Source organism: Myiozetetes cayanensis, unplaced genomic scaffold (genome assembly GCF_022539395.1).
Source record: "Myiozetetes cayanensis isolate MyiCay16 unplaced genomic scaffold, myiCay2020 scf14, whole genome shotgun sequence".
Classification (NCBI taxonomy): domain Eukaryota; kingdom Metazoa; phylum Chordata; class Aves; order Passeriformes; family Tyrannidae; genus Myiozetetes; species Myiozetetes cayanensis.
This window is the reverse complement of record NW_026087048.1, coordinates 15,804,078-16,053,018: the sequence shown is the minus strand read 5'-3', so window position 1 is coordinate 16,053,018 and position 248,941 is coordinate 15,804,078. Positions and strand designations below refer to the sequence as shown.

The 248,941-nt window shown below is 41.4% G+C and overlaps 1 protein-coding gene and 2 long non-coding RNA genes across 14 annotated transcripts; 1 reads left to right on the top strand and 2 right to left on the bottom strand.

Moving 5' to 3' along the window:
* Positions 1–20,177: 20,177 nt before the first annotated feature.
* On the bottom strand, positions 20,178–34,945 carry NR2F2 (nuclear receptor subfamily 2 group F member 2). Of its 2 annotated transcripts, none has more exons than XM_050310012.1 (3): positions 34,791–34,945; positions 26,533–27,060; positions 20,178–23,361 (listed from the first exon to the last, which is right to left on the bottom strand). In XM_050310012.1, the coding sequence occupies exons 1-3, from the start codon at positions 34,831–34,833 to the stop codon at positions 23,087–23,089; spliced, it is 846 nt and encodes a 281-aa protein (XP_050165969.1). In that variant the 5' UTR covers positions 34,834–34,945; the 3' UTR covers positions 20,178–23,086. The 2 variants fall into 2 exon arrangements, with proteins under 2 accessions (XP_050165969.1, XP_050165966.1); XM_050310009.1 differs by lacking the exon at positions 34,791–34,945 and adding an exon at positions 28,873–30,252.
* LOC126637077 (uncharacterized) lies at positions 34,101–79,108 on the top strand. 11 transcript variants are annotated; one of them, XR_007628181.1, is made up of 10 exons: positions 34,101–34,150; positions 41,938–41,985; positions 48,326–49,033; positions 50,504–50,686; positions 53,382–53,663; positions 53,943–54,155; positions 54,891–55,019; positions 55,538–57,217; positions 57,888–58,011; positions 63,250–67,951. It is a non-coding gene; the product is annotated as an uncharacterized LOC126637077 (long non-coding RNA). The 11 variants fall into 11 exon arrangements; XR_007628187.1 differs by lacking the exons at positions 34,101–34,150; positions 41,938–41,985 and adding an exon at positions 77,550–79,108 and having other exon boundaries at positions 45,683–49,033; positions 63,250–63,300; positions 64,114–64,178; XR_007628183.1 differs by lacking the exons at positions 34,101–34,150; positions 41,938–41,985 and adding exons at positions 77,550–77,706; positions 78,190–79,108 and having other exon boundaries at positions 45,683–49,033; positions 63,250–64,178.
* Positions 68,687–204,744, bottom strand: LOC126637079 (uncharacterized). Its single transcript, XR_007628190.1, has 3 exons — positions 204,555–204,744; positions 115,848–115,931; positions 68,687–68,800 (listed from the first exon to the last, which is right to left on the bottom strand). It is a non-coding gene; the product is annotated as an uncharacterized LOC126637079 (long non-coding RNA).
* Between the last annotated feature and the right edge of the window lie 44,197 nt (positions 204,745–248,941).

The following is a 248,941-nucleotide window of genomic DNA, read 5'->3' as shown; positions in this document are numbered from 1 at the left end:
AGGGAAGCTGGGCCCAGGTCTCCCCCACAAACTCCTACCGTAAAAATAAATCTTCACCTGCCGCTGCCTCCGCGTCCTCCTTGCAAATAATCCCCTCCTTGCTCGGGGAAACCTCCCCTGAGCTCCTGGGAAATCCACGCGTGGTGTTGGGAGAGGGAAACGCTTCTCATCCCCGCGTCCGAGCGGCGGGGCAGGGGCACGGGTGGGCTGTGCTGCGGGGCAGGCAGGGCCCCCAGTGTGCCACGCACGACCTGAGACCGACACCCAAATCGCAGCGTTGCTCCCGTACGACCCAGCCTTTCCCGCAGTCCCCAGCTGCCGTTTTAAACTGGGGAGACTGGGAGTTACTGGGGGAATCTGCACTTGCAACAGGTATAGAAGTGTTTTAACCTTTCTCCCTAGCTTTTCTCTAAAGAGACAGGTCAATTTTTTTTTCCCGAGAGAAAGAGCTTCCTGCAGAGGATCTATTGTCTTTTCTTTAAAAAAAAAAAAAAAAAAAAAAAAGGAGGGGGGAATAAAAAGGAAGAAAAATGTATTTGCGCCTCCATGTTTTTCAAGGATGAAGAGATTTGAGAAGTGCAATGTGAGAGACAGGAGGTTCAGCTTCGAAGGGAGTGTAGTGAGCCAAGGAACTTCAGATAAAGTCCTTGAGCGGTGAAAGAGAAAGTGAGGAAACTTTCACAAAGGTCACCTTTAAAGCAGCAGAGAAACTTCTCTCTCAAGTTCTCTGCTCTGACATTTCTCACGGGGGGGGGGAGGGGAAGGAGGGCGCCGAGACTTGTCTAAAATCGATAATACTTTATAGAAGAAGCTCGGGTAACATCTCAGACACCCCTCACCTCCAGCTCCCCGGACGGTGGCCTGCGTTTGTGGCCGCTGGTGCCGAGGCGGGGCCACGACCACCCCACTCACCCGCTGCCCCCGCCCGGGAGCGCGGGGCTCGGGCACGCACCTCTGCCCCTCGCCACCTTGGTTAAAAAAAGAGAGGACTAGGAAAATCAAAAAAAGAGAGGACAAGGAAAGTTGGCAGTGCTGGAAAAGGAACAGCAGCCCTTTGATTCACACTGTCTTGAGGAAAGAAAAAGAGGGGGAGAAAGGAAATTTTAAAAACCATCCCTGCCCTGAATCCCCGGCAGAGTCCTCGTCGTTCGTATCTCTTTTTACAAGTTATTTTAAAACCATTTTACAAACTCAAAAAAAAGAAAAAAAAACACAGAAAAAAAATTTTATAAAACCCTAGGAAGTATTTCTATTTCCCAAGAGCAGAGATAAAGCCTCCGCACCCCGTCCCGGGGCCGCTCGGGAGCCCAGGGCGGCCGGACCGGAGTGACATTTGGGAAGGGCGCAAGGAGAGCCTGCGGGAGCGAACCCTCCGCACATGCGACCAGTCATTAATTCATTCCTAATAATTCATTAGAAAGGAGTGTTAATTACTTCCTTTGCAATACTTTTGGTGTTGCAGGCGAGACCGCGAAGGGACGGGAGAAACCGGCGATGTCCTCCTCATCCTTGCACTTGTTTCACCAGCGAAAATTGTTCTTTTTCTTCCTCTGTTTTTTCCTCCTCTGTTATTCCTCCTGATTTTTTTCTTTTATTTCTTTCTCTCTCTCTCTTTTTTTTTCCCCTTTCCTTTCCCCTTCACCGTGCCTACAAGCATGCAGGTAATAAATGAACCAGGTAAAAGAGAGGAAATAGCCCATATTTATTTTGAAAACCTTCCTGGTGGAGGGTTCAGTACAAGGATCGGTTTGGTCTCAGAAATCAGTAACGCGGGGAGACTTGTCTCGAAAGGCCTCTAAAAACCACGAATGAGGGAAAAAAAAAAAAAAAAAAAGAAAATAGCTGATGCCTCCCTTTCCCAGCTGGATGTTGGGGATCGTTTAAATATCCCTTTTTGCCTTCGAGGGTCCATAATAAAAGCGGTGAAAATGACACTGGTTTCTGCACAAGGCAGAATGTTTTGCTGCTTTAACGTTGTTATTTTTGGCGGCGGGTGAGGCTCGGGTAAGGCGGCAGCACCCAACACCGCTGCGCTCCCGCAGCTCCTACTGCGACACTATATTAACTCCTAGTTAAGCCAGCAAATAATATTGTTCATTCATCTTTTTCAAAGTTGATTTATAGCAATCGACAGGTTAAAGCGTCATCTGACTTCATTACTTTTAAAAGCTGTCTATTTCAGAACTGTCACTTTTCATCACTTAAACCGAATAAAACGGTTGAAGAAATGAATTGAGAGAGACTTGGAGATCGTGTTTATAATTCTTTGTCTCGACGTTAACATTCCTAATGACCTGACCTGCATGAGGAACCTGTGTGCCTAACGCCGAGATTAAAAACAATAATAAAAAGAAAATCAACCCACGAGGCTCCAAAAGTTAAAAAAAAAAAAAAAGAGAAAGTGGTGGGGGACCGAGGAAGACCAGGACAGAGATGCTACACCCACGCACTGACAAAGCATCATATATGATCATACATGCTGTGCCCATGCACGCAAAGGTGAAAGTTAGCAGTGGGTTAGCAGCAAATAATTCTCTTATTGCCATTTCTTCCTCACACTCCTGTCACAGTAGTTTAAAACATGAGGGGGGGGGGGGGAATAAAATAAAGGTATCTCGGATCCTTTTATCGTGAGTAATTTTCATACACTACTAAGGCTTTTTTCTTTTTCTTTTTTTTTTTTTTTTCAAGGCTATGAGCGATCATTTCGGAGAAGGTTGCAGGTTTTACAGGGAAAGTATAGACCCATAAAAGATTTTTTCCCCTCCTCTTTTAAAGGCGTTAAATCAATAAACAAAGAAAAAAATCTAAATCAGAGAAGTGCAATCCGCAATGACAATATGCGTCAAAGCACTCAGGAGTTTCCCTGGCCATATAAAAACTGGCGACTCTGCGTTTGCTCTCCGTGCTGGGAATTCACCTTTGAGGGAGTTTTCCCTCCCTGCGCGCCCAGGATCCCGCAGCGCGTTTGGTTCTATAAAACTATTGCCAATAACCTGCGTTTGTTAGTAATTCCGCACCCGCGATGCTTTCAGGGGACAAAGCTGCGGGAGAAGAATTATTTTAAACAAAGCGGACAGGTTGCTCCCCTACCTTTGCTCTCCTTTAATGCGTGAGAACTAAAATAACAGTGGCCGCCCTAAAAACGGAGCAGAGGCGCCGGGAGAGCCTCGCAGGACGGGGTGGGGGGTGCGCAGGGATGTGCGGGGACCGCGGGCGCGGAAGGTGAGCGCTCCAGGGGTGATGAGCACCGCAAGGCGTGTGTGTGTGTGTATCCCAACGAGCAGAGCTGCCACCGGGCGGGTTTCATTTTAACAAAAAACACCTATTACTGGTTACCGTGGTGGGTTTTTTTTTGGGGGGGGGTGACCCCGCTCCGCACCTGCGGGGCGCCCGCGTCCCCCCTCGTCGCCTCTCGGCGCGCTCCCGAGCGCCACCTCGCTGCGCTGCGCGCTCCTGCAGCCGCGCCGAGCCCGCGCACCTGCGGGGCCGCGCGTGGGGCCGCGGAGCCGGTAGGGGGGACAACATCCAGGGCACAATTCACGAGTAACTCCGGCGAAAGCCGCAAAAATAACAGAAAGGTTTATTTTCTCCCCCGTCTATATTTTTCTTCTTTTTTTTTTTTTTTTTTTTTTTTTTTTGGGGGGGTGGGGGACCTCGTAGGAGAATTGAACTCAGAAGAGTCCTGGAGCGCAAACGGCGACGGCAGGATTGGGCTTTCGGTTAAAAAGAGCAAAGGAGAAGGAGCCCTTTCCGTCTGCCTCAATTTCTGAACCAAAAAAACAAAACAAAAAAAAAAAAAAGCAAAGCAGCATGTAGCTACTTTCTTTGGATCTCAATGGTACTCAGAAAGCAGAGTGATTTCTTTATGGAGTGCGTAAAACTGTTGTTTCTCGAGATAATTTAAATTTTTTTAATCTGTTTGTTTCCCTCAGGAAAAAAAAATGATAAAAATAGCCAAACACCAGCCTTAGCTGATATAGTCCGAAATTCCCGCATCGCTTAAGGGAATAATCATAGTAATAATGGAATAGGAAGCAGTGAATAACGCGATGTAAAGAAAATGACGAAAACGTAAAGTCTCGAAATAGTTTTAGCTCTTGGAGGACTCATTTGGGAAATTATTAAAAAGGAAAAGGAAAAGAAAAAAAAAGAAAAAGAAGAAAGGCCCCTCCAAGCTCACAATAGGGACAGTGTCACATGCGCATTTCAAAGCGCCCCGCGGATCTCTGCGCGGACCGGCTCGCAGGCAGGTGGTGGGTTTTGGGGGATCTCTCTCGGTCCTGCTGAGCAGAGAGCCGCGGCACAGGCAAGGGAAGAAAGGGGTGAAGGAAAGGAAACTCCCCATCTCCCAAGCTTTTGGTGGCTTTGGGTGACAACGGAGGGCAAATATCCTCCGGATCCTCTTCGCCCTCCTGTTTACAGAGAATTCCTGCCCACCAGCACACATGGCAGTTGTTTAGCATGAAACGTGCTATTAAGTATTGATTAAGAGCATCCACATGTTATTCCGAGAATATAAAGAGCTATTAAGAGCCATTTGACTTTACCAGAAAGTAGCGAATATTAGTTAATGAGTAATGGAGAAAATAGAGAGGTGTGGGGCGGCGGGCCCCTAGCCGGCCCCGGCACAATTGGATTCTTTCAAAGAAAGCAGAAAAGAAGGGAAAAACGGTCTATTTTTTAATTCCAGCGAGAATTTCAACCGGGAACAATATAACCCAACAGCTGCGACAGGTGGAAGAGAGATAATTGAGCAAAGGCTGCTTTTGACAATTAATATTACGGGGAGATAATGTCCCCTGTCGGGGTTTGTTAAGAGCGCGGGGATGCGAGAGGGCAGTGCGGGGGACGCAGCATCACCCAGAAATTCTGAAAACCACTCAGAATTATGAAAAAGAAAAAGAAAGGGAAAAAAACCCAACAAAACAAGTGGGTGAAAACATTGGGAAGAAATTTTCCCTGCTCGGTGCTGACAGCAGATCCCACAGACTGAGAAGTTGCCTTGTTCCCCCTTGCCCGTCCAATCCCCCTCTACACCCTTTTTTTTTTTTTTTTCTTTGATTTTCTTCTTTGGTTAAGAGAAGAGTATTTCAGGTAGACAACTTAATGCCCGGAGTCTTTTTTAAAAAATGCTTTTATTGCTATTGCACTTCCTACCACAAGATGCAGAGCAAGTCAGCGGAGTTTGTATTACAACTATGTCATAATGTTTCACTGATGCAAAACATGTAGCCAGAGGGGGTTGCTAATGATTCCTGGATTAGAGAGATGGAGAGCGAGAAGTGAGAAAAAGAAAACCTGGTTTCTTTTCTTTTTTTTCTTCTTTTTTTTTTTTTTCCTCTTAAGCTACGTAAAACCTGTCCATTAATATCCAGCCCTTGAAACATCTCAGTATCTCGCACAGACACGCGGACCTGCCATGAGCCTTTTAAACACCGCAAAACGTTTTGCATATTCCACCTATTAATTATGTTTGCAGCCTATTAATTTCAGGAGGCTGTTTTCGAGGGAAGACAACTTCCAACTTTGTATGTGTGTGGGGGACGGGATGCTTCAAGAGCTAGGGGTTTTCACTCGGGATGAAGAGCGCTGCAAAATTACCCTACCCCTGCCCCGCAAAATCTCTCCCCAGGACATGCAAAACCTGTGCCCTGCTGATCCTGATGCGGACTGGCTCCGTTCAGGGTGTGCAGCCCTCCTGGAGAGATGAAGAGAGGGGTGGGAAGGAGAGATGTTGCCGGGATTAAGGAGCATCCTGTGGAGATGCCACCGGGGCGCTGCGGGGCTTTCCTTTCCCTCCCCCTGCACTGGGCTCTAGGCCCGGTCGCAAAGGCTCCCCCGGGCAGGTTGGGAGGTTTGGAAGGAGGGATGTGACCAAAGTAGGGGGCAAAGCCCTCCCGTGCGGTGAGCAGGGAGAGATGGGGGTCGGCGGCCCGGAGCAGAGCAGGGGCTGCGGGACAGCCGGGCTCGGGATGCCCCGGCCTCACGGTCCCTGTTACCCGCAGCCTCTCCGGTAAGGTTGCAGCTGCAGCTGGAAAAGATTTCCCCCCTTTGACAAGACATTTTTCTTTTTATCCTTTCTCTCTCTCTTTTTTTTTTTTTTTTTTTTTTTAATCCTTTTTTCCTGAGAATGAACCTCTGAAACATGTACGGGGAACGAGGGGGGTTGAGAGGGGCCGGGCAGTGCCCAGACATCCCGGGAACCCACCTGGGCGACCACTGCCACTTCCTCTGCCCCGGACACCAGGGTCTGGAGCAGGGTCCATTTGTCCCGCAGGCTCCGGGTGGGATGCTCGCCGCCGTCCTACTCGCTTCCCTACAGGGAAAAAAACCCTACAGGGCAGCCCCTCGGGCTCTGTCTCTCTCCTCGGGGTCACGCCCGGTCTCATCCCTGTCCCCTCCGCCCACCTGGGCATCTTCTGCAGCGAAGCTAGATCAGGCCCGGCGGGGCTGGGGAGGGACCTACGCAGCCAGGTGGGACCAACGAGCCCGAGACCTGTAGCATCCTCGAAAAAAAGGCAGGGACGAGTAAAGGGTCATGGATACAGCCCCTGAGATCTGCTGGGCAGGGCTGAGCTTTGCCCCTCAATCACACCTAAGCAGGACCCGAGGGCATATTCGAGCCCTGGAGCCCGACCCCGACCCCGCCGCTGCCACCAGCCCCGGGCACCCCGTCGGGATGGGCAGCGGCAGGAGCTGTCCGGCCCTTTTATCTCTGGATTTCGCTCAGAAGAGATGAAAAATAAAAAGTTTCAAATGTGACCTAGTTCCATCTCCCCCTCCCCCTTCCCTTCAGATATTCACGTCATCTATTAAGGGAAGGAGGGGGGAGAAGGGAGAAGGGAGAAGCTAAATTTACGAGGTCTGGTGGGTTCTGGAGTCTGGGTGCTGGGAAACAGGTGTTGGCAGTTCGCTAGAGTGTCAGTCAACTTTTGGAGATGAAGTCATTAGGGAGGTAGTCTCCTCGGAACAATCTGGTGGTTTCAGTCGGAGTTAATTTATACCGAAAAAAAAATGAGAGAAGGGAAAAAAAAAAAAAAAAAGAAGAAGAAAGAAAGGAAAAAAAAAAGAGCCTGTAGAAATACCGAAGGGGACAAACATAACGAGAACAGATTCACACTCCTACAGATTATGCCACTTGGAAGTCACATCCTGAGAAAAATAGCCGGCTCTCGCACAGCAGCGGCGCGGGCCGGGAGGGGACGGCGGCGGGGGCGCGCCGGGGCTGCAGAGGGCACGCCCGGGGTAAGGGGGGTCCTGTCCGCTCCCCGGGCCGCTCCGCACCTCCACCGCCTCCGCTCCGGCTCCAAAGGCGACAACCGTCCCGGAGGCGACTGGCCAGGGTCACCTTCTGCCTGTGTTACCCCCCAACCCCGCCGCCACCGGGGCTGGAAATTGTCGGTGACCCTGAACTGTTCCCGGCTGTCTGTGAAAAGGCCGGCGATCCGCGGGCCGAGACAAAAGGTTTCATGTGCACTAACACAATCTCCTTCAGGCCTGAGCACGGCGCTGCTCGGAGCCGGGGCTGGCGGCCGCTCCGTGCCGGTGAGCCGGGGGGGCGCAGCGGAGGGCGGCGGGGAGAGGGGGGGGCTCCGGCAGCGCCGGGGTGGGAGAGCCCGGTAAAGGCGTGGTGCGAGCTCTGCCTGCGAGGCATCATGGCATATCATGTGCTTCAAAAGATGGGGAGGGGGGGGGAAGGAAAGGACTGATGCTCAGATCCCATCGCCCACCCCCCTTTGCAGTTGGGTGACAAATCACCTCCGTTGTATCAACCACTTGTTTCTTTTAGTATCGCGGGGAAAGATTTCATTAATGCTCCTCCGCCCCCCCTCCTTTTCCCCCTCCCCTCCCTCCAAATCTATTTTCTTGCTCAGAGTGTGTCTTCTAATCATAATTAAAATCGTCTCATATACATCGGCGTCTCTTGTGTGCATATTGAATTGCAGGTGACTGGGCGGAATGTTATTTCACTCGAGTCTCTCATTTTTACATTTACACATACACAAAAAAAACCCCCCTCAATAACAACAACAAACACCACGACCCAGCGCCACCTCCCCGGCCGAAGATAAGGTGTATTGTGAATATCGATAGAAAGGCGATAGTCGCGATCCATGGGTTACCAGGCAGCCGTCACGCATCGCGTTCAACCCCACGGCCAGCCCGCTACTTCACTTAATATAATTAAGATTAACACTGAAGTGGCGGCGGAGGGAGCGGGTGTCGCTGGGTCGCAAGGACAGCAGCGGGATCTGCTGCCCCGGCTGGGGCGCGCAGAGGTCACTTATATATAGTGATTTCCACCTTATATCCTATATATAGGTCTTTAGGTGCGGGCTACGCATATGCGGAGCCGTGCGCTTAGGTTCCGCTCTGGCACAGGGAAGAAAGCTCACCCAGATGACATTTTTTTTTTTTTTTTTTTTTTTTTTTTTTTTTTTTTTTCCCCTCTTAAAAGCAGAGAAAGATGATCTCCGCGCCGTTATTTACAGCCACGTAATTAAGTCAATATGATGGTTTTCGAATCAGAATCCCAGTCCCACTCGCGGTGGAGCGAGAGGGGCTGAAGCCCAGTTTATTGTCTATCATTTCAAGGGATGGGGGGGTTAATTTAGGCGCTGTTACTATTAATTCTCTGCGTCCGAGGCCACAAGCAAAGCATGAACCGAGGTGCTCGGGGTTTATTCCAGGCGATGTGACAGTCTGGATATGAGGCAAGGAGGGACTGTGGGAGAGTTCAGGCGAGGGCTGAACCAGCCCCGCAAGCAGGACTGAAACGCATGTTTTCTTTTTCTTCCAGGCTTACATGAGGGCTTCTCATTCGTTTCTTTTTCTTTACTGATTTTTTCTCTGATTTTTTTTTTTTTTTTAAACTAACAGATACGCTTTGTTCATTTTATTTCCTCACACCATATTCAGCCTCTGCGCCTTAAGGTTCTTTAAGCGATAGGTCCGCGTTTACCTCCTCTGGAGCAAATGCAAAATACACTTCAGCTTAAGGGCTGGAGAGAAATCTTCTCCGCAAGCAGAAGCTCTGCTGAGCAGCCTGGTGCTGCTGATTATATAGTGCAACTTGAAATGATCTCAGCCGGTGGAATATTAATCAAATCAATCAGGGTTGACAAATGAGAAATATTTGAGGGAAGGTGGTAATTTACAACTTTGTTATTAGTTAAGAATCTCCCGCCTTGTAAGAGTAATTAATAACTCTTGGATGGGAACAATTTGGAGACGGAGGGAAGACAGCGTCTTGAAATAAAACAGGATAAAGAGAGGGGTTGAGAAGTGAACTGCGCCTCCGTGAAACAGAAATTGCAAATGATTTTTTAAAGGATGTCTACAGGGGCATTATATATATAATATGTATATAATGTATACACAAGTATAAATATGGCACAATCAGACGAGAGAGGGAGGGAGACTAGACAGGAGATAAATACTGAAAAAATAAATCAAAACATTGATTCTTGTGGTCACATCTCCCATCCAAAGATTAGACGCAACACTGGATTTCAAAGTACTGCAAAGAAATGATCCCCAATATGCAAAAGTGCAAGTCAGAAACCAAAGGAGTGAGTCCAAACTGATTTCAGAAATGTATTTTTCCCCCTCTCTCTCGTTCACCCACACCCCTCCCTCTTCAATGCCTGATAAATGTGAAGACCCCTTTTCTCCCCAACTCCCGCTCAGATGGGAAAACTCAATTGTCTGCAATGTTTATAGTGTTAACCCTACTTATCTACAGAACCCTCCCCTCCCCACCCCTCCCTTTTCACTTTCCATAGACACACATTGATTATTAGACTGTATGGACCCCCCTCCTTTTCCACAACCCCACCCTCGACAACTGACCAAAATAATGACTTGTTGGAAAACTATAAATCATTTTCGTGTTTCAATCCCTGAAGACTCTATTTAAGTAAATAGGCTTACTGTGAAACAATGCATAGATCCAAGTCCTTCTCCGGATTGCTTCCAAATGCTGCCATCTCCAAAACTTTTATTTACAAGAGAAGAAGAGGAAGAAGAAGAAGGGGGAGGATAAAAAAAAAAAAAAAAAAAAAAAAAGGCAACCCAAACTTTGGCAAACTTTATCTCTTCTTTATTATAAGCTTCAGCCTTGCCTTGGTAAGCCCCAGCCTGTTCTACAAAAGGTGGCTAGAGATTGAGATTTATTGGTTTCCAAATGAAAAGATTCATTCGATATAAGAGGTTAACTCAAAGTTCCTTAAACCGTGACTAGCATTGGCAAGGAGCTTTGCCTAGTCAGCACAAAGGCAGTTCAAAGAAACCTTTAAAAATACACACAGATATACATACACACAAACACACTCTCACACTTTAGCCTCAACTGCAATTTTCTTTTCATTTTTGTTTCTTTCTGCCATTACAAAGCCCTGAGCCCCTTTGTAGGTAGCTGGAGTTTTTTTTTTTTTTTTCTCTCTCCAAGCTGAACTTTGCCATTTTGGTGTTGACCAACCCCCTTTTCTTTTGCAACCAGTGAATGAAAAGACTCGAGGAAAAAAAAAAAAAAAAAAAGATTAAGAAGTAAACGGGGTGAGCAAAAGAAAAAAAAATCCTTCTAATTTATAGCGAGCAGAACAACGTTTAAAAAATAATACAACCGCAAAGAAAACCCCAAATCCATACAAAGAGGGGGGGTCAGGCAGGGTGACACGGGAGAGAAAGGCAACCAGCGCGCCCCACGATGCTGAGGGTGCTCGGAGAGGGGTTGTGAGGGTTTGGGGTGCTGTCACGACACATGTCTGTGTGTCCGTCAGTCCGTGTGTGTGTCCGTGTGCGCGCCCTGAGCCGCACACAGCGGCTGCGGGGCTGGAGGGCTCCGTCCTGTGTGTGGAGCCTGAGCTATGGAAATGGTAATGAGGGAAAATTAACCCGGCCGTTTGTTACATTGCAGAGAGATCAATGCCTGACCCGGGGCTGAGGGATAGCTTACTGCTGCAGGAAAGATATGAGATAATCGCTCTGAAACACACTGGTGGCGGGGACAAACAGGCACCCATTTGAATATCGATGATGATGATAATAATAATAATAATAATAATAATAATATCAACAACATTAATGCTCTCGCCAGAGAGTGCGGGCAGATACAGAGAGGAAGGTGCTGACAGCAGCCTGGTTGGGGCGGGAGGGGGCCCGGTCCGGGGTGTCCCGGGGGAAGGTGCGGACCCCTCACCCCGGCCGCCCGACGCCCCGGCCCCGCCGCTGCCCGAGGGCTCCCAAATCCCGCAGTCCCGCTCGTAACGGGACTACGGACGGAACCTCGGGGCTGCCGGAGGGTTGCGGGGCTATTAGAGCCGGGAAAGGCTGATCTTTCTGGGATTTAATGTGGTGGGGTTTTTCTCTCTCTCTCTTTTTTTTTTTTTTTTCGGTGAGACCTCGAAATAAAACATGAGAAGATGAAGGGGTTGGACAAATTCAGCTGGAGGAGAGAGAGCGAGCTGCTGTCTTAAAAGCAGCCAGCGCAGGCTAATGAGACCTTTGGGGTAGGAAAAGTGTACTTTTTTTTTTTTTTCTTTAAGTAAGACATCAGTAAACTCACAAAATTGGAAATAGTGACAGTGCAAAATGAATCATCCTCCTATAAAGGGACTAGGAAATAGAAAACATGAGCGGGGAGGGGGTGTCTATCAGGCGTGGAGTACAACAAAAATAATTTTTTAAAAAGGCAGCCGAAGGAGGTGGCAGGGTTCTCCCCATGTTTCAGAAGACAATATGGGCAGTGTGATGTGCTCTGACCTGCCTCCTATTGTACAAGTTCGCCATTGGCTTCAGCGAGGGAAAGATCGAGTTTTATCTGAATAAAGTCCAGCAAACTTTGCTGGATGGCAGCCCTTGCTCTCCCTCCTCCTTTGAGCTTCATTCAGTGTCAATGCAAAAACTAGGCTGGATGTCAAATCTCTCCTTTAAGGCTTTTCCCTCAAGATATATTGCATATGCTCCTGTCAGAGTAGTTATTGTTATTATTATCATCATTATTATTATTATTATTAACTTTCGTGAGATTCAAATTTTTTTAACTTCTTTTCAAGGCTAAGTGAAACTGTCCACCGAGAGGATGAAATTTTAGGTCGCTGTACAGTTAATTTCCAGGGGTTGTTGGCTAGTAATGTTGCGGGAGTTAAGGCAAAAGTTGTTGGCTGAGATTAGATTCTGCAGGAAGGAAAACCTGCGAGTGGACTCCATTACATCTGCAGCCGGGGACGACTTTCTTGTTCAGAAAAATAAACGTAGCAAAGAACAGGGAGAGACAATGATCTCCAAGGCAGAAGCGGAGGGCGTTGGGATGATTTGGGATGCCCGGAGCTGAGCCCCAGCCGCTGCGGCCCCAACGCCAGAGCTCTGCAGCGAGTGGGGAGCAGCCCCATTCCCACGGCGAACCTCAGCCATGAGAAATGTGGTCTGGAAAAGGGTCTGGTGCAAGGAAAAAAAAAATTGGGGAAGGATGGGAAGATAGCTCTTAAGATGACTAAACAGTTTGTGATCAAGGGAAGAGAGCGTCTGGTGAAGCCGCTTTCAAAATTAGGATTATCCTTAAACCTGGGAATTAAGAGTGGCTGAATCTGGCTTCGCCTGCGGCGCGGTAGTTTGTGGGTAGTGAAGGATAAAGTTTTAACCCTAGTACCTGACAAATAGAAATAATCACCGGAATGGTTAAAAAGACACTGGGAAGTATCCAACGGAGGAAAAAAACCCAAACAAAGCAACACCAAATCGCGAAACTACCCGGAAAGCTCGAAAAGGAACGAAAGGGGGAACGGACTGGGGGGAAAAGAAAAAAAAAAAAAAGGGGGGGGGGGGAGAGAAAAATGATTCTGGGATGCCTGGATATTCTGACAGGAATAAATGAAAAATGAGAAATTGGAGAAGCGAGTCTGTGCAGCCTGTCTGGTCTATATAGCAGGGACTTAAATATTACATCTGGAGCAGAGCTGTCCTTGGCTGGTCGTTCTTGCTCTTTGATATTATATATATAAATATATAAATATATATGTATGTATATATATATATATATATTTTTTTTTTTGCAACAAGTATCCAAGGATCTAAACTAATTGATGCTGGAGTTTCTTGGAATTTGTCCAAAGAGGGATAAAGTTTTAATTGTATGTTGCTTAAAACTCCATTTCTCGAACAGTGTGAAACAAGTCATAAAAGTCATAAAGCGTATCACTGTTTTTTCCCCCACACATAAATACTCCTCTGACACTTACAGTTCTCTCCTGATACTCCTAAGGGGTGCAAAAATAGTTTTGAAGGCATGTAACTACACCATAACATAAAGTTGCAAACTGTTAATCCATTTTAACTTATTTAGAAGGCACTTCTGATTCTAACTTATAGTTCAAAAAGAAGAAAAAAATAAAATTAAGACACCTTCCCAACTATTTCTACTTACCCACGAGCAAGAAAGATGTTGAAATCTAATTTTAAACCTGAACACTAATGTTCCAACTGGGCTAATGGGGTAGAACTGGGTTACTGTGCAAAGTATTGGGGTGGCGATAAAAAGGCCTTTAAAGTTTATATACATTTCTGTTTTCCTCATCCCTCGCTTGGAAACACAGTCAGCAGCATCCCCAGCTAATCAGCCAGAACCAACCTCAGCAAGCGAACTTTTTTTTCAATTAACAACACTATATTTTCAGCATTAGAGGCCATGGCTATAAATATCTGACTATTTCTCTTAAAAAAAAAAAAAAATTACGACAGCAGAGTGACTGCCCCCCCCCCCCCTTTTCCCTGCACACCCACATTTTTCGTGTCTAAAATTAGCAGGAAAACTATGCACTGGAGAGAAAGTGCGAGGTAGCTAAAGGCAGGGAGGCTTCATTAGTCCCTGCAAAGGCTTGGGTTGGAGCTGGGGCCGGAGAGCCAGCCATCAAAGGAAGCCAACTGCATCTTTGCAGATCATTTTGGCGCTTCAGAGAGCGATTCAGGCTGGAAATCTGTAAAATCCACGCAAACCTTTCTCCTCTCGCTACTAGGCACCCTTTGACACAGTTGTATTGAAGTTGGGGCTGGAAGGTCCTTGGAGGTCTCCGAGTGTGACAGTACTTAGAATAGCGGGTAGATGGCACAATTTTCTAACATTTAGAGAGAAGAACCCACGCTGGGAGCAATAAGTCCATTTAAAAGCCCTTTATTTAAAAGGAACAAAGATAACTGACAAACAAAGTACAGAGACATCTCAATGAAATTTCTGGAGAAGAATAAAAAACTCTCTGCAAAGGAAAACACAAGTTCTCGGGTTTATTTATTGTTGTTTTAAGTACAATACCGAAATTAAATTAAATTAAAATATGGATGTATCTAACAAGCTCCTAGGACTGCGGATGTTTAAATCGGGGATCCAGGATAGTAAGATACGAGCAGCTATTTGAAAGGAAGGAAATTCAGAAAATAGGGTTAATGTTTCAGAGTGAATACAGCTCTCGTATGCCCGTTGTTTAAAGGGCTCCATCACATCAGCACATGCAATTTTTTTTCCAAGGCGAATCGGAGAAAGCTGTGGTCAAGGAGGAAGGGGGGGTGAGGGGAGAATAAAACCAGGGAAGGGGGGGTGGGGGAGAAATCTGAGGTTAGGAGCTACTTTCTAGGAAAGAGAAATAATCTTAAGGGCGCTATGTGGCTGCATTTCAGTAATTTTTTTTTTTTTTTTACAGTTCTTGAATTCAACAGTGAATGGTGGTTCTTTCTGCGTTCATTCCTTTTATTCGCATACAGGCTAATGGGTAGGGTTCAAAGCAAGGGCCAAGAAAAAGGAGAGAGAAATTTCAGCAGAGGTAGGCAGCATCTCTCCGAGGCGGTGTGGCTCCTAAGATCCGCTCACAGGCATTTAGGAAGCAACACACAGATAATTTGGGGACAATTTCCCCCCCTTTTATTATCCATCTTGGACTCCGAAACTCGACGAGCCTTGATACCGAATACACATATCGTCGATATTTTGGGGTTGAAGGAAAACAAATATTTGAAAGGGGGGGAGGGGGAGGAGAAGAGAGATGGTGATGCCGAGAAATTAGGCATTGATCCGGGTTTGATCTAGTCTGGGAGCTTCCACTAGTAATAAGTAAGCAAACACTCCCAAAACAGAGACAGACACATGCTCCCAGCTCCTCTGATTAAGTTAAAAAAGGGGGAAATAAAAGGAGGACGGTGGGGAAAAAAAAGAAAAGCGAAGAGGAAAAAAAAAGGCAATAAGCTGTATGTTCCCTCGAATCTGTGGTGCTGTAAAGAAATCAGTTTCCGTATAAATGATTGTATTTGGGTGGGTGCTTTTCCGACTTATTTGTTGAGTAAATCTTTCTCACCGCGCTGAAGGCGAATCCCTGTTGATAAATCCATCATTACCGTTTGGATACAGGGAGACAGCAGCGCCACTAAATTTATCTTACATTTGTAGCGCTTTAATAGACATTTATTAAATGCTTTCAGAGAGAGACATGGGGCGCCTGATTACATCCTAGTTATAGACAGAACATAAAGACACACGTTAACAGCAATTTACAAGGGTGGGGGGAGAGGAATAAAGAAAAGAAAACAAAAGAAAAGGCAAAGTTTGGGAGTAAAGCTGCTGGGAACCAGGCAGTGTGCGCCTCTCCGTATGGCAGCTAAAGACCAGCTTTTCCTCCCGCATTTCTCAGAATATTAATCGTGGCCTATGTCTGTGTGTGCATGTAGACATATAGAGTATGTACCATGCACCCGCACACAGGCAGATGCGCGCGTGTGGATCAAACAAGGCGACGCAGATTTCTGTTCAGTTCCCCAACACGTAAGAATACAGGAGAGCATTTTCAATAGATTCATCACCCTCTTCCACTCTCGCCCTCCACCCCTTTGCCCCCCCGCCACCCCCTCCTCCCTCCCCCCGCCAGCTTTTAACTCTAATTTCAATCTTCTTCAACTGAAGAATCTCCAGGGACATGGGCAAACTTGTGTAAAATAGTTAAACCAAGCGTGTTTCAAAGAGGATTGCTGAGTTCCTCTTCCTGCCTTAATAAACCGACAGGCCCAGTTCAAAGAAAACACGCTGGAATCAAAATTCAAAATATCTCACTACTCGCACGGATGGAGCAGGCTTCGAGCGATGGATGCGGCTTCATGCGTTGGTGGGCACGTAGTGACAAACATTTCGCCCTCCTTTTTTTTGTCTGTGGAAATCCTTCCTCTGGGCTTTTTCTCCCTTTCCTTTTACATATAAATACATATGTATACTTTAAACCTTTCTATTTTCTTTAAAAATCCCTTCTTCCGCTGTCTCTCAGGTACACGTTTAAAGCCACATCTTGCTTTTATAAAGTTAACCCGTTCCTGCAGAGATCTGATCAAATTCGGGTTCACGCCGCTCACCGCCCTCCGCACTGCTTCGCTCCGCACAGCAGCGAGCCCACACCGCGGAGCCTCTGCCTTAGGACCGATGATTTCTCTCTCTCTCTCTCTTTTTATTATTTTTTTTTCGTGTGTCTTGCGAGGGATCACCTCCGCGTTACCTTCCCACCACCCGAGTAATGCCCAGGGCAGCATCGCCCGGATAACACATGCAGCTCGGAGCTTCTCCTCCTCTAACACCCCGTGGGTCGCCTTTCACCGCGGACGGGGACACACACACAGACACATCCGCAGAAGCACAGAGTTGATCCCTGCACCTCCGGGAAAATAAATAAATAAATAGCCACCACGCGAAACCTTTCCTCCACCTCTGCCCTTTTGCGAGAACACTTCTTCTATCTAAAAGTTTCCAAAAGAAAATAAATACAAGTGACACTGTGCTGGGGGAAAGCTCATTAGTTCGTTGTCCAAGTCTAATAAAAGAACAGAAGTGCAAATTATAGAGTTCAGCTTCAACACACGCTCTGTCAACTAAAATCAACCGAGTGGAGCCTTGATTCAAATAGCTGCGAAGTTGGTCCGCAATTCAAAACCACCTTCCCCCTCCTCCTTTCCCCTGCCCACCTCCACCCTCCGCCCAGCCGCAGGGACATTTGGTTGGAAAAATATTGTTCCAAGGAAGGTAATGATAAAGCTTAACATTAGGAAGAGGAGTGCGCAAACTCATTTCCCCATCGGTAATCCCAATAAAAGGAGCGTGGTGCTTCGCTGGGAAGGGCTGGGACAGGGGCTGCGTGTGTGTGGATGAGGAGGGGGGGAGGAGGGACAGGACTCCTGAAATAACATCTTCTTTCCAGCAAGGTAGAAGAAGAAACGGCCCCTTTGTTTTGATAATTAGCTAAGCCCAAACTAGGAAAGCAGATGTGTTTGCTTAGCTAATCATAAGACAAGTTTCTTTCAAAGAACTTCATTGAGCGATTGCAATTCTGAAGGAAGGAGAGGGACTTCATTTTCCTCTCCCTTGCCTCTCACCCCCCTCTATTTTTATTATTATTTTTTTTCCCTATACTTCTAATACGACAGAAACGCTTCCGATTACCTAGATGGGAAGAAGGCAAACCCTCTTCATCATAGCACCGGGCTCGCCCCCGGAGCAGCGCAGCCACCTCGGGCTCTCCCTGCTGCACGTTACCAGCCAGATCTGTTGACATTTTACTTGGGGGTGGGGGTGGGGGTGGTGGAGGGGATGGGTAGAGAAAGGGGGGGAAGAGAAGTGGGAAAAATAAAGTTTTAATGACATGTATGACATATTAAATTAGGCAGTTTTACAATTGGGTTTGAATGCGATGCTAACTGATTACAACTGTGTTATCAAAAGGGTGATAAGATTTATAACTTCGTGAGCACAAGCCTCTCCTCTTAATGACAATAGATGTTCAATAGCAGAAATCTGGTTTCTATTTCCCAAGAAGAGACGCTGTGTGTCTCCGTTGCCCCTTTATTACCGCAGGATTCAAGATCCTCTCTAAAACAGCTTGGCACTTGGAAATCCACAGGCCAGGAATACCTTTATGGTCCCTATTAACTACTGTGTTATTTACACTTTCGCTGGTGCTTCTCACTCAATACCCGTATCACATACGAGGGATAACACAACCTCTCTCCTTGCCTTTCGCTGGCTGTTTTGGGTTTATATTTTGCATTTCTTTGCTTTACAAAAGGAAAAAAAGAAGGGAAGGGGGAAAGGAAAAATCCCCCACAGCTCTGTCCCTTACACCCCTCTCCTCCCCAGCTCCCTAAACCAACACATTAAGCAAACTTTAAAAACTGGGTTCCTATTACAAAGCAGCGCCCAGGACTAACTGCTTTAAAATTACTGCATAATTAGATTTAGTTGAATTTCACCATTAATTAGGCAGCCGCACTGCGGGGAGCCTTTGAAATCTGAGAAAATGGGAAAAATCATCTGAAGCACGTTTTTTAAACCCAACTTCAATAAATCCTGACAAGGCCTGCATTTCTCCGTGTATCTCTTTCCATTCTACAAAGCAAAGCGAAGCGAGCGCGATCCCCAGGACCCACTAAAGTTTTAATTAAAAAAAAAAAAAAAAAAAAAAAAAAGGAAGGGAGAGAGAGAGAGAAAGAAATAAAAATAAAACCCATCTCCATCCCCACACACACATCCCGCTCGTTATCAAGCGGCGGCTACGAAACATCCTTTTTTCTCATTCCCTCTTTCCTCGCTGTTCCTCCCTTTCACCCCTTTTTTCTCCCCCTCCCCTATTTTTTAAATTTTTTTTTTATTATTTTTTTTTAGCTTTATAGGCGCATCCCCAGGACGCCGCGGAGATCCCCCGCTACCCCAGCCCGCGGGGGTCGGTGTGACCCCGCCGCACCGCACGGGGGGGAGATGCTTCCACAGGTCATTGACATGCGGATGGGGATACGGGATACGGGCTGCGGGGGCCAAGCGCCGCCCGCCGCGGCCCCGTCCCCAGCGCCGTCCCCGTCCCCACGCCGGCCGCGCTCCCCGCCCGGCGCCCCCCGAGCGCTGCCCCCGGCGCGGAGCGGGGCCGCGGGGCCCCCCCGGCGGCGCGGGGCGGGCGGCGGGGCCGGGGCCGCCATGTTGTTGGCTGAGCTCATCCCGGACCCGCCGCCGCCGCCGCGGACTTTTTTTTTTTTTTTTTTTTTTTTTCCCCTTTTTTTCCCACGCGTCGCCCCCGCGGCCCGCGCAGCGCTGCGCGCTCCCCGCTCCTCCTCCTCTTCCTCCTCCTCCTTCTCCTTGCTGCTCCCGCTGCTGAACCTCCCACCGCCCCCCGCCCCGCCGCGGCCGCCGGCGGAGCGGCCCCACGGGCGAGCCCCCGGCGCGGGCTGCGGCGCTGCCCGGCCCCGCACACACACACACCCCTCACACACACGCACAGACACACAGATACACACACAGATACACACACAGCGCACACACGCGGGGCTGGCACCGCCCGCCCGGCGCCTCCTCCAGCCCCCGCTTTTGTCTGAACTTGGGGGAGCCGCCTCCTCCCGCGCCCCCTCCGCGCCCCGCGGGGCCGCCGCCCCCCTCGGCGGGGCCGGGGGAGGTTTTGGGATCGCGGCGGCGGGGAGGGGAGAGGAGCGGAGGAGGAGGAGGAAGGGGAAGGGGGGGGTGAAGAAGAACCTTTCCCGAGCTGTGGGTTGCACCGCGGGCGGCTCCGCAGCTCTCGCTGTCGTTCCGGGTCGCCTTTGGGTCTTTCCCCGCCAGTCCCGGTGGCAAAGGGTTGGGGGGGAGGAAGGAATAGAGCGAGCTAAGATCAGATTAAAGCAGAAAATATAATAAAAGAGAGGGTTGGCAAGGGGGGAACCGCAAGAAAAAAAATAAATTAGAGACTTAAAGGGAAAGAGTCGCCATGTTTAACAGCTCTTTTTTTTTTTTTTTTTTTTTTTAAAAAAAAAAAAAAAAAAAAGGATCTCCTCAATTCCACATAGAACAAGCTTCTCGATCCCAACCCTCCTCTTTTGTCCAATTCAATCTTTGGATAGATCTTTTGTTCTAACTCAGCATGAAAAGAAAAACTTTCTTTAAATGCTATAAACTTAAAACTAACTGAAGTCCCTAAACAAATCCTCCTCTGAGCATTCCAAACATATATACATGGGGCTTGTGTGTGTGTGCGTGCGTGTGTGTGTGTGTGTGTGTGTGTTTTATTTAACCCTGGTGCATTTTCTGTTTACTATTATTCTCTGTGAACCAAAGCTCGCTGCAAGAAACTTATAAATACAGAGATAGCTTACAGGCTTTAAAACATAAAAAGCAGAGAATGTTTTGGATTTGAAAATCATAAATTATAATTTAATGCCAATAACAATTTACAACAAATGGTTGTTTACAATAAACTAACACAAAACAAACAAGTCAAGATCCTGTGTTCTTAGTAAGCATAAAAACTTCACACACACACACTCACATGGATAGCACTTGCAATAGAAAAAGCTAAATCTAGAGGTCAGCAATCCCCTGCAATAATAGTATATTTATATATTTATATATATTTATATATTTATAGAAAAGGAGCCATGATTCAGATGTAAAACTCTGCTCAAATTCACAGTCATACGCCCCTCAGCCCCCAGTACAGATGTGCCTAACTGGAACACACTAAAGATCAGGGTTTAATCGACTTTACAGAATGATCTCTCTCCCTCCCTCTCTCTCTTTTTGTGAAACCACAACATGGTGTAGTTACGTGTGGTAAAAAGGGAGAGGGGGAAGCCTCAGACAAGAACAAAATTGCAAGCTTTCACATACAAAGCATCTGCTATAGACCAAGGGGAGGGCGGGCGGGGGGAGAGAGAAAGAAAAAAAAAAAAATGACACGCACACACACAAAACAAAATATCAACCCCTTGCAAAACCACATCATCTTGCCTTCCTTCAGATTTGGGTTTTTGGGTGGGTTATTTTTTTTTTTTTTTTTTTAATTTTTTCCCCCCTGCTCGGGATAGCACTCAATTCCCCAGTGGTGTGTCCGGTCCTGTGCCACCCGCCCAGGCAGGTCCCACTCCCGGTGGGAGCTGTGCCTGTGCCAGGGCTGCAGGACAGGAGGACAGGGCCCTGTGCCTACACAGGGAAGATGCATGTACGCCCACGCGGGTATGGATGCCAGGATACATACAGACATGTAGCCCATATGTAAAAGAGAGAGATGACCTGTGGTCATGCTTTCACAGTCTAAGGTAAAAAAAAAAAAAAAAAAAAAAAAAAAAAATCAAATCCACTTGAGAGCATATATACATTAAAAACTGACTCCTCAGTGCTAGAAGCTAAAGCCACTCCATTTGAAGACCTCTCAATGACAACGATAGATGGCAACTACGGAGTATTATAAAAAATCACACATACTTAAAGAAAACTCATTGCAAACAACTGACCTATATTTACAATACTGCTATTACCTTGCTTGAATGATCTTGTGCGCGTATGTCAGACATTTACAAAAGATTTTTCGCCCCATTCTGATCATAAAATAGATACTGATCTCCAGAAGTCTAATACTTTTTCACAACAATACCTTTCCTACGCAGGCACTTAAGTGTGACAAAAATAAGGGCCTTTTTTTTTTTTTTTTAACCAGAAAATCCATTTTTAAATAACAGGAGGATTAGATGAATGGGGGTTGATGGTTTACCATTTCAGCATAGTACTTCCTAAAACCAGAGATAAACCAAGAACTTAAGTCCTCCACCCCCATCCCGGAATTAAACAGGTAAATACACTACAATACATCTGCTACAAACTTACTGTGACAAGTAAACAAATCAATCGCCTATGGACTTAAATGACTGCAAACTATAGAGAAGTAAGGTGGTTTCTGAAAGACATTTATGACAGCCAAACAAGTTTCAGATATCAAATAATATTTTAATTTCTGAATACTTTCAATTTTCCTTGGAATATAACACACAAAGACTCGACCAAACAGTTCAGTTATTATAACTTTTACAGTATACAGAAATGTTGCACTTAAAAAAAAAAAAAACCTTCAGTTTTTTTAAACACAAAACTGTAAACTCTAAGATACTGAATCAATCACGTTATCTATAAGTGCCAACAGTGTTATTTTGTCATGCTGATTTCAATGGTATTTTTTAAAAAGGGAAAATATCAACAATTATTATAATACAAAGGGCTTGCAAATATACAAACAGATAGAGGAGTTTAATAACAATTCATGATGAACTATGTGGAACCCAATTCAAATTACAAAAGTTCACTTTGCTTGTTTGCTTGTTTTTTTTAAAATCAAAACCGTAGTGTGTCTTGGACACAAAATCCTTCTACCTATAATAAGTCCCCACAGTTCATTTTCTGTCCGAAATATCAAAAAAACCTAGATTTGGGGGGAGTTATATGACACGTGTGGTTCATTTGGGTCTATATAATTATAGCTCTCTCAGCTTCAAGCTAGATTTTGGGTCACCACCTTAAGTGCGCTTCCATCATTGTGTTGTTGAGGGGTTTTTTTCTCTTTTCCTTTCTTCCTATGATACTTTCGTGGACTCAGTTTTAATTCTTTCAGAACATATATTTTAAGGATACACAGTTTATTTTTTTTTTTAAAGAAGCCAAGGTTATATCAAAAATTATTATAGAACCACAGAATAAACTGGTTTGAAACCAGAAAAATACAAAAAAGAACAGCTATAGGTACATAGACACATAGGACAATTAATAATTTGGAAAAAAAAGACTTACTTTCTTCCGTTCTGCTAATTTTCTCCAAATTTCCTTTAAATGCACTTTAAGCGAGATTTTTTAAAAAGTTTACCCCAAAAAAAGAAAAAAAAAGAAGAAAAAAGAAAAAAAGAAAAAGCCCACCATCGTTTCTTTTCTTCTTCTTTCTCTTTTTCTTTCCCTCTTTTTTATTTTTTACAAAAAAAATGATAAGTAGCAAGTTTTTTTTTCTGAACGACACGGGAGTTTTTAATGCATTCTGTAAAAGTTCATTTGACAGTCTCTTTTTTTAATTCACAGTCCATTAATTTTTTCCTGTCTTCTCTTAGCAAACTTGTAACATCCTTTTACATCCTTTCTTAGCAGAAGGAAATTTAAGAAACAACCAGAACCCAAATGTCATTTGCTTTCCTTTCACTCTCATCTCTCCCTTCTCAATTTTTAAATTTTTTTTTTTTTAAGATTCTTTTTTTTTTTTTTTTCTCTCTCTCGAATGTTTTATTGAATGGACATGTAAGGCCAGTTAAAACTGCTGCCAGACAGTAACATATCCCTGATTAGGGTTTCTATGGGGGTTTTACCTACCAAACGGACGAAAAACAATTGCTCTATGACAGAAGAGGAGACAGTGCGAAGGGAGGGGAGACGTAGTAATAGCTTCCCGAATCGTGTTGGCTGGTTGGGATACTGGCTCCTAACATACTCTTCCAAAGCACACTGTGACTTCTCCTGTAAACTTTCAACATGGGCTACATCAGAGAGACCACAGGCATCTAGAAGAAAGTGTATTAAAAAAAAAAAAAAAAAAAAAAAAAAAAAAGAAAAAAAAAAAAAGAAAGCAATCATCAGATTAAAAAGGTTCTTGTTGTGTTTGGTGGTTTGTTGTTTTTTTTCTTTAATTTATAATTTGATTTTCTTCTTAATTTCTAGAATTAAGTGTCGATCGTGCGCCATCACCTCGCCCCCCAGAGTTTAAGTGGGTTTTACCAAAAGGGACAATCTCTCTGTGCATGTGTGTGTGTTTGTATTTCTCTCTCTTCTGGAGGGTCTCCTTTAGGATTGAGCACAGCTCCCAGAGTCGAGATTTCTAATGGCACAACAGACCTGAGGGGTTGGCAAGAAGGTGCTGGCCAAGCTTAATTTTGTATATCTATATTTTTGGGGGAAAAGCTAGGGGGGCAGGGAAGGCTTGAATTGAAAGGGGGGAAAGGGAGCCACTATTTCTCCACACCCCCCCTCCTTGGAAAGTAATTGGGGAGAACCTAACCCTGCAATGGGAAGCAGTACTACTCATAGTGATAGAAATCATAATAATAATAAAAAAACTGGCCCAGCCAAAGATAATGGCGCCCCGGATCCAGCAACAGATTCTCCCCCAAAGAAGACAACGCGTTTTTCTTCAGTCTTTGAAACTGATTTAAGTGGCCCTTTAAAACTGATCTTGTCAGTTTAGCCTATTCAGAGGCAGCCATGCAAACTGTGATCTCTCTGTTCATTTGAGCTGTTTCTTTTCCCCCCTCTTTTCTTTTCTCTTTCTTTCTTCCCCCCCCTTCACTCCCCCCCCCCCTTTTTTTTTTTCCCTCTTCTTCTTCTTTTTAAACCTAAAGGCCCTTACAAGAAGAAAACTCCCTGATAGGGTCTGGACATTTTTTTCTCTCTTTTTTTTTTTTTTTCCCTGATACGCTAAAATACAATAAGTTCCCTTTAAATCAGAGACGTCTGTGCTGAAAGAGCACAGGTTGTGACCTGACCTCCCTGTGGCTTTCCTAGGCACAGGGCTAACACATGCATATTCTGCGAGTCATTAGAACCCAGATTTTTTTACCCCCCCTCTTAAAAGAGGCTGCAGCAAACATTATATGCATCTATGAGTGTCTGCTTTACATCAGGGGAGGTTATTGGGGTGCTGCAGAAGCTGCAAGCATCACCCTATATTTTTTTGCATGCGACTATCTTCCCCAGAATCAGATAACAAGAAACGTTTATCTAGTTGGGAGGCAATTTACACGCCAGGCCTCACATTTTGAAAATAGTCATAAATTAAACAGTTACGACAGGATCGGACGATTGTTTTCTCAGAAGGCTAAAAAAAAAAAAAAAAAAAAAAAAAAAGAAAAAAAAAAGTGATTTGGGAGGAAAGGCAGGATTGGAAACAAACTCCTCGGTGTGGGTGTGAGCTGGGCAGGGGCTGGGGAGGGATGTGAGCGTGTGTGGGATCCTCGCTGAGCGAGGGAGAGGAAAATGCATCCTAGAAAAACGATAGAAAAATAAAAGAAGCACCCCACAGACACTCCTTCCCACTCGGGATCCCTGTCTCCCTGTGGCTAGATGCGCCCTGCTCATTGATCACCTAAGGATTTAGCACGAGTAATCTGGGGGGGGGAGGGAAAAAAAAAAGGAGAAGTTTTTTATGTGTAAAGCAATAATATATAAAAGGAAGTTTAGGTCACGACCCAGAACCTGGACAAAGTCCAGAAAATGACTTCGTTCCCCAGACCCCCTTTAACACAACAAGGAACGGATTGTGAGCCCTTCTTTTCCCACATAAACTACATTTTTTTCCTGTTTCCTGATATCAGGCTTTAAAAAACTCCGATGAGTAATTATTTTACAGGTCCTGCTTCCATTCATATGTTTATCGCGTGGCCACTTTCCCAAGCGTCCAAATGAGTTACAGACGAAATATATGTATTTTTAAACTTAATCCCCAAACTTCGAGGGCTCCAGCACACTGTGTTGCCAATGCAGCCTTAAAGTTAGTGATCTGAGATAACGTATTGCACAAATTAGCGAGCAGATTTTTTTTTTTTCCCCTCAGAAGAAAAAAAAAAAAAATTTAGCCTCCAGAGTTAATATCAGGATTATTACTCACCCAGGTTAAACTCTAGTGCAAGCTAATTAGATTTCACAACGCACTCAATTATTGCTTTATAACTCATGCACTATTTCTAGGCAGCAAAAGTTGACACATATTTCCCCCCCCCCTCCCCTCTTTGATTATCTAAGAAACACCTCGAGGTCTTTTCCTCGGGAGAGGCATGGTTGTGCCACCCCGGAATTACACTGCGGAGCGGCAGCTTCAGCCTCCTCTTACTTTTCCATGCTATCCCTGTCTACTTATGGTAATGATCTTTTCGCACCCGCTACTCGCTTTGGACTATGCAGTTCCTGCTGGGTACAAATGCAAACTTTTCCCCTTAGCTTAAATGGCACAGAACTGCTCACTGCCACATTCTGTTTAAATCAGAGACAGCTCTTTGGAAAGTTGATTTATTTTATTTTATGGAATGGCAGGGAACATATTTTAAACTCAGCTTTGTGCATTTAACTTTTTTTTTTTTTTTTAATTCAATTTTTAATCCTGCAGGGCTTTTTTCCCTTCCTGGCTGCCCATAAAATGATCCTCTTTTTAAAGTGGTTTCACTGATAGGACGACTTGTATTTAACAACATCAAACAGATTTTGCTGCTGTTCGGATGCGTGTCATTAAATGCAACAACCCAGAGCTATACTGTTAAATAAAATATTATTTTCAATGGGAAGAGCGCAGTCTCTCGTGGCGAATGGGTGCTTCTTCCCGGGCCCCTTCTTTCCCAGTCCCCAGCATTATTCAGCTAGGGCTGGGGTGCATTTTTGTATTTTGGTTGTCCTTTCATTTGGCTTTTTTTTTTTTTTTTTTTAGTTTTGTGTGTGTGTGTATTTTATTTTTATTTTATTTTTTTCTAATTTGCACTCCCTGGAAGACAGGATGCTCGGATCCGAGGCCCTGAAGGGGAGACCACAGGGCACTGCTTCCTAAAAGGAAAGAGACCGCGCTGGTTTCTCGGGGGGAGCAGGGAAGCAGTGATGGGGTGCAGGCAATAACACTTTGCAAGAGCAAACAGTTCTCAAGGGGGGCCCGGGGAAGGAAAAAAAAAAAAAAGGAGCAAAGAAATGCCGCCTACCTGAGGTGAAGAGGACTATGGCCTTTAAACAGCTATATTCTGCAGAGTCGACATGCAATGCTTTCAGTTTTTCTACTTGCTCTTGGAAGATTCGTATGTGGTCCATAAAGGCGACCACTCGGTCAGCAGACATTGGCGAAGCGTGGAGGCCAGCAGCTGCCAGGAGCGGAGCTACGTGGAGGGGCATGGAGCACTGGGCAGCGTTGAGGACAAATAACTCGCTCCAGGTCAGCCTCAGGAGGGCCACCTGGTCTGTGATCTGGAGGTCTGGGAAGAAGGGGATATTCCTGGCCCACTCCACCGCGCTGAAGAGCATCCTAGCTGCCAGTTCACAAATGTTCTCGATGCCCATGATGTTGTTGGGTTGCATGCACTGACTGCCAAAGCGGGAGGTGGGGTAGGGCTCTGCTCTCAGAAGAAGGGAGATATATCCGGATAGGTAGGAATGGCAGTTGAGAGGGTCCCCATTTGTCAAGGCGAACTGACCATGAGTTGGCTGTGTGGGTGGCATTCTGCCCCTCTGGACCGCTGCAGTAAATAGAGAAGAAACTACAGCTATTAATATCTGAATTGCAACCATCGATTCAAATACAGCCTGCTTTGTGTGCTTCTGCGTGCCTGTGTGACCCCGGACCCGGCCAGCTTCAGGGGGAACATGCATTTTCCCAGCCAGAGTTCAGCCCCAGCCCCGGTTAAATGCTCCGCAGTTCTCGGGTCAAGTCAAAGCAACAATAAAAGCTGAGGAACGCTGTAGGCTCGGCCAGGGCTGCTGCGGGAGCCCAGCTTCTCACTTCCCAAAACACACCACAATCCAGTTATTTCCCCCCTCCCCTCCACCGCCACCCCCTCCTTCAAGAGATGCAGGATACGTCTTTGTGTGCCCGGGTGTTTTTTCTTCATTACACCTAAAACAGCTCATTGATTTGAGGTTGGGGGAGCGGGATGGGGAGGGAGGAGGGGAGAGGGAAGAAACACTTCAGTTCGAAATCCCCGGCTCTGGTCCCACACGCGTTTCTCGCCCACTGAATACATTGTTGCTGCTGTTATTATGTATCCCCCCCGCTCATAAAAAATACCAAAGGAGGCGAAATCACCCCACAACATCCCCGGCAAGTCCCCTGGTGAGGCTGAGGGCATTATCCAAAGGCACCTTCCCCCGCTGCCCATGGAAAGTGGGCCTTTCATTTTGTTAATAAATTTACACGGTGACAGCGAGAGAAAAAAGAGAGAGAAAAAGGGCTCAGAGGCAGAGAGACAACAAGAAGGGAGAACGCCTAAAAATGTGCTTGATTTATATTTGTTATCGCCCGTATTCCAAGGTTAGTTACTCTTGCAGAAACACAAAGAGAGGAGCCCAGCGAGTCCCAAGCCCCCTCACCCTTAACCTACATAGCAGCGTCCAGACACAGAGCACGCACTGGAAAACTGCAGGCTCACATTTCCCGTCTAATTTTATATCACAAAGACTCCACTTGCAGAGACCCGAGCACCCCACACTTACTTCTGGACTGCTCCTTCCCCCCCACCCCATCCCTTCTACCCCCTCCTGCCTCTCCCGGAGGAACAAGAAAATAAGAGGAAGAAGAGAAAAGTGAGGTAATAACAACCAGGAAAGGCAGGCACACGGCAGTATGTATATACACACACACACACGCGGAGATGTGTGTGTATATATATATTTTTAAAGGAGGAAAAATCCGGCTGGGAATCCACAGTGGAGTGCTGTAGAGCCTCGGTAGGGTGAGTCCCATTGTAATAGTAATTTGAACCGCCTGTGTAAAATTGCAATCTAAGGCAGGGTGCTGGAGGATATATATATATGTGTGTGTGTGTGTGTGCATCTCGGGAGGCTCCGTGTGTGTGTACGTACACACATGGACAGACACATATACACAGAGCTGCTCGGGGGACAGGGGCTAAGGCTGAGCATGCAGGAGGAAGCACGAAGGAAAAGTAACCACACGTCAGAATCATCATCTCGCTCCTAAGCAGCGTGAAACTAAAAATCCACTTTCAATAAACCTCCATCAGCAAAATCAAAACAAACACAAATCAATTACGAGTGCAGGAGAAAGCATGCGAGAGCCCCTGACTCCCTGCCCACCCTCCCCAACACCGCTTTCTTTCATTACGAGAAAGTTTCTGGCTGGTTTATTCGAGGGGGGTGGGTAAGGGGGAGGAAAGGTTCTGGTTGGGTTTGGGGTTTGGGTAGGGAGTTTAAAAATAATAATAATAATTATATATACTATTTTTAAAAAATTAAAAAAAAAAGAAAAACCAAACAAACCCCAAAACGCAGCGAGTGAAAAAAAATTTGCAAAACAAATGAAATCCCAATACCTTCCCGTCTCATGCCAACTTTGAGGCATTTTTTGAGGCGGCAGTACTGACACTGATTGCGGTGGTGCTGGTCAATGGGACAGTTCCTGTTGGCACGACAAGTGTAGCTGAGATTCCTCCTTACACTCCGCTTGAAGAAACTCTTGCAACCCTCGCAGGTAAACTGGCCATAATGTTTGCCACTAGACTTGTCCCCACAAACCACACATTCAATGTGCTGCTGCTGCTGCTGCTTGTCTCCTTGGTTCTGCTGGCTCGGCGGGTTGGTCTGGGCTGGCGTACTGGGAGGGCCCCCGGGCCCCGGGGTCTGTGGGGTGTGCGGGGTCCCGGCCGGGGGTCCCTGCACCGGCGGGGCTTGCGAAGGCTGCGTTCCCTGAGCTCCGGGCACATCGTCCTGGGGGTCTCGCCACGCACCGACTACCATTGCCATATCTATTGGACACCGTTGCCAAACTTCCTGTTCCCCCTTTATTTTCAAAGTTTGTTTGCTTTGCTTTTCAGATCAGCTTTGCAGCAGTCTTTTTATTTTTTGTCCTCCCCTCTCTCTCTCTCTCTTTCCCCCTCTCTCTTTTGTTGTTTTGCCTCTTTTTTTTTTTTTTTTTTTTCAGGAGGGTCGGGGTGGGGGGGATCTCCCGGTACCGGCGAAGGTGCAGAAGCACGGGGCGATGGAGGTGTGTGTGCGGGGGGGCGAGGTGCGAGTCGATTGTCTGGGCTCCAGGAGAGCAAAGTAAAGGGGTGGTGGGGGTGGGGGAGAGAGGGGGAGAGAGAGAGAGAGAGAGAGGAGAAAAAAAAAAAATCTCTTCAAAGATCTCCCTCTCTCTCTCTTAGAGCTGATCTGCAGCAGAGTAGTTGAAGGAGGAGAGGCGGGTGTCTGGGGGCCAGGTCCAGGGAAGCTCGCAGTCAGCCATTCAGGAAAGCCATCAAAATAAGAATGAATAAAAGGTTAAAGATTACACACACAGCGGAAAAAAACACGCACAGCGGAGGAGACTCTTCTCGGCGCGGAGAGCGGTCGGTCTCGCCGTAGTTTTTGGAAGTCCAGCTTGCAGCAGCAACATCAACTGCGATCGCTTTGTTTTTGTGGGCTTTTTTTTTTCCTCCTCCTCCTCTTTCCTCCTCTCTCTCTCTCTCTGCTCTGTCTCTCCTCCCTCCTTCGCTCGCTTTAATTCTTCCTCTCCGCCGCTCCGCCCGGCCGCTGCGCTCTTGCTCTCTCTCGCTCCCTCTTTTGGGCTCGGGGGTGTGTGGGGGGGGCTCTGTTGGTCTTTCTTTTTTTTTTTTTTTTTCCTCCTCCTCCTCCTCCCCGCTTTTTTTTTTTAATATAAAAAAATTCTTATTCTCGCAAGAATAGTAATAATTATTATTATGAATTATTATTATTATTATTATTATGATTGTTTATTTGTTCCTCCTCCTCGCCGCCGCTGCCCCTGCCACCGCCGCCGCCGCCGCCGCTCTGCCCCGCTCCGCCGGTTCGCCGCTCCCGCCGCGCCGCGTCCCCGCCGCCGCTGCCGCTCCCGCCGCCGCTCGGGTGCTGCTGCTGCCGCCGCCGCCGCCGCTCCCGCCGCCGCCGCTCCCGCCGCCGCTGCCGCCGCCGCGCTGCCTTATGCTGCTTCTGCCGCCTCGCAAGTGGGCTCTCGCCTCCGCGCCGCCGGTGCTCACGGCGCGGGCAGGGAGGGGCCGCGGGGCGGGGGAGGGAAGAGTCAACTCGCCAGCGCAGCAGCGCCCAGCCAGCCAGGATGATAAAAGAGGGAGCGGAGGAGGGAGGAGGAGGAGGTGGAGGAGGAGGGAGGAGGAGGAGGAGGAGGAGGAGGGAGAGAGAGAGAGGGAAGGATCATAACCCAGCGGCAGCATCGCTCTCCTCAGCCGGGGAGGAAAGGGAGGGGGAGAGGCGAAAAAAACCACCAAGGGAGACGCGCCAGCGCTTCCCCCACCCACCCCCCAAAAAGAAAAAAAAAATTAAAAAAAAAAAAAAGAGAGAAGCGAGGGCTCCCCGCTCCTCCCCTCGCTGTCGGCGGGAAGGGGCGGGGCGGGGCAGGCAGGGCGGGCGGGCGGTGCGGGCGGCGTGTGGGCCGGGTGAGCGGCGGGCGCGCTCCCCGCCGGCCGCTCGCCCCGCTGGCGGGAGAGTGAACTTTGACACGGCTGCTGCAACTCGGCGCGCGTCGCCATGGCGACCGCGCGCCTTATAAGGCAACCGGGCCGGCGCCTGACTGGCCCCGCGCGCGCGCCCCGCCCGCCGCCCCTCATTGGCCGCCGCCGCCGCCGCTCCGAGCCCGCCATGGCCGCCGGAGCGCCGGCCCCGCCGCCGGGTCCTAAAGCCCGCCCGCAGCGCGCCCCGCAGCGTGCCCCGCACCGCCCCGCCGGGGCGCGGGGGTGACCGCCGGCCCGCCGCGCCCGCCTCACCCGCCTCGCCTCACCTCACCTGGGGCTGCCCTCCCCGCGGGTCGGAGTGGGGCGGCGGGGTGGGAAGCGGAAAGCGGGCGCTAAGGCGAGGTGAAACTCCACGGAATAAAGTGAAGCCGAGGGGCGGCCGCCGGTCCCTTGGAAAGGGGTCGGGGAGCGCAGTTCGGGTTCGCGGCCCGCGGCGCGGGGGAGCTCGGGCCCCGCGGCCGCGCTGCGGGCACGGAGGGTGGGGAGGTGGCACCTGCGCTCGCCGAGCGGAGCCCCGGCCGCCCGCGGAGCCGAGCCGAGATGAGCCCAGCCGAGTTAAACCGAGCCCGGCCGGCTGTGCTCGGGGCGCTCCGGGACCGGCCGCTCGCACAGCCCCGAGCCCGGCGGGGCGCGGGGGCTCCGCCGCTCCGCCCGCCCTCTCCTCAACCCCGCGGCTCCGCTCAAGGCACCATCGCGGCCGCTCCGCTGCGCGGCATCCCCGTGTTCCCCGCTCGGCATCGCTGCGGCGGGGCTCGCCCCGACCCCTTTAACTTCATTTTGTGGGTCTGGGGGGTTTTATGACCACACGTACCCTGACACTGTAACACAAGCTCCGTGCTGCACCGCGAGCAGGTAACCGATCTAAGCGCGGGGACGGGGGTTTATTTCCCGCTGAGTGGGACTACCGGGACTCCGAATCAGTCTGCCGGTGCAAATGGCCAAAAGACACTCCAGCAAGAGAAGGGACGGAGAGATAAAATAGGAAACATGTTAAAATAGACAGATAAACACCCGAGCGGACCGTTCCTCCTCTGCGAACACACGCCTGTACGTGCGCTCACATGTGAGCCGGTCACCAAGCACGGCCGCGGGGACCCAGACCTGGGCACAACTCTGCGAGGGATTAATTGCCCCTCACCTCTTCACACACACTTTTTCATGTTGCCACATGCCCACCCTCTCCTGACGCAGAAATAATAGATCTGGCTAAAGCCGCAGGTGTGGAGGTGATTGGAAAGTTGTAAAAAGCACCTCGACTTGACAGTGTCCTGCCTGGAAACCTGGTGTGTTCAGACCCCACGGACGAAGATGTTTTGCGGCTCAGTTTCAAAGACAAGGCTGCAGCGTTCCCACTGAGCCTCACGGAGCAAAAAAATAACCTTTACCCGAAACAGGGACCAGGAGGGACTAGGAAGACAGAAGGGGGAAAGGAATCTTTCCCCTTTAAAATGTGGGGAACTGTCTTATGATTTCCAAATAACCCAGAGCCGAGGAGGTCACCTTTCGGGGAGGGTGGGAGAAAGTGGGGGTTCAAAATACAGAATAGTCACAGATTGTTGCTGATGTTGAGTTTCCTGAGGGGGAAAAAACAAAAAACAACAACCAAACCAAAAACTCAAACCACAACCCAACACCAACCTTTCCTGTCTCGAAACTGACAAAGTAAACAGGATTAATTCACCATATGAAAAAACATTAGCGCCGTCCTAACAAATGCAGAAATCAGAAGAGAAAGCGGTTTTAACAGGACGCACAATATCACTAGTTTGAAGCTATGATCGTAAAAATGAAAAACCATTGATATAAGCTTAAAAGCCGCCTTATATGCTGATTGCTCAAGCATTAATGAAGAATGCCCCAGATTAACTATTTGCTCTTCGAGGGATGCAGCGATATAACTACCTATTAGCACCATTAGATGCTTTGCTATTTATTTGAAAACACCCCTGCGAGTGGGTTGAGACAGAACAGATGAATGTAAAAATGAACTGCAGCTAATTTCGCTAAATAATCCTCTAAACCTGAGCGCCTCGCAAGAAAGGGGGAGATTCTCACTGTCCTCCGAGGCTAATGACAATAGAAATGCTCCGGTTTAAAAGTGAGACCGTGTTGGTTTTCCAAATAAACAAACGCATCCCTCCTGCCATTTTACTGCAGATGTAAATTTATTTTAATGAGAGGGAGTGGAAGGATTTATTTTGCTAAAATAGAGTTGGGGATAGAGCCGGTGTAAATCTTTAGGTTTCAAAAAGAGAGAAGGAAGGAGGGGGAAGCTGCTTCCCTGGCAGAAAGCTGCCTAACAGTCCTCTAATTCTTTCTAGATTAAATCGCAATATGAATACAGCATCGAACAAATACCGAGTTTCGCTCTGAACTCAGTGGAAAGCAGTTACGTCTAACAGAATTCAATGAATTCCTCTTCTCCCTCAATGTAGTATGTGTGTGTTTTTCTCTTCCACCACACTGAAGTTCCATGAATAGGGAAAGTGGCTCCTATTGTGTGCCTCTGAACTTCCAAGTCAATGCAATTTTTAACCACTGGCTTGTGGTACTTTGAAAATCACCAGGGGCTGTCAGAGTTGGGTCCTCTGAAAAATTTACAGTGCTAAATCAGAGCATATGCTGTGAGAGAGGAAAAAAAATTGCTTAAGATTGGAGCAAGTACAGTATCTGGCTGCCCCCTAGTGTAAGTCTCTTATCTGCCTAAAATTCAACTTTAAAAGAAAAGGATCTCTTAAAGGGAAACGACTTTTGGCTCACGTATGCATACGAGAATGAAACTTCTGTACATTTTAATCTGATTAATTCCTAAGGATTTAAAATTAATTGGCTTGGGCACTCCTAGACCGGACTATAAGATTTCTGCATCAGGGTTTCTGCGAGAACTGTACGGAATAGGTATTTTTAAGGGATAGTGGTAAGGGATTGGGGGGGGGGAGATCCTGTTTTGTGATTTTTTTTTTTTTTTTAACGAGGAACCGTGCCTCGCTTGCTGTTGTCAGAGCCAAACACTTTTGCTGCTTAAAGTCAGATCTACGTCTTTTGCAATAATACTTCAAAAAAAAAAAAAAAAAAAGGATAAATAATTGCCTTAAAGCCTCAGCCGATCTACCAACCACACCTTCGGATGGTGAGTATATTCCAGCTTCTTTCCATTGTACTTGCTTAGCCAGGGAAGGGATCGGAGGGGGAGAGGGGATCTCGGCGCTATACCTTCACCACCGACCTTTTTTTTTTTTTTTTTTTTTTTTTTTTTACCCCCAAATAAACGCTGCCAGCTGCACACGGCGACACGATCCCGGGGCAGTTTAATACCTATCACTTAAGTTAAGAGCCTTGTCCTGCCCTCCCACCCTCCGGAGCAGGTCGGTCCGCGCTCCCCCCGAGCAGCCCCGGCGCCGGGCAGGGGCGGCAGCGCCCGGGCGCTGCTCCTGGGGAAATGACTTGGAGGCGCTTTGCCTCGGACCTGGAAGCCGAGTCCGGTCGTTGGGTTTGTTCGCTTGTTTGTTTGTTTGCTGCTTTGCTTTATTTAGCTAAAGGACGTGCTAACTGATGGTGCTGCAATTACACATACTTGGGTCTGCCCCCCTCCCCTCTTCCCCTCCTTAGAGCAACCCACGTAACCTTAGAAACGATCGTTTAAGACGCACGTTAGCTAACATTTGCTTTTTTGGATTTTTTGTTTTCCTTAAAAGAGAAACACAAGAATCACAACACATTGCCCGAAAAAAGTGTCAAAGAAGAAGAAAAAAAACTATAAGTAAACATACCAAAACCATATTTGCCTTGTTCAAGGTCCCAAATCGCTTGCATCTTCCTTTTTCTACCTCTCCTTTAGTTTGGCAGGTGAAAGAAACAAACAAACAAAAAAAAAATCAGACCGCTGTTTGCCCCCCAGAAAGATGTGCGTTGGGTAATTAAAGAGAAGTCTCCTTCTTGGTGTTTATCTAAGCGATTGTGCAAACTGATTAAAAAAAAAAAAAAAAGAGAGAGAGAGAAAAAAAAAAAAAAGTAAAGTTACAGCCTTCAGGGGGGAAAAAAAGGAGGCAAGGTGAAGGGAATAGATTTCCCACAACCTAAAGGGAAGTGCTTTCGATGTATTATTAGCGATCAGCCTTGGGAGAGAGAGGAAAAAAAAAAAAAACCCTGAACACACTCTAACTTTACACAGACAAGATTTCAGGGGGGGCTTTGTACACAGCTGCTTAGGAATGTGCGCCTTGCCTTTAAGAAAAAATCCCCAAGCCCAAGGTAGGAGATGTCTTTGAGTGATCCTTGTCTCATTTCATTCCTTAGAAGGAAGAGCGTCTCGCTACACCTTGTTTGGAGCTGGAAAGGCGAGACTTAGGGGAAAAAAAAAAAAAAGGAAAAATATTCACAACCCACCCTTCCAATTGGGGAGAAAAAAATAAGAGAGGGAAATCTCCGAAGTTAATGACTGTGGGGGTAGGATGGATGCGACCGATTTCAGCCCCCTCCCCCTTTCCCACCTCCCCTCCCAGGCAGGAAAAAAAAAAGAAAGGAAAAGGGAAAAAAAAAAAGCCAACCGCAAACAACTACAGGCTGAACTATCAACACATGCACCGAAGGGGAAAAAATATATAGTGTCCTGTGTAGGGTCGGCAGGGAACGCAAGCACACGCTAAAGCAAGTTGGGAAAGAATCCGAGCTAATCAGCAATCTCTTTCTCTCTCTCTCCTTCTCTCCCTCTCCCCCTCTCTCTCTCTCTCACTGCCCCTGAGATCCCAGCTCGAAAGAGGTACTCCACATTTTTTCATTACCAAAAATCCGTTGCAATAATCATTTGTTGCTAATTGAAACCCTTGGAGACATTTTTCCCCACCCCCTTCACAAACATGGCAACTTTTAGACATGGGAAGCACGTTTAGTTTTATTTTATTAAAAAAAAAAATACGGTTAGGAAAAGGCTGAATCTTTCACCCACGAGAAATATCAGCGCGTCAGCCTCTTTCCCCGGGGTGGGGGGGAGGAGTGGGGGGAACGGGACCCCAGTACAGTGAGGGCTTGGGAAAATTTGGAATACATTATACCGCCTTTGGCAGGAGAATACTCTCCAACTAATGGATTCCTGCTCCTTTTTGTGTGTGTGTGTGTATCAGTGTGGGGGGTTTCTGGAAAGAGGGGTGGTGGTCGTGGTGGTGGGGAGCCGAGCTTTTATTTTAAGAAACTGTTAGGGTAGGGAGTGTGTCATACTTGACAAATGGAACAAACGCTCTTCCATTTCTTGCTTGTCCTTGCCTTAAAACAGGAATTAAGTTAACCACAGTGCTGCATGTTAATTGCATGTTTACTGGGCTAATGAAAATTACAAAAGGGTTTTGCCACCTCGATCGGTGATGAAAAAGTATGAAGGCGATTGTCATTGCAGCCTTCGGGGAGGGCCCGGGGGTGGGGGGGAAGGACCAGGCACGAACAGTATTGATCAGAAGAAGGATAAATCTTTTAACTGCTTGTTAATACCATAAATATGGTCTACACAAGTTTCCACTCTTGTTAAGTCTAATCAGTACATGGAAGATGGAGACGTAGTCCACTTGAATGAATTTTTATTATTGCCAGAGGGGTACTTGCATCTGTGGGCTCCCTCCTCTCCTCACTTTGAGCCTCTCCCCCCACCCCCACCCCTTCCAAAATCCTTCCTTGCAGAGGAGGATCATGAAGGTGTGCAGAAAGGAGACAAACCCAAGCTTTTCGTCCTTTCTTCATTTTTCCAAACTCTCCTCTTTTTTTGTAAAGCTGAACGGGTCGTGGTGGGGAAAGCCTAAAGGGGGAGCACTCCCCCAGCCTCCCCCCACACACACTTTATTCTTGAGATCTGTGGATGAAAGGTTGATCCAGTAATTCAGTTTGATGATAACCATTTTCATGCTTGAAAACAATCTGCCAAATTAAACCTAAATGGAAAGAGCAGTGGGAAAGGCAGTGAGAGCAGGGCATTTTGAAATCCCCCCCACCTCTCCGAAAGGGATTGTTTGGTCAAAGGAGGAGGGAAAGGCAATTAAATAGACTAAAGATGATTTAAATCCCAACCAAAAATAATTCCAGGGAGAAGTTTCCCCCCTCCGGTGTTGCCCAGCCCTGGATTTGAAAACTTTGGCCCAACTTATGGCAATAGCTACAACTTTGCTCCGCAGGGGTCAGAGGTGAGGGCTATTTTAACCCTAAAAGCCTGCGAGTGACCAAGGTTGCGGCTGGGCTCGCAGCACTAATAGCCATAATTACCTCCTCCCCTTCCAGGGACATTCCTCGCAGCAGCAGTGTTAGACGCCGAATTGAAGAAAATCCTGGAGTTGAACATATCTTGGGGGGTAAATAACAGCAATATGAAGGAATTTCAGAGCTCTCCCTTTTGCTTGGGGGATTGAAGTTTTTTTCCTTTTTTTTTTCCTCCTTTTTTTTTTCCTCCCTCCTTTCCCCCCCACCCCCCCACCCCTTGCCAGCATTCCCAAGGCGCTGAGTCTTTGTCTTAGAAGGAATGGAGTGTCTGAATGGTGTGAAAGGGACAGAGAGGGTTGCTTCAAATCGATTTTACTTGTCCTCTCTGTCTTTTCGGATCAACGCCCTTCAATGGACACATAGGTGCTCTTTCAACCAAAAACTTGTGCAACATTTTCTGCCTGTATTGGTGCTAAATACAATAAATGCTGGGCAGATTTTTTTTTCTTTCTTTCCAAAGCAGAAAGCACCCTAATTAAATTGTTTTATATGGACAGTCAAGACAGACCAATTAAGTATGCATTAGTATAAAGATATATTCGAGAGATAAGCGCTCTATAGTAGCCCTGTCTAGGTAAGGTGTGGAAAGTGTCCTCTCGAAGAGAGGCTGTGAGCAAGGTTTCATATGGATTTTTCCCCTCCATTGCCTCCTATACTCGAGTAACGGTCTGAATAAGTTAGCGAAAAGCCATTAGTGAAAGTGGTTTCTAAACAAAGTTAACAGGTGGATGTAGCTGGTTTTAGATGGGAATAACAGTCGCACATCTGTAATACAGTCATGGATTTATGCAGCGCCTATGCAGGCAATGTCCATTTACAGAGATAAACGCCTTCGACCTATAGCTGAGGTGCAAACGCACACACATGGGAATAAAATAAATATCTGGGCACCTCTGTGGGCTGCAGGACATGATGTGAGTGAGCACACACAGACGATACAGATATAACTGTGTAGCCATTGTGTACAGGCACCCAGCCTGCATCAAAGGCAGGCACCCGCACACCAGGCAGAGCTGTCTCAGACATCTCACCGGGCACAGCACAGTCCTGGGGTAATTACAAGGGGAAATGTTTCCTATTCCAGGCATGGGCTTCCCCAGGAGTGAAATAGCAGATCAGGATAAAACATACACATACACACGCGAACTTCTCTTTCTGCCCATTTTATCACCCTGGGAAAGCTCTCGTTATGGTTAACCACAGGAAACGGGCTTTAAGCTCTTCTCCATTTCCATTATTATTATTATTTTTTCCCCTTCACTGCAGATTTTCCATCTCGTTCAGAAAAAAAAAAAAAAAAAAAGCCAAACCAAAAAACAACAAAACCCTAAACAGACAAACAAAAAAGCGCTCTGCCCCCAGCCCTGCCTCAGCCTGGTCCTGGGGCAGGCAGAGCTGCGGGATGCGATGAGGAGGAGGGATGTGGGCTGGAAGTTGCTGGGGCACCCTCCATCCGTGGGCACTTCGTTCCATCAGAGGCTGTGGGAGCGAGCCCCGTGCCCGCAGATGCTGCAGGGCGCGACCGGGAAATCGCCCCTTTATCGTGACATTGCACCGCAGAGACAGGACGGGATTTTGCTGGAGGGGTCAGGGGAGAGGGAATCGAGGGGTTCTGGAATGCGGGGCAACGATGCGGCTGCCGCCCGCTTTGATACCCATTTCCCAGCAGCGTTCTGGATGTGTCAGCCCATCCTAGGGGTACGGGAGATACGCGGGCGAATAAGCCATTCCTTGCTTAGGTGCTTTAATGGCACGGTAAACAGGTTAGAAACAGACGTTTTTAAAGACTCAATTTCTCTTTATTGGTTACCTTCGAGGATAAATCATAACAGACCGTATAGGGGGCAAAGAATTCATCTGAAGGAGATCTCAGCAAGTCACTACCCGGACAATAGTCCACCTCCTGTTGGGTTGCGTATTGATCAGGAGAGGAGCTGAGGATGTCGCCACACTAAATATTTACTGATCACACACAAATAGCCGAGACTCGAACGATTTTCTCCTGTGAGGAGAGCAGAGAGAGAAGGGTAAATCATTTTATTAGTGTGTATAAAGCAAAGAGCACACTCTGGCTTGGAGTGTTTTAAGATGTGTCTTCAGCTGGATGAAAAGAGTTAGGGAAATCGATATGGAGTGATTAGACGAGCCAGTCGTGTCAAAGAGAGAGGCTGTGAATTTCATGGATTTGGTTATACCGGGAGGGGGAAAATATATCGAGAGATTAAAGGGAGGAACCCATTGTAGCAGAGCCAATGAAAAAATAATATCTAATCAGACCCGGCAAAGGTAGGGACGGGATAAGACCCACATTTCTAAAGAATCACATCAGCTGGAGAGGGATCAGGGACACACATGAAAGAGGCAAACGGGGGGAGAGCTGGAGAGTAGGAGCCCAGAAATGCTACAGAGCAAACCTAGGAGTAGCAGAGAAAAGTCGCCTCTATGGAGCAAAGCTGAGACACCACGAAAAAGGGGACAAAAGACTCAGGAGCGAGGGAAAGGAGAGGAGGGCTGGAGTAACCGGGTGCCTGCCTTGGAGGTGATGTTGAGGGGTCCCCAGTCCCGTGTACCCACCAGGCAGGGAGGGCTCTAACAGCAGAAGCGAGGGCACGTCCACCTCACATCCGAGGGGTTTAAATCTTTCTCCTACAAGTTTTGTCCTCCCCTCTCCTTCTCCCCCTCTCCCCACAAGCAAATGTGGTGAGTAAAATGGATTTTAGCTTTTAACCACCTCATTTTATCCACGTAATGACAAGGTTCGTAATGTGTAATCTACAGATTACTGCCATTCGAGGATGACCACAAGTGGCATGAGAAAAATAATAATATTAAAAACCCAAAAAATCGGCGTTTCTGCAAATGACAAAATGGCTAAAACCAGCCCCTACTTTAAGTATTGAAGTTGGGGAGTTGCTGCTGCAGGATTTTATTGGTCGAGGAGAGCAATTGAGCCGTGGCTCAGGTACAGCCCTGGGGTGTCTAGGCAGATTAAAGAAAACTTCTCTGGAGACAAACAAATGTCCGAGTGCCAAAGGGCAGAATGATGGGAGTAGGGCAGGGCTCTGCCAAGCGACCTTAAAACACGTTCTGTAGGGATGCTGGGGATTATTATTACTGGTTTTTGCCTCGAATCCGTGATGTTTGGGCCGTGTTCACACGTTACCTTCTCTCTGTGTGTTTTTCGTAGCAGAAAATGGGATGCGACTACAGAGAACTAAGTCAAAGGAGCGATAGAAAGTTTGAGCCGCACTTTAAATGATGATGAATGCTGGGAGGGAGGAAAGGCATCTCAAACTAGGAACCGAGGAGTAAAACTGATGTGAAAACAGCTTTTCACTTCTTCTCCAAGTGCTAATTTTGCTACTGTAAACAAACACTGAAGTTAGAAACAGCTGCAAATAGCCTGCCGGGCACCCAGGGCTCAAGGACTGGAAGGGGTGACTTTCGTTCATCCCTCGGGCGGAATTTCCCCCCACAGCTTTGCTTTTTTTCCCCGAGATCAGGGGTTGATGCTGATTTCAGTCGTGGAGAAGGGACAAAAAATATAGGCATATTAAGAGTATTTCATGTGAGCCTATAGAGTGCAGGCAGCTCGGCTGGATCACTAATGCAACAGGAAACCTCGGGACAGACTCAGCCTAATTAACAGTTTTCCATAGCTGAAGCGATTTTTAAGAATCCCAGTGGATTAGCCCAATATGTTCAGGTGTGAGGCTACGAGGGCCTATAACTCCTTTCACTATAATCTTATAACCTCCTTACCTAATTCCTTAGATTGCAGATAGGAAGAGTCTGACCCTGGAGGTCGTAAAGAGCTGGGTTTCATTAACCCTTCCCTCCCCGGCGCCGCTCCAAGGTTAACTGCGCCGGGCTGTGTGCTCGGGGGAGCGAGGGAGGGCGGGCAGGAGAAAGGGATTTGCGAGAGGGGTCCATCCGACGGGAGGGCAAAGCTTAAAATGATTTCTGCTCCCTTCGTTCCCTCCCTTGAGCCAAAGGAAAAATGGAAATAGGGAACTTTTCTCCTTCCCATGCATCGGGAGGTGCATAAATGTGAGGATGTTTGTGAGACAATTCGTCCCCCTTACACCATTTCATTATTGTTTATTATTTTAAAATTTATTTTTTTTCCCGAATGTGTGGGAAATGAAACATTCTAGAACCACCAGGAAAAAGCAAAGCAATCTCCATCTTTAGGACCAGTACCAATCTCTCGAGCTTCTTGTCCATAGTAGAGCTGTAATCTTTAAAGAAAAAAAGAAAAAACATTCTAGAAAAGCTTCTCAGACTGTATTTGCCTGGGAACACACCTGGTTTATATTTTAATAGGTAGTTACATTGTATTGATTCAGGGTACATCATTGATGTTGAAAGTTAATAACTCTCAAATTATATCTATCTGCCTACATACATAATTGCATACACAGTATAACACTGGAGGAATTTGCATTTTGCAGCACATTCTTTGTTCTTAAATCTTTTAACACATTGAATTGTTCCTTTGAAGAAAGTGTTATTGAACCACATGTTTAAGGAAAAGATGCTTCTAAACTATATGTTTAAGCAATGAAATTGTTGAGTGAAATACGGATTTCTTTGTATCTCACACAAACCCTGCCACACGCCAATCTTAACCTATACATCGAACTGCCTTTTTTTTTTTTTTTCTTTTTTTCCTCCCAGTCAGAAGGCAGAAATATGTGAACTGCTGAGAGAGGTGGGTACTTTTTGGTAAGTATGTTTAGATATGATCTTCAGATACATTTATTGTACTTTCAAATTCTTGGGATACTAATTGAGCTAGCAAACAATATCCCAGCTGAATGTCTCAGCTTCTTCCCTATTTAACAAGCTTTAATATAGAAGTATATTGTAGCCATCCTTCTAGTAAACAATATAGCTGAGGAGTCAGCAAAAAATGAAAAAAACATGTTAAAACCAAATTATAATTGCTGCCTTATATCTGACTCTTCTTCCTTTCTGCAGTCCTAATGAACTCTTTAAAGTTTTATTTATTTATTTTTTTTATTTCTGAGTGACAGATCAAAAATAATTAGCAGAATCAGAAGCAGCCGGGAAGCTTGAAATAATGTGTCTAAATATTTCATATTGCTACTTATAATACCAGCCCATCAGTTGTAAAAAGAACCGTTCCCTGTTTATTCCATGGTAGTTTTAAATACAGAAAGATAGATTCCTTTTTTTTTTTTTTTTTTTTTTCCCAGGGCCTGCTTCAGCACTGCCATAAATAGAGATTGAGCTATCAGGAAAAAAAGATAGAATAAAATAAAACCAAAAGCCTGTACAGGAATAGAGAGAGACAGATAAATGTATAACTGCATCTGAAAGGTGTTTCATAGCACACTGGGAGATGGTTAAAAAAATTAAATCGATCGCATATTTATAACCTCATAATTAAAATACAGTCTTATCTCTCTCCTCTGAAAGGTTGCAGTTTTCTTGGAAGTATTTTGAGTGCATATTTTGAACTCCATGTCCCGAATTGAATTAAGATGAGCTGTTTTGTCCAAGAGTGAAGCCCTTGTTTACAATGTAAGGTTTAAGTTTCAGCTGCCTACTCATTGCCGTATCATTTTCTTTATGTGTCACGTCCTTACATTGGCAGATTTTATCTAAATTTATGTTAGTTTATATCAAATTCTAATTTCTGTTTATAATAAATTAGTCAATATAATCAAAAACAATCCCCCTTGTTTGATGGAGGTAAACTGGAAGGGAATCTTTCACATTCAAAGGGTTAAAGTTAAACCGAAAACTTTAAATTAAAGAGATACCAGCAAACAGTGAAAAATGACACGTCTGCTCTCTTTCGACAAGCTTGCATTATATCACATGTAAGGAAGCCCAAATTTTTGAATCTAAGACCAGTTTTAGTTTTTAATAGGAAATAATTACATGGAACTTTATTTCCAGAGAGAATGTCCCTTCCAGCTACAGTGTTTTGCTTTGATCTAAGCATTAACTGGTAATAAAATAACCATATTTTGGATCCTAAGCATATTGATGCTTAGAGGAATGTTATGCTTTCAATCAAATTTTAACTTCAGATTATCCAAAGGTATTCATCCTTCTTTGGTCCGAAACCAATTTGCTCTCTTACTCCTACAGCTACTCACATGTGGTTCAGTATATATTGTTATTTTATAGTGGAATTTGCACTATTGAGGTGGAAAACTTTTAGATGGAGCGAGATCATGTTCCAGTCTGGCAATCTGGGCTGTTTCTCATATAGGTCCCCAGTCCAGCCCTTCTTTACACTTGCTGTACACCACTACCATCGCTCACCTCCAAGGATGACCATTGTGTCAGTGTTCTGTTTTAAATATTCTGATTTATTTATTTATTTATTTATTTAAACCTGGAGAATCAATCACTTGGACCCATCCTGAACAATTAACCTCCCCTTTATATTACAGCCCCAAGTGCAGTACTTCATAAAGACATGAAAAGGACATCCCATGTCAGCAGGACCCGAGCCCAGGCTTGTCACAGAGTATAAAAGGGGAGAGAAGGGGAGTTTTTATCTCTTTGCCCCACCAATTATTAATAGTTCTAAGTTTCAATGTGACAATAAAACAGTTTTGATAACATAGCTCATGGGTTTCTCTGCCACATAAAGTTTTCTTAATAATAAAAAAGAAGAAACTTTATCCCTGCTAAATTAAAATAGGGCAGATGTTGGATATGGTTCATATTAGCCAGCCTTTCACCCCTTTGCCCCTGGCACTAAAGTTCTGACTTTTTTTTTCTACTATGTCTGTTTCTAACTGAAAGGTATTATTCCTGCCCTTGCTCTCTTCTTCTATTTATTTTTTCAGTGTCTAAAATTAAACCTATTCATTTAGTAATATACATTCTATTTCACATTGCTAAACCTGGCCAGAGAGGGGAAATGTTTTCCAAAAAAGTGATGCACCACTGACCTTAAAAGAAAACATGAAGCAGGGAAAGCTGTTCTTAAAAGGTTTATTTCTAGTGAATTTTCTAGCTCTGTTGACATTATAGGGATAATGGCTGTATTGCAATGGGCTTTCAAGGCCCAAGAGGTTTATGTTTTCTTCTGACCATAACTCTAATAAAATTTTAAAGGTGCACGAAGTCTCATCACTTTAGATATTTAAAACTAGTTTGAAAAATCTCTTGGGAAACATATATTATAGTGGATAGTCCCATTGAGAAAGCAGGGGATAGACAAAAAAAAAATACCCCAAGCCCAAATCCAAATAAAACCCCCCAGGTTTTTTTCATGCTAGCTCTATGAAAATCCTGGCTATTAAACTCCCGAGGATAGTACAGCTCTTTTCTCCAGGGCTGTGAAGATAGAATTTATTGTCCATTTGGAATGATCAAGTTTAGGCTAATAAAAGGCCCTCTGTAAGCAGAAATGCCCAAGTTGACGTTTGGCAGAGTTTTCAGTGGTGGAGTTTACACAGGATGGGGGCTCTGCACTATTTGAAATTACTCATATCTCAGCAGCTGAAGATGATCTGACACACACGAGTAAACGTTCGTGGGGGATGGCTGGAGGTTAATCAGCGTTGCCTTCCGAGCTGGATGCTTGAAAGCAGGAAAAAGTGAAAGCTGCTCTCTCAGCCCTTCCCTTTGCTAAGGTGCTGCAAACTTTTATGATTTTTTTTCTTCCCCTTCCTCTTTTACTGTCTGTCTTTGTGCCTGAGGGCCAGTGAAAGAACACTGCAGATTCTAGATTGCTTTCAGAGTTTCCCTTTGCTGATGATGGATTACCATGTCAATTTAAACGGCATAGGATTAATTTGTTTCAATGATTTCTCTTTAGGCTGAATGCCAGTCTTTTTTTTTCTATCTCTCTCCTTGCTCTTCAGAAAAAAATAATAACAATAATAATAATAAGTCCTTAAACCCCCCCAAACACTTTTGATATCCCACATCAAAAAGACAATAATAGAAATAGACAAGTTAGGTGTAATGTTGCAACACAGTTGTAGGTTTGAGTGTTTTTATCTCATTCTAAGGGGCTGCAGCATACAGTCAGTCACATTAAAATGAAATTGGATCCAACGTTTATTCAATAAATACTTGTCTTGTAGGTAATCCAGAGCAGAGTGCTTTTGACACATAAGGACTTAATTTGTCTTGGATAACAAGTTATTAATATGGCACATTTAAACTTGCCACCTACAATAAGGTCATTTAGATCTATAATACGACTCACGAGAGAACTTCATAAAGCCAGAAACAAAGTTTGAAGCTGCCTCCGAGTCGCGGAGCAGACGCACGGCTCACGGTTTGCTCTTTTCAGAAGAAAGTTCAGAGCAAGTAGGAACCACCCAAACCCAAATGGTGTGCATCTGCTCCGCTTTGAAAGGCGACCGTAAACGGAGTAAGGAGGGGAGGGAGAGAGGGGGGAAAAAAAAAAAAAAAAAAAAAAGAAGAGAACCCAAACACACATTTTTGAATGAGTAAGCTTTAAAGCTGTGCTGCGTCTGCTCGCAAACTCATCGCAGCTTTGAAAGTGAAAAAACAACATTTGGTTCCGAGTGCAAATTCGCCTGCATTTGCACCCTACCTCTTCCATGTGCTCCGCAATCTACTCACTTTTAATAATAAGCGGGGAAGTTGGAACATAATCCACCCATAAATGTTATTACTGTAATTTGACTGCTCTGTGTTTGTTCATGCATTAGCTGTATATGTGAGGCGAAGTGGTGATGTATGGTGGGGATCCCTCGTGCGGCGTGAACAAACAGGAGGTGTTTTGGGTTTCAACGCCCAGACGCTGTGCAGTTGTTTTGAGTTTTGGGGTGTCTGGCTTCAGACCTGCCCTAACTGAACGGTGCCTGCAAGAGGTGCATCAGGAGGGGTATATGATGAGAATTCTACGCAGGAGGTGTTTGGTGGATGGCGATTCTGTCTCCACACTCTGTCCGTGAGCTTTATTATTCTGCTTTTATGTATTAAGATCTTGGTTGCTCTTGCCCTGGCAGATTCTGTCTCTTTAAGTAACTAAATCTCATTTTTAAGCTCTTCCTGGGAAAAGGGTGTTACACATGAGTAGAAAAATGCAGGCAAGAAAGGCTAATTGAATGAAAAGGGAGAATTAGGTTAAAAATAGAGTACAATCTAGTATCACATTTTCACTAGTGTAACCTGAAATGAAGGTGTCTCCAAGTCCCCAGTGATGCCAGAGTGTTTAGATGTTGGGCACAGATGGAGACACCTATTGAAATGTGTCTGAAGAAGATTAATAGGACTTGTCAGTGTTGGGAAAGCACTGCTTTGCTGTAAATTTCTACTAGCACAAGATGAATTACCGATGAATGCTCAGTTATCAACCCCATCACTATCATTGGACACTAAATCAAATTGAGCAGTTATCTACAATCAGAAAATTTCTTTTAAAAATAGGCATACACCTTTAGGCTTAAACTCTTTAATAAGACAATATCCTCGATGGTATGTGTGTGTTCACGAAGGGATATGATTTAAAGTATCTGTACAAAAAGCTTCTGTTCGGAAACGAACTCCAAGTTCAGTGTGAAATCAGGGTTGTCAAACAATAGAAGATATTCAGAAAATACTGGTTATATAACACAGTGTTCTGCTGGGGGCCTGATCCAAAATGGATTTTCATGCATGCCATTAGATTTTGGATCCATCCCTATTTATGAGAGGTTTTCTAAATCTCTTCTCTCCCCTTATTTATGGTGATGATAAAACCCCACTTCTTTCTACCTTAAAGACTGAGCATCCAAATCATATGTTAATGCAAAATAGCTATCAAGACTCAGGATATATGTATAACAATAACACCACCCCCCAACATATTTAGGAAATTACAGCTTAATATAATGAACTAGGTGATGAAAGAATCAATGAATAATATTTTAACCGAGAATATTTCTTTCTCTCCTTTATAAAGGGGGAAACTGCCGCAAGGAAAGGTAACACAAGCATTTACCAGCCCACTGCTGAAGCATATTACCTGCATTTACCATCTGATGCTGCTGATGGCGATGATATTAAATAAGCATTATATACTTCTGGTTTCTAGTATTTGTTTCCCTCTCACCCAGGCAGTGCACTACTTTATCCAAGGGGTTTTATCATGGCGTGTTTTCCAAAGTCAATTTTTCCCTTTTATTAGAGACAAGGGCAGTCATTTGTGTTTAAGGAGGGAGACAGGTACAGAGACTTTATCTGATCTGCGTCCCCAGCCACCACTACCTTCTTAATCGACGTCAAATTCCCACTCTGCAGGATCAGGCCCTATCTGGGTTACTCCTTAGCCAAGAAAGGTATCCTTCCCTTCCACTCCAGACATCTCACCTGTGATGTATGCTACTTTTTGAGGAAGGAATGATGTGCTGTTCACCACAAAGCCTTTTACGCGTTTCTCATCTCCAGCCAAAGCTTATTATTTACCCCCTTAAAAATTCACCAGGATAAGGGATAGCAGCAGTTGTTTTCTTCATTTTTACACCCTAATTTTCACGCAGCAAATGCCCTGCATTAGGACCAGATTCCACTCAGATGGAAGTTATTAACTTTAAGCAGGATGGGCCGATTCCATCCAGCCACAGCCCGTGCCCTTCGAACGCAGTCGCTTTACAGCATCACCATGTTTATTTTTTTTCTTTGGAGGGCATGATTCTTTAAACATATTTGTTTTACACAGAGCAGCAGTTGAATCCTAACTTCTTTTTTTCCCCACAAACATGTAAAGAGAATATTAATAGGGAATATTAACAGAGGTGAGTGCAGCATGATGCTAGTTAGATTGTAGTAGCTGAGAAATATGAACTAGTGAACATAATCCATAAACTCCATTTGGTTACTATAATACTCCAATCTGTATTTATTACAACCCCACTCTGATGCTTATACAACTGCAATTGCTAGATTTATACACTCTAATGGTTTCACAATAGGAAAAACCTGTGTTCTTTATCTTTCTTTTCCTGTCCAAAATAACCCCTTCCACATATACTTCAGGCTTCTCTGGACCTTGTCTGGGTTTAATCACAGGCTCTGGGACAAAATGTGCATTATTAAGAAATATAAATATTTTCAGAAGCAATCAAAGGGTTGAAAGATTGATTCGGCATGTAGATTGGATTTAATTCGAAGCAGCTTTGTTCTAATGAGGACTACTGGGATACAAAGACGGCAGCCGCTTATGGCCACCAGTTGGGAACCTCGACTTGCTGCAGCAACCTGTCAAGAATTCCAAGGAACTGCCAGGTAATTAAACAGTGAAGTTGTGGGGAGGACGCTGGTCTATTGTTTGCAGCCTCCTCCCGAGGCTGGATTAGGATTTCTTGAGCCCCTGTTTTACCAAAATGAGATTCTTGCTGCTTGCGGGGCCAAACCCCGCAGTCCCTCACTCAGGGAAAACCCCAATGGGCATTGTGGGTGGGTTTACCTAAGGGAAAGGTGGTAAAGCTTTGCTGAGCCTCAAGTCCAGCAAATTTGGGAGCCCTGTAGCTATTTGTTCCGATTCCAGACCTGGTTGTTTTTGCGGTGACTTGTTCTATTAAATTTTGCTATCTGTGCTTCTAGATGTGATGGGACTTTTTTGCACAGGGAGGTGTTTTTCCCTATGGAGAAATACAGCTCTGGGATGGCTTGGAAGCTCTTGTGTCCTTGTTGGGTGACCCAGAAGAACTGGCGGACCCGGACTGTCTCCTGCCTGCAGTGTCCAACAAAACATCCTTGAGATGATGCTGAACCAAAGGGGACCTTTGATTGCTTTCCCCTCAGACCGAAAAGACACCCAAAGGTAAAATTTCAGTGTGGGCCATAGGGGGGGTGTCACGTCACGGGTGCTTGGGGAGCACACGACCCTGGGAGCTTTCCTAAACGCCGGGCGTACAGTCAGAATCACAGGATATACAGGATCAAACACGGACTAGTTTCGCTCTCCCCTTAGCCCCCCCTTGCCTACTTTTGTCCATAAAAGCAATAGAAAGAGAGAAAGCTTGAATTTTCTGAACTGTTTCACCCATCCACAGCTGGAATTCCAAAGCGAAATGAAAATGCCTTTAAAATCAACCCTACATGGGAGCCTGAGAGAACAAGTTTTCCTTTGTTGTAGGGTATAGTATTATTTGCTGTAGGTTTTTGATATACATTCTAAATTAGGCCTGCAAAGGAATGCTTCATCTTTAATTCATCACTCTCAGCTGAAAGAGATTAGCAATGTCTAGCACGCACCCTTCGTATGGTGCTGACCTCATCAAGTATGGCCTGAAATTAATTAGCCTCATTCATTCCAAATGGAAAAGGATAATGGAGCTGCATTTTAGAGATGACCATCACAAATTGTATGCAGCATATTTAAAATCCCTCCCCCCTCGCTCCCCTCCCCTTTAAAAAAAAAAAAAAAGACCTATGTAGATTAAAATTCTTTCCAGAACTTGCAATATGTCGGAGTTATCGAGGCATTAGGAGCAGAAACCACTCTGTTTTTATTTGTGGAACTGGGAGCCACATTTTGTATGTGTGGCTGTAAAAGCAGCAAGCCTGTCTTAATGGCAGAACACCTGGAATTAATTTGATATTTCCAGGTGCTCTGGCAAACTGGGACATCAAGCACTTGATGTTTAAACATTCTTCCACTGGCCTGCCTAAATCAATATGAAAGTGGTGTCCCTTTGTCATTCATACATGCAAAGTGCTAGCACAAACTCCAGCTTGGCTTCAGAGTCCTACATCACTCATAATCTAATTAGAAATCAGAGCAGAGCTGAAGCAGCATTCTTTGTGGATTCTTGGGCGGCAAATAGGGATACTTGTCTTTTGTTTCCCTCCACGATTGCATCGTTCACAAGCTTTCACACCACATCTCTAAAGGTGCTTAGGTGCCTCAAGATGTTGACAGGCATGAAGGACAAGATTATTTAGGTGCCTAACCCGGGTGATTTCAAATGGAATTAAGCAACTGGATGTTACTGGGTGTGGGGCGGGGGGGGTGGAGCGGGTATGGGGAAGGAAAAAAAAAAAAAAAGCTTCCAGTGCATATTAAATGCTCTAATTTGTTGTCCTAAACTCTAGCAATGTGTGTGATGTTTTTCCAGGGTAAAATTGTCTGCAGGGTAAATTTCCTGAAGCCTGCTAATTTTCCCTGAGGTCAGCAGGGTACTCGGTTTTGGGCAGTGCAGCCCTCCCTGTCTGGGCACGGGGGTGGCGTGTGCTCCAGTTCCTTCCCAAGGCACAGGGAAAGTAATGAAGGATGTGGGATTTCCCACAGGAATTTGGAAGATGCCCATGTCTAAGACAATGGTGAGGACTGGGCCAAAATACAGATCCAGCCTTGATTCCTCCATTGGATCCAGCCTGTCTTGACCTACAGCTGCTGATGGATCGCAGTGATCTGGACCCTTCTCTCTCCTTACTCCCCAGCATCAGGACACCAAGAGGACCTGAGAGTACTGTGAGTAAGAGATATGCTTTTTTCTCACACCAAGTAATTCATCGTGAAACTTCAGATTTTGAAATTCAGGGTCAAAATGGCCTGTGTTTGTAAACCCAGGGCTTGAGGAACATTCCTGCAGTTTGTGTACCCAGGGCAGGATACATAGGGAAAATATTTTGTGATATGTGCTATAACCACCTCATACTCCCCAAAATGGAGAATTGATTATTTCTCTTTAACACAAACAAACATTTGTCTTCCAAAGACCACTTTCCTTGACTGCCATTGAATCAAAGATTGAACTCATTGTTATTAATCCTAAATGAATTCAAGTTTGTCTACCATGAACAAAGCTGCTGCTTGCCATCTGATAATCCAAATTTTCTCAGGAAAAAAGAATGAGCAAATGTTAGAAGCAGCAGGTGAAATCATACCACAGTTATTAAGCCTTCTTTCAGGGGAAGTACAGGATAGATTAAATTGTTATGTTAGGCCATGTTGTGAGTCCATGTCAATTTTGTCTGAGATCTTATCTTAGCTCAGAAATGTTTCCTCCTAAATTAAACTAAACGCTGAAGACATGAGAAGCATATTGACCCAAAGATTCAAAAATTTGGACTCAGCAGACTTCTGATCTTTTGTCCACAGAGTATCGAGTTGTAAAGCTGTGGAATATTAAATAATCAACTTGCCTAAATTCATTTGTTATGCTGGAACACTGGCATGATTTTTCCTTGCTGTTTTCTTTCAGAACCAGACATTATTTTGCCTGCAAGCTGGTAACATTTGCCACTGACCTTACAGACTGTGGTCCTATACTAATACCAAGTCTCATGCACCAACTGTGTTCTGTAATTCTGTCTCTGGTGCTCTTAATCTCTCTTTTGTAAACACCATTGTCCAATAAAGCAGCAAACAAAAATGTTACAATTAAAATGACCAAACCATGCTGGTGCTTCGATCAGCTGTTATCAGGCACAAGCACTTCTTGAGATTCAGAAATGCAGTGTAATTCACCTGGGACAAGAAATCAAATTTAAAAATGAGCTGAACAGACATTTTAAGGAATAAGTAAGTTTCTAAATAAACCAGCTTTTTAATTCCACCTTTTCTATATTAGAACTGTAAATCAATATTGTCTGCACTTGGAGAAACCAGATGAGTTTCCATTGCCATAATTAAATATCATCCTGCTTCTTGCAGCACAGCCAAACAAGGACTTTTACTCCTGACACAAGAGTATTCTCAAGTAGGGACAATTTACCAACCTAATAGAGCAATGATTTAAACTCCAAGTGGTTCCATCATTTTTTAGAAAACAAGTCTACCAAGACACGTAGCACAACTCATCCCTGGAGCCAGAGCACTGAAGAAATGGAGTAATAGAGGAAATAATGTAGTTTAGATGCTTTTAAATACAAATATAATGATGATACATTAAATAATGTGATCTACTCAGCCCGACTTCTAATTATCTACATGCAAAGCTCATGTTCATTCATCACTTCTTTCACTTCAGCTGTAACGTTGGTTTGTGGCAGACACCAACACTGAGCTGTAAGTTTGAATGGGAAGAAAAGCAAGGACAGTCCAAGGCTGTATATTAACTTAGACAAGTGGGATGTCATTGCTGGCCTGAATTTGCTGATGACACTGTGCATTAAACAAGTAAATCTTTAGCCACCGAAGCACAGGTTCACTGACTTCCAGCAATGACACCCAGGAGGTAGATTTACACCAGTGAGTACCTGTGTACTAATAATGGCCACTTAGTCCTGATAGCAAAATAACGAGTCAAAATGGAGAGTCTCATTTCAAATGTTCAGGAGTCTGGATTTGATCTTTTCGACGATGGAGAAGGACTCCTGTCTGTGAAGCACTGAGCTCATGGAGTCACCTGGCCAGTCTCCATTCTCACCCAGCAAAGACTGTGGAGATGTTCAGAGGCACAAAAAGTCGTCAGCTCCCAGCCTGGGGTTTGTGTGTGAGGCTGGGCCTTTCTGTGGGCTGTGCTTTGTTTCCATTTGTACCAGTCACTGGTGACCTATAGTGGTTTCACCTAAATCACTGGACATTGCAGGTCCACATACACATGGTGACCTCATGTGCTGAAAACAGGAGCGTGTTCAGAAGCCATCAGTGTCCATCTTTGTCCCAGCTGAACTATTTAACTCCCTTTCTGCAGTGTTTTCTTTCCATACATCCTAATTCCACCATCCCTTTCCCCTAATAACAACATAAACGAGTACTACTCTACAGGTGTAATTATGGTAATAGTTCTATTACTGCAAATGCTAGAAGCCTGTAACCTGTAATTCACTTCTTTCTGATACTCTCCTATTCTAACACTAGACATGTTATTTTAAAATGTCTAGGACCTGAAAGCTAAATTTATAGTGATAGATAATAGCAATGGAAACTAAGCCTCCTCCTTAGCTGAGGCTTTAGAGCTCTGTTGTATCTCTTGGCCAGTTGTTGCCTCGTTCACCCACAAACATCATAATGGTTCCAATATCATAGTTAAACAGCAGGAAGCAAAATACATCTCCATTTGTTTATTTTAAGGTAAGAACCTATGAAAACCCAAGACATATTAACATGCAATGTCTTCACTTGCATTAGTCCGTGGCAAATTCAGGGTCTGTTATTGCTTCTCCACAGTGAATCTGCTGTATCTCTGGTAACAAGGTGTTCACAAAACCTTCTTTTCTAGGGATGAACCATTACAAGACCGTGATTGGAAAGTGTGGGGACCAAGCACACAGAGAGGTGGCTGAAGCAGCTGGTTCCCTGTCTGTTGTTGAGTCATGGCACAAGATACCAGAGGCCAGAGAAACATCATGTGGACTGTGTCTGTCTTGGCTACTCCTCATCAGTGCTTTGAGCTGCAGGAAGTCATGAGAACCAAGGCAACATGAATGTATCACCAGGGATTTGCTTCTCTCCTGGTCTCCTCCTGAAGCACAGCACAAAGTTTCAACCTTTGCTTCTGCAGGTAGGAGCTCATTCTAATTTACAGATTTAGTGCTAGTGGTAAGCAAGACAATAGTGCTAAAAAATCTCTTGTGAACCTTTGCCCTCTTCTAGAACTGACATTGTTTCATTATTTTCTCTCCATTTTCTGGATGAAGCAGCCAGCACGAGGAGGGTACGCTGGCACACATCCCACGTGATAGCTGAAAAGAACAAACTGACAAACACTTTTAATATGCTGCAGTTTATCAACATCCCAGTGAATAAAGGGCTAATGATATTTTCCATCGGTGATTCACAGACCTACATGGATGGGCTGATAAACTGCCGTTTAGTCCAGAGGCTGGACAGAAATAAATCACCAGTTAAAATACAGTATTCCTAGTGAAAACCATTATGGAATGCATTCTTGCCCCAAACTCCTCCTGGAATAGGCACAGCAATGCTCCCTGAGACCTGGCAGCCCTTCTAAGTGAGCATATGGTCTGCTCAGCTCCTGCAGTACCGGTGCACGGTGAGTAAACACGCCGTAATGTCAGAGCAAACAGGGGGCTGCTTAATGCATGGAATTCTGTGGCGACTTCAAAACTTCATCAGTACTTCAGAAATGGATTTCCCTTCTCTGCTGGAGCATGCACTGTTAGCAGGAGAGGCAGGAAAACAGTGAGGCAGTCTCCTAGAAGGCTCATGGTGCCTGTAACCATCTCCCATAAAGCTGATGCTGCTGTGGAAGGGTCCTGGTGTGTCAGAAGTTGCATTTTCTGGTGATGCTACATTGCCTTCTCTGTTTTTCTGTGATGTCCCCTGATGCAATGTAACTTCTGCAGTAATTGGAATAGAAAGAGGGACCCGAAGGTAAAAATCCCAGTGTTAATCAGGGCTGCCAAAGGGCAGAACATTAGCTGCAGTAATTGTTTTTCTGAGGGAGTTACTGAGACGGGCTCGTCAGCACTAGCAAACAGATCCAGTCCTGCCTCTGTGCTCCTTGCACTGGCAGAACATTGCCCTGAAATCACTGGAGCAGGGATCGGGCCAGGAATGAGCAGCTAAGTTGCAAAGCAAATTAATTCCTGCCAAAAAAGTTCAGCTATGCTCAGAAGTATGTAAAGTGTCTGATTTGAGAAGTGTCAAGTAGCATTTGTGACCAATTATCCAAGATGAAGGGGGCAGAGCTATGTTTACATGTACTAATCTTCAGCCAAAGTTTGAAAACTCCAATTCATGGACACGCATCAAATTTCCTTTCCAGGCTTGGCATTTGCCTGTACGCACGCAGGCACATTGCTCGGGGATGACAGGAAAACATGATTACAGCTTGCAAATAATACAAATAGGAGAAAAGGGAAAGCGAGAGGAGCTGCCATGCAGCAGCAGCGTGGTAATTAAACTTATACTGTGATATGCAAAAAAGAATCGTGGACCACCGCATGAGTAAAATAGCTTTATCAGCTGTGCTGAGATATGACGTGTGGGGTGCCTGTATTGTTGTTTTTCCACAGCCTGTGAAGCCCTGGCAAATGGTCTATGCAAAAGAGTGAGAAGTAAAAGCTGCCTCTGCCATCTTCTGTTTAATTAACATAGGTATAATAATTTAATGCAACTAATCAAGATTGGAGGGATTATACAGTAACTCTCAGTTGACAATGACAATGTTGTCATTGTTGTGGCATAAGAAGGGCTACAAAATGATAGTGGTGACTGGGAACACTACTGGTAAGAACAGGCTGGCTGGAGTCTTGGGAGGTTTATGCAGATGCATTGAAATTTAGGGACAGCTGATTTTTCATGTGGCCAAGTGTTTATCTGCCCCTGCCCTTCCCTTTACCCTCTCAGACCTTCCAGGGTAATCCCCAGAGTGGCAACAACTTTTAAAGCGATTCCTCTTTCTTCTAACAGGTTCCTGATGCCAAAGGTCTGACCTTAAAATGAGCAGTGCATAGGGCAAGAATGGGTACTGCAGAGAGCTTCTGGCCTTCAACCCTTCCAAATGCAGCTATTTTGGTAACCAGAACAGTGTATTCATGATGGGTGAGGGAACAGAGCCTTCCAGTGAAGGGTTTCTCAGCACATTAACTCTATCACTGCTGGATGCATGTGTGTCCCAATTCAGGTTGCCTGTGTCTGTTGAAGACCATAAATGCAGATTTGCAGAAGTCTGCAGCATTCTGTAACTTTGTGGCTGTGCTTCAGTGCCTGCTGCACCTAAAAACTGAACCAAATCCCATGGATTTCCGTGTAGATCTGGGAAAAACTGCAATCATGTGCTGCTCAGAGTAGATCAGACTTGTATTTCTTGTTGGCAGGAGAGGCACAGCCTGATTTTGCTACAATGCAACTGTCCTCATTAATGTTCTTCAAGCCCTGATGGCCTGGGACTGCCATCGTTGGGTCAGAAGATGGCTGAGTTTTCCAGGCTCATTCTCTTGTCTTCAGAATGTTAAATTGGGTGATAATGAGTAGTAACTGTGTCCCTTTTTATGGTGAAGTTGACACTTGCCTTCTAGTAAACAGACACAGAGATGACCCTCCTCATTTCGCACAGGTCACCAAACAGCCCTGGGATGGTAAGGGTTATTGGCCATTTACCAAACTCTGTTTGACTTGGGTTCATGGGTGAGAGATGAAAGGCTCTATATTGCATTACCAATCCCTGGGGCCAGCCGGTCTCCCTAAAGAGGCATTTCATTTAGCGAAGCAACTGCTGGCCCATGGGAATTGGAGAGCTGGGAAAAGGACACAGTTTCAATTGCTGATGTTTCCTTAGGGCAGATGTCTTAAAGCCACACAGGAACTCGCTGCTTCCCTGTCACAATAGTTGCTCCAGGACACTTAATGACCATCAGGCTTTTCCCATTAATTAATCTCCTCTTTTTTTTTTTTTTTTTTTTTTTTCTCCCAACAAAACATCCATTAAGTTACTTGGGTTGTTTCTGCCCTGCTCTGTTTTCCTCCATCTTCCTGGGGCAAGACCAATGCACCAGTTATGAACTGGTACCTTTTCCAAGAGCTTAAAATTTGAGACGGGTGAAACAAGGAGCCCTAGTATCACAGTAAGAGCTGTTGGCTGCTTGGAAAGAGAGGAGTTCTCCTGAACTACCCAAATATTTTCATTATTGTAGAGCAGAGATGCTGACTGATTTTCCTGGCTACAGTGGAGTGGTCCTTGGTATTGGGGTAGTCCAAGTGCTGAGCTTTTACAGATGATGGATGAAGTGCTTGATGCTACAATGGCTACAGGAAGGAGAATACCTGTGATCAATGATTCAGCCCAGACCTATCCTGAATTTCTTACGATCTGAAAATCCAGTATTGTTCCAAATTCTTTATCACTGGTCAAAATCCTCCTTCAGTTTCCTCCCTTGCTGTTTGTGATGTGAATCATGAGACATTCAGAAGTTGCATTTGTTGTTTGATAGTTTTACATCATGGTTGTAATAGAGCATCTGCCAAGTCAGCAGGTTTTTTTCTGTTTGTTTATTTATTTACTACTCTATTTCCAGCAAGTTCTTGTTACCCAGTTCTCGCTGACAATGAGGGAAGAGGCACAAGTCAGCTCAGAAAATGAACGACTAGAAGGTAAGTGAAAAGAATAGTAAATGCAGGCCATTCATGTGACAGGATTCGATTCATTTTTATGCCAGGGAGGTTTTTTAAATGGGACTTCTCCCGGTGGAGAGCTCACAATGCTCAAGGCCTGTTTCGCTATAAAGACAATACATAATTATTCTGAGCTTGTTATTATTATTTTTTATCACTCATTTTCCAGTGGCAGGGAGTGAGGACAGAGGTGAGGTCAGGACCCAGTTTATTGCCATGCACTGTACAGACCCTACAGCACATGGGAGTGTAAGAGTCCTATAAACAATGCTCACTATCTGCTTTATGGAGGCAGGTAAATGCACCCAGGCTGAGGGTTGAAGTGACAGGTCTAAGAGGGCAGAACCCATCATCAGCAAAAAAGGGGACTCAGCCCAAGAGTCTCAATCCTGGGATCCTGCTGCTTGTTGTTTTCAGTATCTTTTCTTTTTGTAATTAGTTTGAATCACCAAAATTGAATGAGTTGAATAAATGCCACATCATTTGAAGCACTATTTATTGTATTTGTAGAAAACAGATTATCTGTTCGCCCAGGCTAGTGGAAATTAAGTGTAATAAACTCATCAGGAAAAAATGCATGTTGGGTGTGACGGAGAAACTCGTGTTTTATACCATGGTGACATCTTAATTTCTGGTTTTGGCATGACAGACTTGAGTGGTCTCAGTGATACTGCACCATCCTGGTTCCTGCTTTCAGGCTGGGGTCACAAGTTGGACCTGGAAGAAGCAACTTTCATGCAGAGATGTAACTGCAAAGTGAATACCATGCCAGGGTAAGAGAAATTTTGTTTAATTTGGGTTTTATGCAATGTGTAAAGTCCATACAAAGTCTGTTGTTCATTCCAGCCTAGCAAAACTGCATTTGTTCCTCATTTATTGAAGTATTTGTTCAACCCAATAAAACCTACCTGGGTACTACAATAACACCTGCTCTGTTTATGTATTTCAATATTATTTTACCAGGTCAGCTCTTTAGGACTATTTCATTCATAAAGGATTCTATAAAATACACCCAGTTGTGTTCTCGCTCTGCTTTCTAATTATTTGGGTAATTTCCTTAAGCCAATCTGTACTTTAATTAGTTGCAACACTTCTTTACTTTCTTATTTGAATAACTGAGACTTTGAAAAACATAAAAGCTAAAAACTAACCCTCAAAGACTGAGTGGATACTCATAATTTTCTCTTTAGTACTTGCAGGTCTTGGGTTATCTTTTGCAACCGTTCCATGTTGACTTCTCTGTGTTAGTTTTGCTCAGACAGAAGGTAGATATAATGGATAATTTCTTTATGGATGAAACCAACAAAGTTTCCTGAAGTCTAGAAACTACTCGACACCAGCAACTTACATGTCCCTCTGTGCTAATACTATTGCTTTGAAGCAATTTATTTAGTCATTTGGACTTTAACTACTCAGATGCATTCCTTCCTGCTGCAGCAGCAGGGATACAGGAAGGGGTGTTTGAAACCACGCGGTGATTTCCACCCTGGATTTCATGAGGGGTTATTCTTGTCTCAGAGATGACGCACTCAAATAGCCTTCTACAGATTCCAGGTGAGTTAGTCACATTTAGATGCTTCCAAGTAATACACAGAAAGGTGCTGAGAAAATGACGAGTCCCTGCCTAGTCAGAAAAATAAAAAAACTCAGCAAAAGTAGATCAGAGCAAATTACATGGACCAGCCCTCAATTTTTTTCAAGAAGACCTGGGACCAAAGGGCTTTTATACTTAAAAATGTGTGGCCAACAGGGATGCACAGTGTTTACTTTACTGACTGACCCATCAGCTGCTCTCTGTCCCCAGAAACAGTTCAGGAAATGAGTGGAAGTATCTGAAGACATAAAAAGGATAATTAAGTTTCATTGTGGAAATAAGAGGGTAATCTGTCCAGACAAATCTAAGACCTAGTACTGAAAGCTATAGTATCTGAAAATAAAAAATGAGTAATTTTGAATAAAGATGTCTATCAGGACTGTAAATTCAGAGAGTAAAAAAGTATCTTTGCTTAATAGACCATCTCTCTCTCCATCTCCCTCGAACTCATTTTCTTATTCTCTTTCTTCCTTTTGTGTTATTGCAAAAAAAATGCGTGTAAAATCTGATATTGAGAATGCTTTAGCTTCATTTCAATCTTCTTTTCTCAAAATGTTTTGTTCCACTGGGAAGATTCCCCCTGTCAGATAACCTCAGCCGTGACCACACGAGGCTTGTGGGGTGACTTATTTGCAGGGGAACAACTGTATTTTGAGGTGTCTCTGAGGCAGCCAGGTCCCCCCACTTTTCTGAGGCCCTAAAGATGTTTTTGAGGTGGCATGAGAAATCACCTGGGACTCAGAGCAGACCACAAGTGCTCAGGACAGTGTTTTCTCTATACCTTTTTTTTGCCGAGCAGAATTGCAGCACTATAAACAAATGTTGAGTTTTGCCTCATTCTCAGGTGCTGTGAGTTATGAAAGCCCACTCCAGATGTAATGAATGTATAGATCATTTTGACCAGATCATAATCCATTAGTAAATAATGCTCCCTGAAAAGGTGTGGGTGAAACAAAGAACTTATTGCTACTGTTGCTGTATTGGTATCAAGGATTACCAAGGAGGCCAACACGATCCTGAAGCTTTGTGCTACTGATGTTTAAATACAATGCAGAATTAACTACGGGGTTTGGTTAGCAAATTCCTTCCTGGATTAGGATATCCAGGATTTATACTGCTGGAAACAGAGCCCAAAACTATACAAAGCTTACCTGTCCCTTGGCTTTACCACAAGCCCCAACTTCATCTCACTGACATTCTGGCTTAGCATTTACAAAACTTTCCCATTAGGTTCCCCTGATTTTGGTAGTGATGTTAAGAAGCAAATCAAACAGAAATTTTCAGAATGAGTTGACCCTGATAGAGCAAACCCCTCTAACACCTATGGCTTTTCTTCACTGTCCCTGGAGGAAGCCCAAGGATACCAGACTAAGACCTAAGGCTGATTGTCAGCCCAGTCCGTGGGCCATGGGAAGGTTAGGCTTAAAGATGACATTTAAGGACATCTATGTGACACATGATGCTGTGTCCAGAGGTTGGAGACTATGTATTTTGCTCTAAATCTAAAGGGGAAGTCACTAGGAGGAAAAAAAAAAAAAAAGGGAAAGAAGCACAGGGGAATAAAAGTACTTTTGAAAGAGAAGAAATCTACATTTCAATGAAAATCCTTTCAAGGCATTTCAAATAAGAGTCTGAGAGAAATAATTACAAAGTTTGGAGAGAAAGAACGTTAGCTTTGATATCTTTTTCTTCTATGAAGCAATTAAAATAAGCAATTTTTCAAATACTAAGCAGAAAATTACTAATGGCTGAACCCAAAAGCTTTCATTTCCTTTTTGGGGCCTTTATTCTTCTAAAAAAAGACAAAAAAAATGTGAAGGTGGTTTTCCAGATAGATTAATGCATAAAGCAGTCGCTAGTTGGATGTCATAAAAACTACAGCAGCATAGAATAGCTGAGATTAAGAGCTAGATTTAAATCATGCAACAGTCCAGTTAATATCAATGTCTAATTAAGAAATGCATAAGAAGTCTGTAATGTTGATTTGATGGAGAAAAACTCTAATAGGGTTTCTTTTGGAATTTTCCATTTCAATTGCTGTGTAGACTTTTAATGGATGTCCTATCCAGTCTTTGGTATTAGCAGGAATCATCCTCATATTAAAACCAAGGCCTAAAATGGAACACAGGTAGACAAATTAGCTGGTCTGGGAAGCAGTCTGGGTAGAATGACAATGTGAGCTCAAGCTGAAATTTTAGTACAAATAAAAGAGAACAAATGTCTCAAATCTGGCGTGGAAACCCTCTCTGCTTGTCGTTTTAAGCAATTTTAAACCCTGTAATTTGAAACAATGCTATGTTAACCCATTTCCCCACCTCCCTAAGCCTGCAGAAATCCAATTCATACTTCGACATCCAGACCACTAGGCATTATTAATTAGTCTTTTTTTATTTAAAAGACTTGCCATAGTTATGCATATTAGTAATATGTAGAGGTGGGTTCTTCTTCCCTTGCAATGAGATTCAGAGCTCACAGGTCCCTGTCACTACCAAAGAACATTAATCTCCCACCCCTCTCTGGGTAACTAAAGCTCTTAAACCCTTTCAGCAAAACTAAACCTTCAGCATCCTCTGTGTCCCACGGATCATCCAGGACGTTTGGGCTCTGGATATGAAAGGGGAACTGTTTTCGTGATGAATGTCACTAATACCCTGAAGTTGCTAAACTAGCAGCAGTGTAACTCTCAGTATGCACAAATCCACTTTGCAAAGAAGGGGAAAGACACAGTACTGGATTAAAGCAGAAGTGTATTTGTTATCACCACTTTGTTGTTGACTCAACAAATCCAGAGGGAATTGTCTCAAGAATCCAGGAAGATGGCAAACTCAAAATAACCTCTCTGACCCAGGCAGCAAGCACGCTGGGGAGTAATTGTTAAGTTCATTAGGACACATTAAAATACAATACACTGGCCATGATAAAGAGTACCATGTGATTCCATCTCTCTCCATGTTTCTTTCCAGTATTAAATCCATCCAGAGACCTGTCAGAATTATATCATTAAGTCTTATCACTTCCACAGAGAGTGGAAAAGACTGGAGGTAAAAATCAGAGTAACAAATGAAATTTTGGCACTCCTGAGCCTCTTCTTTTTTTAGGTCATTGCCTGAAATGTCAAGGTCCAAATTCATGCCTGACATTGCTCCATTGATCCATGAGGCACAAATATGTCATGTTAAGCAGTGATACTGTGGCCCTAGGGGATGCCCCAAGGATTTTTCTCCTTGAAAGACATGGGAACTAGGATGTTCCCAGTGAGGCATCTGCCTTCTGAATGATAGAGAAGGTCTAATGTGAGGACATTCAGGTCATCAGAGGAGTCTGATTTTTTTACCCTGCTCCTGGCTGTGTAACTGGGGAGGTACCATGGGTAGGGATGCTGATAGATGATTGTTCAGGTGGAGCACTGCTCTAGCAGGGTGATTTGTCTGCAACCTTTGTTAGATTTATGCAATACTTAAGGAAAGAACAAAAGTATGAAGCAGATTGGCTTTTGCAAAGGAATGCAACAGAAAAAGCAAGCAAACCTTAGCTTGGACAACACACTTGAGAGCCACAAATTCTGTTACTTTTTCTAAATGAGAGGAATATTTCTCCTTTCCTCCATAAACCCACCCTTTTAGACATTACTGCAATCATGACCTCACTGCAGTTCCTGGATTCTTTCTGAAAAGATTAAAATGAACTAATACACCAGTGATCTCATCACAGCGTAAAGGACATCTTACACAGGGGAAAAAATAATCAGGAGAACTTCAGTGCTTTGTTTGCAGCAAGAATAGAAAAAGCACTGTAATATCACTGTGGAAAAACACTAAAGGTACAATGCCAGAGAGGCATTTTTCCATCTTCTTATAAACTGTTTGGATTTGTCCTACCTGATCCTGCCTGTCACACCTGTCATCCTTTTAGCTGTCTCCACATCAATCATCTTTCCTTTTTTCCCTGTCTTTATCTAGACCTTCCCATGTCATTTCTGTGCCCTTCCTACCTGTTTTACTGTACCTGATAACTCTGAATTGGATATACTGCTAGTCTCAACGACATCCAAAATGCATTTTGCAGGGTACATACATTCAGTCATGTTACACCAAAGTATCTACACATACTTCATCTGTAGCCTGTGTTATTCTGGGGAAGAACACCTTTCCTATGTGCACATTCAGTTCTCAGGCCAAGGGGTCATGGCTGATGACAGCTCCCATCTACTTTGGAGCTGTTGTATCTTCTAACAGGAATCAGAAAGATGAGTAGGAACAGATACTTTGCTTTCTTTGGTAGGAGAACCTATAAACTGACATTCATGTAACTGAGAATCCTTCCACATTTTTAATATACCACATTTTGAGGTTGGAAACTAGAATATCCTCAGAACATGACAACTATAGTTTTAATAATGTCATCTTATCTTATCTAGCCCACAGGTGCTCCTCAGCTCTGCCTTGGGAGGACACCATGAAGCAATGAGGTGACAAACCGGTTTCCTTTCTCAAGCCAAATGTCACGTAACTGCCCAGGGGCCCGTTTTGGTGGGGGTTGCACCCCCTGACTTTTCAAGGAGAGATGTACTGCTGTGACCCATCCCTGCCCTGTACACCTGGCTGAAGGAGATAAAACTGCTCACTTCCACCTCTGACATTTCTCAGCCAGGAAGAAAGGCAGGAGGCATCAGGCTGTAGGGAGGTATCAGAGCAGCCACCTGACACAGTGACAAAGAAGCCTCCAAAACCCATCAAGTGGAGATGAGTTCCCAGGGCTAGAGCAAGCTGATATAAAGGATAATGGTACCCTTACACCCACCCAAAAAGATTTGCTACTCCCAAGCGGGGCAGCAGACAAATACGTCCAACCCCAAATGCTCTGCAGTTGATAGATCTGCTTTAGTGAGGAGAGCCCCAGTCGGTGATGAATATTGTAGGAGAATGCATGCTGCAGCATCAGTAAAGTCCAAAAAGCCCAAGGAACAGTGCAGGACATCTGTTAACAAGAAAATAGTATGTGAAAAGCTGCTGTAATTTCTGGCCCCAGCAGCCTAACTGGAGGCACAGACTTCCCAAGGCAGAGAGGACTTGGAGAACTCGGGATGTTCAGTGAGATCTCTCCTGGCTCCTGCAGATTTACCAGGTCAGCTCAGTGCAGGCCAAAGTTGCTGGGAAAGGTCCTGGGCTCTCCTCCAAGTTCATTGCTCTATTGATTGTGAAGAGGTATTTATTGTAGATCAGGATCTTGAGCCAAGGCAGCTGAAGCCGCACGGACTAAATCGTCTATTCCCCACCTACAGATAAAACAAATGGCCAGTTTTGGCCTAATCATCACTTCTGCCAGAGGAAAGAGAAACTCTTTGAGGTAAGTTCCCTTGGACATAATTCTTTCTTTCCAGGTTAAAGAAGGGCTGGAGCTAATATATATCCTGAGTCGTAATGTGGATTTGCACCTTTCCCGTTAAATATAGCTGGTTTGTGTCCAAAGCATCGCTCCTATCCCTAATGCTCACTTACATTGTTACAACTTCTACATTAGTTGCAGGTGTGAAATGCCAACTGATCCACACTTCTTGTGCTGTCAGCAGGGGAGTAATGTATGTCAAAGGCCTGATCCTCAGAGGGGAGGTCGCCTGGATCTCCATTTGCACATCTGCTTTGCTAAACACAAAACTCTGGAGGTTTGAAAAGCTCCAGTATTCACAAAATGGGATGTGTTCACTGGGGGCCATACCTAAGAAACTGTTTGTGCTTGTCATTTAGTAGGCAGGTCACAGAATTTTCCCTCTGTACAAAATACTTGCTGTTTTACAACAGGCAATGTTTCACTAGTCCTCATATGTGGACATTTGTATGTTCTATATTAGTAAGAAAAAAGTTACACCTTGCCACGTTACAGGATATAAGAGAAGTCAGGACACCAACAGGTTAAAATAGAACCACATACATTAAACAGCTTCAGGAAGATGCTAATATTCAGCATGTCCCTGCTTGGAGTGTGCAGGCATGAAGATCAGGAAACTGCCTGATCAGAGATCCTGGAGGGACAATGTTGCTGGAGTTTGTCTTACAAGGCATCCTGGTTTGGTTCTGAGGGTTTCAAGAGAAGCTTACAAATATTTCTATTTCTTCCTGCTGTTAGGGGATTTTTTTATACCTTGGAATAAGTCTTCCAAAGGTAATGTGTTTACACTGGATACCTAGATAATGGTTCTTACTTAGGGGACCTCTGATACACAGTAGTACCTTCTACATTTTATGTAAGATCAAAGACTAATCCTGTATATAGACCTAATTCTTTCTTGATTTATGCTAATCTAGAATGTCCTTCAATATCTGCAATAAGGATTCCCACAAATAACCTAGACAGAAGATCTTTTTGTCTTCACGTATTTGGCCTTTAAATGTCATCTGTTTATGACATCATGATTCTGGGCACTTTGGACATATAGGAGATTTTAAACATATGCATGCAAGCATCATTCACCATTATGCACTATGTTTTTCCTCCCTCAGCTGACTATTTCTAAATCTTTTGGATAGTAGAACTAAAATTGATCTTACTGTCCAAAATGAGAAAATAGGAAATTGGTCATCAGCTTTATGTTTTGTTACACAGAATTTAGACTTAACATCCCCATAGTGACTTATCTGGAATTGAAAATGAGCTCAAAGTATACTGGGGAAAGCCATGAGCTGAACACAGAGGTCAGAGCATGTTCCATGAACACCTGAAATTCCAGCCTTGAGGAATTCCTCGAATATGTCACTCAGAATGGACATCTCCTCAAGGAAGCTGTTAAAAATAATTTTCACAAGAATCAGAAGAGGTTCACTTTTAATACCAAGGAAGGGAAGCACTGGCTTTTTAAAGAAAAGTTTGATTCTGGAAAAGTCTCATTATGTTGGTAAGTTAAAGGAGCTGTGTTGTAGCAGACAGAGTGGCTTGTTTGGCTCTTCATGGAAGTGGCTGTTGAATTCCCAGGCGGCCTTTCCTGCTGAAATTCACACCAGAAATTCAGGACAAAAATTTCATGTTTGATCAGAACGACTTCATTACCTTCCTGACTAACAGGAATTGCATAAATTTCCCTGGGCTGTAGATTACAAACAGAACAGACCCATGAAAAGAAAGGGAGAAAGAAATGCTGATTTTCTTGGGATGAAATACTGAAAAATTGGGCCTGAAAAACGTTTGGGTATAATATGTTGGAAGTTTAAAGAAGCATTTTTAAAGAAACATTTTCCAAGAGCATGCCAGTTAGTTTTATCTTCATTTTTTGCCACATATAATTATGAGAAACACAGACAACTCATAAGATTTTTAGTTTCTGTTGAGAATCGTCTTTTCCAAGACAATTCTGTACACTATTACTTTAGCCCACTGGGTATCATGTAGGCAAGGTATAAGATTATGCACATGAATATTTCTGTCTACCACTTATGCGTGCTGAGACAATATCAACTTATACTTTCTCCTGTCATTGGTCCTTATTCCATAGAGGATATTCTTAATTACCAGCAAGACAATTTGGTAATATCATGTAAAGTGTAACAGCATAATTTCTGTGATGATTTACACCTGCTCAGGATCTGAACATGGAATTTTAAAACATATTTTAAGTTCAGACGATCAAGGATATTTTTGTCCATAAGACACTATTTCTATGTTTAATAGAATGACTCTCATTTATTTAATTTATCGGCATGTTTCTTCTAAGTGAAACGGAGCTTTTGTACATGAAGACACCATTTTTACACATTTGCACTGCCCTGAAAAATTTAGAGCACACTTCTGTACTGGATTAAATCAACTCTAGTCTAAATGCCTAAACACTATTTTTGACAACTGTGCATGAGGGACATAGCTGTACAGGGATTCTAAAGAACAAAACCCCTAAAAATATCTCGGTTGCAAAGAAGATGTATTCCTTTTTCCACTTTGTAATTATGGTTATATATATTCTTTTAACCCTTGCGGGTTTATTCCTGAGTCTGTTAGAAATGACTGAAATTATTCCATGAACTCCAACAGACTCTGCTTCCAACTGGATAAAAAGAGATATTTGTGCATCAGATTTGCTGGTGATGTCCCACTAATGAAATGGGGAATTTTATAAACAGGTCAGGGAGGGTAAGTGCCCAATAAAAAGATGTCAGATGGAGATCCACAAATTACAGTCTATTTGTAACAGAAATAAAACAAGGAATGCTTACTAAAGAGTCATGAATTTCTTTATAATTGCTTCCACATTTGGGGCAACTTCTTCCTAAATCATCTACAGAAACCCTGCAATTCATGGGACTTCTGATAGTGGTTATGATCACAACAATACATCTCATTTATGATAAAAATTACTCACTTTGGAAAGGATTGTTTTTTCCTCAGGTTGCTTTTCTCAGTCTTTATTTCAGTCTCCATCTATTTTCTTATCCTCCTCCTCATTTTCTATTTCTAATATAAAAGCTGGAGTTCTTATCAATTTAGAAAAGAAATAAAACTAAAGAAAATTCAGGCAGAACTGTGAAGCATGGTCTATTTTAAAGTTACAGCTCAGATAATAAGACTCTGGTTTGTGCTGTACCTCGCTCATGAACTCAGTTTTCCATAGTGCATTCAGCGTTATAATAATGCAAATCAAATACAATTTTAATAACTCCTTCCATTAAAATGATCTATTAATGTTTTAAGACTGCAACACTTATGAGCATGATTCTAATTGCATGATTTTGCTGCAGGCAAGTTTCATAGATCTGCCTGATCTTTGGATATTTGCACTGTTTGGATTATTTTAAATAATTAATTTTTGGAAGCGTTTCAGTCTCAGTAACGAGAGTTGGGTTTGATAGTGGTTGTCTTGTCAGTAATTGTATGTATCTGCTTCCATTCAAAGGAAAACTAGACAAATTTAGAACTCTTTGAAAGGAGATGACTGAGGTTTATACTGTGACAAACGTTATGAAGAGCATTCTGAAGAGGGGAATATTTATAGACTAAGTTAATACAAGGAGCAAAAGAGGTTTAAAGTGCATAAAATTTTTTGTCGTGCAGCACAATTAAATTGTAGGATTTTCTGCCACAGAATACCAAAAATATAATCAGGCTAGAATACCATTAAACATTCTTGGTTTATGCAACTTCTGTTGTCAGTCTGTAATGCACTGAGTGGTAGGAATAAGGAGAATACCTCATGAGAAGAATTAGTTTTGACTTCTGACATTTTTCCATGTATCTGCTGGGGGTTTTCTGCCACAGAGATCATAGGATCATGGAATCATGAAAGTTGGAAAAGACTTCTAAGGACATCAAGATTTAACCATTAACCCAACATTGCTAGGTCTACCACTAAACCATGTTCCTAAACACCGCATCTACACATTTTTTGAACAATTTCCAGGGATGTTGACTGCATTACTTCTCTGGGCAGCCTGTTCCAGTGCTTGAACCACCCTTTCAGTGATGAAATTTTCCTGAATATCCAATCTGAACCTCCGCTGGTGTGACTTGAAGCCACTTCCTTTTGTTCTATTTCTTGTTCCCTGGGAGAAGAGACTTACACACAGCTGACTGCAAACTTGTCTCAGGGAGTTGTTAGAGAGTGATAAGGTCCCCCCTGATCCTCCTCTCCTCCAAACACTCCCAGTTCCCTCAGTTGCTCCTCACAGGAGATGGTCAGGGGATGGCAGGACCTTTGGTCTCACCCAACTGCTACTTCTAGGCAAGATAACCTCCTGCCCAGAAACGTGTGTAAAACTTCAGGTTTTCCCTGTTGTTCTGCAAGGTGGGATGAGGAAAATGACCTTGGGAAGAAGGTAAGCAGGGCAGCAAGAGTCAGGAAGAAAACATTTCCTGAGTGGTTGGTGAGGGCCCTTACCTTGACACTGTCCCCAGGGTTTATCTCTAGTGGCAGGCTCTTGGCTCCCCTCCTTGTACATGCTGTTCTTCCCCTTGAGCATCACTTGAGATCTACAGCAGAAGGCTCCCTCCTTCAAGATGAACAGAAACATCAACACAATCTTGAGCTCTTGGTTCAACATCTCTTCCGCAGAGAATTTACTCCAACTTTTGCTCATGACGAAATGCTTACAGGAGGCTTGAACAAACAAGCATTAAATTTTCTTAGTAGCAAGTGGTAATTTTCTTTGGGGGTTAAAACCAGCTGTGTACCAAAAGTTTCTAACTGTATGCTTAGAAGTGATCTATTGTCAGCAAAAAATAACATGTATTTTAGTAAATAGGGCTGAACCCACCCCAACAGTGCAAGTTCTTCCGTCTATTTGGTGAATTCTGTGTCTGGCATGACAGAATACGAGAACATTTAGTCTGCAACATCAAGTATGCACTTTCATTGCAGGACAAAGTTCTAACAGACTTGCTATGGAGTTTACACACTGACAAAGAAATAGTGTACAAGTTGTGCAAAAATCCAAGATAATTTTTTACTTCAACAGAAACACTTTAGATCAATCTTATTTGAGAGGAATGAAAGGAGCCACAGGCTCTGAGAAATGCAGGCTTTTCCATGAATGGATACTCAGAAGCATGAATAATTTCAGCAATATTTGAGAATTTCAGTACTGGATCAACTCAGCATGAAATTCTCAACTATTCCTCCTCAGAAGTCATCCCAAACAACAACACTCTGATATACTGAATTGATCATAAAAGGGAATTATGTCTAGGGTTTTCCATGAAAAATTTGTCCTGAAAAATGCCAAACAGGCAAAAAGGTTTGGATTAAATAATGAAGTTTTCATGGGGCTTCTCAATTGAAAAAAAAAATGTTAAAGACTTTTCAAAATAATTGCAAGTGTCCTGATATATTTTTTTCTAAGTGAACATTTATTTGCTTTGAAATATGTTTTGATTTTAATTTTTAATTTATAAGTGAAAGCAAAAAAATTGAAATGTTTTGAAACTGCTGAAGCAAACAGCTCAGATTTTTTTACTTTTTAGCAGCTTATTGGTTAGACACAGAATTAGCTGAAAAAAAAAGAAAACTTGAAAACTCCCAAAGGACAGAAAAAAGCACTTCCCTGTCAGCTATAAAATGAGAGAAAATTATAATGACATTTTCATTTAGCACAAAGATTTACTAAAACACCCACATTTTCATAGATGTTGCAAAGACTTGAACTTGGACACTCTTTGAGTTTCTCCCCAAGTGTGATGCTTACTTATGGTAAATGATAATGTTTTTATTGGACCTGGTCATTCTCAAATAAATAGCTGGGGATATTCCAGCCTCTACAAGGGTAGTAGCTTCTGTTTCACATGCTGGCACAAGAAGGAGGGCAGGAAGCATGAGCAGGAAATTTCATGGTTTTAGTCCAAACTGATGCTTATAATTCTTAAATAATTTAGAAGTGAGCTGCCCAAGGAGAAAGATACCTTGGATGCCGGGAAGGGTTAAGCTTAGTAGGGGAAAGAAGGAAGGAAGGCCTGTATAGCTTCACTGTGCTAGTGGTGTAGGGCAAGAACATTCTGAGATGCCTGCTCAATTTGTCAGGAATTTATCTTCTGAACTATTACCTCCAGCTTTCCCCAGAACACCCTCCTCAGCCCTTTTATCTGCGAGCTATCTCCAAGTTAACTGTTTGCCTATTGCCTTGGCTGAACCACACTAATAGTCAGCTAATTACATATGAACACTCTAATTTGCTTTGTCTTTCTCAAAAAAAAAAAAACCCACTCGTGTGCAGGCATGCACGTGAGTGCACTTCTGCTCATGCCACGAAGTTGCACCAGCTGGAGCACCACAAAATTTGTTGCGTCTTTGCTGCCCCCTCTGATGCTGCTTCCCCCCACCAGGCCACCACCAATGCTTGTCATTCCTGATTTGCAACATCACCTGTTGCTCCAGCACCAGGCTTCTGTGGAGCAGAAAACTGGAGCAAAGAAGAGAAATACGTGTTTGTCATTGAACTGAGCTGAGAAGAAGGAAGAGGAGAATGATAAGATCGTAGCCTGCAGCACTTTGTTTATGAGAACATCCTTCCAGTGATATATGTCTGCACCAGGTGAAAGTATTGTGTCACCCCTAACATATTTTAAATGCCAGGGCTGTCATGCAAGAAGACAATGATGAACAAGTTTAAACAGAATATGGTTTTGTAGCCATGTACAGAGTTACCCTTTGAAGGTTTGCACTGGTAGTGCTTCCTAGCAAAATGTTTCCAAGCTCTGTTATGTTCCCCCTCAGAACCTCTTTCACACAGAATTTAAACTAAATGGAAATATTTCTATTGCAGGCAAACTGATGGGGTGATACAGAAAGCAGTGTGTTTCCTCAGGCAGGAGTTGCAGGCCATTTCACATGTCCTTCGAGTTTCTCACAACTCCTTGGATGAGAACCCTGCTCTGCTTAGCAAATAGGCAAATAAAGGTACATCTACACTGTGCACTGGAGAGCAGGGGCTGGCCCCAGGTCGTGTCAGAGGTTTACTCAGACCAGCCCTAGCATGTTCCCATGGACTGAATCCCCGTTAGCTGCTGGAGCTCCCAGACCACACCACTCGGTTTGATTTCACACAAAAGAATTCCCTTTGCGTGCTCCGAGGCTCCCTGGCCTGGTGGGACAGGGTAAGCAGGGTCATTTGGAGGATTCACTTCAAAAGTGCACTCCTGGGCCAAAGTGAAAGGCTAATGTAGAAGCACCTTTCCTCACAAAGCAGACATGCCCAGAGCTATCATCACATGACACTTTTCTTCCCAGATATTTATCTCAAGCTCAACTGCACGAACACGGTCCCTGTGTTATAACACTGTTGCACAACGTGACTCATTTGCTCAGACTGACAGCTCAAATTGAGCCTTGGGAAAGCCAGCATCCAACACATGATACTGAACGTGGGCATGACCATGTCCACCTCGGATTTAGGTGAAAGAGCTTTGGCCATGGATGTCACATGGGAATGAAGACAACTGTGACACCGCGGAGCTGTACATCTCTGAGGTGAGTTAAGGTCAGAGGCACTGCATGACCCACCCAGGACAGCATTAATAACTCTTTACAAGAGAGAGGAGAGGGAGTTTCTCCTTGCCTGAAAAAACATTCAAGGAGGTAGGATTTCTTAAGCACTTATTAAGGTCCTGTGTGGGCTTGTGTAACGTGTTCAGCATCTCCCCCTCAGATTTCCTTCCTGTAAAATGGAGATTTTTTTTTTTTCCCCTCAGAAGGTTATTAGGAGGATTTTCCAATTAAGGTTCATCATAAATGAAAGTGTCCTGCAAACAGTATTTAATCACCTGACTAAAAATGGTCTCCAACTTCTTTGGGCGGAACATTAGTTTTTATAGGGACTAGTCACAGTGTCCAGCTTAACATAAGGCTATGGGATCACATGCTGCATCTTTAAGACAGAGTTTAGTTCTGAATCAGTAAATGTACTAGACAAAGCAGCCATTATTTATGCATTCCTGCATACATGGCAAGGTGAAAATAATAGAATAAACATCATATACTTCATTATGATATCGGTTTACACTTCCAGGGTACACAAAAAGAGGCCATTTCATCAAGCTAATTGCCTGAAAGTAAAAGAGAGAGAACTTTAGCTATTAGTCTATTATGGGGCTTTTTTCTTAATCACAAATAGGGGCCGTGTGTCCCCAGGGGGATGTGTATTCTAATTTACAATTGAACTACAGATCAGAGCAATCAATCTTGTGCAGCACTTTTACAGTGTAATTGCTGCAACATAACAAATAAAAAAAAAAAAAAAAGCAGCCTAAGTCGAGTTTCAGCTTGAGGTGGAGATATTTACCAGGCATTGGTTCGGGGTGGGAGGGAGGCAGAGAGAGGAGAGAGGCGCCAAAGCCATGAATATGCAATGAGGGCTCATTAGTGCCCCAGTGTTGCCATGACGAATGGCATTATCCCCAGACTGGTGCAGCCTAAACATGAATTTTATAACGACCCATTTATCATGACTTGTCATGGGTTTCTTTACTGTACTTTCTACTGACTCTCACACCTTCCACCATTAGCACCTCAGAATCGCTTCCTTTTGTTCTTTTATCTCATTCCAGCTTAGTTTTTGGTAACGATTCTCCATGGATAAGGGGAGGAGGACTGCAAACAGCAATATGCTGCTCTTCAAGAGTTTAGAGCTTTCCAGGCTTAGGACCCACCGCCAAACATGTTGGTGGTCTTCAGTCCACTTACTAGTGGATAAGCATCCTCATTGTCACAAGTATCTGCAATCTTGTCAGTTGACTCAGCAGAAAGGTCTCGGATTGACCGAGCATCGAGACAACTATCTTTCCATTCTGGCAGATGTGATGGATGAACCTGTTTTGTTGACCTAGGCCTGTCTAAAAGTGCTCTTCCTCAGCCCACTCCAGCTACATGCACGGTATAACAATCCACCCCTCATCTTTACATTGAAAAAGGAAAAATAAACAAAACCTCCTTTCTCCCCAGTTTCACTTAAACTAAAAAAAAAATTGTACTAGGTGTAAAACCTAAGTGATAGGAAAAGCATTTACCTTCCAGGAGCAAGAGATATTAGTCAACTCTGCAGGAAAACAAAATTACTGTGAAGTAATTAGTGTCTGGCTTTAGCTCATTTTTGGTCACTGCACGTTGTCTCTGTTTTACTGCTGTCCCTTTGGCCTACTGGATCCCACATTTAATATACCACTGCTTATAAAGAAATCCCTGTGGCTCAGAAGGCTGAATTGCCACTGCTAGGCTAGGGCCTGCTCTCTAGTATATAGAGGCTTTCATTTCCCAAGTTATGAATCTGACATCTCATGGCCAAATCCATGCCAGTTTATTTCTGAGAAGTCTGTCCTCATTATTTACCCCAAATAGTTTCACTGTCAGTCTGTCTTTTTTTTTCCCCACTGTGAAGTGGCTGGAGTATCTGTAAGTATCAAGCCTCTCTTTGTTGGATTTTACACTTTTGCTATTACAAGAATTTGTCTTTGGGGATAGAAGAATCAAGCAACTTATTTCCAGCTATTACTTGGATAGGACTTCATGTTCTTAAACAAGTTGTGAGCTCCCATGATCTCTGAAAACAACTCTCCTGAGGTCTTACATCAGGGTAGTCCTACAGTTCTTTCATTACTCTACTGGATGTTTGAAAATATTAAAAGGCATCTAACATCCCAGTCCAGCAATTTATAGACTCAGAGTCTGGCGCTGGAGCCCTCAAAGCCTCTATTTCTTCCACAAAATCCACACTTTGCTATTATTGTCGCCAAGACAGGCACGTGTTTCACTAGGAGTAGTTTGTCAAAGCAAACAGTCCATTATCCAGAGATTCATCACAGGTTCCCACTTCGGTACAGGATGGAAGAGAGGCTGGATGTTAGAAAGGGAGGTCCACTGGGAAATGACACACCTACATTAAGCAGAGCATGGCTGATTAGGCCAGCAAATGCTGATGTGCTTCTTGCCATTTTTATTTTCAACCCCCTCTGTGTTCCTTTGGAATACCTATACATATATATATATATATATGTATGTATGTATACATGTGTATGTGTATCTATGCACTTTTTAAAGCCCCAGACAGCATCCTGCACAAGTCCCTGACCTTTGATGGAGAACTCCAGCTCCCACTACAATACAAACAATGTTCTGTTAATTATCAGGAGACAAAAGAAGAACAGAAATACCTTTTAAAGAAGTAAACCAGAGATGATTTCTAATATTGCAGAAAATGTCCACTACCTTCACAAGGACTCAGGACATGGCAAATATTATCATTATTCCTAAGAATAAATATTTGCCCTATGACCCAGGTGATTTGATCATCTACTGAGGGGTGAGAATGGTGAGTTGTCACAAACAGCATGGTAAAATTAAATTATTTTCCTTTAACTCCAATTAGGAGTATTAAAACTTACTGTAGTCAGTTTATAAGGTCAGATTGATACACCTGATTGCCATCTATAGTTTATATGATGGAATAAGCAGATTCTTCTTTGAGTTGATTGTAGTAAATTAACAGGTCCCATCTATGGAGCTTATTCCATTATTTAATACCAATACTTGCACGTCCTTTCATGAAACAGGTTCATCTTTCTTCCACTCACCTCATCAAAGACATAGATATTGAAACAAGGAATATTAAGGGCCAGCCAATGCAGATTATATTGAGCTTGATGTCACTTCAATGGCCAGTACCACGGCAATCGTGGAATCACGTCAGAGATTTCTAGTTTGAGATCAACAACCATATGGAAGGCAGCTGCCTAAGGCAGGAAAACGTTCACTATTCCTCAGTCAATCCACAAATGGCAACCATTAAAATAAAATAATTGCAATCTTTAAAATATTAAGTCCTTGGTTCTAAACCAACAGGCCTCTAATGATAGGAAACACACAAATTTCAGGAAGAAAAAGACAGCTTTCATTGCCGTATGAATCCAGCTTCCAATAAAAATATCAGATGTGAGATTGTTTCATAGACAAATTAAAAAAATAAAAGCAGGATTTTCAAGTGGATTAAAAATTCATAATTCATTTATCCCAAATTTCTAGGGAAGTTTAATGACTGACTGCTGCAGGATCAGAAGTAGCCTGTCAACAGACTCACATGAAAATTCTGCTTCAGATATATATTTTAAAGTAATAAAATTCTGTCCTTATTCTAAAAATCTTCAAAATTATATTCAGTAGTTTTCTATATTTACAGATAGAATCCACAAATTTAGGATGAAAAAGAACCTCATAAAAAGACTTCAGGTGTGATTACTATTTACTTTTCAATATCTGTTCAATGGACATATTTACAAGAAAATATATAAAACAAACAAACAAAGAGATTCTCTTTCCCTTTGGAAAGTGACACACTTTTAAAGACATGATAAAAGTTAACCCTGAACACAAAACTCATTCTGAGTGAATACTGAAGTGTCTGAAGACTGAGGCAGTGCCAGCAAGATCTCCTTCTGTGCTTGTAAGGGCTACTGATCCTTCTGCATAAAACTGACGAGCTTCTTTTGCTATTTCATTTTGTTATTTCTTTTTTTGTGGAGCAATTCATCCCTCCTTCCTCAGTTGTGCTTCAAATATGGCCTATTATTTTTTCTCCCTTCAAAGCTTGGCTTTAGTCATCCTCATGAACTAAGGATCTTTTCCTCTGGACATCCTTCAGCATTAAAGATTCCCCCACCTTTCTCCAAGTGGAGCCAATGGCTTGCTGCTCCCCACTTTTAAATAAACAAACAAAATGTCTTTCTCCCCCCTCCTTCCCACTTTCTTTAATGACATCTTCAGTCATTAATGAGTTAATAAAAATCTCAAAGTCATCTGGGAATAGATAAGGGGGAAGAAAGAAGAGTATTGTACACATAATGACAGGCTCCCTGCTGGCCCTAAGATGTCATGGGTCAGCCATGTCAAGAATGTGTGTGCCCAATCATCTGCTGATTTTTATCAGCAAGGCCTGAAGCAGAATCTGACACGGCCAGTTTGGGAGTTACAATGAATAAACAATGACTTCTTGGATTGTTGGCGGCTGTATGATAGAGTGAGAGGGTTTATATATACTAAAACATGATGACATTAGCAATCAATATACCAATTACTGGACAAGTTATTGGACGAAGAATGCACATGTCTTGAGCTTTGTGCACTTTGGACGTGCTACCAGCCATGGAGACCACAGGAATAATGTTATTTAACCCTTTCCAAAGTAGATATGCTAATACCTAATGATGCCTTAAAGTTTCTGAGAGCATGAGGTACAAGAAAACCTCGGTCTGATAGAGCACATTAAGCCTTTTAGATAGAAGGCATAAGCCTGACAAATTTATTTTTCATTATGACTTGAGGAAACAAGGAATAGATTTTTTCAAGTGAGCCATTGATTCTAACAGATTTAAATTGTTCTCTATAAAATTTCACCCTAACACCCCCTAGCATATTACACAAACTTCATCACTGAGAAGTTACAACATATCTTTTGTAAGTTGGTTAAGGAAATCTCTCAGCAGCTCTCACCTGCCTGTTCTTCAGTGGAGAAAAAAAGTACTTCTCTTATTCCTCTGTGACTGGAAACACATTTCTGCATCTGATCCATGATCAGCCTCTTACATTCTTTGTTCTGCTCAAAATATTCAGTGTTTATGAGTTTGTTCTCAGTTATTCTGGAAGAGATTGGGAAGATTCAATGCCAGTGTTTTAATTGAAGCCAGAATATAATGGGATTATATAAACAACCTAATTCAAAGTACAATATAGAAAACAAGTAAGGTGGAGATCAGTGCAGCAGGCAGATCTATTGGATCTGTGGGGACAGCAGAAAGGTTGTCTGGATTGAAGTTAAATGGTGTCAACTCTGCATTAAGATGGACAAGTCAATGATGTAATGTAAAGCTCACGGGTTTTGCCCTGAAAAGCATCATTAAAATGATGTGGAAAGACAGGTTTTGTGATGGTTCCCCATCCTTTTCTGTGTAGTCTCTGAATGACAACTTTTACTGCCATCTGGGAAGCAGCAGTGCCACATACCCTTTGACTTTTGCTCAGGTGGGAGCAAACAAGGCAGGGTGCAAATATAAGATTTAACTTTGTCTGCCAGGGCATCAACCAACACAGTAGAAATTGTGCCAAAGTAGGGAGGAGAAGAGTTCAGACACCAGAGTGGCCCTGTGTATGTGCTGTGTATCAGGGGCTGAATAAAATCTGAAGACACGTCTCTTACGGATCATTTTTGTGATGTAAGGGCTAAAGTGTTACTCTAAATTACAATCAAATCTGCTCCTGTTTCTCAGAGCACGAAGCACTTCTCAGAGTTGTGTTGAATGGTGATGGCAGAGGGACCAGCTTCAGACAAAGGGGGAAAATAGATGAGACTGCATCTGGTTTTAACTGCAGTGCTTATGAAGTGTTCAGCTGGATCCTTTCAAATGGCTCTCCCCTTCCCATTGAGTAAGTTCTTGAAAAGTTTAACAGTGAATTTGTCCAGCATGTGTGATATGAATAACCATGTGCTTTTAAATGTAAATGTTTTGTAAAATAACACCATTACCATACATTACAGTGAATACAGTAAAAAAAACAGCTCAACAATCCCTCCTCTGTAATTTACAATTAACTTTTCGCCTCAAGGTAACAGCTACATTCACAAAAATAATGGTAATAGATTGACCTTGTTATGAATGGATAACAAGCTGGAAACAATATAGTTTGTCACAGAGCATTAACTGTTACTGTTGAAATTGTAAATAATGTGTATAGAACTTACAATGTAAATGGCTCCCCTTAAAAATATTAATTATGTCAATTAAACACTTGATGCATAATGGATTATTCTGAAACCTATTTAAGTCCATGTCAGACTGAGTACACCATTTTCTAAGATCCCATTCCCAGATTACTGGAAAATCTATGGCTGTGCTTTGATTGCTCAAGGTGGACGAAGGAATATCACCTTAAATTAAGGATGTATGGCTGTTCCTTTTATTTGGATTTCTTGCGTGTTTTTTAACTGAGTATGCAGCATCAGAAGATTAGACTGTCTGCAGACACGAGGCTCTTCTGAGATGCCTTTAGGCTGCTTTGGAGACTAATGAAAAGCAAACCTCATCCAACAATGCTGGCCAGTCACTGGAGGATGTCCACGGGTTACAGAGCACTCCACTGGCTTTTATGCCAATTTGTAATCACTGGTGATGGGACAGAGGAATAAAGATAAGTTCTGCTCATTTCTCACACAAAAGTGATGTAACTCATCACTCACAAACCAGTGGAAGCTGAGGGCTGATCTCCTCCTTGTGTGTCCTTTGGAGCTCAGGCTGTGCTCATCGAGGAGGAGGAGTTTGCTATCACGTGGCTTTAGGGAGTGATCCAAACCCGGTACATAACACATGACATACTAAAAATTGACATACCTCCCATGCCTGAGGACCACTAATTAATTAACAAGAGACTAAACCACATTTTTTGTGCTTCCCAACCTCAATCAGTGCTCCTCAGCTGTGGCTCAAGACTGGACTTAACAGTACAATACTTCAGTGTTCTGGCCAATTACCATGTGTAGACTGTTGCCTTATAAAGGAGGGATTCCCACTACATTATCCACATTGAGAAAGTGATACTAAAATGACAAGCCACCAAGAGGTCAAATAACCAGTTGCCAGAAGTTAAAATAACTGGACTGTGGAGCAGCAATATCTGAGGAGCTGGCATGTGTCCCAGGACTGGTTGTCACACAAACGAAAGAAAAGACAGCTGGAATCTTTTCGGATTGACTGTGAATATAATGGAAATCTGCCACTTTGGTTTTTCAACCAAATGCCTGAACTGGGAGTTGAGAAACTGATTCAGTAAAATATATGGTCTCTTTATACCTCGTTTTTCCAAGTGTGAGCTTCAACTACTTTGTTTAGCTTTATCCTTTGGGATCAAGGACTGTTCAGACAGTCTAAGCATAAAGAGTCTGATTACAGTGCTTCTGTAATCCAAGCTAATACATTACATCCTCTCTTGCCAAAAGGTGTGTTCTCCCATCTGGGCAGAAATAAAGGCATTGCACATGTATAACTAAGCACCTCTACCCCCACAATGGGGTCAAAATCCCAGCACGAGGCTGGGTAAGCAACACTCGGATTTCCCTCCTCCCAGTGCTTTTCTCTGGGCAGCTCTTGTTTCACCTTCAGTTAAAGTTTAGCTCTTTGCTATACATTCAGTGCCATCTCTTTAAAGATGTACATCTGAATGGGCAAGAAAGTTAGGGATTAGCAATGGACAGAGGTCAAGTCTGTCAAGACTTTAAGCATGTTGCTGGTTGTAAAAAAGATTACATTACTGGCAGCCCTTCACCAGATCAGTACATCGATGCCGAATGTTAATCCTTGCTGGGGACAAGATGGCTTGTAAATGTTATGGGAGAACATAGCTTTTCCTGTAGAAAACAGGCATTTATGGTTAAAACACAGATTGTTTTCTCATGCTTATGTTTGCATTTCATGCCAATTCACTCTTGCTTGCTATGAGCCTCGCTTCAGTACTTATATTTAATCGCTTAAGATCTTTATTTGTATAGCTAAGGAGAGTATGGTTGAGTTCTTGAAACACTGGGGAGCACAAGAGCCAGACCTCAGCCTCAATCTTTGCCAGAAGAAAACTCTAAAACTGGGCAAAGCCTGTGTGCTTGCTGAACCTTAGTTTTCTCATCTGTAAAATGAAGCTCCATTTAAAAAAGATCCTGTAAAATTTTATTTATGACACTCAGAAGTACAGTGTTTATTACATTTATAAAGCAATCTACCTATTTTACTGTGGCTAACTATATATATCTATATATATCTACATCTATATATATATATATATCTATCTCTATATACTGTTATCTGAGTAATGTCCTTTCCAGCAGTCACAGAATCACTGAATGGTTTGAGTGGAAGGAACCTTCAAGATCATCTTGTTCCAACTCCTTTGCTGTGGGCAGGGAACTTCCACCAGACCAAGCAGAAACCACTGCCAGGGATGGGGCATCCACAACTGGACAGCTTTGGGTGAGCTCAAGTTTCCAGGTCAGATGTTTGCACAAGGACAGCCAAGGCATAAGCCAATACTAGATTTTAAAATAACAGAAGACTCAGTTGGCCCAAAAGTTTATTCTGCTCTGGACTGAGAACGTAACTGAGTCTAAGCACCAGCTGTTATTAAATGTGTGCAGGACACTGGACATGACTGAGGATAGTCAGGAAATTAATGCTGTACCAGTAGATCTCCAGCAGCTGACAATGCTAATGCAGCTATTCCAGTGCCCAAACTCTAGTAAGTCTCACGTGAAAGGGAAAGAAGTAGATCTGGGTGCAAACTACACTCACACCTGTTTTTGGCATCTAGAGATCCTCAGTGTCTCTGTACCTCAGGTTTTCATCCTATTTTGGGAGGTAATGAAACCCTATGCTAAGGCAAAAATCAATAAAGCTTCACTTTAAAGGGTCTGATGAGGTCAAGAAAACACTGGTGCCTGATGCAAGTGAGTTCAAGAGCGAAGGGGACCATGTAAGTTCCCAGGTAGATTTGATAACAGAGTTCATAAAATAAGAAAAGCAAATTCAATCTGGGGAAACCTGAGCTTCTAGGTTTCATGCCACGTACATTTAGTAGCTATAAAATTAGAATACTCTGGTGGAAGGGGGTTCAACATTTTTTCTGGCAAGAAGTAAAAAATGCTACGCAGCATACTAAGTATTAAATTGTGTTAGTTCAGTTTTGTTATGCAGATGGATTTTTTTCCTTCTTCTCCACTCTTTAAAATGTTTTGAATTAAAATAGCTTACTCAAGGTCACAGAAGGCATATGGTCCTGCTCAAAACTTTAAACAAAACATTAGTTTTTACAACCTTTTGTAATTTGGTATTGTATACAACATGGTTATAGACGGAGTTTCTGTAATCTTTACAGTGGGTGACAGAAATATGAGAGCCAAATTTATAAGCCATTTAGTGAAGCATTTAATCAATTTCATGCATAGGAAATAACTCCGATTGCTTTGCTTTATCAATCTTGCTTTCTCAGAGACCTGCAGTCACCCCAACCTCAAAACACTCCAGTGCGTGTGGGGGGAACCATATGCAAAACTCGAGTGCTGTACACAGTGTCAGGCACTTCTGAGGACTGATTAAACTTGCCAGCATCAATAATCCCTCTCGAGGCTGTTCATATATATTTCAGAAGGAAGGCAGAAAGCCTAATATTTATAGGAAATTGCAAGGCCTCTTTTTACAGAGGTTTTTCGTTAAACACCCTTTGTCTGGAATGAGTCTTTGACACTGTGTAGAGTTATGCAGATTGAGCTTGCCTCTAATATTGAAGTGTTTGTGAATGTTGCCTTTAATCACTTAGAAGCACTTAAGCACCCTCATATGTCCCTATTTCCATAAACTATGACTAGCATATTATTTGACAAATTCAGAGACACTGCTTGAGATGATACTGCTCACTGTGGCCACGTTAAGAGAGACAACACAAGGTCTAGACTGTCTTGAAGCCCACATAAATGTGTCACACCCATGACTGTAACTGGGGCTTTATGAGAGGCAATTGAAGGATTGAAAGAGTTCTTCTGGTCTTCAACCCATGGCTCTGCATGGACCACCTGACCATGGGCACTGGACAAGAAGTTGGAAACAACACTCCTCACCCCCTCCACAGGGGACCTGGTAGAACTGGAAGTTCCTGAGCTCTGGTCTGTATCTGGGTGCATCTGTACTCACAAGGAGATGGGAAAGGTCTACTGGTACCTGCCAGCATGAGTTACTACTCTTTCTGCAGAAGTCAAAGGAAAGCATTGTCCAAACCAACCTCATTCCCTTCTCCTGTATCTAAAATCCCTGCCTGGAGTAAGAGATAAGGTTTAAGAGACTATTTCAGAGCATAGTTTCTTCTCATGTACTACAACAGCTTGTACAATACCCTAAGCAGAGTACTACACAGTGACTTTTTTTCCTCAGTGAAAAATTCCTGAAGGAGCAAAAAGCCAATCTCTCTGATAATCATCAGCTGCTCAACTATATTAAATTTAGACAAGGCTACAATAGTGCCAGAGTTGTCCCCTGCCCTCTAAAATTAGAACTGAAAGAATGGTGGGCATAGTGCTAAATATATAACTCATTTAAAAATAATGTGCTCTCAGGCTTTTGTAATGCTTGAAAAACTGATCACCATAAATCCCTAAAGATCTGTTTGCACAGCCAGCCTGCCTCCACCAGCCCCAAACATATTTCTGTAGGATATGTCCTTTTCTGAACATTCACTTTTCTTCATGGTATATATGAAAAAAAGCAGGAAAGGTTTGCTGCAGTTAAACGATAGTTAAACAATACACCTCCTAGTTATCTTCCAGGACAGAAGCTCAACCTTGTCTCTGCTTTCTATGTAGAAGCAGAAAAATGAGGAAAGAGAGTTAATATTTACTGTCTTTCATAAGCACTAGTCCTGGAAAAATTGATAGGGACCATCCATTTGAAATGACCACAAGCATGAGTTTTAGCCCTTCAAGTTGTAGAAAAACCTCAACAATCCTCTACATAATAAGAAAAAAGATTAGGAAACCTAATTTTTCTCCTTCTGTTTCTCAGCTCTAGCAAAACCTTGTGCTAACAATTTCAGTATCAGTAAAGTAAGTAAGGTGGATTAGGAGCATTTTTGCATCGAAACAGGGGCATGGAAAACCTACATCTTTCCCAGCTTCAGGTTTAGAACAACTTCTACCTGGAAAAATTCCTCTCCTTTCCTTCCCAGCTCCCTTCTAACAACACACAGAACCCCTTAAGGGGAGGAATTGCATTGAGGGGAGCAGCCCTGGGGCTGCACTGAATTTATAGCAAGGAGGGACCTGGCAGCAAATGGGACCAAAGGAATTCTGAGACCTTACAGGACTTAAAAATCTCCATCTCATGAGACAAGAGGTGTCTTGGATAATTTAGGCTTTTATTTGCCAGCTGTTTCTCTTTTTTTTTATTTCAATTATCAGAGTGACACACTGTGAGTCTTTGAGAATGACAGGAAGGGATAGGAAATATTTGTTTGGGAGTACTGAAAGTACTAAAAAAACCCCACTCCTCTGCTTAGTGCAATGCTTCCTTGAGGTGAGAAGAACAAGTCTTGGCTTCATAAAAAGAGGAAACAAACTTATCTGGAAAAATTAGAGATGGAGATTGTGTGTGAAGTTGGGGGCCATGGTTAAAGGAGATAATGCTGCTTCACCATGAAATCTGGCTAAAAAGTAGTGATTTGGGGATTTTCTTTCTACTTTAGCTACTCTACCCCCCCTCTGTGCTTATGGGATGCTGCAGAGGGCTTAGGTCTGTGCTCATGGTCTCCTGTAGGGCTGTGAGAGGTGCCTGTGCCACGAGAAGTGGGTCTGGACTTGATCTGCTGCAAATATAAATGCTTGTTAGGGAAGCAAACAGGTCATATTACACTATTCTTGTACCTTAAATAAATCAAGAAAGGTGTAAATGTGCTAGTCATGAACTTATTTCTCCCTTGGGCTACTTTCATGAGATGTTTCTTTCTCTTCCTTCCCCGCCTCATTCTACCTTTGCTCTTTTGAATGCCATCAGCTTATTGGAGGGGTTTGCTGAAAACAGAAATATTAAAAAGGCGTGTTTTCTGTTTGCCCATCTGGAACATTGTGGGGAGGATTAACTCTTTGAATTCTTCACCCCATAAATTTGGGGATCCCTTTCTGGTTTTGCCTTGCAGAAATACTAAGGCAATAGAAGTATAAGTAAAAGTAACTGGAAGGATTTTTTATTTCTACATAGATATACCTTTTGCAACCTTATTCACCATGTGATTTCCTTTCTTTTCTTTCTTTTTAGATAGCAACTTGGATAAAAAATACTATTTTGCTGAAGGAAGTCAGATCCTACCTGGAAAAGTTTATCACAATGTGAATGCAGGTTTTTGTGGGGAGAAAAATAGTATCAGAAGTCAAAGTTAATTTTTTATTTTTATTTTTTAAAAGGACATAGTGATTAACAAGCAGGTGTCAATGGGCTGTTCGTGATGAAACTGGTGTTTTTGATGACCTTACTCTGAAAATTATCATTGTACCACTACTGGGAACTATTGCCTCTGAACTTGGTCTAGAGCTGCTCAAGGTTTACTAACGAAAGTAAATGAGAATTAAAGAAGTTATCCTACCTGCTTAGTCACCAAAAGTGGTTTTCTTGGAGCAGAATAGCCACAATTTGAAAACCTCAATCAAGTTTTTTTACTGTTTAAAAAACACAGTATTTTAGGGATGTAATTTATAAGCAAAAAAGAAGAGGGATATTCCCAATATTATCTTTATCTTCTAGACATAAATAACAAACAACTCCAGTAATCAAAATTTACTGCAATTGTAATAGGTTTTGGCATCGCTTATGTATTGCAGGGAGTGTTAACATAATGTTGACTTTCAGGACTGAGGCCAATTTTTTTGATTTTTCTCTCTCTGGTGGTTGTTTTTTTTTTTTTTTTTTTTTTTTTTTTTTTAGGCTAGGTTCATTATATATATATATAAAACCCCCAGTATATTTGTGACTTTTATGGCATTTGAGAGATTAAATCTCATAAATAACACTGTTTATATCTCCTAATCAGAAAGTTGAAATTATCTGTGACAATGTGAACACTAAAAAGTTGTATACTATGAAAATATTTCAATAATTAATGCATGCACTATCTAGAGCAATTGACAGTGAGGTCATAAACATAATGGGCCATCTGTGTTTGATTTGTATCCGAAAATGCTTAAAGGGAAAGGCAGGTAATTCAGGCTTCTCTTACAAATGTAAACAGGCAAGATTTTTCACCTTCTCAAAAGGTTGTTGAACCATTTAATACCTTTAAAGAAGAAGGGAAAAAAAGGTTTTTCTAGGCTAAGGCCTTTTAACATACTTGCATTTTGCTCCTGTGTTCTCTGACAAGCAGCGCACACCAGTGGGGCTTTTAGTTTTCTTTTGGAGTACACAGAGGGTTGTCATTCTCCTTTATTTACTTTATATTGTTTGCTCTATAAAAAAATGCCACTTCAGGCTCCTGAGCAATCCCACCAGCTCACTTTGCATTCTGGGACCTGGGTTTAAATAGTTTCCTTTGGACCTTTCCAAGTTCAAATCTGCGCTGGGCTGTTGAAAGACAGCAGAAGGTACATGCAGGGATCTGGCTCACTGCGCCTTTATGACCCTTCTCTGGATTTGTCCCAGCTTGTCTCCTGAACCTTTTCTCCCTTGTGAAAGTCGAGGTTCAGGTTACCTGCATATCTGGGCTTGGATTTAATTTAGCACTGGATTTCTGTGCTGTAGCGGGGGAGAAATGGATTGTCCTGCTATCGTCAGGAATAACTCTTTATCTCTGAACTTATATGCATTGGCATAAAGCCAATATCAAGCTGGAATGACTCAATAAATAAACAACCAAATACCCCTCTTGTTTTCACTGGCTGATCCGATGACAGTCGGGCTCCTGCTCTTGGCACCGACCGAGGCTCTACTGAAGGAAATGCCATTATCTTTCCTGTGCCAGGCAGAGATTAATACATTCTTAGAAATTGAATCCAGACAGGACTTCTAAATGATTTCATGTGACCTCCTGTATATCAGGGCTATTAAATACTACAAATTACCTATGATAAGACCAGAGATTGCAACCTATTTAAAACTCTGTACATTTTTTTTTTCCTTCTGCTTTGCCCTTTCTTGTTCCTCAAATATTAAGTGTAGGCGCAGAGTGGGTCTGGCAAGGTAATGCTAAAATCCAGAGAAACGGGCTGAAATCTATCTGGGTAATCCCCAGAACTCCCTCACTGTCCCTGATAACCTGACCTGGGCTAATTTCCTCCTCAGATCTGAAACTGGTGATCAGTGTGATCCTGAGCATGAAAAGAACAGACACCAGCTGCCACCTGTGAGATCTCTCTATTGCCCCTCTCACCCCCCAAGATTTTGATCATCTCTTCAATATTTCATATCTAGCACTGCAAAATCTTGGTTGTAGCCAAGGGAAAAAATACTGGAATGAAGCAAGGCCAGAAGCTGAGTTACATCATCAAGGTGTGAGAATTATTCTTGATGTTGCAAGTACCTGTCTAAAGCTAGGAACTCGTAAGCATAAATATTTTTTAATATCAGACCACAGGGGTAGTAAAAGCAGACAAAGCAAAGCCCCAGATTCAAAGAGTGGCAAGAGAAAGATTCTGGTCTATGGATGTTGAACATATGCATTTCTCTCACCTTCATAAACATTCACCTTCCTTCCCCATATCCTCTCAAATAGGAGTGTGTAGAAATTGCTGGCCACGAAGAAGAAAAATTCTGTTGTCTCAGTTGAAGTGGATAAACACCCTTCACCTCTGTTTACCCATGTTTATCTTCAGCTGTACTGTTGTATCTACAGATTGAAGGATTTCTTCTAAGAGTAACAGAAGAACCTTTTTTTTTTTTTTTTTCTTTTTAAAGAGCAAATTTTGCCTTAAACACTTCAAGCCCACCAGTTTCAAAGTTTAGCAGTTTGCTGCACTGGGAAACTGCATCTTACTTCAAAGCTGAGTTTCTGTAACTTCTGTTCCCATTTTTGCATCTTGTCATGTTGTTGGCAGCGAGGTCAGATGCCCCATGTTATCCAATATTCTCCCTGCGTACAGGTCCCACTGCTTAGAAATCAAGTTCCCTTCCTTCTTTTTGTTAAACTGAAGAATCTGAGCTAATATATTGCACAGAACTGCTTGTGCTTGTTTCCAGCATCTAGATTAATTTATTCTCCTATGGTCTTACTTTGGTATGTCTCCCTTTTGAAAAGAGAGTTGGACCCAGCTGTCTAATGGTTTATATTACCTGTTGTTTTTGTCAGAACAAGATAGTTTCCTTGTTTCTACTTGATTCTCTCTCTTTATTTTTTTTTTTTCCTTTCTAGCTCTGGGATCCAGAGAGTTTTGGCCTTGTTATACTGTAGCACTGAGTAGAGGTGGAGATTAAATCCTTCAGGTTCAGCTGTTTTGAGACGATTTCCTGCTCCATAAAAGTAGCCTTGTTCTCTGATTTTTGCTGTATTTACCTACATTGCAGTAAATACAGAATTGCTCTGTATCAGAATCCCATCCTTTTCCACCACTTGCTAAAATAATAATTCTTCCTGTCATCTGCAGGTTTTATTAGCACAATTTTATGTACTTTGTGAAAATTTCATAATAAAGTTCATGATATTGTAAACTGCAAGTTGTGTCAAACCAAAGTAAAACCTGACCCAGTCACAGTCTGTGACAGATGCTTAGGGGAAGATTATTAGAAAGAGAACTCTGTACCTTCCTGATTTCATAATCAGCAGTTAAGAGACAGCCAAACTTGATGTTTAATATTACTCAGGGAAGTTTCATGTTTTTTAAAATCCATATATACTTTTGTTCTCTCCTGTATTTTTGAAAATGAGATCCACCATTTAATTCACACTGAGGAGAAAAATACATTTTTGTAGCAGGTGCCCTATACTGTATTATGAAAAAGAGTGAATAATCTTTCCCTACTTACCTTCTCTATTCCAGAATTTATAGGCCAGGTATTGTGTCCTCTCTTTCTTTTTCAGGTATTCTGTGCTTTAAAAAAGCAGGAAGGTGTTATAATTTTCTGCACCTATTTTGAGTCAGAATGACCAGAACTACCATGGTTTTATACATGACATGAGGATATTTTCTTCATTTTCATTCTCTGCTCATATTCTTGTATCTTATTTTCCCTTTTGTGGGGCACTGAATTGATGCTTTGCAGTGAATTATTCACAATCACAGAGATCTTTTTGGCATAGATGCGTCTACAGCCCGTGTGTGTGTCTGTATTGCACTTATATTACTCTCCACCCAGTGACACTGAATTTCTCCTGTTTTTCTAATACTCTGGCACTTAGTGCAGTGAGCTTTTTTAGCTTGGATAGTGTTGGATAATTCTCTAACGTTTATCCAGGTATGACCAGCATAGCTGGTGACATAGACTCCTGGGAGAACCTTGCTAAATAACTGCCCCTAATCTGAAAACTGGGTAATTTTTCTTGTAACCATCTCATCTTCTAACAGCTCAGTTTAAGGCACTTTGCTGTGAAACCTCCTCAAAGCCTTTCTAAAAATCCGTGTGCCCTTGCTGGAGTGCAATTACTGATTCCTTTGATAGTACTTTATTAAAAAGGCTTTGTGCAGAGCAAGGAAAGATTCTGAATATCACTTGGCATTAAAAACTGGGGTGGTTTTGCTTGCTTAAATTTAAGATAATTTCAAAAGGAGAATGTGTTTTTCTACATAGGATTGTGATCTGGCATTTGGGATATACAGGTTGTACCCTTTCTCTGCCAAAAATCTGTCTTACTGAGTTGTTTCATCTTCCTGCAGTGCAGTTGCTCAGAGGTGCAATCATTACTTATTTCTTCCTCCTCCTCTGTGTAGCTTCTAAGCTTTCCAGCATAGGGGCAGCATATTTACATCTAGAATTTTCTTCAAAACATCTGTTTGGTAACTCTGGATGATGTCATAGTCCAAGCTGATAATGCTTTTGTTAAGGTCAAATATCCTGATAAGGGCTAATTAAGTCACTTTTTTTAATCAAGTTCCATTTCACTCTTTCATATAATATATATTTTTAGAATTTTGGTGATACATTGTCTCAATGGGAATATTTGTTCTGGACACTAAATCAACCAGCATGCTGAAATAAAAAATTTTGGGTATTTCAAGCATTGATAATATCAGAAAAAAAAAAAAAAAAAAAAAAAAAGCTAGGTGCCTTTGTCATGAGATTTCACTGAGGTGTGATAATTAAGAAATGGGAAGAGGACAAAAAAATCACGGTGCCTCTGCACTGAAGATGTTGTGCCTTAAGAGTCTGAGTGATAACTGTTGGGTCAGTGACCATAAACCAGTCCTATAAATGCAGAATATAAGATCTGAAGGGGGGCACTTCCTCACAACGATTATGCCACCAGCTAATGGTAATATCCAGGGGGTCACCCGTCCTTCCTCCCTCCCCATTTAAAGTGACACCATCCCTGTTTTCACTCTGCATCTATCATAAAGACACATTGATTTCCTTTCGGAGCAAAACACATATTTCTTCCCTCCTGCTAAGAAGATAAATCTGACAGATTTTAATCAAATGTAGTTGTTCACAACTACAGAAATGTTTCCAGTGTCACAGATGAAAACCTTTTTTCTTTTTTTCCTTTTTTTTTTTTTTTAAAAGAAAAAAAAGGAGGGGGTGGTTCTGGAAGTCAAGTTTATTTGGAGAGTGCACCTGTGCTAAAAATCTTACTGTATGCACCAGCAGTTAACATTTGGGAATGCCCTATGGGCAGGTTTAACTTTACTGCCCTCCAACATAATGCCTGTCTTGTAGTGGTAACCATGAATACTGCGACAGTTAAGGGTCTGTCAGTGGTTCTGTCATAAACTCCCCTGTTTCCAGGGTTTTTATAACTCAGCCATAAAAACTCTCTCCAAGCTAAAGCTTAGCTTACCAAGGCAGACCTGATTCTGATCTTGGAAAGGCAGATGATACATATCCCTCTGTCTCCTCTGAAATTAGCTATGATCCCCAAGGAAGGGCTCTCACAAACCATGGGTGTCATACATGTCCAGCAGTATACGATAGATGAAGGGGGAATTGTGTTTTAGAAAGGCTTTCATCCTCTTCAAATGGCAAATAAATTGGCCTTTTTACTTTGAAGCAAGAGAAGTCAAACAACACAGTGCTTTCCAATTTAAATTGCATTTTTATTTTAGCCTTTTATTTCTTAAAGCAACTTTAGGACTTCATTACTGCTTAGCCTGGGACATAGGAAAATATCTGATAGCATTTAGAAATGTGGAAAATAATTCACTATTTAAGTATTAGTCTGGATTTAAATCAGTGGGAATGAATGTAGAAGTGGAAATCCTGAAGAAAATGATCACTCAAATCTGAGTAGAGCCAGTGTTCAGAGCAATACAGAAACTATGGATATTGTGACCCTGGAAGAAAGGCAGTGGTGTTAAAAATCTAAAATTACAATTTAAATTTCTGCTAATTTGTCTGTAGACTTAACCCAGCTTGTAGGCAAGGCTGGCTGCAACGAGCTCCAGAAGTAGAGCAAATATTGGTGCATAATAATGATATTCTGTAATGGTTGCTAGGGTAGATTTGGAAATAGGTTATTCATTCCTCAGCAAAATTAGAATGTGATAGGTGGATGCTGGCTGTACTATGGTTCTGATGCTTTGTTAATGCCCACTAATTAAAACAAGTGCTGCAAAATTTAGGATACTGGATATATTTTGGTTGTGGGTTGTTTTTTTTTTTTGGGGGAGTAGGAAGAATGTTCAACTCTACCATGATATCCACAGGCTTTCCATTCTATGCTAATAGTTATCTCCTGGTGATTGAGATGCTCCAGTCCTCTTTATCCCATTTCTGAGTGCCCCAAACCTGAACACTCACTAAATCTTTTCATTTTGAATCTTCGTTTATATCTGATCAGGGATGAAGAGAAAGTAAAGGAAATACCTCAAATGTGACTATTTAGATCAAAGAACAGCAGGCCAGTGCTGAGCCCTGCTGAAGTGTTTGGCCAATACTGGCTAATAATTGAGTAATAAAGCTCCACCCATGATCATTTTAATCCTGTGCTCTATAATTGCAAGACATTAAGAGGTTCTTCAATATCCTGAATTTGGTGCAACAAGTCTTTCCACTCCTGAGTCTGATTTGAGCCACAGTCTCCAGCTGGGTAGTAGCCAGTGGGCTCAGTGGCTGAGTTTGATGGGGGCAAGAGCCTCATTAGACAACCTGCTACAAGAGCTGGCACCTTCACACACTTATTCCTGGTGCTGGCTTTTGCCTTCAGTATTTGACATTTTTGCTGTATTAAAATCTGGGCTCCCAGGAGCAGGAAGATAATGACTCAAATTGTCGCCTCTCCTACAATGTTGTTATTTCTGGGTGCCATACGAGGCGTGTGGTGTCTAGGAAGGAGGGGAGTTTTACATCAGATATTAGGAAGAAATTCTTTACTGTGAGGGTGGTGAGGCCCTGGCACAGGTTGCCCAGAGAGGCTGTGGACTGCCCATTACTAGAGGTGTTCAAAACCAGGCTGGATGGGGCTCTGAGTAAACTGGTCTAGTGGAAGGTGTCCCTGCCCACGGCAGGGGCTTGGAATGAGATGAGATTTAAGGTTCCTTCCAACCCAAACCATTCCAGGATGATTCCATTACTGCTTCCATGCCTAAGTGAAGAATGTTTTCTTTGCCTCATCCTCTTGTTGTCATTTTGGTGAAGTCCATTTGGTTTGACCAGGGGAATAATGTGGGCCATGACATGAGCTGGGAGAGGGAGAGTACAATGATTCAATGTGTGGTTTGGTTCCTGTTCCTCCCCTGTTCTGCTCCTGGGACAGTCAATCTGCTTGGTGCCTCTGACTGCTTCATGCTCCAACCGAGGGGGGCAAAGGAGAGGAGAAAAATGCCAATCCAACTCTTTCAAAGAGCAATTTATAAAAGTCTAAGGAAAAACTATGGAAAATGAAAACAAATTAAGTAGGAAGGGGAAAAGAGCCTTTTATTTGTTATTTTACACTGATAATGGAATATTAATTTAAACCAGGATCCTTTTCGGAAATGAGTCAGTAGTAAGCCCTGGATAAAGCCATTCTTATTTTTAAAGAGTATTTCTACTTGTGTTGTGGGGAACCTTCACAGCTCCTATCCTAAATCAGATCATTCAAGCCTTACTCTTGCTTAGATCTAAGCCAACAAGATGATTTTGGTGACCAAGGTTTCCTCTACCATTTGTGCCTTTACGAATCTTCTCTCTTCAAGATATCAAGGAAGTTTCTCCTTTTAAGGAGTCTGGTCTCCCAGTGATCTTGGGGTGGATTTGCACATTTAAGTCCCATCAAATGCTAATAGGAATTCCTTGGTCAAATCCTCCGCCCTGTCCCTCTTCATGCCTCACTGGGAGAAAAGAACCATTAGTGTGTTTAAAAGTAAATTTCAAGCTTTCCTTTTTGTGTGTTCCAATGGCTGAGGTTTATTCCTCTCGTCCTTTTTATTTTATTGTGAGGCACCTTGAGTTATTTGCATGATAAGACACCCTGTAAATGGATTATATTGTAATGCATTGTGTAGGTTTAATGCTGACAACAGCTTGGTTTGGAAGTAAGATAGCAACTTAGATTTTTAGTTTCTGATGTGCCGTGCAGAGAAATGCCTTTTGAGAAGCATGAGGCGAAGCAGGAGTGGATGAGGAGGAGGCAGCCAGAGTTAAGTTGTATGAATAACACAAGGGAAGGCTGGCGTTAAAGAAGAGCTGAATACATTAACTTCTCAGCCTCCAAACTGCAGAAAATCAACAGCACAAATGCAAGTGGCTGCCCCCTTCTCTGCTCTAACATTTAATGTGTTTTTCCCCTTCATTTTTTTCCCAGGATAGCAAAGGGATGGCAATGTTTTTTGCTAATGGCCTTTCACATGTGATGGGTGTACCTTTGCAGCCACTGTGCCTAGAATGTTATGTCATTATATACTACCTACTTATAAGCTGAAGTTGGTCCCCTGGAGAAGCCCTACATTTCAGGAAAAGTAGTAAAATGAACAAAAAGTCTGGTTTTGGGGGGGAAGGAGATTGCTCTTAACTCTCACTGGACCATGTAATGAGTGCTGGTGCAGGACATTTGGTAGTCTGAGCATAAAGCATGGAAAACATACATTTCCCTGGAACAGTAGGTTTAAATCCTGCAGAAAGAGCTTGGCTTTTCCTCACAAGGTAAATATGCAGTTTTCATTGAGTGGGTCTTTTAGATAACACCATAAAACTATGAACTTGGTGTGGAGACTAAAATTCTTGCCATCTCTGCTCAAGTCCTGTACATGGCTGCATTTCGAGTTGCATGCTTGAGACACTCTGCCCAAGTGGCAGAAATATTCCTCTTTTTTCCCTTTAATTTGCAAGAATAAAACTTGCAATTTTTTTAAACTTTTGTTCCCTACAACTCAAAGCTTGAATAAAATAATAGCCATTAAACCAGAGATGATCACTCTGTTTCACTTGTATCTTGTTGACTGAATTCTTTGTGGTACCCATCACTCCTGTGCTGGTTTAAAAATCTCAGGCATCTCTTCAGCTTTTGGGATGTACATGGCATCATTTCACACTAATAGAACTATTCATACATTAAATTGCAGTTTGATAGGTAATAGTAAATATTTTAACTAACTGTTTATTACCTATAGTGGTTGAAGCTGAGCAGTCATGCAAAATTTATGCATCACTTAAAATAAAATGCTGCTTGCAATCACTTTAGGTTTCATTTTTTTAGCTTGAAGTAGTCATGAATAACATTTTGAAAAGCACTTTGATCATTGCACTAGTGAAAAAACAACAGAGCAGAGAGGGGAATATCTTTTGGGAAGAAGCCTTTGAAATCATAAAGTGTAACTAAACTTAGTCAGCATACTGTGACCTGTCAGGAAAGAGCTGATCCTATTAAAGCTCCACTGCATGCAGCCAAAATACTTTAAAGAGAATTCTGTAGATTTCTATGTTTCCTGACGTCAGCGTGGCACAGGGGGAAGACTGGCTGCTTGTGGGTTTCTTTTCTTTATTATTTTAAGAGAAAAAGGACTGCTTAGAAGTGCCACCAAAGCACTCCAGATTTATGCCACTGTATTGGTGATGATGCAGTTTCTGGGACACACTGTCACTTGATTCAGCTTTCTGAATCTGTGACTGAAAAAAGGCAGATTTTGATTTACCAACCCATTCTTTTCAATTAAAATACATAGAGCTGTTTGTCTTCCCCGCAGTTTGGATTGACTCCATGGTTATGAGGAAAGAACTGGGCACTAACCCTCTCTTATGGATGAGTGGCCTGTAAATCTGGATTAATTCCAGCAATCTGACAGAAGAAATGTAAGGATACGTCTCACTTCAGTGCATGGTGTTTATGCCATTGCACTCCTTCACTGATAAAGAGATGCTGTACATTTGTATATCCAACAGCAGGCTCAGGGCAAGAAACTTTTAATATTAGTTTAAATTAAAACAACTGGTGCTCTAAAGAGAGGAAGAGGTTCTTTGTGAAGTGCAAATAAATTCTCCATCTCTCTCTGTGAAGACGTCACTAACAACTCATTTAAAATCTTCTCATAAAAAGAGCGTTTGTGTTCTAACAAGAAGTTTTGCAATCTGGAACAAAATGTTACTGATTGGGGAATTTGGATCTCAGCTGCTCCTGAATGACTCCAGATTGAATTCCATGCATGTCAGTGCTATTATTCCAGACTTGCATAAGGGCAATAGACCATTTGTTAGAGAATTCAGTGTTACTGAATTATTATTTGATTAAAAAAAGAGAAAGTGGAACCTTCTGTTGTCCCCAGAAGCAGTAATTCGATGGCCTTTTGCAGATGAAAATGTCTGATGGAAAGCAGGTGAAAATAAAGCTGTGCAACTGGTATTGCATTCCATAAAAATATGCCATGTGCAGTGTCCTTTCCTTTGGTGGGTTCACCCATTTTTGTGGCTTCTGCTCTATGTGGGATGAGAGCATTGGATCTGAGACACCTTAGGATGCAGTAAAATATTGTGAAATAAATCAGCCAGCATTTGAAATCCGAAAGAAGTTTTGCTTTATACACAGGGACACAAAGGCTGATACAGCACTACTGTTTTCTGAAAGGAGAACACAGTGATCAAAACTGGTAATAATTCTTCCATTAAGTGACAGATAAAACTTTAATTAAGACAGCCTTCTCGAGGCTCAGGATGCTTCATGTGTGACTAATTCTGACTGGCAAAAATATTAATTTTAACAAACATTAATTAGCAAGTTTTTGTCTGTGGCTGAGAAGGCAGTTGTTGCATGCAAGTGTACGGCCATGGGTATGTACAGAAGAGCACGTTGGAGTGTGGGACACGTAGTGAAAAAGAGTGAGGGTTCTCACATGTCCCCCAGTATTTAATCCAATGCTGTTTGGTGTCTAAGCAATTTGTCTAAAGACCTGCACACGTGAATTTATCTGTTCAATAAGGGTACATTTAGCATAGGTAAACACCAATAAGCCAGCGGCCAACACTGGCTGTTTGCACGTGGGGCTGCAGCAGCACTCTCCTGTGGTTCATCAGGTGGGCACTGATTGGGGATTTCTTTATTTTCATGTGTCTAAGCTGAGATAAACTGGATGAACTCTCGTGAGACCTCACCAGGAGTACTGCATCCAGCTCTGGGACACCCAGAATATGACGGATGTGGACCTTTTGGAGCGAGTGCAGAGAAGTCATGAAGATGATCCAAGGTTTGGAACACCTCTACTATGGAGACAGGCTGAGAGAGTTAGGGTTGTTCAGGCCTGGAGAAGAGAAGGCTCTGGGAAGGCCTTACAGCGTCTTCCAGTGCCTAAAGGGGCTCCAAGAGAGCTGAGAGGGACTTTTGACAATGACATGCAGTGATAGGACAAGGACAATGGCTTTAAAATGAAAGAGGGCAGGTTTAATTTATACATATGGAAAAAATTCTTTACTGTCAGGGTGGAACAGGTCCCTGGAAGTGTTCAAGACTAGGCTGGATGGGGCTTGAAGCATCCAGGTCTAGTGGAAGATGTCCTTGCCCATGGCAGGGAATGGAATGAGGTGATCTTTAAGGTCCCTTTCAACCCAAACCAGTCTATGAACCCATGAAACCTGACCCCACTGGTTCAGGCTCCTGGCAGCCATAGGGAGAGATTACAGCTCTGACTTTCTCCTTCAGCTGAGGCCTCTGGGTCTGTTTTCATCTTCCAGAGCCCTAGAGTTTCCCCATGGCTTGTGGCCTCAAGGGACTGCACAGCTGCTTGTCCTCGAGCCTGATCAGACTGAGGTCAGTGGCAGAACTCGCCCTCCAGTTTCTGGGGACTAAGGTTACACCACTGATGTTACAGGAGAAGTGCTAAATGGCAGAATCAGCTGGATGGAGTGGCTACTTTAGAGTAGTTTAGCCTTGTGGCTTGAGCATTTGGGTTATATTTTAGCAAGTGAGATGACCATTCTTTACAGATATTAAGAATGCAGAGCCTTGTGAATAGCGGAAAATCTAACATTTCATGGATATCACAACTCACGCTCTTTTTTCCGTAATACTAGTGTGTTGTAATTCTTTTTTGCCCTCTATTATCCTTTCTACACTGCCACAGAACGTAGTTTCATCTTTTGGAAATGACCCTTTAATGCAGTGGCTAAAATTTAATTTAGGATGTTTTGTTTTAAAAACTGTGCACTTTGTTGCACAGGGATAACAATGGAGCTTCCATGGTTTTTATTGTGACTGTTAGAGAAAATATGCATTTTTAAAATAAATTTAGGGGATGTTTCTCCTGACTGCTCAATCTGCAGACTGCTCAGCCTTTCAGACCAGTCTGTGTTCCTCCTGAGATGTGAGCTCTTGCTACCAGTGTGAATTCTGATATCACATCCTTCCATTGATGGCTTTTTTGCCTCCTTCATGCTAAAAGAAGCATAAAATAATTAAAACTTATTTTTATTTATAAGATATGGAAAGAAACATGATTTTAAAGCACCTTGGAAATTTTTTTTTGAGAACCAAACATCTTTTTTGAATAGAATTGTTTCATTTTCCCCAGTGTAAAGCAGAACTTTGAATTTTGAATGAAGTTCACCATCCTGTGTGGGCCTTAATATGAAAGTTGTTACCCACTCTCAATTGGAAGCTTTCAAACCGTGTTTAACTGGAACATCAGAGACAGTCCCCTTCAGCTGGCCAGAATAATTTCAGTTCCAAACATCTTTATAAAGAAATGAAAGAGTAGATGTTTGTATCTTTTTATTGTCCTAGTGCCTAATTTATTCAACTGCAGCAGCTACAGAGGGCCTTTGCCAGTATTACTGTAACTTTTAAAAATTTTTCTATGTGGTTATCAAAGTTTTCTTCCATTCCAGCTACTGATTTTATTGCCTAATGCTGGCAATACTCCGTTATCTTTATCTCATCTTGATCTACACTTTTTATTTGAGTTGCAAAAGACCACAGCCACAATTCATCCTAAGAAGATAAACTAAAGTAATTCAAACCCAGTGAATGGTCTTATTCTCTTGTGTTCGTACTTTCATAACTTACTACTTGTCTGATCCATTTTCAGCTGTAATGTACATATAATCAACCTTTTCAGACTCCTCACAAGAAAAGCTTTTGTTCACTGGGCAGTAATCAGTATTAAAGGCCTTTAAAATGGGGAAAGTCAATGACACTGGCTCATTGTCCAGATACATTGTTGTTGATGAAGAGAACTGATATTACTGTGAAAGACCAATTTCATCTCAAAGTTTCTTCATCTGCCCTGATCACAACATTTTTCACATATTGTTCTTCACAATCATCTAAGTTGGTGTCCACCTCTGATATTTCATTCTAGCTCGGGTAATTTTTTCCCCAGAATAACTACAGAATGATTTGATGGCTTGGAATAAAGCATGGAATGGTCTCAGTCCATTAATGGAGCCTCTACAGACACCATTATATATGAGCTATATATATATTACAGCATTTGAATCAGTGAAGAAAAAAATCTTACAGCAAGAAGACACTTGGTCACAAATATAGTTGTGTCACCAGTAGATTTTAAACGTAAAAGAACATCTCTTAAAAAAAAGAATAAGGGGACTGAAACCATATCTTTTTTTTTTTTCCCTAAGGTGGAACACTGTACTATAGGCCTAATTATAAACTTAAGACTGGTACCAGAGATTTCAAATCCTTTAACATCAAGCTTGTGATTAGATGCATCGATGTTTGGAATTGCTGGGGAGACAATCACTTATTCTTCTCCCAATTTTTAAATGTTTATTTTTGACCCATTACAATCCAGATTTCTGTGGTGTCAGGGAGAAACATGGTCCTTTGAATTTTACAGTCAGCAGTTAAATGTGCAGTTTGTGATGGTCTCCACTGCTTTACATCCCATTGACTCCAATTACAGTCAACAGTTGGATCTAACACAAAGGTGGGGAACTCCCTCGTGTCACCCAGACCTGTCCCATGGAGGAAGAAAACACTCAGTGGAGTTTCTGGCCCCAGTTGCTTTCTGTTTGCCTCGGGGTGTCCAGCTGCTGAAGTACAAGCTCTTATTAGTTTCACAACTCTGTGAAGCAGCTTTAAAGGCAGTTGATTTTGGGACACCTTTTTGACTGGAAATCCTTCCAGGAGCTGAGCTTCAAAATTAATTGTATCAGACACATATTTATACCTTGATGCTGCCCTAAATCACATTTAGATGCAAACATTACTATTTTTTAAACTAAGTCAAAGGCTGTTAGGTGCAATGGCTTTTGTTAGATTCCATAGTAAAGCTGGAAAAACTGCTGGGCATTAGAAACCTTCATTACATCTGAAACACAGCAGCAGACTTGGCTAAATACAGTTGAAAATAGTTGCCACATGTTCACTGTATGAATCAATTAGACAGTTGCTGACAGGGGAATGGTTGGCATCCACAAGAAAAGAATAAAACAAAAGGTCCTTTTCAGATTTTCCTATTTCTGTCTTTTATTTGAAACAAATATTAAACACCTATTTCCCCATTTGTCCTTTTTTTTTTTTTCCCATCTAAGAGGATAAGTAGTAGTTTGGATTTTCCCCTTTATTTTTCTTTTCCCTCCTTTTGCACTCCTCATCCTTCTTCTCCCTGTTTTTCTTATTTTCAAACTAACTCTTTCAGATCTTGAATTCTGGAGAAGTTACAGAAGAGAACAAAGGAAAATTGAAACTCTCTAAAGTGGTTAAACTAGTTTCATTTTTCTTTCTGCTGTTATAACTTTTCCAAACCAAACTGAAATTTTGGATATCGTTCACTTATTCAACTAAAGTAACAAATAGGAAAAATGAAAGGAAATGGACAGGGAACAAAAATAATCCCAATGCTTACAAAAATATCATGTAAACAGTAGAAAAAAAAATTATTACATTTCATACCTTGTCAAGGGGAAAACAATGGAGTTTTGAATTTTTTAATGGAAAAGTTCTTCCATTTTTCAGTTGTTCTGAGAAATCCAAAGACCTCAGCTGATTTCATCACTAGTGTTACTGCATTTCTACTTGTCTTGGATCTTGCTTTTACAAGATGCTATCACAGCTATGCTGTGTCTCTTCTGAATTAACTGAGCTTTTCAGCTGCATATTTTAAGTCTACATGAGTCAAATGTTCATTGGAATCATCAGTCATCAGCTCCATATATCACTAATGCCAACTTTGATACTAAGATGACTCATGTCCTAATTATTTTGAATAACAAGTGTGCTCTTGTGGTAGGACAATATGATTTTGCTTGCTACAAAATGGATCAGCAGAAAGTGCCCACATAATGCAGGCTTACAAAAGGATCATGAAATTACAGGTTGGTACAAAATTGTTCACTCTTCTTTATTTTCACAAGGATGATTTTTACCCCCCAATGGGTCTGTTAAGCAATTCCTGGCTCTGTAGACAACAGGTTGTTGAAAGTTTAAACCTGACAATAAAGTGCATTATTTTGAGTTACTTTTGTGCTGTAAAATTATTTCACCTATAAAGTACCATGGAAAATATCTAGGCAAATGATCCACCAAGGAGGCTGTTGCTATGTTATGTTTTGGTGATTATGATTTCCTTTTAGAATGTTCACCATCTGTAATTCAATAGAACACTGACAGTACCACTTTATGCCCATTGCACCTTCTATACCAGTTAACAGAAATGAGGAAATCTCAGACAATCCTGGTAAGATGGAGAATATTAAGCCATTAACACTTATCATGCAGGAGAAATATGGAGCCTGGGGGCACTGCTGAACTATGCTGGGCTGTAGATCACGGTGACCTCAGTGGTGGCATAACCTGTTCAGAGCATGGCACAGGATGATGAGTGGAATGAAATGCTTTGGACTATAATTGCCTTCCCTGTCCTGGTTTAATGTAACACCTCAATGATTCAACACCCCAAGAATTTTCCAAGACATAGGTGGTGCTGATCTTTGGTCTCTTTCAGTCTCATACCAATACCTGAGCAAGCTGCTTTAGAGTCTCTCTGCTGTTCTTTGGTTCACTGAAGACCTTATCTGTACTTACAACATCAAACACAGCAAGCCATCTCTTATTTGCAATCTTTAGATATTATCAAAGTGGTTGTTATGTTACAACAACGTCTTTCGCATTCATGTGACCAGGAAGGCCGTTTTGCAGTTGTCACCCCCACCTCTGTATCCTGTAGCTACATGTTAATAGGTGGAATTGTTCAGCAGTTTTACAACTGTTTTTACCATCAACTACTTCAGTGAGCAAAGTTTTACTTCTGAGTTAGTCTCTTTGGAAGTTTTTCTTTTGTTCTTTGGGATGTGAAGTTGTTCAGACTGTCCATGTTGTAGGTGGGAAACAATAAGAGGCTTGGTAAAGTTATGCCCCAAATCCCCATCAGCTGAAAAAAAATTGTTTCTAAGATGAAGTTGCCTATTTCAGCTCAGATGGAAAACTGGAGAAGGTAAAACATAGAGGACCATGTGGACCACACAAAATGTAAACAGCCAGCTGATCTTTGGCCTGATCCAAACAAATGCTGTTGAAATAATTGAAAATATGCCAGTTGACTTCTGTGGGATTTGCAGCAGGTTCTAAGCTGGCAACTACCCTTTCTAGCAAACAAATCTTGTCTACTTTTACATTTCAGGCTTATAGTTAATCAACTTACTGAGACAGAAATGTCTTTGGCACGAACATGTTTCTCTGTTTCTTTTCCCTGCAACTAATAATGTTTCCCCAGGAATTGCTTCCAAAAAACTCAAAGGCCAGTATTTAGATAAGCAATATCAAAATGCTTCAGCATTAAGCTGCGGTAAGTATTTCCTCCTGTTTGTTGTAATAAAGAGGGTTTTACACAAGCCATGTAGTCTTAACTTTCACCAAGTTAAATAAAGGTTTAGTAAAAGGATTTTGTGCCCTTTTAACCCCCAATAACCAGAGTGCATCCTGTGTGACCATTCATTACATATGAAATGGCTGTAATTTATACCAAATGGTGTAGGTGAATTCAAACAGAAAGATACCATCGATGATAAAAAGATAACACTTCTCTGTAACAGATGCTTCATTTTATGATGGAAATGGGGAAGCTGAATGCTGCAGGTGCCTGGCTGACACTAGGCCTGTGGAGAATCATTAGAGCCTCCTCAGAGATCTAGGTTTACTCTGTGTTTAATCAGCCACAGTCAGAAGAAATGGCTTCATTTCAGCTTGATGAGAGCCAGATTACAAAAGGAAGATAGATGGCCAATAAGGTTCATCACTATAAGCATATTGTCTTAATTTGAAGAAACAAGCTGGCATTCTGTGCTGAGGAAAAGTGAAGTGCAATATGGCTAGTATCAAACCCTAGTTATTTCAAGTCTCTATGCTCCCCACAATGGAAATATTCTGGCTGCTCTTCCTTTGACTAAAATATTTTAAAAAAATATTGCAAACACTGCAAATGACCACATTTACTCATGAGATAACACTGCTTTGGGTTCCAAGGCACTGAAACCTCTTGAAGTAGTTCTGCTCGCCTTAACAATTCTCCAGCCACTTATTTATACATACATATGTTATAATCATAAATATATTTGAGTGTATCCATGAGTGAAAAGGGTTGAATTGACTATTGATCAAAAAAGGTCTCTGAGCATAATATGAACACACAACTCCTAAAAGGGTCGTGGTGTAGCCATCTATCATGACTTCCCACAACAGCCATGGGGACAATGAGACTGTCAGCTGGGGCGTGAGGGGGGATGGGACTGTCAAAAAAGAGGATAGAAACCCAGACCAGGGAACTTGTCCACACAAAAGATAAACAAAACTGGAGCTCTCTGCTTTCTGAATGAAATGCATGATTCATTGCTATTGCTTACCTTATCCTTAGTGCTGGTTTTTTCCCCTTGTGCACAGACAGACTTTTTGTATAAGCTATTTCTTCAGGGCTCTCCAGAAGAAAGAGTGCTCCTTCAAGCCAGGGAGCTCTCAGGGTAAGACTATGGGAGCCTAACATTAGGATGGGAACAGAATCCAGATGGGTTTATTAAAGTCAGAACCATTTGGTATCAGGAAATCTTCAATATCCAAATTTTGATTTTTCAACTCATTTTGAATTGTGAATCCATAGGATTTTTGCTTTCTATGGCAGGTTTAAGCACTCTAACAACCAGGTTTACGTATCTAAATTGCCTCCCACTGATCTCTTAAAGGATGTTCTGTGCCACAAGACTAAACAGATCATTTATGCAGAACTTGCGATGCAAAACTGCTCAGTATTATAACTAAGGTAAATTTGGAATGGTTGTAAATGGATCCTGCCACAAAAGAAATTGTTACATTGTGGAGTTTGAGAAGTTTTGAGACTGTGACTGCTTGAGGGAGATGTGTAGAGTCAGGTTTGATTGATTTGGGACAAAAACAGCTGAAAAGAGGGATATGGGAGATCTAACTTGTAAATATCTTGGATTAAAACAAGAATCTTGTGCCTTAATGCATGGATGAAGAGGAAGCACTGATGGAAAACATGAAGCAAAGGCATGATAAAGTCAGAAGAATTGGGCCAGAAGTTGTTCTTAAATAGTATTTTAGCAAAGTCCCAGAAGATATGCTTTGTGTGAGGCATGCACAGCCCAGAAGAGTCACCACGGCAGAGGAAATGGAAAAAAGATGAGCAGAGGATTTCTCAGCAGCCAGGACCTGAATAAATATTTTGAGATAGTATGCTATGCAGAATAGTAGTTTTCTTTTGCTTTTGTCCTTACACCAAGAACACTGTTGTTTCTTTTGGTCTTCCTTAAACTCACTTTATAAAAGAAGCTTATTTATTTTTTCCACCTTCCTTTGTTCTAACTTCACCCATCTTTGCCATGTTAAGATGAAAGCAAAGCAACTCCCACTGACTTTACAGGTCTGAAGGGAATCAAGAATTTGACTCATCAAAATTATCTCTCTCCTCCCACGCTTTTTTCCCCCTGAAACACTGAAGGAACATGCTCCTTTGTCCCTCACACATTTTCCTAATGTCTATTTGGACTCAAAGCAGAGAGCTCACAAGGAGGCAGCCACTTTTAAAGCTCAGACCCGGCACATCTGTGTTTCTGCAGGACCTGCTACGCTGCCAGCCCGAGACAGCTTGAACGGCCGCCTTATTTTATGGCTGCACTGACACAATCCTGCAGTGAACCATGTGACCCCTGAAGTGTTTAGAAAGGTGCATGTGTGTAAGGGAGACTTTTTTCTCTAGAGTAAATCAGAGTCTCCAAGATAATCTGCACAAACATGTTATTGACTCGTCCCTTTTCCCCAAGCAAGGAAAGCCGCGTTTTTCAGAAAGCGATCCGCTGAAGCCTTTGCAAAGTGGAGACTTAGGAAGCTTAACAATTGGTAGAAATATTATCATCAGCTATCAGGGTAACATTATCCAGCCATTCCCACCCACAGATACACACACAGGCTGGATTTCGGCTTAGAAAGCCCTGCAAGTAATGCACTGTAGGTGTGTGGTCCTCAAAGTGTTTAAATGTTTGAAGATGAAGTGAGCAGGAACATCTTGCGTGCACCAGCTGAAAGAGGGTTGGGAGGAGTGGGGGGGTGGATTTCCCTGGACAGATGATAATTCTCCATCCTTCTATGTGCTGCCAAACTACCTCAACTGGTGGGGGTTTATAAACTTTTTTTTAGTCTCTGAAGAGCAGCTCTTCTAGTGTTTTTTGGAACACATCAAATGCAGTACAATTAAACAGGAGAAAAAAAATATTCCCAGGGCCCTTCATTCCCTTCCTTTCCCCTGTCAAGATATTACTTAATTTAAATGCTGCCAAAGTTAATAATGAAAGATGACATCCTCCAGTGTGTCAGAGCTCAGTGCCCAAACAGAAAAGCAAGAGTGCCTTTCTGCACTCCTGTCTTTGCTAAATTCAACCTGGAAAAAAACTAGAGCAAACTCAGGGGTACTGTAATTAGCAGGATTTAAAATGGTCTCTGCAGGTCACTTTTCTTGGCCCAGAATTGCCCGAGAACTCGACACCCGAAGCAAATATCTGATGTGCCTGTGCCATCCCATGGTGCCTGCAGTGTCAGGCTGGAGGTGCCACCAGGTGTATTCCACCCACAGGAATTCCATAAAAACAAACTGCCTTAGAATAACAGCTATCCCTCACAAAAATGATGGAAAGTGAGTAGAGCCACAGGTCAGAGACATATCAGGATTTAGTGAACAAAACCACAGGGCTTTTTGAGGGGGAGGAAGGAAGGGAGCTGGCTCTTGCTTAGGACCTGGGAGGCTTTGGGGTAAGGGAGGTGACAGGAGTGAAGGTACCCTCCATATTCTCTCCCTTCTCCACCGTCTCACAATCCTAATACACTGCTGAGGTGATGAACAGAGCAGATGAGGAGTCCCAGACCTCACCTCACTGCTTTTTTTTTTTTCTTTTTCAAGAGGAAACTTTTTCCCTTTTCTAAAAATAATTTGTATGTGAATCAAAGGGGGAAAAGAAAGGTAATGCACAAAGATACAGAGCAGCTTGTTAATTAGTGTGAGGTGCTCTCAGTGCTCCTGTATATATGGAAGAGCTAAAAACGTAAAATACTGAGGTGACATTTTTGCTGCTGCTGGGCCTGTGGAGCATTACTGTGACGTGCAGAGCTCCTTTACCCGGGTAACTCCCTCCCATGTCATCCCAGCTGGGGTCTTAAAAGTTCCACAGTAAGACTTGAGGGTTTGGCACCGAGGCTGGGGATTGGGATTTGTGCTGGAATGGTGCAAGAAGGAATATTCTCCCACAGCATATCCACTCTGTGCAGGTGATATTCAGTGGGTCTGCACTCTCCTCTCCATGTCCTTGGCAAAATCCTATCCCTGTATCATACAACTTTCGGAGGTTTGTTGGTACAAAATGAAGGACCTCCCCAAGGTGGTCCCTTCTCTCTGGTCTTTAACAAGGCAATCACAGTCCCTACTCTGGAGAGCAAAGGAGGAGTGTTTCAAACCATGGTATTCACCTGTTAAAGGTCAAGGTCAGAGCCTACCTGGCTGTAGACCAGCATACCTTAATCACAGCAGCTTAATGGCCTTGTTCTGCAGCCGATGGAGCAGAACATCATGTGATGTCTATCACTGACTTCCCAGCTACCACCTACAGCTCAGTCACGGCTTTAAAGCAAAGCTTACACTCCTCTCCCTGGGCCTGCAAGAAGATGCTGTAACCACCTAGACCTTCTGTCTCTGGTACCAAAAAGTGGAGCAAGGAGTCCCTGTGATACCTTAAGCTGAAAGGAGGTGGGAATTCACTTTAGCAACACCATAAGGGAACTGCAACAGTGTTTAAACCCTGCTGTGAACAGTGATTGTTCTCCAGGAGATGCTGCTTGTGGGAATGGATATTCCTCTCCTACAGCTCTGGCTGAAATTTCTGTTCTTTCACCTTTATCTATAGAAGCTTACACTTTAAAAGACAAAAAGCACAATAATAACCTAAGTTGTTAATCAAATTAACTGGGGAGCACTGCATATGTAGGATGAAACAGAAAAGTTGCCTTTGTCCTGCACAACAAGTACCAAGTTAAACTTCTCCCTTCAGTGAAGTCAATGACATTATACTTAGGATAGCACAACTTCTATTTCCAACCTTTCTTCCCTAAATAGAGACTGTTTGCCAGCTACAGGTTTTGGGGAGTTAGCTGGTTGATTCCGTGAGAGATCATGACCTGTATGGTACCAAAAGGGACCAAAAAAAAGGGGAAATTATTACTAGTTTTGAATGATTTGAGAAACTAGTTACTCCCTTAATACACTTAAATTGTGCAAAGCTTCTAGAAAGCAGTGAATGGCCATGGCTGGATCCATCACCCAGATGCCATGTACCTGCTTTCCTGCTGTATGTCCCTCATTTCCTTGCTAGGTAAAGGGGAAGAAAAAAGACTGGTAATTTATGACTCCTGTTAATACCGTAGGCTGGATGTGTTGACAATATATCAATAATTATTTCTGGCAAGACCTGAACAGCACAGTATAGGTCTCTGTAGGATGACTCATTTTTACCAGAAGACAGATATGTGTGACCTGAGTTTTATGACAGATGTCAAATATATCGAAATGTGGTGTGAGGAAGATCATCTTATTGGCAAAGTAATGAGAAGCCAGTGGGAAGATTAATGTTAAAACTGAATTGTGTAGTGCCTCCCTCACTCTGTGATTTTGATAAGTGATGCTGGGGCAGAAGGGAAAGGGTTATCCTCAGCCCTGTGTGGGCCAAAAGTGGGAGAAGTTTGGAGGAACAATAATGTTAACTAACCAATGTGATACCTTAACTTTCATGGGGAGATCAAAACAAAACCGACTTTTGAAGGGGAGGAAATTGTTGGGAGGGTTGATAAATGTGGCAGTGAGGGGTGAACGACCAGCTAACCAGACAGCATGGCCTAAATCTTTCAAGGTGACTGCTGTCGTGACAACTTAAATGGGTCTTATTTTCAGCAAGTGTTAAGCCTCCCACCTTCTGAAAATCAAGCCCTCGTGTTTCACGCTGGCTGCCACCAAGCGGAGATCAGCTGCCACCTTGGGAAGTGTAGGCTCAGGAGCCTCTCCTCCAGCAAAGCCAGCACAGTGAGGATTCCTTTGTAGAACTGGGGTCTTTGCTGCTGGACGAGAGTTCCCTGTCTCAGGCTACCCCATAGGTGAATGTCTGTGATGCCTTTGGAGCCCTGGTGTGGGTTCATTCCAACCTCCCTGCCATGGGCAGAGATGCCACCCGTTAGTCCAGGTTGCTCAAAGCTCCATCCAACCTGCCCTTCAACACTTCCAGGGATGGGGCTTCTGGGCAACCCAGCTTCTCTGGGCAACCTATGCCAGGGCCTCACCACCCTCGCAGTAAGGAATTTTTTTCCTAATATCTAGCCTAAATCTACCCTCCTACAGCTTAAACCCATTACCCCTTGTCCTATCAAATTATAATCCCTCCATCCTTGCTCCTGATGGAAAGACAGTGGGGTGCTGGCTCCTCTGGCAGTGAGGAAGAAAGTTACATTCATAGTGGAGGCAGGAAAAGAGACCCACTCTGTGGTTTGATCATATCTGGTCATGCAGAACCATTCTAACACTCCGTGGGGAGGGAGTATTCTGTTTACCAAAACCGCAACATCGTCCAGGGAACAAGGTTTTGGGGACAGCTTGTATTGTGATGCACAGATATTTTTTCCTTGTTTGTGCAAGAAGGCCCCTTTCAAGTGACACAGGTGCTTCAATGTAATAACAAGGTCAAGCTTGAAAAAAATATATACTTTGAATAATTGAGCTGTATTTTTAGCCCTCATTTTGTGATCTGTGTCACATATATATATATGTGTGTGTGTGTGTGTGTGTCTCATTTCCCTGTTCACCAGAGACACTTTTGCCATATTCAGGTTTACTACCTAGAGAAGAGGCACATGGGCACTTGGTGAGCTAAAGGCACCTCTTGACTTCTTTAAACACTAAAAAAGTGTTGCAGGATTTTTCTAGATTTTCTTTTTCTTGGAAAGGTCATGATTATAATTTCAACACAAATAGGACAATTTTCTTTCATTCAACTCTAATAGTGGCACAAATTTAACTATATTGTGCTAGCAGGCACTGATATATTAATTAAAATATAGACTAATTATTTACCCTAGTTAGTTCATACAAATCTCAGTAGTGTAATCAGTGGACTCCCTTAAGGATTTTTGTCATATTCAGCAACAGAAATGGTTTCTCTTTTTTACTCTACTCAGGAACAGTTAGTTTGGGGTTTTTACTTTCAGGTCGTTCAGTGGTTCAGTGGCTGCCACAGACCTGGTCCCTGCAGAGGGATTGTGCAGCCACAGCCAGACTGATTGGTGCTAATAGGTGAATAAAACCTATCAAAAAGTTACTGTAGGAACTGTGGCACTGAGGTGAAATGGCTCTTCCCAGCCCAAACTTTGAGGAAATGCCTGACCTCGTACTGGTTCCTCTGCAGTGCATATGGTCACACACAGCCAGAATGGTTTCTGGGAAATGGTGGTCTGATGTTCTTCAGCGTGAACAGATGTGGAACAATGTTTAGACAGGGAAAATGTTCAGCCTGTTTCGTAAGGAAGAGAAAGGAATGCCTCCTGGCAAAACAGAGGCAGAGCTCAAAGATGATAGGGATCTGAGCATTTGTTAAAAGGACAAGAGACGCTGACGTCTGGAGCTGCAACACAACTTGGGACGCCCAACTTGTGTATACTCAGGGCTTATTTGCTGTCAGGTGTTTATTTTAAACACAGGTGGTATGAAAGTTGCAGATGGCCTTGTTGAAAGGGAAGAAAAAAAACGGTTCAAAGCAAAGAGGTGCGAGAGAGGAAGGATGAGGTGAGGCTGAGGGGGACTGAAACCGACCCAACCTGCAACTTGCAACCCTGACAGTCTCAATAAATGCCTTTTGTTCCTCCAGCATATAGCCATCATCTTCAAACCCTGTCTCCAGAACATGGAAAACTGAAAGGAGTGGATGAAGATTTCCTAATGATTTTTCCTCTTTGTACTTTTCTTTCAGTGCCAATCCCTACTGCCTCATTTTCCCTTCACTTCTCTCTTTTCCTCAACAGGAAGACCAGCACTGAAGAGAAGAAAACGCATCACCTAAGCTGCTGGAAGAGACAGTGATGAAGGTCTGTACAGCCCTTCATGCATGCACTGTAATTAAAGTGTGTCCCTCCCCCTGCTGAAGAGAGGGCCTTGACAGATACAATTTGGGGTATCCAATACCAAACCCAAGCTGATTGTTTTTGGTATCAGTAGTGTGTGTAGCACCTGTGAACCAAGTTCTCTGCAACAATGGGAGTTATAGCCTTCTTTAAACATATATTTCCTGCAAACATTCACTAAAAAGATCAATCAGAAATTAACACATAGGCTGAGAATGAGACTTTCCCAGTGAGACAGCACAAGACTATATAAAACAGCAGAGTCATCAGCATTCCTGGTAGTGCAGCCTGAACATCTCTGAAAAGCAGGTGTCCTTTAAGCACATTTTCATCACAATATAACCAATATACATATTATTACATTTCCTTTCCCTGTTCTACTTCTGGTTTAACCATGTGTGAACCAAGCTAACATGATTAGACACCTTGTTTTTCACCACTCATTTCTGTTTGCAGTCTTCCATAAAATGCTTCAAGTGAATTTTAATATGTTGATGGTACTTACTGGAGAGATTAATATTCATAATAAATACCCCTTAGAAATAATCTTCAGCAAATCCTTTTGACAGAGGAGTCAGGGCTGCTAATGACAATAACTACTACAAAATGCAATTTGGTCAATTACTTTAATTAAATTTCACTCTGTAATGTCTTCTCATTTATATAGTAAACTAATAGGGGAAAAGTACATCATCCTTATTTGCCTCCACTTAAATGCCCAAAACTGTTTCCTTATGTTTTGTTTTACCATTTGCAGCTCTCTCAGCTTCTCGGAACATTTGAGATAATTATGGGTTTTACAAATAAAGCTTATTCTTCACCGAGAAAAGTTGAGACTTTCTTTTGAGTATGCTTTCCTAGAATAAAAACCTTGGCTACACAGATCCTAATCTGGTATTTACAGACTGGCTGATTTTGGATGGTGCCAGCATTCCAGTGTAAATGGTAAAAGTGTCTACATTTCATCAAATGCTTTTTTAATTATATTGTTTGAAACGGGAGTAAAAAGGAACACAGCTGTCTAGAGATTTTGGTAGCATACAGGTTATAATGAACTCATGAGAAATAACATAGCAGTCTTTCTAATGCACTTTACTGCACTGAACAAGGAATTTTACACTGTGGGCAACATTCTCAGCTGGAGTAAATTGCCATATCTCTGATTTCCTCACTGTACAACTGCCTGGTTCTGAGCCCCTTCCTTAAAAAATGTAACTCTTATTTTCAACAGTTCATATAACAGGAGAGGATTTGGCTTGGGTTTATTATGGTGCAATTGTGTGTAAATATTAAGGTCATCTGTTATCTGGAAAAATGCATGAATTAAGTTAAAATCAGTAACTCTGAGCTCACACTGTATCAGTAAAATCAATAAAGCGGTTTCTGTGAGCGCTGTGAATATTCATGTCAACAATCATAATAAGGCTTACGGGAACGTAAAGCATGCACGTATGACAATTTAGTGATAATTTTAGGGCCAGCATTGTTTTGGGGAGGTGGTGCTGCAATTCCTCTGCTACAGCATTAGCAGCAAGTAAAGCTTCAGGAGGGAGAAACAACTCATTTTTATTACAGGGTGAACTAGGGAGGGGCAGCAGAGGGAACCCCCATTAGACGCTGAATAGAAAATCAGAGTTTTTTCCCCTGTGGCTTCACAGAACTCCTGTAAACTGCAGCAGTTCCTTCAGTGGGCTTCCAATTTCTCTGCCCATGCTATAAATTTTGTTGGGAAGATGAAGTCCTACAGCGCAATTAACTCCAAAAGTGGTACAAAGCAACGGCACTCAGATACCGGGCTGCAGTACTTAGCACTTAACTCTGAAATTCTGATAAGCCCTATCAACTCAGGGTTGTGTTTAATGTTCACTCCTGCTTATATACTGAAGATACAACCTAGCGGTCACAGTGTTAACACTCCCCAATATCTATTACAATTAGTTTTTGATTAAGAAGCCTAGCATGGCTTTTGAAGCCTTTTATGTTGTGTCAAATGGCTAGTGATGGAGTGAGATGCACAGACACCTCCCAGTAACAAAGCATCTTGTAAAAGGTTTCAAGTGAACTATTTTATCATCCTAATGGAAACCAGATGACTCTAACTCCCCCTTTAATTTCAACTATTTACTGAAGAGTCCTTGTTTTGAATTACTTAAAGATTTATTCCAAACCACTATCTCATGCATTAAGAATCACTAATAACAAAGCCATTCTGAGCGGAGCAAAGCTTTTAAAGAATGTGACTATGCCATTGCATTTATTCTTAAGTTTAAACCGTGTTTTTTAATGGCTTTCACATTTTTATATCTCAGTATTTTTTTTTCATTTTATTTATTTATTTTTTTTTCCTTGAAATCCCAAACACATTTTTCTCCATTCATTTCTAGCCTGTGCTGCAGTTTCCTGCCCTGCTGACAGGGACTGAAGGCTGGAGCTTGGATGGTGGAACTGAACCTATGCATGTGTTCCTTCCTCCCATCCTCTGGAGAGCGTCTATTTTGAATCTCCTGGGTGGGTTTAGCACAAGAAGGAGTGCCAAATTAAGGCCTTTGGGACAAATTGTGTCCACCATGCACAGCTTCATTATTTCTGCTGAGCAGTAAAATTTTCAGGGGACAAAAGTGTCGCTTCACATTAACTGTTGTGGCCTGATGGCTGGATACGCCCCAGCTCGGCCACTCTCCCTTGGAAAAACAGGAGGACCAGGGGGAAATCTGCTGCTTTGCCCTTGCCCACTATCTTTGTCAGGCTCATCCCTTCCTCCCAGCCACATCTCTCCCTGCATTGCTGTAGAAGGAGCCCTGAAATCACCGGGATTAACTGGATTAGCGGTGCAAAGCAAGTCTCCTTTCTCTGCTGCTGCAGTATCTGCTGCCTGGGGTACAGACCTCCCCATTTCCGTGGAGCCTTGCAGAGACACAGAAATTGCTCTTAATGAGCACAGCCATGAGCTGGTTTTCATCCCAAAATGTGACACTGTTATTTACATCTGTCAGTATTTTACAGAGCTCTCCTGCTCCCTGTGGACACTGTCTTCTAAGATGTTTCAGGCAACGCAGCTGCAACGTTCTTTTGCCAAAATGCCCTTTTGACTCAGAGTGTAAAGTTCTTCAGTATATATTTTAGTGGCATTAAAAGGATTAAAGAATGGCATAGTTAATTAAAGATAGATTTTTATTTTTCCCCTAGTAAATTTATGAGAAAAATGTTAAGGAAGAGCAAGGTGGAGAAATACAGCTGTCCAGGAATAAGAATAGGCTGTATAATAAATTGTAGCTGTTAGGTGTCTTCAGAAACTTAGCTGTATTGAATAAGGAATTTGGACAAATAGAAGATTGACCTATTTTAAAAACATTAAACAGACTTTTGTTGCAATGAACGTCAATAACTATTGACCTTTTGTGATCATGAGTCTTCTGAGGCACAAAAACAGTTAACAAATCAGACACCCACTCCAAATGGAGAGCTTTTCATCCTTCACAGAGATTTCTACTGTGTGATCATGCATTTTCAAATCTAGATCAAATCTAGAGGCCCTCAGTACTGGCTTTGCATGTGCTGGTCTTTGGACAGAACTAGAGTTCATGGCATGAGCAAAGGGAGGGAGTGAAGTGCTTTAGGTGGGGTTGAACCTCAGGTCACACAAGGGCATGCAGTGATAGGACGAAGGGGAATGGCTTTAAACTCAAACAGGACAGGTTTAGATTAGATATTAGGAAGAAATTCTTCACTATGAGAGTGGTGAGGCCCTGGCACAGATTGCCCAGAGAGGCTGTAAACAACCCATCCCTGGAAATGTTCAAGGCCAGGTTGGATGGGGCTTGGAGCAACTTGGTCTAGTGGAAGGTGTCCCTGTCCATGGCAGGGAGTTGGAACCAGATAATCTTTAAGATCCCTTCTAACCCAAACCAATCTATGATTCTATGTTATCAAACAGGATACCATATAGTTGTCTGAATCCTAAAAACATCAAGGAAAAGGATGTATCTACAGCTCGTCTCCTGTTATTCTACCATAACAAGAAATGTTTTTACAGTAGTAGATAAAACAGGTATTAGTTAATAACTCACTATCATTAACTAGATTTCAGAATAATGAAGTATATTTCATTTGAGGAACAGGGAACAGGAACCACAAAATAAAATGGTCATATGTTGATGAGATGATAGAAAAGTTGTTAATTCTCAGTTCTTCAGCCAAGTTATTAGTCTGAGTTGCATTTTAAAACTGAGACTGCCTGTAAACTGTATGAACACATAAATACTTTTGCATTTGTAAAATATGTATGCTGGCACACAGAGATGGTAACTTCTGCATATCATTAATAAAACTTTAATAAATTACATTTTGGTAAAAGTCAAGGAGAAAGTCTCTTCCCCTGCCAGCATAGCATGAATTTTGTGTTATGTCTGCAGGCCCACAGTGGACTCTTGGCTCTCCAAGTCCATCATCAGAAACCCTTTCCATTAAGTATTCCATCTACTTTTCTTTGACAGGCCTGAAATGTCCTCTGCTTTCTGACTGTACCTTTTAGAGACTTCTGCAGTTTTACTCAATGTTCAGATAACACTGTTTTACTTAATATTCAAAAGGAGTATTGTTTTTAAATACTAGAGAAGTGTAATATTTATCCATAGAAATACTTTTCTACAGTTCCTCATAGTGTGAGTACCATGATGATTATTGTTGAAGAACTGGAAATTCCACTACTTTCTACCATACAGCTCTATATGCTTTGAATAACTTTTAGTTAAAATAATAATTAAAAGAAAGAAGCAAATTGATTTGTGTCCACTGAAGTGTGCATGATGAAAACATGACAGGAGAGATGCAATTAGTCTTAGATCTGGCTGCCTTTATTTCCCAACCTGAACAACCAGGGACCTGTTTACAGCGAAGTTAACTAAGACTAATTGTGGACCTAAAAGCCAGACCTGGCTTCATGGTAATTTTGGTATTGGTCTGGGATAAACAGAGAGGGCTGCACAGGGAAGCTGCTGTTGAGCTGACAAACCAAAAGGAACTGAGAAAAAAAAAAATCTCAATTTTTAGGATGTAGGAGAGAAATGCTGAGGATTTTTACTTTAGGGAAAAAATCTTGGCAAAACTTTTACCTTTGGCAATTTAAAGTATATTTTGCTCAGAATCAACAAGCAGCTCTACTGATTGGTGATGGAATATTAAAGCCAAATATTCATGTATTTTAATGTCTTTTGATAATGAACAAAGGAACCAGCAATGTATTTGAGGATGAAACCAATTCTTTAAATATTTCATATTCTACAGGGTTGTCAACAGGACAGCATCAGTCTGAGAATCAATTGCAGAATGAACAGATGTGCAATACCTTTTCCAGTGATTCAAATAAATTTGCTCTCCATGAGTTAAAAAATAGTTTGTTCATAAGTTGAGAGAGAGAAGAAAAAATGAGAAATGAATGCCTCAAAATTCAAGCTCCTCTAGCTTTAACTTTTAGATGCTTTTAAAATATTGGTCCTTGCCCTTTCCAAAGTTATTTCTATTAGCTATTTTCCTAAGTTTGCTATAAACTGCCAGTTTCCCTCTCTGTTAATTATTAATATGACCTGTTTATGTACCAGTTATCCAGCTAACCATTAATGTCTGTTTACTCATTGATGACCTTTGCAACTACATGCCAGGCACTTGGCCAGTAAATGTCAACATTTTTTAATAACCTAAAAAATACTCTTCATACCTTATCTACCTAAAATTTTTTTGAAGTGAAAAACAAAAGTTAAACACCACTTACAATTCACAGACATTTGTATAAGGTGGTTTCAATCAAATGGCACAGTGAAAGTAAAAGAAAAAAGAAATTACTGATATTCTCTGCTTGTGGTTTTGTTTTAAAATACATAACAACAGGAAAAAGTACAGGTACAGCATGCAAGCATAATAAAATGCTTTTCAAAAATAATTACAGTAAGTTAATCTTCATTGTTTTTTTCCTCAGGATTTCAGTATTGACATGAACACAAGTAAAATATTTCTTCCATGTGTTCTGCCAAGAGCTGAAGGCCACAGTGGGGACACAATTGCATTAAACCTGAAAGTGGTGACACTAATTTTTACCCATGATAACAAACTCTATGTATACTTTTGCTCACTAAATGCACCTAATTTAAAAAGACAAGCAGTAGCCCAGGATGACAAAGAATATGAGGGCACTTCCCTCCCAAACTGGTGCGTAGGATGGCCTCATACAATCTGCCATGGAGATAAGTGGAACAGGCATGTTTCTTTTTCCTTGGTCCACTAACACCCTTTTCTCACAAAAGCCTTGAAATATTGTCTCTGTGATTACAATTTGCAGGTTAAAAATTGGCTTCCTATTGAAATATTTTCAAATATTAGCATCATCCCAACCATAAGTAATGGTGATGGCATTTACAGAGATTGCAGCTTTTATATATACATAGGTATATGTTCACATTTTCTCATTCATTGGAGTTCTAACTTCAGTAAAAATTAGGTTTCTTTCTTTTTTTTTAGTTACAGCCTTGAACACTTGCTGTGACTGTCACTTTATGGTGAATTTATCGTGCAGCACGTAAGTTGTGAGGCTGAGGAGCAATCTGTCATAAGCCATTGTATCAATAATCTCTGAAGGGGTTTGTTTCGGTCCTGGGTGGGAGGTAAGCTTTCTAGATTTGTACCCTCAGTTACAGAGACAATTTGGGCTCAATAGGATTGTTTCAAAGGGATTTGTCTAGGCTGTAACACATTTACTTAAGCACTGTGCTTTTGTACAGGATGGTTATACAGTACTTCAAGCATATAAATGCCTTTCAGGTTTTCTGTACTGAATGATAACTCACCTTGTCTTTCTCGGTGAGGTAGGCAATAAATAGAAATCTGGACTATAACTGAGACATTCTGACTTAGTTAGATCTTCTGGTGTCCTGAAAAAGACAAGTAGACTCAATTACCATGCCAGAAACTACATAAAGATTGTCAAATTAAATCCAAAAACCTATGTTTAAATAACGGTATGACAAAACCTGAAGAAAGGCAAGAATATCAAGCTCTTCTGACATTTTGACCTGAAGTTACAGCACTGTGGAAACAAAGAAAAATATTCTTTAAAACGTGCATTATTAGCTTGAAAGACTGAGGGGCAGGACTTGGTCAAATCCATCTTAAGCCTAGAGATATGGACAAGTGGAGCTGCAGCCATTAATCCACACTGTGTTACTGCTTTTTGTTGTGATAATCCCATGGTTTATTTGTTAAGCATGTAAATACAATGCTAAAAGGGAAAAATAATACTATGCTACACTTTCTCCAGAGTGTTTTCCACCAGCACCTTAATTAAGTCACTGAGAGCCTTGTGAGTTGGATAAGTGTTATACTGAATTAGCGTCACCCACGGCTGGTGGGGAGTTATCCCAAGGTTCAGGCACAACAGCTGTCTAATGGTGTACAGTGACACCACACACCAGGGTAGAAGCCGAGGAAGCAATCCACATCCGATTGGAACTGCGGGGAGACCTGGGAGAGAATTTAATTATTTCTGTTGGAACTTCTTCAGAACGTTGGCTCGGCACCCCAGCCTCGCAGAGCGCGGCGCGGGGACTTTAATGAGCTGCAGTTGTGGAGGGGAGGCTTTCTTTGAGATACCACTGAAAGACAACAACTCAGCACACCTCAGCACCAAGCTGGAAAATGAATCCAGTGCCGACTCAAGAGGACAGCGCACAAACCAGGATCGTCAGCACCGTTCCTTGCGGTAACTAGGGCTTCCTTGGAGGTGTCTCAGCCAAGACTAACCTAACTCGACACATTTTAGCTTGTGAGGCAAGGGACAAGGCTCACATGTAATGCTCCTGTGGGAAGTGGTGTTCTCTGTTCATCTGCTTTTATGTGCAATACAACATGGTTAATCAGGGCTTTCCCTCCTCCTCCCCCACCAAGATGTTTATTATTTATAGGGAGCTGTTTAAATTTTCCAGATAAATACGTATTCAGAGTCTTTCCAAACTATGTAATGTGCTCTATAGATCAGAGCAACTCCATTTAAAATTGTTTTTTAAAAACACGGGTTATAATTTGATAGACTGGAACAGCTCTATTGGTTTCATAGATAGCTGGGCATTTATTTTCCACTATAAAGATCATAATATTTACCCAATGGACCAGAACAGCTCCTTCTTAGCCTTTACTCCCTCTATTATGCCACAATTATTTAAATACGGATTCTGCTTGCATTAGTTATTTCGTACCCAAGTGGATGGGGATCACCTGGGTGAGTGAGTAAAGGAGGCAGGGGTTGTCTCATACAACCCATCATCTTCTGAAACACTGGCTGCAGATCTAGAGATAATAGGAAGAGATTAAGAACCGATTGCTATTTTTATTTATAATGCATCGCTCGGTTCTCCATCCAGTTCAGTGTGAGAGCAGGTTATTCAGCCATGAGTTCTGTGCATTGCAGGTGGGAGATATTTTAAATGCCTACATGCTGACAAGGTGAGTGGTTAGGGCATGATTTTGTTATATACATATAAGCGTGTGTATATATGAAAGCACAAGAATAATTTCTTATTATTATTACTTTCCTGCTTTATTTTTGTGTGACCTCAGAAGGCAGGAGCATAAATCCATACTGCAGCACTATTTTGTTATTTATTTTTGTAGAGCCAGCAGAGTGCTTGATACCATAAGGACTTCAGCAGAGGAGATACATGTTCAGAAGCACTTCCCGATGGTATAAAGTAGATGTTACTGCTGCAGTGATTTCCTCATGTGTGGGCAGTGCTACCTCAGACTTTCAAAAACCTGGGGATTGGTTTACCCACCAAGGAAAATTAGCAGCTGTCAGTGTCATCTGTGAACATTGGCTTAGGGTTTCCTAATGTTAAATGATGGTCATTTACAGACATTTTACATGTCCTTTTATAACACTTAATTCCCATATTAAAAGTAACATTTTATCTGCATCATATTCCCTTATTTTTCATCAGGCCTTATTCTTCTTTTCATTCCTCTTCATATTTTTGTTTCACAATGAATTACTACAGAGAGTCAAATGTGGTTATTATGGAACTAAGAACAATACATATCCAAGCCATTTTAACTTGTGCTGAAAGATATGATCCATCAGGGAACACCCTTCTCTAATTTATTTTTCCAGACTTTGTGTCTCCCTATGCCAGTACGTCCTCACAGCTCTCAATATGTAGCCACAGAAGCAGAGGTAGGCACCATATTTGGTGTGTATGATTTTCTTTATTTAAGAGGTTCACCAAAGATGGTGCATGGTATGATTGTATTTTCACCTACACATGATGATGGCTGAATTGCAGGATGACTAAACTTTTTTTCCCCACACATTATATGTTCCATCCATCTCTGTGGTTCCTTTCTCTCACAGCCCCTTTCTTCAAAGAAAATGCCCTGTCAGCAAGTTCTCAGTCCTCTGTCATGTTCTGCTCGTGCCTCCCCATGGTCAGCTGGTTCAGTTCCAGCTCCACTACAGGCCTCCAAAAACACAAAATATTTTCTTTCTCCCAGAAAGCTAATTCTGATTTATGACCCAGATGAGCAATTCAAAATGCATATGAACAGTGAAACATAGTTTGGGTTTTGAAGCTACGCTGAGTTACAAGAACTGAAATCTCCTGAAGTTCTGCAACTGTCTAGTGTGGGGTTTGAGCCAAAGGTATTCTCTGAACTAAACTACTTAAACAAAAATTTTTTCTGATCGAAAAAGGCATGGATGAATGTCAAATATTTGAGCTGCAGAGGTGTGCAGATAATTACAGGGGTGGTTACATGGTCAGTTTGGTCATAGGCTGCTGATAAAAGGCAGTTCTGGCCTTAGTTACATACTCTTGCAATTTAATTCATATTTACACCCAGTATCTGGCCAGGTTGACCTGACTGAGAGCTCCTGTCTTTTCTACACTCAGTAAGGCTGGCTTGCAGATTGTCCAGTGACCTGACCCTGCTGGGTGTGCATTCACACAATTGCCAGCAGCATTACAATGGGAATTTCAGGGACATGCAACCCACAGTGAAGATGAAGATGAGACTGGCAGCAACTTGAGCACCAGCAAAAAGCCTCTATCTGGGCTGTTTTGACCAGGACAGCACTAGAGTCATGGAAGTTGGGCCCATCCATTAATGTCTGTCTAAACAGGGTCATTGCAGGGTCTGTTGGAGGGATCTAATTAGAGGTCTGTTTTTTCTTTAAAAGTCCTTGCCTAGTATTTCCCTTACTTTTCCAAACACCCTGAAGTAGACAATACATCACAATGAGGTCAAAGCAGAGGAAAGGGGAAAAAATGATTCCCAGCAGCCTCAAAACAATGACAGTTTTCATTTATTATCTAGAAGTCATGTGAGTTTTAAAGTCACCAATCATCATCAAGAGAAGAATGGAGCTAGATGCTTGACAAGGAAGATGCTGTCTGCAGCAGCATAATATTCAATTTACTGCCAAGGCTACTGTCTTCTGAAGCAATAGGAGGATAAGTGAAATAATTGATTTCTTACCTCAGAGGTAACATGGCATAGAATTACTCTAGCTATGTTCATTCTCTTTTTTTAAAGCAACTTTCTGGATTGTATTTTAGTCCTTGAAAAAGTAGAAGTTCTTAAGGCTGTCTTGGAGCCCTTCTGTGAAAAAAAATCTTTCTTACTATGTCAAGGGTGCAAAGAAAAACCTGAAATACATGCCTACCAAAACCCAGGTTATGTTGTCTGCCTCATAGAGCAAACATCCTGCAACAAAATCTAGACTGCCCCTTTGCCATTAGTCGTATCCTGCCCTGAGAGCAGCATGTTCTTGTTGAAGCTTTGGGTGGAGGTTCTTGCAGAATGAGCTGAGGGCATCGGATTTCCTTAACATGACCCTGCCCCATTCCTGTGCCTATATATTGTCTATTTAGGGAAACATTCCACTGTCCTTGCTCACGCTGAGCAGCTCTGTAGATATAAATCATCCTGCTGTGGAAACAGGCACAATTCAGTGTGACTAACGGAGCCTTCTGTGCTGATGAACATTAATGGATGTGGCATCATACATCCTTGTAGAGCTGAAATCAGTGGGACTGCTCATGGAGTAAAGTGCTACTCACCGTGAGTAAATGCAGCAACGTGTCACCTATGGATAAGTAAACCTATTTGGGATAGGAATCTGCCAAATGACAGAAAAGCACTTTACAGGGCTTAATGAAGTCTTAACTTATATGTTTATGTCCATAATCACACTTCACTGTTGGAAAGAGCTGTAAGAATGGTAAGCCAACAAAATACATAGGTACAATAGTATTATCTTACAGTGTGGGACTGTGTCTCTTGAAGTAATTCTCAAACATGTTCAATAAGGGGTAGTTTTTAATGCTCAGCAAGTGGTTAAATTTGACAAACTTAAATATTTTCCAAAACAATTTGTATTTATTAATGGCTACTGCAAAATCCATTTACCCATAATCAAGTGAAACTTGAAGGTGCTGCCTTTCTTAAGTGCCGACAGTCAACAATATGAAAGTAAATAGTGGAGGACATTCCAAGATAGTATTAACACAATTGATTTATTGATGATTGCACAATGGGAGGTTATCTTTTGTTAATTGACTCTGTAAATAAGCTCATGGGCGTCTCAAGCGGAGAAAAAAAAATCTATTGCTACCAGAAAGTCAACAAGGTGAGTTGGCTGTGCCACTCCATAAAGTGTCTGCTCTACTGTGAAACTGGGTAGTGGCTGAGAGGCATTTCTGGCAACAAAACCCAGCAGGTGCTCATGCATACATGTTAAGGGACACTCAGAATGTTGTCAGCTTGGACTATCCTGGATGTGAAGAAGAAGACAAAAATGGAAAAAGGAGGAACTATCCTGGAGCTCACAGATATATTTACAATTAGATGTCCAGATCTGATCTTATTCGTATTATTTGATTTTTCCAGGTGGTATATGGTAAGTCTGTTTCTTCACTATGATCCATCTCTACCCCCTCAGACCTAAGGCCAAATCACTGCTGGTTCACCCAAGCTTTGCTGTTGGATACCTCTCCATGAAATGCTTTACAGATGCTTAAGTCCTATTATTACTTCCCTTTATAGTTCCTTATCTCCACCACGTTCTCTCCTGGTTTGAGCACGGCATTGCCCAGGTTGTGCAACACATTTGCCCTGTCCTTTTTGCCATTTCTTGCTTCTGTGCATTTATGGTGAATAGTAGGGACACTGCTTCCCCAGTGGCTATGGACTATCCTGTTCAATAATGTCTAGTCTTGCCTCAGCAGCAAATTGGAGACTTTTGGTAGAGACTTAGTAGCCTGATTTTTCCCACTTCTGTTTCCATTTTCCTCCCAACAATATTTCTTTCTCTCTTTTTGATCCCTCTCTGTTCTTGTTCCCTCTAGTAATCTCATTCTCATCCCACTCTGACCCCGTCTTGATATTGGGAAAGAGCCACCATCAGTCTGAATCTCCTACTTCACTTGGCATAAAATCCAAGAGGAAAAGCCCTTTGCTCCTGATTTAACAGCCCTGAAATGTGAGCAAACATAATTTGTACTTTTGGCAGACAACAGCAGTACATGGGTGGAACAGGAGCTCTGTGGCCACAGAGCTACTGTGCAGGGACAACCCAGTAGAACACTTTTATTCCTGATTTGTGAAATGTCATGAGATTCCAAAGAAACTGGCTTGTAGTCAGTGACCCTTATGAATCACCTGCACTGAGTCATGTTCCTTTCCCTGTCCTATCAACAACCTCAATATACAAAAACCAAACAACCTCCTCCACTTCTCCAGGAGAGCACCCAGGCTGCAGGAACAAAGGCCCTGCTGTTTCCTAATCTCAAAAACAATTAAGACATCAGATTAATAGAATCTTTAAATGCTTTGGCAGACGCAGGTGGAATGCTCTCTATTTGCAGGACTATAAAGCCTATCAGTTCCCTTAGCATTAAAGGGCACAAGGGAGCATAAAATATCAGGTTTGCTACAGGTCCAAGCATGAAGTCTTGCACTAAAAAAAAGAGATTTTAAAAAAATAACGTGTCAGTTCTTGTACATCTTGCTTCTGAAACTTCTAGATGTCACTGAAGCCCAAAGTGTACCTCTGAGAGGACAGGGAATTCCCTTCCCTCATGAGATGTACTTTCTTTTTTTATCTCCTTCCCCTTGTTCCTCAACACAAAATTGCATTCAGTGCTTCACTTAATGACTGTAATGCCCTTGGTTAATAGGATTTCACTTCAGTTCCTATCCTTCAGCTTGACACTGGAGCCCGGTGTGCATCTAGTCTTAGCTGAGTATTTTAAAGTGCTGTCTGCATGGAAACAGCATGACAGTCGATTCTCCCAATATTCTGAGCAGTAATCCTTGGAATTACCCTGGATCAGGGAGAAGTGAAGATTTCATCTAGAGGACTCAGATTTCTCTGCTGGGATTGCAGCTCATGTGAAGATTAAAGGCCATAACCACAAAGATATTTAGGCACTTCAATAGGAGTGAGATGCCTGGATACCTCTTGTGGGACCGGCCTTAGCCTCATTTAGCACACCTGCCTGACATCCAGGAGTCAGAACACTGACCCCCAAAACTGGTGGGAAATGTTCGCTGATACCCTTTAAAACAGCTGCAGGATTTTTTGTGGGGACTCAAATATTCTGGAGAGAAGCCCTGACTAAAGGGAAACCCTTTTGGATCATTAGGTTGGGAGAGAGAGGTGAACTTTCTTTTCCCTTCACACTTCTTTACAGTTCAGGAGAAGATGAATTTCTTATTTTTCTTTTCAATCATCTGATCTGCTGTGACCCCTCCTGTGCACTTTGTGACACCAAAGCGCTTTTCCATTCTTCATTCCATTGCTTTGGGATCTATAAAAAGAACGACAGTGTTGAGGGATTTCTGAAAAGACTGTTTCATTCCTGTCACTGTCCCAGGAGGATTAGAGTTGTGGAAGCTTAGAGTTAGGCTCATACTTCCCTCTATCCAAATGCCTGACTCAGAGATAATGGCCTTTGTTTAGGTGGCCTTAATGTTCCTGAGGTAGTACCAGAGATGATGTGTTTTCCCATTGCCTCTCTCCCCATGGTTGATACACCCTTCCTCGTATGGATTCAGTAATCCAAGCCATTCTCTGGAAGCATCAGTGGCTCCCATTTACGTCTTTGCCACCTTTTCTAAGAATGCGTTCATTTCATTGATCCCATGTTTCAACGCAGCAGTTGTCCCTGCCATTATCCTTGACCTAATCATAGCATTTCGAGATCTGCGTGTCTCATGGTCACAGATGAGCACATGGACAGAAACTGCCTTACAGGCCTACCCATATAGCTCGCTTTAGATCCACGGGAATGGCGTGCGAAATTCCTGCTAGGTCCAGTTTCTTCTGAGCAGCGAGGGCCAAGATAGTTGTACTTCATAATCTGCTGGAATGCTTCTTAGCTGGCTTGGCATAGCCAGTCCCACAGAGGGAAGAGGGGGGGAGAGGATGTGCTCCAGCCCTAAGATCAGATGTCGGGCACAGGTGCTGGCAGCGGAGCAGCGCCGCAGCCCCCGGTATGAAATCGCGAGCTGGCCTCGTTCTACGGACCTTCTGAAAACAGCCCAAGATTGTGTATCATGAGTTATGATGGCAATATAAAACGGAAAGCTTGACTGCATCTGTTAGTTAAAAATTGCTGTGAGAGCCTGGGAGGCTGCAAGCTCAGAATATTAGTGAAATCTCAAACAGGGTGGCTGCACTTTACCATCCTAATTAAACTCCCTCTTAGTTTTTGTTGCCCAGGTTAATTTTTATGTCCCCTTTCTCTCACAAGCTGACTCAGATTAGCACCATTGATGGAGACATCTATTCACCGTGTAAGCTTTGAATCTGGATTTGTATCTTACTCTCTTCTTCAACTGTTGTAATGTCCTTTGACACGGAGCTGCTGTTTGCTGTCCCAGGGGTCACACGCCTGGGGAAGAGATCTCCTCTCACAGTGAACAAAGTTTTAGTTGACTGGACACACATGTCGAAGAAAAGTTGGTGTTTTATTCTAGAATGGGCCAAGAGCATATGTAAATAGTGGCCCTGCAAATCCAATTTTGCATCTTTCAAGCCAAGAAGGAGCTTTGCAGACAGATACAGAGCACGTGCAATCTTTTACACCTTCATTTTTATAGATGTATATGATTTTTTTTATTTCTCAGGGTCTGGCTGGTTCACAGAGGTTCTGCTGTGGGTTATTTTCTCATCTTGTACCACAAGTGAATTATCTGGTCTTGTTCCCATGCAAATGAACGTTAGACATCTCCTTGGCTTCCAAAGGGCAATGTCAAACCTAAATGAGGGAGAGGTAGGACAGTGCTGGCATGAGGCACTCCTAAAAGCCTCTTGACTGATCCAGGAAGCAACATTTATAAGTGCTCCTCTTTCCTTTAAGACACTAATGAGTCAGTCCTTAATCACAAACGGCCTATGCAGAGCACTTCCCTCCTGACACAAGGGCAAGCTTCACCTCTGCAGACCTTTAAAATGAGCCCTCTAGGCTTTCCTTCTTTCACAGGAGATAACTGACCCCAGTGACCTTGCTCCTCTCGAAATCATGAGCTCATCCTATAGATGCGAGGGTATGTAGTATTCCTTTCACTTCCTGTCTTAAAGCCTGGTCTTAGCCTTAGCACAGGCTGCCCAGGAGATGGCCGTGTGTCCCATCCCTCTTCCAGCACTGGTAATGCTCCTGTCATGGGTGAAACAATACTTTTACATAGGTTGCACATAATTTTTTGGGAGTGGGAAGCACTATGGGTCATTTGGATAGAAAGGGGACTATATGAATGGAAGTCCTTATTATTAAATAAAAAAATAATACCAGAGTTAGCTCCTTGCTGTTAGATATGCTAATTTTCACCTTGATTGCCACATGCACATCATGGTATGATTTTTCCATTTCCTTCATGCTCTTGATGGCTGAACAAAGTATCAAAAATGATTCTTGTAGAGATTTTTGTGTTGGACAAATGTTTTCGGCGCAAGAGGGGCCTTGCAGAGTTGAGAAGGGAAACTTGGCTTCCTAATAACTCATGGCTGTTGTGGCTACTATGCAAATCTCTTTATCCAATCAATCAGACATGAAATAAAATACACTGACCTGATGCTTGGCTAGCATGTAAATTCCAAGTCACATGAGGCTTGGGGAGTTACAGTGCAGAAGAAGGAGTTTTCATTCCCCATTTGTAAGATGATATCTGCTGGGCTCATTAAGCGAAAATATTTTGGGGCCTGTGTCTTGCAAGGTAAACTTGCTCTATTGTGCAGAAGAACATTCACTGAAATAGCTAACATGGATCATCTGATGACATTAGCTTCGTAAGTAATTTCCATGATGTCAAGGGTACACTGGAGATTAAAGGGGGATTAAGGCCTACTTGCACAGTCAAAGCAGCACAGTAAATTGACTTGACTTGGCAGGCTGCACCTAAAAGTTGGCAAGTTTTCACTGACTAATCATATAAAATCCAGGTTTGTGGTGTTAGTTGGACTACACTTTCACAGCGGCCAGGAAACGTTAAGCTTTCAAGGTGGGAGGTTTTAGGAGGAAAAGGGAGGGGAGACTGATGAGGAGACTTTTGCAATGTCAAGGTGCCAAAAGGTGCAAAGTAAAATAACAACCCAGTTTTACTGGAGAAGTGTCTGCCTTGCAAGAGCAAGCTGGTTGGATTTCTACCCAAAGGGCTTTTCCTGCAGAAAAATTTATTTTTTCCCTCCCACTTGCTGTCACAAAATGCAATCTCCTGTTAAAGGATCAGACCCTGCACAGGAACTCCACTGAATAAAGATGAGTTTATATTTTAAAAAGGAAACAGCTGGATTGCAAAAGCAAGGGAGGTAGGCAGCTCTAGTTTCATTAGCTAAGGGAAACTCAGGGCCCCAAAGGAGAACAACTGGGAGAGCAGCCATGACAGAGAAAAAAAAAAAAAAAGGAAACAGAAGATCATAAAGAACTAATAATGAAAAATGGAAAGTGAGAATGAGCCAAGAAAAACACACAATAAATAGATTTAAAAAAAATAAAAAGTTGTGGAGGGAATAGAAATGTAAAGCGATGAAGCAGGAAAAGAGCAGGGCAGAGAGTATGGAATTTCTGGAAATAAAATAAATAATTCTGAGAATTCTCAAGAACTTGATGAAAAACTGGAAGCGTCTCATGGCTGATCTTTTGATCTCCAAACTGGTGGCCCCTTCAATATGAGAAAGAAGGAGGAGCACCACATAAAATTGCCCAGCAATTTGTTTGCTGCTTCCGCTGGGAAAACCGGAGTGAATTTGGCTGGGCAAGAGAGTCCAGACTCCATCCATGCTGATGAATTAGGGTCCTCTAAGAGCAGCATATAAAAAAATGTATCTCATGATTGTTTAGAAGGATCCAGTCAACTGTTTATCTGTGCAGTAATCACTGGATGATGAGTTGGAGGTAACCTGGGTGTAGGACTGTGCACAGTGGGAGCCTCTGAATGGTTTCAGATGAAGAAAGAGTAGAGGTTGAAGGAAGAGTGGGCTAGGAAATAAAACAGATACTAGTCTGTCCTTCGTCTTGAAATCTGTTCATTGTGATAAAATATATAAACATGGCCAAGACTTCATAGTCCAAGAGAGAACAGATTTTTTTTTTCAGCTGCCCTTCAATTAGATCCATAATAATCCTGCAGCTTTATATGGTTTACAGACGACACTTTGCCCAACAGAAATGGTGCTATTCTTTAAATTGTGCTGTGCTCATTAGGTTTTAATAGGAGCAGTTGTTTAAGGGTGGGTGGGGGCGGGAGGGGGAATGCACTTGGTGATGCATAGTGGAATGTACATTAATCTTGTTAATGACAACACAGTTAATGGCTGGCAAAACATTACTTTTGAATTAACCTTTCTCTTGTGCAGGCTATACTTGAGAAACAGAGCCAGGACACTGAAGATACAAGGAAAGTGCATGAAGACAGGGATACAGGATTTCCTATGATTTTATGTTGTTCTTAATTAGGAAGCATATTGGCAGCAAATGCTAACATGTGTTGGGATGTTTAGCTGTAGCCAAATAAATGTTTTCTATTACAACTCTGAATTCCTTGCCTAGCCAGAGCCCATGCTGTTCTGTTCATGTCTTACAAAATCCCTTTATAAGTCATTTTGGGGGCCAATTTTCTGTTGGCTTATGCAGCACAGTTACTTTGAACATATGTACTCAGACTCCAGAAGGGTCGTTGTCCTCACTTTTTTTTTTTTTTTTAAATTCTAATTTTTTTTGAGTGATAAATGGGGAAGCCCTTCTTATGAAATGCTTCTGTAACCCAGCTAAACAATAGCCTAATCCGAGCATGCTCATTTAAAGCAAAAAAATGGGGAATGGATGTAGCTGGTTTTCTCTGGTCACATGTTCACACATAGACTGAATGAAAAATCCATAATGAATCGTTTATCTGACATTTAATCTCTTTCTCCTGTTTGTGAATGGTCTGCAAATACTCTGCTGTTTTTTTTTTTTTTTTGGTTCTGTTTATAATTTCAAGTTATTAGTTAAATAATTTCTGATCTGGCTTGTAGGTTATTTGAGAACACTTTGCTATGAATATTCACAATTTATAACTCCAGTTACTTCACTGAGGTAAACAGAGAACTTGAGTCTGACTTGAGTAGTGCAAGTAATTTTTGTGAAAATGGAAATTTAGAGTACTTCCTTTGCAAATGTACTGCTACATTTACTTTAATTATTATGTGAATGTTTTCTTGATGATCTCTAGGTAGGAAATCTGATTTGCCTCCCACCTCTGTGTTTGAGTCTTGTATGGTCAACTTATTCTAGTTGTGGTAGAAAATTTCTGAAACCCCCTGTTGCTAGAGAGGGAAAGAAGGTGCTTGGGGACTGCCCATATTCTGGCATGTAGGAAAGACAATGAACAATGGAGCTAAAAATATCTCCCAGCCGTATAAGTATAGCAGTTGTTCTGTGCTGCTGCAAATATCAATTTATGGTGAAAAAGAAGGAAGACAAGCTGCAGTATTTAATTACTTGTGAATGTGATTAGTTGCTTGAAAACTTAAGGATCATATCATATCAAAATCCCATAGCACAAAATGAAACTTGCTCTTAAATTTCTTCTCAAATTGGACCCCATTAATCACTGTAAAAGTTTCAAGACCACTTGGCTGAAGAACTGGGTTAACAGGAGGTTTTCAGGAGGTCATGCTCTCTGACAGGCATTCCTGACCCTCTGTTGTCTCAGTTGCCCATCTTCTGGCTTCACCCTGTCTGTGGTAACCTGGCTTTCTCTGGGCTGGGTTGCTGTTACCAGTGTGAAATCCTCCATGGGCTCATGTTCCATTGGACTGGGATGTTCAGGAGAGCACAGAGGAGAGCGAAGTGGCACCAGCAGCTCAGCCCTGCCTTAGAGCTCAGCTTCAAAGAGAGGTAGGGCTGCAGTGGGCTGGTTGTGAACCAGCAGAGATTATTACTAGACCTTTGGAGCCCAGGCTGACATTTAAAGGCTTGAGGCCTGATGTAGAGCAAAGAAATGTCAATCTTTAAAAGAGCGGCCTGGGCTGGCTAGTGGGAAGGAATGTCAAAAGAGAGTTTATAGGAGTCTCTTAAAGTTGAAGTAAATGTATTTTCATTCCTTTGATACGAGCACGTTTCTTCTTGACTTACCTGTAAACCAACGTCACAAGAGCTAGAGCTGGTTAACAGATGCTTGGAATGACATGGGGTGAGAACAGAGGCTGGGAGACTGGTTAACATTGGGCTGAGGGCACATAACACTTAAGCCTGCCTTATATTAGAGTTAAATCATCCCATCTGATGTGCTGGGAGCTGGATCTCCACACTCATTCTTGTGGCTCAGAGAACCACTGAGTGGTTATTCACACCTAACCCTTTTTAGGATCACCCATTACTCTTATTAACAGCAGCAAGCGCCACCAAGAAGGGAAAAAAAATAATATTCTTTCCACAAAAAGGTAAAAACATAATAGTGAATTAAAGTTCTAAATGATAGGACTGTTAACATAATGCCTTTTGTCTAGAATGAACTATAAACCACACATATATACAATGAAGAAAACCCTGTAAATGTGTAATGGACAAAAAAATATATATATAATAAAACTGTTGAAAGAATGCATTTTCTCAGCACCAAGGCTATCCATAAAATTTTTACAGTTTTCCACTATATAACATTATCCTTCATAAAAAATGATATTTTAAAGCAAAAAGGTTGGCAAAAGAAACAATTGGTAGTTAACGGAAGGACGGGATTACAGCACTGTGCCTTTGCTGTGAACGGTGGAATAGAAAATGAAAAACATTTGGGGCATTATATGAAGCCCAGCAGTCATGCTCCATATGGTTTGAAGAGTTAAGCAGTGCTTGACAAAGATTTTATGACTTCATTTTCTTAACATTGAATATTATTCCTTCAATCTAGTGCTCCTACCCCATTCCTTGTCTTAAATTTCTCCTGGTTTTCAGACAAAGAAATCTGTTTTATTAGTATATATCATTTATACGGAGTTTAATCGCATCTGGTTTAATGCACTGTTTTGTTACCAGCAAGGCCTTTCTGAGGAATGCTCTGTAATGAAGGTACTGAGGCAAAATTGAGGTAATCTGGTCCCCAGACCCTCTAACAACTTCTTATGTGACCTGATGCAAGTAATTTTATCACTTTCTATTTCAGTTGCCCACCTGTAGAGTGGAAAAATAGTACCTCAGTATATCAGGCAATAGTGTGATAAGTTTTAGGATAAATAACCAGATTCATCTGTATAAGAGGACAGGTCAATATTTGTGGATAATTTGTTTTGGGACACATAACTTCCTGCCTCCAAAACCTGTGCTCAGAGAGATCAGACTACAGTTTTACGTCTGTTAGCCCATATAATGACTTTCAAAACCAAATACTGCTCCCTCTGTCATGAAAAACATAAAAAAATTAGTCATTCTTCTGTCTAAAATCTACTGCCATGTGTGCTGCCACTGGTGGAAGGAAGTCCATAACCTTTCCCAAGAATACCTTTGGATTATCCTTATTTCGATTTGACATTGAAGTCATTAAGCAAAGCTGGGGATTGGGCCAAGTCGTGCATTTGCAATCATAAAATGAGAATTCCTGCTGTCAAATGCACACTGTAAAAGAAAGGATATTTGTGTCTTCCCTTCAAGAAATCTTAGGAGATTCATGGAGACCTCAACACTGGTACACAGTCCTGTATGTAAGAGAGAAGCAGCATGTTTACTGCTACTACAGGTGACCTAAGCTGAAAAACTCAAACCTAGAACCAAACTTTACGGAAGTCTGGGTATTTAGATCTGCAGTCTTAGCTTGGAGGAACCTCTAAAACAGAATTACTGCTGTCATTTATTACATCAGTTCACGTACTGTGCTATACAAAATAGATCTTTCCTGAAACATCACTTTTCATTTAATTTCTTTTACTTCACAGTGAAAGGCAGCATTCCCCTAACCCTTCTCCTGCTGCAGCCGAGTGCGTGCCCTCACATGTGGATCTCACATGCAGTGGTATTTCGGATGGCATGTTGTGAATTAGGTGGATAGAGTATCACTGGTGGTATGTTTTATCCCACAGACTCAGTCCACTGGAGAGCACTCAGCTGGTTAATATTTCATATGGATTCTTTGCTCTTTTCTTTCCAACCATCTATGTAAACTTTAAGACAGCCGGTCTGGTTTTAGGAGGTGATTTCCTCGCTGTGGATTAAGGATCCATTTGTGAGTCACTCTTCAGGCACTTCAGAAGAGTAGATTTCAGACCTGAAAGAATGTATTGTAAACAGAATAATGTGCTTTCAGAATTAGCTCCCGTACCAAATTATGTATTTACTTAATACACCTTAATGGCTTTTGAAGAAGCCATTAGGCTCGATTGCGTAAATAGTATATATACCAAAATATGTATTTAACCTAGATAGGGCAGTTTCCCATTGTTGGTTTTCCTTTCTTCTTTACAAAGTTTTATCTTCATGGCCTTTTGAAAGTCTATTATTCTTGAAGATTTTATCCTCCAGGAGATTGTTTCAGACAGTGGCAGCTGAGGGGGCAGGGAGGAGAGAGCGTTCCTGAGTCTGAAGGTGTAGGAAGGAGGAAAAGCTGTCAGAGGGGCTACAGGACCTTCCAGACTTTGGAGTGGGGAAAGGAGAAATTCAAGTATTATTGAGCAAACCAATTCTCTTAAAAGGCAGAATCCTAGAGGTCCCTGAGCCCAAATGAGGGAATAGGAGTGGATTCATGCATCAGTCAACTTTATGTTTTTGCATTGGGCTGGATGCAAACAGCCCTACGTCTCCATGAAAAAGATGAGTAGAAAATAAAGGGCCTCTTCTCTTTTCCTGCCTGTGAGGTGCAGGACCTGCCATGGTGGGACCCTCAGAGGGCTCAGTGGGAAACTCTTTGGGGTCAGGACACTGACACAGCCAACCTGGTATTTCAAAGTGCCTTATGTGCTGGGAATTCAGACAAAGAACTTAAGCTTTCTATTTGGTTTTCCATCTGTATATAAATATGAAGAGCTGGGATAATGATCCTTGACAGTGGCTTTTTAAGGATAACTTAATGGAATGAGATTCATTTTGAGAATAGTAAATGTGAGAGGACCACTGCACCTGTTGGGGCTGGTGGAAAATAAGTGGGGAAATAAGTGCAAACAAGGTAAACCCGCTGTGTTTCACTGTTTAACTGCTACCTCCTGTAACTGGCACAGCAAGTAAACCATATATCTGCTAATGCTGCAGGTGTATTCGCAGCTAGCTCATAATGGAAAAAATATCTGTAAATAACTGCTCAGTTACAGCAAATGCCAAAAATTACACTCCCTGCTATCCACAGGTGATTCCACCAATCCTAGCCACGTCCATCGGTTTAGAAATAATAACAATCTCACATGAAAACTCCAGAAAAAGATGTTATCTTGCTCAGAAAATGTGATGAGAAGCAGCAGCTAGGTGCTAAAAATAGAGGTGTTGTATGAGGCCTTGTAACTTTGGCACACAGTCATGAAGTTCAGAGTGAGAGGGGGTAAGGAAGGCATTGCCAGCACTGGCTAAGAAAGCAATGGACACACAGGGGTAATAAGTATAAGGGTAGAGGAGAAAAGTTTCTCAAGTTTTAATGGAATTTACTATAGACTTGTGTGTTTTTGTGGGCTCTGGAAAGTTCCTGTCTATATTAATCAGTCTATTAAACAAACACTTCTGCAAACAGTCTGTGCAAACTCCTTGAGTTGGTTCACCTGGGTCAGCTTGTAGGGTGGAAGGGGGCAAGAAGACTCGTTGGTTCTCCTAAGAAATTAGTTAACTACAAGTACAATCAGCATCATGAAAATGAAAATGAATTCAGTGTTATGAATCTCTGACATGAATTGCTCTCTTGTTAAAATCTGATTTTAACAATCTTCTTGCCTATGTAACTTCAGACAGGTATTTCCAGTGAAAGTAGGTTTTGGATATGCTTTAAATTTCCCTAGCTTGATTTCTAAAAGAAACTAAATTAATTCTAAATTTAAATGAGGAAAGATAATAAAATATTAATAATCATAATCATGAAGAACTGGACTAGTGCTAGTAAATCCATTAAAGATGAAGTTTTCCATCATTAACTCGAGTGTAAGTGTGACCAGAGAAGTATACCAGAAATAATTTTGTGCAAATATATTCAAGCAATGTTATCAACTGCAGGCCAAAATTGCACTTGGAGCTGTATTGTTCTTTTTCATTGACTTTTTGTTGACCACAGGAAAAACAGGTTTTAAAGTACAACACAGTAACACAGTCTAAAGGAGTGAAAAACTTGTAGAGCCAGTTTGTAAGGGTGTGCTAACTTGTGACCCAGACAGGATGGTGTTTTTAAAATAAAATTTAAACAAAGAAGTTTTGTTGTGCTTTTTCCGTATTCCCTGTAGGAAATCATACTCTGTCTCCTCCACTCTTGTCCCCCAGACTTTCTTCCTGTCTCTCTTCTCATTTACTGTGCCCTGCTTTCTCCTCTCCTATCTATGATCTTTGTTGCTTCCCTGGCCATCCCATCCCTCCCTTCTGAAATACCTCAGGCTGTTTATTTTTTTCCATTTAATTTGTTCTTAATCTGTTTAATAAAAAACTTAATTTTTTTTTTCTTGGTGAAAGGGTGAAAAACCGCCCAATAGAAAACTAATTGTACATATATATAATGTTTTCTGATTTATATGGCTATTATCCTGAAAAAATTTTAGATATATTTCTTGATGATATAAGGTCTCTAAATAACCTTATGTTGTAAGATTTTTTTTGAAAAGTGAAGTTAAAAATATTTCCTGAAGTTATTTGCAAAGTTTGACTAGAACTAAAAATATGGCTCTGCCCCTTTGTCCCCTGTGAAGTAGTATTTTTATTTTCAGTGTTGGGGGAAGAAAGAGAAAACTGAGCTGCTCCATGGTTTAGATGAGACACCATTTATAGGGTAGAATTTTGGTACTTCATAAAGTTTCCATCACAATGACACACTTATCTTTATTAATCTGTAGCTGCTCCCTTAAAAACAGGCACTTTGCAGCTTTTCTTTCTTTTTTTTTTTTTTTTCCTCAGGTACTGGGAAATTGTTCATTCCTGGTGTTTCATCAGGCATGTCAAAGACAAATATTTCTATGTGCATCTGTGTTTGGGCCACCCATCCTGAATATGAAGCAGAGCTTTTCATGCCAAAAGTCTTCTGCGTTAAATTTCATGCTGTATTTTCTCTGGGTTACTTATAGGTGCTATTTTTCTTGTTTTTATTAAAAAGCTCAAACTGAATTGTATTCTTAATCAAAAGCATTTTTTTTAGGACCTGTTGGCCAGTCTAAGTCTATCGTGTGAGAGAAGCACAGTTCTGCCTTCACTAAAGGATTGTGGCTTCAGTTGTAAGAAATTTGCCTGCAGAGCTCCTAGCAAGTTATTGATTGATAACTGAACATATATTTGTGTGTTTACAGATTTCTACAATTCTGCTCCCATGAATGTTTAGAGACGTCATCAGTTACCTCTTTTCATACATGTTCAAAGAAGTTAGCTGGATTCCAATCCTATACATGTGAATATGCATAATTTAAGAAAAAAACTAAGTACTGTTTGGAGTTTTTGTTCCTCAAAAATTCATAAAGATGTCGTGAAATGCTTAGACTGTATAACTTTAATTGAAAGTATTTATCCAGCTCTGATTTCAACAGATGTCTGAACAACAGGGGAAAAATAACCCCCACCCTGTAACAAAACATCAGTCTGCTTCCAGATTTCCCATGCTAAAGTTTTTATGGTGGTCATTGGTAACACAAGTGTATTTTTCTCTCTTGCTTTTATAAAAACTGCTTACCTTTTTTTGAAAGAGTTTTTTTTCCCTTATGCAGAGATCCCCTCTCTGTACTGGCTGATTTTCAGTTGAAGGTTGAAGACCTTTTCACACCAATGACAGGTGGTTTTGAACTCCCACATTTAAGAGAACAGGGGAAAAAAAAAAATGGCAGTGAAACATTTGGATCCATCTGGATAGATGTGGGAATGTTATGATCGTCTGAACATCTGGATAAAATGGTAACCACCATCAAGCAGTTTGGCAAATAGTAGATTTGCCCCTGCTCTAGCTTTCTATGCATGGTCCAGAGGCTTTTTTTGCCTAATGATATGCTTGGTCATCCTTCTCCAGTTCTTTCTGCCCCCCATTCTTCATCATCACCATATTCCTCTCCTCCTGCCACAGAAGCTCCTCCACTGCTCTCATTGCCCTCCAGGCTCTCCTCAAACACTAGTTTTCCATAGGGTATAAACAACTCCTGTTGTTTTACATCACATTGTCACTGCAGCCACAGGCATGTGCCTGCACTTGTCCCCGAGCAAGAGAGAGAAATGTGTTTCCTCGTGCCTGTGCTTGTGGCATGTGCGATCCAGCCTCTCCCAGCACTCATCCTGCCTGCTGGGATTCAAACCTCAGCAGTCAGTGTGCAGAGGAGATGGGATTGTGCAGCTGGGGAGCTGAGCTGCCCTGGGGGTGTCCAAGAGTTGCAAGGTGTCAAACAGTGCCTCTGCATCCACACTGATGCTGCTTTTTGAGCAGGGCATGTCCTGACGTGAAAATATTCCCTTCAGCAAAGGGACTGGGCTGTCTCTGTGGCCACTGGTGTTGAAAACACTATGTATTAGGTCTATAACAAAAATATTGCCTTAGGCTCCATTTCCCAGTCAAAACTTATTTAATAGAGCATGGAGAGCATCCCACAGCAAGATTAAGGAAGGTACCAAAACTCTGGTCTGTGTATTGTGCCCCACGTCTGCTGGGCAATGCCTGGAAACCTGCTCGGTGCCACTGTGTCATTTGATGCTCCAGTGCCTGTAACTGGCCCATAAGCACACGCTGAAATTCCTGAGCATGTGCGTAAAGTTAAGTACTTAAATGCTTTGCTGAATAGGAATTGACTGAACATGTGCTTAAGTATCCTGCTGAATTACAGCGTTAATCATTTTTACAGCTGACAAAATCACTGCCCCAGAAAAATATTCTCCAATTAGAATGAGTGGGATTATTTCTTTCGTTTGTGTGAAATAAGTGTGTTCCCAGTTGTACTGGACGTGTTCTGTTTTCTGTGATATTAGAAATCTCTTTCCATAAGATTTCATATTGCTCAAGAGAAAACTTGAGAAACTTTGGAGTTGATCAGGTCCCTGGATTTGGATTTGTATTAAGAAAACATTGTGAGAAAAGACATAATGGGTCAAAAATATGCATTTACTTCTTTTCATTGACTTCACCTAAGGGCAAAAGTTGGGCCAGTGTGTGTGTTCATTAATTCTCTCTTGTGGAAACTACTTTTTCCATATGTGATTTTAATTTGTTTGTAGATGCTGAATGCAGCTTTTCATATGGTAGAGTGCTCCTTTTTTCCCCCTTATTTCCCTCACAATCTTTTCATAATAGAGTTCAAAACCAGAAAAAAACCCCCAACAACAAAACAAACCCAAATCAACAAACCAAACCCCTTTGTATGTGCAGCCAGTTAAATAGATAATAATGGTAATTTTTCTGCTCTGCTAATGATGATAATATTGATATTTATCAATAACAAATAGCATGCAAGTGCCTTGGTGAATAGAGTATTTTGCACAGTGGGGTTTCATATCTATATATGAAACATGGAGCAGTGAAGGCTGCTAGAGGCAGGTGAGGGAAGCTGAGCAGAGAATTGCCTCACAGCAGAGAGCCCAGGAACAGCAGAGGGGGAATTTAGTGCTACCCAAGAGCAGAAATAATCCCTGCTGTAAAAAAGCTGCAGAATCTGTAATCTCAATATCCAGCCCAACAAAGACAGTGGATCTTGGGGCTCCGCTAAGTGAGCTTTCACTGGAAACGGCATGGGGCTCACTCAGGGTAATTTGGGAGTGGGAAGATCCAAGGAAAACCTGAAGGTTGGCAGAGCTAAGCCCAGGCAGCCTGGATTTTTCCAACCTGCTCCTTAGGCAGCTATGCACTCCCTTTGGCGTTCAGCCTGTTTTGTTTTATTTTTTTAAGTCTGCAAAGGGGACTTTGAGAGGCATTATCTTCAGGAGATAAATTTACAGCTGCTTTGCTTCCTATATTATGTTTACATTTTGAACCTGTGTGCCTGAATACTAGCTGTTGGTAAAGCTGACTCTGTAATTATTGATTTTGAGGCTTATGATTGTTCGCTAGACAAGGGGAAGGGGGAGAGGGAAGGGTGATCACAGAACAACCAGCTATTCCAAGACTTCAGAGGTGACTCAAACAGAAGCAACCCAAAACTCTGCTGGAGCAAAGCACTGTATCTTCTTGTTTACTGAGGCCAATTTAGGATGTGACCCTTGAGTTTTGTTGTAGCAAATGACTCAAGGTATATCTAGAGACATTTATAAGTTGTGTTATGTTCACTTTCGGAGGCCCTACCTGGAATAGGGATCTGGCTTTGGGCTGACCATATGAACATTTTGGGTGCTAAATCTAGAAATGAGGGTGGCTAGAGAGAGCTGAGTTGCTTGCTCTTGGCATTGCCTGCGATTCTGACTCATAGCATGGCACCAAAGCAGCTCTGAGTATGGGCAAGTTCAGGGTTGTCCCTCCCTAGATGCCACATGCATCTACTGCTCTACTCACAGGATCAAGTCTGTTATGCTTATAGTCACTACCAGATACAAAGGAGACAAGATTACCTTTTAAAACAAAACAATAAAGCAATAAACAAACCATAAAACCAACACTCCAGATGTCTTTCCTATGGTAGATAACACAAAACCAAAGGACAGCCGCAAACACACACATTTTTCTATTTATTGTTTTAGTATCAGCTAGAAAATATTTCCATAGGAGTGTCCACACTAGAAAAATCCCAACTGTTTGAATCGCAACCACGTGGACATTTTATTTTCTTAGGACTGAATGTATTTCCTAAATAAGGCACAAAAAGTTTTAAGTTTGCACTACTCTTTGCTTGAGTTTTCAGCAGCAGCACCAACACGTGCAATCCCCTCCCTACTTGTTTCGCTTGACATGTTTCATGTTACAGAGTCTGTGAGAGAGACTTTGAGAGGTGTTATCTTTGATACAGGAATTTATGGCCATTTTCCTATCTACCGTATGTTTACATTTGGAATCTGTGTTGAACATTTGTTATACTCACTTGTTGTGTCTTGTCTTAAATTAGATCATAAACATTTTGAGGCAGGGACCATGTCTTCCTGTATTTTGCTGCTCTGCTTAGGCCCTGCTGTTATGGATGTGGAACTGCCTGGGAGGGATTGTTACAATAAAAATAATTCTGCTAGGAATTCTTTTGTCCTGATAAAGAAACGTGCAACTCTTCTTATCAGAACATATCAGGGAGTAGGGTGCTTAAAAGTGATTGTAGAGTAGTAATCACCTTTGCGAATGCTTTGAACCTTGGTGTTGAGAAAAGGGAAAGGACAAAACTTATATTTTGATTTATAGAGAGCCCTGACAAAACCATCCCCAAAGTTGCCAGTATCCAAATATTACCTACAGACTTGCACGTGCACCTAACAAGGGTTTTGAACAATTGCCCCTAATTGCCCTCTTCTAATATTCTGGCGAACAGAAAAATCTTCATTATGAGAACGCACGGCTTGTAAATGAAAGGGATGAAAGCTCATGAAAGGACGGAGGCAGACCATACGTCATCCCACACCTAGGCACAACGGGATGCATTAAGGAAGCATTTATGGAGAGGCATTCCATCAAGTCAAGGTGTCAGAGGACATATGGTCTCTTTCACCATTAACTCCGTGAATTTCCCTACCTTTCCACTGGTCCGTATTAATCTCACTTTGTGACGCTCGGCCTTGTTTGATAACCGTTTGGGTTTTTGCTCTGAAGGGGGACCAATATGCACATACAAGATTCACAAAAGGTGTTGACTGAAAATCACCCTTTTGAAAAAGAGAAATTTAAAAAAAAAAAAAAAAAATTTAGGTTGAGCAGAAAAAACTTCAGCGATCAAGACAGAAATTAATAAATATAGGCGTGAATACACAGGTTTATCAGCATAAAAACCCACTTGACCCTGTTTCCTGGCTAGAAAAAATTGTTAGTATATGCCTTTGAAATACAGTGTAGCATGTTGATACCAATTTGTTTGGCATGTGAAGATCCATCTTAGTCACTAGTTGTGATCCCAGAGATATCACTGGGATGGTGGCAATTACTAAGAAAATACACATGTAGGGACACTAATGACAAATATTATGGCAGGGGATGGTACTACCTTACCAGGAGGTAAAGGTGACAGAATAAAATATTACTTTTACTCCTTCTAAAACCAAGGATGTCCTGAGTTGGCAGGGACCCACAAGGATCATCAAGTCCAACTCCTGATATGACTCCAACCAGACACGTTTCCACCTTTTAACTCCTCAATTGGCTTTGGGGTCCTGCTAGAGAGGCTGAAGTAGGGAAAAATCTTCCTCTTTTTTGGGGGGGGCTTTTCCACACTTTTCTGTGCAGATCTATCTGTAGAATGTCTAAATTTAGGGAGAGGACTGTGTGCTAATCCTAAAAGCAAAGCTGAATTTCCCTCTCTGTGGATCTGTTGTAGTCTCAGAAGGTATCACACAGACACCTTCATCATCAAAAAGAGGCTGAAAAATAGTTCCTCCTACACGTATGATCAGACAAACTAGAAGTTATCAGTATTATTTTTTAAGATGGACTCTTTTTATTTTTGGCATTTCTACAGCTAAGCAATGATTGCAGCCCAAAACCTCTGTGAGGGAAAATTTGAATGTAATGACATTGTGTTTTTCTTGCAAATAATTGAAATAGTGCTAAAAATTCCAAGAAACCCTAATGCTGGGGAAGGGGGAGAAGGAAGGAATTTGTGAAAGTGCTAGGTGGGAATAAGAAAGCTTTTAAGACAATCATTATAATAATACCATCGTAATAATGGCTTTATCTTGAGGGAAAAAAAAAGTAAAAAATCATCAACCAAGCAGCCACGACTGAACCTGGGACTAAAACAATCTCTCTGAATTTTCAATTGTCTTAAAGCACTGGTGTTTTCTAAGGTAAAAAAAGAAAAAAAGAAAAGAAAAAGAGAATAAGAATACCTGTCTTGGTTTTATCATAACATATTGTTTTTCATGTGACCTTTCTTCTGTCCTTGAGACTTCACCCAGGCTCCCTGGGATGTCTCACTCCTCAGTCAAAGTGTGTTGAACACACATTTGGGTTGAACAAAATGTTGCTGTGGTTAAGGAGTTTAAAATCAGGGGTATTTTTATCAATTTTTAGAAGCACTGATATATATATATATATAGCAGAGTGGTAAAACTCCCTCTGTACATGTATTCCATTCCATTCCATTACAGAGAAAATGTTGGCCTGTCATTCTCTGCATACTCAGGTGTAGCACTTGCATGTTTAACACATGTAAAATCCCTAAAATATTTCCACAAAGAATATTGTTATTCCCTGCACATTTCATCTGATGCTCACCAGGAAGAAAAAAAATACCAAAACAGTGGACTGAAATTTGGAATGAAAAGTCAAACGACTGTAGATGCTTCATGTAGCCTGAATCCTAATGACACACTGTCCAGTGGTTTAGAATATATGCATTCAGAGGATCAAGCTATTAGAGAAAAATTCTCCATCCTGAAAAACAGGCTTATCACTGAATCAGGAGTTGCCAGTAATGTCTCCTCTGGGATGCTTGTTTTTAAATTGCCTTTTGGGAGGCTTTTATGGCTGCATCCACATCAGTGCTGTGATTCAGAGCAGTGATGCTGTTTTGAAGCACATCCCCCAGACTGTCCCATTTATTGTGCAGTGGTTCACTTCCCAGAGTGGTTTTGCAGCACATAAGATGGATTCTGTTTGGAGAAAACTAAACTGGAGGCTTTGATCCAGGCATGTGCCAAATGTTCTCCTACTCTTTTACAGAAATAAGAGGCCAAACCAATGACTAGACCTCCAGAAAGCTTGGAATCACACTCTGGGATATTTCAGTTCAGGGATTTGGGCTAAATCAAGTTTAAAGCAATCTTGTCTCTCTATCTCCCCCAGAGTGCAGATAAAGAACCCTCAGCACCAACTTCTCCAGTCTATTGATCTGCTCCTGTGGCCTCAGCTGCCTTGAGAAAGTTGATGTAGCCTATGACATCTTGAAAGTATTCCAGATTTTACAAATGTTTTCTGTGTTATGTTAGTTGTTTTTCGCTTCTCTGTTCCTTGGATCTGGTGCAAATATTCTTAAATGAATTTTAAATGATCTGAGCTTGTGCCCATTTTTTTTGTTGCAAAATTTAAGATCAACCTAGGTTTTTTTCCCCCCCAGAAAGATCATTCTTCACTGTAAAGCCATTTGGGTGATTTTTTTTTTTTCATTTTCATTGAAATTTTGTGTTTATGAAGACATTTAAGAAGATGATATATGTTCCTACTCTCAAAAGGATGAAAGGAAATTGTGAGAACTCTAAGAAATTTCTCACAGCACTTTTGGCCTTGGGTTTTCAAAGCTGCCTAATATTGCCTTACAACTCAAAAAAGTCAACTCCCAAGCCTACATTATGCCAGTGGGCACCAAAGTTTATGAGAAGTATAAGCAACTTGTGATATTTCTATCTTTTGGTGGACCATGTTTGCATCACAGGTTACTTAAATTGCGATTTTTAATTCAGACATTCATCTCTTCTGTATGTTTTTCCTTATGTGCTCAGCCTCATTAACCCGTCCAGTTGACCTGCATCATTCTCGTGTTGACAAAGATAGGCGGTATGAACCTTAGAATGTCATAAACACCTCTAAAATGTGACCCTACTTGCATGCAGTGGGGAAGGTTTGACAGCATTACACCAGTCATCTGATAAGCTCGGGTCAAAAGTCTCCCAATTGCTTGCCTTTTGTTTGGGTGTCAAGGAGGCAAAAGCTTTTCATGTTTTTAATAAGCAAATTAATGAAATACTTACAGTACATTGCATACATTAACTCTTAGGGAGCTGGTTTTCTTCTGGGGCCATCTTCCCAAAGGTCAGAGGCCATAAATGGAGTCTCAGTTTTCCAGGAAACAAAGGGGACAGTATATTTCAGTAATCCTTTCCTGCATGTAGTTAAGATTCCCCTTTTTTTTTTTTTTTTCTTTTTCCACTTTGGCTTACTTTCTAGAGGCATAGTAACACTTGCCAGCTAAGCCAGATGTAGCATTTCAACCAAAAAAATGCACCGGATGCATGTTCCAAGTTTGCCAATGGCTATGCATGAGGCTGGAATGTCAGAGCAGGAGCAGTGGATTAGGAAGATTGTGTTCATGTTACTCAAAGCAGAAGGAGCCCAGAAAACGTCTCTGGAAGTTCACTGCTCCAGCCACTTTTTCTTCTTAGATATAACACATTTGTTTGGTAACATTTTCATGCTCCTTACAGTCACTCATTATGGTGTTGCTTACATTTTCAGGATATTAACCAATTAGACTCATATGTGCGCTCCACAGTAGTTTAGAAGGTCTGATTTTAATTTCTTTAATAAAAAGAAAATGAAAAGACTTCTGCCTGCCTAAAGTAACAGTAAAACAATGGCAAAATATCTTGACAATGTCTCCTGCTTTCCTCCCTCCTCCAGACAAATTTATGATTTCTTAATTTTTCCAAGTACAAACTAATTCAATGCATAATCAGCATTAATAATGCACCTTTGGCTGGGATTGATCATCTACCTATTCCTTTTCTGTGCTGTCAAATGACCCGGTATAATTTAAGCCATTATGTGGTGTCTACTATCTACCACTTCTCATTCTTCATCCTCATCCACAAAAACGTGGTGCACAAATGGGTGAGCACCTTCCAACTCCCTTTGCAGGTAGAGAAACCAAAGACAAGAACTTGGCTGAAAAGCCAGGGAAATATGAATCCTGCTGGGAGCTTCAGCAGGGGGTCTTCCATTGACTTCCAGACTAGACATAGACACCTGAACTTCTGCCTCCTAAGGCAATGCACAGTCTCCATGTTAGCAGGACATCAGTGGATGTTACATTTACCAGAAGCCTTCCTCAATCAGGTAGTTTAAGCGGATGAACGAACCCCTGTCAATTCAAGTTCGTGTTTTTGCCTGCCTGAAAATGCTTCTTACATGGGCTCTGGTGCTTTACATCTAGAATCAGACTGTTGCATGCTATAATGCATTTCAAGATGTGCTTTGCTGAAATTCATTGGATGCTGTGAAATTCGATGAGGAAGGTTGATGGAAGTAATCAAAGCTACTGAAACAAATTGACTTCTCAGGCCTGTGGTCGGGGTAGAAAATCAGCTCTTCTATTAAGTACCCTACTGACATGAGAAAAAAGGGCCAGGTCAATAGAATATTCAAGGAGAAGAAGGAGGATACTCTTTCTTTCATGCAACTGAAAGTCTATAAGCATCTTTAAGTGATACTTATCATCTCATTTCATACAGGTTTCACTCTTGACATCCAAACCACCAGCCATAGACTGTTTCTCTTGCAGACTTAAGCAACTAGTGTCTGGAACATTAAACATTCAGCAAAATCCCATAAAATGAGACAAGGAGCTGTAAAACACTGGCTAGAATAAGCTCTCTCTGCAACAGGCCATGCAATCCAGGCTAAACTGAAGCCTGAATTTTGGGAAGCATCTTCCTTTACCCCAGGTCAGGCTAAAGCACTTCATTCTCTACGGTTCCATCTGCAGCTCTATGCACAAATGTTCCACAATTCACTACTGAACAGATATCTAAGTTACATAAAAGGCATAAGAGATACAACCATGAGATGATTTTATCCCCTCTGCACTGGTTGGACTGCTTTCATTCTAAAATGAAATAAAAAAAAACGCAGGGAAAACTGCCTTATTAACAAAAGCTATTAAAGTAATCTAAGCATCACATTAAGCTTTGCTTGCGCAGCAGTAGACACAATAAGAAAGACATATTACAGTCATTTAGATGCAAGATAATTTACTATTTTTAAGATCATATAACATCCTTCTCCAAGTTTTTTTCTTTTACTCTTTGCTGTTTCTGAATATTTCGCCCCTTCCCCAGCTCTGACTGCCGAGGAGCACGACCACTTTTTAGCTGGAAAACCTTATCGGAGTACACGTCAATTCTTCACTATCAAACTGGGTGGTCACGTCAGTAGGGATCTTACAAGGGTTTATCCTAAGCCTGGTTTGTTCAATATTCACTAACCTCTGGGACTGTGCAATAGAGCGTGCCCTTATCACGTTTGCAGGTGGCACTGAGCTGCCAGGGTGCGAGTGCTTTTGGAGCAGGATTAGAATTCAGAATGATTCTATTAAATTGCAGAAGTGACCTGCAATACAATAAAGACAACTTGAAAGTACTACAGTAAAAAGGGGGGAAATCAAAGATACCGCTGGTGTTCTGCAGAAGGGAATATGGGGGTTAGAGCTGGACCACAGATTGCAAGTCAACAGTAGGATGGCACTCCATCCCGTGATGAAATAGGAGGACCACATGCATTCCTGATCCTCTGATGAGATTTTGGCTGCAATTTTGAGTCCAGCATTAGGCACCACACTTCAAGGCACAGACAAATCTGAGAGGGGCCACAGGACAGCAACCAAAATGATGAGAGGTTTAGAAAAAGTGACCTATGAGGAAAGGTTGAAAGAACTGGTTTGTTTAGTCTAGAAAAGAGAAGACTGAGGAGGTACATGATAACAGACTTCAAATATTTAAACGGTTGTTATAAAGAGGAAGGGGATCAATTATTCATGTCCACTAAGAATTGGACAAGAAATTAGGAATGTCTTTAATTTGCAAGAGGAGGATTCCAGTTAGAAAGCTTTCTGATGGCGCTAGAGCACATTAGCAATTTCCACAGCCTCCCTGGGTATTAAAGGTTTATAAGAGTGGGTTGAACAAACTTGGTAAGGGATGATCTGCTTCTGCCTCAAAGCAGTGCTTAGGACAAACAACTTCTAAAAGCCTCTCCTGGCCTTATTCCTCTAGTATGTAATATAGATTTGTAATGTACACATCCCTGTTTAATTATACAAGTGCTAAATTAGTGTCTGAGAGCACACTCCTTCTTTACTTACCTCTCCAGGTATGTGATGCACTGATAGTGGGGAAATATCTGGACTCTGCTGTTTGCTAAAAGAGAATTGCTCAAGAGTTTTAAAAAGCATTTCTCAGAATGCAACAGTGGAAAGTCAGAACTCATGCCTGACCTCATCTGACAGCTGCTACGGCCCTTATAAAGGGATTAACAACCTGGGCATAAAACAAAGGTTATTGCTGGTCATTAAGGTGTGATACTGCTCAGCACAATTAGGACATGTCACAAGTCTGCATGGGGCTATGCCTGAGTGGAGAATTACAGAGAAAAATGATGATTTACTGATCTCTGTGAAGAAGTCCTGATGCTGCGATGAAGAGGAGGCTGAGCAGGGCTTGGAAATGTCCTGAGAGAAGCTGGAGGCCATTGATACTGTGCTACAAGACATTCACCTGACTCCGTGCTTCCTTGTTTTTTTTGTACTATCTACATTACATATATCTATATATGTCCTCATGGGATCCTTTATGTCTGCAAAATGTGTCTGCAGGATGCTGTACAATGATCAATAGCAAAAGCTGAGTCCTGGTCCTGGCAGAGTTTCTGGCTCTGAACGTTTCAGACGACGCCTCCCAGCCCAGACAAAATCTGCTTCTCTGCTGAGTAAGGAGGTACTTTGGCAGCTTGATTCTCCAAATCTGTATTTAGCAACTTTCACTCTTCAGAGACACACGCAAAGATGATTATACTACGTGATAGGTATAAAGAAATTAAACCCATTGCAATATTACTGGTTATTTTTTGTAGCAGTTTAGAGGTGAGCCCATGTGTTTCAGTTATAAAAGAATGACTTAGCTTATAATATGCTAAGTTCTTTTTATTAGTTGATTAATTTTTCACTTAAATAATGAAAAAAAAGTCATTATTTCTTCATGTTTAAGCTTTCACTTCTGCTGCCTTCTTTTGTAGTGCTTTTCTTAATTACCTGCGGTAATTTGCATCAGCAAGAAGCTGAGAATGCTTTGCATGTCTTTAGTGCCTTCCCTCCTCCTTAGCTCTTGATGTAGCTACATAGAGAGAGCTCAGCACTGTAGCATCTGGCATCTCGAATCACTATTATAAACATTAATTAAATAAACCTCTCAATACTTCTGGCAGGTGATGAGAGCTCCTGACCTCTGCCGAGAGCTCCGGTGCCCATTTTGCAGGCCGAGGAACTGAGAGTATATTTGAATTGTGAGATTTGCAGATACTTCCCGGCATCCAGGGTCCAGGTGCACGCCCTGGCCGCATCCCAAATCTGTGCTGGGGCAAAAGCCAGGCTGTTTCTCCCTGAGGATCTTGGTTTCCGTAGGAAGGAGACCTGAGTGCTCAGACGGGGAGGGCTCGCTAGCACGGCTGGGTGTTGTCAGGCTGTGGGCTGCACTGCAAAGCCTTATCCCCACAGTCTAGACACAACCAAGGCAAGCTAATGGATTTGCAGGAGGCTCGTGGTGATTTCTGCATTAAAGGTGGGAGCAGAGAAAAAGAAAAATTCTTGGCTTCCTCGTCATGCACTTCATCATGTTATTTAACTATCGAGATGACCACACTGGTTTTGCACATTTAACAAGTCCAATGCAAACAAGATTCTTTCCCCCATTTTCATCAGCTTGGAGATGTTTTATTTTCAGGAGTCTGCAAATGCAAATGTACAATTCAAATAAAACCACAGCACTGACTGCACACAATAACAGCCTCACTTAATTTTGGAGCAGGGCTTGGAAAATGTGGATAGAACCTAAATTAGTAGAAAGGTGCAGCACACTCTCTTTCCCTTCCTGGCTGCTTTAAGCAAAGGCCACCTGTAGCAGGGTCTTTTCAAGCCCACCTACTCTAGGAATGAACTGGAAGATGGCTTGCAAAACAGCAGCATCTCAATGCTGCCAGATGCATGTTCTTCCTTTACAACTTCCAGCGTGTTCTAGCAATTAAATACAATTTTCCCTGGATTAAATACCAGTTGTCAACCTGTGGACAAGTACAATAGGTAGTCATGGGGTACTGTGTCAGTTAATGCACTTTAGATAGAATACAAGGGGCTTTGCCTTTCAAATTAAAAGTTACTTTGCCAGTAACAGCCATTCTTTCTTTGACTGCATGCTTGCCTTTCCATGTTCCTATTTAGTGTTTTCTCCCATTTTTTCAGTATCATATTTTAGCACTGATCTATTGATTGAGTGGGGTGATCAGACAAGGTCCAGTGAAATCAAAGAGCATCATTTCACTGGCCTCTTCAGAAGTGCTGGATTAGCCCTTGTTGCCTACAATTTAAGAAGGGATCCCTATCCAGAAAAACACTTTAACACGTGATAACAGTTAAGCGTGTGCTTAAGTGCTTTTCTGAATCAGGGCCCATATAAGGAAGCACTTCTACCAAACATTTCCAGCTAGTTTAAAGTGTCCAACTTTTACAGGTATTAGGTTTCCTTTGAAATATATAAGCAGAATTCCTTCCAATATTGAAAAGACTCACTGAATTCTTCCTTTCAAACAATTGTTTGGAGGTTTGTTCTGTTATTGATATAAAGATTGATTCAAGTTGCAAAAGAAAAAAATGTGTTTATGCAAATATTAAGTGCCTGAAAACTACACCACAGCTGTTTAGTTTTGGATGAAAGTCTTGGCTTGTTGTACAAGATGCATCACCATCTATGAGATTTAGGAAACATCTTTTGTTACACGGTTATTTCAGTGGAAATACATTCTCCAAAACATTATCTCCCAGAACAAATTCACATTTCTCCGCATTTAACATTGTAAAAATATGAAAAGCTTCCTGGCATATGTATTCCTTGTCAAAATGAGTCAGAATGAGATAGTGACAAAGAGGAGCAAAAGTTTTGGGATAACTTATGCCCTTAAAGTTTTGCAGCCTGGGTTTGGGTTTTGATGACAGGAAAGCTGCAGCCCAGTGAGAGGGTTCAATTTGCCCATAAGAGGTGGTCAACAAGTGCAACAAGTGGAACAGGATGATTTAATTTCATATGTAAACAATAGTGATAAGAAAGAGCAGCCTCCTATGTTGCTTTTTGTCTTTTGTTGCGTTAACTCCAGACCATGCATCATCTCTAATGAGCTTGATAAAGCATAGCAAGGAAAATGGGCCATAATTCATCATGATTTCCATTTCAAAAGTGACAGCCAACTTCACAAAATAGTCCATTTTGCAACAAAAGAAAACCAGCAAATGATAATGGAAACAATATCCTCAAATGAAAACTTAAAATCCCCTCAGATCCAACTTCCATTACGGAGAAGTGGAATAGGTTTTTTAAGAGTACCCAGAGATTTTCTCTGGTTCATCTTGCAAACATAATATTTGATTTTTCTGCATTGTCCACCTCAGAAGAAACAGTACCCCAAAATTTTATTGAGTAATAAGAATTGATATATGGAGAAAAGCAGGATCAGCATTTTAAATTGTTGGAAATTATAACATTAGATTTAATTCTTTCCCATAAAAAAGCTATGGCCCATGCTGCAATGGAAGGTATAAATAAACTGCATTCAATAACAATAAAGTAGCAACGTCTATGTTTTGGGGAGCTTCTGAGGAATTTTTACTTTGTGAAAATACCCAAACTATTTTATCTTTTTGTTTGTTTGTGGTTTTGTTTTGGTTTTGTGGCTGCAATCCTCTTTTAGAAATCAGTCTCTATTCTTTCTGGTGCATCTGGGTGCTTTAGATATCACAGCCTTCACCATCTACACAGCTTAGCTTTAATCTTTAGACTTTCAAATAATTGGGTTTCATAGGAGAGGTAAAGCTTGAGTTGGAAATAGAAATGGTAGTTTGGAACATGAGGGAAAGGAGAGGTGGAGAGTGACAGAACAGGGCTCAGTACTGGAGCCCAGCACCCTGGCTCCTTTGCTTCTCAAAATTCATGAGAGCCCTAAAGACACTGCAGATTTGTCCAGTGGTGTCAGATGTTCTATATATGATATTGATAGACTGTAAATATTCTTATTTTTTTTTCTCTATGTGCCATCTTTCAGACATGTGATGGATGGACAACATTATGTTGCAACTTGGAGGTGAATGATCATTGCCAGAACAGAGTGTACTGGTTTCAGGTCATGAAAGAGAGGACCTTAGTGAGGCAGAAGATTGGTTAACAGGCTGTCCAGGGTGGTCTCCTGGGCTTAGCTGTTGCATCCCAAATTGGAGGTGAATCTTGCCAAGGAACTGTGAGATGCTGCTCTTCAAAAAGGCAGGATGCCCCTCTCCTGGGGCACCATCTGCTAAGTGCCTGAGAAGTTCCCAACCCCCTGAACTGGGCTCACAGGTCACATTTCTGTTCTTGTGCATGAGGCAGACCAAGAAAAACTCTGGTCTCTGATATCTCTGCTGAAGACAGAGCAGGCATCCATTTTCTGTGAATACTTTGAAATACTCAATTAAAATTAACTGTTTGGAAAACACCAGTTTTTTCCTAGTTTGATTGATGGACTGGGGTATCGTTACAGAAACAGAAGAAACAGCAATGACTGGTGTCAGCGTTGAATTTATGTGAACCTTCTAAGAAAAAAATTATCCAAAAATTATACTTAGGATCATTCTTTTATAGTAGTTAATTAACATATGGAACTGACTGCCACAAAATACAGTATCTTTGAGGCATGAGTTTAGCGGGATTAAAGGGATTTATTAAACACTTATATGGATAATGAGACCATCCGCAGCTACATTACACAGGATGAAACCATACATTAGGGATATAAACAATTATGCTTCAGGACAGAAGCCAACTACTGACTAATAGAGTTAAGGAGGAAATTCACTCCATAATTATCCAGGATTTTATGCACCTTTTCTAAAAGTTCTCATCCCAGCACTGCCATGAATGGGGTACTGCCTTACAGGAAATGTTTGAACACAGGAAATACAGGAAAAATAATTAAATTATTATTCCTTTTACGTTTAAAGAAATTTTCTTATGTTTTCCTCCACCTTAATAGGAATAATTACAGTCTTTTATTAAAAAAAATTAGAGAATGAGGAACAAAAAATTAATCTAAGACGTCTTGAGGCTTTTGAAGCAGGCCCTCTCTCCTTCCATGAATGAACTGAATATCATCAGCTGTTTATATGTTTTTTTAAACTAGAAGAAGGAAATAAGGGTATTGGTTTAGCTGAGGTTACAACTATTTGCATAATGACATTATTACATGATCAGCACTAGTTTCTTAAGTTGTTCTTTTGGATCCCAACACACTGTTTGTTTAGGATACTAGGAGCATAAAATTCACACTGAGCTGCTTAAATATATGTTGATATCCACAAACCCAACTTTGTGAAGAATTTTAAAATATTCCCTTAAAAGGGCTTTGGGGTAATTTGAATCTCCAAGCAGTAGTACTAATGCATCCAGTTCAGACTTCTGCTACTCAATAGAGCCAAGATTCCATGCTTTCCATGCAGATACTTTGCTTACTTAAGGTAGCCCATAGAACATATCTCCCTGTGATCTCCTTTTCTGCTAAAGGCTGGACTTCAGCCTGGAGGAGTTGTGTCCTTCTTTTCCCAGCCAAAGGGGAGGATCTTTTAGCATCATTTAAGATAGAGCACAACATACAGAACTGGAAAGGATGCATCAGGTGGGATTGAATGCCCCTTGACCTACTTCAGAAGCAAAATATTTTCAGTATCAAATTGTCTTAGAACAGAAAAGCAAATGAAAAAACAATATTTGATTTTTTTTTTTCCTGTGCTAGTGGTTCATCAGGAACATATGCATTAAGTCCTCTAAGTCCTCTATGGAGCTCTGGGTATCACAGCAGGGAATGTATCTGGTCCCTTCCTGAGCCTCCCTCTAAAAAGCTTCTTCCTGGAAAGGGGAAGAGAAGTCAATATGCTGTTACACTTTTGTCAGTGAATTTTTTTGCAAGCTTTAGCCTCTTGAGAAGCACTTGCTTTCATATTCCTGCACCCTTGCTGACAGAAGACCTGAGCATACACATTAAATCTGATGCACCCACTCAAAGGGTCTCAGATTTGCCGTGCACACACATGGCATCACTGCACACCACTTTGTACTGGCCATGGCCGTGACTGCCAGATGCTGGATAGCCGTGAAAGGTTTGAAAATCCTAAATAAATAAGCAAGGCTCTCAAATTCTGCCAAGCTGAAAGTTTCACGTGGAAAAGAAGACATTTATGGTGAAACCCAGCCTCGCAGTAACTGACTGCTACTTCTCAGTGGCTTTCCTTCAGATCTTTTGTTCCTCGAGGAGAGGATTCACAGGCTCTATGTCGTCCCTGCTTGTGTTACAGGGGAAACTGTACTTTCTCAAATGGCATTTTAGTGCATACAGGCAGAGGGCTGTGCAAAAAATACACAGCTTTTTAAGAAAGCCTGTGCACCTATACCTCTGGGACCAGCATCAAAATCACTGAAGTCAGTGGAAAGACTCCAGAGAGCTCTTCTACCCATCAGAAAGCACAACTATGACTTGAATTAAAGATAAAAACGCAGTAATAAATAGGAAAACAATGAGAGGAGCAGGTGTTCAGCACATTTGAAAGGCAGAAAAGCAAACTTTTATGTTCTAGCAGTGATGCTCTGCAATGGAGCTGAAGTCTGTCAACATCCAGATATGTTTCACACTGTATGTTTGGCATCGCAACAGGTGGTTACTGCCAGATATACCAATGAAGAATATTCCAGATTTGTCAGCTATTGCACAAAGTCTTTCCACCAGATGAATTGGGTGTATTTGGCAGCAGTCAGTTAGTAAATAAAAAATGATCTGGAGTTCATAACTATTGTAGCTTTAAAAAGCCAGCTAAACAACATTGTTTTTCAGCAGTGACATTCCTCACCCAGAATGGAAGTCCCAGAGAAAACAGAAAAGGAAGAAAGCTCTGACAGTCAATAAATCTGGGCAATGTTGAATGAAATGGTTAAATAAGTAGGGGACTCATTACTAAAAATGTCCTTTAGCCACCTCTTTACATTTAAAGACTAAGACTGAAAAATGAGGTAAAGCTTCTGTACAAAGATAAATTTGGTAAAACCGCCATGTTAATGTCCAGGGGACGGTGTGTGTGTACTCTAGGGCTGATTTTTTTTTGTACTCTGCTTGGTCTTTAACCTTCTGATTTTCCACTGTGTTGCACAGCCCCAATGGACAACTTCAGGCTGTTTTTACCTACAGGCACAGCTTTGGCTAAGAACAAGGCTTCAAATTGTAGTCTGCTGGGATTTTATTTGTAAAGAAAATTCCTTATTCACTAGAAATTTGCTGACTGCTTGAAAATGGAAACTGTTTAAGGAACGATCAGTTTGGATGATTTTCCCACTTCGATAAGAATCTGGAAAGAAAAAAAATTTGAAATTGCCAGCACATTCCTTTCTGCTATTTTCAAAAGAAAAGCAGCCCAGCACTAGTACCTACACAAACAGTTCAAAATGGTCAAAACAGCTGTTTCAGTGGCTGGCTTCCTCTTAATCTCTTATTACAAACCCATGATTTACTTTTTTGTTTTAGATTTGCAGTCCCATATCCCTCCTAACAGCCTTACCTGTGTTTCTTAAAAAAAATAAAAGCAATAAAATGCAACTTCAGGCTAATTTGCCTCATATTTTTGCCCTTGGATCAACTATTGTGTTGCTTTTGACAAAGTATTTAAATACACCAGGTTGAGCTAATGATTCTAATCAGATGGAAATTGTTTGTTAAAGCTGTTATATACCAATTAAAAGTTACAGTACATGGTGTCAAATGATGCTGATAATTTCCCAGCCATATAAACCTGAGGAAGAAGCAATAGCATATGACACATGACATACACGTTTTTACCATTTTAAGGTCCAGTTTTAAGGAAAACTTTGCTTTTTCAAGACCACAGCTTCCCCCTTTGCTACAGCCGAGGGCATTGCACTGGTGGAGCCTTATTGGTGTTTGTTTCAAGCATTAAGTAACCTTGGGGAAGCCTTTTTCTTCCTTCTGCCGTCCTTTCGTCCACTCACAAAGCAGGTTTCAGGTTTGGGCCTGCTGGTTGAGGGGAATGCTTAGCTTGCCTATTTAAAACACAACTGGATTTTGCTATTCAAATGTAGGAAACCTAATTACACATTGGTAAATTCTCTTCAGTCTACCAAACACAGAAAAAAAACAGTGACAGAAACTGAAAGGCCAAAAAAGAGAAAAGAGTCCCTAAGACCTAATGAATCCAAACTAAACACCTCTCCACAGAAATGTCAAACATTTCTCTTAGCACAAAACAAGGCTTAAAGAATTCCCTGCTTTTGTCTCTGGGCTAATTCCTTAAGCAGAGAGGGGGATTTTCTTCTGGGAGTGTTATTTCACAAAGAACTAAACAGCAAATAAACAAAAGACTCTCAAAGAGTGAGAGAGTATAAATAAAATTCATGACTCCTTAAAGAGTTTACACTGAAAGAATGTGGGGGATTATTTACAATTAAAGCATAGTCTGTGGAATACAGTTATTATTACAAAAATGAATAAGAGGGTATTTCATTTAGCTCACAATAAGAGTGCACCTGGGTCTTCTCCATTTGTTAAAATTGGAGAAAACTCGCTTGCCCTCAGAATCATCTATTTGGTTGCTTTTAGCAAATTCTTTTTAATATTCCAGTCTGGGTAATCCAATTGAAAAACCTTGTTTATGAAGTTGCAAATTATCTATGTTGTAACTTCAAAAGGTGCAGGAGGAAAGGACAAAAAACAGGGAGAGCAAAATAGGAAAGCTGAGAATTTTACTCCTTTAAAAGAGGAGAAAAAAAACACCCCAAAGTGAAAGTTGCTTCTGTTTTTCTGTGAAAAGTATTCTTCAAACCCCCACCCTTTCAGCCAGTCCTGCAGACATGGAAAAAACTCAAACGCTTGTCAACAAAAAGAAGGTTTTTTATTCTTCAATCCTAGCAGAAAAAAGTTTTTAGTAAAATGAAAAGTAACACGAAAGGAAGAAAAACTGGGGGGGAATCTCCCCTCTTCCTTTCCAAGTGGGCTATGAAACAAAGGAGCAGGTTAATAATGGAGACAAGGTTAGCTGAGGGATAAGATGAACGTGGAACAAATACAAGATTACACTTCCAATAAATTAGGCAGACACAAATGAATGGTTATTAAGATAAAGAAGCATAGGTTGAAGAAGTCACTTGATTATAAATTATAGAGCAATTAGTCCTCTTTTCCATGATTTTTTTTGGACTAGGCATTTTGTGTGCTACAGCAAATGTGTCATAAAACAATGCTGATAATGATAGTGTTGAAAGCCGAGGTAGAGTGACCAAATCCCATATATATGAGCATTTCTATGTGTGTTCATTAACAGGGTTGTGAGTGATACACGGGGGTGTGTATCCATACGGGTGTATGTATCTCTGTGTGTGTACATCTGTGTGGGTGTTCATAAATGTCTGACTACAGAATAAATATCACAAGGCACATCCATGTGCAGTCCTATTCGTTCCTTATAGAAGTGATATATTAATACAAATTAAAAAAGAAATCTATATGAGTGTCACGAACCGTGCTATATCTATCTATCTGTCTATATTATGCCTCTCTGTCATGCTAAAAGAAAAGCCTTGTGAGAGAGGTTAGGCCATGGAGGCTTATTTCATGTGCCTGAGCGACAGAGGCAGAATTTAAAGCTTTGCTGAATTTGCAGCAAAAGTTTTGATTGAGTCTTATCCTGCCATGCCTGTCTCGGCAAAGGATCCGAAACATTTGGCTGCACGCGATTAAATGAACAGTATTTATTTTTAGCATCTGCTGCCCCTGACTCAAACTTTGCTACTAAGAAAATTCAGCTCTATGGAAAAGAATTTGAATTCCAGCTGGGCAGTTTTCAAAATAAGATGAAAAGTTAAGCAGGCAATTGGTGTGTATTTAGGGCTCAAAACACCTTGCCTCCTAAGAAGTCTTGAAGGAGTTAATCCCTTCTCAAGATAATCCACTAAAGAGCATCCTTCATTATGATGTTAAAAGCAAGGATCAGTGCTGGGGGAGTCTAACAATAGGACAGGGGTGCTTTTCAATCCCCATCACATTCTTCCCAGGTTAGAAACAGAAACTGCTGTTATTCCAGCCGAAAAACAGGACGGGTTTCTCTCTTGGTGTTAAATATTCAAATTTTAAAAGGGAGGGGAAGGAGGGGAAAAAAAAAAAAAAAAAAGGGCAATGGCTAATCCACTGCATTAACTAAATTTCTCCCTTATTGGGTGTTTTTCTGCCAACCTTTCTGACTTTTATGACAAGGTGGTGAATGCGGAAGGGCTGCATCAAAATAACTCACAACTCCCTTAGGCATCAAAAGAGCTTTTGATAAATAACTTTTTGGTGGCTACATGTGAGTGGAGAAAACCTGAAGCAAGTCAGTTAAACTTCACTGAAGGAAAGGACACTACATCCCTTTACTCTGGACAGGAACAAGACTTCTAATAAAATATGGAGCAAAACCCACATGTACCAAGCTGCTTCATATTATTTATGTGGTTAATGTTTTTAATACTTTGTCTTCACTTTGTTTAATACTGAGCACTCTATTTTTTAATTAATGAAAACATGAGAGGAGTGTAAAAGTATAGGAGGGTTTTCTTTATTTTTGAGACCTTACAAACATATTTGGGTATGACTTACACACATGCACATACATGTACTTAATCATTCTTTAATTCAAGTTTTGCTAATTTACCTAAAGAGAAGAAAAAGTATAAAAACTTTCACAGAGTGAGAGATTTTATCTGTATTGGGTAAGATTGGGACAGTAAAGGAGAAAGATTCAACCTTTTAAGAGTGTAGTCAGAAATGAAGGAAAAAAGAGCTATTACTTTGATAGCTGGCCATACAGTTGATTTAGGATATGATCCAAGTCCTGTGGATCTCCAATAACCACAATTGGTGTTTGGATCATGTCCTTGGAGTACAATAACAAGTTTTTGTAGCATGCATAATTGATGGGTTTTAAGGAATCTCATGTAAAACATGTTTCATTGTGCCTTGGAAATGTCACCTTAAGGAATTCTAGCCCCACATCAGGGCCCAGAGAGACAACAATAATATTTCAGTCATGATAATTAAATGCTGTAAGCACGGTTATTTTCCTATTTGTTGTAATTCCAACTAAGAAGAGCTCTGATTGAGACCTGGCAAGAAGTGGTTGAAAAATTACTCTTCCAAAGGGGGAAGCTAAAAGAGCACATGACTCAGCTGTAGATTGCAATTTCTGTTCTTTGTCCAATATAATCAGCAAACGGGTGGTAGCTCCAATTCACTGCTGAAGTCTGCAGCAACAGCAGCTGAAGACTTCCTGACACAAGGCCATGGCTTCTCCTGAGTGTAACAGACCTTTTTGCAGGAGTAAGATCACATCTGGATAGAAAAGAAAACCCTGCCTCTGGCCTGAAGTCTGTGCTCATTGTAGAGGGGTTGAACCACATGACTTTTAAAGGTCTCTTCCAAACCAAACCAATTTCTGATTCTCTGATTCTAAGATTCTCTGATTTCCACTGCTCCACATAGCTGGAGGACAGGGCATCTCTCTTCTTCTTTTCATCACCTCCATGCAAGAAATTGAGATGGCCATATGCTTAACTAATTTGGAGGAGATGATGCTTAAAGTGGAAGTGTATCCAAGCACATGGGACCTCTCATGGTGATTTCTTCTTGAGTATGTATCCCTGATCCAGACCAAACTGGAAGTGTTTGAAGCTTTACTGTGTGAAGAGGTAGAAAATACTAACACTGCAGATGCTGCAGATGTCTATTAACTCTTTGGATGTTGCAAAGCTTTCTGGGCATGGAATAGCAAATTCCTGTCTATTTACAAGGCAAGCAAACAAAGTTCTTGTGTTTCTACACTCATGATCTTGCTTGATAAATGAGTCTGGAAGGGATTCCACTCCTTCCAGTGTGGAGGGAGCTCACAGCTGTCATACTCCCTCCCTGCTGATGGTGCAGGAAGAAGGGAAATGCTGCAGCTTCCCCACTTGCTCAGTTTTGAGTTCTCCTTCTGGCCTCTCTACACAGGTATCTGTTGAAATAGGAGTTCAAGGCCATGATTCTGCTGTCTACAACCATAACTTTGCATTTATTAGTGATTGCTTCTTTAATTTACTTGAAATACCCTTAACCAAATCAATGGCCAGGGAAAGGAGTTGTTCTGCTTACAAATCTTTAGAAGAGGTGATGAGCTTTGCCTTTAATAGGCATCAGTTTTTAATTTTAACTGTCCCAAATAAGTATTGTGGTTATTGGAAAAGGATACAGCTGTCAGAAGTCCTGGGATTATAACATGTATATGCTCTGGCTTTCTGACAAAAGCAGATGATTTTGACAGATTGAAAATTTATAAGAGTTTTTAAAGACCAAAGGCACTGACCAAGATGAGTTCTTTGGTTAAAACCAGGCACTAAATAAACAGAGGGAAGGACACAACCTGAGCCCTTACAGGAGCTCGCTTTTGAGGCGGAGTCCATTTCAGGATAATAGGAATGGCTGATCCAATTCCTGCCCTTCAGCTGCTTTCAGTTTCTGGAATTAATTTATCAAGCTACATTTAAGGATTAAAAGATGGCGCCTGACATTTTTGAACAAACCAGAAAACCCCAAAAACCCAAACAAAAAAACCTGTCACAATTCAGCAGAATTTGCAAAAGAAAAGAGGTTGTATGGGATAAAGGAAGGCAGTCCAAAGTCCTCTTAGGTTGATGATCTCTTCAGGTCACGGTTCAAGTTATCTTGATTTTCAATTGTACCCACCCAAGTCTGTACTTCTTCTCCCTAGCTATTTTTTTTAAAGACTTTAAGTCGCTGCCTAAATGCTCTTCTCCTTAATGAGAATGAAACCGACTGGCTTTTATTAATGAATCCCATCTTTTGTGCATAGGTTTTAGTTTCTCTTTAACATCTTGAAAAGTCATTAATTTATTGCTAATTTAAAAGAAAAAGAGAGAGCGATCCTGTTGGTTCGAATGAATACTTTTCCTCTGGTTGAACCAATAATTCAAGCTCCTGATTATACCAATTAAAGACCAATTTGAGGAAAGGCCTCCAGCACTGAGCTGCAGCTGCCATTTAGCCACAAATTATGGGCCTTATATGTGGGTGGACATGAAACTCTTTCAGAGAGAAATAGATTGAGAAATAGGGAAACTATTGTAGGGATTTTAGCAGAAAGGGGACATTAATTGGATACATTGCTTGAAGTCAATCAGAGATTCAGCTACTCTGTGGGCCTTTTGACTTCAAGACCCTTCTCTTTTTGTTCATGTACCTTCAGATAGATTAATCACAGTGACTAAACAAGCAGAGATATTTTTCAGGGCCTTTTTTTTTTCATGTGGCTGTGAAGAAGGAGCAGCCTATTCTATGGTGCAAGGAGTGCTGAAGATGGTGAAAATAGATGTGATGACTTCAATCTCGCAATTAATTCTTTAGATACTTTAAGAATATATAAAAGTGGTCCTGGAATGAAAGCTTTTGTTTGCTAATTTGATATCAGAAGCTCCATTTTTATGTAGTAAATGCACTGATTAAAAATGCAATGAAAGTTTTGGTGTGGTTTTCTGCTATCAGGGAAAAAAAAAATGCTCTCGAGAAAATGTTTCTCAAACTTTGGATCTGTATTAATAAAAAAGTGGAAAATATTAGAGCAGAAACAGCGATCAGAACATTACTAAGTCATCGATAAAATATACAGTGTTAGTGCTCATAATGGGAAAGTTTTAAGAGTACTGTGTATTAGTTGTACTTAGACTATGTAACTATGTGTTATATGAATGTTATTGTTCTAGTTTCAGCCTTTCCAGTCCAAAGAGAAAATTGGTGGCAGTAGTGGGACTTCTCAGTTTGTAGACCTAAGATAGATTTTTAAATTCTTTTGAAATGCTGGAAGTAGAGTACAAATAAGTGCATGGACATAAATACTACCTGTGTGAACTTCATAATTCACATGATTTTTAATATACCCCCACATCCAGGGAGTTGTTTTTCCATAGCACTAGCACCCTTGAATGGGGCTGGTGTTTTTTATTATTTTTTAGTCACATTGTTATAATTCACCTTGATTAAACCACTTAGAATTCTCAAAGTGGTCAGATGACTACCTGATCAAGAAGCTAAAATCTATTTCTCAGTTACTTCCTGGGAACTTGAACGAAGTCTTCTCAACTCCTTTGCTGTTAAATGGAGATTTGCAACCTAAATGAATCAAGGCTATGATATAGTGCCTGCAAACAGACACTGAAAAAGACCACTTGCTTCTCAGCTTCTACAGTTGGTTTTCACATAATTACAGTCTTGGGCATTTGTTTTGAATATAATTAAGAACTGATCTGTGTTTCATATTTTAGATTAATGGGACCTCAATCAATCTTCAGTGCTTTCTCTGGCTTAAAATTCAGTTAAAAAAAAAAAAAAGAAAAGGAAAGACTTCTGTTCTAAATTTCCATATTTCATTCAAACTTGCTAATTTTATCCTGGTTAGGAAGTGGGATTAATAAAAACTACTTTTGATCCACCCAGAGGAGGAAGCTGTGGAAACGCTGCAGGAAAGTTTTGTCCTCTTAGAGGAAGAATTTACTTTGTACAAATACACTGCCCCAACTTCTTAGTCTTTAGAGGCCTCTATAGCACAGAAGTTACTCTGGTGATTTCACAGTTATGCTGGTGATTATTCAGTATGAAAACAATCATGAGTTTTCATCTGCACAATAACCACATTCCAGTTTTTCCTCTACCTAATCTCTCTTCTTAGGTCCTGCTCCACATTTTTAAAGAGATTTCCCTTTTGTTTCACAGCCTTTACATGAGGATTCACTCGTAACTGTGGTTAATGAAACACCACATGTTAAAGGAAACAGTGTGACTGATTTTTATAATTTATTTTATTATTTGCCTTTCTTGATACTCCACAATCCCCAAATGAGACAGAACCGGTAAGGCTGAAATGATCTTGAGTTCAACAGGTGAATCAGAGGGCTGAGAGTGTTCATTGCCCAAAAAAGCTCTCAGCTTCTGATATGAGTTCAGCATCTCCACAGCATAGAGAGGTGGCTTTATGTTGAACTGTAAATCTATCTGACACACCTGCAGGTATGGGAAGCAAAGCAAGTTAACACATCTTGCTGCAGGTAGGTAGTTTCATGCTGCAGCATCCAAAGTAACCATTTGACGGGAATGCCTCAGAAAAAGAGTATTTTTCCCCAAGAATTTGTAGATCGCCCATGGTTAAGGAACCACATTTCAAACATCTTATTCTATACTAATTAATCTCTAAGCCTTAACATTTATCTCTTCAGTACACATATCACTGTGAGTTTCAGTTCTGAAGTCTGATAAAACTAATAAACCAAAACTGCCAGAGGTGGCACATTAAACTGGTAAAATGGTTTTCATCTTAATTGGATATGAGCAGTGTTATCTCTAATAACCCCAGGATACTTCTAATTGGAGTTTTCTTTTTCCCTTCTTTTTTCCTCCCCTTTCCTTTCCTTTCTTTCTGTTCTATTCTTTTCTAACACTAGTGTCATTGACCAGTGTTAATATTTGAGTGCCCCCTCTTCCAAACCCCCTACTCGATGTTTTCCAAAGCAAGAGTCAGCCTGATTTCAGCAATTGTCTTTGTATTCCATTAACAAAGGTGATTTCACGTGTGCTATCACTGGAGATTTTAATAAGATAGAGTTATTGATGTTTGCTATAATGTTTTGAAAGTTGGTTGTCTTCGCTGCCCTGAGATTCACCTCAGGCCAGCAACTTCTCCATTTTCAGATGTTATTGCAAGACAATGCCTGTCATTGTTTAGGCTCAGATTGTCATTTTTGTGTAAATCTGTGCTCAGGTTTTCTAGGGTGGCAAAGTCATTCTTATTGCTTCCTGCTCATTTTTTAAAACTCCTGTGAGAAGAATGTGTATTAATTGGCAATACTAAAATACCAGGTATAATTAAAAGGCATCAAAGGTTTCTGCAGCCAGTTTCCTTTTGTTTTTATTTCACGAGGGTTACCAAGAAATGGATGAGGAAATATTCACACCATCAAAGCTCACAGTTCGTAGCAGAGAGCAGAAATAGCAGCATGGGCTGCAAGGGAGATTGCACAGCGATTGCTAGGAAAAAAAAACAGATTTGAAAAACTTTTGGTTCGCTATTTTTCAGGATTCTCTTTTTCTTTTTTGTTCTTTCTTTTACACATGTAGCCCTAAATTAGCTATTTCATTATGCCAGTTTTATATTGAGTTTCTGTCGTAGAAAATCCACTTCAATTTCTCTTTAAGTTACACCTGCCTGGCAATACAAGTAATGCTGTTGCTGGCTCCAAACTGAAAGGGATGATAAAGAATTAAAAAGACCGAAAGAAAGGTCTAAGAAAAAGAATTGTGCCAATAGCACAAACTACCTCATTTTTTCAACGGGGATTAAAAGTTGAAGACTGCATATGTTTTAAATGTGAGAAATTTTACTCCTGAGACATATTCAGGAAGATATAATTCATTTTCCTGCAGAACACACATGCATACACACACACACACACAAAACACGTGATGAAGTCAGTACCATTCCCTCCACCACTTGTGTTTCTGAGCCAATGTTATCAAACTCACAACTTACTATTTTTCTGTATAATTAAAAGTATCTATGCAGAGCTCATTAAAAGAATATAGAAATGCAACAAGAACACTTCAGAGTGCAAAAACCTCTATTAAAAAATAATTGCAATAAATAAAATTAGCACAGAGACCTCTTCAGCAATTTATATTTACATTTCAGGCAATTAAATCAGCAATACCTGGTGTGTGGATTAGAAGGGATCAAAGGCCTTTCACAAAAAGAGCCTTTTATAGTATCAAAGACCCTGTGACATCATGTTTGCCTTTTATGCTGAATTAGATAATTGCAAATAATTGTAACTCTGAAAGACATTTAGTTTTATGGGAGATTTTTTTTTCACTTTGCAGGTCAGTGTGCAACCCTTTGACCCAACACTGTAGGACTAAAGTCTCTGTTAGAAAGACAAACAATATTACTTACTTTCCCAGCTAACAACATGCAGGATTACTTCTGTCTATAGTCAGAGAGAGCAGAACAGAAATACCATTATAGACCAGCCCTTAGAATAAAATATGTCAGATTTTTTTGTTGTGAATACAATAACCAAACAAGATGGGGTTTATTCTATCATTTATCTATCTATCTATCTATCTATCTATCTATCTATCTATCTATCTATCTATCTATCTATCTATCTATCATCTATCTATCTATCATCTATATAATCTATCTTCACCCATAGATTTCTCTGGGATTTACCAAATCAAATACAAACTCAGATTAAGAATACATTAGACAAGACATTCTGCTTCTCATTCTTGTGCTTGAGTCTTTCTTCTTCACCTTTGCATCCTCATATTGCATCTGAGCTCACGGTAGCAGGCTAATTTAGAGGGTTTGGGGCTTTCAGGATGTTCACAGGACCCTGGTGATGGAGGGGAGTCAATAGTCTTGGTGTAAATCTTCAGTATTAAGTGGAAAATTCAGCAATATATTTCAGCAAGAGACCTCTGCACTTACTAGCCCAAATATTAGAGAGCTGATGGTCTGACAACCCCCCCACCCTACACTGGCCCAGGAGCCCTCACTGCACAAGACATCTGTGTTCATAGTTAATTTAAGGAACTATGTTATGACTCTCATGACATTTTCCACTTCTGGACAAAACAGGACTACCATGAATTTGATCTGCCACACAATAAAAGTGAAAGAAAAAATCTGGGACATGGACCTCTAACCATCAGCCTTGCTGAGACTGGAATTTTCACCCAAGTGTAATGAAAAAATGGGCAATATGGATGTCTGTGACCCCAATGAATACAAAATATCTGTTTATTCATTACTCTAATGAATGATAACTAATAAACTCTTGGTTTTGCTGTCAAAAGGCCTAATTATTTCACCTGTTTTGGGAAGCAGCTGACATTGCCCCTGTTTCCATGATCAGGGTGGAGATCTGGTGTGGGAGCTTCAGTGTCAGCCTGCAGGGAAAACTTGGGAAATGCCAGTCAGTCCTAGACCTGTGGGGTTCATGGAAATCAAACCTTTCCCCTGTGCATTAGCCCTGCCCTGAAAAAATAACTTGATGAAGTGCATATAAAATTTGGTGTTTGCTGGAGTGAAGGAGAAAGAGGGGAGGGACACGAGCAAGGGAACAAAGCTGTGAAGAGAATTAGTTGAGGGTTACATTCCAAAGTGTTGCTGTGCTTCAGTACTGCCACAAGTTACAGCCTGCCAAGGGGGTAGGAGACCAAACCAAGATATATTTCTTAGATGGCTCAACTGTCTCAGGCTTGGAGGTTCATTAGGAAGTGAAATCATCCCAGGAATACCAAAACACCAGGAGGCAATAAAGATGATATAGGTAATGCATTCTGATTTCTCCTAGCATTAACTCATTTAAAAAGCAGTATTGGGTAGAAAACCAGACTTTTATAAGGTTGTAAAACAGCAAATAAAAATACAGAAAAGCATACTGACACTGGGTATTGTTTGCCTACAAAGAAATCCGATGGGACAGCAGTTTGTTTAGTTTAGTGTGATTCTGGGTTAAATAGGAATAGACATTTAGGACAAGTGTGGACCGGACATGAGAACAAACTGCATTAAATATTGCCCAGGTCAATGATTAATATATTCCCATAAACTTGGTAACCTCAGAGTCTCCCCCTCCACTGCATTTTTCAGTTTAATTGAAATTAATGTGCTAGTTTTAAGCAGCTATATAAACAGCCAGAGTTATTATACATTTGACAGCAGACAACTAAAAGATTATATTAACAGAACAGAAATGTAGTGCCTTTCTTAAACAGAAGCTGCTTCCAGCAAATGTCCTTGGGAGCTTTAATAAACGCTGTGGTTTATTAAACCCTGTGGTTACTGCACATACCTAGGCAGGAGCTCCAGGTAGATACTGCACCTTGGTGCTTTGCATCTAACTTAGAAGCTGGACCAGTCTGGAGTGAGAGGGTTGGAGAAAAACGACTCCAGAGACTTTTTCTAAATATAATTATTCTAAAATTTTTCTGTTGGTAATGAAACAAAAGGGTCTTTTGCAGTTGTGAGCTTGGGGCTGGCCAGGTAAGTGCTCCTGGCAGCTCAGTGTGAGTTCAGGAGAGAGAAATGCCACAAACACCTGCTCAGGAGGTGAGGACATAATTCCTCTGCTTGCACTCACTTCTTTCCTTACAGCCCCCAAACTGTCTTTACATTCTCACTATTCCTGTCTGGAGCAGCACCACAGCATGAGGGAGGCTGCTCAGACTGCCTGGGATGGAAAACTCTCAAAAATACAGATTTTTTTCTTCTCTGTCCACCTGCTGTGATGTCTCATGCCCATCAAAGGAGGTGTTATTTCAGGATCTTCCAATTGCCAAAGAGCTTCCATGCAGTGGAAGCTTGCATGTTACAGCAAGCAAACCACCTCTTGAGTGGTTTTGGTGATTGTGGGATTCTCACTGGACTCTTTAAGTTTGGGTGCCTCTTATTTAATTATTTCTTGTGAACAAACTTCTAGTAAACGGATAAACCCCTCAATTTTTGCAAACACCACCATCACCAAGGAGGCACATGAAAGCAAGACATGGGAGGACTTAAGGATTTAAATTTCCATCACCATAAAGGGCAGGGTGTTACCTAGGTAAGAATTAGGTTCTTAAATACCTTTATGGAGCTGCCACTTGATGTTTAGACAATGTAACTAAACCAATCTCCCGTGGGCCTTGTAGTCACAAAATACACCGTTTGGCTTTCCCCTTATTCACTTCCTCACAAAATAGTTTAATACAATTTTCTTTTTTTACATTAATATAATTTCTTTGCCCTTTTCCTACAGGAAAATTTTATTTTATGCAGCTGTAGTCAGAAGACTGCTGAAAAAAACCCTGCTTTATTCAGAGAATATTTGTATTGCAATGTCAACACAGAAATGTTCAAAAAAGCATTGCTGCTGCTTCTGCACCAACTGCAAAGCTGAAGGCATCTATTTTCCATGCTGAAAGTCAGCACTGGTCTATTTACCATGATAACCTGCTTCTAATAATGCTCAGCTTTTCACTGGAACTTGTCAAGCTCTAAAATATTGTGATAATTTTCCAATGTTATACCATCGGGTGCAGTAGAATTTCTCCTGGGTTGCAATTAGCCAACAGCTTATGTTAATTTTAATTAATTAACTTAGGTGGATAGTAATGCCATGTAATAAAACATTTTGCTCAGTGTGAAACTTGTCCATCACATTTGTTTGTGACCTAAGTTAGTAATTATGTGTGCTTAAGTCAGTGGTAAATGGAAATAAAATGATGTGTCAGAGGCAAAATGAGGTAATTTGTGTCAACTGAGTTGGTTGATAGTGTTATAAAGGTAAAAGACACAGGAGTGCTGGTTAGAAACTGGTCATTATTTTGTAATCCAAGGAATCTCTCATGATGCACATTCAGTACTAATCAAGACACCATTTTCTGGTGTGAAAAGTCTGTCTTGCAGCACAATAAATCTAACTAACACCCCAACTAATGTACAAGGTTCAGTAAGAAGGTTGACAGCTGAATTAAGATGAAATTGCTGTCGTTTTGTTCCTCCTCAGCCTCTGAAATCTAAATGATCAGCAAAAGTGAACATCAAACTTGTGACTAATTGTTGAATGATTGAATTGATTAAAATAAAAATTGTTCAGGGAATGATTTTTTTTATACCAAAGTCTTCCAGTGCATTATAGAATGTGAGATCACACTTGAACAATGTTTACAAAATCTGCCAGTTTTCCCACTCCAGGTGTGTTTTGGAATTAAGGTTCTCTGCCTCCACAGCTATAGAATCTCACCCTGCTAATAAATTTGAGAATTGCTTTTCCCTTCAGAACTTGAATTTTTATTTAAAGGCTAATATCCTGTCTGCTTTATTTCAATTGGCCACTCATGTTTTTCAGTGTTGCCTTTGGTTTCAGAGTGAAAGAATTTGTTGTCTGTATTTTTGCAATTTAGACCAAAGCTAATTAATTAGTTAAGCGTCCAGCTATTCTGACTTGCTTTTGATGTCTAAGTTTCCAAGACATAAAAAACCCCAAGAACCTCAGCAAATGAAAACAAGAGCACAGGATTAAAAATCCACCCTGTGGATTATCTGCAGGGTTGTTGTTGTTGGTTTTTTTTGTTTGTTTGGTTGGTTTTTTTTCCTAAAAGGCTCAGTTCTACTTTTCTCTTGTTGGGAAAAAGGTACTTATTAAAGAGACTGATGATGTTACTCTTAGTACCTTTTCAGGCAGTGTGACAAGCACAGCAGTGGAAGAGTGCAGGTATATGAGTTTCTTCCACTGGGGCTTCTTGCAAAGAAAAATAACTCATTTTCTTATTCAAACTTGTATCTGACTGTCATACCCCCTCCATATGTCTTTTTGAACGGATTTCAACAGGTAAAAATACGCTTGATCAAAGACCAGTTCATTTCAATATAGTGAATATTAATTCACTTCATGCTAGAAAAAGCGAAAATTACATATATTGCTGTGGAAATTCTGTGTCTGGTTCTGACAAGAGCATGGGATACAAATAATAGCAAATAATCTAACTATCATCACCTTTAAAGGTCAGAATCAATGAAGGATGGATTTCTTTGCTTCTTGAAATTTTTGTTTTGACTCAGTGCAAAAAATTTAGCATAACCTGAAACTATGTGGCTTTTTGAGCATTTGCACTGTTTAATACTTATTGAATTGAATTCCAAATGAAAAATGCTGTTTGGAAAAGAAATCTTGAAACATTTATTCTAGGAAATATGATTTTTTTACTTTTGCATTTTTTCCATGTTAAATAGATTGATTCTTTTCAAGAGTTTTATGTATTCATATTATCTCCTTTCTTATAATAAAATGCTATTTCTTGATTATTATTTCTAAAAATCTTTGGCTGTACAGCATTTACCTTTCAATAATTTCATCAAATTGATACGTTCCTTTTAGGATTGAAAAAACCAAAAATTAACCCTGGTCTCCTAAGAACCAAATGAAGAAACAGCAATCTGGGACTCAGTTAACCCTTTTCACTGCCTCCCAGAATCCTGCTTCTTAAGAAACTGCATTTCCTATTGGAAAATCATTCAAATGGAAAATTCTTGCTCGTTGCAGGTTGGGAAACACGTATAAATCTGCGCTGGAGAATGGGAACCTGCAGCGTGGGATCTCTTGAGTAGGTTTTACAAGAAGAGCTATGACTGATTATTATGCTAATATTAACTTCCAATTGTTAATGAACCTTTCATCCTGAAGGATCCCAAAACACTTAAGGGACGGCAGAGATCTCTCCCACTCCCAGGGAAATGCAGGCAGCTCTTCTGGCCGGTCTTTGTGACTTGGTGTTGCTCAATAGTAGAAAAATAACCTCTGCCCGCCCCTACACCGGCGATGTTTAGAAATGCAAAAAGTAATTACCAGGCTGGACTGCAGCCAAAGCCCCGGTTCTGACACTCTTGTTCCCGCGAGTGGAAAGTGCTACAGTATCTTTAAGTGACCATAAGTCAGAGCTTGGGTCTGGCGTCTTATCAGAAGCACGGAGGCACTGGCACAGCGCGGAGTCTCAGGGGAGGATGGGAGCTATTGCCTCACCCTCAGTGTGATTTCTTATAGCAGCTCCAAGTTTTACCTGCAGACTACCCCGCTGGAAATTGGGCTGAGGTAACCCTGCCGGTCCAGCAGAGATGAAATTGGGTGTGACCTGACGTGGGGATGGCCCCACGCTGCTGTTTACAGTGGATTAAGTTTGCGTCAGGCGTGTGTGCAGATGACACTTTTTAAAGTCAGCTTTTTGTTTCTGGAGATCAATGGTGATTTTCTGTGCTGTTAAAAATTCGGGCTTTTATTTTCCATGCACGTTCAGAGTTTAGCTGAAATATGTGTGCCTTTCCATCTACCAAATACTTTAAGCTGTAAGTGGAACACAGCTACACTCCTCCCAGTCCAAATGACAGATTTGAGGAAAAAATGTCAAACCAACTGATGCTCTTAACGTTAGAAAGATTCAATTTCTAATTGTTTGGATCAATAAAAGGAGCCAAGATTTCTTAGCAAGGTACATTCCCTCTAATTGAGACTCATTTAAATTAACTTCTGTTTACTGTAAACGTTCTTGCTGCATGAAATGTGCTTCCACTACAGCAGAAGTGATGTTTTTAGTGATGGCAGGAAATGCTGCCTATTCAGTACTTTTATTTGGAGTTTGAAGTCCATTAAAGTGACTTCATAAATTCAAAAATAAATCCATTTATTTCTATGAATGCTTATAGTTAATGAGCATGTGGCATTTGATTTAGAATTAAAGAGGCATTATCACATTGTTTTAAAGGCCTTAAATTTAGGCTTCATTAACAAAGAAGCATCTGCATTTTAAGCGAATCTCCGGAGTGCTGGAAACTTTGAGGCAGTAGCATAATGTCAGGTGCATTTAGCAGCTGAAAACCTAATTTCTAGGTCTGAGTAGGACCAAACTTTGCTGATACAAAAGCAGAGGGGATGATCTGACCCGGGGTGATGGGCTGTGCTATCTTCACTGGGCATTGATTTGGGAGAGTGCTTAAGCATCTGTTTAATTTTCACCAGAAGAGGATATCTAGTAGACTATTTACACGTCCAAAGTTTATCACCTGGTAGATCTTGGGCTTTATGGGCTCCCCTTGGGAATTTGACCTGAGCAAGGACTTCAGGAACAGGCTCCAGGATTTCAGTGCAGCCCTTGCTGGTGAGCAGCCCGCAGCCAAACAGGAGAGCTGTTAATGGTAAACATATTAATTTGAGAGCAAGCAGCAAGCAAAGCCCCAGCAGCAGCAAAGCAGCAAAGTGCCCTGCAAAGCAACTTATTTCAGAGAGGAAGGAGGCAGAAGATCACAGGAATAGTGCTGCCGTGGTGGAATTCTCGCAGATCTTTTCTCCCTGGCTGTTTGAAAAGCCGTGGGAGAGGGAGGCTGCCCCACAGGACCTCTGCGTGACCCCAGTCCCAACCAGCCGCCGGCAACTCTGTGTGTGCCTGCCCATGTCATGGCAGTGCACGGATGGCTTGACAGAGTTTACTGCTTTCTGGCTTATTTTAAGTACTCTTGGAATCTTCCGCATCCTCTAGCAAACTGGGGCAGCCTGACCTCTAAGCCACATAATCTGTGCATAAGTTAAAAAAGAAGCCCAGAATTTTCCCGTTCCCGAATAGCACCGCTGCCGACGATCTCTGATCCAGCTTTAATGTTTAATTGGATGACCGGGTTTTAAACAGAGCATTCTTTAACCCGGCTGACTCTGCCTGCCCCCATCCCCCTGCCCAACAGCAGCCTCACTCCAGTTATCAAAGTGTCATTAGTAGAGACAGCTGCCTGTAAACAACAGGAATGTCAACACAACTGTCTCGGTCAACAGGAATTTAACTTTAATCTGTTCATTACTTAAAGATACATCATCCTCTTTCTGCGCTGTTATCTACATCACTCACAGACAAAGGCGGAGAACAAATTGACGGCGGGGAGGGAGGTTGGACCATTCCTGCCTCAGCCAAGCTGGTTCTGTTCATCATTTCCAGTCCCCCCCCCCCCCAAACCCTTGCAAGTTCCCCTCCTGTATATGTATATATATTTTCTGGATTGCGGGTTGAGGGGGGTCAGGAGTTCCTTGTTTAGCTGGAAACAGATACTACATATTTATAAATGTAAACTTGGAGCGCAGCCAGGCTCCTGCATTTAAGTGATTAACAAATGTTTCCCTTCAAGTGGACACCTCTTGTTCTAAATATATTTGACAAGAATGTAAAGAGTCAACTGGAGGGTAGGGAGGGCATACCACAGAGCGTTTTTCTGCTGAGGATCTGCCAGGCATCCAACAGGCCCGGGCTCCGGTGGCCGGCGATGCCAGCCGAGTTCAGGGCGGGCAGGCTGCCAGCACAGCCCGGCCTCCCCGCTGTTTAACGACAATGGATTTACTGCTTCTCTGCATATTGGTGTTATTTTGTGTAAACAAGGTTAACACTCCTCTTAAATTAAATACACCACCTGGTGACTGGATGCCTGACCTTGGCAGGCGGCTTTCACCTGGGTCTCCAAAAAGGGTGGGTAACCCCGGCTGTGCCGCCGGCCTTTCCCACCCGCTGGCGGCCTTTAATGCCTTGTCCTGTAAAAGTGTGTCAGTCCATGCAGTGCAGAGCGGTTCTGGGACTGCTCCCACCTCCAGATGCACAGGACAGCCAGGAATAGGAAGCTATTACTTATGAGCAAGAGTGTTTTTCTCTCTTAATCTTCTGTGTAGTGTGTTATTCTTGCCTAGCCTGGACCTGCCACTTCCCTCCTGCTTTCCCCCAAATAGTTCTTTTGCTTAGTCAAAAATCATCTGATCTTCCTGGATTTTCTGATTTGCCTATGGACAGAAGCAAAGTTTCTGGTGCTGGTTCCCTCTTCCCCTTCAAGAAAAGCTGAGCAAACACGAGACTAATCTCCCTCTCCAAATTAAGAACAACCTCCCTCTCCAACTTAAGGGCTATCTCCTTCTTCCCTTTCCAAATGATCATCTGGAAGATAAAGCACTCTTACTTTTGCTGAAAGTATCTGAATTTCTTCACTTCTACAGCATCATCTGTCATGCAGATTCAACTAGGATGTTTCCTGGACAGATGATTCTGCCACTTTTGATAACTCTGGAGGTTAAGGCTGATGTCATCCATTATGGTGTGTTAAAAATGAAGACAATCCTATGCTGGGTAAAGAAATCTGAATTTTATGCTTTGGAATTAAGTGTCTACAGCTAAATAGTAGCTAATTGACTGATTGAAAGGCTGAGAAAATCGGGATTGTTCAGTCTGGAAAAGAGAAGGCTCTGGGGTGACCTTGTTGAGGCCTTCCAGTACCTAAAGGAGCTGCAAGAAAGCTGGAGAGGGAGTTTTTACAAGGTCATGTGGTGAGAGGACAAGGAGGAATGGCTTCAAACTGTCAGAGGGCAGGGTTAGATTAGATACTAGGAAGAAATTCTTTACTGTGAGGGTGGTGAGGCCCTGGCACAGGTTACCCAGAGAAGCTGTGGATGCCCCAGCCCTGGAAGTGTTCAAGGCCACATTGGAGGGGGATTTGAGCAGCCTGGTCTAGTGGAAGGTGTCCCTCCCCATGGCAGGGGGTGTGGAACTAGGTGGTCTTTAAGGTCCCTTCCAATTGAAACAATTCCAAGATTCTCTGACTCTGTGATTGAAATCCTCTTAAAGACCTCAACACACAGACTTTATAAAACCTGCAAGTCCCTTGCTCTTCCCATGAATCCTTGGAGAGCACCTATTCCTCTGTGACTTTTTTTTAAAGTGGTGGACCTCAGTGATATACTATGATGGTAAAACTACCAAATTATTTGAATAAAAAGTATTTCTTTTTATTGTTAATCTTATTGATTCTTCCCTTGTTCTTGTGCTGTGAGAAAGTGGAGCTAAGAGTTTTCTAATTTTTTCCTGGAAACTTTACAGAGAAATCTTAATGATTTCAAACAAACATTATAAATATACAGATAAGAACACTCAGTTGGATAATGACATAGAAATGATGGGAAGTAATCTGAGAGACTTTATTTAGACATTTATTTAGACTAATGGTGATAAGACATTTTTTAAAGGAAAGTCCAGACAGATAGGTAGCAAATATGTAAAATAATATGCTATAAATACATGTGCTAAATACATCTTTGCCTAAGCATTTTTGGAAAGAATCCCTATATTCAGTGGCTAACATCTTGTAGTTTTTAAGAAAAGTGCTGCACATTTAGAGGTGAATTGTGCAAGTTTTAGTGCATGGATGTTGTCCAGATCATAGGCAGCTTGCCTGTTACTGGGCAAAAGGATATTCCAGTGCTGGGGAAAGTGATAGAGTTTTAAGTGAAGAATAAAAAGCAGAGTTTTTCAGAGAGCTGCCACATTTGTTGTACAGATAAGGCTCGTGTAATTAAACTATCATTGCAAAGTCCCCAGATTCCCCAGGCCTTTCTTTTGCTCTTAGCTGGAGTTTGGATTCGGTACTCCAAGAAATTCAGTCTCTTTGAACTCTTTCTTCTTTGTGTTTCAAGGATTGTTCTCATCTGTGCTATAAAGAGCCCCTGTTATCTGTAACAGAGTGCGGGAGCATCTACCCTGACTGGACCACACAGTGACAGAGCTGGGAGCTCTGAGCAGTGCCTCCAACCCCTGCACTCCCTCCTGTCTGTTTTCTCTCATACAGAATTCTCTCTCCATAGTCTTACAGAGCAGAACCGCTTTTAATGAGGTTTATGATAAGCTCCTGATGTCCTTTTCCTGCTTCCAGAAGCTGTTTGCTAAAGGACTCACCTTTTGTTTCTTTAACAGCCAGAACTAAAAGCAGCTCTGCCATCACAAAGTGTCAGCACGGTTGTAGGAACTGAAAAATGGGAAGATCACACAAACCACAGCCAGGTCCCATGACCAGTACTTAAACCTTCAGAAAAAATGGTCTGCATGGGTCAGTTTTGAAATAACTTGTCTTTATAAAAGTTGTTTTCTGTAGGTTTGTCACTTTGTATTCAGTCTGCAGTGGGTGCACCTGAATGGATACACACATAAATTTAGGCATTATTTGTTCCTTGAGGTGCAAAGCAGACATCAAGCACCATATGAGCTAAATATCATTAGCAGGACAAGTACTGCTGAATATGGAGTATGATTCTCCTTGTAAGTACATCAGAGAAGCAAAGAAGTGAGAAAGAAGAGTTACTAAATTAGTAAACAGTGCTGGCACACACAAAAAATGGGATAAACTGACAGTGAATAAATCTAAATTGGAAATTAGAAGAAGATTTCTAGTCAGTGGAGGACTGATACTCTTGAAAAGCCTTCTAATAGGTGCAGTTAAGTCAAATAATGAAAGTAGTTTTAACTTGGAGTTCAATGCATTTATAAATGAGATTACAAAATGTAGACACATAGCGAAGAACTGGGTTAACTGACCTTGGAAGTTCTCTTCAGTCTTCTGTTACATTATTCCTTCTAATTATACTGTGGAACTAACCTTCAGCAGGACCTTTTTTCAGTTTTCTGTTCTAACTTACCCAAGCTTCAAATATTTTGATTGGAATTTTGCATTTCTGGCATGGAAATGAGCACTTTTTTCCTCTTAAAAATTCCTTAGAGTGAAATTATCTGTGCATGTTACAGAAAAACTTGTTATGCTCATGCATTACAGACCAGATTAGTGGAAAAGATTGTGTTTCCATATCTGCAGGGTGGGAATGAAACCTGGCAGGGTGGTTCTCTTTATGCAATTTGCTGCCCTATGGAAACTGTTACCCCACTTTTGGTTCAGATTCTAAGAAAAAAAAAAGAAGCCAGTTTATGCATGGTCAGCAGAAAGTTGCTGGAGTTTGGTAGTCAAGTTTGCAGGTAGTTCATGCACTGAATATGTGCTGGTTTTTGTGTGTATAATCAGATCTTACTGTGACTGAGAAGGGCAGGAGCCTTTTTGTGTCTGGGATAGGAGGGGGAGCTGGATTTCTGCTGCATCCAAGTCCTCCTCTTTTCTGAGAGCTGCTGTGGTGCCACAACTGAGAGCAGAGATAATTTTCTTGCTGCTTAATTCTTCCCAGCTGGAACTCATGCTATGTGGAGCACAATGAAGAATGGACACCCTTAATTTTGACATTTCCTAGGTTTTACCGTGGAACTATCAGGAGTGAGGCAGGAAAGGACCTCAGAAGATTATCTAGTCCTTTTCTGTGCTAGGACAGGATAAGGAATAATCTGGACAAAGCTTATGTGTCCTTCTTTTTCTTTAGAGCCTCTAGTGCCACAGGTCTCTAAGTGAACTATTTTAGCACTCAGCTATATTCAATATCCTTAAATGTTTTTTGATATCTACCCCAAATCTTATTAGCCTGAATGAACATGTAAAAAGTTTATTCTTTTCACCTTTACTTTATTTTTATTATTTATGAAGGCTGCTGCCATTCCTTTCCTTCTCTTAATGAGACTGAGCAAATCTAAGGCCTCAATATTTCCATGCTGGTGGAAAGGGGAACCTTTGTGCACCTTTTTGGTGCAAACTTTTCTTGCATTGCAGTACCAAAGGCAGATCCCAGTCCTCTATCTGGTATCTGATGCTGGGAGGCATCAGATGCTCTACAGATTGCACATCATTCCAATGGGACATTTTCATTTTTTTCCCCTCTAATATCCTAGAATGGTTCATTCAAGTTCAGTCTATCACTAATGATATCTCCCAAATCATCTTCCACAGAAATGCTCCCTGGCTTTCCTACAGGATGTGGCACTTTGCCTTAGCCCCTCTCGAACCACTTAATTTATTTAAGATCATTTCTTCAATGAACTAAGATAATTTTGCACTAGCTGAACAACTGCATTAGCTGTACCATTAAAACTTTATTTGTGAAGTTTGGGGGATTTGACTTAGCAGCTTTATGACCACGATACAAAATCTTGAATGATTTGTTCAGATTAATAAACAAGTCTCTGATGTTGGAAACTTATAAACTCTCTCACTCACACAGACTCATGGCAGAGTGACTTCCAAACACACAGAGTGAGTGTTGGAATCAGGGCAGTTCTCATTCAGCTTTTCTTATCTTCTGTGCTACTCTGCAGTGGAGTAATGCCAGTTAGAGAGGCTTGGGAAAACAAGAAAACTTGAATAAAATGTAGAGGGTCCGTTGGGATTTCTCCACATGTATTGTGTTCCAGTTTCACTCCCTCTTCCTCTTCCTTTGCTTTTCCTCGCCTTGCCTTGCCTTGATGTGTGTGTGTATCTGTATGTGTGTGCCCATGCCAGCAGAAACCAAATAAATAAAAAAAAAAAGTTAATTTGATCATTCTTTCACTGTCTGTGCTCCTCTCTGAAGTTCCTATTGTTTCTGATAGTTCTCTTGCCGTGGGGACTGGATTTTTGCCAGCTGGGTGCCAAAAGCCAGTGAAAATAAATAGATACATACTAGGGATTATAGAGATTAAAATACCTACCATTCTGAATTACCCAGGGGTAATTTAGAAATACCATTTTGTTAAAGGTACCTGATCTGCTTTTATTATACACTGGATTACTGATGAAAGAACCAAAGGAGAGATAATTTTTTTAAATCCTTGATTAACAGTTTATGTCTTTTCCACCTCTTTTTTGAGAAGATGGATGTGATGAAAAACAAGACATTTCCTGTGACTCACCAAAGAGAGAAAAAAAGCCAAAGGTAGCAGAGTAAATATCTCTATTCCTGAAAACTGGGTGATTACCTTGGAAAAAAAAGGAAAAGAATAAAAGGCTTAAACTTTTCCCCTTAAGTTGGACTGCACAACCTCACAAACTTATTAGCAGGTTGACCACGTGTCTCAAAGAGACCAATCTCTCCTTGAATAAGTACTTCTATCTCTTCCATATCCCTGGGCAAAACCAATGTTCTGGAGCTAAGATTTTGTACTTAACTATAAGATAGTTGAGTGGATTTTGCTTTAATAAGATTAAACAGAGCATGCATTTATCTGCTCCAGGTAATGTGGGAAGTGCAGAGACGAAAAAAAAAAACAAACAAAACAACAAAACACTATAGGGATGAGGAAAGGTTGAAGGTAAGGAATTAGTAAGTAGACACTGGAAGTGTTAGCCTTTTGGCACTGTTGTTGTAGATTCATCTGTTTCAAACATGCTGATTATTTGTGAAATAGTTCAATTTGCAGATGTGGCTTCCAAGGGCAGTAAAATACAAAAAAGTGTTGCTCAGAAGCACAATGAAAGGCTACAGTGCTACATCTATTGCTTCATTACAAGACAAACTTTGTTTATCTTGAAAACAATTACAGTAATCAAGTTTATGTAATTTGCAAGAGTTCCCATCTTTCAGTAGCATCTTTTTAAAAAAAATCAGTAGATGAATGAAATTACACAGGGTATTTTGCACAGTCTTTCAGTATAAACAGGTGTGTTGGACTGAAATGGAAATACGTATCTACAACCCAAAAAGTAGAGTTCTGGGAGAGGGGGTTATTCCCTGTCTATCCATGAAGGAATGTTGTGGAAATCTCCATTGCTAGGAGTTGCCACAGCACTACAAAATGAGACATACAGCATAATTCCACACTGGGCTGGAGATGGGCTTCATAACTGAGTGGATTTTTACTTTCTTAATTCTATCACTCCTTTCTCTTTTCCCTACTAGCATGGTCCTTCCGAATACTTCTCCCATAGAAAAATATCTCCAAGACAAAGTGGCCTTATGAAGAGTCATGGAGGGCCTGATCAGATTTTTCTTTGTGTTTCAGGTGAAGGCCACAGGTTCCCAAGGATTATGTGGCAACAGCAGAAGAGCAGAACAACAGGCAAGTTTGGGAACACATGCTTCCTCTAGTGCTTCCAAAGGAAACAGTTCCAGGAATCATGCTGTTGCCTGTGTTAGAGCTCTGTGGAAAGACCTATTACACTAAGGATACTACAGGAGGTACAGAAGCAGATCAATATGTGTCTAAGTGTTTTAGCCTCACTTTTATTATGTTTGACAGCGATGACAACATGGTGTGCATGTCACATGTGAGACACTAATGTGTGTACATGTGTGAAGTCCTTGCACAAACAGGTTTTCCCATAAAGTTTTAGAGAAGAGCAAGCTCCCTGAGAGCAGATCAGAGCATGGATTGAATCTGAAAACAAAATAAGGAATGAAACAAAACCCAAACTAATTTCAGGTCTTATGAGAAGCTGTAATGGCATCAGTGTCTGGAAATATATACCACAAGTGGTTTCAATCCTGAACAATTTCCAGGAAATACTTGTCTTGAGTTGTGCTACAAAATGTGTCATCAGGATGCTGTGTTCCTGACCAAGAGGAGGGGGAAATACGAGAAAGTAGGGAAATAAAACAAGAACTTTTTGTGCAAATTGATGAATTTCTCTTGGGTGAAGATTCCCTTCAACACGCCAGAAATGAACCAACCAACATGAGCCACTTTTCTGTAGAGAGCTCAGTCTCTGTAGTAGGCCAGCAGCCAGATGAGGGGTTTAAAAGAAGAGTTATGGTAGTTATAAAGAGGGAAAAAATTTGCAAACACTGATAATAATACTCCTACACAGGAAGGTTTGAGCCAGTCACACTACTCCCCCCTTTTCCCAGTGAGATTCAGAGTTACATAGGAACAGGAGACTGTTTTGGCTGGGATTAGATAGCACAGATGGTACCAAAATGTGTAACACCTACCACAAGTTCTTTAGTTTCGTATCATCTGCACAACAGTTCTTCTTGGCCTTTTAACAGTTCGTTGAATGGAGGAAGAGGAGAAAAAGACATGGGACCATTGCTGGAAATGTGCAGCAAGTACTGTTATATTTTATCTTTTGGGGAATCCATATAGGAGCACGTAGATAGGCTCATATGAAATCTTGCATATATCTTCTGTGAGATGGTGTGAAACTTCACTTGGCTCTACTCTTTCAAGAATCCCCAAAGCTTGGCAAGTAAACCTCACAACACATTTGAGAATTACATCAGTAATCGTTTTGCAGATACATACAACAAGGTACAGGAATTTTAACTAGTTTTCCCAGAATCACCTCAGGAGTTTGTAGCTAGTTTGGGCCTCTCTGATTTCCATGGAGCTTCACAGGAATCTCATAGACTTTGTTTTCTGACATAAACAGCACCAGTGTTTATTTTTTTTTCTCTGAATTTGTAGGTCTCCTACCTAACACACAGCAAAACTTTCCCTTCATGTCCTAATTTTTCAATTAAATGCTATTGTAGCAATTAATCTACAGCTTATGTAGCCAGGAACATTTTACCCCTGATTCTAGTACTGTGGGCTTTTTTCAATTCCTCTAGTTGTTACCTTCCTCTCCAAAATACACCTGGTTTCTGAGCTTCTAATGGGTTTTCAGGGGTCCAGAAGAAAGAAACTAAAAGAGTATACTTCTTTCTTAGGGAGAAATACAAAAATTTCCAAACATAGGCACTCAGGTACCACTCTGATGGACATACTAGAAATAACGAGACTTCCAGGTTGCCATTTTCAAGGTTGCCTATTTGGTTTGATTGCAGCAGGTACTCAACACTCCTAGCTAGCTTTGAAATATTCATTGCAATGTTTTTTAACAATTAGGCTGAAAGCATGGAGTGTTCCCTGAGAACTAACTAGGAAGAGCTGATGGCCTAAATCCTCTGTCTTTTGAATACTCAGCCAGACAATTTAAAAGCATTTGAGATTTTTTTCCCCCTAACTAATGAGAGACCTTTAGCTACACAGAGTAAAGGAAGACACTGAGACTCCAGATTAAATGGAGAACTATGTGCCTTAGGACTTCTAAGATGGTTAATGCTCAGGGAAAGATTTCTCTAACCACGTTTACAGTGAGCTCCCTGTAGATGTACTCAATGTGAAACATGGATGTCATTGCATTGACTTCAGCATTACTCCACTGTGGAAGGACATGGTGTTTTCTGGCTCATTCTCATGCATACTTCTGAAGAACTTACATTTAGGATAATGACAAAACTTTAGTCAGTGCATTATTAGGTCTGAAAATGTATCTGTGCAAACGAGATACACAGTTTTCAATGTGTCAGGAACAAGAGGCAAATTCAAGGTGTAATTCGAAGTCATTATATCACTTGCTGTAAATATTGTTTTCATAAAGCCAGACTAATCATATACTCAGATAACCCATCCTATTATTTCCGTAGCTCCAGGACTCCTGAATCACACCTACTTGAACCTGAGGGATTAGAGGTTTTGCTTTTTAAATAGCATAGGTTCTGGGCTGGCTGTATTTTTCAGACCTCTTTGGAGAAGCAGAATCGATTTTTTTTTTTTTTTTTAAACAAAAAAATCATTCAGGGACCGAAAATAGACATAAGTGAGCCTCCTCCTTTTGTGATTGTGTTTTTGAAAATCAGCCACGTAAAATCTTTTGTAGCTGTGGGCTCGAAACTCTCTTTTGTGGAAACACTGGTGCACTGTAATTGGTTGAGTGCTGCTATCCAGCCTGAGAGGGTGACCTTTCACACTCTGCCCTAAAAGAACACTATAGAAAGAGAGGTGGCGTAATCTGGGTTAAAGGCTTCTTACTAACATGTTGAGAGCTTGTTTCACACACACACAAACAGTTGCACGAAAGCCCCAGCCTGATGATAACTTAGCACTTCAGCATGGTGCTCTTGAGACAGCCCTCTTCTGAGGGAATAAAGAAGGGCCCCTTAGTTGAAATGCAAGACTGAAGCTCTTCATAACCACCGGGCAACTGTTACGAGGGAAAAAGAAAGTTAAAAGAGATGAGGACAAAAGGGGCTATCCTTGTTACAAGGCTCTGGTTCTAGACCTGAAAAAGCCCCTCTCCCCTAATCTTTTTTTACTGTTTTTCTCTGTATAGCACCAGGTTTTGACAGGGAATCTCTTGTCTTTCTGGGCAAGCATGTTCAGTGCTGTTTAAGAAATTCCCGTGGACCTGCCTTTTTCATAACCTCCTTGTATATGGAGAAAGAGGAAGAAAGAAGGTGAGCATCTTTGCTTGGTTGATTAAGAAGTGAAAATGTTGGAATACTTCTCAGATTAGTCACTTGGAGTCAAGATGTATCTTAAACAGTAGAAAGACACTGTGCTGTTATATTTAGCACATGGGAACAGCTGAAGGTGTGCCCGCCCAGGCTGTGGGCAGATTCGAGACTTTTCATTTGACTTCAGAGGGATTGAAATCACAGCCACCACTCCAAACCACCAACACAGGTGAAGGTCCTGGGTGCCACAACTGCGATATGATCCCTCATCTTCCAAGCCCTCCCTGGGTTTCGCTGTGGGCTGGTGGGTTGGGGAAATGGCTACTTGCTTCTCAGTAGCCCACTCACCTCTCCATTTTTTTAATGCTTGCTCCAACATTAATATAGTACACCTATCTCACGCAGCTTGTCCGTTTACATTTAATTTTTCCCGCCTAATTCCTTTTCTAGGTTTTCTTTTCCATAGTAATCAATTTTCTTTCTTACAAATTCCCACATATTTCATTACCCTTCTATTCCAAATTATTAGTATCGTGTGTATGTTTAATGTTAAGAAATTGTCACACACAGTCAGTCATTCCTGCTATGAAAAAATAAAGGATATTTAGGAACTGAGTTAGTGCATATCTACTTATATCCCATATGATGTGCTCAAAGTAAAATGAGACTATAAAGTTCCATATTTATTACAGTATTAGACTCTTCCATAAAGCACTTTTTCTGACTAACAGTTAATAGGACTGGGAAGTTCTGAAGTCAGTGCTGAGAGTCTGATTTGACTCTGAACCTCACAGACTATAGCCATGATCCTTAACTACATGATGTTGCACGTCAGATAGTGCAAAGTGCCTGAATTTTTCCGTTCTTCAGTGTTTCTGTTAGCTAAATGTTCTTTGTGTCCTTGCAGCAGTTAGGCTTTGTTGGCTGTGTCTATATTTCTGACTCATTTTCAGTCTTCATAATTACTCTTCTGTACTTCAAAATTTTTCAGAGATTGCACTAAATTTACAACTCTTTCCTCCAGAAAGAAGGCCCAGAGATATAATGAAGATTGCAACCACCAGATGACTTTGCTCCATAATGGGAAGCCCCAACAGTGCCCATCCAGGCTGGAGGACTAACAAAACCAACTAACCACTCTGGAGCTGCAAAATCTGGCTCTGAACAAAGCAAATTCAACACATGAAGCTTAGAATCTTGTGGGTTAAAACTCGACCTCATTGCCTTTGGAGACTGAGGTTCAGGTTCCATTAATTTACAGGAAAGAATATATGTGATGAGCTCATCACAGCCTATGGTGGGGATATTTTGTCACAGCACAAAAATCACTGCACAATACAGCATGATTGGCAGCTGCTTCCTAAGAGAGGCCCGTGGATACAGCAGGAAAGGTTGCAGCTGCTCGTGATGGAGAGACATTGGCAGTCAGTGACAGGGACTTGCCCACAACATCCCTTTGAACCACCCAGAGCACTGGCTGGCCTTCCACATCCCTCACTTTGGGGTTCACCCAGTTCTTAGCCTTACACTTACAATTTGGGGAAATAAATTGCTTTACCCCTGATAGATGCTAGTTTAGAGATAGGAGCAACTGGGTATCCAAAATGTATTTATAGAAAGATCTGAATGAAATGATTGCAGGAGGGCTGCATGGAGAAGTGCTGTCATTAAAAAAAAAAAAAAAAAAAAAGGAAAGGGAAACTGCAAATTTTATTTCTAAACCTTTCCACCAGGAAAGGTTACGGAATTTAGGGAAATGAGCTGCAGCTGACATGCCTGACAAATAACTCTCCCGGAATCTATAAAGTGAGTTTATTTGTGCCATCTTTTACAGGAAGGGCTGTGCGTGAGTTCTGTGGCATTGCCGCTGGGGTTGCTGAAACACCCGGCTGGTGATCAACATTTTGGATGCTCATGAATAACCGGAATATGAGCACCTTAAGCACAAATTCAACAAAGGTTTTTTCAAGTTCATCATCACATAGGAGATTGCATCATTCATAGTGGCATTTATAGCCATCAGTACTATACAACCCATGGTAACAGATGACATTGCATGCTGAAAGAGGCCGTGAAAGGTCTTTCATACTGTTTCCTGCTCCTAATGACAGCTTTTACTGCCAGTTAGGACAGAATCCAAACACATGAAGTCATGATGGCTGTAGGTGTTGATTTGGATATTAAATGTATAACCTAGCTTATGCAGCACCAATTAATAGAGGCAAGTTTTTCAATGCACAGTGCAGAGACAACTATAGGTGTAGGGACAGAGAGAATGAGCACAAGACAGGATATTACCCTGTTAACAAACAATTTGATGTGCAGTAGTATTTTATATTAAAAATGAGTTTGGACGCCCACATACATAATCATTTGGACATCATGCCCTTAGAGTCTATTCCAGTTTACCATCAAAGAATATGCATGTTTGTGGGTCCAACTAGCAGGTTTCTCAGCTGGATGTGGGTGACATTTATACCTTTTTGAATACATATTTTTGTTTGTGTGTATATATTCTGCACGTATATTTTCATGTTTAGCCAAAACTTCCACGCCTATAGAAAGCTCATGAATATTTTATAGCTTTTGTTCATGAATTCATTCATGAGTTTTATAAATAGTGATAATTTGCAAAAATAATATGTCTGAAAGGCAATATCACTTTACCTACGAATGACCTCTTTTTCTTTCTCTTTTTATTTTCCCTAGTTTGGATATGTTTTCCCAAGCAGTCTGTGAAAGTGTTTACTGGTCTATTCACTTTTATTAAACCCGGGGCATTAACAGTACGAAAGCGAACAGACACACTCCCTACGTGCAGTTCCATCTCTCCCAGCCTACAGCTAACAGCAGACCTTTAATTGCACTGAAACATGATCTCTGCCTGGCAAATCTGTTGGTCAGTGCAAACTTCAGGCCGTGCTGTGCTGGCTGGGTTCCGCGTTGCCTGCGGGTTTGCTGCTCCCCAGGCCCGGCCTGGCGTTGATAGCTCGTGGCTGGGCGGTCTCACATTCCTTTTTGGAATATAATGTGTGTGTGTACCTGCGCGCGTGTGTGTAATAAGTAATACGGGGTAATCCCCTTCCGATGACAGAAGCTTCAAGTGGTTACAAGTAGCAGACCTGTTTTCAGATGCCTGAGGTAACTGTCTGTAAGGTGCGAGGGAAAGAAATAATTAATTGCTGGTTAAAATGGGGGAAATGATATATGATAGCACGCTTTTATTGCGAGTGCTTTGATTCAGCGCGAGGAGGGGTTTTGGTGAAGTGTAAAGACACAGAGCGTTTTTCCGCAGTCAAAGGTTGAATTTAAGTAATCACCCAGCGCAGTTTTACCCGTATCAGATGTTCGCGACTACAATGCATGCAGGGGGAGGAAAAGAAGTGAAAGATGGAAACAGAGACAAAAAACATCCCCTAAATTCTCAACATGCAGTCTTGCTGAGTAACCACATTCATAACAGAGTGGGAGTGATTTGTTCTGACAACACAAGACTACTAATTTTGCTGAATTAACAGCACAACTAACAGTGGGTGGAGGGGAAGAGGGGAAAAAAAAAAAAAGGGATCTGTTATGGACATTCCCAGCATTATTAATTACCAGGTGATTGAAGAGATACGTAGTCTACAGGATCACATAAAGTTTGGTTACATCTTTTTGGTGTGTTGCTTAAGCAACTAAATATCTGGAGTAACAGACTTAAAAGATCAAAGTGCATATTTATATTTTATTTTAAAATTAAAGCGGGTTTACTCTTGCTGGTGAAAGCAAAAAAGTCAGAAGAACAGCTTGGATTCCTTCTTCCCTCTAAAGCAGAGGGCATTTCACTAGGAGTCTTTAAATTAATGTAAACTTTTTTTTATTCCTCACATTTGTAAAGAAAGGAAACTAAGATTAATCTCTCTTGAAAAGATTAATATTTTCAATGCAAACTTTGGAATCCACTTGAACAGCCCAGAGCTTCCAGCTGTTGTTTATGCTATTAGTCAGAAAAATCCCAGTGCCATTCTTTTAAAACAAAATTAGCAAAAAAAAGCTTTATTGAGTTAATTTTCTGGAATTATGTTAATAAGCACAATTTACACCATACAGGTTTACTTTGTGGTTTGTGGTGAGTTTGTAGAGGTTTTGTGAGCAAACCCAAATGTGGTGACAGCAAAACCTTTCCAAAGCAGAGACTTTCATGCTCTAAGCACAGAATTTCCTTTTGTGGTCATGTGTGACGTGGTTTTTGGATAATAAATGTCTGTAATAAGGTTTCCTTAGGTTGGCTCGCAGGGCCTGAGCCTCTGTTTTTAGTGGCTGCCTTTGGAGGAGTTTTGGTTACATGTGTTTTCTTAGAATTTGAGCACTTCTTAGAGACAGCATTTAATGATCTAGAGGCTGATCCAGAGACACATTGCTCGCTCACCACTTCAGACCACGAATGCTGACAATATACCTCTGTATTACCTTGGCTAGTCATTAGGACATGATTTTATCCAGCAGGAGCGGTAGATGAAGGGGCATAAGCTTCAGGTGGCTTGATGGTCCACTCAACTTGCATTTAAGAGCAATTTTGACCTTCTCTAGCTTTTCCTGCTTAATATCAGAAGTCCCTAAAGTGTCTGGAAGGAGCTGGCCCTGCTCTGCTGTCCCCCAGGATGGCAGCAGGGTGGGAGCACAGCCGCCGCCGCTCAGGCGCTCTGCACCAGGACCATATGTACAGCAGAAGTTTTCCAACTTCATATTTCATAATTCCATCCTCCTCAAATCTAAACTGGTGAAAGAAGAAATATCCCCCTTGCGACAGTCTGGATCATCTAAACTGATACTATTTTTGTGGTGGAAGGGAGGGCAGAGGAAGGAACCACATTTGCTATAGAAACTGCTTTCTATTCCTACATAATAAAGAAGCAGATGAAGGACTGATTTAAAAAAGGAAAAAAAAAAAAAAAAGCCGAAAGAGGAACCAACATGTTGCCAAAAGCAAACCTACCGAAAAATCCCAACAAAAAGCCCAACCACGGAAAAAACACGCCTTTTGTAAGGCACTCTTTGTTGCAAATCAGTAAAAGTTGATTCCTGTAATGAATTAAAATATTCCAAAAGCTTAAAGCTTCTATCACAGTTGACCTTTAAGGCATGTAGCAGCAAAGAAGTTAATACACTTTGCACATGTTGCAGAGCAACAGGTGGTAGAAAAACCCATGCGGGCTCCTTGCATTCCTTACTTTTCAAACTGGTGGCCCCTGGTATTCTGGGATTTACACTACCTCCCCCAGGCTCTGACTGACAAGCTAATCGGTGTGCTGGGAAGCCCTGAGCTATTGATTCCACTGTAACAGAACACCTCCCCGTCAATGAAACTGCAATGAAATGCTTCAACAACGAAGAAAGGGAGGCATTAGGCTGTTGAGCAACTGGAAGAAATTTGCTTGTAGGTAGTGCGGCAGAAATGAAAAGGCTCTCGGGGGCACAAGCTTGAAAAGCCAGGTTATTAAAAAAGCCACAAAGCTGGAGTCTGGCTGAGTGGAGAAAAATAGTTATGGCTCAGTTAGGCGTATCTAAAAGGAGGAGGGAGGGGAGCACAGCTTTCAAAATTGCGTTAATCCCCCATGTACTTAATTTCTTTTCTTTTATGGAAGCTTGTAGTATAGCAACAAGTATTCAAGCAGTTAATAATTTTAAACACTTTAGCTTTCCGTAGGCAATATATCTTTAGCCTTAATTAAAATTTTATTTTAGTAGGGGGAAAATATTAAAATGACACTCTGATCATCCTCTAAGATGGGAGATATATGATAATATGAATATTTTATTAGACAAACTATTATTAAACAGCTGGTGCAAAGTCTTAGCCACTGATTAGGTGGGTTTGTTTGAAATGCAGGTCACTGTTTCTTAATAATGGCCCAACAGTCTTCCACTCACAGTAACAACCACTGATGCACCACATGCCAACACAGAGGTCTTAATATCTTACACCAGGATCCTAATATGCCAGAACTGGATTCCTATAGTGTGGTCTAGTAACTGGTTCCCATTTTGGTGTAAAAAAAATGCCCAGCTTGTCACCTGGACATGACTCTAAGGTGGTGTGTCTGGATTGAGAAACACGTTCTCTTTGCTTCAGGAGAGCTGAAGGGATGGTATTGGGTGGTGAACCAGCTTGGTTATTTTTGTTGGGATGGGAGTCAGAGGGGAGCTGTCAGAGCAGGGCTTTGAGGCTGGAATTTGCAGGAGCCTGAGTTTGCTGACCTTCAGGCAATGTGTGTGTCCTATCTATTTACTCAGTCTTTTCCCAAGTGAGCTGCCAGTTTTTCTTTTGGAAAGTTCTCTCCCCTCTGTGTGGGTCGTGGAGTTCAATAAAAACTTGATTGCACACGAGGCAAAATGGCAACTTACTTAGGTGCTGGATTAATTTTTCAATGACACTAAAACAGCTGACATTGTACATAAAGTAAAACAGGCAAAAGTGGCCTTTTAGGAGATTTCCCATCCCATCAATTACTGCCTCTAGTAGGTTCAAGAATTTTACCTGAAACAAAGAGCAGACGTGGCTTTTCTGCACACTGAGGTTTCTTTGTTGATGGTGGTGGCACCATCTCTCTGAGTCTATGAATATAAATACACATAGGGGCTGTCATCCTGTATTGGAGTGCTCTGATACAGAGGGGACAGGATCAGTTTGGTTTGCATCTTAGCCCATGCTTTAAGCATACATGGCCCAGGTCTGCTCCTTTGCCCTCGGGAGCTGTGCTGGAGTGAGTACCAAGCACCAGTAATGGGCAGAGGTGGGGAAGAAATACCTCATCAGCTCCACAGCCAAAGCAACATAGAGAACATACAGGAGTTAAAAAGAGAGTCAAGGAGACAGAGAAAGTATTAAAAGAAAACAACCCTAAAAACTTGAAAGAACAGAAACCCAGCTCCTACCCGTACAGAAGCCAGTCAGAATATTGACTTTGATTTCAGTTTGACCAGAATGGGAAAAAAAAAAAATCCTTTTTTATTAAATATATTCTGTCTGATGAAGAGTGGTGCATACACAAACAATAGGTCTTTCCTAAAGCTGACCCATATATGTTTGCCTTAATTCTGTTCTTGTCCTTGGATGAAATTCGTCTGAAGTTGATGAACATTCACTGAAAACTTGGATTTGTGTCAGCAACATTAATTAAGCTGAATCCTGAAATATGCAGCCCAACACAGAGGAGTTCTGTTTTACATTTGTGCAGTCTGGGCCAAAGTCTCATGGACTTTCCACTCATCAAAATGAAATGCTCCTACCATGAAATGTATATGAGCGATGTACAGCTCAGCTGAATAGCAGCCCAACAGCTGTAGACCTTGCTAATAAATTCCCTGAATACCATGTTATCAGTGTTCCCAATGTTCTTCTAACCCCACATATTCCTCCTAGTATTTTTTTTTTTTTTAGATTCATTTGTTTTGGTCAGATAGATGCTTAAATTTTAGAGACTGGAGGGGTTATCTGATGATGTGTTAAAAAAAAACCACTGGAGAACGTAGTGTGCTCATTTTTAATGTAACAATTTTGCAAACTTTTGCTGCATTACTATTTTATGCTGGGAGTGTTACCTAATAAGAAAAACAAGTCCGGACAATTAATTCACCAGTTCGACACCAGTGTTTTACAAGTCACTTCCCATTTAAAAATTTTAGTCATGATTTCCTTTTAAGGGTCTGTAAATCACATTTTTTTCTGTTGTCCAAGAAATTGAAACCTTAAAAGCTTTGTGTCTTTTTCCAATCTATAAACTATGTGCTTGTGGAGCATTTATAACTGGACAACACACATCTCTCAGGTCTAACTCATACAAGTTACTGATATGGAAAGTATTTTCTTTCTGCTTTTTTGCTTTACTGTGAAATTATTTTACAGATTTTCATGAAGAGGATGCGTTGAAGGCCTGCAGATAGGGAGTTATTTTCTATTAGTCACATAAAGAATTAAAAGAGAAAAAATTTCTCTACATTATTTAAGTCAGGAAGTTTAAAAATAATTAAAGATGGTTGGAACACATTGCAGAAGACAATCAGATCTGTTTATTCCAGGTGATTGTTAATAACTGTGTAATTATTGACTACTATTAGTGAAAATGTAAAAGCAACTAATAGTTTGCTAAAAAAAAAAAAAAAAAAAAGAGAAGGTAAAAACCTCAGAAATTTAATGCAAATGGGGTCGATTCCTCTTCAATCAATGGGCTTTTAAGCTTCCTCTAGGCTTGAGATTTGCAGCGAAGTCAGTACTGGCATGGCTTAGAGCAGCTGTTAATGCAACACATGCCTGTCATTTGCTGTTGACAGGCATTAATAAAAACCTAATCTGAGGAAATTATGAAAAACCTACATATTATGCAATCTGGTTTATGTTTTGGCATGTGGCAAGCATTGCTCTGCTGCAAAGAAAACCATCATGTATAAACTTTACTGCTATTGTTTCCACTGTAAGGGCAATTACTTTTTAAATTTCTTTTTTATTTTTTATTTTTAACAAATGTTTAATTGCCTCAGTACTTAAACAGGTTTGCTTTGTGGTACCACGGGTGTTACTTTAAACCTTTCCTTTACAGAAGCAAGAATTCTGAGGAGCAGTTACTGACTCTAGGTCAGCAATAGGGAAATTCACTTCTGGTACATCCCTTTTCTGTCCTGACCCTGCTCCTCTTTCTCCCAAATCCTGGCTTCTCTGGAATTTTTTGAGTAGTCCCATTCCATTGGACTTGAAATCTTAAGAAAATTCTCCCTTCTTTCCCCCCTGACTATTCTTATTAAGGAATGGAGCCTTTATAACAACATAAACAAGAAGAACCTACCATTGCCATAGATTAACCTTTGTCTCTCTTTTTTTTCTGTGAGATTCTTCTTTAATGTTGATGATGATAATATACATTTGGTCACATGCAATTACACCTCCTGAGTTTATCTGGAGCTCCTGGAAATTCACTGGACTTCCTTGTGTCCCTGCAGGCGTGTTAAGCCTTATTTACTAGTTTCATCCTATACAACAGAAAACATGTGTTATCTCTTAAGACAACATAAAGTTCCATTGTACTTTTAATTTTAGGTCTGATAAATTCTTTCTTGCTTGCTTGCTTGCTCTCTTTCTTTCCCTTTTTTTTTTTTTTTTGTGTGTGTGTGTGTTTGTAAACTCTGTGATAAAGTCCTACAATTCTAATACATTTCTGTCATTGCCTGACATCTTGTACTGTTAAACTCTTCAAAATATCCAAAACATGAATCCATAAGAGAACTTTAAAAAAAAAGCCACAAGGTAAAAAAAAAAGCCACAAAGCACAGTAAATACTATCAGGGTGAAAAGAAAAAAGGGGGTAAAACAATTCTATAGATAACTCAGGCCGGAATGTGAGTACTAGGAAAAGTCTTTGGATAAATTCAACACAGATTTGGCCTCCAGCTCTAAGCTGGCAATTCCAGTAGAAGAGCAGACCTCTACCCTGTGGTAAAGAGGTACAGAATAATGCCTCTTTGAATTAGTTTCAAAATGTTGCTGTGATGCAGATGAATTGCTCCTCGATGCCGGAGTGCAGTGCACCAACATAATAGCATATTGTTAAGTCACACTGCCATTAAAGGATATAGTTATTAATCAAATTAAGTCAAAACACAAAGCAAGTACAAATTAGTATCAGATGAAATGTCTCACTGTGAGCAGAGGAGAAGGAATGGAGGGGACCTGCCATTTTAAAAGAAAACAATCTTTCATAAAACTAAAACAGAAGGTGAGGGAATATCCTACTACGCAGTAACTGGCAGCTGGTATGTGCTATCTGGACAGTATTTGTCTTTAAAATCACATGACAGTCCTAGAGTTCTGCAATGTAATCAGTGCCTTTCAGAAGCTTGGGCTAAGCTCTGAACAGTGTTTGTTTCTGGAGATGGGGAAAATGTTTATCAAGAAAGATAAAAGTACTTGAAATTTAAGGGTTTTAGCATTTTATTAATTTTTTTTCCCATCCCCAGACATATTTTGTCAGTGTAATTTTTTAGCTTCAGAAGAAATTTTAATTCTCATTGAAAGATGGCTTGGGGGATTTAAATTGCCATTTTCATAAATTTTGTAGAAACGTGTCATTTGTGGGTTGTGAAACTGGCCCAAATATTGGGATTTGGGCATGTTGGTCTTGATGGCCATTCCCAACCAGAAACAATGCACCACTTTTGTGCAGTTCTGATAACTGATCACACATGAACACATGGGTTTACCCATCGTTCCATGGACATGTGTCTGTGTGCGTTCCCAAGAACCACAATATTAGCTTCACCCCTCCAAGTTCTTCCAGGTACAGTTAAAACTGGTGGGTAGTTTATTGAAAACAGTGATACTTACAGTGCCTAAAGGTAAGGGAACGACATTCAGCGGTGTGGTAGGATTAGGATTCTGCATTATGATGTGCACCCTTGCAGTAAATTTAGTTTCTTTATGGATCATCAGAAACAGACATAAAACGGAAGCACAGCATTCTGCACAGGAGGAAAACAGGCCTTTTCCCGCTCTGTTTAGAAGCCATTGTGTCTGCTCAGGCATTATTTACATGACTATCACAGAAGAATCTGACTTTAAAATTATTCTAAATTTTGCTTACAGATAAGTTTGTATTTTTTCCCATGTGTTGGTTGAGATGGGAACAGGACTGGCAGGTGGCTTTGTGAGTTACCTGTCAGCGTTGAAGTGTGTTTACTTCATTAACGATTCCTGAGTGTGAAAGTTTGTTTCCCTCCTGCTCTTGCTTCCTGAGTCTATGGTTTCCTCATCATCCTGACATTGCCAAGCATGGTGCTAACTTACTACTTGTGCACAAGAGAATGTCATCACACAGGATTACAACCTTAAACGAAAGTCACAACAGTGTGAGGCACTCAACCTCAGGTGAATTGCTTAAACAGTGCTTGTTTGTATTAGCTCAAATGTTAATATAGGCTGCTCTCTGCCATTATGTATTTGTTATGGGTGACAACACCTGGAGAATGTATCTTTCAGAACTGGGTGAAGAATAAACACGGGTCTGACTCAGTTCCCCACTAATAAATGCACTGAGATGCCACATAGTTTGCAATTAGTCTACGTGTAAGGTAGATCCTAATATATGAAGGGGAGACCTACAGGATCTGCAAACAGGGACACAGCAGGAAGTTCTGGAGGGATATTTGTACATGATGATAAGTTTGGTACACTTTGTTGAATCACTAATGAATGGCAAACTATCTCCTTCTTTAATTGTGGCTTTTTGGTGATGACTAGTTAAAAGGGTATCCCAAGGGTGTATGGGTCATGATGAATTGAAATAAAGAGAGAGGATGGCATTTCAGGGAGATTTGAAATCTTGGAAAGACACAGTCTTAATAGCCTAAGCTCTAGCAATCTTTGCCCACATTGGTGCTTTATGTTCTTCGAAGGTCAGGGCATCATTTTCTTATACTATGACTAAAATACAGTGTAATGGGCAGGACTGGGAAGATATTTCCAGGGTGGTATGTGGATAGCAAAGATTTAGAAATCTGAAGAAACAAAGGGTGGGAGGCTCTTGCCAGATAGATGTAGATCTCAGCACACAGAGTGTGCTGGTGGCTTTAATACAAGCTGAGAACCAACATGTGTACTTCAATCTTTGCTCAATAGGAATGGGCTTAAAAAAACAGCTTAAAATATTTTACTTGTTTGAAGCTTGAATGGGAGGGGAATACAGCAATCACTGCAGGGTGTTAAAAACAAATCAGCCCTCATGTAATTGGGCACAGCTTCCCTGAAGCAAGTAGAGCTGCACCTGTTTCAACCAGGGCTTCATCTGGTCTGTTGAAGGTGATTTTGAGGCCCACCAACACCTTTCAGATGGATCTACCATAAGTCAACAACTGATGATAACAACCTTCAACCCCACCAGCAAACAATCCTCATTCCAGAAGTGTTCAGAGAGCCACATGGGAATACTGGGAAATAAACCTGTTTTGAGGAAGAATGGGCTTTCCACAAATAGCTGTGATTAGTTCTGAATGTTCACTCCATCAGTGAGCAAAGTAATGCAACAGTATTTTCTGCTGAATCTATAGAGATATAGGGGAGATACCAGAAGATTATACAAATTAAGGAGAACGCATGTATGGTCACATATTACGGCGATAATAGATTCAAAGAGCTGTTCCTGACTGTGTCTAGATGAAGCAATTCTGATGATGAACCTTAGTTAAAAACAGTTATTGAGATACAATCAGCTTTACACATTAAATATTCCAACCCCAAAAAGGAAACAAAACAGAATCAAAGCTTCTAATCAGTTTATGATCCAGAGATTTTGCCAACCAAACTTATTGGAAGAAGTAATGTAAACAGTAAGATGCAAGCAAAGTCAGTTAAGTGGAATTTAAGCTGTCAAGCTACACTGTAGAACTCCATTACCATATCTCCTCTCTTTTTTTTAATAGTATTCTCTGAAAAGCACTAGATGTAATAAAGTCAATTTAAAATTTGTTCTACCAATCTTTTGCATCTGTAATTTTCCCATTAAATGTAAATGCCCATGAGGCATGCTATTTGCATTACATTGCATTTACAGTCTTTAAAACAAACTATAAATCCCCTCCTTGTTTCATGTGATTGATGCTGTGTGTATAAATACCACCATAAACCTCAAAGGGGGCTAACAGTGACAGTAAATTAAAGTTTTCAAGTCTGGCAGCATCTCAGCACTTCAGCCCTTGATCTTAAGCAGCGTTGTTAACCCCCGCCTCATTGCCCTCCTGAACTCACCTTTTCCTTTCCCCCCTTATTTCCCTCCTCCCCCCACCCCTTTTCACTATTCTGTCCTTTCTCTGATTTCCTTGGGAAACACCTTTCCATCCATGCAAGCTGAACCAAGCCAGGAATATGCTATTAATTAAAAAGGGGCTGCAGCTGTTTGCCAGATAGAACCAAGTCTTAACTTTGCTGTCTTGGTTTATCTGAGTTTGAAACTCTCAGGCCATCTTGCTTTGTAAACAACAGTCAGTCACAGCTCTCCTGATTATCCAGCACCATTCCAATAATTAACTGGCTTTCAGGGTATTTATTATTTCTCTGGGTTTTTTTTGTTTGTTTGTTTGTTTTTTTCCCTTCTCATTTCTGGTGATTTTCTCTGATTTACTTTCAGGCCATATGGAGAAAAAATTGAGAGTTGAGAGAAACCTCCCCCAAGACTGAGGAATGCATCATGCCAATATTAAATTGTCCAATTAATAGGTAACCCCAATCTTCTTTATCAATTTTGCAATAACATTGACCCTGATTTGATCCTATTGAATCTTGTCTCTGAAAGAATCAGCTTCTCCCATGGTACCTGCTACTGTTTAAATAGAAGAAATAATTTATACCAAAAATATCCAAAATCTTGCTCTGTGGGCCAAACCCAGCTCCATCATATACGAAGTGTACTGCAGGCTAATGCTCGTTTACCACCACTATGGGTCTAGTTATCTTTCTTTTCACATCAAAACCAAGCACTGACAGCTCAGCACTACATCCTGCAGTCAGGAAAAAAAAATATTTATTTTTGTTTGTTTGTTTGTTTGTTTTCTTAGAAATAAAAAAAAAAATTATGACAGAATACCAACACTATCATAGAACATGTGCTTAAATCTGCAGGGCAGAGGGTATTCTTTCCCAATCAGGGAGATGTTTGTTGGTGAAATTTTTAAAGATTATGGTCAAAGGTGGAAAGGGGAGAGAGAAAAAAAGAAAGTTGAAATCTGAATGAAGATGAGACTAATTAATTATTTGAGGCTCCTTATCCCTACCAGAAATCCTCTGAGAATCCAGGAGCAAGCAGAGTGTCCCAGGTGGCTGCTACTTGGGATTTGCATAAATCTCAGGGGAAGGCTGTGGGAGGTCTCCTATCACTTCTTCCTCCTACCCTTCATGCTCAACTGGTTCTTCTCCTACTTAGGAGTGAGATTTCTATCCTATCTACAGCTTTGTGAGCTGCTGTCTTCTGTAAGACTTTCTATGACACAACCTTTAGAAGTCAGTAATATTCAGAGTCCTAACAGGCTGCCTTATGACATGTAGAGCTTTGCAATCAAAATGCTTTTCCTGCATTTATTTCTGAAGACCATAATTTTTTGGTATAAATTAGGAATGTGCACGATCTTTCGTATCACTAAAATGACTGGGATACATAAGAACATAAAAGGAATGGAAATAAACTGGAAGCTGTGTTGAAAAATTTGGGACCTGAAATAGAAGAAGCAGTGAAGTCAGATTAAATTCCCTTTAAAACAAATTTTACAATTGCAGAGGGTGTAAGTCACTGGTATTTTTTCATGGGGACAAGTAGGTTTTGTGTGTCTTTGCTGAACATCAATAATTGTACTCAACAATCTGCACCAAACTATGCAGAGCAACAACTCAATAGGTGAAACCTTGAAAGCTCTTCAACTTCCTCTGAAAAGGTTTTTTATTGGTTTTATCTTGGAATTCAGTTACCCACAAGTCTGACAGTACCCAAAGGAAACCACAGTACTTCATGTCTTTGGGCCAAGAGGTGTCCAGATCACGTGAAGCCAATCCCAGCTTTATTTGTGCTTTTGACTCACACTGAGCAATATTCCATTGAATCTTGCTAAGTCTGGATTTTATAATAAGCCACCAAGACAAGCCTGGCTGCCACAGGTTGGTCTTATATCTTCTCAGTATTGTCTTAGGACTGTTGTCTTAAGGCTGATGTTTAACAGTTTTTGGTTCTCCGTGCTTTTGCTGTGAAGGAATTCCCATTAGCATTCGCGTGGTTGTAAAGGACTTTGCACAAGTCTGAGTATGTGTATAAAACCCTGGCATGAGGAAATGGCCAGCAGCATGGACACGGAGAGGTGTCCGTCTGGGAGTCATTTTATATTTTATATATAATCCTTAAAAAGGTGCTGACATGAAAGTACTTTTTTTGACTGACTTTCCTTTTAAAAAGGTTAAAGTACTGGTCAGATAACAAAAACCGTTAAAAACATCACTGTTTTCATTCTCAAGCATCCCTTTTTTAACCCCTTATGATGGATTCTTGTGTCCTTTCTTCCTGTTTTGCCCTTTAATGCTCCTTCAAGTTACTTGAACACCCTGTTCTTTCAAAGTTGTTATAGCAATTTGATTGCAGTCAGATGTGTGACGCCTCCAGCAGTGGTCTGGGGACATGGTCCCTAATCTTATGAAGAAGTCACTCAATGGCTCTTTCAAACATCCCTTGATTTCCTTATTAGAGGGAGTTCACTCAAAGGCAGAAGCTCAGTGTGTATCTTGCAGGTCATAGAAATAACTTAGGACATTTCTTCTCCTAGAAATGAATCTCTTGAGAGCTCAGTTTGCTGCACTCAGATTCAGATTTACAAAGCAAAATGAATAAAACCCAATTTTGATACTACTAATATATAAACACACACGCATCTATATATTTTAAATACACTTAAATTTCATTAGCAATGATTGTTTAGAGAAACATCATTACATTCCTGGGCTTGGGAGCCTTCTCCAGGGTTGTGAACAATCAAAGATTTATTTGAGCTTTCTGCACACTGGGAAATGAAGACACAGAATCTCATTATCATGTCTATTAAAAGGCAGAATCTGGGGTACATCTAAGAAAAGATGTATTACTTTTTAAACTGCACTGCAAACTGTGAAGTACTACAGGGACTTGAACTATTTAAAAATACTCGGGGCTTATGAGTAAGAAAAAATAGGGTCTCTTTCCCAAACAGTATAAAAATATCACACCATTAAGTTCTGCTGTTATTACAGTCTTAGAAATATGATTGTATCTGCTTTTCCTTGAAGCTGGTTGATCCCTGAGTTTGATGCTGGGGTCGGGGGACCACAGAGGGCTACCAGAGTGAGTTACTTAGGGGACGATGCAATGGGGGGTATGAACAATGACCAGTTAAATTCTAGTTAACCCCAATTATAAACCTTCACCTCTGTTAATTAGATTAATTTATCAGCAGGCACTATGCTTACAGTGTGGTAGAGGTGTGTGATCCAACATTTTCACCATTTAGTAAAAGTTAAAATCTTTCATGTCACCAGTCTGTGGCACACAAATGGCCACACGATATATTACTGTAAAGGTAAGACCAGGTTAAATTTGCCTATAAATTAGAAGGTAACATTTATTCTAAGGATCCTTCTTAGAAGTGAAAAATTTGCCTAGCAAGCACTTTCTGTAGTTATTAAAGATCTCCAAGCTATGAATCTGAGAGCTTAATTAAAAGCAACAGAGACATGTCCAAGGAAGCAAAGAAAAGGACCGAAGAGCAGTACAGGCAATTTTCTTATATTTTCAGCGTCTCATTCCTTGCTTGATCAGTGCCCAAAATTTTTCATGCATTGATGCAATGTCTTAACACACTGACCTCTGGAGACCTGAGCCCAGTCAAGGTCCCTCTAAGGCCCCAGGTGATGGTAACTGGGTGGCCTTGCAGAGCTGAAAGGTTGGTTATGTCTTTTGGTGCCCTGGTGGTCATACTTCCATGTGGACTTCCCATCAGAGAAGAGAAGTTTATTTTACTGCAGGTGTGGAAAGCAAAGGGCAGCCTTGAGCAGCACCTGTTTGGTCTGTGTTGGCTTGATAAATCTTTTTCACAAATGTGAGAATGACTGGCCATTTTTCATGCTAGCAAACACCACACCATTAGTTCGCATAAACAGAGACGAGTTTTGCTCTTAGCCCCACATGTGCAATAAATTTCCACTAATCCTAATAAATTCAATAGGGGTAATTCCTAATTTATATTTCTGAGAGAGATGCATTTTGTCCGTGAAACACTTCCAACACAATGACTCGAAGTGATTTGCAGCTCTTCATGAACTTTGTAACATCCCTGTGAAGAAGGTGAAAGCCATGTTTATGTATTTCCAATATGCAGTTGTGTAAACTGAGGCTGGAGAGCTCAGCCATGTCGTAGTTTAATTTCCAATTGGAGTGAAAAATGTGTAGTGAATGTAGACAATATTCATGGGAGCCTGCAAGAAAATGAGAATGTTTCTTAACTTTGAGAAATGTTTAAGATGTGGCTACAAAACAGTACCAAAACATACCAAAAGAGCACCATGAATCACTAGAGTGCTTTGCATTCTCCAGCAATGTCCAAACACTTCCCCGTGTCTGCAAAGTAGGAGTCTCTCTTAATCCTGGTTCTTTTCTAGTTGTGTGTGTTAAAGTTGGATGGAGCTTTACATTTTGGGGGAAGACCTTTAGTTCTCTGATCACCTGGATGAAAAAATGCAGAAATCTCTTTGAGATTTGTTCAAGAAGCCACATTTTGTCTTCGGAGGTAGGTTTGGAATGCGAAATGTTTTGGGATATTTCTATGGAAATGTGTGTTTGCTTAAGAGATTGCTGCAGCACATTTCTGGCACTTTATTTCTCTACATTTCAACAGCTACTTGTTTGAGATGTCTGGACTAAATTGAAATTAAAGGAGAGCATATCATCTTCACTGCACCTAAGAGGCAAGGAGCAGCTGAACTGGAATAAATGCAGGAAGAGCATCTTCATAAAATTGTTACTCGGGGTAAACAGGAAATGGGTTTAGTCTTAATTAAGAACTATGTGTTTGTAGCTGTTGCAATCCCGGTGTATCAAATATCCAGAACACTGCCCCCTTTTTCATACACTAAGTAGTGATATTGTTCTGCTACCCTCTCCTTGAAATCCAAAAGATCTTATGAGGCAAGCAAACAAAAATTCCAGATTATGGAAATTAATTAAAGCACACAATGCTGCCTTTCTTAACGTTCAGGCTCAACTAATTAGGGATTAGATTATTCAAGAGCAGCAGATCAATTAGGATTGCTTTCTGTAAAAAAAAAACACACAGTGAAATATAGTTACCTGTTGAAAAGTGAAAGAAATTGTGCCCAGGCACAATGGAGGGATCAAGGCACAATACTGCACGTTGACAAAATAAATTATGAAAACAATAATCATGTTTATCCAATCTCTTTGTGCAAAACTGTTATTTTGATTCTAGTGCCAGCTGTCTGAAACTTTAATTTAAGTGCTTGCTTGAGGCAAGACATTTGGGATACTAGTTTAGAATGTTTTATAGCCTAAGCAATATGTTTTACTAACCTCAAATCCTATGATGATGATTTTAATGGTAACTATAATATGTTCAAGGGGGTTCCAGAGTGATCTTTGATTTTACCAGAATGCTTGCATGCCTAATGAACCCCAATATTTTTTGGCTTCATTAGCTGCCAGCTCCCCAGGAGTCTTCTCTACAGGAGGTGAGTGCTTTATATTTTAAAGGGAGACATACCAAGTAACATGCTGCACTTTCTTTCTGCTGGTGTCAAATGTGTGTATAATCTGGGGAAACAGCTAAAAAAAGAATTCTCTCGACTTTTAAGTCATACAAAAAGCCTGATAAAAATAAATACTTTGTAATACACTGAACTATTCATTTCAGTGATTGGTGTCTATTTATATGCTTAAGAACAATACACTATCTCTTGGCTTGTGGTCTAAGACTCTTCAAAAATCTGGGCTCCTTGCTGTCTGCTCCAGGGGCAGAAGGACTGCATTGCAAGGGAAAATGTGGCTGAACCCGGTGGATAACAAGGACTCAACTGCTTGTGCTGGAAGTGGTGGCTGTGAGACATCACTGAGATCAAAGCTGTGGTTCTCTTGTTGCTCCCACACAGCCCATGACATTTGTGCCTCTGTTTCCAGCTGAGGACGCTTGCAGGGGACCAAAGAACCCCTGTAGTTGCTGTGCTCATGGTTAGCACCAAGTGCTCAACAGATTTAGAGAATGAAGGTTTAAAGTGTTGTGGATCCCTGGATATCTTCAAGGCCGGGCTGGGTAGGGCTTGGAGCAACCTGGACTAGTGGAAGGTGTCCCTGCCCATGGCAGGGGGGTTGGAACTGGATGGTTTTTAAGTTCCCTTTCAACCCAAACAAACCATTTTGTGATTCTATGATTCTTCTTATATTCAGAGAGTTTTCTGAACCCGCTGAAGTAGATGATGGAAGTATTTTCAGTGGGTTTGTCTGCTCTCTTCTAGAAAGTAATGAGTTGGATAAAAATCATTAATGTATATTTTTTAACTAGAGGGATTCCAAACTAAAGTGATTTCCAAATCCAAAAATTTCTTTAGGCTAAAAGTAGAGTTCTGTGTTTTCTTTATTTTTTCTTTTTTTTCCCCCCTCTAAGTTTACTTGTTTTGAATGAAATATGTCATCCTTTTCAATGTCTTTTCTGGCACTTTAACACATAGCCTAACCCAGAAATTAATGGCTTATAGAAATAACAGCTTTGAAGGGATTTTTTTCAAGGAAGGATTTAATTTGCTACATGTTAACGCTGATTCATTCATGTTTTATCAGGGTAAAACAACTATTTCCACTAATGTGTATATTATATATAATTATACTACATAGTGTTTTTTCCCCCAAAAGATTGCATAATTTCACTGATTAAAATATAAAACTATTTAATTGAAAATAGTCAGCCTTTTTTTTTTTTTTTTTAAAGTAAGTATCCAGTTTGAAAAACCCTACTCTTAAATAATTTTAAATGAAAAGCAGTTCTGGATAAGTCTTAAGAAAAGGTAAGTTTGGTCCTAGATCTCCTGGATCTAGTGCATTAACTCCATGTGTTGCCTTCAGCAGCCTTTAAGTCCTAAACTGATACTACATCCCCAAACCCACAGCCACTGGGCCATTTGCAATATTCTGGAATGGCTTTTCTGGCCTGTGACTTTCAGTCTTCCTCTGTTTTTCCTGATGGCTCCTCACAGCTCAGCTCAGACCTGTGTGCATAGTTAAACACAATTATCAATCACATCTCTGTTTAACTTTTCAGTTTTCTGACTAGGTTTTTAGCAGTTTCTTTCTGTGATTGCTTTTGAAACCAATTTTTCACTCCCCCAAAAGTTTTCTTCTTCATCCTTTACATGTACAGCATTTGGTGGGTTATTTACTCATTGCATATTCCTTTTAACAGAGCACATCTTCCAGGAGAGAAATTAAAACACAAACTTTACCATGCAGGTTATGCGGCTGCAACAGAATAACCCTAATTTGGAGCTAGTCCATGTAACTTTGGTTCACTTATTGATTTATTTTCCCCTTTCTGAGTTTGAGCAATGAACCTGAAACATGCTCACACAGTTGGATGATTTCGTTTGGAGGAAGTTAGGGAAGTGGTTTTGTACTGTTTTATTTATTTATTTTTACTGCTGGTGACAAAAATATAGAACTGAATGAGAGGTTATTTCATTCAGCCAATTTGTTTTCTCTGATGCAAACTGAAGGGTTCTAAGTCATCCTGGACTCCACTGAGTTTGACATCTGTGGGACAGCTTGGGTCATTTTTATTCCATTAGCATGAGCTTCCATTGCAGCAAATCCTTTTCCTGCTCAAATTTATGTCAGAGATTATAATTATTTCATGTCAGTTTTCACTATTAATGGGCTGAATCTGTTCTGATATTGGTAAGCTTTTGATTTCCCTCCGTGTACAACAAAAAAAAGAGTTTATTCTGTTTGCATCTAAGACTAGCAGATACCATGTGGTTTTGAATATTCACTTTAAAGGAATTGACATGGCTTTTAGAGCTGTAAGTCCTGACTCATGATCTTTGCTAAGAGATAAATCTATGAGGTCATCAGAAAATCACCACAGTCCAGATTCTTCCCATTTCTTAGGAAAGGCTTCCACAAACCAAGAGAAGACAATGGAGAGGTGTTTGCAGGATGTTGTGCAGGGTGATATACAACTAAAAAGTGTCAGGCTCTTTTTCCCAAAGAGGAGTTTCAGTAAATGATGTCAAATTACAGAACTCAATAGCTCACTCACAGTGATCCCATGTACAAACATGCAGTCCTGTGTACAAATATGTGACCTCTGAAACAGATGATTATATTGACTGAGGTGCTGGAATGTGCCCAGAATAAAACAACGGGGCTGGTGAAGGATCTAGAGCCCAGTTCTGGTTAGGAATAAGTGATGAACATGGGGTTGTTCAGCCTGGAGAAAAAGAGGTCTCATCCCTCCTACAACTGCCTGAAAAGAGGCTGTTGCCATGTGGGGGTTGGTCTTTTCTCCTAGTGGTAGGAGGAACAAATGATAGGACAAGAGGAAACAGCCTCAAATTGTATCAGTGGAAATTTAGGTTGGATAATAGGAAGAATTTCTTCACCAAAAGGATTTTCAGGCATTGGGACAGGCTGCCCAGGGCAGTGGCGGAGTCACCATCCCTGGAGGTGTTTAAAAGACAGGTGGACATGACAGCTGGGGACGTGGTTTAGTGGTGGGCTTGACAGTGTTAGAATAATGGTTTAACTAATTGATCTTAATCTAACTGATCCAACCTAACTGATGCATTGATTCTATGTATTTTGAGACAGAGCAAAGAAATTTGACATAGCAGAGAGAACCTGTTCTTGAAAAGACCTGAAAAAAGGAGACAAAAAGATCTGGTTGGATGTGATGTACAGCAGCTGAGACCCAAATGCACCAGCTTAGGCCAGAAATACCTCTAGTTTCCACAGGAAACTGTGTGCTGTTTCCCACAGGACCCAAAGAGAGGAGTGTTAGAAACGTGGCCAGTAAAAGCCTGAGGGATTCTGGTTAGAGATGAAAAACATTCTGGAAACACAGAATTTCCACATAGAATGTATCCTTCAGTTTGATTCTGATGCCTACTATGCACAAGAGAATTAATTTCTCTGTCTGTATTTCACTTTGGATAGATGCCTTTTAATATTTGGTTTATTTTTATGTGCTTCTGTAGGTATAAAAGTCCCTTCATAACAGAAATCAGGTAGGGTATGTGGTGAAAAGAAACTGAAAAGGTCTAGACTCAATCCTGCAAGTTGACAGCATTGATTGGACAGTCATATTTGGCCTTAAACTGATGACTCCCTTTGGAAGCATCAGAAGCAGCAAAACACCCTGGAACAATGTATTCATTAATTAGAAAACCTCCATTTGTGAACCTCTTGGTGAACACAAAAGGGAAGTGTTGTAATTTTAGGAGATACCTCTTATTGAAATTTGATTCAATACATATTAAATCCATGGGAGTCTATGACACAGCAGGAACTAACTGAGATTCTGCAATATGCAAGAAGAGAAATTCCATTGCTCTTTTATTTAGTTTTCACTGTGTGCTAAGCAGGACTTTGAACACTGAATGCTGGTTGGGAATGCCTTGCAGCACAGACATTATTAATAATGCTGAGATCCACATATGGTATTTCCTATTGCATCTCTATTACTGGATATAATTAGTAATCCAGTAGCCAGGAAAAGAACAGCAGTAACATTTACATGAAGTAAGGTGCAAATGTACCCAGAAACCCATACAGTCCTGATGTGTATCCATACAGATGATGATATGAGCTATGAAACCACCCATGAGAATTTGAGTATATGTCCATCAATATAGTACAGATGCCTCATTATCCAATATACTTTCTTTTCATCCTGCTACTATAAATTCAGAAATTTTGCCTTTACAGTTTGCTTCATTCAACAGTGACAACAAATGAATTGATTGTGGCAAAACCCCCCATATATCTTAATATACATTTTATTCTTTTGCCTATGTATTTCTGCTGAAAATCTATAACAGATCATAAAGAACACTTAAATAAAAACACATCTTAAAGGCACCCTGTGAGTGCAATTAGAAACATTTTCCATCATACAGCAAAGATAATGTATCCTAAACGCTCTTAATTTCATACATCTGTTATGCTCTGTCATGGATTTTTTTTTTCTCCTCCCAAGACAATTTTTGAAGGTTTCTGCCAATTTAATTCAATTTAAAGCTTTTAATGTCAGCTCAATGGGTCATGCCACTTTCTCCACATTTGTATTAGGCTTAGGGAAGGCAGAAATATGATGAACACTTTTCATCATATTCATGACAAATAGCCATTACATTCCTTCCCCACCCCCACCCACCCCATTATTTGCTGACCTTATTTATAATCGTTGTCAACTTTTTTGTCCCTTTAATGTATACACAAACATGCATATGTGCATGTACACACATATGCAGTATCATTTTACCTGGCATTTTCTTAGGCCACAAGTCCTTTGTATAGAAGTGCCTTCTTCATTCACTTGTTTTCAAAACAAGTCTGTAACTATTTTTGGACTGATTACTGAACAACAACTGCACATTAGTTTTTGACATTGTCTTGAAACTATGCTCAAAGGCTCTCACTTGACTTATTATTCAGTTTTTAAGAGCTACCAGTTCTGCTTGTGCAACAATCCCCAGGTTCTGGAGCAAGTTAGATGGGTTAGAGTTATATTTGTCAGAAAATTGTAATAACCTGGATATTACTATTTTTTTGTTCTGTTTCTAATACAGTGTTACTGTGAAAATTGAGCTCATACATTATGTCTACATCTGAGTAGTTACACTTTGACTATAAACCAGGAAAACACCCAAAATGTTCCTTTTTTTGCCTCTGTGTGGGAAGAGTGGAAGGATGTGGGAGGTGTGCATATATGAGGGAAAAATGCACTATTTGTAAATATGTGTGTATATTATTAATAGTCTGTCTTTAGTTTCAGAGAAATTGTGTGAAGCTCAAGATTTCAACTGAAAAGGAAATTACCTGTCCTATGGTGTGATGTATTAAAAGAGACACCACACTCTGACAGAGTAGTTCCTGACCATACATGGACTTGAAAAGTCCTAGGATATTCCATGCCTGGGAGAAAAATTTGGCATGAAGAGGTGGTGGTTCAGGATTTCCTGCTGCTAAGAAGCAAGATTTCCTCACAGTGGTCACTGGTAGATACAGAGACAAGGGAGCTCCAGGACTACTCCACAGGAAGCTCTTTGCAGCCTTTGACCATGAGGAGGCATGAGGAGATTTGCTGTCCCAAGCCCCTGGCTGAGGATCACCATCTAACTAAGGTGAACCTTCACCATTATCCTCACTCATACCATCAAACCCAATCTGTCTTGTTCATAACAACATGTTCTCCAATAGATGCTCAGTAGAGATTCTTTACCAGTAATTCCTGTGACCATTTTTCTGTCATACTGTAACACACAGCCTCAGCTTTGCTTGAGTGTAGCTACAAAGACTACAGACATCTTCCTTTAGACCAGTTTTGTTAGAGATGGGACCAGTCACGAGTGTAGACTTCTCCTCAAGAGAAGTTAACAAACATCTCTGCAACTACCTATTATCCCCTTAGCTGGGTTTTTATTTCCTTGATACTCACAATGAGTTTGCCATACTCATATTTCTCTAGTAACGAGGTACAGTCTGCAGCTCAACATTTGGGATGTGGAGCCTGTGTTTCCTCAATGGCAGTTTGCAAAGTTTTGCAAACATTTTGTTTGTGTGTTTTCAATTGAAACAGAATATTTTGACATTGTTGAAACAGAATTTCCTAGTTTGGCTTCACTGAGGTGACCTCAACCAACAACAAAATTCTGCACTGCAGTTTATCCTGGTGGTAAATTACTACCTGGATTTGTAAGTGGGTGGCTCGAGGCTACATTTGTCCCAAAGAACCAAGCAAAACGGCAGAAATACATCTCCTGCAGTGTCCCTGCATTGTGTGAAACCCATAACAAGCTATGACATGGCTCAGTGGGAAGTCTATGCAGCATTAGTGCTCCAGGTTAATTCAAATACCTAAATATTCTGATTGAGACAAGCCAGGTTGCAATTCAGCTTGATACAGTGGGGTTTATTTTCAAAAACCTTCTGCATCCCCTCCATCAGCTTAGCCTTTCACCCACACATTTTCATTATATTGAGATAAGAAAGAGATTTCCAAAAGGGAATTCCAACACAGGTTTTGCTATACATTGCTTCACCATCACCCTCCATGGTATAAGGAGGCTGAAACACATCAACATCTGCTAGCAAAACAAACAGTGAATTTGTTCTCCCAAGGGAATTACTGGCCAGGGAAATAAAACCAAGGGGAGGTTTTGTACTCTCAAACACCGGGAAAAAAACAGTCTCAGAAACAGTTAATATCATTACAAGAGCCTGGCCTTACAGCCCAGGGAGATGGTCCTGTCCTCATGACTGCACACCAGCTCTAACACTGCTATAATTGATCAGGAAAGCAGATTTAAAACATCGGTCTCAGGCTTTTCTAATTATCTTAAAATAATCGTTCCACCGCGTGAAATGAATACATCCACGAAGCAAACCTTGCAGGCTGCTCCCCTCACACTACCAGACACAGACTAATGACCCTAGAGAGCAGGCCAGCCCTTCTGATGCAGCATCATCTGCTCTCAAAGACTAAAGTGACGTGTCCTCTGCTCCCCACGTGTTCCGCGGACGGGGAATGAAGCCACATCACTCCTGACACAATCCCGACAATGACACCTGTTCGGCACAGACACCACCGAGGGACTTTCGGAGTCAGTCCCTCGCAGCTATGCAATCAAAGATCAGTTTTCAATGAAATATTACTTACTCAAATCAATGTTGTCTTGATTCTTCATGAAGGGTGCAGCAGGCATAAAATGTGATATTGATTTCTGAGATGTAGCCTGGTCCTCTCTTCATGGCCATTTCAAAAAATGCAAAGTATTTCTTTTCTTTCACACCACAGATCACGTCATCTTTACAAACTGGAGATCAAGGCCCTTTTATGTTGCCTCATATTTATCTCCTGCCCTTTTTTTCCTGTCCTCCTCTCTTCATCTCGCAGTTTTTCTTTCTCCTCCTTGAGTTTTTATTGCCTCTTCGGCTCTCCTCTTAGCTCCTGTTCTAATTTCTGCCTTTTTCCCTGCTCTCCTGAGTGCTTTTAGATTCTGATCTAATTTCTCATGTCTTCTCCCAGTGCTGCTCTCTCTCCTTTCTATCTTTCTGACCCTCACCTGTTCTCCTTCCTGCATCTCTGACTCCAACTCCGCTGCTCCCCTTACGATGCTCCAGCTCTGGATTTTCCTCCTCGTCGTTCCCCACATTGCTCTTGGGCTGTTTTTAGCTCTCATTTCAATATAGTTTTCCCTGCTGTATGCACAAATACAATGTCCCAGCCTCTCATAATAATACATCTCTTTTCTGGGTTGCCTCCCATTTCCACGATTAGCGTGCATATCTTTTTAATGAAAACTGTAGTAACGACCAGGAACAAGGCTTCCTAAATCTGTAATCTGTTGCTGCCAGCCTCCCATGAGAGACAAGGGGTTGCTTTTTCTTTTTTTTTTTTTTTCTTTTTTTCTTTCCAGAAGCCAATGTGACTTTAAGTCTATCCCACTGGTTTGGTTTAATTAATTTTGGAGCTAGAGAGGGGTCCAGACCAGAAATCATAAAGCTGAAATTGTCTCTCACTAGTCTCAGGCATGAAATAGGGAAGAATTAATATATTTTCCAGTTATATGTTGAACCCACAATTTTATACAGAAAAACTACAAATTTCTGAGTACACTACTGGCTAGGTCACCAAAATTAATATTTTAGCTGTGAAAAGTGCCCCAGAGGCTTGAACAGCAGTTAAGATGGGCTGTGTTTAGAGCAGCCTCCAATGCCAGCACTTCCCTGGAGCTCTGCATGGTGTCAGAGGAAAGGCTATTAAATGCTCAGTATCCAAATGATGTTACTAAGCAGTTTGCCTGTTTTGCCAAGATTTGAAAACAATTCTTGCTTGGTTTGTGAGAGCTGAAAAGATTGCAGTGCTTAATAACATGCCTACAAATATTCTGGTTGATGTTGACTGTCATCCCACACCCTTTGAGCTGATTGTATATATGGCAAAGATTTGATACCATAATTGGATGAACACAAAGCTTAGACTTAGGTCTAAACTCCAAATAGTTGTGGTTGCAAGCTTGAAATTCTCTTTCAATTACTTCATGTTTTATTTACTTAAGACATACTTTGAAAATACTTACCAGTAAATTCATTCATCAAGGTCAAGTTAAAAAAAGACTTATACGCTCTGTCAACTTGGTTTTTATTCAGATTAAAAATCAAGCAAACAAAAAATGCAACATCTAATATACTATTTTCAATACGTTTTATTATATTTGTTTAGATATAGGTCCCTTAAAACTAATATTAGTGAATTTTTCTTGCATCCATATTGAAGTTTATTTCCCATTGTGTGGCACCAGTTCCATCCAGCATGGTCCAAAGAGTTCTTCATTTTGTGTTCTGATTCCCTCTTGGTTCTGGTAGCAGAAAGTTGTATTTTCCATCAGGGTGGAGAAAAATATCATTGTTACCTTTGAGTTACTCAGACGTGGTTAAGACTGTGAGCATGAGTCTTCTGTGTGGAGAGAAAGTCCTCTGGCGGGCAGAAATCCAGAGTGTCCTGCTGGAGAATCTGATCCAAAGCCAATTAGAAGTGCCATCTAGGGTCCGATTACTTTCAGCTTGGCTTTGACCCAGGAACATGCCCTTCTTCTGAACAGGAAATCAAGTTTTGGAAACAAATTTAAAAGGATGACAAATGACTCTAGGCTCTGCTAATTTCCATTTCATGCAAGTTCTGTGGAAACCATTAGAGCTGCTCCTAATCTCAGTAGCAAAACTTCAAATCTCACACAGTTCTGCTGAAGTTATCTGGGTTTAGAGCAATGTGGCCTGACAATTTGGTTTAAGTTTTGTTTTGCTAAGTCACAGCAGTATTTAGCCCAAATTAGTACATCCTGCAAGATGAAACGTGAAACCACAGTGCAACACAGACACATTTCTCTTTCAAAGCTGTGTTTGGAAGAACTTAAGAACTTTGAACACTTTAAAGCTATTAAGTGGTCAGCTTTTGAGTTAAATATGCCTCAGCACTGACACTGATCTCAGAGGAATGCAACAGTCTTTACCACAAATCCTGTGCTAAGGCTTTCCCTCTGTTGTTCCATGATGTCCATGTCTAGTACATGATTTCATGGGATAGGCTAGGTGACAAAGTCACCCAGCCCTGTGTCACTAAACTGGAAGTTGTTCTCAGGAAGGTTTTCCCTGAAAGCAATGTCACTTTTTAAAGAGTCTTCTTTGGAAAATATTTTATTTCGCTATAAATGCCTTGAAGGAAGAATTTAAATTCAGTAGAATCTAATATAACATGTCGTTTTATATTCCAGCATTCCAGCAGGCAGAGGTAACACAGTTCAGTGAGAGCACACGTTCCTTCCAACATGCCACTTAGCTGAAATGGTGTGCATGTGCATTTTATGTATTTTCTCTTTGGTTTGGTCTTTAGAAGACTTTTTCAATTTACAAGCTTTAATTTTTCATAAATGTAACCACTTCTGCTTGACAAATAGAAGGCTGAATGAAATTTACTGTGAGGGTATTTCTAACTGAGTCAGAATCAATTGGATGGCTCAGGAAAATTTTTTGTTTGTTTGTTTGTTTGTTTGTGGGGTTTTGTGTGGGGTTTTTTGTTTGTTTTTGTTTTGTTGTTTGTGGGTTTTTTTGCTGTTTAGGCTAATTGGTGGGATTAGTCATTATCAGCTGGATAATTATGTGTATTGTAGACTCTGGAATTATTTCTACACCTTGGTAGGTAATGTGAGAGGTTTGAACCTCATAGGTACCTGCAGATGCTTTGAATTTAACTAATATTGAAAATTAGTCCAGCTCTCAGATACAAATATACCTGAATCAGAAGGTTCCTATGTGTTTAGTCCAAATAAATCCCTGGCTCTGTACTAACTCAAACTAAGAGAAATCGGGAGATAGGCCATATATAAATACTTTATAGAGTGCTGTGTACACTAATTAATAAATACAATTTTCTAAGAGCTTTCTGAACCTTGAATAAACACTTCTTAAACAAATGAATGCAAATTATTAATAGAAACTGTAATCTCCCTCTCTAACTATTATTCTTACTTGTCCCTAACTACTTTGATGCCAGAAGATTAGAAGAACAAAACCAGGATAGCTTTTCCAAATGGGAAAATAAAATGTTCCAAGGCAAAAAAGAAATAATTTTAAGTCTGAGGCCCTGTATAAATGGAAGAATAACAAATCTTGTATTGCCCAAACCTTGTTGTTGAACTTCTAATGGTAAAATCTGTGCCTCCCACTGCCCGTTAGATATTCTTGCGTGACTGCAGCGTTGTTTTATGGATGTGAATCAACCTTGCAATATAGGGTGACAAACAAAAAAGATGGAAAAATATATAAAATGGAAAAAAAAAATAAAAAAAAAAGGTCTAGTTGCCACCTCAGGCTTTAAAACTCTTCTTACACACTTCAGCACGAAGTCTATTAAAGTGGAATATAGTGGAAATACAATATACAGCAATGAATGTCTCCAAACCAGCAATTTAGCGCTGAAGCTGAGGGCAGTTCTTATGCACCGACTTTTAATACCGAGATGATTTGTGGTCTCACAAAGTTCCTGCCTTGGGCAAGAATTGTGCTGTGCTCTAATAGGTCTAGTTTGTTGACTGTCAGAATAATGGAGAAATTGGTAGCAGAGGGCCTGAGCGCTGTAAACAGCTGAGATAATTAGAAGGTCTGTCAGGAGGAGAGCGAGGCTAAAGCAGTTTACGTTCTGTCACAGGGTGGAAAGTATTCAGTCAGAAGGCTGCTGGATAATGTGGGATATGTTGCCTTACGTCCTAGCAAGCTTGTCTGGAGATGGGGAAAGAGTGCTTCTCGTCAGCTTTCAGTTGGCTTTCTCTGCCAGCTTTGCCCACTGCAGGCTTGCAAGAGTTTGTACTTCTTATTAATAAAATAATACATCTTGCAAGCAAAATGCTGACTTTCTGTTTTTTTTTAAGCCAAGCTGCTGGGTTAATAGGATGCTCAGAGTCAGGCAGGGCAGTGCAGGGGGGCTGCAGAAGCTGCAAGGGTTGAAGGAAAGCATTCGTGAAGAGAAGATATGAAAAGAATGCTCTCCACCCCCCAAAAAAAACCCAGCTGAATGTATGGTTATGTCACCACCTTAACGGAGGTTGCTCCTGTATCAACGGAGCAGTGCTCCAGAAGTTGTTAACATGGGAATTCTGGTGCCTTAGCCAAGAAACTAGACAGTAGGAAGTCTAGCAATCTAGAAATTGCTGTGACTAAGCCATTTCTAGGCAACGACATGCCTAGGGATGGAGTAAGCCAAAGTTTTCAAGGCTGGTTTGTGGTTTTGGTTCTTAGTTTAGGGTTTGACTTCTGGAAAGATGAAGGTTGGCTGTCTTCCCCCTAGAAAGTCTTGTGGAGTTCAGAAACCGGTTAGTCAAAAAGAAAATCACTTGAAATTGATGGTATTTCAAAAAAAATATAGAATTAGCAGAGGAATATAATACAGTTTAGTAACATTCAGGAATGAGTAATGAAGGAGGTTGCTGAGGTTAAGATCTTAATGCTTAATAACAAGCAAATAATATTAAGTTTTGAGTTATAGAGAAACGGGGGGAGAGGTGGGACAGGCACATGGCCAAGAGACCTTTGTCCTTCTCCTCGCTCTGCCATTAACAAGAGTCACACATTAACTTTGCTCCCACATGAGGTTCTGTACCTCACCAAAGAGCCTTGGGGATCCCTGGGTGTCAGATGATTTTCAAGTTGCTGTTTATGGATGCTGCCATTGCTTCCATCTCAGGGGGTAGAACTGGGAAAACAGACTCTTGCACACTGTTTTAATTTAATGTGGATCTCTCCAAGGATTGCCACATTTTCCCGGGTCTGTGGGAAAGAGAGAAGCTAGACACAGGCTAAGAGTGGATATTTTTGAAACTTGGACAGTCCAACGCCACCACAGCAAGGAATATACAGGACCTGAACCCACTCAAATATTTTAGTGACACCATTCTGGCAGCAGTATTTGGCCTTTTTTCTCCTGCCACATCCACATCCCTCCCACCCCCCTGCATTTTAGCATAAGGGGCAGATCATCCCTTGCCATCCATTTCAGCCCCTGGTTCCCGCAGTCCTTCTGAACACCTGAAGGTCTGCTGTCTTTAATAATTCGGTTGTCTTTTTGACAGGACCAGAGGAGTCTTTTTTAAGCTCCTGCAGCACTGTGCAGCAGCAGGCAGCAGACAGTGCATGATTGCACTGGGACTTCAGAGCAAACTCCAGCTCGCTGTCAATGGCTGTGTGCCAGACAGCTCTGCCTGCAGAGAGCAAAGCCTTCCAGAAGGCTGAGCATCCAAAAGGGAGACTGTCAACATCCCTCCAAAGTGTTAGTGGGGGGATTGCTATGGAAAAAGGGAGCAAGTCTGAAAACTGAGCTGTGTGGGGACAGGAGGAGTAAAAGGGCTAATTATCTTCCTATTCCCCTCGCGCGCCTATTAAAGACCACCAAAAATAGCACACACTTAAGGACGGGGATTATTTTTTTTCCCTGCCAGTTAAGTTAAATGGACATCCCACCTGTCATTTGGTGAAGGGGGATCATTCATGGGAGATGAAGCTGGCCAGAAGCCACCTCCTGACAGCGAGAGGCAGGTCTGAACAACAAAGTTTGGATCAAGATCTGAACTTCTCTCTCATCCAAATGTTCTTGGATCCAGGAGGCTGGCTGACACCCATCTCTGCTACATATACTCTGTGATTATGTGTGAATGGCCCTATTGCTTCTCACTACACCCGATGTAATCACTTCCATTTGGGCATCATTCTGCGAGAAAATCTGCTGTCATGATGGCCAACCTGTGGTGCTTTGCTGGTTGAAGATTTGTCCCTAACCCTCACAAGGCATCAGTTTTCACCTGGGCACACCCTAACTGAGCTTTGTTGGTGACAACTTCCATATTTACAGGTCTCATTATTAAGTCAACTTGAACTCCAGGTTTAAATGGAGTTTCCCTTCCCAAACTGGTACCAAAACAACTTATGCTTGACAGCCTGTGAGCATGTGCAGCGGGCCTGATCCTGACTCTTCTTTCCTTCACATCTGGCTTACGCCTGTGCAATCCCATGGACTTCAGTGGAATTGTTTCTGATCAGGATTTGATGAATACCATATTTTCCCATGAATCACCCACGGATTATCTATAAAAACTGTGATTCGTCAGCAGTGTGGTTTATACACACATGTAAGTTATGCAAGGGGAAGTTTACTCTGGGGCCCCCTCTTTCCCAGCAGTCCCATTGCCTCTGATTCCTCTCCCATTTGCTTCCTTTACCCCCAAATCCCACTGCTTCAGATTCCTCCCTACTTTGGGTTCTGCCCTGCCCTCTTCACCTCTGATTCTGTGTGGTTTGTGAGAAACCATCTGGGCATGCATTTTCAAATGTCAATGCTTTTTAAGGAATAGTCTATGCAAAAGAGCAAACTAACTGATTTTTCCCCTTCTTTTTTCTTTCTCTTTTTCTGTTTTTTCCCTTCTTTTTCTTTTTCTGTTTGCTCTTTGAAAAGTAGATGGAAAAGAAATTGAAGGAAAATTTTGGTTTTCTGACTGAAATTGTATCTGGGAAAAAAAAACAACCCTTGCATTACATGAAGTGTTTCATTTACTTGGAAGTCATTATTATTCTAAACTTTAAAAATGTGAATAAGCTTGGCTAAATTTGTTCTAAAAATATCCTTCTGAAATAAAAAGTAAAATGATTTGTTTCAAGAACATTAAATCAAAAGATTCTGACTTTTTCTTTCCCTGCCTCCCAATAAGTTATTCAGAGAGTTTAACACGTATTCTGTGAATCTGTTTCTCAGAAAAAAAAATGCCTTTAAAATCTACTCTTGATTAACATGAGGGAAGAGGTGAATCAGAGCCTGTGTATCTGAGGAATCATTTACTCACCCTTAAGGTGGGAAAAATGAACAGAGGTGAAGGCCAATAAAATCTGTAATAATTTTTGGCACAGAAGCTCTTTTTTGGAAGTCACGTACACAGCTGTGATGAACTACAGATAATGTCATGTCTCTAACCCAAAGTCATAAAGTAAATCTCTGGTAGAACCAGGAGTACAAGTGTACTACGTGTGGTTCCCTGCTATCTGTGCTAACCACTCATAAATGGTTGTTTTATATAAATATGTGCACATAGACTATAACCAAAAGTATAATTTTCACTTTGTATTGTGTTCTTTCCAATTCTTTTTTTTTTTTTAAGTGAAGATCATATTTTAGCAATCATGGTCGATGTCCTTTCTTGAACTTCAACCAAAAATGTGGTCATGTTTCTTCAGAAAAGTATCCAATAACTTCTGACCTCACATACGCTTCAGCTACTGTCAGAAGAAAAAGGCAGTAAATAGTGCTATGCAAAGAAAACAAAATGATTATCCTAGAACCTAATAAGCAATTACAAAGGGCAAATTACTTGTACCCTCTGTAATTTTCTGCCATTAGATAATTAACATCAGAAGTATTAATGATCATTTTAACAAATTACCATATAATTATAATGTGTTTCTTCATTTAGTCCTACATATTGTACAAATCCTTCTAAGATTTGTCTATTAATTGAAAATACATCATTTATTGGTTTAGCTGAGTAACAACCCACACTGGTAACTAAACCTATTAAAGAAATGCCATACTGATTGTAACTAGCTGTCACTTTATGGTCACCACAGCAATTCTTAGTGGATGCAAGTGTCACTGACCACGCTCAAACTAAGGATCAAATGAAAAGCTGTAATAGGTCACAATATTCACTGAGGTCACAGACCTAGAAATGTCACGCCTCTGACTCGTGTTAACTTCAGCTGGAACGAAAGCTGCGAGTGGAACAAATACACTCAGGAGTTTACAGGGCCAGCACATGCTGGTGGCAACGCTGCTTCTTAGATTAATTAATTTCATAACATTTCCATAATACAGTTTTACTTAGTGTACTTTTCATAATCTAATTTTAGTTGAATTGCTTTGCGCAATCTGCTCAAAATGTGTTTATGACTCAGAATTGTTAGAGTCCCCTTTTCATTTTGTGCTTAGCTGCTTTTGTAAAATCTGCCTAAATTGGTGAAATAAACTAGGGGACTGCTGCCAAAACTGGTTTTTGTACTATCCTAACATTTCAAACCAATTCACTGAGGTCAGGTTTTTCAGCACTTCCCATGAAGTCTCTCCTAGATGTAGAGGAATATGGCTGGAAGAGTGAACTTCAGGACTATGCTGCAGATTTTTCTGTGGGAAGAGGATTTTGGATGTGGGGGTGGGTTTAGGAAGCTGATTCCAAATCACCCATTTCCAGTTTGGGAACAGACATGGCCCATGTGACCTAAGCATCTTGTCAAGACAGCTTGAATTTGAAATTGTGAATATGCATGTGGATGAGCTACAGACCCAAAAAGATTCACACAATGATATGGCAGATCAATCTGAATAGAGTGGAATTCACCCCTGGGCAAAAGGCTGGGAGAAAGCTTGGAAAACTTGGCTCATGTGAGATACAAATCACACGGCTTTACCATGTCTCCCTCGGACAGTGTCAGTTGTACACACAACATATACATGCAAAAGAATTCATGATCCCCTTCTGACAATTTCCGAAGGGGGAAATGATTTGGAATAAATTATTCATTACAGAACTACTCAGCTTTGGCAACAAATCTGCAGGTTAAGGGAGAAGGGGAGCTATTCCAGCTGCAATGGTGTGTAACAGCCATTCTCAATTCTGGAAGCTTTAGCTTTGTGAACAGTTGATGATATCCTGCTATTTTCTTAACTTCTGTACCTTTTGTGGGCTTCTGTAAGATTCTTCCTCCTGAGAACATCTGTCTTTCGTGGGAATCAGGATCCAGAGGGACAAAGTAGCTTTATTCCTCTTTAAAAAAAAATACTGAGTTTTTTTTCCTAGGAAAGACTGTGGTTCCAGCTCAGGTTTCCTCACACCTTGATAATGCTTGTATTAATGCAGTTTTCTGTCCCAGGTCCCTCATACCTGCAGTGTGCTCTTCTGTGTGTAGGTAAAAGCAGAAAGAAATGAGCATCCAAGGACTTTTCAACAGCGTCTCTGAAATGATAATTAAAAAAAGAACAAAATTCAGAAGTGGTTATCTTGCTGCTTGGGTAAAAGACTTGACTCCCTCCCATGCTTACATTTAATAAAGTAGGGATATGAGGGATGGAGTTCAAGGCTGAATACATCAGAATCAAGCTGGGGAGTGTAATCCTTGTCCCACTAAGATCTGTGGCCCAACTTACGCTGTCTAGGCAGGGAAGGACAACACTCCAGATATCCCTGGCCATTCATTTTAACAGATACTGAACTTATCTTTTTTTTAATTAAAAAGAATGATTTTTTTCCCCACTCCTGCCATTTCCAGCTGCCTGAACAGCTATGATGACACCTTACAAAGTTGCCATTACATTAGTGATATTAGTATTAATCACACGTTGCTTGATACTGTAATTGAATAGTTTTTACGCAGATGATATTAACTGATAAAATATGGCGTCCTCATGAGAAAACATTACCTTGAAATATTAGTGTTATAATATGTTAATTTCTATGGAGGATACGAGTACAGATATATGAGGAGATGTAAATTTCCAGCACTTCTGCTGACAATTTCCATGTCAACATAATTCTTAGGAATTCATACTCACTATTTTGTGATGACTTATATGATGATGTATAACAACTTAAGGGGTTTTAAAATGCAGTATTTTGACTAATGCAGGTTGGTAAATAGCACACAGGACTGTTTCTTCCTCTTGATTCTGGGAAGGCTGACGCAAGCCCTTGATGTCGCCAGGAAGTTGCCAACCCAAATGTTGAATCCCAAAGTGGGTGCTCAGACAGCTCTGTGCATGTTAGCAGTGAGAAAAAAAGGTTCTTGTCTTGCAAATTGAGGGTGATATAGAATAATAATAAAGAAAAAAAATGCAGAAGAGGATATATGGTTAAAGGGAAGTTCTAAGTGTCTTGCAAAACTGCCAGAAATTAGATTTTGGTTTGAAATGTGACTGGTAAAACACAGTCCAGCCAGTTTATCCCAATGGTAGACTCTTAATTCTGACGTATCTTATGTTTTTCTTATGCTGTGGGGCTTGGATGTCCTCGGGAAAAGTGAAATCTGATTGTGTTCTTATTAGGATACACTGAAATGAACTGTGTCAGAGCCACAAACCTCCTGTACAGAAAGCACAAGGTCCACAGCACACACTGCCTCCTTTCTAACTCTTATTGCTAGTGAGTAGTTTACACCAAGGCAATTCCTCTGGCCTTGCTGGCTTCTGACTTAATGCTGATGCTCCCCATGTGTTCCTCAAGAAACAATCTGGAATAACAGGACAAGAGCCCAGGAACACAGAGGGACATCCCAAAGACAGGGGAGATGACAGAAATGGGGAATTCTTGCATCCAGAAAGAAGCAGCTAACCTGGCTGCTTGCTCTCTCTTGGGCTAATCTGAATTAATTGGTGCTATTTGTGCCTTTGATACTCAAATGCAGAGCCTGGGGGTGGGAGTTCTCATGAAACAAGTGGCCACTTGGGAGAGCCGTCCCAGGTCCAATCATGTCATGGGCTCATTTGTCTCCCACAGTAATTCACTACTCACTTCAGTCACTTTAAATGTAAAACAGCTGCTGCTGCTTAGCCCTCTTTTAAGGTACCTAACCAGCAGCTTTAAACCAATCCTGAATGGGTCCCATCCCATAATAGTCGCCCACACAGTGGTCATTTGGAAACAATTAACCCTTGATTCAAGATCCTCTTAAAGAATCCTTTTCCAGGCCCTTCTCTTCTCTGTTACAGCCCATTGCATCCCTGTCTTGCCCCTTGGATGAGAACAGCTTTATCCTTCGGGGTTGCTGTGAGTTGTGCAGCAGTAACCACCTGTATGGTGCCTGAGGAGGGCATGTGACTGCCAGGGTTACTCTGCAGATTTTGGGTCATCCCCATCTGCACTGAAGAAAAGTGAAGGTATCAAATAAAACAGACTGTTGCTTTATTAAAAGAAAAAAAAAAAGAAATATTTGTTTCCCCTCTTTCTTTCTCCCCCCTGAGGTACCTGGGAGTCTTGTTCACTTCACACATGTTTGGCACTGCTGCTACCCCTTGCCTCGCTCGGTCTCTAGCAGTATGATGAACTGGAGATTAATCTGTTTTAAGGGGAAGCATCTGGCTTTGAGCTAATAAAATATCAATTTGTAACAGGGAGGAAAAGGCTCAGCGAGAGGTCTGCATGCTTAGGGCTTTGAGACCCAATTTGACTCGGGCGTTTAATGCCACTTGTGAATTTTAGGCTGTGCTCTGAGCAGTTCAAAACCTTTCTCCATGCAGTGGTCTCAGCTTTCTCTGGGAGTCCTGTGTTTTCCAACCAGTGGCCTTTACTGTTGCTGGGGGTATCTCCCAGCTCCGAATCCTGCAGGCCTGCCCCCTCCCAGGCACCCCCCACCTTTCCCTTTTCCTAATGGCTCTGTGGCCAGATGTGGTGGCCCCTTGCTGGGATGTCAAACTGGCAACACCCTTGATCCAGGCAGACAGACACTCAATAGCCAACTTCTGGAAAACCTCCCCCCTCACTGGCCGGCTCTGACACAAACCAGCTGAAGACATTGCAATGCCAGAAAGTGTTACAGCTGGGCTGCCTGACAGATTGGCAGCACACACGCTGATTTGGGGACCGTATTTGGGGGCCTGCAAAGTACTCACTGTCCAGGCACTGAGCCACTAATCACAGTTTACATTAGGCAATCAGATACTTTTCAACTACTGAATGATCTGCTCTTTCCCCCCCCCTTTTTTCACCTTATGGGACCCCGTGTGTGTATACAGTACCTCGGTGCTTCACATCTGCATCATGTTTGGAGCCGTATCTAATGCACAGCTACCAACGTCAGCTCAGGCAGTGACAAGGAGCCCCAAACCACTGCTGCTCTGATTCCTCCTCCCACTCCCTCAGCCTGACTTTTGCCTCTTTCTGTGCTGAATCACTTGATTAATTTAACCTGGGGGTTTACCTAGTTATGGAAAAATCCTACAGGACTTCATATAAAAAGAAAGGTTTGATGTCACTCTATAGGAGTCTGTCAGCATATAGAATCCTGTGAGTGGCTTTAAACACAACTCCAGAGATCAGATCTTCAGTGAAAACAATAGATTTTAGAGTCATTTCTCTGGCATGCTGCTAACTTAATCACTTTTACCTATGAGTGTTTCATTAGGAATGAATCTATGTCAGCCCCACGTGCCAATTCTGATTCCTGCGTTGGCCCAGCCACGATGCTGTAGATCTACGTTCATGTGAGATAAGTGTGCCATGGCTGGATGTCTAATGAACATGGCCTCATTTACAATAAGAAGGACTTAGATCTGGCTACAGTCCAGGGTTTCTCTTCCAAAGAAATGCTGACATTTTGGAAAACCTGGGTCTCTGTCAGGATGAATAGCTGAAATTTTTGTGTTTTCCAAGCCAAGAAAAAGGTGCTCTGAAAAATGTGTACGGTATTAAAACATTAAAGAACAGTTAGGTGCCAATTTAAGAAAAATGTATAAACACAGAACATGAAAATTCATATTTTAATATAAACATTGAAGTGAAATTAACTGAAATGTTTTGATGTTGGTGAAATGAGATATCATAACTTCTCACCAATCTTTTTTGCCACACTGATCTATTTCTACAAAAATGTTTTGATGAAAACTCTATAGTTCCAACCAATAATCATTTTGTAAAGAGAAAGAAAACAAATTGCACCATGTGAGAGGGCTCCTGACTTTTTCCCACTGAAGAGGGATTTATCACCAATATCTAAATGAACTCCTGTGTTTGCTTGGGGATAGTCAAGTTCTGAGGTTCAGGCAGAGCAAGAAGGTGCTTTAATGTTTTAACAAATGTTAAACTGTACTTTTTGGGGTAAATATTGCCTTCTTTGCTTTTCCTTGCCAGACGTGGCAACCAAGTATCACTTTGCCAATTATGGCTCAATTTCCCCATGTAAAAAGTGGAAATACTGCTGGTTACTCACCTTTCTTAAGATCTCTTCTTATGTAAAGCCCTGGTAAGCACCAATTAACCTTATTACCCAATTCCTGTGTGTAAACACACCACTGATGTGGAGAAATGGGCACACACACTGCAGTGCAGATAAACAAAAATAAAAAAAAAAAAAAAAACAAAAAAGAAAAAAAGTCTATTTTGGGCCCAGATTGTAGTTTTATGGTTCCAGGACAGAGCTGAAGATTGTTTATTTCCTTCCCTGGTGAATTTGGGGTGTGACAACCAACAAACAATCCTGACAACAAACTGTGAGAGGGAAAGGATGTTGATTAGGTGAATACAGAGTGTAACTTATGGCCAGGCAGTGCGTGCATGCACACACATTTGAAGCCTGAGTGAGAGCAGAGTGGACTTGAGAGATGTATTACGCATTCAGGCAACTTCGATGTGCCACTAATAAAATTAAGTGTTGGAACATAAATGTTTTAATTTTAGTGCGAATGCTCTGAGCAATACCCCCTCCTGCACCCTTCTTTCCCACCCCCAGCCCAGACTAATCCATTTAGAGACAAATTTACATTTTATTTCTCCAAACCCTATTAGCATTAATATAAAGGTCAGCACTGAAAAGGCAGCTTCAGGAGCTAATGTGCCAGTGTGCTGTGCTCTGTGACCAGATGAGGGCACGTGGGTCTCTCACCCACTGAGTCTGACAAGAATTTGTAATTTAAGAGGGCGGTCCTCCTCTCCAAACCTCCCCACAGCTCATGGAGATGATTAGGTCACCCTCTAGAAACCAAAAGGGACTTCTTTTCCTGGTATCAGAAGGGGTAAAGGGGAAGAAATAACCCTGTGAAAAGCCTTTGGTGCCATGGAGAAAGCTATATATTAAATATATTGACAATATTTAAAGGCTTTTGGGGACAAAAACCCATTAATTTTGGAAACTGTTCCTCTTCAACAATGACATGCCTTGGGTGTCCCTTACTGTGGATTTTATTGACGGGCTATGGCTGGGATATTCCACATCTCCCAGTCCATCTTTGGCTTCCGAAGGAGTTCAAAACCTCCAGCAGGAGTATCCCTGCTGCTCAGTGGCGATGGCAGAACCCTGACAAGAAAATTATTCTGGTTTCAGAAGCGCAAAATGTCTGTACAAGAACTCTATGAGCTTGATGTGGTTTGTGGTTTTGTTCCAACTGAGAACCCTGCCCTGGGAAAAAGCTTAATAACCCGGGGTAATCCCATTGAATGTCCTGGGCCTTCTTATGTGTATAAAATTACTTACATGCTAATTTTTCAGAGGATCGGAGCCAAGAGTATTGACCATGCATGCTGGACATCTAATTGACTCATGGCTTTGTGTCTAAATCATGTGAATTTCATCTCAAGTTTCAAACAGATGTTTGGTTTGAAATCCTCAGTCTTAAAAACGAATGAAGGCAGCTCCATGTCCTGGATCAAGATCCTGTGAAATTCCTGTTTTTGTATAATCACAAAGCAGAAGCCAGGGTAAAGCTGAGTGCTCCAAATGAACATCATTCCTGCAGGCAAACTGCATCATGCATTTCTTTTGGTTTTTTCCCCCCCTTAAACTTCCTGGGGTCTTCTTCCTCCTACTGCTACTGCTATTACTACTAATTCAACATTAAAAGCCAACGATCTCCTCAAAAAAACTTCTCAAAATAATAGATCTCAAGCCCCAAGTAAGCTCTCAAGCCACTGTAGGCTGAGCTGTCTAATTCAAGAATAAACTGATAGAGCAGGTGGAGATGCCAAATGTCATTAAGTTTGCCAGAGCCTAGCGCTGAGGAACACAAAGGTGAGAAGTATATTCCACAACAAATGACCCCTGACTGGGAGCTCCCTGCTACCAGTCCCCCTTGCTTTTAAATTAAACCAGTAAGCCTACTTGAGTGTCTAGCTTGTTTCATTTGATTCCACTCCAGGGGAAATGCAGCCTCTCAATTAAAGCTTTTAGAGTTTCACATGTGAAATCAAGGCATGGAGGCTCCTGGAGCTCGTGGGGAGAACTGAGGGAGGAGATCTGAGTTCAGTTCCTGCCCTCTTCCACATGGCATGGGCAAAATGTTTCCCCTCGTGCCTCAGTTTCCTTCTCTTGTAAATGTGCACGCCCAAAAGGCACTTTTTTAAAACTCCAGGTGCAAATAAATGCGCATAGTGTGTCTTTTGTTTGTGTGTTCTGACAGCATTTCAGTATCTACTTCAATTCTCAGGGTTGTATTAGTGATCTTCATTTAACTCTCTTTTCAAACAGAAACCCATAAATAAAGAATCAATAGAAAAGCCCAGATGTGTCTCCATAGGTGAGGACTGAAGGAATGCCATAGTTTTCATACCATCACTTAGGCAGACATTTGGAAGATTAGGGGCTGCTGAATGCATTGCTGGGGATCAGCACAAAGTTATTTGCAGTTGTTTCTGTAATCGTGTTGCTCAGGGAGAAAATTCACAGTATGTCTTGCTGCCTGCCTGCCCCCATCCATGCCTCCTGCCACCTGTGTGCCGTGCTGGGGGGTGTTAATGCCCTGTGCCATGCTAGAAGCCATATAAATTAATTGACTGGCTAAACACCTGCTCTGTATTTGTTTGGTTTTTCCTTCCTTGCTTTTTTCTTACTATTCTCTGCTTAACGGGTGAGTTTTTCTTTTTTTCTTTTTCTCTTTCTTTTTTTCTTTCTTTCTTTCTTTCTTTCTTTCTTTCTTTCTTTCTTTCTTTCTTTTCTCTCTTTTCTTTTCTTTCTTTCCTATTCTGGGTTTTTTGATAGGGCCATAAATAGTTTTCATACATAGTAAATATAAAGCTAACATTTGTGGACTCAACATGCATTAGGATGGAAAAATCAGGTATCTAATCCATGCATTCATATTTATTATCATAAAGATCCTTTTTTTTAGGGAACAGAAATTAACCTTTAATATATGCTTTTAATCCCATAGTCTCCAAGGAGGAATCATTCTGTCCTTCCTTGTCTAACTTCCATGGCCAGGTGTACGATTTCCTTTCTTCTCATTTTTGGAGGAGAAAAGAGTTGATAGTACAACTTTCACTCTTAGCCTGGTTTCCTACAGGAGTTACTTTCACCTGATCTCCCACTGTGTACAGGGTTGGATGGACAATCCTGCTCCTCTGCTTGTCCACTCTTGGTAATTCTCAATCTGTCAGGAAATTTCAGACAGATTTAAAAGACAAAATGTTTTAAATTCTGCACGTTTGACAAGAACAGATGGACAGAAATGAGAGGCTCTAAACACACATCCATTTAGGGAAAGACCATTACTTGTGGTCAGTACTGATCTACCAGAGATCCACCTCAGAGAGCCACAGGCAAAGCTTCAGCTGATATTCCAGTTTCTTGGATGTCAGAAACTCCAAGGACAGCCTTTGATGTCATGGGAAACAAAGTGGTTCTATTTCTGTTAGCTACAGGTCTACTTGTTACTTGAATGGATTAGTGATGGATAAATCTCACAAAGCATCAGGTAGGAGTGCTTGGTTTGATTAGGGATACAGGACTTCTGGTGCTGTGCCAAAGTGATCAGAACTTCCTTGTTTTTTAAAATGTTTAAAATTTTGGACAAGAAATCTCAAGAAACATGGGTTTTCTTTGGAGATGCCACTTAGTTGTTTCCCTTCAGGCATGCCAGAGAAAAGCCCCCATCTTATGGATATTTTTGTTCCTTGTTTTGTCTAAAGTTAATTGAGCCCAAGTCTCCAGTAGTGAGGTACCTGACTGTTGCTTTTATTGACCACATCTGCACAGTATGGGCCAAGTCTTCCAATCATGCATATCTGTTCAGCTGTACAGAAGTCAACAAAGCCACAATAAACGTGGAAACTCTGGACTGTGAATGTGTCCCCTAACGCTCACTACAGTTCTCAAAGTCTGGCCCAGCTTCACTAAGTGCAGAACTAGGAACAAGCACGTTTTTAGTCACCAGTTTATTAGCTGGTTGTTAAAAACCTGATTGGGAATTTGGAGAGGGGAATCTGTGAGTTCTTAAAGCCAGAGAATTCAGAGAGGTTCTGAAAACTTCTTTTTGAGAGAGATTTGAATTATCTTCTTTGTAATTGAAGCACCTAGAAGTGACTTTACATCCAGTTCAGATCAGATGGGGAGGGGGGAAGGAGGAACCCTCAGCAGTTAATTCTAGACAAGGTGATTTTTGATTCACTAAACCCAAACATGTATATTTTAGTTTAATAGTGACCTACCCTTTGTAAACACGTGTAAAGGAGACTGTGGGTCCCCACAATGACATCTGAGCAGGGATAATGTGGCACTAGAGAAATAAAGAAAACCAGACACCCAGCAGTGAGGAAGACATCAAATTAAAACTCCTTAAAGAAATGTCTCACTTCCTATTTGCTAAATCACTCATTTTGTAAATGTCTTTGCTGTTGGTGCTACCACATTTAACGTGATCAATAGCCTCATTCTCTAGTGTTCCCCCAATTGACTGGTTGGAGAAGATGCTGGGCAGGAGAAAAAGGGGGTGGGATGTGGAGCGAGGGGGCTGGGAGGAGGAAACTGTACTTGATCCTTATGGAAGTCAGTTAAAATTAATTGGAAAAAGCTTTTAAAGACCTAAGATGAAGACCAAATGTATCTCAGACCTGCGGCCTCATCCCCGACACTGAATGCGAAGGTCATTGCAAAGCTGTAGATTTATGCGGAAGGCTTGGGTGATGGAAAATGAGACAAAAGCATTTGGATTTTATTATTCCATTTACTCTGACCCTGGGCCATAAAGGGTTTGGAGAGCCTGTTTTATGTATTCAGCTGGTTGCCACACTGACAAGCATTTGGAGCCACTTAAATAAACCACCCCAACCCACAGCTGCAACAACACCATATCAAATACAGGTTAGAGTTGAAATGTAGAGCCAGCAGCACAGCGTCTCCAGCAGGTGCATGCAGAGTGGTTTTTAACCCCCTTGGTTTTGGAATAGTTCCCTTATTTATCTATCGGCTTTGATTTAAAGACCATTTAATCACCAGTATAGACTCCAGGTTAAAGCATGCACACACACAGACTGACACATGCAAGATGCTTTCTGCTGCTCCTCCTAGTTCCTGGTTTTTCAAGGGACTAACACAGAGTTTGAAAAGCTCATGTTTTGGGCCCAAAACAGGCAATTCTGTCCTAAGTGCCCCTTTCCCAGGCTGCTCTATAGGCGCACTGAATGTCTCAGATTCCTGGCAGGCACCATCGCTCTGGAGAAACAAGAGACAGGAAAGCGTAATGTATGGGGAAGAGGGAGAGGGAGCAAGGATTTTGCTTAGAAAGAGGGGAAAATAGAGCATGTGTTTGGACTGATGACAGCAAAACTAGGTATCCAGGCGTGCTGGGAAAAGGGAAAAGACAGACAGTCAGCCACACATCCAGTCACTCAGAAATCAGTGGGAAGGCTAATATTGAGTTTCTTAATGTGTCTTGCAATGCTGGATGTGTAACGTGTTGAGATTCTCCAGTGGGCTACAGGATGTGTTGTGTCTGCATGAAGGTGTAGAGTTAAGCTTGAGTAATCCACAGACATTCAGATTTTCTGAAGAATTTTGTTTTCACCCTGCCTGCCCCTCTTTTGTTCCAATTTTCCATTAATTTTGTGTGATTGCTCATACTCTGGCTCTCAAATAGCAACATCACCAGTGTGGATGCAAGTTCTTGTGAAAACTGCTATGTTTGCTCACACAAGCCAAGTTGCTCATTTATTAGATTTAAGGAAAGCAATTCACCTTTAAATAGGGATCACAACTATTCAGGGCAAAACATTGAGTAGCCAAGAGAGTTTAAAAAAATGGCAAAAGAGTATGTCAAATACATTTGAGTAACAAAGCAATTCCAATCTCCTCTCAATAACCCACAAGCTGGAGAAAGAGGCTAATTTATGTGCTGTGAATTTTGCACTCAGCCTCTTCCTAGAGGCTATTCTTTCAGGAGAGAGTCGAAATACATGATGGCTGAGATGAAATGTTGGAAAAGATTGCACTGCATTGGTCTGTGTTTTCTGAGCCTGGCTAGATAAGCACAAGACAATGGTTTGTAGGACTTTTAATTCTCAAGTTCACATTTTCTATAGTTTATTTTCCTCTGTAACATGTTTCCATAGGGATTAAACTGAATTCTCCTAACCAATACCTCTAGTCATGTAGTATTAGGAATATTATGACAAAAGCTAGAGCAGCCAGGACATCTTGCAGTCTTTTAATTTATTCTTATTTTGTGTTATTCATATTTAATTTTGAGTGTCAGGCATTGCCTAATCTACATATCAATCTAGAATAAAATAGGAACTGATAATGTTTAACAAAATTCAAGGCCTCTTTTCAAATTAAGTGTCTCTCATGAGAGTGAAAGGACAATAATACCAATTCTCGCTTTCATAAAGCAAGAGAATGCCGTCAGCCCCATCTTAACCTTGAAGATAATGTTGCATGACAGACAGCTCTCCTTTGTAGTAGATGCAAACCCAAACTAGAAATACCAATCTGTATTGCTCTCCTGCATCAGGAGCGAGTGACAGTCTGAAACTTCTCTTGGTTAAGCCAACAGGGATCCTTGACAGCCTGAAAGCTGCCCTTCTTTTGTAGGGCTGGTGGTGTGGTCACAAAAGGTGAGGATGCCCTTATGTGACTCTCAGATTCCTGAATCACAGCTGTCCACACCTGAGGTGGTCACCCTTCAGGGAAACTGGGGCACAGGGGCTCATCCTGAGGTAGGCAGAGCATATGAATCCTGCACTAGGAATGCCCTCTCCGCTGACTGCAGCTGAGTCTGAGCACGATGAGATCAGAATTAGACATCTACCTTAGAGACATGTAAAGCTACAAGAGACAAATCCCAGGCTCAGTCACCTTTATCAGCTCTTTGCCATGGCGAGGGCCGGGTGTCGCTTCTCCCTCCTGCTCTCTCTGCCTAGAGCCAGTAACAATTTTGTCTCTTGATTTCTGAAATGCTCCCATTTAATTAATGTCACTAGGCTCAGCTTAGAAATATGTGAGTGAATTATAATTGTGTGGGCTAGAAAGAGAGTCGAAGGAGATGAACTGAAGGCCTATCCTGGCCTTAGACTCAAAGCAACTGAACCTGAGCCAAATGTTGTGTGGAGCTGTTATCTGTAACATAATCTGAATTAACTCTTGATCCAAACTGTTCAGGGGAGCCCAAACCCCAGGGCTCAGCTTTTTATTCAGTAATTATTGATGCAGTCTCAATATTCAGTATTGGAGCAAACTAATTTGCAGGCCTAATCATCCTACATCTGGAAATGAATTAAAAACAATTCCTATTTACTTATACATGATAATTAATCTTACTGGATTAGGAGGACCTGATACTTTAAGTGCTTCACTGAGGATATTCTTCTGTGTTTCATGGACGTTCAATGTTAGAACTGAGTAGAAACTAGAGTTCTTTTCCATGTTAAAATTTTCCAAATGTTCGTTGCAAAGTGATCTGGCAAACAAAAATTTGTAATCTTGAGCAAAAGCTACTCAAAACTGAATCATTGTTGGATCTGGGGCTTTCTCACTGAAATATTGAAAACTTTCTATTTAAAGCAAATAGCTGCTGCATAAAAATGTGCAAATCAAGTCTTCAATCAGAAAATGTTGTCTACATTTCCATGATGCTAGCAATAGCTGGGACAACTTGTTGAGGCTTAATAACCTGCAGAGTCAGACCTGTGATACTAGAGAAAGAGAACCAGAAAAGTTTCCCTTTTATTTTGATTGCTAAAACTTGAAATCTTCCAGAAGACTCTTACATTGTCCAAAGTAAAGAATGAAATGATAACCAAATCTGGATGTTTTCCAGCATCCAGAATTGGTTCCTTTCTGTCTAGTCTAATCCCCTTTAGGCTACACTGATAGGGAAAGTGCTGGTACATAACAAAACTGGCAATCCCATACTGTATGCCCTCAGCCAAATATTGCAGTTTCACTGTGGTATCTGTAATGGTCACAGAAGCAGGTGAGAAAGATGGGAGGAATGAGCTGAGTCCAGCAATTCCCATATCAATGTGTGGAAAACTGGGGTCATTTGGCTCATAGTCACTGCTGCTTGTCCAGAGTTACATGAGGCAGAAAGCAAGCCAGCATAAGAACATAATATCCTGTTTAATTCAAAAGAAAAAAAAAATAATAACCACATGCATAGTGATTCCTGCTGATCAGTAACTTTCACTGAAATTGGGACAGTTGCATTTTAATTGAGTTTTTCCCTTACAGCATTGCATTGGGAAATCAGCTCTGATATACTTGTAGCAAGGTGGAAAACAGTTGAACTCTTGTCAGATTTCTGTAGAGATCAGATGGTATTTATTTGCTGTGGTGCTCTCTTGGGCTAGATTCAAACTCAGGTTCTGCAGATTACAAGGAAAATCTTTGGAGCCTCAGATGGATTTTATACTGACTAAATTTAGAAATATTAGCAATTAAACCTGAAGCTGGGTTCCTTTTTCTTGGCATTCCTATGAAATGTTGCATTAAGGAGGGAACAGGGTGAAAATAAGAGCTGGTGGACTAAGGAAGAGGATAAAAGATTCATGAATATTTCTGCTAATAAAAAGTGCTGAGCTTGGCCTGTTTGATTCATGGGGTCACATTATGCATTATTTTTGAGTATTCAGATGACCTCCAGGAATTTGTAAAGCTTTCATAAAAGTAGAGAATTTCTTGATATTTTAGCCCGAAGTATGCTTTTAAAGAGCACCAATCACGTACAGACACAACTTAATTCCAATTCTAGAGAAAATAGTGTTGCTTCCAGTGTTAAAATCATAGGCCATGTTAACAGAGTAGATACAATTTATTTGTTTTTCTTTTCTAGGAGAAAGTGCGAGCACCTAATTTGTTTTGAGGATGTTCACAGTTTATTATCATAATTAATTAAAAAATAGGCATCCAAGGAAGAGGCAGAAATGATCCACAGGAACTGGGTAGGCCATCACATCACTCAATAGCCACAGCCAAAATGGTTTGGAGTGCCCCATCGCCTCCATATTATTTCTGCCAAGTTTTCACGTGTATTTCTGAACACAGAAACAGTAGTAGAAAATCAGAAGGTCTTTTCAAGCTGTTGTACAGTGAAAATAAAAAGAGGAATAAGTAATCAAAAATATTACTGGGAAACAGAAGAAGGCAAGGAGGAGGAAATCCAGGCCTGGTTGCCTGTCATGAAACTTTGTGAAAGACTTTTGCTGTTTTTAGGTCGTCCAGCCAAATGCAGGCTCTGAACAAAACCCAGCCCTATTGAGCAAACTGCTTCCTAGCTGCAAGCATGGCGACCATTCCTGCAAACAAAGAGAGAGGAAAATATGTAAATTTAAACAAATTCACTGTTCTTTTTCCTCAGAAAAAAAGCTTTCATGTTATTTGAAATAGCCAGACTGCTAGAGTAATGTTCTTACATATAAATGGAAATCCTTTTTGATATTTACACTACTGATTTCTGCACTTTCTTTAATCTCTGCTTTCAAATTAATAGACAATAACATCAGATTCCTTCCTTGGCTCACTCAGCACTTGTGCATATTTACCCAAGTGTCTAGAGTGGAGATTGTACACATATCTCTAATCCACCTGCCTATGTTAGTTAAAAGCCCAGATAAAATCAGCAGCACTTAAATCTTAACCTTTTAAGTCTGAAATGTTTTTAAAGTCTGGGCTCATGGCAACTCCACTGAAGAGGGGGGGAGAGGTGGAAGTTGAATGTAAAACATTTCACAGCTAAAACTATTGTTTCTTTCCAGTGAAAACTAAGCTCAGGAGTCCTGCAAGAGTGTTACTCTGAGAACATTAGTAATGCTGACCAGCTCATAAAGTTTGCAGCCGTGCTGAGTGCTCCTGGCCTCCTAGAGTCAACTTCATTTTCCTTCTCATCAACACACAGCTCCCGAAAACCTCAGCAAGCCAAAGAGAAACTCAAGGAGCATGAGCTGTGATATCTGGCACTCTCCTTCCCCATCTTTGCCTTTTGTTTCAGTGTTTGGCTCTGGACCCTTCAGGGGCCACTGAGTGATTTAACACCTGGATGGCCCCAGGACAGCAAAGATACTCTAACAGTGTGTTGTGCTCCCTTCTTCCTTAAATAGTGTCAAGTCTCTTGTTGGCTTCCCTCAGGAGCTGGGCCTGAGCGAACAGATGCACCTATTCCTTAGGGAATGAATAGTTTGTTTATGTAGGAGAGATGAATGGGGCAGTAAGGGCGTCTAGGTCAGTTATTTAGCATGAAAAAAGCCATCAGGATCACCCTGTATTGCCCAAGGAAGTTTGGAGCAGCTGAGTACAAAGGTGTACACACATCCTCCTCCTCCACCGCTCCTCAGGGAGCACTTTAATTAGGAAGGAGGGCAAATTACTCGGGATGCTGTGTGTGGAGGTATGGAGACAGGCTGTCCCAACCCTGTCTCCCCGGGGGGACTGAGCAGGGGATGGCACTGCAAGCTGTGGGTGTTTGCTTGGCATCCCTTCAATCCGTTCCACTTCTCCCTGTGTCACACATCCCTTACATCTGGGCCCAAGCATTAAGGACTTTTTTTTTTTTTTTTTTTTTTTTTCTGTTTACCCCCAAGCTAACACTAGGGGAAAGGGCTAGCTGGGAACATGGATGGGGAAAGTATGTGTGCATCTTTCTTTTTTCCCCTCTCTTTTTCTCTCAATCTACCCTCAACAAGGGTGCCTATAGAATATAGCATAATGCTGCATTGTTGGGTTAGGGATTTAATTTCACTCCATCACAAGCTACCATCGGAGGCCCTGTCATGGCAATTTGTCACACTTTTTTGTGTGCTATATCTCACTGAAGTCACATCTCCTCCTCAGCCCGTTGCATAATCTCCTAGTCTGGAACAAAGCTCTCCAACATAATGAAAGAGGTGAAATCAGGAAAGGGAAAGTCAATGGTTACCGTTATCACTATAGAACTCGCTCCCACTGGCTCTGCAGGTTCAGTCACACCACGCAAAGCAGAGTAAGAAGGACATGCAGTGTGTGTGTGTCTTTTTTTTTTTTTTTTTTTTAGCCCGTTTATTGAACCCACAGGCAGCACCATTGGCTGCTGAGAGATGTAATCCTATTCCCTCCCGCAGACCACCAGCCATAAAGAGGCTGCGGGATGTCCCACTGGCCCACCAGGGTGTTGAGAGCCTCCAAAATAGATATCACAGGGAAAGAAGTGAAGAAATCAGTTTGCTTTAAAGGAGGGGATTGACTCACGTCTCAGGCTAAACCCACAATACGTTGTACTTAGGGAAAAGACCCTAAACAGTTCAGAAAGAAGATAGAATGGCATGCTTGAAAGGAAAAATGAACATCTGCCAAAATAAGCAGGACTTTGTTTTCTGTAGGAGGGTGGTCAAGGACTCTTGTTATGTGTTGAAGGCTGAATTTCCAAATGTAAGCTGACTGCTTTAAGCTTGTGGGGAATGACACGGTAGTTCTGAAGGCTGACCAAGTGCTCAAAACCCACCTTGCTGCACTGCTTCAAACAAGGACTTCAGTGTCTTCCCTGCACTGCTCCTGGGGATCTCTGATGATGTCTTCATGTTCTCACTCAATTAAAAAACTAGAAACTTGAATGAATTTGAGATTCACTTACCGTGACATCACCATAAATGGCACATTGATCCTGAAAAGGCAGCTTGTATAGTAGAGAAAGGGGCTTCCTGAAGTCCTCTGTGGATGTTGCTATTGCTGTCCAGTGGAAGGGAAGAGAGCAGCCTGAGATAGATAACTAGTTCACAGAAAAACATTACATTTGTTCTTCCTCTCTGTTGTTGCCACTCTGCCTGCTCAGAACTTGTATAAAATCTGGTCACTCTGGGCTCCCAAATTTGAAATGTCTGGGAAAACATTTTACCAGGATCGAGTACCCAGGCAAAACCCAGTGATTTGCCATTGCAGCCTACAAGACCTGGCAACAGAGTTATTTTGAAAATGAGTTTTGAGGGCTTCTTAAGAAATGTAAACAATATTCTCTTTGAGGAATTTGAATTTTTCCAAGAGGGGCAAAAGAAAATGAAAATTTGAAATGTGAAACATTTGTGGCCTTGGTTGAGCTCTTATATTCTAATTTCTGCTAAATGTTTGTTTGTTTGTTTGTTTTCAATAGAAAAGTTGTATTTTGGCTGAAACTTCATCCCCAATTTTTGATCAGTACTGAGCACTATCCTTTCACATTAAATAAAGAGAAAGTATAAAGTATTCACAAGACATGTATCAATTTGACATCAGTGTAACATTTCTTAAGTGGCTCATTCAGGAGTGAAGCCCATGACTAACAGGCAAATGGCAGCGAGATACAAGGAGAGATGGTTTTACAAAGGAGAGCAATAAGAAAGGAAAATGTTACACTGTTTGCACCGTGTGTTTTATAAGGAAGATCAGGGTAACAATGAGTCACTATGGAAAGGATTTATTGGGCTATGGAGCTAAAAGTCTGTAAAGATTAAAATTCTGATGGGGTTGGGATGGGGAATTGTTTCTGAGTTTAGTTTTATCCCGCACACTGTCCAAGTTATTAATCCCCTTGTGTTCCTTAAGCTGGGTAACTCGTTGTGGATATGCTCCCTGGGCCAATTTCAGGCACGCCGGCCCACAGGCTGGTGTAATATTTCTCCAGGCAAATCTCTGGGTGGTCTTGTCTTGTCTTGTGAAGAGTGAGAAGCAGATAGCAGGAGACTTTCAAGATTGCTGTTGCAGGCATCAGTCTTTGAGTGGAAAATAATCCACCTGGAAGGACACTGCCTTTGCGAGGAGGGGCGGCCAGCCCTCCGATCGGGAGATAAGTTACACGCTGAAATGTTTGTGGCGAAGGTGCAATTTGTCAGGGAGAGGCAGGGCTGGAGATCCAGGCTCTCTGGTGTCTGTTAGCATCTGCCACTCGCATCCACTTGCAGCTTCTCGGGACCCGCTGAGCACTGGAAAGCAGCACTTCACTGCCTCGAAAGCAGGTGACTGGCGTCAGCCTGCAGCTCACCCTCGTGACAAACCCCAGAGATGTGATGACGAGCTGCAGAAAGTGTCTAGTGTCCGGCTTTCCTCGGTGATGGCCGTACGATCTCTTGCAGCGTAGGATACACAAAGGGAGCCAAACTGGGGCAACCCCAAGAGAAAATAAGTAGGCAGGGGGAGCACGTTGCGACAGTCCCATCCCCAGGGCCGCTACCAAACCAATTTTTCCTCACGTTGCGGATGCTGAGATGCTCTTGGAGTAGGGAGATATGGGTTGAAGGAGAAGTAAATAGTTTAGTTTGGGTAGATTGTCCCTGCAGGCAGGACCTATATCCCACTAATGCTGCCAGAGAGGGTGAGGTGCCCGTGGGCACAGGGAGGAGCGTTGACCCAGCGTTTGGCATGTGGCTGCGAGGAAGCCAGCGGAGCCCCTTCGTGCTAATCCCATGGTGTCTCTGAACTCCTGAGGAGGCTGATCTTAGGTCCTGCCCCCAAAAGACAAATGCTCCAGGTCAGATTCACTGTGACTGGAAGTTTTTGCAAGCATGTTCCCCCCTAGTGCTTTGTAAACCAGGAGAGAATATCATGTTTCATGGAGAAGAGCACGATATTATCACTAGGCATTAGTTTTAACGAAGAGGAATTTGGTGAATTTGTCACTCCCCTGCATAGTTCCTCTGTTTTTGCTTTTGTTACAGCAGTTTACATAGGGTAAGGAGATAGGATGGAATTGAAATCCTCTTTTTGTTGTTGAAAACCTTTTTTACAAGGAAAGGGCTCAAGATGTTCACAGCTCAAGCTTGATTTGGGCAATACAGTCCACTGTCTGAAGTTATTCAAATTATCTCTGCTTCTGTTAGGACAATGAGTCAGGAGATTTATAACACTTCTATTTCTCATCCCAGCTGGAACTACCACTAAATTTTTGTGGGCTGGTCTGGTGTTCTCAGCTCTGATCTCATCTGGAGTGAGTAAAATGCACCTGAGTGGGAAACACTTACACTGAACTTTTCAGACCACTGAACAACAACACCAGAGACTGAGACCTAAGGGTTCATGTGGTCAAGTCTAGGTTTGAAAAACAATCTTGTATTTAAGCCAAAAAAGGCAGTCCTGGACTACCAGGGTACAGGCACAGAAGAGACATTGACTGTCCTAGAACTCAAAGGTCAGAGAAAACTTCATTAAGTTTTGCATGGCAATGAGCATGTGCCTGAACACCTTTATTTCCTATCCTTGTTTTTGGTGTAGGCTGCACAAAAAATGCATGGAACTTCATCAAATAAGTTGCTTTTCTGAATTCTTGTTATGCATGTGCAATTGACCTCAGTTTACTGATCTAAATTAGGCAGTCTGACAAATGTAGTGTCATTAGCTATAGCTCTTCAAAGACTAGTTGTAAATTGGAATATCATATGTTATTCTGCCATGACCACCTCCAATAATCCCAACCTCTGTTAAAATCCTTCCCTGGTAAGAATTGTCCAGTAGCTTGTTAGGGCCAAACACCACATTTTTTTACTGACTGGGTAGTATTAATTAGTCAGAAGTAATGGAAAACAATCTGGACCTTTACTACAGCATGATCTCCAAAACAAAAGCTTGAAATCTGATTAATCAGTATTTGGTAATGGATGTTGTATAGCTTTGAAAACAGCTTGATGCCTCTGTGTAACAGCATCATTCTACCTTCATCTGGATGGATCAGTGAAAATGGTTTGAACTGAGCTTTGTGTAAAGGGTACACTTCAGAAAACTAGAAAAGTAGATGGGAGCAGAAATCTTCACTGCTGATCAGCAGATATTCACAATGCCTTAATAATTTCCTGTTTCTAGGTGTTTTAGGTAGTGCTAAAGATGAGAATTTGTTTGAGGTTTTGCTCAGGAGGTCATTGGGTTCTAATGGCACTAAATTCCTATCAGAGGATTTCAGGACATGGATTCCTGCTCTGCAAAAAGCAGCTAATATGACCTAGGCAAATCACTTCTGATCAGGTTTTTAGTAGTTCTTCAGCAAGTTCTTATAAGTGCTTAAGCAGGTTAAGTGCCCAAATCCTATTAATTTAGTTTTTAAAAGCTGGCCTTTAGTCTCTCTAGAACATATTTTCATAGGTATTTATGATCCTGACTACCTTTGAGGATTTGCCCCTGTGTGCCTTCAGGAAAAGATGGATAACAGCACTACCCTACCTACCAGGGATGTTGGAGGATACATGCATTAAAGATGACATAGAAATAATTTAGTCTGGTTGATCTCACAGGTATTTACATGGCCTGATTATCTTCCCATGGACTCGTTTGAAAGAAATGGAAATGCAGTGGTCATAAAACTGGTGTCACCAGAAAGTGAATCTTATGATGTGATAACACTGATCAGAGGTGGAGTGGGTGCAGAACCTGAGCATCCTCTTATTCAGAGAGGGCTTGTTTCTATTGGACGAGTGCTGAGGTACATGAGGAAGGAACCCCTTCTTCCTACTCTCTTGTCATGACTGTGGAGCCAAAAGAAGGCTGGATTTTGCAGAAATATTTATACTTCTAAAGCCACTGCCTAAACCAATTGAAATATCAGAATTAATCTGGTATTCCTCTTACCTGCCCCTCTATTTTTGAGGCAAAATGAGCACAAACACTTTGGTTCTGAAAGATGGGAATTCACACTCCAGGAAATAGCTGAACATTAATGACATTCAGACTGTATGGAAGCATATATTTTATAGGAAACCACATTGGTTATGCTTGAGAAATCTTTCTAGGACAGCCATTGCCCTGAGACTTATGCATCTGCATAAAGTCTGCTACATTAGAAACTGAACAGAATGGCCCGTCTCTCCCACGGTCTTAAGTTAACACTTTTCCTTTTGTCTGGGGCACCCTTTTCTAAACTTGAAATCCAATTGGCCAACAATTAAAGCCAATTAGCACGTGAGGAAAATAAACCGCGGGCCCCACTTCTGTGTGTTCCAGGGGCTGTTAGAAAGCCTAGTTAGCTCAAGGCATTAGCATAGTTCAGGATCGGCCGAGGCACACAGCAGAGACTAGTTGGCTTAAAGTATTAGACGACTGCGATAGCGTCCTGGCTGAGCGGCAGTGTTATTCTGGGCTCACAGCTGCCAAACATTCTTGACAGGAGATGAGGCAGATGTCCAAGGACAATCAAAGAGAGAAGAAAGTTTAAGCCAACGTTTGCCTATCTCATATTCTCTACTTGATCCTCTCCTCAAAGACAAGGCACAGCTGTTGCACTTCAAGGTCTATCTGGCTGAACCCAGCAACTCCTCCCTTTCTCCCTCCTGGCCTGCCTGAGCTTTCTGCGTGTTGGACTTTGGCAACCTACCAGACCTCATTAACTCCTAACAGGACAATTCATGACATTAAATGGGCTTTATTTAATCTTTTTGTATGTGTGTGAGTATCCGAGAACAATTCTGCCGCATACTAATTGCATGAAAATGTGGTGGATTATAGTTATGTGAACATTGCCCACCAGTCTACACAGGATCACCCTGGGCCACAAGAACAAGCACTGTAACATTAACAAGGTGATTTGTTATAGCTGCGATGGCAAAGGTGATACAAAAACAGCAGACAAAGGTGTTTCGCAGACAAAGGCATCAAGAGGCTCGGTCATTTTGTTCTCAGTGATGAATAAAAATACAAGAACAGTTGCGATAATGAACACAGTGAACGATGGCTGGTGTATTAGGAGGAACAGAACTGTCATATCTATAGCTTCCAGCCCATCACAACAATTTATCCCTCTCAGAGCCTGCTCTCTGCAGCCCTCTTTTCTGGCTGATATTTTGATTTGGGCAGGGAGTGAGTTGTTGGTGAGATTTTGTGATGCTCGGATTGATTTCTGCAAGTTGGTTTGTTGTCTTTTTCTTCCCTGGGCCCCACAGCAGTTCCTATCTCACAGGACATGGGACACACATATACCATGAGGCCCTATGAGATGGGGATGCCTCCTGTTCAATTCCATAATATCCGTGTGACAATGGAAGTGTGAATAGCATTAAAATGCCCCCTTAAGGGAAAATATAGCATTTTAGGATCCCAAAATTGGATATCATTGGCCTACAGGAATAGACTAGGACATGGAAAACTTGGGCTCTGCCACTAGTCTGTTCTGTAGCCTTCAGCAAATTGTTCACTTCATGGTTTATTCTGAACCACTACATGGGAATAACAACATCTAGCTCCATTTCAAAAGCACTGTGAGACTGTTAGAGGAAAGGAATTGGCTAACTTCAAAGTACTACTATTATTAACTGAATACAGAGCTGAGCAAAAGATGTAGATGGCCTGTTTAATTCCAGTAGCCAGCTGAGGTTCCTGGTTCAAAAACATGGAGAGTTTGGTTTAGATTTTCCAAATGTTATATTAAACAATGCAAGTTTCTCAAGGAATGTAACACCATGTTTTCAGTTGTTAAAACTTTTTTACATACAGAAACTTTTTTGAATGGACAGGGTTGCAACCATGAGCAAATAGAGGCAAAGATCAGGGCATATGCCATTTTGCTCCCCAAAATAAAACTGGAATGAGTTTTTATGATCCTACAATAAAATATATTTGCGTGTCCATAACGCAAATATCTCTTCTTCAAATTCAGTAAAGAATCACAACTCTGGACATCCAGCAGTTGTAGAAAATGTGCTGCTTACCTATTATTTATTCTACCCAGTATTATTCCTGCCTTCTGCCCTTAACCCATTGATTTGTTTAATTTGCCCTTTACATCTTGCTTTCAGCATCGTGAGCTGTACACACAGGCACCACAGCAGACACACTGAGGCCACCACATGCTTGAAGCTTAGAAGTGCTGTCTGACACGAGCAATATGTCCTTTCCATGAGGGACAGGCACATGGTTGAGATAGCTGAATGACTGTGGCTTCACCAGCAACTTCCCACCAACTGAGCCACAGCAACCACGCACATGTTCTCAAAGTACCACAACTTGTGAGTTAACACATTTGCTTAGACCATGGAAGTGGTTCCCATGCCTCATCTGACAGGCAGCAACTGGTTAAATTGTGGTAAGTGGATCACTTTCAATTCTGTGACTATATCCATAACATAATCTGGGATTTCAAAGGAGCCTTGGGCAATCAGCATCTCCCACTGCTTTACTGTGGGCTTTGCGTGTCTCCATCCCTTAGGGTCTCAGTAATAATTCCTAGAATAAAATAATGTCAAAAACTATTTTGACTGTCTCCTAAATGTAATAAAAATCTATCCCTAAAGAGTCATCAGTGCCTGGTCTCTGTGTGCCAAATTTAATTTTCAGTGTAGGGAGGAGGGGAATGAAAACAAACAACCCCTTAAACAATGACATTGGGATCTGAATGTGCTGTGCCTCCCAAGCTATCCAAAATCAAACACAAAAGGATGCAAAGCATTCCCAAATGCCTTCCCTTCATTCCCCTTCTCACAGCAACTCTGATGGACTAAAGCCTTTGAATGAGAACAAACTTTAGCTGCTCTTTCTCACTCCAGCGGCCCTTCTCCATCTTCTTCCTATGTCTGTACTTGCTGCAGTTTGGATTTTTGGTGGCTATTTCAAGCTCATCAGGAGCTTAAGGAGTGAATGGGAGAAGGTCTGTGTGAAGAAGCTCCTTGTCTGGCAGGGTTCATGGGTCAGACTGTGGTTTGCTGTGTGCTGCTACGCTGTGGGAGAGAGGATGTCAGACATTGGTGTGACCTTTCTTGTAAGAAGCTGGTGCTGTTGCATGCTCAGGATCCCAGGGAAAAAAAAAAAAAAAGCATCAGGAAACTTCATGAATTAAGAGCAAGAAGAGCAGCATTGCAATAAAACTGGTGTGTGTGCTGCAAACAGGCTGGAAGAATTAGGGTGCAACATTTTTGCCCGACTTTCAGCTGGCTGAGGCAGGACCAGCTTCACAGCTACTGCCACTCTTTGCTCAAGGCTAAGAGGAACTTGGCAGCTGAAGCCCCATCCTCTCACATTCATTAAAAACCCCATTTATTCTGTGTGATTTAGTGCTATGAGGCACGTTAGGAAGCAGCAGCTAACTAGTACTTGAAAAGTTGCTTAGGTCTATGCTGCTAAAGATATTTAGGCACCTAAGCTGGTTCAGAAAGATTTTTCAAAAATGCCAAGATGATTCATTTCTATTAATTTCAATAAGAGGCAGTTAAATGATGCATTTATTTGTCAGTGCTTAACTGCTTAAAAATTGGATGGTGCTGACTCTGAAGATTTAGGAGCCCTGGCTCCTCACCAGAGCCAAAATCCCATGAAGCAACCATCATTTTCCCTGTTCAAAACTCCCTATATTTAGGGGCTGTTTGCTGTGTCTATCCAGCTCTACAGTCTTTTACTGCTGTTTCCACTTTAAAGGTGGCTGTATTTTAGTGCCTGGGGAGGGATTTACTGTATCCACATAACCAGAGCATGCTTAGGACATTTTAAATGTTAAAGAAAAGGTGAAACTGAAGTTGCCCCGTGGCTTCATGTCCACCATCCCTCAGCCCAGGTGTGAGTCCCCATGAGCCCCTACAGTGAGGGTGGCCTGAGGGAGTGCTGATTTTGATGACAGATGTTTGAAGAAGTAAAAATTAAATCCTGACACTTTTTACACTCAGACAGAGTTCCTGGATTAGCCTGATTTATATTTTCTTGTGTTTTTTGGGGGGTGTGCTTTCAAGGCATGAGCAAGTGTCTAGAATGCAGAGATGGCTCTGGAAAGGGCAGAGTTCTGCAAACACTGTGGTAAACTGCCAAGGTTCAAGAGAAATCTCAGCTGCTGTCTTGGCTGGGAAACATCAGTTCAAGGTTGCAATTCTCTCTCTCGATAGTGTCCCAGGGCTGGGAGCCAGCAGCCCAGGGTGGGGAGCTGCTAAGTTATGTCACTCTTGTCTTGTGAGGGCATGACATGAAATCGATGCTTTCCGCGCCCGAGAGGAGGAAAACACAGTGGCAGTCACTGTGGGAGGGCACACATCCCAGTCCACCAACAGAGAGGCTGTCTCAGGTGTCTCTCTTCTCTGCAGAGACAGCAGGGAAGGCAGCCAGGGTGGCTCAGATCTGCATTTGGTTGCACAAGAGTCGGTCAAGCAGAGCGAAACGCAAGGAAAATCTTTCTCCAGGTCTCCAGCTGAGTTTGCCCTGACACTACCCCACCTTGTTTGAGGGAGGCAAGAGTCTGGTTACTACGAGCACTTTTTGTTCATTAAACTTGAGCTGCAAGAACTAATTTGCCTTTTGGGCAAGGTTGCTGAATACAAAGCTGCACCTTGTCCTGCTCACACGACCTGTCTGTGCGGGCGCTCACCCAGCGCATCGGGCACGGCAGCACTTCCAGCACCTCAGAGGTGGTAAAGGCATTGCCTTGACTGGTGAGCAAAGCAAGATCCTGATTTTCCTGGCCCGGTGTGAGAGCTTTTCTTTGAAACCCAGCAGTGCTTCACATTTGCATCGCTATCGGCTCCCTCACCTGAATGTTGCTGGTGCCGAGGCAGGTACCAGTGATGGTGCCTTTTATCACAACAGTCCTGCTGCTCCTTTCGAAGTGCAAGCCTTGGGATGACCCTTCCTGAGGAAGCAAAGCAGCCCACATTGCTGCCTCCATAAGGGTTTGCACCTACCAAGGGGGTCAGACCGTGGCTGTTAAAGCCAGTTTTACTGGGGAGGCCAATCTCAGGCAGGCCCAGCCTTTCAAACCCAGATGGCAATAACTTTGAGACCAAAATTTCTTGCTGCCCCACAGAGAAAGAGCAAAGGGAAGGTTACAAAAAGCCCATATGTGGCCGAGTCATTTTAAGCAGCTCAGGTACCGACACACCTCTTCCTTATCCAGAAACCTCCACAGGGAAAGAAAGAGAGACATATGTTTGGCCTCTGCAGCAAGCTCTTATCTTGGCAGGAGAAAGCTATTGATGTTCATGTTTCACATTTCTGGCGCCCAAAACAGGTTCTGATGTTTAAAATGAGGCAGCGGTGGAACCTGTTTTAAATATGTAACAGCCTTGGAAAGGAGCAGTCTAATCACTTCATTATCCAACACAGCAGAAAATGGTTTGAAAACCAAACTTGGGAGAGGGGGGCTTAGAGGAACCTTCCCCAACAAGACATTGCCAGCATTAACCCTGGTATTTATTGCTCATTTTAACTATGGTGCACAGCAAGCATTTTCTCAGCCTCACATTGCAAGAATATATAATTCATATGCTTAATATTTAGTCTCGTCTCTCCTTGCATATGTTACAGAGCAGGAGACTGTTTGTGTGTTTGCTATATATCAGTTGACACCTCTGTAAAATCTTTATATTGAATGCCTTTGGCAACTATATGCCAAATAATAGCATTACCATTTGTAATTTTCTTAGCTGCAGCTTTCCTGTAAGCTTTGCTCTATGCATTACAAGTAGGAAGGATTTAAAGAGCTTTATTGGTTCTCAAGTCTTCCTAATGACCTTTCCACGCTTTTGTAAGTCAAAATAACTTTTTTCTTTTCTTGTCTCCTTGTGCATTTTCAAGTAAAACTGCAAGAGCTCTTAAGTAAATAAGTAAGAGAAGTAGGTAACCAGTGCCTCTGCCCCCGCTTTAGCTCTCTGTCCCTCTTATTTCCCAATCAGAGTCCCCTGGTGTCACTCTCAGATTTTGTTGACTCTCGTCTTGCAGATGCTTTTCTTCCCTCACTCTCGTCTTCAGATGTGCTCATTATATTAGCTGTGCTGAAAAAGAAAGAAATAGAAAAGACCCTGGTGAAAGATCGGGGCCCAGCGGTGCTAAGCACTGTACAAATAACACAAAGGCTGTCCTTGCCTCGGGACTCGCTGTGCAGGATTTAGACAATATGCCACTGGGGAATAAATCAATAAATGGGAAGGAGAGGAGATATGTTTATACCTGTTAATGATTATGTGGAGTTTCAATAGCCATATTATTTGCTGCTTTTATAAATTCTGCTTGTCTTCACCGAAAATATCTCAATGCTTCCCTGAATCGTTGGCCTTTGTTGTGTCTTCTCCACCTCGGGCTGTGAACTTCTCAGACCCAGGACTGTGTGCTTGTTTAGTTAGCACCAGGTACATTTACAGGGTTGTATATTTGCTTAATAAAAATAAATAACCAGCAGAAGTTCCAAGCTCAGAATTACTCCAGACACAGCATTTTCCTTATTGCTTTGTCTTGTGGAAAACAAAGTACATTTTATCCTACGTTTATCATGTAGCTTATGTGGTACTTTTCATTTTGATGTATGGCACACTTCCTAATGTGTCTCCCCTCATGTCTCTTTATTACTAAAGTGTTTCAGTGGAAAAGTATATTACAAACAAATAAATAACTTTCAACTACTGTCACTAGTCTAGCAAGAGAGCCACAGGCACAGGCTAGTTGGGTCCATTCATTACAAAGCCTTATTCAGGACTTTATGGATATCTTTTTGTTTTAATGAATGCTTCTCACATTCTAGCAATTTTTCCTCTCCAGTTCTTGTTTTCATCTATCCCTCCAAAGTACATTCAAGCTGGTGAACACATCTTGGAAACAAAAACAAAATCCAGGTTAGTTTCCCCAGAAATCAAAGGTTGGATCTTAGTGAGGAAATGGGGGGAGGGGTTCGAAGGAGAAGGAGCAAAGAGGCAATGGATGGGAACTGGGCTGCTGGTATTAAGTCTCTTGCTGCTTTTTCAAGGAAGGATGGGAACCACTGCTGTTGCAATGAGCCACATTTTTCCCCCATGATAGCTTCCAGTCTGGACAACAACATCTCCCCTGGTCACATCAACAATGAACATGGCTTTCTAGGTCTCTGAAGGCACCCCAGCCATCAGTCATGGTGCAGGTTGGCACCTTAGCCCAGCCTCAGCCTGTGCTGAGCCACTGCCACAGAAACCCATGTTCAGCCTTGGTTTTGAAACAAGCTAAGAAACAAGAGTTTGGAAATCAAGGAATTGTGGACCATGGTTTGTTGGTGTGGGGAGCTGGATAGACAATCATGACTAGTGTTACTTGCAGTCTAGCTGGGGCATGACAATGGGCTGATCATCGCCAGCCAGAGCCTAAGGAAACCAATGAAAACGAGTTTAAATGCATGAAACTTTCTTTGTCCAGTTAGAAGTGAAAGACAAAATCATGGCTTAAAAGTAGCACCTGCAAACCTTCATTAGTACCACAAACCTGTTCTTGGTAACATAATAAAGAAGCAGGGGCAGGAGGGTACAGGCTGCAGGACTGCTACACACAGAGGCAAGCTCTGTACTCAGTAGGGACAGGATCCCTTCCCACCCCCTGCTCTCCACCATCACCTTCCTGCTCCAAAGCCACAAATGTGCCTGAGGTTGTTTTACATGGGCTGGGTTGCACATGCAAAACTCCTTGACAAGCCTATTAAAAGTGTGTTAAATTTCAATGCTCCTGTTTAGGCTCCTTCACCAAGATGTGGGTGCTAATTTATGGCAGCTGCTGGATCACAAACCTAAGGATGAATTGAGGAAGCCAAGGAGCTTGGCAAAGGAGAGAGCATGGCACATGGTGATTCCTTTGGACAGGCTCGAAGCCTAGGAGTATCTGGATTTTTGTTTGTTTGTTTTTGAGCACTCAATATGAAAATACAGTTAGACAAGAATTCTTTCAGCTCTGTCCTCTCTGCTCCCTGCCCCAGCCCAATTGCGTGAAAAAGCAGCTTTACCATAAACAGATTTTACTATATCAGAGTCAAATTTTACTACATCATTATAGGAGTGTTCCACTGGGTAATATGACTGGCCCCCCTATCAGAAGACCAGTGCTAATGCCACAGTGAAAACATACCATCACACTTCCCCAATAAAAACTTTTATTGTATCCCAGTGCACATTAAAAACAACACTAACTGCATTAATACATTGTAATTTACTTTTGTATTATGGAGCAAATGACAAACCTGGTGCTAATGAGGTCATATTTTCCATTGCTCCAATGCAAACTCTTGGTTAATCCAGTCCTTGGAGATTTCCATGTGGAACTCGGGCACATTCGTGTGTGCATGTGTGCACAGACACACACACTGTGCACGTGCTGGTAAGGGATGCTTCCATTGTCAAATGTGGTGGCAGAATATGATTTTATTTTAAACTACTGCTTTTGAAGCAAACGTTTATTTTTAATTGCTTTGACATTTGCATTTTGTTCACAAGGCAGTCTTTAACAAAAAAATATACAAGCAATCCTGTCACTGATGGTGCCTTTTCCCTGTGAAGCCTCTTTCACACTGTGGTGAACAGAAATGCAATTCTTCTGTGCTGCAGAAGATGAGGCTGAATGGATTCTTTAGGGATTGCTTATATTTCAAGTGCAATTATTTAAGAAGCTGTAAGCTTTCCTTTTTATTTTGTCATGAGCTGAATGTTAGAAGAAAACTCATTTCTCAGGAGATATAGATGATTCTTTATTTCTAAACTTCCTGTGGTGTTTTCTTAATGATGCTATTAAATGATTAAGCTTTGCTTTTATAAATTAAATCACCAAAATGAAATCATTAAGGCTCTCTCAGTTTTATTAAGCATAGTTATTTGCCATCATGTGTAAATTCACTTAAGTAATCATCTACACTATCTGCTTTAAAATTGTGCTGGCAGCACCACAGGGAAAGTCAGTTCAGCATGGTGGATGGAGATACCCGTCTCTCCTCATTTCAGAAGGCTCAAAACACGCTGATGAGAGCGAAGGATGTGTTTATATGAGGAAGGCAAAGCAATGCCAAGGGCTTAGTGAATGACAGATCACACAGCCTTGCATTGCAGCCACTCTCTGGTAGGCACTTACTCTGCTCTGGGGCTTACTGCTATGCAAATAGTAATGTGGGGCTGCACACAGGTGTAGCCTCTTCCCTTCCAGCTGACACAGAATTGGGGGCTCCATCGGGTCGCCCTAGTTAGCAAATTACTTTGTCATCCTTTTCCCTCCAGTCTCTTCCCTTCCTTTCTCCCTGTTTCTCTTCTCTGCACTCTGCTATTTGTTCTTGCCACGTCTTAGTCTCCACTCTGCTGATGAATTAGTCTGTTGCTCAGGGAGAAAATTGATCTTCACTCTTACAGAAGTTGCAAGACAAGTTATGCTTAGTTCAGGCTGTGGTATTTTGCTAGCCTGTGCTAGGATAAGAAATTGTTGGTACAAAGTATATAGACTTGAACTGCAGCTGCAGACACTGAACCAGAGTCTCTCACTGGTATTTACATTTAAAGCCGTTCCCTTTAGCTCTTAAAACCATTGTACATTTTTAATGATGTTTTACCAGAGAGGTCTTCTTTCTGGATAGATTAAAAGGAGAAAGGATGGATGTTTGGTGACTTGGGAAATAGTTTCAGAGTAGAGGGGAAAACTGTGTATTTCTGTTCTCTTGGACTGCAACCTGTGGATGTTGAAAGGATAATAGTGATGTGGTAGCCTCACGTGACAATCCAGGTATCCCCAGTACTCTTCCACATGTCTCTAGGACAGGCAGGAATTATCCATAGTGAAGCAAGTGAGGAAGGTGTCACTTTCAAATTTTAGCTTGTAAATATTCCCTAATCTACTCTCTATGTGGTCACTTTACCAGCTCCCTGACAAATAACTAAGTAAATATTTTTCACTGTCTAGTTAAAATATTTTCAGGAAACTACATGTAAGTGATTCTCTCGAAACATTCCTGAGCTGACCATGCCAATTTATCTACATTTTCAATGGCAGAAGAGGATAAAAACAGAATTTCAGAATAAAAAAGTAATTCTGAAAAATAAAAAAGTAGGTCTTTCAAATGTATTTCTTGCAACTTTTGTATCCTCATATTAATTTTTCTGTGGCTCTGTCTTCTTTTGGTAATTAGTTTGGTAAACCTGAGAGACGTTTAGAGAATAAATTTATATGGAGAAACCTGATTATTTTTCGCTGTTACTGGTGAATCATTTTGTTATTCCTGATGAGGAAGTTTTGAGTGTAATATGCCTCATCAACTGGAGATTCTCTGCCTGAGAATCTACCTGTTTTGCTTCTGAAAGTTGCTTATTTACTCAGATTTCTCAGGAAGCCAAACATCCAGAAGTAAAGAAATAGTTTTCAGTTGATAGTATTGTTCATAAATAAAACCTAATTTACATTATATATATATATGTATATCTATGTATTTGTTACATGCTGTTAACACATATCTGTTACAATATTAAAATACTCTGAAATATATGAAGCACTTTTAAATTTGATGTGGAAGCATATTAAAACAAATGAAAGTCATTAGTAAATCTGGGACAATATTATTTTACCAACCCAACGGAGATATCTCTGTTGTTTGCAGAGAAGCCTTTCTGTCAGAATAGTTTTGGCTGAATTTTCAAAGAAAGAATTTAAACTAGAGGAACAGTAAATTCTTTGACTTGACAGAAAACATTGTTATAATATAATAATGGCCAGTCTTCGCGAGCGAAGATCCGGGGAAGGTCTTTCCACCTTCCAGCCTGCGCATTGGATTTTTTAGGTGAGACACAGTGTGCGCGGAACTGAGCCCACCCTTTAATCCTAGACAAATAACTGGCATGCCAGTAAATAAATGGAGCACATTTTCCAAACATCAATAGATGCCTGGGCAAAAGCTATTTTAACAGGAACAGATTTTTTGTGTGTGTATGCAGTGGCTCCTGTATAGTGTTTGGAAAATGTACCCATATGTCTACTCACAAATAATGTTCACCTGTAAGGAAATGCACACCAGGTTTATGGATGCTATTGAGTATTCCCAGTCCTACCACTATGAATAATGATCCTTACATGCCCTCAAACATGAAAAACGCTCATCTGAATGCACTGAAATAGCCTGACATACAGATTGTTGACATTATTTTTTAAAGAAGTATTCACAGGTGGAGCTGACAACATTATCCCAGCCATGTGCCAGTGGAAGGAAGAGTTTTGGGAACTTAGCAGAAAACCATTAAAATCGTGGCTAGCTAATGCTGGGAGTTTGCTCCAGAGCTTTCAGGGGAGAGCAGCGAGGCTAAAGATTTGGATTCCCCAGGGTGGGCCATTGCTCACTGCCTGTAAGACAAGGCTGCAGGGCCTTAGGCAAATAACTTTGCAGCTTGTTGCCTCTTTTACCCCATTTGTAAGAGCTGACTGGGTATAATTATGTATCTGCTGCTTGAGAAGATAAATTGGTTCATATTTGCAAAGCAGGTGAAAGGGAGTTAAAAAAGAAAAGAGCAAGTTACCTCTGGTCTTTTCATTCCTCTTTTTGCTAACTGCCCCTTGAAATTGCTTTCCTTTGCTAGGAGAAGATTAGGAAATGCAAAGCTGTTGTTTCTTCCTGACATACAATGTTGTTCTGAGCATTAAAACACCGTCGACCTTTTCAGCAAGGTTGACCGGGGTGAGCCAGAGTGATGCAGGAGAGCCAGTGGGAAAGTTCTGCACCAGATACAACAGGTAGCAATTTGGCTTGCTGTGCCTGCATCCAAATTTTGTCTGTGGATTCGAGCCCTGGATCGCATGTTGCTAGGCGGATACTATTTTCAAACGTTTAAGGAAAGCTTTTGAGTGTAATGTGCACTTCTCTCCTTCAACATTTAAAGACTGCAGCAGTGGGAGAGGCATGCGGCATATCTGTAAAAGCCTGAAAGCTGATGAAATCTCAGTTAGATCTGTTATCTCCCAATGCTTTAAAGGTCTTCAGCTGGGAGATTAAAGAACAAGGTTACTGTGACAATTTGTTTACACGCAGGGAGAGATTAAGATCTCGTTGAAAAGGAATAAAAATAACATCATCTTGAGCTGTCACAGCATGAAACCCATTGTAATCAACACTGGTCTGATTTCAGGGATAATTTAAGACCAATTTATTATCTTAATTAAAAAAAAGAAGAAGAGAGAATTCAGTGTTTCAGAAGCCAGTTGGACTGCTAAATCACGATGCCTCTGGAGTATCTACATTTTATACAGTCAGAAACTTTAAAGGTGTTCTGAAAGGGAAGCCAAAACCAGATGATACAAACATTTCAGTCCATCTTAATAAACACTGGATTAATTATGCAGTTAACCACAGGAAAACAACCCCAAAATTCCTGAGCACACTAAAAAACTGAACACAGAAGGCATCTCTTCTCAAAGTCTGTTCTGATCCTATACGAAGCAGGTGAAAACTAAATAAACACATACATAGAATCCCCTTTGATTATGTTTTATGCATATATTTTGGCTGTTTAGTTACAATAATAAGATCACGCTGTATTTCCTAAAAAATGCTGTTCTTGAAATTTAAAATCCCCAAGTCTCTGGTATCCAAATAAATGCACATGCAATTCATAGTTCAGAGAAGGGCTTGCTGTGTTTTTCAGGGGTTTGAAATCAACCACTACTCAAAAAAAGAGAGGCTATTTCTACCTTCTAATTTGTATAAAACAGAAAAATCCGTAGCTCTCCAAATAAAATGGAGGGGAGGAAAAAAAAGACGACCAAATGGATTTGCCTGGCCTGTTTTTGTGGTGCTTTCGCACTTGTTTTTAGCAAACATTCATATGGTTATTTCTACCCTGCATGCTCGCAAAAGGCAACTTCAAATTTGTTTTTCATGATCGTTCACCCTTGGAAGCTGATGATACAAGTTGCTATATGCTCACCCAGCTGGTGGAAGAACATCAGGTGACTCAAATGACAGAGCTCCTGGCACAAATAACAAATTTTAAAAGCAACTAGGGAAAAAGAGGAAATTTACCACAAGTGTATCTCGCAAATGGAATTTGAATCAAACCAGACAAACTGAAACCTTTTTTTCAGACATCTCCCTCAGAGAAAAAGGTGGGATGGGGCAGATGAATTACTCACTGCAATTTCCCCAACTCTCCTGTTCCCTCAGGTCTAACCCACTACATCACCCGTGGAGGTTTTGTGAACCATACCAAGCCTCTGAAGCAGACTCAGACATGGGTTAAATAGCTGAAACCAGGAGCATCACAGCCAGAAAAAGAGGTTATTTGATGAATTCTCACCTAGATACAAAATAAGAAGGACTCGAGGTAGTTTTGAGTGGGAATCTGCTAGATCAGAGTGCATTGAGGCAGGCAGACTGTCCTGTCTTCTTCCAAAGATAAAGACTTTATACCAAACTGCTGCAGTGTTTCACTACCCATAGCCATGTTTTACCTGGGGAATGATTCAGATGCCTAAACAAAGGTCTCCACTCTCATTTAAAACCTCTCATGGTATTTTACCAAACCTAGATCCTTACCTCAAAGGTAAAAGCCTCTTGCAGGTCCCTCATTATATTTGCCAGTCTGCCTTGGATATCCCTGGGTCCCTAAATTGACACTGATTATTTATATATAGGCACCTGAGTTTCCCCATAACCTGAATCCTTCTTGCCATAAAGTGAACATTTTACTTTCTGGCCAGTAGGGCTCTGAAGGGTAGATTATTTCCTTCTTTGATCTTTTAAATTTCTGAAGACCCTCAGTTAAAACAATTGTGTTCATTTGGTGTCTTTTTTCACAGGCCAAATTCCCTGGAGCTCTGCTCTCCCTCTAAACCTGCCCCCAGCCAGCACTGAGTGGGCTGGAGGTCACTCAGGAGTCTGGCACATATAATTCCTACCTATATGTGCTAATGTCATGTTTGATTTGTCCACAACATCCTAACAGTGTTCCCTTCTCTTTAACTGCCCAACTTTTCACACCCTTTAACCAAAGTGGTGAGAAATCACCACTTTGCAGGGCTCAGTCTCTATTCACATACCTTATCCCTGCTCAGACTTGGACCCTGAAATTTCCCATGGGGATTGGTACCCCATTTTCCCCCAGTTTATCAATAACTCTTTGAATTTCTCTCCTTTTCAGTGAGCTGGCTGCCCTCCCCAGCTCGGTGTGCTCTGAACAGTTAATACACATATTTATTTCACCGACTTTAACGAACATGGTTGAGGATGGAGCCCAAGGGAGCCTGCTCAGTATCACTTTCCATTTTGACCCCTGATACATTATCTCTGCAATCCCCATGGTTCAGATATGCTTTTCTCCATGGTCCTTTCATCCACTTGCCCCACTCGGAGAGTAATTTTCCTGGAGGTTTGGGGTGTGGTGCAAAGGCACAGATTTCAAAGGCACATGTCATTTTAGCCCAGCAGAGGATCTGGCTGTTTATTTCCCCTCTCCCATTGAATTCCTTTGTGCTGGTGCCCTGTATATAAAGGCAATATGAATAACCCTGGGCCATGTGGAGGGGGAGGTTTCCGTGACTCACACTACCATGCTTTTTTCTTCCCTCTTTGGTGCTGTATTGCCTGGTGCATGTCCTCACTCCTGGCTCTCACCACAAAAGGCAGCAACAATCAACCAAACCTCCGAGTGAGTAATCTGCTCACAAAGAGCCCTTTGAGCTCACAAAGTAGTTGCAGGAGGAAACGTCCCACTGGGGAACCAGGTGGACAGCAAACATTCGCTTTCCATTACAAATGAGTTCAAGGGAAATGGAGTCACCCCAGCATGGGATGCCAAATCCGTATCCAAAGCTACTTCCCACCATCCACACTAAACATACTTCCTTTTCTCTTGCTCCCCATCTCCCCTCCTTGTTTACAAACACGTTTACAAGTACTTGATAGGTGACCTTATTTACTTAGTAACCTGTGGATTCATTTATCTTGAAATTAGCAGGTAATGAACTGGAAACCCTCAACAACCCTCCCACTAATTAACATGATAATAAGATTGTTTTGCTACAGAGGTACAATTAGCATGTATGAGCTAGAGGGGGAGAAAGATCAATAAAATGTCTGAAGGGTACTAGGAACCAGCCTCAAGAAGAGAACAAAAGAAAAGAGCTTTATGGGGTTACAACAGCAGCAACAACTTACAGGCCTGGTGCTTTTAGATCACCAGAGTACTGGTCCTCTTACCATTAGATTGCCTGCAAGTAGGCTGGGAGGAGGTACCTGTATCTGAAACTTCTTACCATTCAGAATAGATTAAGGATGTATGAAGTGTATTCTGGCCAATAGGTTAAAACATGTGGAGGGAACAGAAAATAAAGGCTGGAAAAAATCCAAAACATATATATGGCATCTGTCCATAAAACAACACAGGTGTTAGATGGTGAAAGGGAATGATGTAGTCA

Bases quoted from the DNA above. Each gene is read 5' to 3' on its own strand.
- NR2F2 (XM_050310009.1), bottom strand. From the start codon at position 29,302: ATGGCAATGGTAGTCGGTGCGTGGCGAGACCCCCAGGACGATGTGCCC. The intron at 27,061-28,872 runs GTATTGGGATTT...TATTTACTGCAG, and splicing joins AGTTGGCATGAGACGGGAAG to CGGTCCAGAGGGGCAGAATG. The intron at 23,362-26,532 runs GTAGGCGGCATT...ACTTTCTTCTAG, and splicing joins CATAGTCCTCTTCACCTCAG to ATGCCTGTGGTCTCTCTGAT.